This window comes from Gallinula chloropus (assembly GCF_964237585.1).
Source record: "Gallinula chloropus genome assembly, chromosome: 13".
Classification (NCBI taxonomy): domain Eukaryota; kingdom Metazoa; phylum Chordata; class Aves; order Gruiformes; family Rallidae; genus Gallinula; species Gallinula chloropus.
Genome location: NC_140098.1, coordinates 13841132 through 14079476, shown reverse-complemented (window position 1 = coordinate 14079476; position 238345 = coordinate 13841132). Strand labels below are relative to the sequence as shown.

The 238345-nt window shown below is 59.7% G+C and overlaps 22 protein-coding genes across 28 annotated transcripts; 14 read left to right on the top strand and 8 right to left on the bottom strand.

Annotated features, from left to right (window-relative positions):
• Nucleotides 1-2060: 2060 nt before the first annotated feature.
• On the top strand, nt 2061-3005 carry MC1R (melanocortin 1 receptor; the record flags this gene model as incomplete). Its single annotated transcript, XM_084270344.1, has 1 exon — nt 2061-3005. The coding sequence occupies one exon, from the start codon at nt 2061-2063 to the stop codon at nt 3003-3005; it is 945 nt and encodes a 314-aa protein (XP_084126470.1).
• Nucleotides 3006-4051: 1046 nt separating this feature from the next.
• Nucleotides 4052-6771, top strand: TUBB3 (tubulin beta 3 class III; the record flags this gene model as incomplete). 4 transcript variants are annotated; one of them, XM_084270132.1, is made up of 5 exons in its annotated part: nt 4052-4108; nt 4490-4598; nt 5154-5264; nt 5597-5685; nt 6292-6771. In XM_084270132.1, the coding sequence occupies 5 exons, from the start codon at nt 4052-4054 to the stop codon at nt 6670-6672; spliced, it is 747 nt and encodes a 248-aa protein (XP_084126258.1). In that variant the 3' UTR covers nt 6673-6771. The 4 variants fall into 4 exon arrangements, with proteins under 4 accessions (XP_084126258.1, XP_084126255.1, XP_084126257.1 ...); XM_084270129.1 differs by having other exon boundaries at nt 5597-6771; XM_084270131.1 differs by lacking the exon at nt 4490-4598 and having other exon boundaries at nt 5162-5264; nt 5597-6771.
• A 1624-nt stretch (nt 6772-8395) lies between these two features.
• DEF8 (differentially expressed in FDCP 8 homolog) lies at nt 8396-13176 on the top strand. 2 transcript variants are annotated; one of them, XM_084270327.1, is made up of 11 exons: nt 8396-8559; nt 8870-8952; nt 9054-9203; nt 9306-9447; nt 9539-9703; nt 10857-10984; nt 11251-11364; nt 11721-11801; nt 11909-12049; nt 12156-12265; nt 12382-13176. In XM_084270327.1, exons 1-11 carry the CDS (start codon nt 8445-8447, stop codon nt 12482-12484), a joined length of 1332 nt encoding a protein of 443 aa, XP_084126453.1. In that variant the 5' UTR covers nt 8396-8444; the 3' UTR covers nt 12485-13176. The 2 variants fall into 2 exon arrangements, with proteins under 2 accessions (XP_084126453.1, XP_084126454.1); XM_084270328.1 differs by having other exon boundaries at nt 8843-8952.
• Nucleotides 13177-13554: 378 nt separating this feature from the next.
• DBNDD1 (dysbindin domain containing 1) lies at nt 13555-17162 on the bottom strand. The gene is made up of 5 exons (XM_084270108.1): nt 16969-17162; nt 15909-16013; nt 14737-14883; nt 14136-14279; nt 13555-14035 (listed from the first exon to the last, which is right to left on the bottom strand). Exons 2-5 carry the CDS (start codon nt 15955-15957, stop codon nt 13881-13883), a joined length of 495 nt encoding a protein of 164 aa, XP_084126234.1. The 5' UTR covers nt 15958-16013; nt 16969-17162; the 3' UTR covers nt 13555-13880.
• Nucleotides 17163-17898: 736 nt separating this feature from the next.
• On the top strand, nt 17899-24261 carry DRC4 (dynein regulatory complex subunit 4). The gene is made up of 11 exons (XM_084270170.1): nt 17899-17959; nt 18052-18144; nt 19007-19204; nt 19361-19567; nt 19882-19936; nt 20367-20572; nt 20833-21000; nt 21279-21365; nt 22290-22499; nt 23384-23449; nt 23776-24261. Exons 2-11 carry the CDS (start codon nt 18130-18132, stop codon nt 23923-23925), a joined length of 1362 nt encoding a protein of 453 aa, XP_084126296.1. The 5' UTR covers nt 17899-17959; nt 18052-18129; the 3' UTR covers nt 23926-24261.
• On the bottom strand, nt 24251-27607 carry LOC311196584 (cadherin-1-like). Its single transcript, XM_084270171.1, has 8 exons — nt 27337-27607; nt 27095-27250; nt 26877-27021; nt 26583-26755; nt 26155-26244; nt 24790-24932; nt 24511-24646; nt 24251-24401 (listed from the first exon to the last, which is right to left on the bottom strand). The coding sequence occupies exons 1-8, from the start codon at nt 27589-27591 to the stop codon at nt 24312-24314; spliced, it is 1188 nt and encodes a 395-aa protein (XP_084126297.1). The 5' UTR covers nt 27592-27607; the 3' UTR covers nt 24251-24311.
• Nucleotides 27608-28469: 862 nt separating this feature from the next.
• Nucleotides 28470-34319, top strand: LOC311196537 (B-cadherin-like; the record flags this gene model as incomplete). The annotated part of the gene is given in 15 exon segments (XM_084270116.1): nt 28470-28611; nt 30393-30568; nt 30663-30773; nt 30925-31080; nt 31211-31355; nt 31479-31654; nt 31749-31877; nt 31954-32232; nt 32235-32494; nt 32578-32720; nt 32853-33077; nt 33170-33388; nt 33486-33616; nt 33718-33864; nt 33953-34319. Coding segments are annotated over 15 exon segments (2652 nt in total). The 3' UTR covers nt 34166-34319.
• A 584-nt stretch (nt 34320-34903) lies between these two features.
• On the top strand, nt 34904-43095 carry CDH1 (cadherin 1; the record flags this gene model as incomplete). Its single annotated transcript, XM_084270069.1, has 16 exons — nt 34904-34966; nt 35048-35153; nt 38243-38484; nt 38569-38700; nt 38785-38940; nt 39014-39158; nt 39280-39452; nt 39791-39919; nt 40038-40223; nt 40309-40553; nt 40637-40779; nt 40869-41093; nt 41222-41443; nt 41525-41655; nt 41815-41958; nt 42077-43095. The coding sequence occupies 16 exons, from the start codon at nt 34904-34906 to the stop codon at nt 42287-42289; spliced, it is 2655 nt and encodes an 884-aa protein (XP_084126195.1). The 3' UTR covers nt 42290-43095.
• Nucleotides 43096-45256: 2161 nt separating this feature from the next.
• TANGO6 (transport and golgi organization 6 homolog) lies at nt 45257-69178 on the top strand (the record flags this gene model as incomplete). The annotated part of the gene is made up of 17 exons (XM_084270098.1): nt 45257-46009; nt 46296-46412; nt 47426-47576; nt 48455-48579; nt 49086-49248; nt 49741-49823; nt 53983-54095; nt 55276-55452; nt 56536-56662; nt 57295-57474; nt 60568-60702; nt 61923-62411; nt 62611-62668; nt 64723-64869; nt 67013-67164; nt 67868-67981; nt 68862-69178. 17 exons carry the CDS (start codon nt 45257-45259, stop codon nt 69036-69038), a joined length of 3261 nt encoding a protein of 1086 aa, XP_084126224.1. The 3' UTR covers nt 69039-69178.
• Nucleotides 69179-72521: 3343 nt separating this feature from the next.
• On the top strand, nt 72522-74826 carry HAS3 (hyaluronan synthase 3; the record flags this gene model as incomplete). Its single annotated transcript, XM_084270326.1, has 3 exons — nt 72522-73142; nt 73682-73783; nt 73903-74826. The coding sequence occupies 3 exons, from the start codon at nt 72522-72524 to the stop codon at nt 74824-74826; spliced, it is 1647 nt and encodes a 548-aa protein (XP_084126452.1).
• Nucleotides 74827-76440: 1614 nt separating this feature from the next.
• Nucleotides 76441-77558, bottom strand: CHTF8 (chromosome transmission fidelity factor 8; the record flags this gene model as incomplete). The annotated part of the gene is made up of 3 exons (XM_084269960.1): nt 76441-76773; nt 76857-76974; nt 77536-77558. The coding sequence occupies 3 exons, from the start codon at nt 77556-77558 to the stop codon at nt 76561-76563; spliced, it is 354 nt and encodes a 117-aa protein (XP_084126086.1). The 3' UTR covers nt 76441-76560.
• Nucleotides 77559-78008: 450 nt separating this feature from the next.
• On the top strand, nt 78009-84219 carry UTP4 (UTP4 small subunit processome component). Its single transcript, XM_084270119.1, has 16 exons — nt 78009-78202; nt 78978-79169; nt 79247-79331; nt 79420-79509; nt 79612-79820; nt 80436-80607; nt 80691-80782; nt 81159-81255; nt 81531-81595; nt 82092-82214; nt 82343-82502; nt 82800-82906; nt 83093-83188; nt 83366-83551; nt 83661-83771; nt 84038-84219. Exons 1-16 carry the CDS (start codon nt 78044-78046, stop codon nt 84152-84154), a joined length of 2061 nt encoding a protein of 686 aa, XP_084126245.1. The 5' UTR covers nt 78009-78043; the 3' UTR covers nt 84155-84219.
• Nucleotides 84220-84755: 536 nt separating this feature from the next.
• SNTB2 (syntrophin beta 2) lies at nt 84756-91010 on the top strand. The gene is made up of 7 exons (XM_084269913.1): nt 84756-85197; nt 88687-88897; nt 89256-89469; nt 89737-89879; nt 90086-90282; nt 90458-90639; nt 90854-91010. Exons 1-7 carry the CDS (start codon nt 84768-84770, stop codon nt 90944-90946), a joined length of 1470 nt encoding a protein of 489 aa, XP_084126039.1. The 5' UTR covers nt 84756-84767; the 3' UTR covers nt 90947-91010.
• A 1447-nt stretch (nt 91011-92457) lies between these two features.
• On the top strand, nt 92458-96027 carry VPS4A (vacuolar protein sorting 4 homolog A). 2 transcript variants are annotated; one of them, XM_084270216.1, is made up of 11 exons: nt 92458-92577; nt 92931-93042; nt 93149-93296; nt 93398-93459; nt 93648-93767; nt 93948-94104; nt 94434-94582; nt 94684-94765; nt 94847-95066; nt 95178-95318; nt 95584-96027. In XM_084270216.1, exons 1-11 carry the CDS (start codon nt 92557-92559, stop codon nt 95683-95685), a joined length of 1314 nt encoding a protein of 437 aa, XP_084126342.1. In that variant the 5' UTR covers nt 92458-92556; the 3' UTR covers nt 95686-96027. The 2 variants fall into 2 exon arrangements, with proteins under 2 accessions (XP_084126342.1, XP_084126341.1); XM_084270215.1 differs by having other exon boundaries at nt 94847-95318.
• COG8 (component of oligomeric golgi complex 8) lies at nt 95978-101100 on the bottom strand (the record flags this gene model as incomplete). Its single annotated transcript, XM_084270068.1, is given in 7 exon segments — nt 95978-96435; nt 96526-97252; nt 97256-97488; nt 97689-97857; nt 98499-99323; nt 100140-100347; nt 100769-101100. Coding segments are annotated over 7 exon segments (2652 nt in total). The 3' UTR covers nt 95978-96277.
• Nucleotides 101101-101160: 60 nt separating this feature from the next.
• NIP7 (nucleolar pre-rRNA processing protein NIP7) lies at nt 101161-102354 on the top strand. Its single transcript, XM_084270117.1, has 5 exons — nt 101161-101254; nt 101339-101425; nt 101556-101694; nt 101804-101944; nt 102022-102354. The coding sequence occupies exons 1-5, from the start codon at nt 101199-101201 to the stop codon at nt 102139-102141; spliced, it is 543 nt and encodes a 180-aa protein (XP_084126243.1). The 5' UTR covers nt 101161-101198; the 3' UTR covers nt 102142-102354.
• A 231-nt stretch (nt 102355-102585) lies between these two features.
• Nucleotides 102586-104772, bottom strand: TMED6 (transmembrane p24 trafficking protein 6). Its single transcript, XM_084270159.1, has 4 exons — nt 104572-104772; nt 103614-103740; nt 103262-103413; nt 102586-103092 (listed from the first exon to the last, which is right to left on the bottom strand). The coding sequence occupies exons 1-4, from the start codon at nt 104767-104769 to the stop codon at nt 102868-102870; spliced, it is 702 nt and encodes a 233-aa protein (XP_084126285.1). The 5' UTR covers nt 104770-104772; the 3' UTR covers nt 102586-102867.
• Nucleotides 104773-105769: 997 nt separating this feature from the next.
• TERF2 (telomeric repeat binding factor 2) lies at nt 105770-114961 on the bottom strand. The gene is made up of 10 exons (XM_084270348.1): nt 114828-114961; nt 114408-114503; nt 113905-114035; nt 113534-113620; nt 112800-112943; nt 112080-112513; nt 111153-111539; nt 108143-108228; nt 107471-107520; nt 105770-106588 (listed from the first exon to the last, which is right to left on the bottom strand). The coding sequence occupies exons 1-10, from the start codon at nt 114928-114930 to the stop codon at nt 106430-106432; spliced, it is 1677 nt and encodes a 558-aa protein (XP_084126474.1). The 5' UTR covers nt 114931-114961; the 3' UTR covers nt 105770-106429.
• A 5777-nt stretch (nt 114962-120738) lies between these two features.
• On the top strand, nt 120739-127571 carry CYB5B (cytochrome b5 type B; the record flags this gene model as incomplete). Its single annotated transcript, XM_084270176.1, has 5 exons — nt 120739-120891; nt 124194-124322; nt 125299-125325; nt 126143-126174; nt 126881-127571. 5 exons carry the CDS (start codon nt 120739-120741, stop codon nt 126969-126971), a joined length of 432 nt encoding a protein of 143 aa, XP_084126302.1. The 3' UTR covers nt 126972-127571.
• Nucleotides 127572-130933: 3362 nt separating this feature from the next.
• On the bottom strand, nt 130934-151762 carry TSNAXIP1 (translin associated factor X interacting protein 1; the record flags this gene model as incomplete). The annotated part of the gene is made up of 16 exons (XM_084270067.1): nt 130934-131163; nt 131924-132030; nt 132351-132474; nt 133219-133328; nt 134122-134283; nt 135348-135476; nt 136621-136751; nt 137460-137619; nt 138956-139122; nt 140719-140854; nt 141746-141942; nt 144896-144989; nt 146369-146492; nt 148088-148137; nt 148226-148277; nt 150993-151762. 16 exons carry the CDS (start codon nt 151760-151762, stop codon nt 130944-130946), a joined length of 2733 nt encoding a protein of 910 aa, XP_084126193.1. The 3' UTR covers nt 130934-130943.
• Nucleotides 151763-151929: 167 nt separating this feature from the next.
• Nucleotides 151930-223030, top strand: RANBP10 (RAN binding protein 10; the record flags this gene model as incomplete). Of its 2 annotated transcripts, none has more annotated exons than XM_084270075.1 (14): nt 151930-152137; nt 152953-153064; nt 172406-172458; nt 192354-192521; nt 200407-200429; nt 207034-207218; nt 211558-211670; nt 214170-214278; nt 215203-215351; nt 216826-217021; nt 218282-218406; nt 219272-219417; nt 219886-219997; nt 222312-223030. In XM_084270075.1, 14 exons carry the CDS (start codon nt 151930-151932, stop codon nt 222440-222442), a joined length of 1830 nt encoding a protein of 609 aa, XP_084126201.1. In that variant the 3' UTR covers nt 222443-223030. The 2 variants fall into 2 exon arrangements, with proteins under 2 accessions (XP_084126201.1, XP_084126202.1); XM_084270076.1 differs by having other exon boundaries at nt 216826-217060; nt 218249-218406.
• A 7996-nt stretch (nt 223031-231026) lies between these two features.
• On the bottom strand, nt 231027-232487 carry CCL17 (C-C motif chemokine ligand 17). Its single transcript, XM_084270213.1, has 3 exons — nt 232321-232487; nt 231559-231664; nt 231027-231280 (listed from the first exon to the last, which is right to left on the bottom strand). Exons 1-3 carry the CDS (start codon nt 232385-232387, stop codon nt 231190-231192), a joined length of 264 nt encoding a protein of 87 aa, XP_084126339.1. The 5' UTR covers nt 232388-232487; the 3' UTR covers nt 231027-231189.
• Nucleotides 232488-238345: the final 5858 nt, after the last annotated feature.

Sequence of the window (238345 nt, the reverse complement as noted above, 5' to 3'; positions counted from 1 at the left end):
ACCATCCCTCTCCCTTTTCCCTCCTCCATCCCAGTTTCTTTTCCCCGCCACACAGCGTGGAGCCAGGAATGAGGTCAGCAGCGCTCACGCCCTCAGCTCATCCTTGCTGCCCGCAAAGCTCTTTATTCCCCCTTCCCCCTGCCTGGTTTCTGCTGTGTAACGGGGTGTGTTGGAGCTCTGATGCTGAGCCAGGCTCCGCTGCCCGGAATCAACCCTTCCCCCTCTCTGCAGCGGCTGCTGCGGCGCTGCCCAGGGGAGCTGCTGGGGAGGGGAGGTCTGGGGAGGGGCGGGGGTGGGGGGGGGAGGCTTGGGCTGAAGCACAAACCCCGGGGCTCAGCCAAACCCCCTCCTCTCCCTGCCCAGACCTCCATCCCCACCGGCATATCCAAAAAATCCCGGCGTGGGACCCGTGTCTCGCTCGGATTTGCAGACTCAGCAGTTTTGGGGCTCTCGGCGCCGCTCTGGATGACACTAGAAATTCCCAGCACGTACCGGCGCGCTCCTCAGCGGAGCAGCAGCCGGGATGGGTGAAAGCTGGGGGCTGTTGGTGCCGATTCCTCACATTCCTGGTTCCCAGGGCAGGGGGTGAGCCGTGTTTGGCCACCCTGGCACACAGGAGCTGTAACCTTGCTGGTGTTTGGGGTGAACGAGGCACGGTGCAGCCTCGGACTCTGTTCCCACCAGCTTCAACTGAGCTGCTTTTCACCCACACCGGGGGTGCAGGGGGGATGCCCTGTGCCGTGGGGTGCAGGGGCGATGCTCTGTGCCAGGGGGTGCAGGGGCGATGCTCTGTGCCATGGGGTGCAGGAGGGTGCTCTGTGCAGGGGGGACGCTCTGTGCCATGGGGTGCAGGGGGGATGCTCTGTGCCAGGGGGTGCAGGGAGGATGCTCTGTGCAGGGGGGGCTGCTCTGTGCCAGGGGGTGCAGGGGGATGCTCTGTGCCGTGTGGTGGAGGGGGATGCTCTGTGCCGTGTGGTGGAGGGGGATGCTCTGTGCCATGGGGAGCAGCTCCAGCGCCCGTGGGAGGGAGCGGAAGCGGCGGGTGGGCCTGACCGTGGGATCGGGCTCTTTGGTGCAGCCGTGAATGGTTCTTTGGCAGCCGAGCGGCTCCAGGCGTCAACACCAACCAGAAGCACATGATGGTCAGATGGGTCCCACAGCCCCGTCCCCCCCTCCCCAGCCTGCCCCAGCTCCCTCCGGCACTGGGATGTGCCGGGGTGCGGGCACAGCACCGTGTTTAATCGTGCCTGTGACCATCCCTGCCCAACCCAGCGCCCGCCCTGCGGCAAAGCCCCTTCCGGGGGCACACCGGGTGAAGGCCGGTGGGGATGGTGGATGGGAAGGGGGTCCTGGCTCCGCATACCAGGGCTGGGAGGGGCAGCTTGGCTCCTACAGCAGGATGGGGGACCCCTGGGGTCCCCTGGGTGTGTGGGCACCCCAAGCCATGCCAGCCCATGGGGCACATGGGACCCCCGTGGCACACAGCCCCCCGGATGCAGGGGTCCCCCCAGGGACACTCGGGGATGCTGAGGTTCCCTGGTCCCCCTATGGTACTCATAGACCCCCCTGGAGCAGGTGGGACCCCCAGACACAAGGTGACCCCAGGCAAACGGGCTCCCCAGGGCCATGCTGGGGGTCTGGAAGCCCCGGCCTGCACGGTGGCTGCTGTGGCTGACTGGGGGTGCTGCCGTCATGCGGGTGCCCACCCTCCTCGGGAGGAGGAGCTGTGGGATCCAGCTTTAAAGTGGGGCAGAGAAAGGGCCCTTTCTTCCCCATCGCCCTGAGCCGGCGGGCGGGCGGCTGCGGGGACACCAGACAGGGCTGGCGAGGAGGGCGGCCGCCACACTGGGGGTCCCAGCAGGCACGTGGCGGCCCCAGCACATCCCTGGTTGGCGGAACCCCCCCCATCCCCAATTCCCCCCCCATCCCCTCAGCCTCGCTGCCAGGTACCACGGGAGCGCTGGCGGAGAGGGCCGGGGGCTCAGAGCGTGCAAGGCGGCTACAGGGAGCCCCTGGGGCTCGGCCCCCAGCCAGGGAAGGGGGGGCCTGGAGCTGAGGCCATGTCGACGCTGGCGCCCCTGCGCCTGCTGCGTGAACCCTGGAATGCCAGCGAGGGCAACCAGAGCAACGCCACGGCCGGGGCCGGCGGCGCCTGGTGCCAGGGGCTGGACATCCCCAACGAGCTCTTCCTCACGCTGGGGCTGGTGAGCCTGGTGGAGAACCTGCTGGTGGTGGCTGCCATCCTGAAGAACAGGAACCTGCACTCGCCCATGTACTACTTCATCTGCTGCCTGGCCGTCTCCGACATGCTGGTGAGCGTCAGCAACCTGGCGGAGACGCTCTTCATGCTGCTGATGGAGCACGGCGTGCTGGTGATCCGCGCCACCATCGTCCGCCACATGAACAACGTCATCGACATGCTCATCTGCAGCTCCGTCGTGTCCTCCCTCTCCTTCCTGGGGGTCATCGCCGTGGACCGCTACATCACCATCTTCTACGCCCTGCGCTACCACAGCATCATGACGCTGCAGCGGGCCGTGGTGACCATGGTCAGCGTCTGGCTGGCCAGCACCGTCTCCAGCACCGTCTTCATCACCTACTACCGCAACAACGCCATCCTCCTCTGCCTCATTGGCTTCTTCCTCTTCATGCTGGTCCTCATGCTGGTGCTCTACATCCACATGTTCGCCCTGGCCCGCCACCACCTCTGCAGCATCTCCAGCCAGCAGAAGCAGCCCACCGTCTACCGCAGCAGCAGCCTGAAGGGAGCCGTCACGCTCACCATCCTCCTGGGCGTCTTCTTCATCTGCTGGGGGCCTTTCTTCTTCCACCTCATCCTCATCGTCACCTGCCCCACCAACCCCTTCTGCACCTGTTTCTTCAGCTACTTCAACCTCTTCCTCATCCTCGTCATCTGCAACTCGGTGGTTGACCCCCTCATCTACGCCTTCCGGAGCCAGGAGCTCCGGCGGACGCTGCGGGAGGTGGTGCTGTGCTCCTGGTAGGTGACAGGACGTGGGTAACGCCATGGACACCCCCCGCCGTGGGACAGACGGACAGACAGACGGAACAGGACAGGCTGTGGGGTGACACCCCCCCACCCACCAGTGCTGTGATACGGGGTGACGGGCTCGTGGTACCCAATAAAGGCTCTTTGTGGTGATGCTGTGGCTGGTCCCCCCCGTGCAGCCCCCGGGGTGTGTGTGGGGTGTTGGCCCTTCCCGGCCCCACCGGTTATTCCAAGCTCCGTCTCTCCCGGTTGCCGCTGTCCGGCCGCGGCCGCCTGCACCGACCCCGGGGCACCAGCGGGGACCGGGAGGCAGCGGGGGAGCGTTGGAGCATCCCCAAGTGCGGGGCAGCGGGAGGCCGGTGCCCGTGGAGGGGATGCGCAGCCACAGCCGCCCCCGGACAAAGGGTCCCCTCGCCGCTGCCTTTGTTCTCGGGCCGCGCCCGTCGCCGCCCACCCGGGCCCCGTGGGGGCTGCCGGTGCCCGGGACCCCCCACCCCGGGACGGGCTCCGCCGGACCAGTTCCTGCACCCCCCTCAACCCGCGACGGGACGCGCGTTGGGGTCCCCCCCACCCCCCCGCCGCCTCCCCGGGATGCTCCTGCCGTGCCCGGGTGGTCCCTGCCCCCCGCCCCCTCCCCCCCTCCCGCGGTAACCGGGGTGCCCCCGCGTGCCCGAGCGGGCGGGTCCCCTTCCCCATCCCCCCCTCCATGGGTGCGGGGGTCCCCTCCCGCCCCCCCCCCCCCTCAACCCGGTGCCGGGGGTCCCCGAGCCGGCGGTGCCGGTGGCGGGGCGGGGCGGGGCGGGCCGGGCGGCGGTGCCGGTGCCGCAGGGCTGTTGCAGCGTTGCGGCGGCGGCGCCATCTGATTGGCTGTGGAGCGGCGGTGACGTCAGCGCCCGGCCCGGTGCGGCGAGAGGCGCCTATAAAGGAGGCGGCGGCGGCGGGGCCGCCCCCCGCGCTCCCGGTGCCGCTCCTGCTCCTCGCTCCTGCTCCTCCTCCCGGTCCCGGTCCCGGTCCCGGTCCTGGTCCCGTCCCGGCAGCACCATGAGGGAGATCGTCCACATCCAGGCGGGACAATGCGGCAACCAGATCGGCGCCAAGGTAACGGCGGCCCCGCCCGGCGCTGCGGAGCGGCGGACAAAGGCTCCCCCCCCACGCCTCTCATCCATCCCCCCCCCTTCACTCCGGGGTATCCCCCACATCCCCCTTCCCGCCGCACCGGCAGGACAAAGGGGCCCGCCCCCCCCTCTCCCCCTCCCTCCCTCCTCCCCCTTCCTCCCCCCCCCCCCTTTGTCCGGCCGCCGCCGCCCTTCAGCACCGCGGACAGCGCCCGCCGCGCCCCGCCGCCAGGGGGCGCCCTCGGCCCGCCCCGCCCCGCCTCGGGGGGATCCCCGGGGGGTCCCCAGCTCCGTGTGTCTGTGTGTCTGTGTCTGTGTCTGTGTGTGTGTCTCCCCCTCCCCACACCGAGCCCTGTGCCCCCAGTTCTGGGAGGTGATCAGCGACGAGCACGGCATCGACCCCAGCGGCAACTACGTGGGCGACTCCGACCTGCAGCTGGAGCGCATCAGCGTCTACTACAATGAGGCCTCCTGTAAGGGACCCCCCCGCGACCCCCCCACCCCCCCCGCCCTCCTGGAGGGGGTGGGTGTACGCACCCACCCCGGGGACACCAGGGGGTTTGGGGAGGGGGGGGGAGGTACATGCACCTGGCTCTGTGGGGCCCCACAGGGCTGGGGGGGGGCACGCACGTGGGACCCCGTGGGTGAGGAGGGGGGATAAGGGGGAGGGGGAAGATGTGCACTGGCCCCTGTGGGATCCTGGGGCTTTTGGGGAACACACACATAAGCAGCCCTGTGAGACCTTGTGGGGTGGGGGTGTGACACGTGCTCCTGGCCCTGTGGGACTCTGTGGGTTGGTGGGGGACACAACCACCCTGTGGTTTGGGGGGACACACACATGACACATGCACCCAGCCCCGTGGGACCCCATGGTCTGGGGGGGATGGAGACGTACACACCCAGCCCTGTGGGTTGTGGGGACACACCCCCATCCCTGTGGGACCCTGTGGGTTTGGGGGGAGCTCCCCCCTCTGGGTGGGGATGTGGGGGCAGCAGCAGGTCCCCTCCTGGCACGGGGTCTCTCCCAGCTCACAAGTACGTGCCTCGCGCCATCCTGGTGGACCTGGAGCCGGGGACGATGGACAGCGTGCGCTCGGGCGCCTTCGGCCACCTCTTCCGCCCCGACAACTTCATCTTCGGTAGGTCTGCGGGGAGGGGCGCGGGTTGGGGGGGGGCACACGCAGGCACCCAGCTCCCCAGACCCCTCCCGGGCCGCTCGCCGTCCCCGCGGCGCTCGGCGGGCGCATCCCCACCCCGTGCCGCGGGGCCCGGCGCAGCCGGCACGCCGCCAAACCTTTGTGGTTTCCACTTCCCACCCCACCCCGGCGTCAGATCTCACCGGCGCCGCCGCCGGCAGCACCCGTCGCCTCCCTGGCGTGGGTGCCAGGGGGTTGCCGGCGGCCATCGGGCGCCTCTTCTCTTTCCCCACACCCCAATTTCTCCCCTTCCCCAACCCCCCCCCCCCCGGCAGGGCAGAGCGGCGCTGGGAACAACTGGGCCAAGGGTCACTACACGGAGGGGGCCGAGCTGGTGGACTCGGTGCTGGACGTGGTGCGGAAGGAGTGTGAGAACTGCGACTGTCTGCAGGGCTTCCAGCTCACCCACTCGCTGGGCGGCGGCACCGGCTCGGGCATGGGCACCCTGCTCATCAGCAAGGTGCGGGAGGAGTATCCCGACCGCATCATGAACACTTTCAGCGTGGTGCCGTCCCCCAAGGTGTCGGACACGGTGGTGGAGCCCTACAACGCCACCCTCTCCATCCACCAGCTGGTGGAGAACACGGATGAGACCTACTGCATCGACAACGAGGCGCTCTACGACATCTGCTTCCGCACCCTCAAGCTGGCCACCCCCACCTACGGCGACCTCAACCACCTGGTGTCGGCCACCATGAGCGGCGTCACCACCTCTTTGCGCTTCCCCGGCCAGCTCAACGCCGACCTGCGCAAGCTGGCGGTCAACATGGTGCCCTTCCCCCGCCTGCACTTCTTCATGCCGGGCTTCGCCCCGCTGACGGCCCGCGGCAGCCAGCAGTACCGCGCCCTCACCGTCCCCGAGCTCACCCAGCAGATGTTCGACGCCAAGAACATGATGGCGGCCTGCGACCCCCGCCACGGCCGCTACCTCACCGTGGCCACCGTCTTCCGGGGCCGCATGTCCATGAAGGAGGTGGACGAGCAGATGTTGGCCATCCAGAGCAAGAACAGCTCCTACTTCGTGGAGTGGATCCCCAACAACGTCAAGGTGGCCGTCTGCGACATCCCTCCCCGGGGGCTGAAGATGTCCTCCACCTTCATCGGCAACAGCACGGCCATCCAGGAGCTGTTCAAGAGGATCTCGGAGCAGTTCACCGCCATGTTCCGCCGCAAGGCCTTCCTGCACTGGTACACGGGCGAGGGGATGGACGAGATGGAGTTCACCGAGGCCGAGAGCAACATGAACGACCTGGTGTCCGAGTACCAGCAGTACCAGGACGCCACGGCCGAGGAGGAGGGCGAGATGTACGAGGATGATGAGGAGGAGTCGGAGGCGCAGGGCGCCAAGTGATGCCTGATGACCCCCCCTAACGCCGCCCGCAGCCCCTCTGGCTTCGTGCTGCTGCCCCCCCAACCCCCCCCAGCCCCCCTCCCCGCCCCAAGCTGGGCTCTCCCCCCCACCATCCTGCTCCCCTTCGGTGTCTCCTGGCCCTGCCCTGCCTTGAGCCGGCTCGGCCCCTCCTGCCCCCCCTCTCCTGCCCCCCTCCTGCCTCTCCCCCCTTTTCGTTTTTTACTGGTTTGTGTCTAATATTTTTTTTGAATACTCAATAAATTTATCGCTGTCCAGGTGCCGCCCGGCTGCAGCTCGGGGGGGACGGGGGTGGGATTTGGGGGCGGGGGGGGCGTGTGGACCCTCTGCTGGGAGCAGCTGGGGTGGGAGGGGGAGGCGCTTCCCATGAAGGGAGGGACTTGGGGATGCCCCTCCCAGGCTCTGCCCCGCACCGTCCTGCCCCATAAGCCCCCTCCCCGCCCCGGGGCTGGGGCCGCAGGTGGCTGCAGCCCCCGGGGGGGGGGGGGGCTATGCCTTTGTCCCTGCTGTCACTCTTCCCTGCGGTGGCGGGGGGGGGGGGCGGGGATGCCCCCTCCCTGTGCTGGGGCAGTGTTGGCCCCTTGTCCCCCTGGTTTGCTGGGGGGAGTCCAGGGCAGCCCCAGTTCAATGAGCCCTGAGCCCCCCAGCTTTGGGGAGCCCCCATAACTCCAACCGGGGTTCTGGGCTGGCCCGGTGTGGTCGGGGGGGGTGGGGGGGGGGGGGTGGCAGGGTGTGGGGCTGCTGTTCCACCTTGGGGGTGTCTGTGCCCTTGTGTGGGGGAAGGGGCTGGGGGGGGCTATGGGGTTTTTGGGCCACGGTGCTATGGTGAGGAGGGGGCTGGGGGTGCGGAAAGGAGCTCTGGGGCTGGGCCAGGAGCTGTGGGGCTGGGGGTTCTGGGGTGGGAGGAAATGGGGCTGGGGGCTTTGGAGCCGGGGGGGGGGGGGGAGGAGGCTCTGGGACTGGGGGAGCTGGGGGTGAGGGGGCGGGAGCTTGAGGGCTGTGGGGCTGGGGAAGATGGGGCTGGGGGCTTTGGAGCCGGGAGTTCCGGGGACTCTGGGGCTGGAGGAGGAGGGGTCGGGGGGGGCAGGAGCTTGGGGGCTGTTGGGCTGGGGGAAATGGGGCCGGGGGCTCTGGGTCCGGGGAGCTGTGGAGAGGGGCTGGGGGCGGAGGGGCCGGGGGCTCTGGGCGCTGTGGGGCGGGGCCGGGGTGCGGGCAGAGCGCTGCGGGACGGACACGGCGGCGCGGGGCGGTCCTCCGGCCGCCAGGGGGCGGTGGCGCGGAGCGGCGGGGCGGGGCAGCCGGGCCGGGTGCGGCGAGGAAGGAGCCGCGGGGGGGGCGGCGGGCGGTGCTGCGGTGAGCGGGGGCGGGGGGCGCGCTGCCCCCTGGCGGGCGGGAGGGCGGAGCCGGTACCGGGGACTGGGCGGGGCCGGTACCGGGGGCCGGGCGGGGGGGTCGGGGCTGCGGGAACCCCACATGGGGACGGGGGGGGGGGGACGGCCGGCACCGGGCAGGGGCTGCACTGGGACGGGGGGCCGGCACCGGGCAGGGGCTGTACCGGGGGCTGTACCGGGCCGGGGGCGGCTGTACGGTGCTGCCGTGGGGCGCTGGACCGGGGTGTCCGCGGCCCGAGCCGGGGCAGGGCGGGGCCCGCGGCTGGGGGGAGGGGGCGGGTTCTGCCTCTGCGCCGGGGCCGGTGCCGGTGCCGGTCCCGGGGGTGCTGAGGCGGCGGGCGGCGTCCCGCAGGGCGGGCGGCGATGGCGTACGACGAGCGGCTGGCCCGCTTCCGCCAGGCCCACCTGAACCCCTTCAACAAGGGCCCCGAGCAGCAGGAGCGGCCCGACGGGGGGATCCCCCCCGCCCCTGCCCCAGGTGGGTGATGAGCCCCACGCCCTGTCCCCGCGGGAGGGGGTCCTGCCCCACGGAGATGGTCCTACCCCTCGGGGGGGGGGGTCCTCCTTGCTGGGATGGGGGGTCCTGCCCCATGGGGGTGGGTCCTGCCCCTTTGGGAGGGGGGTCCTGCCCCGCGGAGATGGTCCTACCCCTCGGGGGAGGGGTCCTCCTTGCTGGGACAGGAGGTTCTGCCCCTTTGGGAGGGGGGTCCTGCCCCACAGAGACGGTCCTGCCCCACGGCAGGGACGGGCAGGGTTCCCAGCCCCCCATGGCCCTCACCCCCTTGCAGCCCCCCGGCCGGATCCATCCCCAGGGGACCCTGAGGGCGCCCTGGACCTGGGCCTGGCTGAGGATCACTTCTCCCGGCCTGTGGTGAGTGGGGCTGGCGGGGGGGGGACTATGGGGCTGGGAGGGCTGTGGGGCTGCTAGCCCACCTTCCCCCTCCTCCTCCTCCTCCTCCTCCTCCTCCTCAGGGCCTGTTCCTGGCGTCGGACGTGCAGCAGCTGCGCCAGGCCATCGAGGAGTGCAAGCAGGTGATCCTGGCGCTGCCCGAGCACTCGGAGCGGCAGAAGGACGCGGTGGTGCGGCTCATCCACCTCCGCCTCAAGCTGCAGGAGCTGAAGGTGGGGCTGGTTCTGCAGATGGGGGGGGGGTCTCTGTGGCTGGGCTTGGGGGTGGATGCACTGACAGACACACACACCCCCCCCCCACCCTTTTCTCTGCAGGACCCTGGTGAGGATGAGCCCAACATCCGGGTGGTCCTGGAGCATCGTTTCTACAAGGAGAAGAGCAAGAGTGTGAAGCAGACGTGTGACAAGTGCAGCACCATCATCTGGGGCCTCATCCAGACCTGGTACACCTGCACAGGTGGGGCCAGGACCCCCCACCCTGCGTCCCCTGCCCTCAGTCCCCTCACTGACAGCCACCCCATGTGTGTGTGTGTGTGTCCCCTGCCAAGGCTGCTACTACCGGTGCCACAGCAAGTGCCTGCCACTGGTGAGCAAGGTGTGTGTGCGGGCCAAGGTCAGTCACCAGGCCGAGTACCAGCTCAGCATCTGCCCTGAGAGCGGCTTGGACAGCCAGGACTACCGCTGCGCCGAGTGCCGCGCCCCCGTCTCGCTCCGTGAGCCTGCCGCGGCGGGGGGCTGGGGGGGGCTGCATGGGGCTGGGGGGGGCTGCCTGCATGGGGCTGGGGAGGACTGCGGGGGGCTGCATGGGGCTGGGGGGAGCTGCTGGGGGCTGCATGGGGCTGGGGGGAGCTGGGGCTGCATGGGGCTGGGGGGAGCTGCTGGGGGCTGCATGGGGCTGGAGGGAACTGGGGCTGTGTGGGGCTGGGGGGAGCTGGCAGGGGTGCTGCATGGGGCTGGGAGGGACTTGCTGGGCGCTGCATGAGGCCTGGGGGAGCTGGGGCTGCGTGAGGCTGGGGGGGAGCTGGCAGGGGTGGTTGCATGGGGCTAGGAGGGAGCTGCTGGGGGCTGCATGGGGCTGTGGGGGGCTGCATGGGGCTGGGGGGAGCTGCTGGGGGCTGCATGGGGCTGGGGGGAGCTGGCAGGGGTGCTGCATGGGGCTGGGAGGGAGCTGCTGGGGGTTGCATGGGGGTGGGGGGAACTGGGGCTGTGTGGGGCTGGGGGGAGCTGGCAGGGGGCTGCGTGGGGCAGGGGGGAGCTGGGGCTGCATGGGGCTTGGGGGGAGCTAGGAGGGGTGGCTGCATGGGGCTAGGAGGGAGCTGCTGGGGGCTGCATGGGTCTGGGGGGAGTGCACAGGGCTAGGGGTTGGAGGACTGGGGGGAGCTGGGAGCTACATGGGGGTCTGGGGGCTGTGTGGGGATGGGAGCTATGGGATACTGGGGGTCGAGGCTGTTTGGGGCTGGGGATCAAGGCTCTGGGTCTGGGGGTCTGGAGGTTGGGGTTATGTGGGGCTAGAGGTGCTGGGGGTCAGGGCTCTGTGGGGCTGGTGCTGCTCGGGGTCAGGGTTATGTGGGGCTGGGAGTGGTGGGGGTCAGGGCTCTGTGGGGCTGGGGGTGCTGGGGGTCAGAGTTACGTGGGGCTGGGAGTGGTGGGGGTCAGGGCTCTGTGGGGCTGGGGGTGCTGGGGGTCAGGGCTCTGGAGCTGGGAGTGCTGGGGCTCTGTGGGGCTGGGGGCTCCACACAGCACAGGCAGGTGACAGTGTGTTCCTGCCGTGTCCCGGGGTGCTGCCCCCCATCCCGCAGTGGGGGTGCATGGCACAGGGTGCCAGGGCACGGCGCGGTGCCCGTGCCAACGCGTGTGCCGCCGCAGGGGGGGTGCCCAGCGAGGCCCGGCAGTGCGACTACACCGGCCTCTACTACTGCAGCAGCTGCCACTGGAACGACCTGGCCGTGGTGCCCGCCCGCGCCATCCACAACTGGGACTTCGAGCCCCGCAAGGTGCCCTGGCACGGGGAGGGGGCTCGGGGGCACCCAGGGTCCCGGGGGGGGGGGCTGTGGCTGTGGCCATGGGGATGGGGATGGGATGGGGACAGGGTGGGGATGGGGATATGATAGGGACAGGGTCAGGCTGGATCAAGTTCAGCAGCAGGGCTGCGCCCAGGGGTGGGGGTCATTTGCGGGGTAGGTGGGTCCCTGGCGATGGGGTCTCTGGTGCTGAGGGTGGCGGTGGGTCTGGCGCGGTGACAGCGGCCGCGCTCGCGCAGGTGTCGCGCTGCAGCATGCGGTACCTGGCGCTGATGGTGTCGCGGCCGGTGCTGAAGCTGCGAGAGATCAACCCGCTGCTCTTCAACTACGTGGAGGAGCTGGTGGAGATCAGGGTGAGCGGGGCGGGCAGGGGGCTGCGCCGTGGGGGGTGCGGGGGGCAGATGGGGACCTGTCAGCACCTGCTGGGTCCTGCAGAGGGGGAGCAGGGTAGGGGTGAGATGGGGGCAAAGGGTGTCCTGACTGATGAACTTAACCCAGCCTGACCTTGTCCCTGTCATATCGCCGTCCCCATGCCATCACCGTCCCTATTCCCATCCCTGTCCCCATCCTGTCGCCATCTCTGTCTCCATACCCCTCCTGTCCCCATCACCACCCCCCATCCCCTCACCATCTCCATCCCGTCCTGATTCCTGTCCCCATCCCTATCCCCATCCCGTCCCCACCCCATCCCCATCCCATCACCCCACAGAAGCTGCGCCAGGACATCCTGCTGATGAAGCCCTACTTCATCACCTGCAAGGAGGCGATGGAGGCCCGACTGCTGCTGCAGGTCAGCCCCTGAGCCGGGGGTTCCCCAGACCGTGGGGCACGGCGGTGACAGGGGTCCCCAGACCGTGGGGCACCAGGGCAGAGCGGTGACAGACTGTGTGTCCCCAGCTCCAGGACCGCCAGCACTTCGTGGAGAACGACGAGATGTACTCGCTGCAGGACCTGATGGACATCGAGGCCGGGCGCCTGAGCTGCTCCCTGACCGAGATCCACACCCTCTTCGCCAAGCACATCAAGCTGGACTGTGAGGTGAGCCAGCACCATGGGGCAGCCTCAGCCACGACCCCCAGCCCGGCCGTACAAGGGGCTCCCCACTGGGCACCATTGGGACCCTCTGTCTGCTCCCCCTCCCCAGCGCTGCCAGGCCAAAGGCTTCGTCTGTGAGCTCTGCAAGGAGGGCGACGTGCTCTTCCCCTTCGACAGCCACACGTCTGTCTGCACCGACTGCTCCGCCGTGTTCCACAGGTACGGCACCCACCGGGGCCGGGCCGCATCCGGCACCCACCGGGGCCGGGCCGCCTCCGGCCCCCGAGGCTGCAGCCGGTGCCGGGGGGGTGACCGTCCCCGTCCCCTCTCCGCAGGGACTGTTACTACGACAACTCCACCACCTGCCCCAAGTGCGCCCGGCTGAGCCTGCGCAAGCAGTCCCTCTTCCAGGACCCCGGCACCGAGGCAGAGCCCTGAGCGGGGGCAGCTCAGCCCCATGGACACCCACAGCACCCCCCACAACCTGCCGTAGGGCGCTGGGATGGACACGGGCAGCCCCCGTGGAGCTTCAGGGTCTGGGACGTCCCCAGCTCTGTGGGGCAGCGGGGACCCTCATCTGCGGTGATGACAGATGGGGGGGGCCTGGGTGCTGCGGTTCGGGGGTCGCTGCTGGGCTCCAGCCTCTCCCCGGGGGCAGGGTGAGCCCCCCAGGAGGTGCTGGGTCCCGGTGAAGGTCCTGCAGCAGCTCCCCGTGCCCAGGGCTCACCCGCCGGGGTGCAGGCAGGGCAGGGTGCAGGCAGGGGTGCGGTGCGGGTTGGGGAGCGTGCCGGCTGAGCCGGAGCGACGGGCACTACCAGGACTCTGCCAAAAGCCACACCACGGTCCCCAGGGCCTCCAGCACCCCGAGAGCAGGGTGCTGGGGAGCAGGGGGGGCCTGTCAGCGCTCCCCAGGGCTTCCAGCCCCCCAAGAGCTGGGGCCTGGGGGGCCCCGTCATCCCCCGCCTCCCCGCCCACACACACTACGGGGATAACGCTGCTGATCCTGGGGGAAACCACCCGGCTCTTCCCCCGCCGCACCCCACATCGTTCCCGGGGCGGAGGCGGGGCCGAACGCCCCCCCGCAGCCTCCGCCCCCCGGTTCCTGTAGCATTAACGAGCCTCTTTGCGCAACCTGCACTCGTGTTCCTGCTTTGGCTCGGCGGGGCGGGGGGGGGGGGGTGGTGCTGCGGGAACGGGGACTCCCCCCGGGACTGGGGCTGCCCGCCAACCCCCGTGCTGCCCCTAAGCCTCGTGTTGCCATCCCCTGGGGACCCCCGGCCCATCCCCTCGGGACCCCTGGCCCATCCTCGGTCAGCGCAGCCATGGTACCGGCCGCATCCTCCCCTACCCGCTGCGGGTCGGCTCCGCGCCCACCCCGGGCTCCTCCCGGTACGTTCCGGTGCACCGCCCCGGTGTCCGCATCGCCTCGCCCGACTCCCCCCCCCCACCCATCCTTCCCCCCGCCCCCTTTCCCCCGTTAACGGAAAGGCAGAGCAGCGGCGGTGGTGGGTCGGTCGGTTTTACCGGGACACAGCGCTGCTACATGAGGGCGGGCACGGCGGGACCGGGCGGGCACCGGCACCGAGCCGTGCTCCGGGCCGCCCCTCCCCGGAGCCCCGCGCCACCGGCTCCGGCCGGCCCCGCACCTCCCCCCCGCCGGGCCGGGGGCCGCTTCTGCCCGGGGCCGCCTCCCGCAGCCCCGGGGCCGCTCCGGTCGAGCCGTTCCCCGCGTTCCCCTTCCCCGGGCCGCGGCGGTGCCGGGGCTGGAAGGAAGCGACCGGCGCCGTCGTCTCCCCGCGTCCGTGCCCCGGCGTGTCCCGGGGCCGGGGCTGCCCTAAGGCTCCCGCGGGCGCTGGGCGGGCAGGAAGGCGTCCGGGGGTCCCGGCGGCAGCTCCGGGTCGCTCAGATGCTTCTTGTCCCGGCCTTGCTCCCGCGCTCGGGTCCAGGAGGGTGACCGCAGGTACCCGGCCCGGGGCAGCGGCTGCAGCCCTGCGGGGACAGACGGACGGCTCTGGACCCGCCGCGGGACGGACAGACGGACAGGGGAGCGTCTGGGGTGGGGAGGGGGGGGTGTCCCCGCCGCGCTCACCGCCCGGTGGGGGTTCTCCGGTCGCGTTTTCCTCATCCGAATCGGCGAAGACCTCGGCCAGCTCCTGGTCCGACATGTCGGTCAGCTCGGTCAGGTCCAGCAGGTCGAAGTGCACCTCCAGCGAGGAGACGCTGCTCAGGGGCTCTGCGGGCGACCCGAGGCCCCGGGGATGGGCTGGCTGGGGGCAGCGGGGCGGCACCCGGAGGGAAGGAGATGGGGGGACTCGCGGGGGGTGGTGGGGGTGGGGAGGGATCTCAGGGGACCCTGGGAGAGGTAGGGGATGCTATGGGCAGGCAGGGACCCCTGGGGCAGGCAAGGACCCCTGGGACAGGCATTTGATGCTATGGACACAGGTAGGGACTCCGGGGACAGACAGGGACCCCCAAGTCAGGTAGGGGATGCTATGGGCAATCAGGGACCTCTGGGGCAGGCAGGGACCCCCAGGACAGGCAGAGGATGCTATGGACACAGACAGGGACTCCCAGGACAGGCAGGGGATGCTATGAGTGGGCAGGGGGTGCTATGGACACAGGTAGGGACCCCCAGGACAGGCAGGGAGCCCCGGGACAGGCAGGGAGCCCTGGGACAGGGCCACACTCACGTCTGCGCTCGGTGACCTGCAGCAGGCCGGCGCTGGGGAGGGGGATGCCACCCTGCTCCTCCGCGGGGGCTCCGGGGAGCTCCTGGGCCGGCCTGTGGGCAGGGGTCCCCGCCGGGCACTCCGGGGTCAGCACCTCCTTGCCGAGCTCTGCAAAACCAGCACCTGCCGCGTTGGTGGCGGCAGCTCCCGCCTGGGCCCCCGCCGGGAGGGACCCTCGGCATGTCCCAGCGGAGGGGGCCGGGGGCAGCAGGACCCCCGGGTAGGGGGTGGGGGTGGGGGAACCAGGGAGGGTGGGCAGAGCTGCCCAGGTCCTGGCAGCGCCCGTGCGGCAGCCGGCAGCCCCGCGCCCCCCGCCCCGCACAGCCCCTTTGTGTCGGCGAGACAAAAGCGCGGCCTGTGCCGGAGCCCAGACAAGGGGCGGTTTGTCTGCCGGAGGGAGCCCGCGGGGCCACGGCAGCCGTGGTGGCGGCACAGTCATGGCCACGGCACAGCCCCTGCTCACGGCATCCCTCTGGGGCTGGGTGGCACCAAGAGTGGGCACAACATCCCATGTGGCACCAGGCACCGCAGCACCAAGACCCCCCCAGCCCACATGGAGCCGGTGCCAGGGCAGGATGGAGCTGGATGTGGCCAAGCACCATGTGCCACCATCCTCTGCCATCACCATGCTGCTGGGTGACATGGCACAGGGATGGGATGGGCAGCTCCTCGTGTCCTGAGGATGGTGACAGCAAGGGGTTGGGGACAGAAATCCTCCTCCCAAAGGAAGGGGAAAGTGACGTTACAGCAGCATTCAGCTCCTGTTTGTGGTACTCAGAGCTGCAGGACACCCGCATCCCTGTCCTGACACCCACATCCCTGTCCTGACACCCACATCCCTGCCCTGACACCAGCTCTGCCACATCCTGACCCCCATGAGATGGGACTGGGCACCCCGTGCTGCCAGCACCTTCCTTCCAGCTGGGAAATGGGGTCCCCACCCCGTTCCAAAGCTGGGATGAGCTCCCTGGGGTGGGGGGGGGGGCACAGGGGCTGCCTGCTCCTGCCCGCTCCCACCACCCCACCCCACACCTGCCACGGTGCCCAGCCCCGGTGGGTGACACGGCAGCGTCCCCGCCGGTGCGGTGTCTTTCCCTGCCACCGGCAGCCTCCCGCCCCGAGCTCCCACCCACCGGGGTGCTGGTCCCTGCCGCAGAAATCCCCTCTGGCCTCCGCCTGCATGGTCACGCCGTGACGCCGGCCCCGCCGCCCCGCTCCGGCCTGGGCTCACCGGCTGCCTAACGGGGAACGGGGAGCGGCGTCAGGGCTCCATCCCCGCACGCCGCTCTGCTGACTCACATCAAACCGCAGAGCCCGGCAGCAGCCGGCCCCGGCCCCGGCCACCCCACCGGCATCGGCTCCGTGTCCAGCCCGGTGACACTGTGCCCCCCCGCCCCCCCCGACGCGGCTCCAAGGACCCGGTGCCCGGCGGGGCACGGCCAGGGCCACCGCGGTGACAGGGGACACGTCGCGGCTGAGCGTGGGGCACATGCGGGAGGGACAGGCGACCACGGGAGCCCCAGCACCACCCGTGTCACCGTGTGGGACCCCCACTGCAGCCCCCCCCCCGCTTCCCAATGCCGGGGGTCCACCGGCACAGCCACCCCTGTCCCCCCACACTCCTCCACCGGCACCAGCACCCACCCCTCTGCCTGGCACCCCCTGCACCTCAGCCTGTGCCCTGGGCTGCCCCCCCTGAGTCCTCTCCATCACCCCGACACCCCTGGTCCCCTTTGCACCCCCAGCCCCCCCTGCACCTCCAGCTGCCCCTGCACCCCCAGCCCCCCCCTGCATCCCCAGCCCCCCCCATCACCCCAAACCCCATCCCACCCTGTCCCTGCCCAACCCCCCATGCCTGTCCCCGGCCCCCAGCACCCCCCCCGCGGCCAGACCCCGCACACACCCGCCCCCGGGGCACTGACCCGCTACATCCCCCCCCCACCCCTCCACACCGGCACCCTCCTTGTGCACGGACACCCCCCCCCAACCCCCCACCCCCGCCCCGTGCACACCCCCCCGCACACCCCGCCCTACATCTCCCTGTGCACACACCCCCCTCCCGCGGGGCCCGGCCCGGTTCCGCCCGCTGCGGGGTCCCGCCCGGCGGAGCCGCCCGACCCGGGGTCGCGGCGATGGGCGCGTCGGGCCGTTCCCCGCCCCGTACCCCACACACCCCCCCCACCCCCCTTTCACCTGCGGTGCCGGCCGCTCCCGGAGCCTCCATGGGCCGGGCCGGTGCCGGTGCCGGTGCTGGGCGGGGCGGGCCCGGTGCCAGCCCGCAGCCCGCACGCTCCTGCCCGCCGCGGCGGGGGCGGGGCCGGGGGCGGGGCTGGGGGCAGAGACCGGCCCCGCCTGCCCCGGGGGACCCGGGGGGTCTGCTGGGGGGGGGGTGGTGCGGAGAAGAGGGGGGCCAGGGGGCGGGAGGCGCGGCGGGACACGGGGATGTGGTGGAGCCCGGGCAGGGGACCCGGGGCGAGGGGGGGTGAGGAGGGAGGACACGGGAACCGGGGACGCGGGAACGGGAGGCCACGGGAAGGGGGGGGCCGCGGCGGGGACCCCGGGCGTGCGGCGGGCCGTGGGGTCGCGGAGGGGAGCCGGGGTCCCCGCGGCAGGGGGGGCCGGGGTGCAGTGCTGAGCCCTGGGGTGCGGGGGGGGGCGGCTCGGTCCCGGGCACAGCGGCTCCCGCGGCCCGCCCCCCCCCCCCCCCCCCCGGTCCGGAGCGGGCCGTTGCTAGGGCGGGGCCCCGCGTTGCTAGGGGGCGTGTCCTCCCGTCTCGAAACTCTCGCGAGATTTGGGCGTCTGTTGCTTAGCGACCGCGGCGGCAGCCGCCATGGTGAGCGTGGGGCCTGCTTCGGGACTGGGGCGCGTCCGGGCCCGCTGCTGCCGGGTGCTCCGGAGCCGGGGGGGGGTGCGGGCAGGGGAGGGCACCCCGAGGCTCCGGACATGCGGCGCGGCCCGCTCTGGTTGCGGGGAGAGTGGGCCGGGGGGGCCCTGGCGGGGGCACCCGTGAGGCCTCAGTCCGGCATCCCGCGCTCGGCGGCGCCAGAGCTGAGCGGGCAACGGCCGGGCATGAGGTGCGGGGGTCCCGGAGGGTGCCAGAGGCTGGCGGGGCCCTCCCGGGGCTCCCGGAGGCCTGGCACCGCTCCCTGCCGCCGCCCCGAGCCTCTCCCCGCCCGCAGAGCAGGTAGGCTCGGTGGGCTGAGGCGGTGCGGGGCCCCGAGCCCGGTAGCCACCCCCCCAGCACGCTCCATGGGCGGGTTTGCTTTGTGTCCTTAGGCGCCCAAAAAGAAAGTCGGGAAAAAGGGAACGGAGAGCAAAGAGCCGGCGGTGGTGGACACCTTGGACCCGAAGGACATGAGCAAGGAGCAGGTGAGACATCCCCCGTCATCCCCCAGCCCACCCGCTGGGCCGGAGGAGGTGGCTGCATGCAGGAGTGATGCTCGGGGCCTTGCTGGGCGCCTGACTCCAGGGACAACAGGTGGCAGGGGGTGACAGAGACAAGCAGACAGGGTCTGTTCTTCTGCCTGGCGCCCGGCTGGGCTGCGGGGCTGTTCTCACTCCCGTGCTCAGCACTGGTGAGGCCACACACCGAGGGCTGTGAGGGGCTTTGGGCCTGAGATGAGCGGCTCATTAACGGTGCTGGAGTGGGGAAGGGTCCGGAGCTCGGGTCTGGTGGGAGCGGCTGAGGGAGAGGAGGAGGCTGAGGGCAGAGCTGCCCCGCTCGCTCCCTGCGACTCCCGGGAAGGGGGGTGCAGCCGGGGGCGCTGGTCTCTTCTCCCAAGCGACAGAGGAAACGGCCTCGAGCTGCCCGAGGGAGAAATGCCCCCCCCAGGGGCTCTGGGGCACAGGACGGGCTGTGCAGGGCAGTGGGGAGGGGGTAAAAGCTGTGTAGGTGCAGCGCTCAGGGTGTGGGTTAGCGGTGACACGGTGATGCTGGGATAACAGGTCTCAAGGGTCTTTTCCAGCCGGACCAGCTCCATGCTGCAGTAGCACTGTGAGAACACACCTGAACCCCGCTGCTTACAGCAGGACAAGCTCCTGTTACACCTGTTCCAGAGGCGGGTGGTTCTGGATGGTGTGAGGGGTATCAGGGCTCCTCCCTTTCTCTCCTGTGCTTCTCCATTCCTGCATCCTGCTGGGTTTGGGACAGAGCTTGCTGTGGGTCCCTTGCAAAGGCATCCATCCCAGGCCTCCCTCTCCCCCTGCCCTGCTCTTCCCCTCGGCTTTGCAGCTGGAGAAACACGTCAAGCGTCTGCGGGAGGAGCTGGAGCGGGAGAGGGAAGAGCGTAACTACTTCCAGCTGGAGCGTGACAAGATTCACACCTTCTGGGACATCACCCGCCGGCAGCTGGAGGAGAAGAAAGCCGAGCTGAGGAACAGGGACCGGGAGATGGAGGAGGCAGAGGAGCGGCATCAAGTGGAGATCAAGGTGGGAGAAGAGGAGAAGGCTGGGTGGAGGTGTGAGGAGAGGGAAGGAGGAGGAGGAGGAGCTGGGTGGGATGCAGACCAGGAGCTCCTCGGGCAAGATCCCAGCTCTGAGTGCCTCCTGCTGAAGCCCCTCACCCATCCTGTGGCCTGTCTTTAGGTTTACAAGCAGAAGGTGAAGCACCTGTTGTACGAGCACCAGGAAAACCTGACGGAGCTGAAGGCAGAGGGTGTCCTGTCGGTGAGGTGTGCCCAGAAGGACCACTGGGCCCAGGAGATGGAGCTGCGCAGAGACATGCGCTCCCTGCAAGTGGAGCTGAAGGAGCAGGAGCTGGCCAACGAGGTGGCAGTGAAGAGCATGCGCCTGGTACGTGTGGGGGTCCCAGCTGAGCCCTCCTGGTGTGGGAGTGGGAATGGGAGTGTGCCGTGGCTCTTCCTGTGGGGTGGGGCTTCCCAGGAGCACCATGAACTTGGAGGCACTGGGAAGTCGGCATAGGAATGGGGAAAAGGGCTTCCTGGGCTGGCTCCTGGGATCTATCCCCCCGCAACAGGGACCCCAAGAGCAGCTGGGGAACCTCCAGAGGTGGGATGCAGAGCCTTTCCCAGGGAGTGGGAGGGATGCCCTCAGGACACGGGCTGGTTTGGCTGTTGGTCTCCTGACACGAAGCTTCTCCCCAACAGAAGCAAGAGGAGGAGGTCACCCAGCTCCATGACAACTTCAAGAGGCAGATGAAAGGTGAGGATGCCTGTGGAGCTCTGCTGTGTGATGGTGCCAGCTCCTCAAGCAGAGCCTCCAGCAGAAAGGGGCATGTTTTCCCTGGCCAGTTTTCCCTCCTGTTTTTATCCTGGGACCACCAGAGCCCCAGCCCCAGCGACCAGGATGAGGTGGGCTGGCTGGAGGAGCCCTCACGGAGTCCTCACTCCTCCTCAGGGGACATTTTGGGTTCTCATGGGTGGATTCTGAGTGTCATTGTGCCCTCTTCCCATGGGTGCTATTTCTGCTCCCCTTGGTGTCATCTTCTCCACACGCTGGTGGTGGCAGCAATGACACCACTAAGGGGCATCTTGTCCTTACACCAGGCCAGCGCTGGCTGATGGAGGTGGGGGGTGTGGCCCAGGGTCTCCCAGTGGTCCCCACTCAGCCCCCCCACCCCTCACTCCCCCAGAGCTGGAGGCCAAATACACCAAGAAGATGCAGGTGCTGCGGGACGACCTGGACTTGAGGAGGAAAACAGAGATCCACGAGGTGGAGGAGAGGAAGAACAACCAGATCAACGAGCTGATGAGGAACCATGAGAAGGCCTTTGGTGACATGAACAACTACTACAACGATATCACCCTCAAAAACCTGGCACTCATCAACCTGCTGAAGGTATCGTGCCTGGCTGGGCCCATGGCATCACCCTGCCACCCAGGGACCCTGTCCTGTGGGGGTTTCACCCACATCTGACTGGTTCCTGGGCAGCTCCTGCTCTCCCAGGGGTTGGATATGGTCACACCAGCAAAGCTCTTGAGCTCAGGGAGATGCATCTCGCCGGGCTGGTGGTGGGAGGGTGTCTGGATGGCACGTGGGATGCGCTGAGGAGCCCCTGCTTGCACCACCCCTCCAGGAGTTTGCCTTCCCAACCCCAGGAGCAGATGGAAGAGCTGAAGAAGAAAGAGAATCAGCTGGAGAAGGAGAAGGCAGACGTGCTGCTCCAGAACAAGCAGCTGAAGGAGGCCCTGCAGCAGGCCCAGGAGCAGGTCTCGGAGCAGAGGAAGAAGCTGGCTCACTATGACAAGGACAAGGAGATGCTGACGGTGCGTGGCCGGCCCTCTCCATCCCTGAGTCACCCCAGCTGTGTCCTGGGGGGAGTCACTCGGTCACAGCCTCTGCTGCTTGGCTTGGCTGGGTGGCTTTTAGCTTAACTAGGCGTTTAGAAGGTCCCAGGTGGGACTCGTGGGGTGGGAGGGGGCTGGGGTGGGTGCTGCCTGGTGCCTGTCTCCTTGCTGGTTGCCCCCATCCCTCGCCAGAACACATCCCTCACGCCCCCCCCGAGATCCCCACGCTCCTTCAAACTGCCTCTTCCCGCTCACAGAACACAAAAGCCCGGCTGAAAGTCACCCAGAAGGAGCTGAAGGATCTTCAGTGGGAACACGAAGTGCTGGAGCAGAGGTTCAGCAAGGTGAGAGCTGTGCAGGGGTCCGGGGGTCCCGTTTCCCTCTCCAGACCCCATCCCCTCTGCTGAGGGGACCCAGCAGAGGCTCTGGGCTGAGCTTAGCCAGGGGCTCTCCAAAGCTCTAATCCTGAGCCCTGTGACAGCCGCTGCCTCCAACAAAGCTGCTCCCAGCTTTGGCATCTCCCACGGTCAGCAGACAGGCCTGGCCTTGTACTTTGCTCAGCAATCCCGTGCTCCAGCCATCCCCTCCCAGCCCGGAGCCACTGGTCCCAGCAGCGCCTGTGGGTTGGGAGCAGCGGGGGGCGGGGGAAGCCAAACCGCAGGGAGAGGTGGCCATGGGCCAGCAGCCCTGGCTGGAGCTCACTCCCTTCTGCCAGCATCAGGGGGTCTCTCCCCCTGCTCCCCGCACCGGGGCGGCTCGGGACGAGCCCTGTTGTCTGAGTTGTGCCAGACTCTGGCTCTTCCCCACCCCCCCCCCACTAACCCAGATACATCCAGGGGCTCATTTGTGATTCGCAGAAATCCCCAGGAACAGGGAGCGTTGATCCAAGGCCTCGTTAACGATCCATCATTAAGGCAGCAACATATTCGGTGCTCTCAGAAATAGGCTGTGCAGGAGACAGCGCCTCCTAATTAGGACACTGATTAACTAGCTGTGAGCCAGGGACTGCAGTGGGATGCGGGGAGGAGAGACCCCCCACACGTCGTGGGGCCTGAAATCACACTGCAGCCCCTTGTGCTGTTGGGGGTGTCCCCAGGGGGGCGGGAGGCAGTGGTGCAGGTGCTGAGGGGGTGCTGGCCATGGAGGGATGGGGATAAAGCTGCTCCAGCAGCTGCCTGCCTTCCCTGCGAGCTGGGATCGTGCCGGAGCAGGCAGGGATGTGCTGCTGGCCCCGGGGGTCCCGACAGCGCGGTGTCTCTTGGGCGCAGGTGCAGGCAGAGCGAGATGAGCTCTATCAGAAGTTCACCAAAGCCATCCAGGAGGTGCAGCAGAAGACAGGCTTCAAGAACCTGCTCCTGGAACGCAAGCTGAAGGCGCTGCTGGGCCTGCTGGAGAAGAAGGAGGTGGAGCTCAGCGAGGTCTTTGCAGCCTCCAACCTCGACCCCACCGCCCTCTCCTTGGTCTCGCAGAAGCTGGAGGTAGCGTGGGATGACAGGACACCCTGCAGAAACCCTGCTGGGGTGTAGGGTTGGGGGGGGGACCAGAGGCTGCTCTGGGGTGAGCACAGCCCCTGGAGCCTGTGGATCCTCATCCTACGTGGCTGTAGCTGCTGTGTCAGTCGTTCCCAGCACTCCCAGAGCCGCGGGGCGCCCTGGCTTTGCCTGGAGCATGGAGCATGTGGGTGTTGGGAGTTTGGCACCAGCCTCTCGCTCCGGTGGGGCCTGTTTGGAGGAGAACGGGGCCCCAGGCCGGGTCCCTCAGCCACACGGGCTGCTCTGTGCACAGCCAGTGAACCTCTCCTGCCACCCCACCAGCACAGACGGGTTCCTGGGGGCTCTGCAGCGTCTGCTGGGCTAAAAATACCAGCGCAGAAAGCTCCGGCGCGGCGGCTCAGGGCCCCATGTGTCACCTCAGAGCAGGTGCCGCCGCAGCGGGCACTGCGTTCCTGGGAAGGCGTCAGGGCGTCGGGCTCTCCTGCAGCTGCTGCAGCCCCAGAATTCCTCCACTCAGCTGCCACCAGCGTCTTCTGGGGGAGACTCTGTCCCCATAACCCCCCCAGCGCCGTGGCAGTGCTGCTGGAGCAGGTGCAGCCATCACCTCCCCCTTCCTCTTCCCAGGAGGGGTGAGGATGACAATGGTGGGGCCATGCTGGCACCTGCGCTGGCGGTCCCCAGGGTCCCCGTCCCTGGCACCGCTGGCTCTGACGGGGTGGTGGCCACTTGCCAGGCCGTGCTGGGAGCTGCTCAGCTTGAGCCAGGCGCTAGAGCCAGCTCAGCTGCCGCACAGCCGACCTGCTGTCCCGCCTACGGCACAGCCGCCACGCTGCCGGCGCTGCTGCCTCAGGCCCCGTTTCCCTTCGCAGGACATGCTCAGCTCCAAGAACAGCACCATCCAGGACCTGCAGCTCCAGCTGGCCCGGGTCTGCAAGGTGAGGGAAGGGGCTGGGGGCTGCCTCGGGTCTCCCCCCAACCCCAGCTCAGGGTTGTGGGGCTGCTGGGTGGTTCCTGCGGCTTTGGGGGGGGGTGTGGGAATGGGAATGGGCCCTTCTGCTCCGGGCGTGGAGCAGAGGGAAGGGAACTCGCCTCAGGCTGGCTGAGCTGCTCTGTGCCCTACACCAGACCCAGCCCAGGCTGCGGTTTCCCCCCCCTTGCCCTGTGGGGAAGGGGTGTTGGGGTCCCTGTGCTGGGGCGGGGGGATGGGGGGGGTCACAGGGAGCTGGGTGTTGGGCTGACCCACACAGTGCTTCTCTCGCAGGCGCACGATGACATGCTGCAGACGATGGAGGCGAAGCTGACAGCTTTTGGGATCCCCCTGGACAATCTGGGCTTCAAGCCCCTGGCAGCCCCTGTGCTGGGACAGACCGTGGGGCAGGGCCCCGCCGGACTCGTGTCTGTGCCCACCTGATGCCAGCCTGGCACCCGGGGACCCACCGGGCTGGGAGCACGGCTGTGCCCCATCCATGCTCAGCACCATTAACCAGCCCTGTGGACACCCCCTCTCCTCCCCAGGGGGGTCTTTCCCCCAGAGCAGCCCCCCACCCCTGAGCAGCTGCTGGGACAGCGGCTCTGATCCAGCACAGGACTGCGGCGCAGCCGGAGGGCTCCCGGCATCCCCCCCACCGGCTCATGCTGGAGTGGGGGGCCTGCTCAGAGCCCCCCCGGCTGCCTCCTTCCAGCTGCCTGGAAGGAAGCTGGTTTCTTTGAGGGGGGGTGGGTTTTGAGACCAACGGTGCTGGTTGAAGCCTTTAATGGTGTTGGTGGTGCAGTTCCTCCCCCCACGCCCGTGCCGCTCTAGCTGCCGCGGTACGTCACGTAGGAGTAGGGGCTGATCAGCAGCGGGACGTGCAGCTTCCGGGCCGGATCCGTGACGGTGAACACGACCTGGGCAAGAGCAAGAGGGGTCAGTTTCCCACAGCCAGGCCCTGAGGATGCCCAGAGCTGAGCTGGCAGCGCCACCGGCCCGGCTACGGCATGTCCATGGCCCCTGTACCTCCACAAAGGGGTAGAAGCTGGTGTGGCCCTGGCCCTGCCAATACGCCGCCGTCTCGAAGCGCAGCTTGTAGGTGCCAGCCTGGGCCTGGTTCCCAGCCAGGAGCGGCAGGCAGCGCCCGTCCTCATCCGTCTGTCTGTAAGGGGGAGCACACTGTGGCTGTCCCCAGCCCCGTCCCCCCCAGCAGCACCCCCTGGGCGAAGGGCTGGGGGGCCGTGGGGACAGACAGACGTGTGGGTGGCAGCATCCCCTGCCCCTTCCCTGCTGCTGCTCACCCACCTCTGCGCCAGCTCCATCCACTGCAGCCCTGGCTCCTGCAGCTGGGACAGGTACACGGCGAGTCCGGCTGCCGGCAGCCCCGTGAGCGTGTTCAGCACGTGGGTGGTCAGGAGCCCCTTCTCCATCCCAGCCGGGACTTGGGGCTGTGGCAGAGGAGGAAGGGGGGCTGGGATGCGTCCCGGCAGCGCCGGCTGAACCCCCACCCACCATCCCCAGCCCCTCTCCAGGGGGTCCTTGGCCTGGCTGCCTGCGTGCCCCCTCCCTGCAGCCCTCTGAGCCGCTGGCCGTGCAGCTGGAGCCCCCAGGGCTGGGATGTGGGCGCCCACGTCCTTCCCATGCCGCAGGGCTCAGCTCCACCAGCCCCAGGGCCACCATGCGGGACCCTGCCCTCCCCCAGCACCTGCCAGCACCCTCCAGGCACCCCAGTCTCCCACGGCACGGTGCTGGCCGCGTTCCTGCCTGGCTGGAAGGCTGCGTGCCGGCGGCAGCACCGGGCTCCCTCCTCACCCGCCTGTCCCGGTGGGCCGCGACATGGCGGCAACAACTGGCTGAGGCCCAGGGAGGAAACAGCCCCGGCCCTGTCGCCCTCCCAGCCCACAGCAGCGTCACAGGCGGGTGGACATTAACCCTGCAGGTGCTCCAGTGCTGCCAGAGCAGGGGCTGAGGGCAGGGAGGTGGGTCCCTTTGGCTCTGGGAGCCCCCCCCGATCCTGCTGCAGAGGGCAGGAGCCCAAGGCAGGGGCTGCTGCTGATCGCACATGGCCAGGCTCCCTCGCTGGAGATGGATCAGCCCTCACTGCCACCCCAGCACCGGCTCCAGGCCTCGGCTGCTGGTTGAAGCCGGGACGCCGGCGAGGACGGCGGTGAGCGAGGGTGCCCAGCTGCCTACCTGGCTCTCCTCCATCCTGCCTGGCCAGGAGCTGGTGGCTGGCTTCACCGTGCAGAATGCCATCTCCTGTCCCGGCACCGCAGCCTCTCCCCGTGGAGCTGGTGAGGCTGGATGCCGCTATCCCAGCACAGGGCTGCAGCAGGACCGGGCGCTCCGCCCCGGCTGGGCCGAGCCGGCGCAGGTGGCTTCCCCCTGGGAGGTGCGCCCGGCAGCTCTGCCAGCACCCACGTTCTGGCAGCACCGTGGCCCTGGGGCTGGTGGACCAGAGCCCGGAGGGGTGTCGGGGCGCCGGGCCAGGAGGAGCCACGGTAGAGCTGCCATCCCAGCCATGCCTCCCTCCTTGGAAAGCGCCTGCAGCACGGCAGCGCCGTGGCAGCTGGGTACATGGGGGCTGCCAGGAACAGGCAGTGGCTTCACCGAGGCCTAACCCTGCTGGTCTGCCTGCCACAGGGGCATGGGGCTGGCTCGGCTCCTCACCTTTACTTCCACGACGGCGGTGGCAGTGGTGGTCAGGCCTGCGCCCTCAAGGTCCGCAGCCTGGACGATCAGTTTGTATGTGGGAGTGGTCTGCAAGCCGAAAGCACCACGGTTAGGGCAGGGAGGTGCCCGGTGTGTCCCCTTCCTCCAGGGACATCACCTGCCTGCTCCTCTACCCCCTCCAGCCACAGCTGTCACTGACAGCAGAGACGCTCATCAACATCCCTGCTGCCCACCCACCCCCGGCAACGTCCCCACCTCAGATCCCCGCTGGGCTTGGGACAGCGGCCGCCCCCAGAGCGGGGCACCGGGGAGGCCGAGTCCCCAAAGCAGCCCAGACTCCGGGGCTCCAGCCCCCCCAGCTCCCCACAGCGAGTCCCAGCGTGGAGCTGCCGCGCAGTCCCCTGGGCCGCAGCCAGGGCGCCCACCTCCCGGTCCAGTCCAGTGCCGATGACGCTGATGACGCCCTTCTGCGGGTCGATGGTGAACATCTGGTGCCCGCTCTTGGGCTCCTCGCTGAGGATGGAGTAGCCGATGATGCCGTTGGTCATGGTGATCCCGTCGTCGGCATCCGTGGCTTCCACGGTCATCACGGACGTGCCTGGGCGCGGGGACGAGCAGGGAGATGTCACTCGTGGGCCCAGAGCCGCCGGGCGCCCCAGCGCAGCGCTGGCTGGGGGCTCTGCGTGGCGCCAGCCCCCCCGGCCCCCCGCTCCCCGCACCCGGCGTGGCGTTCTCCTCGATGTAGCCGACGAAGACTTGCTTGGTGAAGACGGGCCGGTTGTCGTTCTGGTCCGTCACGGTGATGATGATCTCCATGGGGTCCTCCACGGGCTGCCCGTTGGCCGACACGGCGTGGGAGAAGAGCTGCGAGGGCACCGTCAGCCGGCCCGTGGCCCCGGGGACCGGCCCCCTCACCCCACCCCGGCCCCTGACTCACGATGTATCTGTCGATCTCCTCCCGGTCCAGCGGCTTCGTCACCTCCAGCCACCCCGTCTCCCGCTCGATGATGAAGATGCCCACGGGGGGGGTGTCTGCCCCCTGCCCCGTGATGCTGTAGAAAACCTTGGTCTCCTTGTCCTTGTTGGATTTGATCTGGAGGCAAAGCGGATTGTGGGGGGGTTGGAGGGGTCCCGGGGCGACCCCCATGCCCTGCACCCCATCCCTGCAGCACCACGTACCTTCACCAGCTTCTTGGGGAAGGGTCCCCGCTCGTTCTCAGGGCAGTTGATGGGGGGGATGTTCCAGTCCCTCTTCTGCCTCCTGAGCCCGTGGCCCGGCTTGGGGAAGGTCAGCACCGTGTCCTGCTGGGCTGGGGGGTCAGGGAAGGGGGGCAGCTCCTGTGCAGCCCCTGGGGAAACGTCGCACAGCCCCTGGCCCCATGGAGCCGGTCCTACGGCCAGGAGGAGGAGGAGGGTGAAGGTGCAGGCTGACATGGCTCCTGCCACACTGGCTGCAGGGCCCAGTGCTGGCTGGGGACCTTCCCAGCGGCCAGTGGTGACCTTGGCCGAGTCCAACTGGGAAACCTGACTGCCAGAGCTGGGGGGGGCTCCTGGGGGGCACCCACGCAGGCATCTGGCACACATGCCTGGGATGCCATAACCCCCCCCAGGGCACGGTCCCAGCAGGGTGATGGTGAGAACATGCCCCCTCCCTGGGGTCTTCGCTCTGGCGCCTCATATACTGAAAGTTGGGGGAACCCCCAGGGATATCCCCCTCTCCCACTCAGGGTCCCAGCAGCCCCAGTGCCCCCCAGCAGCCTGATGTGGGGCACGGAGGAGCCCCGGGGCACTGAGCCCCCTCGCTGGGTGCTGAGGTCCCCGCTGGACCCTCGGAGCCCATACACAGCGGGGTGCAATCCCCCCCCGGGGGAAGCTTGGGGCCGGTTGAGCCCCCTCCCCCCCCCCGGGTGTTGGGGAGGGGGTGAAGCCGCAGCCGGCGTCCGACGGGACCCCCCGGCGGGGTCAAGCACCTCGACTCCCTCCCCCAGCCCGGCAGAGTTCCCGGGGTGTCCCGGGGGTCCCAGGAGCCGGAGCCCAGCCCCAGGCGTGGGAACAGGTCGTACCGGGACCGGCAGCGGGTCCGCGGGGAGGGTCCGGGAGGGATTCCCGGCGGTACCGGGATGCCCGGGCGGTACCTACGGGATCTCGAGGAGGGAACAGGGGAGGCGGGGGGGAGGGGGGGGTGTCGGGCCGTCCCCGGGGCGGGGCGGGGCGGTACCTGCGCGGCCGCCGCCTCACCTGGAGCGTTGCAGCGGGCGGGGCGGGACGCGGCGGGCGGCGACCGGAGCGGCGGCAGCAGCGGCGGCTGGGCCATGTGGGTGCCGGGCTCCGGGCTCTGCCCGCTCCGCTTCACCCTCCTCATCCTCGTTCTCCCCGAGGCCGCCGCGATCGCCGCTGCCCCGGCCCGGCCGTGCGTCCCCCCGGGGCTGCGCCGCGGGGCGCTCCCGGTAACAGGTAACCGGCGCCGTCGGGGCGCGGCTCCACCCGGTCGGACCCCCCTCCCCCCACCCCGTCCTTCCCCGCGGGGTCAGCGGCGGGGCCGGGACCGGGACCGGGATCGGGGCTTCGGTGGGGCGGGTTGGGCTGGGGAGCAGAGTGGCCCCACCTCGGGGCTGGGATCGGCCCCTCTCTGCCCCTCCACTCTTCCTCCCCCCCTTCCCCCGCTTGTGGGGCTGGCCCGGGGGCTCCCCGCGCCGTGGGGCCGGGTGCGGGGCGGAATGTGGGGCCGGCTCTTCCCCCGCAGCCGCGGCGTTGGTGCTTTCGGGGGGGAGCATCCCCCGGCCCGGGGATGCGGGGCTGAGCGCTGGGGCTGGCCGGGCTCCTGCCTTGTAGGGCTGTGCTGCCCCCCGCCCCCTCCCAGGGCCGCCCGGTGGCGGGGGTGGGGGTGGGGAGGGGGGTGAGCTGGCGGTGCCCGGTCTGGCCCCGCGGGGCTGACGGCGGCTGATCCCGGCGCTGGCGTCTCCGGTGCAGCCGTGGGGCGCCGGCTGGGAGCTGGCGGGGCAGGGTGGGTGCCCGGCGCCGGGCTGGCGATGGGGCTGGGTGCCCCGGGGCCACCCTTCTCCGTCTGTGGGGCTGGAGCTGGGGCCCTGGGCTGCGGAGTCCGTGGGGGCTGCGGAGTCCGTGGGGGCTGCGGGGTCCGTGGGGGCTGCCCGGTCCGTGGGCTGCCGGGTCCGTGGGCTGCCCGAGGCCGGGCAGGGACGCGCTGGCAGCGGCTCCTGGCTCAGTGCTGCCCAGGCCTGCTCGCTCGGCAGCATCCCGGGGGAGCGGGGGGGGGGGAGCGGGGCTGCTCGGGAACCGCGGCCGGAGCCGGTGCTCGCCTAATGGCTGCGGAGCGCTAAAAGCACCCGGTGCCGGTAAGTGCTCTGGCCGTGCCAAGGAGGGGCCCTGACCTCCTCCGCCTGCATCAGACGCCGCATCCCGCTTCCCTCGGCCGGACCCACCGGAGGCTCCAGCCCGGGTCCTGGCCCCAGAGCCGGGTTGCTGACCCCAGAGCCGGGCAGGGGTCCCATCCCACCACGAACCCGCTCCGTGGGCAGCACGTGGCCCGGGCACGGCCCCGTTGGGGGGGGGGGGGGTCTGCACGGAGGGACCCCGAGAGCCCAGCGCTGGGCAGCAGCAGCCCGTGCCACGGCTGGGGAGCGATGCTGGGGGCACCCCAGGCTCCTCGTGCCCCCAGCCCCGCTTGCCCCCAGGGTGGCCGGGACCCTTCCAGCCCTGGTGACATCCTTTATCACCCCTCGGCGCTGCCCTCCAGGCAAGGCCTCTGTACCCGGAGGGTCCCCCCTTCTCCCCACTATGGGGCAGCTGTGGGGCACAGCTCTCCTGGCCCTGCATCTCCCCCCGGCTCTCCCGGCCCCCGGAGCTGGTTTAGCTCTGCTAATCCCCTAATCCTGCCTCCCGGCCGGGGCTGCGAGGCCCTGGGCCGCATCCAGCACGGGGGATGCTGGTCCTGGGCGGGAGGGGGGAGCCGTGCCGTGCCCCGGGTGCTGGCCGTGGGGGGGCTAGGAGCCCCGAGGGGGTGACACACCGGATGGAGGGCTGGGGCAGGGCTCTTCCTGCTCAGGAATTTCCCTTAATCTACGAAACAAAGCCGAAACCTTCGCTCCCGGCATCCCCCGCCTGGCTGGGGGGTGCGGGGTCCGGGGGCTGCTGGCATGCGGGGGGGAGGGGACGCTGGGGGACAGGTTCCTCCACGCCCCCCCCCCCCAGCGCCCTGACCCCCTGACCTTTCGCAGGGAGCCCCGGAGGCTGCGTGGGGCCGTACGGGACCGAGAAGCCCGATGTCGGGGTGCAGGGCAGGGAGCCCGTGCAGCTGCCGGGGGTGGGCAAAGTGCTCCCTGCCCCCCCTCGGGATGCTGCTGCTTGGCCCGACCCTGCCCGGCTCCCCGTGCGAAGCCGGTACCCCCCCCAGGTAATGCTGCCTGGCCGCCCCCTCCCACCCCGTTCCCCAAATCTCCCATCTGGCTGCACCCTCACAACCCTGTCCCCCCCTTCCCATCCCACAGGAGCTCCCCGGGGCTCACGCTGCTCTCAGGAGGCGGAAGAGGGACTGGGTGATCCCCCCCATCAAGGTTCCCGAAAATGAGAGGGGCCCCTTCCCCAAAAAGCTGGTTCAGGTATGGGGGTGTGTGTGTGTGTGTCAGTCTGGGCGGGGGGGGGCTGTACCTGTCAGGGGCGTGAGTGATGCTTGTGGTGTCCCTCTGCCCCACATCAGGGCTGGGAGGGGGGGTATTGACCCCCCCCCCCTTTCCCCATGTCCCCTCCCAGATCAAATCCAACCGGGACAAAGAGACCAAGGTTTTCTACAGCATCACGGGGCAGGGGGCGGATGCCCCTCCCGAGGGCGTCTTCATCATCGAGAAGGAGTCGGGCTGGATGAAGGTGACGCAGCCGCTGGACCGGGAGCACATCAACAAGTACCATGTAGGTCCCTTCTGGGGGGCAGGGGGACAATGGTGTGCCAGCATCCCGGCATCCCGTGCCGTGTGTGTGTGTGTGTGTGTGTGTGTGTGTGTGTGTCCCCAAACTTGTCCCCTCGCCCCCCCCGCCCCAGCTCTTCTCCCACGCCGTGTCTGAGAACGGCAAGCCGGTGGAGGAGCCGATGGAGATCACAGTCACAGTGACGGACCAGAACGACAACAAGCCCCGGTTCACCCAGGAGCTGTTCAGGGGCTCCGTGCCGGAGGGAGCTCTGCCGGGTAGGATGCCGAGCCGCAGGGTCCCGCTGCCCACGTCCCTCAGCCAGAGCCCTGGGACCGTCCCCGTGGCTGCCTGGTGTCCCCATGTCCCCATCCCCACTCACTGCTACGCCCCGTCCCCAGGCACCTCGGTGATGCAGGTGACGGCCACGGACGCGGATGACGCGGTGGAGACCTACAACGGCGTCATCGCCTACTCCATCCTCAGCCAGGAGCCGCGGGAGCCCCATCCCCACATGTTCACCGTCAACAAGGCAACCGGCACCCTCAGTGTCATCGCCAGCGGCCTCGACCGGGAGGTGGGCTCTGCGGCACCGCGGGGCAGGCAGCCCCAGCCCGAAAGAGCGGGGTGCTGACTGGGTGTCCGTCCATCTGTCTGTCCATCCCCCGCAGCGCGTGCGGGAGTACACGCTGACCGTGCAGGCAGCGGACCTGGATGGGGAGGGGCTGACCACCACGGCACTGGCGGTGATCGAGATCGCGGACATCAACGACAACGCCCCCGAGTTCGACCCCAAAACGGTACCGTGGGGATCCCCCGGCGGGACACCCCCCTGTCCCGCTGTGCCCATGCTGAGGGTGCCCCTCTGACCCACAGTACGAGGCGGCCGTGCCGGAGAATGATGCGGGGCGGGAGGTGGTGCGGCTGGCTGTCACCGACCTGGACCAGCCGGGCACGCCGGCGTGGCGCGTCGTCTACTCCATCATTCGTGGCAACGAGGGCGGCGCCTTTGCCATCACCACCGACCCTGCCACCAACGAGGGCGTCCTGCGCACGGCCAAGGTGCGTGTCCCCCCCCATTACTGCCCACAGTGGGTGTCTCCCCTCCCACTGTGCCCCCCCTTGCTGCCTGCAGTGGGGTCTTGCCCATCCCATTCCCTCCCCTCTCTCAGGGTCTGGACTACGAGGCCAAGAAGCAGTTCGTGCTCTACGTGGCTGCAGCCAACGAGGCTCCCTTCGCCGTGAAGCTGCCGACGGCCACCGCCACGGTGATGGTCAACGTGGAGGATGTCAACGAGGCGCCCGTCTTCCACCCAGCGGTGCAGCTGGCCCAGGTGCCGGAGGACGTGCCGCCGGGACAGACCCTTGCCTCCTGCACGGCGCAGGACCCCGACAAAGCCCAGGGGCAGAGGATCAAGTGAGCGGGGGGGCTGGGGTTGGGGGACTGTGGGGGATCCCTGCCACCTCCCGCAGTGGGACCAGCTCCCCTCTGCCCCCCAGGTACCTGATAGGGCATGACCCGGCGGGCTGGCTGGCTGTGCACTCTGAGAATGGCTTGGTGACAGCGCGGGACCACCTGGACCGCGAGTCCCCCTTCACCAAGAACAGCACCTACAGTGCCATGCTGCTGGCTGTGGATGATGGTGAGGGCAGTGACAGGGGCCCTTGTCCCCCCCATACTGGCTGCCTGTCCCCACCCCTGCTCCATGCACCCCTGTCCCCGTGAGGGGGTCCTGGTTTTGGTGTCTCCCCTCCATCACGGCTCCTCCCCGCAGGCTCCCCGCCTGCCACGGGCACCGGCACCCTGCTCCTCACCCTGCTCGATGTGAACGACCACGGCCCCGAGGTTGAGCCCCGGGACATCACTGTCTGCAACCGCAGCCCCCAGCCCCAGGTCCTCACCATCACCGACAGGGACCTGCCCCCCAACACCGGCCCCTTCCGTGCCGAGCTCAGCCCCGGCTCGGGGGACAACTGGGCTGTGGAGGTCAGCGACGAAGGTAACTGCATGGGGATGCTGGGCTGTGCCGTGGTGGCCTTGCCTGGTGTGTGTGTGTCACCACGGGTGACCTGCGGTGCCGGTCTTGAGCAGATGACACTGTCACCCTGCGGCTGGTGGCACCGCTGGAGCCGGATCTGTACAGCGTCCACCTGCGGCTCCTGGACCGGCCGGGCAAAGCCCAGCTCAGCGTCATCACCGCGCGGGTCTGCGACTGTGAGGGGCCAGTGCAGAGCTGTCCCCAGAGACCCCAGCCCGCCACCGGCCTGCCCTTCATCTTCGCTGGCCTGGGTGCCCTCCTGGCCCTGCTGCGTAAGTGGGGGGTGGGAATGGACCATGCTACAGGGCTGTACCCCCCTTTTTTTGAGGGGAAGGGGCCGGTCCTCACTGAGGCCGCTGCTCCCTGCAGTCATCCTGCTGCTGCTGCTGCTCTTCGTGAGGAGGAGGAAGGTGACGAAGGAGCCGCTGCTGCTGACCGAGGATGACACACGGGACAATGTGTTTTACTACGGGGAGGAAGGGGGCGGCGAGGAGGACCAGGTGGGGTCTGGGGGGTGAGGGGGGCAGAGGAGTGGTGCTATTGGGGGTGGTCTGAGCCTGCCCCTCTTCATCATACATGTGTGTGTATCCCCCTCCCCCAGGACTACGACCTGCGGCAGCTGCACCGGGGCCTGGACGCCCGGCCTGAGGTGCTGCTCCGCAACGACGTGGCCCCCACCCTCCTGCCAGCCCCCCAGTACCGACCCCGGCCCGCCAACCCCGACGACATCGGCACCTTCATCGAGGAGGTGAGTGAGCCCCAGAGCCCCCCCCCCCCCCGTCCATTCCGGCATTGCTGGGGTTCCCCAGCACTGAGCCCCTCTGCCCCCTCCCCAGAACCTGAAGGCGGCTGACACGGACCCCACGGCCCCCCCCTACGACTCCCTGCTGGTGTTCGACTACGAGGGCAGCGGCTCGGAGGCCGCCTCGCTCAGCTCCCTCAACTCCTCCGACTCTGACCGCGACCAGGACTACGACTACCTCAACGAGTGGGGCAGCCGCTTCAAGAAGCTGGCAGACCTCTACGGCGGGGGGGAGGAGGACGACTAGGACCCCCCCTACACACACTCTCCCCTCCTCCTCCTCCTCCAGCCACGCTGCCCCCTGCTCCCCATGCCTTACCACTGCCTGTGCCTTGGGGCTGCCCCCCGCTCCTGCTGTGCCCCTGCCGAGGCAGCAGCCCCCACCTCAGCCCTGCTGGGTTTTCTTGGGTATATTTTTTTTGGGGGGGGTGGGGGGTGGGGGTGGGGTGGGATTTTTTTTTACCGTATGAAATAAAGGTCCTGTGATGCTACCGCGGGTGTGGGGTGCTGGGCCAGTTTTGTTCAAGGTATTTTGGGGGAGGTCTGTGCTCAGCATCTGTGTGGCTTCGTGCCCTGCTGCCCCCGGGGGTGCTGCCCCCAGACCCAGGGTGCCCTCTGCTTCCCCAGAGTTTGCCCTCCCCGGTGCAGCATCTCCCGGGGCTCCCTGTCCCGGGGCGGGCACAGGGCGCTGAGCCCCCCTCCTCCCCTTCCACCTCCTGGGAGTGACTCTTGGGACACCCACCTTCCGTGGGGCCGGGTCCCCTCCCGGCCCCGCCGCTTCCCCCGGGCCCGCGGTCTCCCGGGGCGTGGTGGCACCGCCTCCCGTCGGGGCGGGCTGGGGCCGGGGCTCGGCACCTGCGGGGCGGAGCTGGGGCAGCACCTGCGGGGCGGGGACCGGCACCGGGACCGGGACCGGACCCAGCTGCGGCTCGGCGGCGGCGGCAGCGCTCCGATTCCTCCGGTATCTACACCCGCACCGACAGCAATGGGGTGGCGGGGGGGCTGTTTAGCCCCGTTCTTCCTCCTCCTCCTCTTCCTCCTCGTCCAGGTGAGGGGCGGCCCGGCCCGGGGGGACCCTGCTCGGGGCGGCGGGACCCCCACCGGCACTGACCGCTCTCCCCCGGGGCAGGTGAGCCGCGGGCGGGCAGCGCCGTGCCGGGCCGGCTTCACGGCCGAGACCTTCACGCTCACGGTGCTGCGGGACGTTGTGGCGGCTGGACGGGCGCTGGGACGAGGTAAGGGGCGGGGGGGAAGGGGGCGAGAATGGGGGGATCGGGACAGACGGGGGGGTGAAACCGCGGCTCCTGGCCCGTGGGGTGGCACCGGGGACGGTCCCAGCTCTGCGGGCTGTTCCCACGGCTCCCAGGGTCCCCGTCCTGCCCACCTGCCCACCCGTGGGGTGTGGGCACTGGGGGTTGTGGGGGTGAACCTGCCTTGAGGAGCTGGAACCCCAGCACAGCCCCGTGGGGTGGGGGTGTCTCAGGGCACCGGTGTGAAACCCCCCCAGGATGGGCACCAGTGCCGCGGGCTGCGGCAGGTGGGTGCCCAGGGAACGCCCCTGCTGCTGTGGGGTGCCCCCCACATCCCCACCCATGGGTGCTGGCTGCAGGTTTCCAGGATGGCGCTCGGCCCATTCCCGTCGCTGTTGGTTGACGGGTGACGGTGGCGTCGGCACCGTGGGTCTGCTGGGGGTGGCTGGGGTGGGTGGGGGTCCAAGGGGCGCAGAGCCCCGAGCATTGCAATGGGGGTTCCCAAACCACCACCACCACCCCGCCCCTGTCTGGAAGGGCTTGGCCCAGGCGTTGAGCAGGGAGCCAGGCCCTGTCCCGGGGCAGGCTGGGAGCTTGGTGCGTTAGCTTTGTGGTCAATCATTAACGAATGTCCGATACCGGAGCAGCTGTGTGACCTCGGCGTCCCCTCGCGCCGCGGGCTGGGCCCTGGAGCCGGGATGTGCTGGTGATCCCATCCCAGCACCCACACTTCCCCTTTCGGGTCCCGTCTGGGGACCGGCGTGAGAAAGGAGGAAGGGGACGGTTCCTCATGGCCCGGCCACGCAGATGGACAAAGGGGGTGGGTGCTGGGTGATGCTGCCCCCCTGTACCACACAGCACCCCGAAGCCCCCGGCCAGGCCGTGGCGAGGGCAGGCTGACGAGCAGGCCTGTAATTAAGCTGATGAGTTGAGCGCGGTGTTTTCCCTCCAACAGGTCCAGACAGGCGCAGCGCCTGGGCTGGGGAGGCAAACACCTGCGTGGGGGCTGCGGCGACCCTGAGGCCTGGCTGGGACCCTGGGGGGGGAGGGGGGCGTGGGGGGTCCCTGGGGTGGCACAGCCCCACGGGACACGGTGGGGGCCGTGGCACTGATGTGTCAGCCCCGTGCGGGGGAACCTCGAGAGTCTGAAGTCATAGCGAAACTGGGTGACATCAGCGGGTGCGCCGTGGACATGCTCATAGTACCTTTGCCCCAGCTGACGTGAGCCCCCCCCCTGCCCCCCCCCTGCTGCCACCAGTGGTTCCTGCCCTGGCACAACTGCCTTGTGCAACTGCGCCGAGCGGGCACGGCCGGTGTGGTGGCACCCTGTGACTCAGCCCCTGCCCAGCGCCGGCGCGACGCCGTGGGACGTGGGGGGCTTGGGGGGGGGGGGGCTGTCCCGATACCTGTCCCAGTGCTGGCTGTTATCCCCTGCCCATGGTAGTGTGGTGAGGGGTCTGGCTGTGCCAGCACCCCGTAAGTGGTGGTGGGGGTTGGGGATGGGGGTCCCCCCTGGCCCCCCAGCTCCCCTCACCCCTTGGTCCGGGAGAGGAGCTGAGCAGAGAGAGCCCCAGGCCCTGGGGAGGGAAGGAGTAGGGGGGGAGGGCTGGGGACGCTTTGCTCCACCCGAGGAGCTGGAAAAACAGGTTGTGCACGGGCGCCGGGGAGGTGGGGAGCGGGCTCTGAGCACGCTGCACCCAGCCAGCATGGGGCTGAGCCCCCCGGTCCTCATGGCACCCAGCTGGTGTGGGGCTGGGGGCTGAGCACTGCCCACTTGCTGCAGCCATCCGGCACGGTGCCAGGTTCCGGGTGCTGAGTGCTGCACCTGTGCTTGTGGGTGCTGGGGTGCCTCTCCCCACCGCCAGCCCCCGCTGCGGCAGCACCCGGCCTGCCCTGGCACGCTCCTGCCCAGCCAGCCCCACCGGCTCCCACAGCTGCTGCCGGGGGTCCCGCCATGGGGCCGGCGTCGTGCCAGTCGGCGCTCCCCAGCTGGGTCAGGGGCACAGCGGTGGGCGAGGGGAGCAGCCCCCAGCCCCGGGGGTCTCGGTGATCGCTCCCCACCCGCCTCCATCCCACTGTGGCCCGTGAATTCCTGGCAGGGCCTGGCCCTGGCAATGGCAGCACCAGGATCCTGCCTGGTGTTGGGACGCGCCGAGCTGCCTCCCACTCCCGGCACGTCGTTGGCCTGCCGCGGTGAAGCCGTGGCACCCGCTCCATGTGGCCTGGTCACGCTGGGGCCGATGGTGGCCGTGCTGGCAGGGCCTCCAGCCGGGTGCCGACGGCTCAAAGCGTCTCCCAGACAAAGGGTGTTTGTTCAGGAGCTGCCGGGAGCGCGGTCCCGGCTCATGTGATGCCATCTGACTGGCGCGGTGCCGCGCACGGCCTGCCCCTGGGCTGTCTGCTTGTACCGCGCCCCAGCGCGGTGCCAGGACGGTGATGTGAGGACAGCGGGGCTCTAGCTCTGCGGTGGGCACTGCCACCCATGGGGACCCCCCTGCAGTGAGGGGCTGAGGGTGCCTGGGCAGGCTGAGTGCCCCATCTGCCACCCCATGCTGTGGCTGTGCCGGGGCCAGCACCATCCTGCCGCGCTGGTTGGTGTTCCCCTCCTGCAGTGGGTCGCAGCCTGGGCTGTCCCTGCTGTTATCCTTGGCATTGTGGGGGCTTGGGGACCCCTGTGGGTGCCCAGGTGCCAGAGCACCATGCCCCAGGCAGGCACAGCAGCAGTGAGGTGCCGTGCGCAGGGACATGCTGTGCCACAGGGATGTGCCACAGGCTGGCAAGGATCCCAAGGCACGGCAGGCTGTTCTGTGCCTGGTCCTGTGCCACAGCTGTGTCAGGGATGTGCCGTGCATCATGCCACATGCCATCAGTGCCCAGGGTGGGATCCTGGCATGGTGTGTGGTGCATCCCCATTGGTCCCCACACCACGGCTGTGCTGCATGTGCCTGTGTGGCACTGTCCTGTGCCTTCACACCGTGCCTGCACCAGCATGCCAGGGTTCATGCCCTGCCCTCACCAGCTGCCCCCGGGGCAGCACCGTGAGCCCCCCACCCACCCGCTCTCCCTGCCCCCAGTGAGCTTTGAGGACTGCGGCGAGGAGCGGCACGGTGCGTACCTCTCGGATGACACGCGCTTCAAGGTGAGCAGTGATGGGGTGGTCTCCACCACGCGGCCCCTGCAGCTGCAGAGGCCGAAGATCAGCTTCTCCATCTACACCTGGGACAGCGCGGGCAAGAAGCATTCGGCCACGGTGACCGTGCGCAGGGGGCGGCACCATCACCGCCGCCACCATCACCATCGCCACCACCACGTCCAGGTACGGTGCAGCCCCCCCCTCCCCGGGGCAGAGCGTGCAGGGGTTGGGTGGGTGCAGCACTGAGCCCAGCTGCTCTCTCTGCAGGACGCGGGCCCCACCGTGCTGACCTTCCCCGAGCCGGATCACAGGCTAAGGAGGCAGAAGAGGGACTGGGTCATCCCCCCCATCAACTGCCCTGAGAACGAGCGGGGACCTTTCCCCAAGAAGCTGGTGCAGGTACGTGGTGCTGCGGGGATGGGGTGCAGGGCATGGGGGTCACCCCGGGACCCCTCCAACCCTCCCCATCCGCTTTGCCTCCAGATCAAATCCAACAAGGACAAGGAGACCAAAGTTTTCTACAGCATCACGGGGCAGGGGGCAGACACCCCCCCCGTGGGCATCTTCATCATCGAGCGGGAGACGGGGTGGCTGGAGGTGACGAAGCCGCTGGACCGGGAGGAGATCGACAGATACATCGTGAGTTGGGGGCCGGGGTGGGGTGAGGGGGCCGGTCCCCGGGGCCACGGGCCGGCTGACGGTGCCCTCGCAGCTCTTCTCCCACGCCGTGTCGGCCAACGGGCAGCCCGTGGAGGACCCCATGGAGATCATCATCACCGTGACGGACCAGAACGACAACCGGCCCGTCTTCACCAAGCAAGTCTTCGTCGGCTACATCGAGGAGAACGCCACGCCGGGTGCGGGGAGCGGGGGGCCGGGGGGGCTGGCGCCACGCAGAGCCCCCAGCCAGCGCTGCGCTGGGGCGCCCGGCGGCTCTGGGCCCACGAGTGACATCTCCCTGCTCGTCCCCGCGCCCAGGCACGTCCGTGATGACCGTGGAAGCCACGGATGCCGACGATGGGATCACCATGACCAACGGCATCATCGGCTACTCCATCCTCAGCGAGGAGCCCAAGAGCGGGCACCAGATGTTCACCATCGACCCGCAGAAGGGCGTCATCAGCGTCATCGGCACCGGGCTGGACCGGGAGGTGGGCGCCCTGGCTGCGGCCCAGGGGACTTCGCGGCAGCTCCACGCTGGGACTCGCTGGGGGGAGCTGGGGGGGCTGGAGCCCTGGAGTCTGGGCTGCTTTGGGGACTGGCCATCCCCGGTGCCCCGCTCTGGGGGCGGCCGCTGTCCCAAGCCCAGCGTGGATCTGAGGTGGGGACGTTGCCGGGGGTGGGTGGGCAGCAGGGACGTTGATGAGCGTCTCTGCTGTCAGTGACAGCCATGGCTGGAGGGGGTAGAGGAGCAGGCAGGTGATGTCCCTGGAGGAAGGGGACACACCGGGCACCTCCCTGCCCTAACCGTGGTGATTTCGGCTTGCAGACCACTCCCAACTACACGCTGATCATCCAGGCTGCGGACCTTGAGGGCGCAGGCCTGACCACCACTGCCACTGCCGTCGTGGAAGTCACCGACGCCAATGACAACCCTCCCATCTTCGACCCCAACACGGTACCTGAGCCAGCTCCCCTGAGCCGCTACTGCCCCTGTGCCGCTGTGGCATGAGTTGTCCCTCCAGCCCCGGGGTGGTGGGACCACATGGTGACTGTCCCTGTCCCATCCCGTGCAGTACGAGGCGTCGGTGGATGAGAACCAGGTGGGGGTGACGGTGGTTCGGCTGCATGTGAGAGACCAGGACATGCAGGGGTCCCCTGCCTGGCAAGCTGTCTACCGCATCAAGAGCGGGGACGAGGACGGCGACTTCAGCATCACCACTGACCCCAAGACCAACGATGGCATCCTGAAAACCACCAAGGTGGGTCCCAGGGCCCTATGGCTGCTTCGACACCGGCTGCCTCGGTGCCGGTGCTACCCCAGCTCCTGTCTCTCTCCCCTCCCAGGGTTTGGATTATGAGACCAGGCACGAGTACAACCTCGTGGTGACGGTGGAGAACGCCGTCCCCTTCGCCGTGCCGCTGTCGCTCTCCACGGCCAACGTCCTGGTGGTGGTGAAAGATGTCAATGAAGCCCCCATCTTCGTGCCCCCCGTCAAGAGGGTGAACGTGATGGAGGATCTGCCTGTGGGGCACGAGGTCACCTCCTACACGGCGCAGGACCCGGACAGGGACATGCAACAGACCATCACGTGAGTGGGCGTGGGGTGGGCTGCGTGGCTGAGGGGCTGCCCTGTGCCTGCAGTGCCATGTGCTGATCCCTCGCTCGCCCCAGGTACCACATGGGCAACGACCCCGCGGGCTGGCTGGACATCAACGCCAAAACCGGCATCGTGACGGTGGCCCAGGCGCTGGACCGCGAGTCGGTGCACGCCATCAACAGCACCTACAAGGTCATCGTGCTGGCTGTGGACAGCGGTGAGGAGCGCCCTGTGGTGCCCTGGGGAAGGGGCTGCTGGGGCTGTGGCCCCCACTCCAGGCGCCTCACTAACCCCTTGGCTCCGCAGGGATGCAGCCCGCCACCGGCACGGGGACGCTGCTCCTGCTTCTCCAGGACGTGAACGACAACGGGCCCATGCCGGAGCCGCGGATGTTCGACATCTGCAACCAGCAGCCGGAGGAGCAGATCCTGAGCATCGTGGACAAGGACCTGCCCCCCAACACCTACCCCTTCCACGCGGCGCTGGAGCACGGCTCCAGCACCAACTGGTCTGTCAGGGTGTCAGGACAAGGTAGGTGCCACCTGGCCCTCGGCGGGGGGATGCTGAGCAGGGTCCCCTCGGCTCTCTGCACTCCCCTGTAAGGGACACTTGTGTGGCAAAGCCCCGCACCGGTGCTGAGGGTTTGTCTCTGCTGCAAGACGCCCTGGTGCTGAGCCTGAAGAAGCAGCTGGAGCCTGGGGAGTACAGTGTCTTCCTGAAGCTGACGGACGGGCAGGGCAAGTCGCAGGTGACGCCGGTCAAAGCTCAAGTGTGCGACTGCGAAGGGCCGGCCAAGAACTGCGAGCGGAGAGCGTTCATCGCCGGCGGCCTGGGCGTCCCCACCATCCTGGCTATCCTGGGGGGCATCCTGGCGCTGCTAAGTGAGTACAGGGGGAGGGGGAAGGGGACAGGGATGCATCCAGCACCGTCCTGATACCGGTAACACCACCCTCTGCTCCCAGTCCTCCTGCTGCTGCTGCTGCTCTTCGTCAGGAGGAGGAGGGTGGTGAAGGAGCCGCTGCTCCCGCCGGAGGATGACATGCGGGACAATGTCTACCACTACGATGAGGAGGGAGGCGGCGAGGAGGATCAGGTGGGGTGGCCATGCGGGGCTGGATGCTGCCTATGGGGTCCGTGCAGCCTGGTGCCATGGAGGATGCTGGCGGGATGTGCCTGGCATCGGCATCCCGGGTCCCTTCCTGCCCGGCAAGGCTGTCCCTTAAATGCCATCCCCTCGTGTCCCTGCCTGCAGGACTATGACCTGAGCCAGCTGCACCGCGGCCTGGACGCTCGCCCGGAGGTGATCCGCAACGACGTGGCCCCCCCGCTGATGGCCGCCCCCCAGTACCGGCCCCGGCCCGCCAACCCCGACGAGATCGGAAACTTCATCGACGAGGTGAGAGCCCCGAGCCCGGGGGTGATGCCCCCGTCTCTGCTGGCACTCTTGGGGTGCCCCACTGCCGGCACTTGGGGGGGGGTGGAATGGGCACTGAGCCCCTCTGCCCCCTCCCCAGAACCTGAAGGCGGCTGACACGGACCCCACGGCCCCCCCCTACGACTCCCTGCTGGTGTTCGACTACGAGGGCAGCGGCTCGGAGGCCGCCTCGCTCAGCTCCCTCAACTCCTCTGACTCCGACCGCGACCAGGACTACGACTACCTCAACGAGTGGGGCAGCCGCTTCAAGAAGCTGGCAGACCTCTACGGCGGGGGGGAGGAGGAGGACTAGGACCCCCCCTACACACACCCTCCCCTCCTCCTCCTCCTCCGGCCCTGGCCCAGCCGGCTGCCGCGCAGCGCAGGGGTTCTCACCCCGTTTCACCCCACCAGATTCGTGTCGGTCTTTGCCGGGTGGGTGACTCAAACTGCCCCCCCAACACCCCTCGACCTTGTGTCAGTGTCCCGCTTGTTCAGCAGAAGGAAAACTTTGTGTCACCAGGGCTGGGGGGCTTTTTTAGGAGGGGGGAGGGAGGAAGGAGGAGCCTATGTACCTGCTGACCCCCCTCTGCTCCAGACAGGGCATGGAGTCATTTGTTCTCCAGCCTGGAGCTGAGGTGTTCCAAGGTGGGCCCGGCAGGATCAGCTCCTGCCCTCCCTGTGCCAAATTCACTCCCCAGGGCTGCCCAGCTGGAGCTGGGCACCTCTCCTCCAAGGGTTTCTCTGGCACTCTCCAAAATACCTCGTGCTCCCAACCCCAAAACAACCAACAACCTGCTGCCATCCTTGGAACACAGACCCAGCACCAGAGAAACGGGGCAGCCCCAGCACCGCCCCTCTGCCAGAGTGGGGGCAGCTGATCAGTTACCACAGACCAAAGCTGTGGTGCCAGGTGCTAAACGTGAGGGAATTCTCTTGGATAAAGTACTTGTAGGCAGATTTCTTATTTTCTCTACCCCAGATCACAGGATGATTTCCTTCTGGGCCGTGCAAGGTGTAATTATCACGCAGACAATGACAGGCACTTCTGAAAATCAAAAGGGCTTTACTGAAATTCTGGACTTTGTGTTTCACTGTCCTTGTGGTTTGTGTTTTGTATCACGGGGGGGGAAAGGGGCTGACGCGGGGTGGGGACACAGGAGCGGGAAGCCACGCTTTCTTAGGTGCTGATCAACTCTCTGGTTTTTATATAAAATTGAAATAATAAATTGTTTTAAGAAAACCAACAGCCCTTTTTGCTACCTGTGTCTGTGCTCAGAGGCTGGCCTGGCCTGCTGAGAGCTACTGCTGCTCCTTCCTCCAACAAAGAAACGCCCATCTCTGTGCAAAGGGATGGCTCCCTACCAGCACGCGTGGTTTCCCAGCACCAGGGAGTGGCTGGACGCAGGGCAGGTCATGGCTCTGCCTGGATGGGCCCTAGGGAAAGGAGGAGCAGGACACTGGTGTGGAAACCCAGCCTCTGCCTTGCTTACCGCGGCGGTGGCTGTGGGTGCAGCGCCCGGCCACGCAGCAGCCATTGCCCGTGTCTGTGCAACCCTGGGACTGCTCTTGTTTCCCTTTGCAGGCCCTGCTGATGGGGTGGTGGTATATAAGGGAATGTAAGAAATCACATTTGTAGTAACTAACACATAAATAAGAGTAAATTCAATTACTAAGTACTGCAAGGTGCTTGGGGGGAAAGCCAGTAAGGGGAACAAAATAAATGAGAGCAAGGTCGTAAGCTGAGACATCCTATGGAAGGTGGCACCTGGGACTGATGAGGAGGAAACATCCCAAGGAAGGTGGTGCCTGTCACTGAGAAGAAGGGTAATCCTGCCTGGATGGAAGGATCACAACTATGCATGTGCCAGGGGAGAAGATGGAAGGTCCAACCTGATGAAGACTCTGAGCCTTCATCCTGAGACCCCCGATGACCACCACCAGACAGTGCACAGGCACAACTGGGAGGAGTTTGTGGAGTTTCATGGGACTCATTTCAATATGAAGCAGGGATAGATTATGCACATGTGTAGGTGCATTGGAAATGCCATTAACATGTAACCTTCTACTGTATATACTGAAGGCGAATTGCTGCCTTTGGGGTGCATGTCTGTGCTGGCTCCCTGTGCATCTACACGTAATAAATATACCTACTGTACAACCTTCTGGGCTGTATTGTGTCCAGTTTTTGGAGTATTGTGTCCAGTTTTTGGAGTATTGTGTCCAGTTCTTGGAGTATTGTGTCCAGTTCTGGGCTCCTTGGTATAAAAAGGACAGGGATCTCCTGGAGAGAGTCCAGAGAAGGGCTACGAAGATGATTAAGGGCCTGCAGCATCTCCCCTATGAGGAAAGGCTGAGTGAACTGGGACTGTTCAGCCTTGAGAAGACTAAGGGGGGAACCTAATTAATGTTTATAATTATCTGAAGCAGGGGATGCAGGGGGGAATCAGCCAGCCCCTTTTCAGTGGTCTGTGGGGATAGGACAATGGGCAATGGCTGCAAGTTGGAACATAGGAAGTTCCACACCAACATGGGGAAGAACTTTTTCCCAGTGAGGGAGCCCTGGGACAGGCTGCCCAGGGGGTGTGGAGTCTCCTTCTCTGGAGATATTCAAGACCCACCTGGACGCCTATCTGAGTGATATGTCCTAGGGAGCTGCTTTGGCAGGGGGGTTGGACCCGATGATCTCTCGAGGTCCCTTCCAACCCCTACAATTCTATGATTCTATGAGTCTGTGGAGTCTATTTCCACAAGTCACTGTCCTGGAAGGAAAGAGCAACAAGGCAGCCCACGCACGGTGCCTGCAGGCATCAGGGGGCTGGCACAGGCCTCCCAGCCGTCCTGCCTTCGGACAGGCGAGCTGCTGCTTGATGTACCCTGTCACACAGAGGAGCCGTTTGTTCCAGGGCCCCCCGCAGTAACTGGCCCCAGAACGGCTCTGCCTCCTCCCCGGGCCGACTGTGCCATGGAGAAGCTGGGGGCTCCCTCGCTGCGGGCAGCGGTGCCTGTCTCCCCTGTGGGAGCTGGGAACTTCTGCTGGACGCGGCCAGAGCTCCCACACGGCGCCTGGGGGGAGCGGGGCAGCGGCCCTGGGCTCCCGCACCGCCATCAGGCGCGGCCTGGCTAGCAAGTGAGGCGATGGCCGCGTCCCGGGCGCTCCCTCCCGAGCTGCCAGGACGGGGCCGCTCCCCTCGGGCCAGGCCCCAACATGGCGCCGCCTCCTTCCAGCCCCGCCCAAGATGGCGGCGGGCGCCGCCGTCCCGCCCCTTCCCGCCCCAAGATGGCGGCGGGGGGCTGCGCTCCTCCCCTTCCCGCCGGCCCCACCATGGCGGCGGGCAAGGAGCCGGAGCCGGGCCCGGGGCTGGAGCGGGTGGTGGAGGCGCTGGAACTGCTGCTGCGGCCGCCACCGCCCGCCGGGCCTGGGGAAGGGGATGGCGAGGCCGGGCCCGGGCCGGAGGGCGCTCTGCGGCCGGAGACGCTGCGCAGTAACGCGGCGGAGCTGGAGGAGCGGCTGCGGCGGGCGCCGGGCTGGGCGGCCCTGCGCGGCCTGCGGGATGCCGTGCTGGCCCGGGCCCCCGCGCTGGCCGCCGGGGCGACGGACGAGGCCGAGCCGGGCTGGGCCACGGCCTGCGGGCTGCTGGCGCTGCTGCTGTGCCTGAAGGAGCGGTTGGCCGAGCTCGCCGCCGCCACCCCCCCCATCGCCGCCCCCAGCTCCGGGCCCGAGGCCGCGCCGCCGCTCGGCGCCGACACGCTGAGTGTGGCTCAGGGCCAGGCCGTGGAGCGGGCGCTGCGGGCCGCCGTGGGCCTGGGGCTGGTGCCGTACCTGCCGCCGGGCATAGGGCAGCGCCCGGGGCCTCCTGCGCCTCTCCCGGCACCACCGGCTGCCCGCGGGGCCCGGCTCCACGCTGCCGCCGCTGCCCTGGCCCAGCTGGCCCAGCACCCCGCGCTGGGCACCCCGCTCCTCGCCCGCCACCTCGGCCTCCTCCTCGCCGGCTTCTGCCTGTTGGGACACGGCCCCGCTGCCCACTGCCAGGTCCGTGGGCTCCTTCTCCTGTTCCCCCTGCCTGGTCAGCGCTGGGGCCCGGGCCAGAAACGCCTCGGGGTGTCCTGCCTCACCTCCCCACACCCTGTGGACGGGTCTGTGGCTGTGTTGGGCTCCTGTCCGTGCCAGGACCGCTCTGGCACCATGTGTGTTCATCCTCATGTAGGATGAGGAGCCAGGGAGCAGCGTGGTGAGGGGCTGGGGGACGCTGGCACCTGGCAGGCTTGGCACCGGCAGCCAGGGCCGTCCTCATCACCCTGGGGTTGGTCTTTTCCAGGGCGTTTCGGAGTCGGAGCGAGCGCGGTGCCGGGAAACCCTGCGGCACATCTTGGACCGTGTCTACCAGCCGCTGGCGGTGCGGGAGCTGCTCATCCTGCAGGGACGGCCCAAGCAGGTACCGGCGGCAGCGGGGCTGGCCCTGCTGCGGGGCACATGCTGCCTGCCCTGCTGAGACTCTGTGTTCCCACACTCCCAAGGGCACCACGGCCACCCTACTGGGAACATTCCAGTGCCCCAAAAACCAGTTTGGTGCAAACACACCAGTGATGCTCAGGCAGCCTCAGCTCGGGTCCTGCCGTGGGCCTGTGTGAGCTCAGGGTCCCTCGCTGCCTGGGTTTGTCAGCTCCATCCTCTGACCCTCTGGCTGGGATCGCACATTACTCATTCCTGAGGGCTGGGGGGGGTCCATATGAGGCACTTAACGTTGGGGCAGTGCTCATGGTGTGCAACATGGCTCTTCCACAGTGGTCTGGTTAAACAGAACCCGAGCTGATGCTCAGGCAGCACCCTTAGAGACACGCTGTGACTGGGCAGCCCTGAGGTGGTTGGGCCGTTGGGGTAGATGATCGCTGTGGCTCTCTTCTGACTGGAAACACTCAATTTGTTCTGTCCCTCACCAGTGTGGCAGGGCTGGCTTGGTTCCTCAAGGTGTTGGAGTGAGCACCCCATTAGAACCGCTCGCTTGGTGGGCTCGTGGCCATCACTCAGCCATCCTGGGATCTCTTTGCTCAACCAGGGAGCCTGTGGGCTCACGGTGCCACATCCACTTCGTGCCAGGTCCCCATGGAAGTCACCACTGCAGACCCCTTACCCACACCGAAGCCAACTCATCCCCAAGCCCCCCGTGCATAGTTCAGTAACAAGGGGCTCGGGGCTACTGCCCAACCCTGTGAGGCTCTAATTAAAGGAGGGAAGCTCTGTGTGAAGGGATGCTCCTGGGAAGGCTGGGCTCTCTCGTTAAGCCCTAATTACCTTTGTGCTGCTGGATGCAGGAGTGATTTATTAAAACCCTTTCCCTGTCCTGTGCTCCTAGCAGGCCTGGAGCCCTGCGGGGCAGGGTGTGGGCTGTTTGCTGTCAGCAGGGGTTTGCACAGGAGTGTGCAAATCTGCTCCTTTGTTTCCTTTCAGAGCTCTCCCTCTCCTGGGGAGGAAACAAAGCCGGGCCTGGCTCGGGCTCCAGCGTGGCTGCGGCGCCTCTGCGGTCAGCTGCTCTCTGAGAGGCTGATGAGACCCAACGGGGTTCAGGCCGTGGTTCGGGGCGTCATGGAGGGAACAGGCGGTGAGTAGGGGGGCTCTGACCCTGCTCTTGGCTTCCAGGGTGGCAGGTGAAAAGAGACAGTGACCCTGTGTCCCAGACGTTTGGCCCCCTGACAGGCCCAGGAGTGAGGGTGCCATCAGAGCACTGAAAGGGCTTTTGTCAGGCCAGGCTGACTTTGTAATGCTCATGGGGATTATCCCCTCTCTCTGCTGAACTCCCAAACGTCAATGCCCTTAGCTGGGGTACCTGCACTTGGCTGAGGTCTGACCTGAAAGCCTCTGAGCTCATTTCATCCCCTTTATGCCTCTGTGGGGTCGTACCTCCTGGGTGTCTGAAGCATGCTTTGCCCATACACACAGCACTGGTGCTGGTGTGGGGGGAGTCCTGCTCAGCACTGGTGGAGTGAGACCCATCCCCGAGCCAGGGCACAGCAGCCTTCCTCCCCTGCTCTCCCTTTCCTGCCAGGGAGGGAAGCTGTTGCTCTCCAAAACCTGAATCCTGCAGTTCTTCGTGCCAGGGAAGCCGTTGCTCTCCAAAACCTGAATCCTGCTGGTTTTAGGGCCAGGGAAACTTGTTCTCCAAAAGCTGAATCCTGCTGGTTTTAGTGCCAAACCCTCCCCTGGCCAATACCAACCCGATGGCACCATCCAAGCACAACCTCCCTCCACCTTTCACCTCAGACCCCTCTCTGTAGAAGTCACTTTCCATTATTTAGCGTCTCAGACAGTAATTTCCCCCTCCTGTCGCTAAGTTCAGGTGTCTCCTGCAAGATGCTTGGTTTATAGGGAGTACTAAAACCCAGGAATCCATTTCTTGGCCCCAAACACCTGGCCTCAGCCAGAGCCAGCCCTGCTGTACGTGGGTCTGAGCTGCTCTTGGCTTTCTGCTTGGCCTGGCAGGTGGCGCTGGTGCTGAAGCAGCAGCTGCGGACTGGAGGAAATGCGAGGCGGTGGCAAAGATCCTGGCGTCCTGCCCGCAGCAGTGCCTTTCCCTCGAGGATTACTACAGCCTGGTGTGCCCCCAGGTCAGTCCCTCTCCCCCCTGCTCACTCGGAGGGTGTCAGTAATGTCACTTCTGTTTGGGCAAGGCCCAGCTGGAGCCAGCACGACGTGGTGGAGGTGTTTCTGCTGCTCTGGCAGTGGGATACATTTCCATGGTACTCTTAAATTCCAAATTTGGCTGAAATGTGAGAAAACATTGCCTGGTTGTGTGAGTGGGGCTCTTGCTCCCAGCCTGGCTGTGTGAGTGGGGCTCTTGCTCCCAGCCTGGCTGTGTGAGTGGGGCTCTTGCTTCCAGCCTTTGGCTGATGGAGCGATGCAGGCTTGTGGTTTGAGCCCAGAAATATGTCCTGCCTGGTGTGTGCACAGGAGGGAGATGGGCTCTGGAATGTCCTGCCAAATACCAGGCAAAGCAGCGTCCAGGAGTCTCCTCCCTCCTTGCTGTTGACTCCAAGGAGGGCGGTTTGTCATCCCCCTCCCCATCCCGAGGAGCTGCTGATCTCTCTTCCTTTATGGTGGGCTTTCCTTCCAGATCCTGGACCTGCTGCACATCCAGGACAGACAGACGGCGCTCCAGTTCCAGCGAGTGGCCGCTGCGACGCTGCTCACCATGGCGAAAGAGCACCCTCAGCTGGCAGAGCGGCACCTCCTCCAGCCCCTCCTGGCACCGCTCCGGCGCTGCTCTGGGGCAGCAGGTACCCGCGGGGCTCTGCCCACCCCCCCAACACCCAGAACAGTGCGGTTTTCCTTCTCCCTGAGGTTTTTCCCCGGGGCTGCTGAGCAGACAAAGCTCTGCTGCCTCAGTCACCGTCGTGTCCGTGTGTCTGGCTGCACTCTATTTAGTAGTGCCAGAGTCCAGTTAGTGAGACCCAAGGAGTGGGGGTCCTGCTGTGTGCTCTTTGGGAAGCTCTGACAGTCTCCTTCAGGACTTCCAGACAGACAGACACCGCTTCCCCGTGCTGACTGAAGAGCTCTCTGGGGAATAATCTGTCAAGGAGTTGTGGTCTGGTTTGATTTGCTCATAACCCTGAGGTGTTTACAAGGCTGGGGTGGTGTTTAGCACCGTTAAGGAGGGCTGCCCTGATGGAGGGAGGGTGAGGGAGCTGTCAGGGCCCAGCAGTGGGGCTGCCCTTTGGCTGGAGACCCCTGTACGTGGGGGTGCTGATGTGCCTGCCCTTTGTTTCCAGAGCTGGCAGTGGGAGAGTTACCTGCAGGGACTGTGCTGGTGACAGAGGCAGAACTCAGCAGCTGTGTGGAAGACCTGCTCAAGGTGTGTGTCCGACTCGGGCCTCGGGGTAGGGGAGAGAGTGAAGAGGGAGCTGATGTGGGACTCTGAGCAGTTTGGGGTGTCTCAGGCTGTGACCACACCCAGCATCTCCTGCAGCCAGGATGCTGAGGCAGAGAATAACCTTGTTACCCAGTGCTGGTGTTGTGCTGGGTACCAGAGGCGCTGCCTGAATCCTTTTGAGCACTCTCTCCCCAAAACACTCTGTGTGATGGCAGCAGCTCGTGCTGGCTGGCTTGTTCCCTGCTGGCTGCCTGCTGTGGCAAAGGAAGAAGAGTCTGAGTGGTGGGCTGGGAGCCAGGGCTCTCTGTGGGGCTTCCAGATCCTCTGTGAGCTGCAGCAAGATGTTCTGAGCGTTGCTACACTGAGCAGCTCCTGTGGGACTGGAGTCTGGGGGTGCTGTCAGCGCAGCTTCAGGGCTCAGGCTGCGGCCACAGAACAGGCAGGTCCCAGCCAGGAGTACTGGTGGCCTGAGTGAAGGACACACCATAGGGAATCCTGCCTGAGCTCTCCTGCCAGGCTGTTGCTGCCCCATCCTCCTCTTAGTGCTGCTGTGCCTCAGTTTCCTTGCTGCAGGGTGTGGATAATATAGCTCCTGGTGTTACCTGCATGGGAGGCAGAGCTTGCTGGGAGTGGTGCTGCCTGCTTCCCAGGGCTGCAGAGGGCAGCCTGAGCCAGAGTCCTGGAGCTGGATGCCTTTCCCTGGCTCCTGCAGCTTTAGCCCCTTGCTGAAGGGTGGGCAGCAGCCAGCTCCAACGCTTCAAGTGAGTGACCCAGGAAAGATGGTGGCACTCGAGGTACCAGCAAGCATCTGGCTGTGCCAGATCACCCAGCCCTGCTGTGGTGGCACCTTGGTGAGGCCCTGGCTTGCTGCTGGGTGGCTGTGCCAGATCACCCAGCCCTGCTGTGGTGACAGCTTGGTGAGGCCCTGGCTTGTTGCTGGGTGGCTGTGCAGCCAGTTGGCATTGAGGTGTTTGAAGGGGGCACGATGAACTGGATGGGCTCGGTGCAGCTCTGAGGCTGCTGAGCTGCCACCAGGGTGCAAAAGAGAGTGAAGGTGGCACTCCTGAGCTGCAGGGAGAGGTGGGATAACTGGTGTGGTTATCCCAGTGCCGTTATCCCGGTGTGGTTATCCTGGTGCTGTTATCCCAGTAGCTGCTGGTAGGAAGGAGGGAGTGTGTGGGAGCAGGGTGAGGAGGGTGAGCAGCAGCTCAGCTGTTAGCAGCCATGTCCTCCCCTTCTGTGTCCCAGAAATGGGGGGACACACTGCAGCTGGTCCCTGTTGGGTGTCCCTGAGGCCCCTCTTCCCCTACTGAAGGCGTTTCAGCCTGTCTGGTCCCACTGGACAGGTGGAGTCCATGGGTGAGGAAGGAAGAAGGAGCAGCCTGCTTTGCAGGGACCGTACTGGGCTGAACCCTGCCACACGTGGCTTTCCACCTCCACAAAGCTAATTTTAAACCTGTGGGTGGGTGAAATCCTTCAGCATCTGCTGCTGGTGTCCAGCTGCCTCTGCTGCCATGCCCTCTGGAGCTGCTCTGTGCAGGGTGGTACCTGGAGGCTGCCAAAGCAGGGGGGATCACTGTAGCTCAGCAGCTTTCCCAGCCCTCACTGAGTTCTGGGGCACAGGAACGTGGAAGGAAACAGGGATACTGAAGGAGAAATGCTCTGGCTTTGTCAGTCACAGACCATCTTCTGCATTGGAGGCAGCGTCTTGGGGCAGGATGGTGCAGAGTCATCACCTCTGCAGAGCTCCTTAGGGCAGGGGGTCCCCCACAACAAGCAGCAGAGCACTGGGCAGCACAGAGCGTGGCTCTGGCCTTTGGGGGAGAGGTGGGTGTCCATACTTGTGCTCCCTGTGAGGGAACCAGGCTTCTGGTGGAGGCCTCTCTTCTGCAACCTTCCCTCATCGCTCCTTCTGCCCTTCCCACCAGTATCACCAGTGCTTCTCTGCCTGCCCTGACAGCAAGCCCACTTCCAACCCAGGAGGACATCTCCAGCCCAGGAATTCAGTTTTAAGAAGCTGGTGACTTGCTTGCTGGCATGCCCCTGGGCAGGCTAAGCTCTTAAACGCTGTGATTGTTGTATTCTGCCTGGTAATGAGCTGTTGTAACTAGCTGGCAGGCAGAGACGGGTCTGGAGGGCTGCTCTGCGGCTGCAGTTCACAAGGAGTGCTGGGGGGGGTGCTGAGGGGGCGGATCCCCCCCTCCAGGCACAGAGCTGGAGGCCTGACAGCACCCAGATTAGCTACAGACACTCCAACCTGTGGATTTTTTTTTTGGGGGGGTGGAGGGGATGGTTCTTGTTTAGCAAGTGTCATTTGATGCTGAGTGAGAAACCATCCTTGGGGCTTCATCAGGGAGGCTTTGTGTGCAGGAGGTTCTGGTGAGGAGGGATGGCTCCGAGGGGATTAACACAGGAAAAAGGCTGTTTGCATCCATAGGGAGGGCAGGAACTTATCAGGACAATCTCCCTCCTACCTGGGCTGTCACACTGCCTCCAGCAGGTAAAAGAGCTTTGGCCTGATCCCAGGGCACTCCCAGCCCTGGAGTGGGTGATCCTGGAGTCTGGAGGTGTGGGGAGTATCCTGGTGTGAAGGGATTGGGGTACAAGGGGCACCCTGATGCGAAGGGATGGGGTACAGGGAGCACTCTTGTGAAGTGATTGGAGTACAGGGAGCACCCTGGTGTGAAGGGATTGGGGTACAGGGGGCACCCTGGTGCGAAGGGATGGGGTACAGGGAGCACCCTGGTGTGAAGGGATTGGGGTACAGGGGGCACCCTGGTGCGAAGGGATGGGGTACAGGGAGCACCCTGGTGCGAAGGGATGGGGTACAGGGAGCACTCTTGTGAAGTGATTGGAGTACAGGGAGCACCCTGGTGTGAAGGGATTGGGGTACAGGGGGCACCCTGGTGCGAAGGGATGGGGTACAGGGAGCACCCTGGTGTGAAGGGATTGGGGTACAGGGGGCACCCTGGTGCGAAGGGATGGGGTACAGGGAGCACCCTGGTGCGAAGGGATGGGGTACAGGGAGCACTCTTGTGAAGTGATTGGAGTACAGGGAGCACCCTGGTGTGAAGGGATTGGGGTACAGGGGGCACCCTGGTGCGAAGGGATGGGGTACAGGGAGCACCCTGGTGTGAAGGGATTGGGGTACAGGGGGCACCCTGGTGCGAAGGGATGGGGTACAGGGAGCACCCTGGTGCGAAGGGATGGGATATGGGGAGGATTGCAGGGAGCACCCTGATGCAAAGCAGCAGGATGCCTTCTGAGCAGGGATCTCACGAGCTGGAAGTCCCTTGGAGAACTCATGGGACACTTTATTTCCCACCTTTATTTAAAGCTCAGAGCTATGGAGGGGGAGGTAGAACCTGCTGGAAGACAGCAGTCCTGAGTAAACCCTGAACCCAGAAGGATTGGTATTTAACCCTTCTCTGGCCTGGCTTCCCAGCATGGTGGCTGTGGCTGGAAGGGTCCTGCCTGGCTCTTAGTTCTGGACAATTCCTTCAGAAGGATTCAAAAGGAAACACAACATTTTAAGACTTCCAGGGGCGTTTCTTCTGAGCTCTGTGGGCAGGGAGGTGGGACCTGCATGCAGTGAGCTGGGAACAGTGGCTTGCCTGGGAAAGGGGTGCAGGTTTTGTGGAGGAGGGCACAGACAGTGATTTGGGAGGTGGAGGAGCAGAGCGTGGCCCTACGGCCTCCTCAAAGCCCTTGTACCCACTCGCTCAGCCCGGCACGTGTCAGCCCAGCTGCCCTGTGAGGGACCAGTCCCTGTAGCTGAGATTTGGCTCTGGGTGCAGCATTTCCATACAGATTGGCTGATCCAAAGGTGCCTGTTGTGCCTCTCTGTAACACAGCCCTTGCCCCTGAGCAGCAGCCTTCCCGAGGAGCTGGCTGCCTGGTTCCATAGCTTGGAGCCCTGCTGTGATTAAACAAATATTTAGGAGAAAGACAGTGCTGAAGGCTGCTTTTTGTACAGAATATGGCATCTCCAAGGAAAGCAGGCTCCAGACTGACAGGAAGGGAGGCTGCAAACCCTCTGCCATCCTCCCTTCCACGCAGACCTGCTTTCTGTCCTGCCCGTTGCCTCCCCTCTGCTCCACGCAGGTGTTTGACTCTCCCCCCTTTGCCCTTCTCTCTGTAGGTGTATGTGGTTGGGAATGACAGCTCCAGCCTGCTGCTGGGATCCTTACAGTCAGTCATGGGAGTGGTTTTTTCCCTCTATTCCTTTGCCAAGCAGAATGTGTCACACTTACGGTAAGAAAGGACGCAGCTCAGCTTCTTCTAGGGGGTTGATCTCCTCCATTGGGCCCACCTCCAAAGGACATGCTCTGTAACAGGCACATACCAAAGCTGGGACCAGTTTCCTCACCCTGAGGAGCTCTGGTTTGGAGCAGGCAGTGACTGTGGGCATGGGCACAGTACTGACCTGACTGCCAGCCCTGTGCCTGAGGAAGCAGCTCTTGTCTCTGTTCTTTCTCTTCCCTGAAGCCAAGATGTTTGGCATAGAGGCCAGCGTGCCCCACCAGAGCCCTGGGGGAGCTGGTTAGCTCTGAGTGCCTGCCTGGGAGCAGGGTTGGCTCTGGTTAGAGGTGGTGATGCTGAGACCTGGCTGGGTGTCAGGGGGGAATCTCTGTACTTTAAAAACAGGATCAAAACTGACAGAAAGAGCTTGAGCACTGGCTCTTGGAAGCACAAGGTGAACGTGCTCCTGGTGGGTTCACACTTTGCTTCAGTGATGCTGGTGTAGGGGTCCTGTGGGCTTTCCCTGAGAGGTCTGTGTAGACAGGGGCTCTGCTGTTGCTGAAGGCATCGTTAATCATGTTGTTAATCATGTCAGAGCACAGTGAGCGCTGTGGCACGTTCGTGGAACAAGCCAAGTTGCTGCTGCTGCTGGGCCAGCACTCGCTGCTGGCTCCTCTCTGTGCAGAGGAATTTGGCAGGGGTACCTCAAACCACAGCTGCCTGGAAGCATTCAGGTTTCCAGACCCCTGGCAGAGCTACTCCACCTCATTAACCTGCATCTTCCCTTGGCAGGGGTTTCCATGCCACCTTCCCTGCTCCCTGTCTCCTTCCTCCTCCTTGGCAGGGCTGACAGCTCTGTGCTTTGTCATGCTGGCGTGAAGCAGCGGCTGCATGGAGGTGGCTGTCCCCTGTGCAGGCACACTGCTCAGGCAGTGCTCCCTTCCTCCCTGGCCTGAAACCTCTCAGGATCCTTCCATCTGGGAAGGCCAGAAGGGTGGGATGTGCTCCTGATCCCCTTGTAAACGGACACAGATGCCTTTGGCTGTCAGAGCTGTCAGCCCCGAGCATCCCAAGGAGTGTCTGTAGCCACTTGAGAGCTCTCCTGTGTTTTCCCTTGCCCAGAGAGACACCTGGTCCCCTTGCAATGCTGGGGTGCAGACAGCTCACTGCCATTTCTCTCTCTCTCTGACAGCTCCCCGTGCCAGGAGATCCTGCTGTGGTTCTTGGAGAAGTCGGAGCGAGAGGCGTCGCTGGCCGTGCTGGAAGGCTTTGTGGGGCTCAGCAGCAGTGTGCACCCCCTCCACCCACAGTGCCAGCTCTGTGTGGGCAGTGAGGGTGGTGCCAGCGTGGTGGTGGAGACGACAGTCAGGTGAGCAGCACTGGGGCTGTGCTCAGGCATCATTCCACATGTAGGGCTTTTCACAGCGTGCCAGGCAGAGCCCAGTGGGCTGCTGGTGCTGTCCCACCCTGGGCTGGTGCCCCCCAGTCATGCAGGCAGCTGGCTGGCTGTGCTGAGCTCGGTCAGGCCACGTTTCCACACAGCCTCTGTGTTCCCTGTACCCAGCACAGAGCTCTTTCAGCCCTGCAGAGCAGCTCTCCCTGAGTGCTGGCATGCACTCTGCTTTTCCTGAGTCCTGCCTGCAGCATGTCTGGGAACAGGACGTGCTCCCTCAGTTCCAATGCTCCCCAAATCCAGCTTCCACCCTCCAGCCCGAGCCTGTCTTGTGGCAGATCATTCCTGCATGGAGTGAGCAGAATCCCCGGGGCACAGGTGGCACCGTCGTGGCGAGGATTTTAGCCGTGCCAGTGCCGCCGAGCCAGCGACCGAGCTCCCCTCCTGCTCCTGCAGATGGTCTCTACAAGTAGAGGCAGAGTGTGGCCGTGTGGGGATTAAACTGCAGCCATTAGACTCCAGCCATGCACCCTGGGACAGTTGGCAGTTTGGTTTAACAAGGGGAGGGCTGTTCTTTGGCAGGTACAAGCCCTGGGAGTGCCCTCAGGCTGCGTGTGCTGGGAGCTGCCTGTGCCCCTGACAAACCCCTCTGCAAATACGCTGCTTTTGGTTTCATCTCAGTCCAGTCCTGCCCTGAGTTAGGGAAAGCTTTGCCCTAGGGTTTGCACTGGGTTTGCTTTAAAATCACTCCCTAAGGGCCGTGGCCCTGCCTGCGTCTGTCCCACCCCGCGGGGTGCCAATGCCAGTCCAGTTCCTTGCAGCATGGCTGGGTCAGGCACGTGATTTGCACTCCCTGTTCTGGTTAATGTCATTCCTGGAGTTAATACCAGAGTGCACGATAGGTACACTGAATGAACCGAGCAGGAGTTTGGCTGGGCTGTGCCCAGGCAGCTCCCTGGCAGTGCTGTGACCGAGGGTTTCCAAAGGAAGGTGAGGTTTCACCTTGCCATGGAGGGTGTCTGTGTACTCACACCGTGGTGACACTGTGACCCCTTCCAGTGATGAAGATGAGGCCCTTTACCAGAAGATTTCCTCAGAGCAGAGTCGTGTGGAGAGCTTGGTGGAGCTGCTGTCTCGCTGCCAGGAGAGCGGTCTAGCCGGAGACTTCTTCATCCGCTGCCTGAAGGTGAGGGCAGGGAAGGCTCTGCTGGGGGAGTATCTGCAGGGATGGTTTTCCTGGGTCAAACAGTCTGCAGATGCCAAAGGGGGGTCTCAGGAGCCTGGAGCCATCAACCCTGGCCCCAGGAGCCGTTAACCCTCCTTCCCCTGGGGCTCTTTGAGACATCAACCCTGGCCCCAGGAGGGGTTAACCCTCCTTCCCCTGGGCTCTTTTGACAACAGGAGTGTGTCTGAAGCATCAGGATGTGTATGAGGCCATGAATAATCCATGTTTGATCCTGCTCCAAGCCCTGTGATTCCCTCCTGGCCTTGCCTGGGCTGTACTTTCTCTGCCCTTGCTAGCAGGTAGAGCCCCAGCACCTGGTCCCACAGGGCTTTGCAGCATTCTGGGTGTAGGGACGCTGCTGGGTCACGGGTGGGATGTCCAGGACCCACCGACAGCCCACAGACCTTTTTGATGTAGCGAGCAGAAGGTCCTGGTCGTGTGAGGAGTCAGCGTGAGCTCTGCAGAGCAGACAGGTTGTCTGGGTGAACCCAGGACCACTGGTGTGATAACCACTGTGCTCCTGGAGCTGGTTTTGCCCCTACTTAACTCTTTAAATGCACATTTTGCCTCTATTTAACGCTTCCTCCCCACAGGCGCTGACTCGTGTGGCTGCAGAGGAGGAGGAGGTGGCGAAGTCGGCGTCGGGGCCTGGACGCAGCTTCCTGGAGCTGGAGCAGTACCACGATGATCAGAGCAGGAAGCTGCTGGTCCTGCAGCTGGTGGCTGCGCTCTGTGAGAGCGTCTCAGACACCGTGTTCACCGACATCGAGCAGGTAGGTGATGGTGAAGCCCTGGGTATCAGGGTGTGCAGCAGGCCAAGCTCTGGGCTGCTGGGCTTTAGGGAGACTGGCTAAAAAACAGCTGGAAAAAGCTGGGAAATCCCCAGAAAAGCAGTTTGTTAGTTTATTGATCCACTTGGAAGTGTCTTGGCAAGACGCTGCCCTGTGCAGCCCTGTCAGGAAGGGCAGAGCGAGCTGCAGAGGCCACAGGGACCAGCCCAGACGTCTTCGTGTTTGTGTCTGTGGCAGCATCCGAAAACCCAGAGAGAAACCTGTAGTTCTTCAGAACTCTGGTTTCCCAGCCTCTCACCTTTAGATTGAGCAAGACTTCCTCCAAGGTTAACAAAGCTTAGGGACATCTGTACCTGTCAGTGGGTGCTTGCTGCCTGGCCGTGGCGTCAGCGCCTGCTTCTCCTGACATGTCTCAGCAGCCACCTCCGGAAGCTGCGGTAGCTGGGCTGCCGGCCAGGCTGGGCTGGCACAGCACAGCACCGTGTCCTGCTCACCCCTTGCCCACTGTTAAGCCATTTGTGGCTTTTCTTTGGTTCCTGCTGTTGAGACACCCCACACTGTGCAGTGTGGCCGGTCAGTGGGGTTGGTGTAGCTGTGCTCATACAGCCAGTGCTGGTCCACATCCTCATGAATGGGCAGCCACAAAACGGGTGAAATACTATTTCAAAGGCCAGCTGAGACTTACTGCTCCCAGTGCCAAAAAGGATCATTAAAAGACAGTCTTTTGAGAGCCCATGTTGCTGGGCACCGGCTGTCCTGCGCTGAGGGCAGTGTGGCATTCCCCAGCTGGCTGGTGTTTAAACTTCCTCATCTCATGTGGGGCTTGGGCTGTGTTGGTTGGTTGGTAACTCGGTGACCTGGTCCTGCAGTTCCCTGTGAATAGCTTGGGCAGAGGCAGGCAGTGCAGGCAGGTTTCCCCACTCCTCTCCTGGGGACAAAGGAGTCTTTGTGTGTGCTGTGGAGGGGACACAGCCGGAGCCGGTGCGGCGCTTGTCGGTGCAGCGCCCAGCGTGGCTTTGTCCTCACCTGCCTCTCCATCACACCCCCCAGCTCCCATCCCTGGCTCACAGAGTCAGGAGGGGAGCTGGGGAAGGATTTTCCAGGTTTCTGGGTCCAGCCCTGAGCTGAGTACAAAGAGAAACAACCTCTGGCAAAGAACCCCAGACAAAAAGCCATTGTGCTTCCACCTGGGGGTTGTGTTTCAGGCAGGACGGCCTGGGGCTGGGACAGAGGGATTTCTAAGCCGGTTCCTTGGAGCGTTTGTTCTTGCTGGGAGCACAAAGCCATGCTGCAAAGGGGTGGGTGCAAGGGGATCTCACTTCCCAACCCTGGGAATGGCAGCAGCCCCTCCCTTGCATGGTTTATTTGCCATTTCTGACCCCCACAACCGAGTTTGGTGAGACTGACTTGATTTCCTCTGTACACTAAGCTGCTCTCCTCCTGCACAAGGCAGAAACGTGCCCCAGGGTTTATTTTTCAAGCTTCTGGCCCAGAAGCTTCAAGCTCCCAGGTTAAGGTGGGGTTTTTCTCCTCCTAGATTAGAGTTCTTTGAAAACCCTGCTGTTTTTCTCAGTAGCTGTCTACTGAAGGATTATCTATTCCTCATGCTCCTTCTTTTTTTGAATTTTACATTAAATATAACCCCAACCCATTCAGCTTGTGTGTCGCTGCTTTGTCAGAGCAGACATTCTGACACTTGCTCTTTGCTTGCTGTTTGATGGCATTTCTTTCCTGGGCTGATCAGCCCAGAAGGTTCCTAAACCTTTTTGGCAGCCCCTCCCTGCCAGCCTCCCCCCTCCCAGCATGGGATGAGTTTAACAAAGCTGGCAGGGATCCCTTCTCCCCACGATGAGGAAACGCTGTTGCCTGCACCCACCGCCTCTACCCCAGGGGCTGGAAATGTGGGGTTTGGTGCAACAGGACCTTAGTGCCCTTGTAGTTTGTTTTCTTAAATAGGAGCAAAACAGTTCCTCCTCTTTCACAATGCCCCTGTTACGTTGGAGAGACCCCAATCCAGCCCCTTCCCAGCACGGCTGGGTGCTGCCACAGCCACCAAGCTCGCCTGGGGCTGCGCGGTGCCAACGCAGCTGGCAGAGGCGTGGAGGAAATAACCTGGGGGATTTGAGGCTCCCTTAGAAAGGCAGGAAGCCTGTGGGATTAAAGATGTTGGTGCCAAACCTTGGGAAGGCCGATGCTGGCCAGGCAGGATCGTTATGGGGTGGGGAAAAGAGATGACAAAAGTATTGTGAGACAATGATGAAGTAAGTGACACACGTGGTTGGTGGCCTGGCTCTGGCGTCGGCCAGAGATGTGTGAGATGGGGTGGCTGGTGGGAGCTGAAACTGTCCCAGGCAACGGTGGATGGCTGAGAACAGCCCCAGCCTGGGGCAGGGAAGGGGCTGTGTTCATCCCCAGAGCTTGCAGCAGGATTTTTGTTGTGATGAAGTGTGTGAGCTGTGCTAAATCCCTGCTCGATTCTGGCCATACCGGGGGGTGCAGTACCAGAGCCTTCCCAGAGCTCTTTAGCTCTCCTGCTCCTGCATCCATCTGGATTTGCCCAGGCCAATGTTTTTCTAGCACAATTTTATCTGAACCCTTTGTGTTTCCCTGTCACTGCCACCACCCCGACCCTCCCTCACAACCCTGATGGCTCTCCAGCTCCCATCCCATGGCACGGCTGTGGTGGAGCCGGGAGAGGAGATGGAGCAGAGAGAGGAGATGAAGGAAGGGCTGGTCTGCCCTGGGAGAGCACCCACTGCAGGTCAACCATCGCCTTGTCCCGGGGCTGTGGTGAGAAGGCTGTGGAGGTACCTGGGGTTTGTCTGAGGGGGGGGCAGGAGGGTACAAATAGTGGGCAACACGAAAGGCTCCTATGTGGTTGTGCTGCCAAAAAGTTTAGGTTGGAAAACTTCAACCAGAGCCAGACGGAGATGGTGAGAGCTGAAGGGGCTCTGGGAGGGCACCCTGAGGTGCAGGCAAGGACAGGCTCCTTGCAGCACCTTGGGGATCTCCCCCTCCCCCCACACACACACACATCCAACTGCTCTTCCTTTTTCCTGTGCTCTCCCCTGGCAGGTGGAGGAGTTCGTGGCAGCCACGCTGCAGCGGGCCTGCATCAGCCCAGCGCGGGGGCCCGGAGCGGCGGCGGAGGCGCAGACCCTGGCCATGGCCATGGGGCTCGTGGCTGCCATGCTCGGCGGAGCCGTCCAGGTGAGGGGGTGGTGCTGGGGTGCTTGGCAGCCCTGGGGTGCAGTGTGGGGGGACACCAGGCACCGAGGGGGACTGCCATCACTCCGAAGCCTGGTTGGGCTGGGCTCCCTGCTCAGTCCCAGCGTGTATGTGTGTCTATACATGTACATATACATACACGTTGTTCCTCCTCAGAGCAGGGCCAGGGCACTGGCTGAGGATTTGATCTCAGCAGAACACCCCTGAGAGACCAGTTATTTAATTAATAATCTAAATACTGCTCCCAGGAAGGCATGTCCCAGCAACGCAGTCACATACAGCATCTTAAATACCAGTAGTCCATCCTCAGCACCCCGATGCATCCACAGGCTCCATCTCTGGAGCACAACAGACTTGCCAGTGTTTCATGAGCTTCCTGTTCTTGAAAATCCTCCCTAAAACCATCTCACTGCTCCGTTAGCCTGTTACACAGGGAGCAGTCCACCTCTGTGAGCACACTGCAATCGCTCTGCCTCATGTTCCATCACTGAGCTTGCCAGGGTTTCCTCATCCCCAGACTCGCCCCAAGGAAAATCCAACTGTTAATGGAGAAATAATTCAGTGTGTCTTATTGCTGAATTCCTGACATGGGGAAAAGAACGTTATTTAGTTGGGGAAAACATCAAACTGGCTCTGACAGGCCCCCTCCCAGGAGAGCTCCTGCTCTGGTGGTAACGGGAGCAGCACAGCTCCACATATTGTACCTGGAAGGTTTCAGAGGCAGCTGGAAGGTCCTTTGGGTTCCAGTGGCCAAGGGATTTTTCCACATTTATCAAGAAGCTTCCCAAAAATCTCTGCTAAAGCATCACTTCTCAGGTTTTACAGCTGCATTTTGCTTCTGGGATTAGCAGTCAAATCCAGCTCAGTGCAGAAAGTTTTCCCCCTGGGGTGCTGCAGACTTGGGATGGGGAGACAGGTCCCAGACGCCTTGTGTGGAGCTCTGGTCCGGGCAGGACTAAAGGCAAGCCCTGCATGGCATTGGCAGGATGGTGGGGGGCATGTCCCCACCTCAGCTCCTGTGCTGAATGCGAGGGGTCCTGTGTGGGTGCTGCTCACCTTGGGAATCCTGCCCATCCCATCATCTCCCACTGCTTGTGGTGTGGAGGTGGCCGGTTGGCCTCCAGGCTGCTTGCCGGCCGTGCTGGGAGCGTGCCGAACCTCCTTTGCTGCGGTGCCAGCACTGCTTCTCCCCCTCCCCACAGCTGCAGTCCAGCGACTTCTCGGTGCTGAAGCGGCTGGTGCCGCTGCTGGAGGAGCTGTCCCACACCTACCCCGAGCCCGTCACCCAGGAGCTGGCCGCAGACCTGCGCATCGCCATCTGCACCCACGGGGCCTTCTGCCCCGGGACTGTGGGTGCTGCTGCTGACAGCATGCTGGGAAAGAAGCCAGGGATGGGAACACAGAGCCCTGCCAGCGTCCCCAGCAGAGCCCCCAACCCCAGCAGTGACTGCAGCAGCCCCTTGGCTCCCGGTGAGAGGAATGAAGAGCAGAGCACGTGCCATGAGCCCGGCACCTCGAGTCCTGCTCCAGCCCCGTGTGCCGACAGCCCGTCCCCAGCCGGGCTCCAGGAGCTCCTGGTGTCAGCCTATGACCCCCAGCCCCCTGTCCGGGCAGCTGCCCTGCGCCACCTCGCCGGCCTCATCGTGCACCGGGATCCGGAGGCGCTTCAGCTTCAGGAGAAACTGCTCCAGGTAACAGGCTCCCACCACAGTCCTGGTCCTGTGCCGTGGTGTGGAGCTGGGGCTGAGCGTGCCGGCACGCTGGGGCTGCTCAGTGTGACCGCGGCCCTCTGACCTTGCCAGCACCATTGGTTCAAGGGACTGGGGCTGCAGCATTCCGCTGCTAGCCCGGCGTGGGGCCCCTGCCAACAGTGCTTCCTCTTCCTCACAGGTTTTCCTGGAGAACATGGAGCATGAGGATGCCTTCGTCTACCTCTCAGCCATCCAAGGTGAGTGAGGCCAGGGCAATGCCAGTGCTTCGCAGGAGGAAGTCTTGTGCTTGGGGGGAATTTGGGCAGTGAGAGCACAGAGCAGTGGAGCTGCAGCTGGGCTGGGGGCTCAGCATCTCCTGCCCTCCTGGATGGTGTCTTGGTGCTGTTTGGTCAAGCCGGGAGCCGCGTGTTGGCTCTGTGCCGTGTTCCCAAAGCTGTTGGGCTTCATCCCCCAGTTGTGCTTTCTCAGTGCATAATTAGTTCATTTATTCTCTGACTTAATTGCTGATCTGCACAGACCACAGGCACCTCCTCGGTGGAGCCCTGGGCAGGTTCGTGCTCAGGGTGTCCCTGGGAGGACAGATGGGAGCTGGTCACCATCCTCGAGCTGGGTCTGTGCCACCAACCTAGGGCTGTGGTTTCAGAACAGCAGGGGCACAGCCCAGGCACCCACCTTGTGCCTGCCTGACATTTTGGCTCACTGGTCCATGTGGCTGAGGCTGGCCAAGGAACTGGGGCTGTGGGACCCTCTGGTGCTCCCTCGGGGTGCTGCCACGTCGTTCCCCATGGCCAAGGCAGTGAGTACTGAGTGGTGCCAGCTGGAGAACATGGAAGCAGAGCAGCTTCTCTGGGTCAGTTCCCCAATCCATCATATCTCACAGCTCACTGTGGGGGGAAGCAGCAGCAGCCACACTGTGTAGGCAGGGAGCAGGCTCCAGGCTGCTGCTGCGGGCACCGGGTGCTGCTGCCACTCACGCTGCTTCCTGGGAATCCCTCACATCCACGCTTGCCCTGGCATAGCCACACAGCTGGGACTCCCCATTGGGATTTGCTGGCAGATGCCTTCATGCCTGGGATTACCCAGGTGCCCTGTACGACGGGGCGCAGTGCGACGGCTTCCTGGGAAGGGAGGTGCTGTTCCCATGACCCGGAGCGGTACCGGCGCTGCCGGGCACCCCGGCTGCCGTTGGATAGGTACCCTTCAGCGGCAGCTGGAGAAGGAGCTTATCACTGTGCTTCCCTCTGCCTGTACGGTCTTGAGTGGGACGGGTTCATCCCTGCCCTGCCGGTGCAACACCAACGCTCCAACCGTCCCCGGGTGATTAATCCTCCCTGTGCAGCTGCCTCCACCGTGTTTCGTAGCTCGGCTGCGGCGGTGATTAACCCTGACGCGGTTCCTTGCGGTGGTGACTCACCCAGCCCGCGCCGCGCTGGCAGCGGCACCTGCAGCGTGCCGTGCATGGCGCTGTGCCGGCTGGGCTCCCCACTGCAGCAATGGGGCTCAGCTGCCAGCTGGCTGTGGCAGCACTGCTGGCTCCCTCAGAGCCGGGCTCTGGTGAGGTGATGCCAGAGGAGAGGTCGCTGCGCTGCCGGGTGTGTCCGGGCTTGTGGAGGGTAACCTACACCGGGCGCCATGTGATAACCGGGGAACGGGGTTGGAGGTGAAGGCAGCTGCTCCTGGAGGGCAGAGGAGCTGGGGCTCATCCTGACTCAGTGCTTGGTGCTGCCAGGGCAGCCTCTGCCATCGCCCTTTCCCTGGGGGAGAGCTGCCTTTCCCCAATGGAGAGGCACTCGGTGCTCCCAGAGCCCTGCCCAGCGCTTGCCACCAGCCTGCATCCCTCGAGGGATGGCAAAGCCGGCACAGCCCCACAGCGTAGACACACAGGGCACATGTGGGTCTGGCTGCCAGGCAAACCTGGGGGGTTCGTGGAGCTCCAGTGGGGATGAGGACACCCCAGGGCTGGGAGTGGCAACTGGACACAGCGCCAGAGCCTGGCAAGCCCTGGGATGAGTCCTGCAGCGTGCTGTGACTCTGCCCAGCCCGTGACCGTTAGCCAGCAGAGACTGGGCCCCCGCTGCCAACTGCTTGGTTATTTACTTTACAGCTTGGCACCCAACCAGGCCCGGTGCTGGGCTGCCCCAGCGCTACGGCTCTGTGCAGAGGGGCTGTGGGATGTACCGCAGTGCAGGGGCACCTGTGGGTGATGGTTGCACCAGGTGGCACAGCCAAGGGTGGTGGCACATACTGCCCTGAAGCCTGGTGCCGACATGCATCTTCCTCTCTCCCCCAGGAGCAGCCTTGCTCTCCAGCGAGTACCCAGAGCGGATCCTGCCTGTCTTGCTGGCACAGTATGGGTGCCCAGCACAGGGCACAGAGGACGCTGCTGTCACCAGGATGAAGCTGGGCGAGGTGCTGATGCGTGTCACCCGGGCGCTGGGTGAGTCCAAGGGCACAGCCATACTGGCTGCATCCAGCAACCGCAGCTCCCGTGGCCCTACTGCAGGGGCTTGGAAGCCAAAGGGCAGCTGGCTGGGGTTTGCTGCTGGGCAGGAGCTGGGGGATGGATCCTGCTGCAGCCCCCCGGCCCCTCAGCCAGCAGCACTGGGCTTGGAGGCTGCTGGGAAGCGCCTGGACACGCAGGGCCGAGGGGTGGAAGCTGGCTGAGGTGCTGCTGCTGGGACACGTCCTACAACACCTCGTCTCACTCCCCAGCAGAGTGAGGCCAGTGAGAGCAGGCAGCGGAGCTCTGCGCTGCCAGGACAGCCAGGTGGGAGCCACCAGCCAGGTGCTTTGTTCCCTGGTTGGCTATGGCAGAGCCCGGACCTCCTGATCCCTGCAGCTCCTGTGCCATGTGCTGGCTGCCTGGCCTGCCAGAGCCATCCTCTGGGCACCACGGTGTCACCTAGCCACAGCAGCATCCCTGGCTGCAGGTGTCCTGCCTTGGTTGGTAGGCCCTGAGCCACATCCTGCCACTGCCTAGCCCCACTGCTGGGCTGGGCACAGGACATCCTCCAGGCCAGCAATCCCCTCATCTCTCCATGGAGCTCCAGCGAGCGGTGCAAGGGCTGAGCCCCTTGGCCTTGTCCATGTGTCCAGCTCACTCAGCGCTGCAGCCTCCCCGCCCCGGGTTTCCCTCAGCAGCTGCCCACGGCACGGCTGGCAGCAGGAGGGTGGGCACGGCCTCTGCTGCAGCTCCCCCCCCTCCCCGTGGTGCCTGCGCCGCGGGCAGCGGCTCCGGCGCGCCCTGGCTCGCCTGTGTATTTATAGAACAAATTGCACCCAGTTGTTTTTGTTGCAAAGCTTCAGGATTCGGGAGGGAGGATTTATCTGGTGCTCCCAGAAACGCTCCATGCTCTGCAGCGGCGCTGACGCTGTTCTGAGCTCTCCTGCTGCTGTCTGGACACCACTGTGCCATCCCCAGCCCTGCCCATGTCCCTGTTCCTGCCCCATCCCTCCTGAGGGGCTTGTAGCAGGTGCCTGTCACCCAGCAAATGTGGCTGGAAGTGTGTGGCCACCCCATCCTGAGCTCATGGTGCTGTTCCTCTGCATGGAAGTAACACGGGGCTGAATGTGGCACAAGGGCAGGTGGAGACCTTGCCCCTAACCCTTAGCAGCTTCTCCTGCAACCCCATCAGCTCCACTCTGTGTGTGCCAGAAGGGAGGGGAAATGCTCTGTGCTCTCCCTGGCTGTCCGGCTCAGCACTGGTGTGCCGTTGGCTTCCGTGGGGATGCACTGTGCTAGGATCCCCCTGCACCCCTCAGGCTGCCCTGGCCACCTCCTGGGGTGTGAGCATGGCACAGGCTGCCTCCCCGCAGAAGCGCGGCTGCCCTCAGTGTCACAGGTGGTGCCCGTAGGCTTTATCCTATCCCTGTATCCCAGGGCAGCCCAGAGTCCCATCCCTGTATCCTTAGAGCATCCCACTACCTCATCAGCTGCAGGACACCAGCATCCAAGGGCCTTCCAGAGCTTGGGAGCGCTGGGAAACTGTGGAGCTGGCAGGGCAGCGAGTCTGTCAGTGCTTCCCCGGATGGAGCAGCCCCATCCTGGTGGGAGCCAGAGCGGCTCCATCCCCGTGGGAGCCGTGCCCACACCCCGGGATGTGCAGCCGCCGGCCGGGGCGTCCCTGGCGCTGGGCGATTGCTCATGCTGGTCACGGGCTCCGCACGCCGACCTCTAATTAGGCGGCTCGCACATCCTTGGCGCCTCCGTGCGCTAATTGGGGTGGGGGCTGGGGGCTGGGGGCTGGATCACGTGAGGATTCGGGCCTCACGCTTCGTTGGGTCTGTGGCAGCCCCAGCTGAGCAGCTGGGGGTGTGGGGTGCGCCCAGCGGTCTCTGCCGTGGGGTGGGTGCTGTCCTGGGGGGCTGCCTCGTGATGTCCTCATGTCTGGCGCTGCTGTGGGTCTGTCCGTGCCCCAGATGTTGCATCCAGCTGTTTGTGGTGCTGCAAGTGGAGGGGAGGGAGGTGGTGGTGGTGGGTAACACCCAATCCATCTGCTCCAGATGGCGTAGGGGCTGTGGGAGGAAGGGGCTGGGGGTGTTCCCTTGCTGGTGACATGCCACCACGCTCTCTCTTGCAGGTGACACGGTGTCCAGGCACCGGGAGCCGCTGGTGCAGGCCTTCCTGCGGGGCGCGCGGGCCCCCGACGCCGCGCTGCGGGCCAGCAGCCTCTCCAACCTGGGCGAGCTCTGCCAGCGCCTCGGCTTTCAGCTGGGCTCCATCGTCCAGGAGGTACCGGCTCCATGCTGGCACTGCTGGCCCCTCTCCCCACATCCCTGCCTGGGGAGCGTGGGACCATGGCTCGTTAACGAGGGCGGTTCGTTAGCAGATGGTGGGGCTGCTGGGGGAAAGACAGCCTGGGGTTTCCATACATGGATGCTGTTTCACAGCCGAGGGCACTCGGGCAATTCCAGCCATGAATTTTAGGGCTCAGAGCCTGATAATTGGCAGGAGGGGTCGGTTGTGCAGGGAGCAGCAGTCCGAGGAGCCACAGTGCTGCCTGCTCCACCCCAGCAGCCCTAATTCCAGCTGCACCTCACCGAATGAGGCTGCCACCAGCACCGCAGTGCAGCAGCTGGCGGGTCCGTGTGCCAGTGGGAACTGGAGCTTTGGTGCCTCTGGAGCAAGAGGGACGTTGGGAGACATCAGGGACATGGTGCTCAGGCTTCTTCCCTGGGTTGTGGCTGCTCAGCACAGGTGGGGCAGTGGCTGTGCCCGGGAGCTGCCCACACCCCGCACGCGGCGATGTCGGGAACGCGCTGGCACTGCTGCTTCTCCTGGCTGTCCCTGCCAGGGGGTTACTTGGGCTCCTTCGGCTCTGCCCCCAGCCCTGGGCTGGTGTGGGGCATTGCTGCAGGTACTGAGGAGGCTGGCTGTGCCATTGGGCCCCCTCCATGTTCCCAGCCCAATGTTCCCCCCCACCTTGTCCTCACAGGTCACCTGCTGCTTGACAGCCATAGCCAGGACGGACCCCGCGGCGGAGGTGCGGCGAGCGGCGGTGCACGTGGTGGTGGTGCTGCTGCGGGGGCTCAGCGAGAAGGCCACCGAGGTGGGTGACCTCTGGGCACCCCTGGGGACAGCCCCTGCCCCTTCCCAGTCCTGTGGAATCAGAACCATAGAATGGCATAGGTTGGAAGGGACCCCAAGGGTCACAGAGCTCCAACCCCCTCCCACAGGCAGGGACACCAACCTCCAGGCTTGGAGCTACACAAGGTTGCCCAGGGCCCCAGCCAACCTGGCCTTGAACACCCCCAGGGATGGGGCACCCACCCCCTCTCTGGACAGCCCCTTCCAGCCCCTCACCACTCTCTCTGCAAAGAACTTCCCCCTAATATCCAATTTAAACCTTCCCTCCTTCAGCTTTAATCCATCCCCCTTGTCCTGCCTTTATCTACCCTTTTTAAAATGGGATCAGGACCTCTGGCTTGTGCCTCCCCCACTGAGGGAAGGGCTCCTCCAGCACCGGATCCTTCCTGGGCTCCATCCCTCCCAGCTGCTGGGCCGTGCCGCGGGGCAGCACCGGTGCTCAGGAGCCGTGGGAGGTGTTTGTCACCGATCTCACTTGGGGGTGCCCGGTGTTCCCACAGGCTGTGACCTCCCTCCCCTCTTCCTGGTAGTGACTCTGTGGGAGCTGTGCTCCAGTGGAGGAAGCAGCCAGTTCCCAGCAGGAAAACCCACAGTGGGGTTCACAGCTTCCTCTCCTTCCCCTCAATGCACCCACTGCACTGCCAGCACTTGGGGAAACTGAGTCACAGGGGGGGTTGGGGTTTGCACCTGAGGCACTGTTGTGGTGGCAGTGCCACCGCTGACCCCGTGTCCTGGTACTGGCAGTCACTGCTCCTGCCAGGACGTGCCGAGGGCTGTGTTTTGGGTTGTGCTGGGTGCAGGTGAGATGCTGGTGAGTGCTGATGGTTCCCCTGCTCTGCCAGGTGCTGCGGGACGTGCTGCGGGACCTCTACCGCCTGCTGAAGCACGTGGTGGCAGCCGAGCCCGACGGCGCGACGGTGCTGCATGCCCAGCTGGCACTGGAGGAGCTGGACGTGGTGATGAGGAGGGTCCTGTTCCCCACCCAGACCCTGCAGAAGAAGATCGTGGTGCTGCCATAGCCGGGCTGAGGCTGCAGAAACCACCTTTAGAAACCACCTTTCCCTGGGATGCCGCTGGCCAGTGTCGGCTGGGGCGGAAGCCGCAGCCTGGGGAGCACGGCCGGTTGCCCCCAGGCTCCTTGGGGTGGGGGGGCTCCTTGCTGGGCTGGGGTGGGGGATTAAACTCAGACGTGCTCAGCTCTGTGTCTGTGTGATCTGTGGGAGCTGTAGGAAGCACCAGGTGCCACCCCAGCCACGTCCTGGCCCTTGGAACAGCGGCACAGGCGCTACTGAGCCCCAGGGTCCCGCGGGAAGGTGGGGGTCACCCCTCCCAGGGCTGGGTGCCAAGGGGTGCTGGGAGGGACGTGGTCTGTGCTGCACTCACCCTGGGGCAGCAGGAGGGTCCTGGAGCCAGCAGCTCACACGCACTTGCACACTCAGCTCACATGCTGCCGGGTGCCCATGGGTGGGGATGGAGCCTTTTTGGGTGCCCAGGGGAGGGAAGGGGACAATCCCCAGAGGCAGCAGCTGAGCCCTAAGCTGCAGCTTCAGCCAAACCCGAGTGATTTCCTTGGGGTGGGGGGCAGGGGGAAGCAGAGCCATTGTGGTGCTGGGGAAGGCCCTGCACCCCTTCCCCACATCTCCCTCACTGCAGGGTCTGAGGGTAGAGGCCTCCCACCACAGCACTGGGACACCCCCCCCCCTGCTCCATGCTGGGGCTGCTGGGAGCATTGTGGGGGTGCTGTGGGACCATCGCGTGTCACCATGTGCTCAGGGACATCCCAGCATCGATGTCACCCCCCTCCCTCCAGCTGGGGCAGCTCCCACGGGTGCTGCAGCACCACGGGCCCTGCTCCTGTGCTGGGAGCTGCTGTGCAGGGGAGGCAGGGATGGGGCTGGGGGTGCTCAGGGGCCCAGCCTGGAGCTCCCCTCATGCTGGGCAGCCCCCAGCCCCGCTACACAGCGGGGCTGGGGGCTGCCCAGCATGGGGGGAGCTCCAGGCAGGGCCCCCCAAGCACCCCCATGCCTCACTGTGCACAGCCCACTTCCCATCTCTCCTGTGCCGTACCGGATGGCGTGAGGGGCCCAACACCCCCCTTCCCTTCCCTTCCCTTCCCTTCCAGCTTGGGGGTGCCGGGCTGTGTCTCCACCCCCAGTGAAGCCGCCGGCGCTGGGCCCACAGCTCACGGTGCCGCTGGGACGGGGGGTTGCGCGGGCGGCGGGGAGCGCATTGTCCTCACCGGAGGAGCGGCGGCGGCGGCGGCCGAGCACGGCTCCTGCCTCTCAGCATCACCAGCTGCACCGGTGCCGGGCCGCAGGCGCACGCTGGGATGCTGCCGTACCGGCTGCGCCTCTCCGGGCCCGGCTGCGAGCAGCAGAGGACAGATTTTTGAATGAAAAGTCCCTTTTGATGGCGCTGGCCGGGCGCTGGCCGTCCGCCCTGCCGCGGGGAACAAGGAGCCGGCTGTGCCGGAGGAGGAGGGAGTTGGGTTTCCACCTTGGGCGGCCGGCAACGGGGGACAGGCACCCGGCAGCCACCGGCGCACCGAAAGGTAAAGGGGCTGTGGGGTGACTCTGGGGCTGGGACCTTGCTGAGGGGCACTGGGGAGGGCTGTGGGCTGGGGACACGCTGCTCTTGGCCCCCTCGCCGCTCGCCGCAGCCCCCCACGTGTGCCCGGCGGCGCCGCAGCGGTGACACAGGCGCGACCACATCGGGTCCGACCCCATCGCGTGGGGCTTCGCACCTCCCTGCCCCACCGGTGCTGGGCTCAGCCCGGCCTCGTGGGGATGCGCTGGTGGTGCCAGGGGTCCCAGCGTGTCCCTGCCCCATCCACGGCCTCACCGGTGTCCTCACCGCTCCCCCCCCGGGTGCTGTGCTGGCACCCATGGTGGGGGTTCCCAGCTGGCATTGCCCTGTGCGGGGGTCTCAGCTGGGGGGACCCTCCTGGCTCAGCATCACCTCGCACCCAGCCCCCACCCAGCAGGACTCGCTGGCCCCGGTCAGGGTGAGGGACCCAAAAGTGCTGGATTTGAGCACAAAGCTGGGGTTGCGGCTCCCCTGGGCTCAGCACGGTCCCTCAGCCGGGCACAGGGACGCTGTGGGCACCCTGGTGTCCCCGGGGTGCCCCTCGTCGTCCCTGGAACCCCTCGGCTGCGCGGACACGCCTGGGGCACCCCGGGGGACCCCCGGCTGCGGGGACGCGGTGACACCGGGAGGTGGGAGATGGGGTGGCCGCGGGGGTGGTGGCGGGGAGGGGGCGCTGGGGGTGTCCTGCGTGGCCCAGGGCTGCCCCGGCGGACGAGTCGTGACCGGTCCCCGGTGCCCGTGGCTCCCGCCCGGTGCCGCCGGTCGCTCCCGCAGTGCGGGGCTGGGGCCGGTGCCAGGTGCTGCCGGTGCCGGGCGGATCCCCGCGGGCTGCGGGCGGGGCCGGCGCCGGTGCCGGGGTTGGTAGCGGTGCCGCCGGTGCCGGTGCCGGTGCCGGGCGGGGCCCCCGCGGGCTGCGGGCGGTGCCGGCCCCGCCACGATATAAAGGGGCCGCGCGGGCCGGGCCGGGCGCATAGCGGCGGCGGCCGGGGGGAGCGGCGGCACCGGCAGCTCCACGGTGAGTCCCGGTCCCGGTCCCGGTCCCGGTCCCGGTCCCGGTCCCGGTCCCGGTCCCGGTCCCGGTCCCGGTCCCGGTCCCGGTCCCGGTCCCGGTCCCGGTCCCTCCTCTCGCCCGGGGCGCCCCCGCGGCGCTGCACGGCCCCGCCGGCAGCGTGGAGCCGGTACCGGCTGCACCGGCGGCTGCGGAGCCGGTGGGGGGGAGCCGGGAGCTGTGGGGCCTGGGGGGGCTTGTAGGGGTCTGGGGGAGGGCGGGAGCTGCCCGGCGGGAGCTGCCGGGGGCGGGGGGGTTCCCTGGGACTGGCTCTGTGCCCTGCCCGCGCCCCTTCACGTGTTCGTACGCCCCCCGCCCGCACCCCCTTGACTTGCCCCGGCCGTGCCGCGCTGCAGCCGCCGCTCTGCAGCCCCGGGCCCGGTTCCTGCGGCGGGTGTGGGGGGGTGGTCCTGGCGCTGCCGGCCCTGCTGCGGGGGTCTCGCCCGGCCGGGGGCTTGGGGTGGCCGTGGGACGAGCTGAGCCCCCCTCCCCTGGGGACACCCGGGGCCGGGTCCCCGGTGTCCCCGTGCCCTTCCCTGTCCTTCTCCCGGGAATGCCCGCGGTCCCGCCTGGCTGCAGGGGGACGGTGTGTGGGCAGACGGTGGGATGCTCAGGACCCCCCAATCCCTCCCCTGGCTCTGTGGAGGTGTGTGGGTGCATGGTGGGATGCTCGGGACCCCACAATCCCTCCCCTGGCCCCGTGGAGGCACTGGGAAGGTCTCGGTCCCAAACCGGTGACTAGTGAGGGACAGGGTGGCTGTGGGGCAGCAGACACGTGGGGGTCTCCCAGTTTTCCCCTTCTGGGGAGCCAGGCAGCGGTTCCTGCCACCCCCTCGGCCCTGACACTGCCTGTTTTGTCCCCCCCCAGATGCCAGTGAGCCTCTCCACAGCCCTGCGTGTCGTCGGGACCAGCCTCTTCGCCTTGGCGGTGCTGGGGGGCATCCTCGCCGCCTACGTCACGGGGTACCAGTTCATCCACACCGAGAAGCACTACCTCTCCTTCGGGCTCTACGGGGCCATCCTGGGGCTGCACCTCTTCATCCAGAGCCTCTTTGCCTTCCTGGAGCACCGGCGCATGCGGGGCGAGGGGCAGCCGGTGCGGCTGGGGCGGTCGGTGGCCCTTTGCATCGCCGCCTACCAGGAGGATCCCGACTACCTGAAGAAGTGCCTGCGCTCCGTCAAGCGCATCGCCTTCCCCGACCTCAAAGTGGTGATGGTGGTGGATGGGAACGGCCCCGATGACACCTACATGCTGGACATCTTCCACGACGTGATGGGCTCCGAGTGCTCGGGCAGCTACGTCTGGAGGAGCAACTTCCACGAGTGGGGAGAGGGGGAAACTGAGGCCGGGCTGCAGGAAGGGCTGTCCCGGGTCCAGGCGCTGGTGCGCGGCAACACCTACTCCTGCATCCTCCAGAAGTGGGGCGGGAAGCGGGAGGTGATGTACACGGCCTTCCGGGCGCTCGGAGACTCCGTGGACTACGTCCAGGTGGATGCATGGGTCAGGTGGGGGGGCTTGTGGGGGGGCTATGGGCAGTGGGTGCCCTGCCAGAGCAGGGGGGCTGTGGGTGGTGTGGGAGAACCAGCACCCAGCACCCATCTGCCTGGCTCTGGCTCTGTCCCTTCCATGCCAGCTGTGAGCTGCCAGCACCGGTGTGGGGGGTCAAAGTGCCACCAAGATGGCCAGAGGGATGTAGCGTTGCCCACCCCGCTGCCCACCAGCTGCCTGGTGGCACGGGCATGATGCGCCCCAGGCTGGCGTGACCCCGTGTGTCACCACACAGGGTGTCAGGCCCCACGTGTGGGTGGCATCCCAGGACAGGGTCCCGTGGCAGGGCTGGGTGTCCCGGGGGGGGCAGCGGTGGCCGGGCACCGCGGGGCGCTCCGCTCCCTGCCACCGCCTGCCGGTCTCCAGAGCTCTGCCTCGTCTCGCCGGCCGCGGCTCGGGCTTGCCTGGCTGCGGGCTGGGCCGTCTGCCGGGCGTGCGTGGGCGGCGGGAGCGGGGCTCGACGTTCCCTCTGCCCCCAGGTGTGTGACTCAGACACGGTGCTGGACCCCGCCTGCACCGCAGAGATGCTCCGCATCCTGGAGGCCGACCCCCGCGTCGGCGGCGTTGGCGGTGACGTCCAGGTAGGGTATCCAGGGAGGGTGTCCAGGGAGGGTATCCCAGCCGGGGGGAGCGTGCCGGTGTGGGGTGGGGGTCGTGGTGGTGCTGGGTCTCACCCCCCTCCCTCCCTTCCCCTCCCCAGATCCTGAACAAGTACGACTCGTGGCTGTCCTTCCTGAGCAGCGTGCGGTACTGGATGGCCTTCAACGTGGAGCGCGCCTGCCAGTCCTACTTCGGGTGCGTGCAGTGCATCAGCGGGCCCCTGGGCATGTACCGCAACGCCCTCCTGCAGCAGTTCCTCGAGGACTGGTACCACCAGACCTTCCTGGGCAGCAAGTGCAGCTTCGGGGACGACCGGCACCTCACCAACCGCGTGCTCAGCCTGGGCTACCAGACCAAGTACACGGCTCGCTCCAAGTGCCTGACAGAGACCCCCACCCGCTACCTGCGCTGGCTCAACCAGCAGACCCGCTGGAGCAAGTCCTACTTCCGCGAGTGGCTCTACAACGCCCTGTGGTTCCACAAGCACCACCTCTGGATGACCTACGAGTCGGTGGTGACCGGCTTCTTCCCCTTCTTCCTCATCGCCACCGTCATCCAGCTCTTCTACCGCGGCCGCATCTGGAACATCCTCCTCTTCCTGCTGACGGTGCAGCTGGTGGGGGTCATCAAGGCCACCTACGCCTGCTTCCTGCGGGGCAGCGCTGAGATGATCTTCATGTCCCTCTACGCCCTCCTCTACATGTCCAGCCTGCTGCCCGCCAAGCTCTTTGCCATCGCCACCATCAACAAGTCGGGCTGGGGCACCTCGGGGCGCCGCACCGTGGTGGTGAACTTCGTGGGGCTGCTGCCGGTGTCGGTGTGGGTGGCCGTGCTGCTGGGCGGGCTGGCCTACACCGCCTACAGCCAGGACCTCTTCAGCGAGACCGAGGTGGCCTTCCTCATCTCCGGCGCCATCCTCTACGCCTGCTACTGGGTGGCCCTGCTCACCCTCTACCTGGCCATCGTCGCCCGGCGCTGCGGCAAGCGCCAGGAGCAGTGTGGCTTGGCCTTCGCCGAGGTCTGACCGCGGGGAGCACCGGGGCTGGGGGTGTGTGCTGAGGATGGGCCGGTCACCATCACCCTCCTCATGGCATCACCGGTCTCGGTGCGGCCGGCACGGAGCCGCCGGGTGCTGGGCAGCGCTGAGCGCGCCCGCGGCGGCGTCTCCCACTGCCTCTTTGCCTCTTTTTATCCCCCCTCCTCCTTCTTTTGGGTTGTTTTTTCTTATTCTTCTCATTTTTTTCCCCCCCTCTCCACAACTCAGGCTGCTCACCGGGGAGGTGCCGAGCCGGCGCTACCCCGCTGCCGTACCCACCCCCCCCGGCACGCTGCGCAGAGCGCTACCAACCGGGTTTCCCCCCCCCCCCTTTTCCTCCCCCAAAACCCCACAGTCGTGGCTGGGTCCCTCCCAACCCTTTGGTGCTGTTTAACGGTGCTTTTTAACCCCACCATTGTGTGTGTGTGTCCCCTCCTCCCCCTGTTATGGTGCTATGGCAAAACCGGCTCCGCGCGGCACCGTCTCCATCCCGGCACCGCTGGCTGGTGCTCCCCACTTCTCCCCCTGTGCTGATTCCCCCACCTCATGGAGCCTTTTCCAGGGGGGGAAAAGCCAGTTGCCCCAGGAGGGCAGAGGCTCCCTTCAGCTTTGCCAAAGAGGGGGAACCCCCAGCATGATGAAATTGGGGGGGCCAAGCCCCATCCCCCCCCCCCCCCAATTTTAGGCTCAAACATGCAGACCCCCCCTCACTTTCCCCCTTAAAACCAACCCCCCCATCCACCCTTTCTACGACAGAACCTTGGGCTGGTTTTGTTTAATTTAATAAGAGGTTTTTTCTAGGAGAATTTTGTAGCTCTTTTGGTATTCTATGGTTTGTAAATCTATTTATTTTTTAAGCTGGGAGGGGATGTTGTTGTTTGTTTGGGTTGTGTTGGTGGGGTTTTTCCCCCCCCTCTCCTCCTCCTTTGTGTTTTTTTGGGGGGAGGGGGAATGGAAAAAGCAGAATGTGGTTTTATATCCTGCTGGATTTGTTGAAATAAAACAGACTTGCTGAGAGAAAAGGCTGTGTCAGAGGGGATGGGTTTGGAGGAGCTTCCCTGCCCACCGGGACCCACTGTGCCTGGGTTTGTGGTGCAGGGCCTGGCAGTGCTCAGGAAGAGCTGTTAGGGAGGGGACAAGTGATGTGGGAGAAGGTCTGGGGGCTCAGAGATAGACTCTGGTACCCCAAACTGCTGTGGGCTGGAGTTGGTGCTGGTGCTGCCTGGCAGCAGAGTGGTGCTTGTGGGTGCTGAGCCATGTGGGAGGGGACTGGGGGGCTCAGACACAGGTTCCCACACCCCAAACTGCCCTGGGATGAAGGCACAGCCAGCACTGCCCAGCAGCAACGCAGCGCTCGTGGGCATCAAGTGCTGCAGGAGGGGATCTGGGTGCCCAGACACAGGTTCCCACACCCCAAACTGCCCTGGGATGAAGGCAGAGCCCGTGCTGCCCGGCAGCAGAGTGGTGCTGATGGGTGCTGAGCACTGTGGGAGGGGCTGTGGGTGCCCAGACACACACTCTGGCACCCCAAGTTGCTGTGGGCTGGAGGCAGAGCCGGTGCTGGCCAGCAGCAGAGCAGGGCTCCTGGGTGCTGAGAGCTGCAGGAGGGGCTGTGGGTGCCCAGGGACAGGCTGCAGCACCCCAAGGTGCCCCAGGCTGAGGGGGGAGAGTCAGTGCTGGTGCTGGCTGGCAGCAGAAGGGTGCTGCAGCGCTGCTCTGAGCTCAGGCCTTCTTGGGCACGTTGGTGATGATGGGCTTGGGGCGGGTTCTGAAGAGCAGCTTGGTTTTGATGAGGGCAGTGACGGCGTAGTGGGCGTGGGGCCCTGGGGGGCCGGGCTCTCCAGCTTCCTGCTTCACCAGGACAGCAAAGGGCTTCTCCAGCGCCACCACCTTCCCGTAGAGGATGTGGTGGCCCACGATCAGCACGGGGACGCCCTGGGGAGAGGAAAGGAGAGGGAGGATGAAGAAGGGGAGCAGCCAGGCCCAGCCTGGGACACCCTAAGCAGAGTCTTCCTCACCTCCTGGGTGTAGTGCAGGTCTCCCAGCAGGTTGCCAGCCAGCCCTCCGCTCTGCCGGGGCTCAACCTCACCCTGCAGCTCCACCAGCACCCAACTCTCTGGGCTGCCATCTCCCTCTCTGCAGGGAGACAGGGGGCCTTACCTGGCTGCCCCAGTACTGGGTACCAGAGGCTGGGTGGGGTATGAGGAGGGAGGGGACAGGAGGTGGGGTATGAGGTGGGGGGTGTGTGGACAGAAGGTGGGGTGTTGGGGGGGCATGGGGACAGGAGGTGGGGTGTGTGTGTGTGTGGGGGGGACAGGAACGTGGGGGGGGATAGGAGGTGGGGTAGGGGGGGGACGGACAGGAGGTGGGGTGTGGGGGGGGGATAGGAAGGTGGGGTGGGGGGGGACAGGAGGTGGGGTGTGAGGTTGGGGGGATAAGGAGGAGGGGGGCAGATAGGAAGGTGGGGTATGGGGAGGGGGGGAGACAGGAAGGTGGGGTGTGGGGAGGGGGGGAACAGGAGGTGGGGTGTGTGAGGAGGGGGACAGGAGGTGGGGTGGGGACACACACACACACAGGAGGTGGGGTGTGAGGAGGGGGGGGACAGGAAGGTGGGGTGGGGGATAGGAAGGTGGGGCGTCAGGGGAGGGGGATAGGAAGGTGGGGGGACAGGAGGGGGGGTGGAGTGGGAGCTCTCACCTGGACACGACGATCTGCACCATGCTGCGAGAAACGGGGAGGCGGGGGGGGGGGCGGGGAATGAAGTTAAGGCGGGCGTGGGACCCCCCCCATCCCTGTCATCCCCCTCCTGCCACCTCCCACCGGGCTCCCGCCGCCCCGGGGCCGCTGGAGGGCACCAGAACCCGCGATCCGCGGGTTCTGGTGCCCTCCAGCGGCCCCGGGGCGGCGGGAGCCCGGCCTGTCCCGGTGCCCGGTGCCTCCCGCCTCCCCTCCAGGTCCCTCCCACTCCCCCCAGCCCCCGATCCCGCCCGCTCACCCATTCCCATCCCCCATCCCCCCCTTTAATCCCCCCAACACCCCAAGCCCGGTGCTCACACCCCGGTAACGACACCCGAATCTCCCGCCGCTCCTTCTCCCCTCCCCAGCTCCCTTCTTCTTCTTCCGCTTCCGGTAGAAGGAGGACGACCCACTTCCGCTTCCGGTCCCACACGTGGGGGGCTGCGCGCCGCCGGCGCCCGGCCCGGGGATGGGGGAGTTCGAAGTGCACCGGGTGCGCTTCTTCGGCCTGGTGCCGGCCGGGGTGCGCTGCCTGGCCTGTCACCCCCGCGGGGCGCGCCTGGCCCTGGCCCGCACCGACGGCACCGTCGAGATCTTCAACTTCGCCGCCAACTACTACCAGGAGAAGGTGGGGGGGGGGGCAGCCGGGACGGGATGTAACGGGTGTTACCGGCCGTTGCCGGGCCGTACCGAGCCTTACAGGGCTTCAAGGGGTCGGGCTGGGCTTTACCGGGTATTACCGGGCTTTACCGGGACGTTCCGAGCCTTACAGGGCTTCACTGGGTCGGGCTGGGCTTTACTGGGTATTAACGGGCTGTACCGAGCCTTACAGGGCTTCACCGGGTCGGGCTGGGCTTTACCGGGCTGTACTGAGCCTTACAGGGCCGTGCTGGGCACTACCCATTCGGGCCGGGCTTTACTGGGCCTGACTGGTCAGTGCCGAGGCATACCGGGCCCCTCCAGGGTACTACCGGGCTTTACGGGGCTGGACCAGTCCTTGCTGGGTGGTACTAGACATTACCAGGCGTTACCAGGCTGTGTGGAGCCCATACTGGGTATTACTGGGCTTTACTGGGCTGGACTGAGCCTTATGGGGCTGGGACAGACCTTACTGGTCTGTGCTGAGCCGTACTGGGCATTGCCGGGCATTACTGGGCTGTATACGGGTATTGCCGGGCTGTACTGGGTGTTACTGGGCTGTACTGGGTGTTACTGGGCTGTAATGGGTATTGCTGGGTGTTGTTGGGCTGTAATGGGTATTACTGGGTGGTGTTGGGCTGTACTGGGTGTTAACTGGGCTGTACTGGGTATTACTGGGTGTTACTGGGCTGTAATGGGTATTACTGGGCGTTGCTGGTCTGTACTGGGCGTTACTGGTCCACGCCGTGTCCCTGGTGCGGCAGGTGATCCCCGGGAGCGAGGCGCGCTCGGTGGAAGCGCTGTGCTGGGCGGCGGGGGACCGGCTCTTCGGGGCCGGGCTCGGCGGGGACATCACGGAGTTGGACCTGGCGCGGCTGCGCGCGGCCCGGCCCGTGGACGGCGCCGGGGGGCCCATCTGGAGCATGGCGGCCAACGGCGACGGCACGCAGCTGGCGGTGAGCGGGGCGGGGGCCGGGGGGGCTGCGGCGCAGGGCGGGGCTGCGGGCGCGGGGGCTGACCGGCTGTCCCCCAGGCTGGCTGTGAGGACGGCTCCGTGAAGCTCTTCCAGGTCATTCCCGGCGGGATCCAGTTCGAGCGGAACCTGGACCGGCGGAAAGGTGAGAGCAGGAGGGTGTGGAGTGCCCCGCGGTGTCACCCCGCCGCCGCCGCGACCCCGGGGTCACATCCCGACTTCCCTCCCCGCAGGCCGCATCCTGTGCCTCTCCTGGCACCCCGCGGGCACCCACATCGCCGCCGGCTCCATCGACGCCATCCGCGTCTTGGACGTGCGCTCGGGTAACTGCCCCGGCCCGGCCCCCTCAGCGGGGGGGGCTGCTGGCACCCCCCATCCCACCGTGGGTCCCCTCACCGCCCCCACCCATCCCTGCCGCCCCCCAGGCCAGACCGTGCAGCGGATCATGGTGAACTACCAGGTGCAGAAGGGGAAGCGGGAGTGCATCATCTGGGGCGTCGCCTTCCTCTCCTCCGGCGCCGTTGCCACCGCCGACTCCTTCGGGAGGGTGCAGTTCTGGGACTGGGAGCGGGGGACGCTGCAGGAGTCCCACACCGTCAGCACCTCGGCTGTCCTCTCAATGGCTGTGTCTGAGGTACAGGTGACCTGCCTGGCCTGGGTCCAGTTCTGGGCTCCTCACCATCAGAAGGACAGTGAGGTCCTGGAGCGAGTCCAGAGAAGGGCAACCAGGCTGGGGAAGGGGCTGGAGGGCAAATCCTCTGAGGAGCAGCTGAGGGAGCTGGGGGTGTTGAGCCTGGAGAAGAGGAGGCTGAGGGGAGACCTTCTGCCCACCTCCCCTGCCCTGCCAGGAGGGTGCAGAGAGGTGGGCGATGGTCTCTTCAGCCAGGGGACAGGAGCTGGGACAAGGGGCAATGGGCTGAAGCTGCCCCAGGGCAGGGTCAGCTCAGCTGGGAGGGGAAAGTTCTTCCCTGGCAGAGTTGTGGGGCTGTGGCACAGGCTGCCCAGGGAGGGGCTGAGTCACCCTGAGGGGAGATGAGGTGCTCAGGGGTCTGGGGCAGCACAGGATGGGAATGGTTGGACTTGATGATCTTAAAGGTCTTTTCCAGCCTGGTGACTCTAATCCTGTGACCCCCCCCTCCTTCCCAAAGTGGTTGGGGACCCAGCTCAGCTCCTCTGCGCTGTGCTGGGGGTGCTGGAGCAGGAGCCACCCATCCCTGTGAACCCCACAAGCCCCCTTTTGTGCTGGCAGAAGGAGGACAGCATCATCGTGGGCACCTCGACCGGGGCCACCTACCAGTTCCAGCTGCTGCCGGTGAAGATGGGCAGCCTGGAGAAGCGCTGGGTGCGGACAAAGCCCTTCCAGCATCACACCCACGACGTGCGCGCTGTGGCGCACAGCTCCACCGCGCTCATCTCCGGGGGTAGGGCAGCCCGTGGGCACGGGGAGGGCTCAGCTCTCTCCCTACCCTGGTACTGGTTCAGCTGATCTCTGCTTGGTTTCCAGGCCTGGACGCCCAGCTGGTGATCCGCCCGCTGATGGAGAAGGTCCAGAGGAAGGGCTACGACGCAGCGCTCCGCAAGTTCACCTTTCCCCATGTGAGTGCTGCTCTGGGGCTGGCAGGGAGCTGGAGGAGGCTGGCTGGAAGAGGCTGGCTCTCCCTGCCTGCCCTGGTCCCCTCCCTGTCCCTCCGGATCCCCTCCCTGCCCAGCTGGGTCCCCTCCCTGCCCCACCAGGTCCCCTCCTTGCCCCCACATCCACCACCCCGAGTCCCCTCCCTGCCCCTCCAGGTCTGTAGGTTCCTGCCCTGGAGGGGGTGAGGAGGTACAAGCTTGTCTTGCTGGTCCTGCTGGGTCTCCCATCTCCAGGCTCCCATGCCATGGGACCCAGTCCTGCCTCTCCCCCACCCCGGCACCCCAGGGCGTTTCGGCTCTGGCCCAGCCCTTTATCCCAGGCTGCGGGTTCTTTCTGCAGCGCCGCCTCGTCTCCTGTGCCAGGAAAGCCCGGCTGCTCCTCTTCCAGTTCTCCCAGCACCTGGAGCTCTGGAGACTGGGCTCCACCGATGAGACTGGTGAGTTGCAAGGCCCAGCTCTCAGGCACAAGCCCTGTGGCTTCCTTCCACACAACCCTGCGCCGGTGGGACGGCTGCCTGTCCCCTGCCTGGGCTGGGCAGCCTGTGGGAACCTGTGCTCCTGGCTGGGCCAGGCCCTGGGGATCCCAGCCTCGGGGTCAGGGGGCTGGGAAAGGGGCTGGGGAAGGGTCCATTCCCCCTCGCAGGCTCTCATCAGGACCCATGCGGTTCCCCCCAGTGTCACTGACGCCCTGTGTGGTTTCTTGTCACCCCAGGACAGGATGGTGAGGTCCTTCCCTTGCGCCGCATGCCTGAGCACCTGGTGCAGCTCAAGAGCAAGGTAGGGCTGAGGGTCTGCCCCGGGAGGGGGTTTGTGGGCTCTCATCTGCCCCAGGGCCTGCCCTGGTGTGGGAGGGGGTTTGTGGGCTCTCATCTACCTCAGGGCCTGCCCTGGTGTGGGAGGGGGTTTGTGGGCTCTCATCTGCCCCAGGGCCTGCCCTGGTGTGGGAGGGGGTTTGTGGGCTCTCGTCTGCCCCGGGGCCTGTCCTGGTGTGGGAGGGGGTTCAGGGGCTCCTGTCTGCCCTGGTGTGGGACGGGGTTCGGGGGCTCCCATCTGCCCCAGTGCCTGCCCTGGTGTGGGAGGGGGTTCAGGGGCTCCTGTCTGCCCTGGTGTGGGAGGGGCTTCGGGGGCTCCCATCTGCCCCTGTGCCTGCCCCGGTGTGGGAGGGGGATTCGGGGGCTCCCACTCTCCCTCTGAGGGCTGAGCCTGTGCTGGGCTGGTGGGGGAAGCTCTGGCAGGCCTGAGCCCCCCTTGCTCAGCGTCTCTGCCTGCTCAGGGTCCTGAGCACATCTACTGCAGCTGCGTCTCGCCCTGCGGCGCCTGGGTCGCCTACGCCACGGCCACCCGCTTCCACCTCTACCGAGTGCGGTACCAGGGCGACGGCATCAGCGTCAAGAAGGTGAGGGGTGTGAATGGGGGGGGTGGGTCCCAAGGGGTTTGGGGGGCTGGCACGTGCAGTGTGGTTCACAGGGAGCGCAGGCAGCAGTGGTGGGTGGCTGACAGTGCTGCTTTCTGCCCCCCCACAAGGTCCCCAAAGTGCCCAAGCTGCCGCTCCCAGCCTACCAGCTCCAGTTCTCTGCTGACTCCGGCAGCCTCCTGGTCGCCTCCGCTCGAGGCTCCGTCCACGTCCTGCAGCTGCTGGAGCCGGGGGGCTGCAGACACCTCCACACGCTTCGGCCGCCCTCAGGTTGGGGTTGGGGGGGAGAGAGGGGGGTTGGGGGTGGAGTTAGGGAGGTGCTGGGCATCCCTGGGCAATGTGTGCAGGGCTGAGTGTGTCATTCCCCCCCCCCCTTTCCACCCCTGTGGTGTGTGGGTCCTTCCCCTCTGCCCCGTATCTCGGGCACCCTCATGGCCTGACATAGGTTGGGGAGGGGGGCAGCTGGATCAACTGTGAGGATGTGTGGGTCTGGATGTCCCTAGGGATGGGTCTGGGGGCTCCTTTCAGGCCTGAGCCCCTCTTACAGCTGTGTTGGTGCTCTTGCAGGGTGCCCTGAGGCCGTGTACCTGCTGGCAGCGAGCGCAGACGGGCACTGGGTGGCTGCAGTTGGTGGGGACTGGGTGATCCATGTCTACAACCTGAAATGCTTTGAGGTAGGAGCCAGGTGCCCGAGGGGAACAACCCCCACTGCCCTCCTGCCTTGGAGGGCCAGGGGACGGCAGGTTTGCTGCGTGGGACCCCTCCCTGGCTGTGGGTGGTGTGGGACTGGGGGTGGGAAGGGGGTTTGGACTCGGAGGCCCCCGGTAGCTCTGTCAGCACCCCGTCCTCCTGCCTTGCAGCATCACTGCACGGTGCCCACCTACAGCTGCGCGGTGACGGCCGTCGCCATCCACCCCAGCACCAACAACCTCGTCATCGCCTACTCAGACCAGCAGGTAGGAGCTCTCCTCTCACAGCCCTTGTGGCTCTGGCCCCTTTCCCTGTGCTGGGAGAACCGTGGCTCTGGCTGGCACGTGGAGCCAGCTGGAGCAGGGGCTGCCCGTGCGCTGGGGTGACACTGGGGAGCCCCAGAGCTCACAAACCATCGTGTCTGCCCTGTCCTGCCCCTGCAGCTGTTCGAGTTCAGCATCCCTGAGAAGCAGTACACGGCCTGGAGCCACACGGTGCAGAGCTGTGGGCTGCACAGGCTCTGGCTGGAGAGGGACTCGCCCATCACCCACATCACCTTCAACCCCAAGAACCCCTCACACATCCTGCTCCACGACCTCTACATGTTCTGCGTCCTCGACAAGTCCCTGGTGAGCCCGTGTCCTGCTCGGGAGGGCTGGGGCCGTGCCCTGGGCATCCCCCCAGCCCCGGGGCAGCGGTCTGGGCGGTGCTGACACAGGCCCTGCGCTCTCCTCACAGCCCCTGCCAGATGACAGTGCCATCCTGATGAACCAGAGCACCCTGAAGCAGCTCCCAGAGACCGCCAGGCAGCGGCAGCTCCACGCCTTCAAGATCTGCAAGAAGTTCCAGGTTGGTGACGGTGCAGCTGGGTGCATGTGGGCTGGAGGAGGGGCTGTACCCCAGCAGAGCTCGGTCTTGGTCCCCAACCTGCTTGCTGCCCATCTCACCAGCTCCCCTTGAGGCCGCTGTGGCACAGCCCCCCCAGCACTGCCCCTGCTTTTGGCTAAGCCTCAGCACAGCCCTGCTGGCCCAACTGGCAAACAGAGGTGGGGGCTGAGACCACCCTCTTCCTCCCCGGGGGGCTGACACCACCCTCTTCCTCCCCTGCCGTGCAGCCCCTGCTCTTTGCGGACCTGCTGGAGGAGAACTGCCTGGTGGTGGTGGAGCGGCCCATCATGGACATCAAAACCCAGCTCCCCCTGCCCGTCCAACAGAAGAAATTCGGCACCTGAGGGGCCAGAACAAGTGGCAGGAGCTGGGGGATGGAGGGAAGGGGGGCGGGGGGTGTGTGTGTGTGTGGCCCGGGCCTGGGGCTGGCGCAATAAACCTGCTCTTGGGCTCAGCTGGGGGCTCCTTCTTGCCCCGCGGGGCTCGCTCGTCTCGGGGCGGTGGGATCAGCCTGACCCCCAACCCCCATCTCCGGGGGCCGGTCCCGCTCCCCGGGGCTGCTGCGGGACAGGGCGGCAGCGCCCGGCCCCGGGTTTGGGGGGGGGTTCCTCCCCGCAGGACATGGCCCCGGGAGCGGGCACAGAGGGGCGGAGCGGGGACCGGGGAGCTGCGGCGCCCGGCCCGGCCCCGCGGGAGGAGCGCGGTGGGGCCGCGGGAGCTCGGGCAGAGCCCGGGAAATGGAGCGCGGGGCGGGTCCTCGCCGCCCCTCCCCGCCAATCGCAGCGGCGAACGCTGCGCGCCGATTGGTCGCACGGGAGACGGGGGGCGGGGCATCCTGACCCCGCCCCTCAAGGCAGAGCCTATCGCAGCGCGCCATGCGGGCGGGGGGCGGGGTTTTTATAGCCACGCCCCCTCTCCCCCGGGCCACGCCCCTCCCCGGTGCGCGGCGGCGGCGGCATGGCCGTGTGGACCCGCGCCGGCAAAGCGGGGCTGCTGGAGCTGCTGCTGCGGGAGCGCTGGGTGCGGGTGGCGGCGGAGCTGAGCGGGGAAGCGCTGAGCCTGACGGCGGAGCCGGGGGGCGGCGAGGCGGCGGCGCTGAACGGCGTGGTTAACGGCAGCGCGGAGGCGGCGGCGCCCGGCTGCGTGCGGAGGGTGCGGGTAGTGAAGGCGGAGGCGGGAGGGCTCGGTATCAGCATCAAGGGAGGGCGGGAGAACCGCATGCCGGTGCTCATCTCGCGTATCTTCCCGGGGCTGGCGGCGGAGCGGAGCGGGGCGCTCCGGCTGGGCGACGCCATCCTCGCCGTTAACGGCGTCGATCTCCGGGATGCCACCCACGATCAAGCCGTCCAGGCGCTGAAGCGAGCCGGGAGGGAAGTCATCCTCGAAGGTACCGACTAAACCCCGCTCCGTCCCCCAGTGCTCCCTCCCTTCTCTCCCCGGTGGCACCCCCGCGTCCCGTTACCGGCTCCCGCGACGCCCCGTGCCGTTGTCACCGGGTTCCCGGACACCCCTCGGGCCCCTTTTCCGGTTACAGGACCCTTTTTCCCCCTCCCTACTCCACTCGCAGTACTTGTCGTGTCCCCCCACAAAGTCCCCTCCCCGGTACCGGGTCCCGCTGCGTCCCTGCCTGGCACCGTGTGTCCCCTCCCCAGCCGGGACGCTCCTGCGTGTGCCGGGCCCGGGCCCCCTCGCTGCTGGGGACAAGGACCGGCCCCCCGGGATGGAACCGGGGTTCTGTGGCATCCGCCCCGGGCAGGGTGTCCCCTGGGGCAGGGATGGAGCCCCTCGGGGAGGGTGCTTGTGCCCCCCAAGTGCACAGGGAGGGCTGTGGCGCCGGGGGTGGGGTTGGGGTCTGCCCCTGTCCCCGCGGGCTCCGTGCCCGCGATGCAGCCGGCTCGGGGCTGGCACGGTGCAGCCACCGGCTCCTGCCTGACCTGTTCCTGGCAGCCCGACAGGCTCGGGCAGGACTCGCCCGGCCCGGTGGCGTGCGGGACGGTGTGGTACAGGGTACAGGGCTCGTGTCATGGGGCACCGTGCCCTGGGCAGCGGGTAGGGCGTGAGCTGGGCACGCTGTGAGCAGGGACGGCTGAGTGGCAGCCCCTGGTGTGGCATGTGCCGTCCTGGTGAGGTGTGAGGGGCTGCTCTGGGGATGCAGTGCCTGGGTTTGGTGGCCTGTGCCTGGCTGGGCTGGGCTGATGCTGGTGACAGGTGCTCCCGGCACGGTGTGTCAGTGTGAGGGCTGTTGGGTGGGCTCCCTGGCATGGCCACACCCAGCGTGGTGTGGCTGGGAGGCCACAGGGACCGAGACGAAGCTGCGGCGTTGGGCTCACGCACCCCATGGGGCTGGTGGGCTGGAGGCCGTGAGGGTCCCTGTGGGACCCTGTGCCAGATTTGCCACCCCCATCCCGTGTCCTTCCCCTGCTCCTGTTTGATCCCCTCCCGCAGGAGCTCCAGCCCCGTGGCATGTTTGTCTCTCGCTTCCGCCACGGGCACGGCCGCCGCCGCAGCTGCCCCTTCCCTTCCTTTCCTGCTGGGGCCGTGCGTCCGCCTGTCCGACGGCTGCGGCTGCCCCTGGCCTGGTGGGACCACACGGTGGCTGCCCAGCACCTGCCAGCCCAGGAGAGGAGCTGAGGGAAGACGTTGTCCACACGATCCCAGCCCAGCCTCCTCTCCGGCCCCTGGAGCTGTGGCTGCCCTGGCAAGCAGGGCTGGTGGGCAGGTGCCAGCACTGCTGGGGGAGCGTGGGAGCACTGGGCCTGTGCTGGCACCCCTGAGGGGCTCGGTGGTCCCTGCCCTGGGCGCTGGGTTTGGCTGTGGGGATGCACAGCGGGTGCTGTCCCCCCACAGGCCTGTGGCACGCTGGGGGAAGGGAGCCCTTCCGCCTCTGCGGGCAGAGCTGCCGGCCCGTTGCAACAGCCGCCCCACGTGCAGATCTGCAGGGTTTCCCCTCGGGTGGGGGTGCCGGTGGCAGGGGTGGGGGGCTCCAGCCCCGAGGATGGAGCGGTGCTGTGCAGCAGCGGGCTGGGGCCGGGCGCTGGTGACAGCGGCAGCGCCGTGCAGCTGCCTTCCTGCAGCAGGTTGGTGAGGGGTGCAGGCGGTGGCCGGGTTTCCTTTGCGGTGAGCGCAGAGGCGCAGCAGCCGTGCCGGGGGAGCTGCGCGCTGCCCACCAGCTCCCCAGGAGCTGAAGGGAAGGTTCTGCCCGTGCCGCCGAGCCGGGGCCGGGACGCAGCGCTCTGTGCCTGCACTGTGGATGTGTCCCCCTGAAAGCTGGTTCTGCCACCATCCCCCACAGCAGACGTGGCCCCACGTATCTGCTGGGTGCTGGGGTGCTTCCTGTGGTGGCCGAGCCGGGGCGGCCTGACAGCAGCTGTGTGACGGTCCCAGATGTGGCCATGAGCCACCAGCATGGCCAGGCCGAGCCCACATTCCGCTCAGGCTGCCACTCCACTGGCTGCCCAGCTCAGCCTCTCACTCTCTTGGAAAGCCAGGCCCTCGGCAAGGTGGTGGCTGAGCCCTGGCGGAGGTCAGCGCTGGCACCGTGGGCTGGCGGCACTGGGGGCTGGAGCCCTTGGTGGTGCTGGGCTCCTGGCTGGTGCTGGAGACAGCTGCCCACATCTGGCAAACATCTGCCGAGGGGCCCGGGCTGCCGCCCCGGCGCTGCCCTGCCCTGCCTGGCCCGGCAGTGGGATTAGGGGTGTGTGGGGACGGCGGTAATCCCGGGATCAGCGCGGCGGGAGGCTAATATTAACTCGTTTGCTGCCCGCAGCAAGGACAGGCGCCTCGTGGCAGCACGTCCCTGCCACGGCCTGTCCGCTCCCCATCCCACCGGCATCGCCCTGCCCGCGCCCACCCGTCGGCGGTGGGGTCCAGCAGTGGCACAACCAGCCAGGAGCGGGACCTGGCTCCCATTGCTGCTTGGCAAAGGGGTGGTGGGTGGGTGGCTGTGATTCCCTGAGCTGGGGGGGGCTTCACTTCCCAGCCCGTTCCTGGCTTAGCTGCTGTATGTTGCTGGCTTGTCCCTCCCCATGGCACAGCTGTGCCGATGGTGCCGTTGCTGGTGTGATCTTCCTTTGGGATGGTCTGCAGGGCTGGCGCGGGCAGGTTGTGCTCTCACGGCACAGTGCTGGCTGGGAACTGTGTCTGGTGGGGGGTTACAGTGGGCAGGGGTCCAGCACTGGCTGCAGACCCAGACACAGCTCCCTGGCCTGGCCGAGCGTCCCATCCCGCACGGCCCCGGCCCGGCTCACGCCCCGGGACATCTTGAAGGCATCGGCTTTCCCGGAGCGTGGCGGCACGATGGGCGGCTGAGCCGGGCTCCCGCTCACCCCATCCGCAGCTGGGGTGGGCTCCGGGGCGCCGGTGCCTCTCCCGGGGCTGGGTGGTGCTCGGGGAGGGGGAAGAGCAGCCAGAGCCTCCTTCCTTCCTGCCTGGGCTGGAGAGGAGCGTGGAGCCGGGATGTCCTGGCTGCAAACCTTCCTCCTCATCCTCATCCTGGCCCCGGCGGGAGCAGGGCCTGGCTGCCGGTGGGCTGTCTGCAGGCGTGAGCGGCAGCACCGGGGTCAGCTCGCCGGCGGCGCCGCTGGAAACTTGGCCGGTGCTGAGCCCGCAGCGCGGCGGCCGAGGCGGGTCAGGATGGGTGCAGGCTGACCTCCTGCCCGGCACCATTGTGCTGCGCCGCCTTCCCTTTCCGATGCCGGCAGCAGGGATGAGCTGCCAGCGCCTGTCCCCTGTCCCAGGGCTGGCTGAGCCCCCGGGCGTGCTGGGGTGGGGGGGGCAGGACACCCCCCGCAGTTGGAGCATCCCGAGGCGGGGTGGGTGGGGATGAAGGAGCTCTGCCCCGGCCCTAATGTCCCCCCGCCCTGCCCCCCCCCCCCAGTGAAGTTCATGCGGGAGGTGACCCCCTACATCAAGAAGCCGTCGCTGGTGTCGGACCTGCCGTGGGAGGGGGCTGCCCCGCAGTCACCCAGCCTGAGCAGCAGCGACGACTCGGGGTCCCCCCAGCACCAGGGCCCCCGCGACCGCAAGGTGATCCCCCTGAAGATGTGCTTCGCCGCCAGGAACCTCAGCATGCCCGACCTGGAGAACAGGTGAGGGTGGGGGCTGCCTGCACCGTGCCCCCCACCTAGCAGCTCCATAGTTGCCCCACAGGTCCCCCCTCACCGCAGCCAGGACCTCTGGCATCCCCCTACTGAGCCATGAAGGGAGATTTTGGGGGGGGGGTTGGCTGGAGCCAGGGCTGGGCTGTGCCCTCCCTGACACCCTAGAGCTGGCAGCTCCCCCCTGCCCGTGGAAACTGGGGGGCCCTGTGCACCCCTCCTGGCTCCACCTACTGGAAGGGCTGCACTGGCCACTCCCCAGTATGGCCAAACCCCCAAATCGGCACAGGGGGTGCAGCTGGGCACCATCGCTCCCATCCCACCCACCCGTCACCGTGTCCCCTGTCAGGCTGATCGAGCTGCACTCGCCGGACAGCCGGAACACCCTGATCCTGCGCTGCAAGGACACGGCCACGGCGCACTCCTGGTTCACCGCCCTGCACGCCAACATCGCCGCCCTGCTCCCCCAGGTGCTGGCCGAGCTCAACGCCATGCTGGGCACCGGCGGCGGCGCCGCGGCCGGCGGCAGGGAGGTGAAGCACATCGCCTGGCTGGCCGAGCAGGTACGTGCTCCCGATTCCCAGGGCTGTGCCCAAAGTGCTGCTTGGGACACGTCCCTGGAGATGGCAGCTCCCACGGCTGGCTGAGCGCCCCGCCACTGGCCTGGCACCACGCTGTGCCGCCGTCCCGGCCAGCCCCGGTGATGGCAGCGCTCCCCGTGCCCATAACCCTGTGTCCAGCTGGGATTGCCCCAGCTTGGGGTCAGCCCGGTGGGGAGAGGAGAGAGGAGGGGTGTGTGCCCCCCCGGTGCCCCTCACCGTCTCTTCCAGGCACGGCTGGACGGAGGGCGGCAGCAGTGGCGCCCGGTGCTGATGGCGGTGACGGAGAAGGACCTGCTGCTGTACGATGGCATGCCCTGGACCCGGGACGCCTGGGCCTCCCCCTGCCACAGCTACCCGCTGGTGGCGACCAGGTGGGCTGGGGGGGGACACCCCAGACCCCTCTGCCTGCAATGGGCTCCCTGCAGCTGCATCCTGCCCCTCTGCCTGTGCCGTGGCCCTGTCTGCTGCCAGAGAGTGGGGATGGAGGGTCGCCCCGAAACACCAATGGGCAGCGGGGTGTTGACCCTGCTGTCACCCCTCTGACCCCCCCCTCTCCCTGCATTCCCCCCCTCCCCAGGCTGGTGCACTCGGGCTCAGGCCGCCGCTCGCCGGCGCTGGGCTCGGAGCTGACCTTCGCCACGCGGACGGGCTCCCGCCAGGGCGTGGAGATGCACGTGTTCCGCGTGGAGACCCACCGGGACCTCTCCTCATGGACACGTGTCCTGGTCCAGGGCTGCCACGCCGCCGCCGAGCTCATCAAGGAGGTGTCTGTGGGTGAGTGCTGAGGGGGGGGTGGGAACAGGACACACACGACCCCCGGGGCTCCCCCCTGCCCTGCTCGGGCTTTGGGGCACAGTGTGACCCTGGGTGGCTGGGTTGGGGGGGACTCCCAGGGGGTGTTGCGGGCGTGGGAGCAGGCAGGGGGGCTGATGGCTGCCCCCGTGTGCAGGCTGCACGCTGGGGGGGCAGGACGTGCAGCTCTGCATCCACTACGAGGGCGGCTTCACCATCTGCCGGGAGGAGCCCGGGGGCAGCGTCCTCTTCCGCTACCCCTACGAGAGGCTGAAGATGTCGGCGGACGACGGCATCCGGACCCTCTACCTGGACTTCGGGGGTCCCGAGGGGGAGCTGGTGAGGAGGGGGCTCTCCCTTGGGGTGGGGGAGGGTACACAGGGTCTTCCCACCCCCCCCTCCTTCCCTGCAGCATCACGGCTGCCTGGATGCGCTGGGTACCGCTGGAAGGGACCCCGGCTGCACCCCCCCTCCCCACACCGGGTGCCCCCCGGGTTTGGGGTGCCGGTGGGGGGGCTGACACCACTCTCTGTTGTTCCACCCCCCTTCCCAGGCGCTGGACCTGCACTCCTGCCCCAAGCCCATCGTCTTCATCCTGCACACCTTCCTCTCAGCCAAAGTCACCCGCATGGGGCTGCTGGTGTAGGCGGCCCCCCCCCCCCCACATCCCAGGAAAGCCGTGGAGGGGGCTCCCACCGCCCCCCTCCTGCCCCACCAGTGCCTTGTCGGGGATGGGGCTCGCCCCCCCTGCCCCAAGCTGTCAGGGACGTGGCAGGATGGCAGCCTGGGGGGGGCCTGACCCTCTCTTACCCCGCGCCCGCAGTCCTGGGCCCCCCCCGCTGTGGGGGGGCCGGGGCCAGACACCAGCTTTAACCCCCCCGGCCTGAAGCCATCGCTGATCTCACCGCCTGTGCCTTGGAGCGGGGCGAGCCTGGGCCCCCTCCCAGTAGGGACACCCTCCCCCTCTCCCATTTGGGGCTGCTGGTGCCCTCCTGCCTTAGGGTCCCCCCCTCCCCCGGGGTGTCACAGTGTCGTTCCCCCCATCATGGGAGGAGGGGCTGGGCTGAGGTCCCCCCACTGCTGCGGGGCTGCACACTTGCCTTCCTGGGGATGCTCAGGGGGCTGCGGGCAGGACCTCGCCCCCCTGCCCACGGGGGGGGGGAGGGGTGTCGGGGAGTCCCCCCACCTCCCAAAGCCAGAAAACAAACCTCGTGGCTCGGCCGGGGGGCTGCCAGGACGCCCCCCAGCCGCGCTGACCCCGCGGCCCCCCAACCCCCCCCCGCTGCCGGCTGAGCCCCTGCCCGGGAGCTGCCCCCGGGGGGGGAATTGGGGGCGGGCGGGAGGGTCCCGCAGCCCCGCGCGGGTTTGGGGATGGGCGCGTAGGTTGATGCACTTTCGCTTTTTGTACTTTCCCTTCCCGGGGGGGGCGGGTAGGACCGGACCGGACACCCCCTCTCTTCCCTCCCCGGGGCTCCCCCCTCCCGGCCCCGCTCCTGCTCCCCGGGGGGCTGCGGGTGGGGGGCCGTGGGGTGCCGGCCCCCCCGCGGTCACGGCTCGCGCACAAGCACTACAGCCCCGGCCCCACGCTGCTGCCCCCGCCCCAAATCCCCCCCCTCCCTCCCCTTTTGTACTCTTTGTAAATCGCTATTTATATCAGCGCCTGTGTCGGGCTCAGTGCGGGGCTGGGGGGGGGATTGGGGGGGGTTGGGGGGGTGGACGCCCGGTGCGAGTGAGCCCGGGACCGGGGGTTGGGGGGGAGTTGGGGGGGGGGCGGAGCTGTGCCTGGGGGCGTGGGGACAGCAGGCAGCCCGCGGGGGGGAGGGGGGCTGGGTGGGGGGGGGGGTCACACACGATACTTGCACACACCCACCCCCCAGCCCCCCAACCCCACCCCCTGCCCCCTCTCACCCCCACCCTACCGCCCCCCCCAGACCTTATCCCCCCCCCCTCACCCCCTTACCCCCTCCCAGCCCCGCCCCCCCCCCCACTCCCCCTCCCCATGCGCACTCCGGGCCGCGGGGGGGGTGGTGTTGGGGTGCGGGGGGGGGGGGGCGGGTTGGGCTGTGCGCGCGCCGGGGGGGGGGCGTGGCGCGGGGGAGGGGGCGCGGCGCGCGCGAGGCCCCTCCCCGGCGGTACCGGCGGTGTCCGCCAGGGGGCGCCGCAGCGCAGCAGCCGCAGTGGCGGGTGGTCCCGCGGGCCCCGCCGCAGCCGCCGCCGGGCCGGGCCGCGCCAGGAGCGGCCGCACCGGGCGATGAGATGACAACGTCCACCCTGCAGGTACCGGGGGCTGCGGGGGGGGGGGGCCGGGTCGCCGCGCCGTCAGGCCGCTCCTCCGGCCCCGGTGCTGTGCGGTGCGGTGCCGGCGCGGGGAGGAGGAGGAGGAGGAGGCCTCGCCCGGTGCCGGCCGGGGGGTGGAGGAGGCCTCGCCGTGTCTCCGCGCCGGGCCCGCGCCCTGCCGGGGCGGTGCTGGGTGTGTGTGGGGGGAACAGGCCGGGCTCGCCCCGCCGGCCGCCGCGGAAGGACCCCCCCCGCGCTGCCAGCAGGCCCGGGCCGGCGCCGTGCGGGGCGGGGAGGGGCCTGGTCCGGCGCCCCCCCCACCCCGCTCACGGCCCCGCGCCCTGCCCCGCCAGAAAGCCATCGACCTGGTCACCAAAGCCACCGAGGAGGACAAGGCCAAGAACTACGAGGAGGCGCTGCGGCTGTACCAGCACGCCGTGGAGTACTTCCTGCACGCCATCAAATGTGAGGGGCTTTGGGGCGGCCCTGCTGAGGCCCGGAGGGGGTCCGGAGGGGCTGTGGCGTGGGGGGGCCGTGGGTGACACTCGTGGGCGGGGGGGGGTCTCTGCAGATGAGGCTCACAGCAACAAGGCCAAGGAGAGCATCCGAGCCAAGTGTGTGCAGTACCTGGACCGGGCGGAGAAGCTGAAGGAGTACCTGCGCAGCAAGGACAGGCAGGGCAAGAAGCCGGTCAAGGAGTCCCAGAATGACACCAAGGGGTGAGTGGGGGACACGGGTGGGGGGGGGCTTCCCACTGTCGGTGGGGCTGGCAGGACCCTGCTGCACTGGGCTACTCCTGACCCGTGTCCCCTCCCTGCAGGAGTGACAGTGACAGCGAAGGCGAGAACCCTGAGAAGAAGAAGCTGCAGGAGCAGCTGATGGGTGAGGGGCTGCGGTGGGCAGGGACAGGGGGTGGGGATGGGGGTGAACCCTGAACCATGCTGAGGAGCAGTGGGGCTGGCTGGGGTGGGTGGGCATTGGGTGGGAGGTGGGCTGGGGGCTCTGGCAGACATCAGGAGTGTGTTGCTTGTCTGTGGGGCCGGCTGAGCAGAACCACCCTCCTCTGGCAGGTGCCATCATGATGGAGAAGCCCAACGTGCGGTGGAGTGACGTGGCTGGCCTGGAGGGAGCCAAGGAAGCCCTGAAGGAAGCTGTGATCCTGCCCATCAGGTTCCCACACCTGTTCACGGGTGGGTATTGCGGCAGCACCGTGGCTGCTCTGCGCTCACGGGCCTGAGACGGTGCTGGGGGGCAGTGGTTGGGGGGTTGAGTGTGTGCTGGGGGGGTGACCCCAAGCCATGGTGAATGGGAATGCTCAGTGCTGGGGGCCTGTGCTGGGAAGGGGACGCTGTGACACTGGTGTCTGGCAGGGAAGCGCACGCCCTGGAGAGGGATCCTGCTCTTCGGACCCCCTGGCACCGGCAAGTCCTACTTGGCCAAGGCTGTGGCCACTGAGGCCAACAACTCCACCTTCTTCTCCGTGTCCTCCTCGGACCTGCTGTCCAAGTGGCTGGGAGAGAGTGAGAAGTAAGCTGGGAGCAGGGGTTGTGGCTGCTGTGGGCTGGCTCACGGCTTCCATGCTGGGTGGGCTGGTAGAGCTGGAGGGAGTCACTATTGCTGGTGAATCCTGTTAATGCTGGTAATGAGTCTGGGGGAGGCACAGCCCTCCTGGTGCTCAGCAGCCTGGGGACACCCTTCTCACGGCACAGCAGGGGGCTGCTGGGCTGTGCAGGGGCAGGAGGAGTCAGCCCTGCCTGGGACCCCTCCTCACCCTGGGGCTCTGCAGTTCTTGGGGGGGGTGCCAGTGCTGCAGAGGGTCCCTGAGCAGGGACCCCATCCCCTGCCTTTGCACCCAGGCTGGTGAGGAACCTGTTTGAGCTGGCGAGGCAGCACAAACCCTCCATCATCTTCATCGACGAGGTGGACTCGCTCTGCGGCTCCCGCAACGAGAACGAGAGCGAGGCGGCGCGGCGCATCAAGACCGAGTTCCTGGTGCAGATGCAGGGTGGGTGTGTGGGACGAGCCAGGCTGGGGGGCAGCTGCCAGACCCCCCCCCGTCCCCCAGCTCCCCCCGCTGAGCTCTCTGCCCACTGTTTCCCTGGGCAGGTGTGGGGAACAGCAGCGACGGGATCCTGGTGCTGGGAGCCACCAACATCCCCTGGGTGCTGGACTCGGCCATCAGGAGGAGGTGAGCGGGACACGACACCCCGTCCCGCGGCACCGCGCGGTGGCAGCAGCCCAGCTCAGCCCCTGCCCCTGCTCCCCTCAGGTTTGAGAAGCGCATCTACATCCCGCTGCCCGAGGAGGCGGCCCGTGCCCAGATGTTCAAGCTGCACCTGGGCAACACCCCCCACAGCCTGAAGGAGGCCGAGATCCAGGAGCTGGCGCGCAAGACCGACGGCTACTCGGGCGCCGACATCAGCATCATCGTGCGGGACGCCCTGATGCAGCCCGTCCGCAAGGTGCAGTCGGCCACACACTTCAAGAAGGTGAGTGGGGGGGCTGCTCACACACGGAGAGGGGGGTGGGGGGGTAGGGGGAGGCCCCCAGGGCTGGCAGCAGAGCCATGGTGCCTGCTGTGCCGCACGGCGCTGCCGCAGGTCCGCGGTCCGTCCCGCACCACCCCCGGCGCCTTCGTGGACGATCTCCTGACGCCATGCTCGCCTGGAGACCCGGCCGCCATCGAGATGACCTGGATGGAGGTGCCCAGCGACAAGCTGCTGGAGCCCACGGTCTGCATGGTGAGTGTGGCACAGCCCTGGCACCGCCACGGCGCTGGGCACCCACTGCTGGGGGGGTGGCTGCCCCGGCACAGCACCCCCTGTTCCCCCGCGCTCCTGGAGTGGCCACCTCTGCCCTGACTCTGGTGGGGACACACAGGTGGATCCTCACTCCCCCCCCCTTGGGGTGCAGCCCCTGGGCCCGGCTGGGGAAGGGCCAGAGCCCCCCTCTGCCCGTGCCCCCCCCCAGCCTGGTCCCAGCCGCCCGCCCTGCCCTGTGTTGCAGTGGGACATGCTGCGCTCGCTGGCCACCACCCGCCCCACCGTCAACACCGAGGATCTCCTCAGGGTGAAGAAATTCACCGAGGACTTTGGACAGGAGGGTTAAGGGGGGGTGTGTGGAGGGTGTGGGGGGGCTGGGGCAGCCGTACTGGCAAGGCCCCCCCCCCCCTCCCCCGCACCCCTGCCGTGCCAAACGGGTTCATCTCCCGCTCACTACCGCCCCCATCACACCGCAGCACCCGGAGCACGGCTGGGGGGGTGGGATGGGGGGGAAAAGGGGGCTGACACTACCGGGAGGGGCCTGTGCATGGCCTGGGCAGCCGGGTGCCCCCCCACCGGCCCTGCCCCACTCTTCTTCTTGCTTTTTGGTTTTTTTTTATTTTTTAAATTAATGCTGCTTCGGGTTCTGTCTTGTTTATATGAAAATAAAACAAATCCAAAACCTTCAGGTGGTGCCCGGCCCCTCCCTGAGCTCTGAGCACACCCGGGGGGTGGCTCTCCCAGCCCGGCCCCCCTATTCACCTGTACCGGCAAGTCCTGCAGCTCCCACACCCTGCCCCAGGCCCGGTAGGAGGCACCGGGGCAGGGAAAGGGGCTGCCCCAAACAGAGATTTGGGCTGGAGCTTTGCCCCCCTCACCCGATGTTCCTGCCAGCCACTGTCCCCCCAGCCCCGGGGGGCTCCCAGTGTCGCTGCTGGTCAGTCCAGGAGCTCGTTCCAGTGCACGTTGGTGAAGGTTCGCGGCTCCATGCGGTCGGTGAACAGGACCCCGTCCAGATGGTCCATCTCATGCTGCACGATGCGGGCGGCCCAGCCCGTCGCCTCCCAGCTCACCGGCTCCCCGTGCTCGTCCAAGCCTGCGGCCCGGGAGAGCGCCGGTCACCGGGGAGAACCCCTCCCCCCCGCTTCAATCCCCCCATCACCCCTCCCCTCATCCCCTCCCGTACCGGAGACCAGCACGGCCCAGTGCCGCGGGACGTAGGCGGAGAAGCCCTCGACGCTGGCGCAGCCCTCGGGGGCGGTGACGAGGCGGGAGTCGAGGACGCGCAGAGCCGGGTTGACGAGCGTGCGGAGCGGGAAGGGCTCGATGCGGTGTGCGCGCCGCAGCGCGGGCGGGTACTGGCTGCAGCGGCCGGGGGTCAGCTCGGCGGCGAAGACCCGCAGCGGGACGCCGAGCTGCGGGGCGCTCAGCCCCAGGCAGGGCCTCCTCCGCAGCCCGGCCGCCAGCGCCTCTATCAGCTGCCGCAGCTCGGGCTGGCGCAGCCGCTCCGGCGGCACCGGGCAGGCGGTGGCGCGCAGCACCGGGGCGCCGACCTGGCAGGGGGCGGCGAAAGGCGGCTCGGGGGGGCCCAGCACCCGCCGCCGCAGCGCACGCCAGTACGAGCGCTCCCGCACGCCCCAGGCCGCCGCCGTCCCGCACCCGCGGAGCGGGGGGAGCGGTCGGGACCGGCCCGCCAGCAGCAGCCGCCGCCCCGCCGCTACCGTCACCGCCACCGCCGCCATGGAGGGCCGGCTGCGCGCGCAGCGGGCGGGAGGAGAGCGCCCCCTGGCGGCTGGGAGGACGGGACAGGGGGTGTGAGGGGTTGGTGGGGGGGGGGCACAGCCCGGTGCCGGGGGGGAGCGGGCAGGCAAGGAAGGGCCGGAGCCGCCCCGCACCCAGCGGCCGCAGCCCCGTTAGTCTGTAGCTGCGGGGGGATCCGACAGCAAAGCCCCCCCCAGCGCCGGGGTCTCCTCTGCAGGTGGGGGCTCCCCGGGACCGGCCTCCTCTCCCCGCCCCGGGGGTGGGGTGCTCTCTTGGGGCTCCTGCTCCTCGCTGGGCGCCGGCAGGAGGAAGAGCAGCGGCTCCCTGATGGCATCGACATCGATACGGCCCAGGTGGGCGAAGCGCTGGAGCTGGGTGGGGGGGACGCCTGCCACACAGGGAAATAGGGCTCAGCGGGCACCCCTGGGCAATGGGGAAACCCCCCCAAGGGTGGCAACAGTGGGACAGAGCCCAGAGAGCCTCATGGGGGGACCCACATGTCAGGGGCAGGGCTGTGGTAGCCCCTGTGGAGCCAGACCCGTGGCTGCCCCCTGCAACCCCCCAGCTGTGATTTCCCAGGGGTCTCACCCAGCGCCTGAGCGACCTGTGCTGGGGGAAACAGGACCTGGAGGCAGCGGTTGAGGAAGGGCAGCAGGTCCTCCAGGAAAGCCGTGCAGAAGTGGGTGAAGAGCTCCTGCTCCCGCGCGCTGAACGCCGCCTCCTCCGCCCGGTGAAAGGCCAGGATGGTTTTAGTGACCTGGGGTGAAAGAAGAGTCGTTAATTCCCCAGAGAGTTGTTAATTCCCCATCACAAACAACTCCCCCAACCACAGGGACAAGGGGAAATCGATGGGATGGGGTCAAGTGTGTGAGTGCTGCACACCGAGGGCTGTGAGGGGCTTTGGGGCTGAGGTGCCGGAGTGGCTCGTTAACGGTGCTGGAGTGGGGAAGGGTCCGGAGCTCGGGTCTGGTGGGAGCGGCTGAGGGAGAGGAGGAGACTGAGGGCAGAGCCGCCCCGCTCGCTCCCTGCGACTCCCGGGAAAGGGGGTGCAGCCGGAGGCGCTGGTCTCTTCTCCCAAGCGACAGAGGAAACGGCCTCGAGCTGCCCCAGGGAGGTTCAGAGGGTACAGGGAGAAATGCCCCCCCCAGGGGCTCTGGGGCACAGGACGGGCTGTGCAGGGCAGTGGGGAGGGGGTAAAAGCTGTGTAGGTGCAGCACTCAGGGTGTGGGTTAGCGGTGACACGGTGGTGCTGGGATAACAGACTCAAGAACCTCAGGGGTCCTTTTGAGCCACAACAATTGTACAACTCCACCCTACGGGCACTCGTGCAGATGAGCTGAGCCCATCCCCATGTCCTCCCAGGCCAGCCCAGCTCCATCCCCATCCCCAGCACCTCACCTCACGCAGCGCGTCCTCCAGGCAGGTGGTGACATCCTGGGCCAGGGCAACGGGGCAGCAGAGCCGCAGGTCGTTGAAGGCAACCAGGAGGCCGTTGAGGAAGCAGGCGAGGGGCGGGAAGTCCAGCAGCACCATGGGCGGCTGCAGCGTCCCCGGTTGGGCCGCGGGCACCGGCACCGCCGCGCCGCCCCCCAGGACAGCCGGGGCGGAGATGAGCGTGTAGGAATTCATCTCCTCCCGGAACTTCTCCGCCGTCTCCTCCACCGCTGCCTTGAAAGCGGCGGCGGCCACGCGCTGGAAGATGGGGGCCAGCTGCCCGCGGAAGTCAGCCCCCACCCTGCTGAAGGAGAGGCCGAAGTACATGCACTGCCCCAGCAGGGAGTCCAGGCGGCCGCCCACCCCGCGCCGCAGGTCCCGCTCCAGCGTCCGCAGGAACTCGGAGACCTTCTGCAGCACCCAGCCGTGGAAGATGGCGGCCTCGCGCAGCGCCGGCCCCTCGGGCGGCGGCAGCGGCGGCGGCTCCTCGTCCGAGAAGATGGCGCGATACTGGGTGATGATGTCGAAGAGGTGGACGCGGCACGCCTCCACCGTCTTGGTGACGTGGAAGTAGGGGTCGTGGTCGGGGATGGAGGCCTGGATGGAGCGCAGCCAGGCGTCCCGGGCCTGCAGGAACTTGATGCGCAGCTCGGCCTCCGTGAAGACGTCCATGCGCCGCAGGTAGCCGATCACCCGCAGGCAGCAGGGCAGCTGGATGTTGGTGCGGAGCTGCTGGATGAGCTGGCTCAGCATCAGCTGGGAGGACTGGCGCACCTCCTCCACGATGCCCTGGGGAGGGAGAGGGGGTCTCAGCCACGGGGGCTGTAGGGTGGTTGCAGGGCAGGGGCAGAGCTCCAAAAGACAGACAAAAAAAGACTGTGGTGGTTTTACCCTGGCTAAGAGCCGAGATCCACGCAGCTGCCTGCTCCTTAAAGGAAAAGAGCAGGGGAAGAGGGAAGGGGGGGGGGGGGAGGGTGAGAGGCAAGGGAAAGGAAAAGGGACAAATAACCCCAAAACCAAGAAACTAAAAGGCCCGTGGGTTGGGATAAGGATAGTTTACTAAGATTACAGAAAGATACAATGTAACAATGCTGACAGGACTTTAGAGAAAAAATATATGAAGCTGTTGATACCCAATGCAGTTTCTCACCAAACCCACAGCTCAGGCCGTGCCACCCAGAGCTGCCCCGGAACCCGACCATCCCCCAAAAATCACATGTCCTGGAGCCGCCCCTGTTCTTCCTCCCATCAGCCCCCCGATATCCTGGGCAGGACGTCACTGGCATGGAATACTCTCTTTGGCCAGTTTGGGTCACCTGTCCTGGCTTCATCCCCTCCTTTCTCATGAATAGAGAAATACGAAGAGCTGAGAAAGTCCTTGACTGCCTGACCACAACTAAAACCATCAGGGTGTTACCAGCACTACTCCCATTTTAACACCCAAACACAGCATCCCATCCGCTGCTACAGAAGAAGTTAACTCCATCCTGACCCAAACCAGGACATTATCCACCCCTTATTCCACACCATTTACGTCATGACCAGATCCAACCATTTCTTTTGGGTACAACCAGTTTCTTGTTTCAGACGCACAGCGGGTCCTACCTGGATCACGGGGATGCTGCTGTGCTTCCTCTCCAGCCGGCGCACGTAGGCCGCCAGCTCCAGCGCCTCCTCGTAGTAGCCGTTGCGGACACAGGTGTCCATGAGCTGCGGGATCTCCAGGATCTCCAGGATCTCCGTGTGCCGGTTCAGCGTCAGGCTGTTCATGCGCCGGCTGCAGGCGATCTCCTCGGCATCGCGCATGAAGCTCCTGGGGGGGGACCGGGGCCGGATCAGCACGGGGCGCCCCGCCCAGTAGCTGGACCCTCCCACCCACGCTGGCCTCTCCCGGCATTGCCCCTCCCAGCGCCGCCCCCAGCCCGGCCCTACCCCAGCACGGCTCCCCGATGGGCCCCGCACCGGGACCCCCTCCCCAGCCCCGGCCCTACCCCAGCCCGGCTCCCCGCTGGGCCCCGCACCGGGACCCCTCCCCAGCCCCGGCCCTACCCAGCCCGGCTCCCCGCTGGGCCCCGCACCGGGACCCCCTCCCCAGCCCCGGCCCTACCCAGCCCGGCTCCCCGCTGGGCCGCGCACCGGGACCCCCTCCCCAGCACAGCTCTCAGGGCTCCCCCACCCCAGGGCCGCTCCCCCGCACCGAGCCCCTCTCCCGGCCCCGCTCCCCGTCCCCGTACCGGCAGGCATCCTGGAGGGCGGGCAGGCGGCCCAGCAGGCTGCCGAGCCGGCTCTCGATGCCTCCAAAGCCGCGGCCGGCGCGGCCGGTGCACTCTGCGGAGCGGATGAAGGCCCGGTAGTGCTCGAAGGCCAAGCGGCGCGTCTCCGCCCCCACCCGCGCCCGCTCCGCCGCCAGCCGCGCCGGCTCCCGGCCCAGCTCCGCCAGCCCCAGCGCCGCCAGCTCGGACACATAAGCGGAGAGCTCGGGGCTGCCGGACCCCGCCGCCGCCGGGCCGCGCAGCCAGGCCAGCAGCCGGGCCTCCTCCGCCGCCGCCACCACCGCCGCCGCCATCGCGCCGCTGTGGACGCGTCGCTTCCGGGTGTGCAGCTTCCGGTCGGTTCCGGTTCCGGTTCCGGCGCGGCCACACGTGTGCGGCGCCGTGCGGGGCGATGCGGCCGCTGACGGAGGCGGAGACGCGGGCGGTGTTCGAGAAGCTGGGCAGATAGTGAGGGGCCGGGGAGCGGGCCGGGGAGCGGGGCGGGCCCGTGGCGGCGGCGGCGCCCCGGGCTCACGGCCTGTGTCCCCGCAGCATCGGCGAGAACATCCAGCTGCTGGTGGACCGGCCCGACGGCACCTACTGCTTCCGCCTGCACCGCGACCGCGTCTATTACCTCAGGTGAGCGGCGCCGGGGCCCGGCCGGGGCGGGAGGGGGTGTGTGTGTGTTTGGGGGGTGGGTGGGTGGTGGCTCCGGTACCCGGGGCTGCGCGTCTGCGGCCGCCCCAGCTCCTCCGCCGTGTCCCCGCAGCGAGAAGCTGCTGAAGGTGGCGGCCAGCATCCCCCGGGACAGCCTGGTGGCGCTGGGCACCTGCTTCGGCAAGTTCACCAAGACGCAGAAGTTCCGGCTCAGCGTCACGGCGCTGGATTTCCTCGCGCCCTATGCCAAGGTGGGACCGGAGCAGCCCCCCCTTCCCCTATCCCCCCCCTCCCCCCATCCCCCCTCATCCCCCACCCCCCACCGCCCCCAGCCCCTCACCGCTCGGGCCTCTCTCGCAGTACAAGGTGTGGGTGAAGCCCGGCTCGGAGCAGTCCTTCCTCTACGGCAACCACGTCCTGAAGTCAGGGCTGGGCCGCATCACGGAGAACACGGCGCAGTACCAGGGCGTGGTGGTGTACTCCATGGCCGACGTCCCGCTGGTGAGTGGCTGCGCAGCCCCAGGGTGGGCTGGGGGGGAGAACCCCCCTCTCACCCCTCCTTCTCATCCCCCCCACAGGGCTTTGGGGTGGCTGCGAAGTCGACCCAGGAGTGCCGGAAGGTGGATCCCATGGCCATCGTGGTGTTCCACCAGGCCGACGTCGGGGAGTATGTGAGGAGGGAGGACACGCTCACCTAAGGGCTCCACCAGCTTTTCTGGGCAGAATGGACCTTTTCCTGGACCTTTTCCTGCACCCTCAGTGCAGCAGCGGTGCTGGGAGCTGTGAGAGCCCCCTCCAAATGTGGGGAGGGGGCTGGGAGGCACCAGTATGTGGCCCTGCACCCTGGGGGGCTGCTGCCAGTGGGAGGAGGAGCCCCTGGCACTGGCCCCCACCCTGATAAAGCCTGTTCCTTCTCCTAGAGCGCCTCTTGTCTGGTATGGAGCCTGAGGGGGTTCGGGCACAGCCCTCATGGCTGTTGGGGGGGGTGTCTCTGCCTGCTTGGGGGGGTGGGTGTGACACAGGGGATGGAACCTGAGGGGGAGAAGCCTTCAGTTGAGCAGCAGAGGCTGGGGGAGGTTCACAGCCCGGGGAGGGGACAGGCAGAGTGAGGACAGGCCCCAGGCTGGGATCGCTTCCCTGTGTGTGAGCCAGGGCTTCCTTTATTGGGGGGGCAGAGGAGGGATGGCAGGACACTGGCACAGGGTGTGTGGGGGGGATGTAACGCAGCAACCCAGCCCACACAGCTCAACCCAGCACCCTGCACCTTTCTGCTGTCCCGATGTCAGCCCAGGCCAGGGCTGGAGGCAGGGGTGGGGGGCTGTCCCCTCCTCCCCTGGGCAGGATCCGGCCTTTGCTCCAGGGGGAGTGGTTGCTGAGAGCCCCAGGCAGCGGGGGTGCTGCTGCTGCTGCCTTTCCCCCTGCCCTCAGCACTTCTGCCTGCTGGAGCTCTGGCCGTTGAAGAGGCGCTTGAGGAAGTGGAGCTGCAGCAGCCCGGAGAGGACGATGATGCAGCTCTGAGCCGTCGACCACCAGTTGACGTAGCTGTGGTTGGACTGCAGCAGGATGGAGTCGGCTCCTTTCCGCATCCGGGCGAAGTTGTAGAACCGCCACATGTGGAAGATTTGGAGCTGCAGCTTCTGGATGCTGAGCTGGGGGGAGGAGGGGGAGAGGCAGGCATGGGGCTGCGGCAGAGCCGAGGGCAGGCAGAGCCGCGCCGGGAGCTGGGCTCAGCCAGCACCAAACGCCCTTCTCAGGTCCCCTGGGAGGTCGTGGCCATTCCTGCTGGTCAGAGGACCCTGGGCTTGCCCTGACACTCACCTCAATTGCCTCCAGGGTGTTGTTCAGCTCTTTCCTCTCTTCTGGCTGCTTGTTCTCCGTGTTGAAGCCGTCGTAGTAGACCCCAAAGTTAAGATACACCTGCATGAAGCCAAAGTGGTTTTGCTCGTTGTTCAGGCACAGCTGGTAGAAGCCTGTGGAGAGAAGAGGGGAGGGTTGTTCCCCATGGGAAGAGCTGCTGCCAGGCAGAGCCAGCCCCCAGCGCGCCACTCTCATCCTCCCAGTTAGGGACAGGTCAAGGAACTGGGAAGCGCTGGCTGGGCTCGGAACTGGTGGCCCCAGACGTGGGGCTCCTGCCTGCAGCCAGGCCAGGCAGGGAGCAGGGCAGTGGGACCTGTCTCCTTGGTGAGGAAGTTGATCTGTCCCCGCACGTGCTGGGAGGTGCCCAGCTGGACGCCCCTGGGGTCGCTCGCGGTGGCCAGGATGTTCCTGTTGTTGCCGATTCCCGTCGCCCGCTGGACCTGGAGGCAGGAGACAGCCCAGGGGTGTTTGTGGGCCTGACTCTGCTCCCAGGGAGCGGGTGGGAGCCCACTGGAGCTGCCCCATGGGTACTGCAGGGAGCTGGGAGTTACAGCAGCGAGCTCGCACCCCTCTCCCACCCCACAGGCCCAGCCCAGGTCCCCACTGCAGCCTGAGGCCAGGGAGCTGTGCTGAGCCCCAGGGCTGTGCCACGGTCCTGCTGGGCAGCTCTGCCAAGCACAGAGCCAGGGGGAAGCTGCCAGCACCAGGCACAAGCTGCCAGGGCCGGGCACAGCCCTGTCCCTGCTCTCCTTCAGCCAGCCAAGAGTAAACAGGAGATAAAAGGGCTGCAGTTTCCCCTGGGGGAAGGGGACAAGCTGTGCCTGAGACCTTCGGCAGAGAGCCCAGGGCTGTGCACCAGCCTCTGGCCAGCCCAGCGAAGGGCAGAGCTCCCCGCAGTGCCAGGACACCCCACAGAGCTCTGGGTGCTCAGGTACCACGTCCAGAGCTCTCTGTGCTGCTTTATGCTTCTGAAGTTGGTACTTAAAGAAAGATCAGTGGGATTCGTGCCAGGAGATGGCTGAGGAAAGCAGGGAACGCACACCGAAGGCTGCCAGTGCCCAGCCATCCCCTGTCACAACACAGACACGTGTCTCCTCCCCCACGCAGGGCAGGCTGCCCGCGCCCCGGGAGCGGCACAGGGCGCTCCTCTCACAGCACCTCCTCCCGGCCGCAGGGCTGAGGTGCCAGAGGGTTACCCACCCTGGGAGGAGCTGGTGCTGACCGCAGAGGCACCGCTCAGCCGTTCCCTGCCCCCGCCGGGCCCCGCTCACCTCGTAGCTGAAGAAGAAGTTGCCGCTCTGGTGGGCGAACTGCCAGAAGCACTCCACCGTGCCGCCGTGGATGATGATGGCGAAGTCGTAGCGATCTGCCCCGCGGAAGAGGGGCTCCTGGCTGGACCCGCTCAGGGGCTCAGTTTTGGGGCAGCTGGCAGGGCCCAGCAGCAGCACCAACAGCGCCAGCAGCAGCATCCTGCTTCCCAGGCTCCTGCTTCCCAGGCTCCAGCGCTCCCTCCAGCCAGGGCAGGGCGAGAGGGGGACACACACAGTGCTGGGGGTGATTAATCATTAACTGTGCCCGTGCTCCCCTGGGCAGCACTGGGGCTGGTGCTGGGGGAAGCGTGGCACAGGCTCTGCTCCTGGGGCAGAGCAGGGAGCTGCTTGTGTCAGAGCTCACCCCTAAGCTCTCCTGTGGGGCCCAGGCTGCCAGGGAGAAGCACCCACCACAGGCACCAGCAGCACATCCTGGCTGCATGAAGCCAGTCCCTAGCCAGCCTCTTACTGCCCAGTGCTCTGCCTGGCTGTCCTGGGAGCAAGGAAGCTCAGCAGGAAGAGTGTTCAGCTCCCAAACAGCTTCCCAGGGGTCTCAGAACAAAGCCAGGGGTCTCAGAGTGAAGCTGGGGGTTGCCACACATTCCCCATGCAGCCTGGGCTTCAGACACACCAGCACCACCCCAGCCCTGCCTCAGGCAGGTCCTGGCTGCAGCTCACATCATGGCTTTGCCCCCTCACCCAAATGGGTCTCTGCAAGTGTGGGGTGGTCTGTGCACCCCAGGAAGCGGGTTACAGGCAGAAGGGGAGGGGAAGCTGCTTTACTTCAGCTGCTGCTGAAGGACAGAGGGGAAGCAGGTGGTTCCCAGCAGACTTTTCCCCAGCTCCAGCCCCGTGGGAACACAGCCAAGAGCTGGAAACGTGCTGTAGCTCCCCTGCCCTTGGGCTTAACAGGAGTGAGGCCAGAGGGCTCGGCTTGGCAGCAGCACCTTGTGCTTTCAGGGCCCAAACACCCACCAACACAACCCCTGACTGGCTCAGGAGGCAGCTGGGGAGTCCCCATGTGAACTCATGGGGGCACACACCACCCAGGAACACTTCCTGCACATCTACCTCAGCTCTGGCACCCGAGGGCAGGAAACACCCAGAGCCCTCAGAGCTCACACATGGCAGGAGGATGATGCCAGGAAGACATGACTGGTATCAGTCAGCACAAGAACTTTTACTGAGAGAACAAATTACACTTCAGTGTGGGGAAAAAAACCCCTAAAACAAACCAAAACTGTTTTCAAAGCCACAAAGCTGGGAGGGAGAAATTCCCACTTGTAGACTAACCACTAACAAAGCAGAAAGAAACACGAAAAGCCCCAACTCCAAGCAGGTCCCCTTGCTAAATCTCCTGCCCAGGAGCTCTGGGACTACGAGCTGCCCCCTTCCCCAGGGGGCTGGGTGTAATGGGATGAAACAAGCAATTCTCAGTTCCATTAAAACACGTAAAAAGGGCCACTGCTGTGACTGTCCTGCCACTTGACAGCATCTGAGCAGAGACAGCTGAGCAGAGACAACCATCATCTTGGCAGTGCACGGGGCTGGGGTTCGTTCTCTGAAGGCTGCAGTTGCCAGCTGGAAAAGGAGAGTCCTGCTGTGGTTGTTTCTGAGTGTACACAATCAGGCTGTGCAGCAGACTGGAATCCCACAGGACACTGTCAGTCTCAGGTACCACGAGGCAGAGGGGCTCCCCGTGCTGGCCCCACCACGCGAGCGCAGCGCAGCCGCCTCCCCGCCACGACCACGCCGGCCTGTCCCACCAGAAACAGGCAAAAAAGGGGGTTTGCACCACAGGGTCCTGTGGCTCCCAAGTTCAGAGCATCCCCAGCTTCTTCATGGTCCTCCAGCGGTCCTTCACCATCACGGCCGTGCGGTTCTGGAAGGGGTACTTCTGGCAAATGCACTTCCACCTCCCCTCGCCGTACTTCCTGACACCCTCCTTGATCCACTCGCTCTCCTGGAGTGTCCACTTCTGCAAGGGAACACAAGCAGCAGGCTGTGAGCAGAGACAGGAGCTGTGCTGGGCTGAGAACCACTCTGGCTCCTTCTGTGCTGGTAGCAGAGGGGCAGGCAGACACCCTGATGACACCCAGCACAGTCACCAGGTCGCTGTAGATGTGCTCTGGTAACTGTTACAAGCACACCCTCCTCAGGAGTGGTTGTGCTTCCCCCAAGCACAGTGCTGATGGTGTAAAAGAGGAGTTTCCTTTGATGCCACAGCAAACTCCACAAAGTACTCGCTTCCTACACCTTGTGTAACAGCACTGGAGTGTTCAAACACACCATGATCTGGGAGGTCTGGTCTGTGGGTCCCCTGAATGGCTGTACTGGCCACAGAGTATGACACAGTGGCAGCAGGTAGGGAACACTGTGCTGTGTGGTGTGCAGCAGCACAGGAGCCAGCAGCTTTCCACCTGCAAACCAGGCTGAGCCAGTTCCCAGGAGCACCAAACCCAGGGCCCCTTCCCAGGTCAGGGGTGCCACACACAGGCCCCTCACCCAAATGAGATGCTGAACCTCTCTGGCATCTGGGTGACACCAAGTCTGGCTCTGAACCACGGGCAGCAAGGAAAAGGGACAGCACACACATTACCCAGTGTATGAGAGGCTTTACCCCCAGGCTGGTTCAATTTAACACTCTCTGTGCATGCAAAGACCAGCAGGACTCAGGTGAAGCCTGGATACCTCACACACCACTTCCCAGCCCACCTCTGGTGCCCCGTTTGGCTCATGGCAGCAGTTCACACTGCTGAACTGAACTGGGCTGCCCACGTACCACAAGCTGCCCCCCAGTTGGCTCCTCTACACCCACATGTCCCTGGCTCACTGAAAGGACTCAAGGGCTCTATGTTACCTGCTTCTTGGAACCGAAGACCGTGGTGTTGTGGTTTGTCTCAAAGGATGCTGGAAAACAAGGCAGGGAGACTCCATTTCACTGTGGCTCAGGAGGTATGTACCCCCTCTAGGGTCTGCCTTGGGCTGAACCCTTAACCCCCAACAAGACCATTCCTGACAGACAACAAACCCAAATTCCTTTACCCCTCCCCTTTTCCTACACACACACACACACACAGAAGGTTTCCTTCTCAAGCCCCAGGTGCTTTAGTCAAAGCTTTTCCAGTACAATATGGTTTGGGCTGGCCTAGTGAACACCTCCAGAGCATGTGTGTGGAGGCTGGAATTCAATACCCCTTCCCCCAGCTAAGCTGCCTGCTGGGATGCAAAGGGAGCTGGACTGGAAAGCTGACCTGGCTGAGAAGGTACAGCTAAGCTTTAGGTCAGGGCACTGAAGAGGGGATGGGGAAGAGCTTCTTGCCAGCATTTCCATCCCAGGCACTAGCCATCACTTGAATGGGTGGTTGTGACACACACCTCAGGTCAGAGGGGCACAGGACAAACACCTCGGGGCCAGACAGACACCTACTCACTTGGGCTTTTAGGATGGCCAGTTTCCAACCCCAGACATGCAGCAGGGCACCCAGGACTGAGCCCCTAAGCCAGGCCTATCAGTTAAGCCCGTTCCTACCTGCGTCTGAGAAGAGCTCGTCCTCATCACTCCAACTGTCCTTTTCCTCTCTGCCATATGAGCTGTTCCACTTCCCCTGGAAGGACCTGAAAGCAGCCAAGTGCTTCCTTCAGCTGCTGGCTAGGGAGCGTTTAGGGAGGGTGTTTGGGGGGGAAAAGGGTGCAGGCAGCTGGAGCACAGTGCAGCCTGGGATGAGCATGTGCTGCCCCTTAAAGCAGCACACAAACAGGTGCCACCTCCTCCCCTCTGAGGGGGGCTGCATCGGTAGGAGCCCTGTCTGAAGGCACAGGGTGTGACAAGTACAGGCACAGTGCTGTACTGAAGGCACAGGGTGTGACAAGTACAGGCACAGTGCTGTACTGAAGGCACAGGGTGTGACAGGTACAGGCACAGTGCTTTACTGAAGGCACAGGGTGTGACAAGTACAGGCACAGTGCTGTACTGAAGGCACAGGGTGTGACAGGTACAGGCACAGTGCTTTACTGAAGGCACAGGGTGTGACAAGTACAGGCACAGTGCTTTACTGAAGGCACAGGGTGTGACAGGTACAGGCACAGTGCTGTACTGAAGGCACAGGGTGTGACAGGTACAGGCACAGTGCTGTACTGAAGGCACAGGGTGTGACAAGTACAGGCACAGTGCTGTACTGAAGGCACAGGGTGTGACAGGTACAGGCACAGTGCTGTACTGAAGGCACAGGGTGTGACAGGTACAGGCACAGTGCTGTACTGAAGGCACAGGGTGTGACAAGTACAGGCACAGTGCTGTACTGAAGGCACAGGGTGTGACAGGTACAGGCACAGTGCTGTACTGAAGGCACAGGGTGTGACAAGTACAGGCACAGTGCTGTACTGAAGGCACAGGGTGTGACAAGTACAGGCACAGTGCTGTACTGAAGGCACAGGGTGTGACAAGTACAGGCACAGTGCTGTACTGAAGGCACAGGGTGTGACAAGTACAGGCACAGTGCTGTACTGAAGGCACAGGGTGTGACAAGTACAGGCACAGTGCTGTACTGAAGGCACAGGGTGTGACATACAGGCACAGTGCTTTGTAGCCAGCATCTGCAGAGCAAGTATCACCTAAGTGGTTACAGCAGACACACCTGCAGCTGGGCTTCCCAGGCCTTTGTGTAGCCACAGACCTGCCAAGCAGAGCCCTTCATCTTTCCAAACAGCATCTAATCCCCACTGTTTCACCCCTACCACCCAGGCCAGCCAGGCTAGAGGCCTCTCTGTGAGATCAAGTGCCTCAGCACTCCCAATCCTCAAGCACAAACAGCCCCAAGGACTCCAGCAGGTTCACCCTGCCTGTCACACCACACACAGCCAAACCAGTGCAGCTCTAGGAAATGTTGTTCTCTGTAGCTCAGGTTGTGCTCTTGGGCGCCTCTTTCTTGCATGTAACCATTGGAGAAGCAGAGACAGACACCATCAGACTCCCAGACAGATGCCCTGAGCCCCATGGCTACCACGAGCCCTGACACTCAGAGGCTTCAGAGTGACCACTGATGTGGCACAGACCACACAGCCCTTCTCAGGGGGGCTGAAACTCCCCCTCTGCTCCAGCCAGCAGCAGCTGCGTTCCCAATCCAGCACCAGCCCTCACTTCTGGCACCCAGCAGATCCCTGGGCTCTGAATCCAGCCCCTTTCCAGGGAGGCTTCACAAGACCCTGTCCTATCACCACAACGCTCCCCAGCACACTCAGAATGAACACCAGGCGTGTCCTGGGGACAGCAACATGAGTTGCTGCTGGAGAAAGGCAGGCAGGGACAGTGTCACCACACACAGGCCCCTCACAGAGCAGGAGATCTGCTAAGTGAAATCCTCTGATGACTCCAGGACAACACAGAGGGGGGATTCCTCCCCAGCATCCCCCCTGACAGTGGGTTAACCCTGAACCAGGCACAGCACAAGTCAGTCCTCACTCTTCGCATCGATGCCAGCTACACTGCAGCTCACCTCTACTCCCTGCCACTTCTCCTTCTCCCCACTCCCTTCTTCTCCCTGCCCCCTTTCTCCTTCTCCCTACCCCCTTCTGTGCTTCAGAGGACAACCCATCCCCAAGCAGCCAAGCTGAACAGAGCACCCAGATCTTTGCTTCCAGCCCCAGCCTTCGTGTTCCTGACGCTCCTCAGCAGGACTGAAGGCAGACTGTGTTCTAGCAGTCTTCCCACACACCAAGCTCTCCTCAACCCTCCCCAGTTTCACTCCTGGGGTACAAAACCTCATCCCTGCTGGCTGCTACACAGCTTTACCAAGAGCAGCTCAGACACTTAAGCAGGAAGCTTCATTACACCCTCATTACAGCCTACAGGAGATACTCCTGGGGCTCCTCCCTCGAGCCTCAGGTCACAGTTCATTCCAGGCTTGTGCTTTCCTGCTTTCTGTGGGAAACCCTTAGGAAAACCCCAACGCAGCCCCACCTCACACTGCAAGGGAATCATGGAATCCCAGCCTGGTCTGGGTTGGAAGGGACCCCAAAGGTCACAGAGCTCCAACCCCCTGCCACAGGCAGGGACACCAACCTCCAGGCCTGGAGCTACACAAGGTTGCCCAGGGCCCATCCAAAGGGGCAACTCACACTGAAGTGGTCAGAAAGATACAACTAGGAGACTCTTCAGCACCACAGCTTTGCTTAAGTGAGATCAGGGCTGTGTTTCAAGAGGTGGAGTCTAACCTGCTCCGTGTGAGGCACCTACAAGCTCCTTCCAGCTTCAGCAGCACTAACTGAAGTGCAGAGAAACACGTTACCCCCATCTCCCTGCCAGCAGAAGCTGGATGGTTTTCTCCTCTCCATTAACCAAACAGCAAAGCACAAGGACAACAGAGTGTTTCCTTGCCCAGTTCCACATCTAATAGCAGGCAGGGACGGTCAGTACCCCCACAGCTGCTAGTCAATACCCTCATCCTGAATTAAAGAGAAAGGTCTGGGCTGTTCACACTACCAGCTGCAAGTCAAAAGGTGAGGTGCAGGTTAGAATATACCACGAGAGAAGGGCTGCATACTTGGCACTCTCAGTAGACACAGGCTGGTCATAGAGTTTCTGAGCAGGTCTGGAGGCAGAAGATACAACTGGCTCCTGGGAAGAGTCTGGACTGTCGCTCGACTCGCTGCCCTGGCTGTCATGTCCCATGACCAGTTTGCTGATGGTCAGCAAGCGTTTGCCCTTACGGGGTGTTTCAGGGGGCTTTGAGAGCTCAGGGCCTCGGTTCTCCTCTTCCTTCCACCTCTTGGTTCTGTGGGACACAGAAGGAGACAGTTGCTTGGGGAAAGAAAAGTCTGTTTCATCCAGCTGGGTGAAGAGGGTGTCAGAGTCCCTGGAGCCGGACAGGATCTTGAAAGCTTCTCTCAGAGCAGAGATCCCATAGGAGGTTCCCGATCCAGGAGGCTGCCTACAAAACAAACACAGCTGAGCAGGTTGTAAAGGTTTCACTGAGGTGGCTCCTCTTCACCCAAATCAGGCTCCTGGCCCTACGGTGTGACCCTCAACATAGGGACCCTGGGGTGCAAATAAAAGCCCCTCTCTGCAGAGGGCACTCCCAACCCTCCCATCCCCCTCCTCCTTTGCAGGGCTGGAGCAGGTCTTGAGAGAATACCCCCCCCAAGCTGCCTGCTAGAGACAGGACCAGGCACCCTTTGCTGTTCCTCAGGCTGAACCCTACGGATGCCAAAGGGGCTCCACAAGAGCAAACCTCCCAGCAGCCCCTACCCTCGCTCCCTACTTCACAAACCCCCTGTGAAAAAACCCAACAAACCCAACACTGTTCCTCTGCAGAAGTCTTACACCAATGGCCTTAGGGGCTGGCTTGGGCAGACCCTCTTGGGCTGGCATTCAGGGAAGTTAAGAGCTCCCTGGACAGAGCAAACTACCCCTGAGAAGTGACCTGCTGCCAAACTTCATCCACAACACAAGGCCAGACACCTCTGCCCACCTGTCTGAGTCCCTGGAGGACACTCCTGGAGGCTCTGAGGCTGCTGCTGGTTCTTTAGGTATATCCATAGGCTCTGAAGAGTCTTGCAGGGTATTAAATGCTGCCACTATATGCTCAGGAGTGGCTGCTGGGTCAGCAGCTCCTTCTGTGGGCTCGGGAGCTGCTGCAGAGCCAGTGGCTCCTTCCCCGGGCTCAGGAGCTGCTCCAGAGCCACTGGCTCCTTCCCCAGGCTCAGGAGCTGCTGCAGAGCCATCCAGCCATTCTGCAAGGCTCGGAGTTCCCCCCAGGTCTTTCTCTGCTTCCTCAGGCTCTGGAGCTTCTGCCAGACTCTCTGCCCCCTCCGAGGGCTCTGGAGCTGCTGCCTGGTCCATTGGCCCACATGCAGACTCAGGAGTCACTGATTTTGGTTCTTCAGGATGTTCTGAATTCAAAGTCTTTTTTGGGAGAGAAAAAGCACATCCCTGTTACGAGGATGATTCCCACACTCCCCTGCCAAAGGCATCCCAGCTGCCTCTGACAGGTTAAAACTCACAGCACCATGCAGAGAGTTTGTGTCTATCTATTACAACTTGTCACACAGATTGAGTGGGATCAATTTAGAAGCATTCTGAATTTAACCCACTGAGCTCCACGTCATTACTGGCACTGAAGGGGTGTGGAAGCCGAATTGCCATATTCCAGGGGGAAAGGGGAAGCCAGGGAAGCAGGGCAGACACATACTGTCAGCAGCACGGGCTCCGAGTCGTCCACATAGGTCTTGAGCAACTGGAAGATGCTCTGCTGGAAGCTCTCGTAGGAGAAGTTCTTGACAATAGGATGAGCAAAGTTCTGGTCTCTGATGGCAGCCAGGAGCTCGTTCTTTTTCTAGAGAGGTAAGAACGCTCTGAGCAGGTCCAAGGGCAGGAGCAGGGCTCTGGGGGAGCACCAGGCCCTTCTCATTCCATGTTCTCCAGGCCCAACCAACACAGACAGAAGGCTGGATGAGGCCAGAGGGACAGAGCAGTTTTGCTGCCAGCACCCCAGACACTGCCCTGCCCACAGGAACAGGAATGGGGCCTCTTTCTGCCCTTCTAGGGACTGGTGCTCAGCACAGGAGCTGGAGTTTGCCTTCAGGCAAAGGATGAATGCTGATGCCTGCAAGGCCCAGGAAGGTACATGAGGGAACAGCAGTAACAGAGGGAGCTCCAGTGTGACAATCAATGTGCTTTGGGAGTGTGTAACGCCACGGGTCTGCCTTCTGAGGGGAGGCTCTTTCCATTCCACCACCCTTCCTCCTGGCTGGGGTTTCCCCAAGAGAAGCATTTCTCAGGGAAGCCTTTCATGCCTGTGATGTGCCCTCCAGCACCCCACAGGCCATACCAGACCACCCCAAAGACCCCCCCCACTCCCCAGCACCCCAGAGAACACATCACAGTGTCCTCAACCAGACACCTTTCCCTCTGGCACAGGCTCACCTGGTTTTTGGGGTCCTTCCCCATGTGCCTCCTGACAATTGTGGAAGCTTTATCAAACTCCTTGTTCTTGAGGCAGACGATGACAGCCTGCAGGAGAAAACCAACCCCAGTTCCTGCGCTGCCATTGCACTGGCCACATGCTCCAGATGAGCTCAGGAGAAGCATGGACAGTAATCAGGCACTGAGGGAATGGCTTAGGACCAGCTTACACTGGGAAACACTTCCACACCAACTGGTGAAGAAGAGGGCAGCAGTTAGTACTCACTTGGCTGCAAACTGGGGGGGGGGGGGGGGGAAATTCCCACTGGGATTTACAGAAGGCCTCACCAAGACAAAAGATGGGCATTTACTGAGAAGGAAAAAGGTCTTACAGCTTCCTTCACCATCCTCTGAACAGCTTCCATCGTCTTCTCAGCCACAAAGCACTCGCTCTGGATGAGCTCCAGGACGCCGATCGCGGACTCAAGAGGGGTGAGTGTCGACTCACTATCGAAGGTGCATTCTGCAGGAGTTCAGAGCTGCTGGTTTGTCTGACACCCACAGCGACACCTTACAGCTACAGCTTTCCTCTGCCTGACCGCAGCTTTGGCAGCCACTGGGGGCGACGATGGGAGGGAGCAGGAGGGCACCTGTACAAGACCCACCCCCAGGCATGGGACGCTACAGAAGTGCCCCTGGCCTACAGATACCCGATCTGGGGGAGCGTTTTGGAAGCCGTGAGCAACATGCTCAGACAGCTGGGCAGCCCAGGGCTCAGAGGGAGCACGCTGCTCTTGGCCAAGGGCAGCAGCAGCACAGGCAGCCACACTCTCGGGTCACTCACCCCCAGGGGAGGCTTCCTGCAGCTGCACGGGCCGGGACTCTGGGCACTCACCCAGGTTCTCGCCTTCCAAGATCCGCGACAGCAGCTGCATTATGCGCAGCATCTGCATCACCACGGGCTTCTTCTCCAGGGGCCGCACAAGCAGCGCTGTGGGACAGGGGCGGTTACGCGGCAATGGCTCGGCCCGCCCGGCCCCCCTGCCGCCCCCCGCCCCGTCCGGCTCCCCCTCACGGCCCCCCTGCCGCCCCCGGCCCCGGCTCCCCCCCGGCCCCCCTGCAGTCCCCGGCCCCAGCTCCCCCTCACAGCCTCCCGGCCCCGGTCGGCCCCGGCTCCCCCGCGGCCCGCCCAGCTCCCCCTCCCGGCCCCCCTGCCGCCCCCGGGTCCCCCTCCCGGCCCCCCGCCGGCCCGCTCTCCCTCCCGGTCACGCCCGGCCCCAGCTGCCCCCCGGCCCGGCCCCGGGCCGCTCCCCACCCTGCATGACGTCGCGGAGCTGGCGGAAGTCGCAGCTCCGCCCGGCGCGGTAGGCCGCCATGGCCTGGTAGAAGTAGAACTGCAGCACCCGCCCGTTCACCATCCTCTCGGTGGCGTCGGCGACACCGCCACCGCCACCGTCGCCCCGCGCCGCCACCAGCACCCGCCGCCCCGCCATCCCGCCGGGAACCACGGCACGGACGCGACGGAAGTGACGGCAACAACAGCGCCCGACCCGCCGCGCCGTACCGCTATGGCGCGCGGCATGCGCCTACAGCTCCCGGCATGCACCGCGCCGGCCGGGCTGGCGCCCTCTAGCGGGCGGGCACAGGGCACGGCTGTGCAGGCAGGGACAGCGCAGGGACAGACAGGGCTCTGCAGGCAGGGACGGTGCAGGCAGGGCCAGGGCTCTGCAGGCTGGGACAGTGCAGGGACAGACAGGGCTCTGCAGGCAGAGACAGTGCAGGGACAGACAGGGCTCTGCAGGCAGGGATGGAGCAGGCAGGGACAGGGCTCTGCAGGCTGGGACAGCACAGGCAGGGCCAGGGCTCTGCAGGCAGAGACAGTGCAGGGACAGACAGGGCTCTGCAGGCAGGGACGGGGCTCTACAGGCAGGGATGGAGCAGGCAGTGCCAGGGCTCTGCAGGCAGGGACGGGGCTCTACAGGCAGGGATGGTGCAGGCAGGGCCAGGGCTCTGCAGGCAGGGACAGTGCAGGGACAGACAGGGCTCTGCAGGCAGTGCCAGGGCTCTGCAGGCAGGGACGGGGCTCTGCAGGCAGGGGCGGTGCAGGCAGGGCCAGGGCTCTGCAGGCAGGGACAGCGCAGGGACAAGGCTCTGAAGGCCGGGACGGGGCTCTACAGGCGGGGACAGTGCAGGGACAGACATGGCTCTGCAGGCAGGGATGAAGCAGGCAGGGCCAGGGCTCTGCAGGCAGGGCCAGTGCAGGGACAGACAGGGCTCTGCAGGCAGGGATGGAGCAGGCAGGGCCAGGGCTCTGCAGGCAGGGCCAGCACAGGCAGGGCCAGACCAGGCAGGGCCAGGGCTCTGCAGGCAGGGGAAGCAGGCAGGGACACGGCCCTTACTCCAGCTGGGAAGAGGAACCAGCAGGGAACCGGCCACCCTTAACCCCCGACCCGCAGATGTCAGGTCCCTGTGCCGGTGCCACTTCTGCCCGCAGGCAGATGCCCAGAGCTGCCGGGGGAGGCAGAGCGGGGCTGGGAGGCGGAGCCGTCCCCGCGGCGCCGTGCTGCCGGGGGCTCTGACAGCACCTGCCCTTACAGCAAGGCAGCCCGGGTACCCAACTCCGGGCAGGGCGTTAAGGCACAACCCGCAGCTGGAGGCGTGACAGAGTACTTCAGTTGTTAGATAAAACTCCTATTTTTCACTTTGTTGGTTTTTTTTTAACCCCCCCCTGCTCTTTATTCAGCCCTTCTGAAGAGCTGGGACGACCCTGCCCTTCTCTGCCGCGCCGGGATCTGTGTCACTAGGAGGCAGCATGGCTTTGGGGCGCAGGGAACATCACCGCTCCGGAGAGCACCTGAGCTGAGGTGGGAAAGCACGTGAAAATTCCCCTGGCATGAGGTCTTCCAGGATCCTCCCTTCCCTCCAGCCCTGGCCAGGGGAGAAGGAAACACACGTGAGGAAAATGGAAAACAGTAAAACCAGGAGGGATTATTCCTCCCCCCCCCCCCCCCCCCCCCCTTTTTTTATTGGCAAACAAAGAGGGATGGAAATAACCCCTGCGAGGGGGTGCAGCTGCCCTGGGGAGTGTGAGCACAGAGAGGGGCTGTGGCCCTGTCATCAGCCATAGGAAGGATGCAGTGAGAGAGATGCTGATGGTGGCTTCCTGGGCTGAGGAGGTGACAGTGCTCTCATTAAAACACTTTTCTGTACAAACTGTTAATGAGCAAACTGTTTTGGGGCTGTTTCTGTCACAAGAGGCAGGAACAGGGGACAGGGATGGGACTCCTGAGTTTCCCAGCTCTCCCCTTGGCTCCTGGAGAGGCCTTTTGAACACTGCCCTTGCTGTTTATTTCTGCTCAAAGATCAGAAGGCTCATTAGGCCAGGTTGGCTGGGGCCCTGGGCAACCTTGTGTAGCTCCAGGCCTGGAGGTTGGTGTCCCTGCCTGTGGCAGAGGGTTGGAGCTCTGTGACCCTTGGGGTCCCTTCCAACCCAGACCAGGCTGGGATCCAATCCCTGAATTTTCTAGGATGAATGGAAGGGAAGCAGGGACTGTGGAAGGAGGCAGTGGGACTGGAAGGCCTCTCTGTCGGGTTTCACTGGATCCTGGCCCGGTGTCACCAGTGATTTACTCAGGAAAAGTTTGGTGCTTCACGTGCCAAAAGAAACACACCGGGCAGGAAGGCAGAAATTACAGTCACGTTTGTGCTGCTCAGTCTTTAACTGAGTTATGGCTGTTGATGAATTGATTGCAGATGAAAGAAAACATGCCAGGGAACAAGATGGGCACTTTGCTCAGTCTCGTGTCTGTCTGTCTGAGCTCCAGTGGAAAAGAAAACAGGAAGATCACAGGGGCACCTGGTCACCCCCCCATCCCTGTCCCTCCTCTAGCGCAGAGCACCAGCTGTGCTGCACCCAACTGGCCACAGCAGTGCCTGCCCCAAAGGGTTTGCCCTCCAGACAGACACAGGACAGGCTTCTGACTTCTCTCTGGGCTTGATAACGCTGAGGAGGAGCAGTGGTGGAATTCTGTTGCTCAGTAAAGGTATCCAGAAGTCATGTGTTATCACAGGTGTGCCTGGAGAGCCTGGTTGTGGAGAAGGGATGCCACCGCGCCGCACACAAGCGCAGGCAGGTGCTGTGGTGAGGAGTCCTGGAAAGGCTGTGGAAAACAGGCAGCAACAACAGCAGGGAAGGGAAACGTTGAGGAGAATGGGATTGCTTTGCAAAATACCCAGGGAAGCCCTGCAAGCAGGAGTGGTGCAGTGCAGAAAGGGGCACAGAGGCACTTGGAGAGCACCGATGTGTCAAGTAGGGTGTAGAAGGGGGTGCTGGGAGCCCAGCGGCGGCGCAGGGCTGGACTGAAAGGCAGGGGGGTAGGAGGAGGAGACAGGGGCCAGCAGGACCCTGCCAAGAGACGGGTAATAACCCCGTCAGACAGGACAGGGTGACCCTGCCGCAGCCCTGCGCGGGAAGGGGTACACAGCTGCACCTGCCACGGGGGGGCAGAGGGGTGACAGGGGTGGAACAGGGGTGACAGGGATGGAATGGGGTGCACAGCGATGGAACAGGGTCACAGGGATGGAATGGGGGTGACAGGGATGGAATGGGGTGCACAGCGATGGAATGGGGTGCACAGCGATGGAACGGGGGTGACAGGGATGGAACGGGGGTGACAGGGATGGAACGGGAGTGACAGGGATGGAATGGGGGTGCACAGCGATGGAACGGGGGTGCACAGCGATGGAATGAGGTGCACAGCGATGGAACGGGGTGCACAGCGATGGAACAGGGGTGCACAGGGATGGAATCCCACATCAGAGTTCGCAGTACAAAGGCTGGCAGGAGCTGGAGGACTTTCCCTCTTGGAAGGGTTACTTAGGAACAGCAAGGCTGTGTTTCACACCGGTGCAAGGAGCTAGAGCTGATTCCAAGGGGATGCTTGGGCTACATATGGAACCAGGGAAACACCCCTGATGACTGAGGAAAGCTACACAGGACTGATGGGAAGAAGGAGAGTGAGCTGGGTGTCTGAGCTGTGTCGATGTGGAGCTGTTGGGTAGGTAACAGTGAAGGTTTCATAAGAACAGGGAAAGGCTTTACCAAGGTACAGACACCTGGACTCACCCACATAGAGAGGACACCCCAATCTGCTGTGGTACAACCAGATTTAGAGCTTACATCCCAGAACAGTGGATGCACTGGATTTGAATCCTCCACAAATCAGACTGATCACACTCAGATGCCTTCTCTCCCCACACAACACCCCTCACCCAGTACAGTGGCATTATTTCTTCACTACTTTGGCTGCACCCTGATCCCTATTTCCTTGTACAACACCAGCAGAATGAGGACAGGATCATAGAATCAGCCTGGTCTGGGTTGGAAGGGACCCCAGGGATCACAGAGCTCCAACCCCCTGCCACAGGCAGGGACACCAACCTCCAGGCCTGGAGCTACACAAGGTTGCCCAGGGCCCCAGCCAACCTGGCCTTGAACACCCCCAGGGATGGGGCACCCATCCCCTCTCTGGGCAGCCCCTTCCAGCCCCTCACCACTCTCTCTGCAAAGAACTTCCCCTAATATCTCATCTCACCCTTCCTTCCTGAATGAGCCAGCGCATGAGCCAGTTGCTGTGCCAGAATTCCAGCCATCTGCAAAGGTTGTGCACTACAACTGGAACTGGATCAGAGACCGTGTTTGACAGGCACCACCAGAGCAATTGCTTTCTCTCCAGTAATAAAAGGTACTCTTCTTTTTTCACCAGAGAGTGACCTGGAAGACTGCTGTGACAAACAACAAGGGATCTGCCAGGAGCTAACCTGTCTTGGGAGTGAAGTGGGTGAGAACTGGTGGCACAGTCACTCAGGATAACATCTTTGAGCTGATAAATCTCCCAGACTGTACCATCCCACAGAGATCCTGGTTTAGTGGCAAGCCAGGTGCCTGCTTCACTTGAGCTCCTTTTAAAATCCCAGCTGCAGCAAACAGCACAGATGTCAGCCTGCTCAAATTCCCTCTACATGTACCTTTAATCTTCAGCCAGCATTGGTAGCAGTGTTAGCAGTTCTTACAACATAGGGCATTTCTGCCTCCTCAGCAGTTACATTAAAACAAACAGACCCCTGTCCAGCACTATACCTGCACTGCAAGTGTAAGAGAAGAAATTTCACAACCGTGAGCATGAATGAAAACCACCAGGTTTACAAGTTATTCAGGTTCCTGAGCTTCCAAGCATTCTCTCTGCCCCATTCCAGAAGCTATACACTGCAGAACTCGTTAAGGCAAAGGCCAGCTCAACCCACCACGGCAAAAGACACTCCTTGATTTGGTCAGTGAAATACCTGAGGGGCCTCTCACACACCAGGGGAAGACCCAAAGCTCAGGTCGTGTCCTGGATGAAGCGTTATGCTGCTGGATCCAACACACCCTCTGCCCCTAAACCTGTTCAGCGTGGCTGGCAGGGAAGAGGGAACTTGCCCAGTGACTCACACCACGTCTGTATGTGAACACTCGGCTTTAGGAGCCCGTCCAGGCGCCGCACTCCGAGGCCAGTGGAGCGGTGGCTCAGTTCAAAGGCCCGGGGGATGAGCACCTGCTCTGTGCACAGGCAGGACGAACGAGGAGCGGGGAACGAGCTGCGCCTGTCCCAGCAGAACCTGCAGCCCACGGAGGGAGCGCGGCCGAGGGGCCCTGAGAAGCCACCCCCGCCCCTGCGCACCCCGCAGGCCTTCCCGGTGAGAGGGCCGCCGAGGCCTGGCACCGCGGCCCGGGCAGCGCGGCCTGGCCCACCGCCCCCGGGCGGGCTGGGCCCGGGCGCTCCCACAGGCGGCTTTCCCTTCCCCCGCCCGACAGGCTCGACCGGGAGAGTTACCAGAGGCTGGGGACGGGCCCCGGGCAGGTGGCGGCCGCCGCCGGGAGCGCAGAGCAGCCGAGGGGACCCGGGACCGGGCCTGAGGCGATGCAAGGCGAGGCCCGGCGCTTTCCCGCCCTGTGGCTCTGGCTGCTCCCTATTGGTCCGCGCCCGGAGCCGTGCCCTCCCATTGGCTGCGACCGGCGCCAGCGGTCGCCCCACCGCTGCGGCCGCTGGCTTCTCATTGGCCGGCGGGCTCGGGCGAGAGCCGGCACGCGCTGTGAGCGATTGGGGGGGGGGGGGGCGGAGTTCACCATCGCTACGGCGGCCGCCGCGGGTCAGGCGTGTCGTTCCGCGAAGCTGCCGGCGGCCAGCATGGAGGCCGGGGAGCGCTCGGGGGCCGGGGGATGCGGCGAGGGGGCCGGGCCCGTCTTCACGCTGGAGGAGGTGGGGAAGCGGAACTCCAGCCGCGAGGCCTGGCTGGTCATCCACGGGCGCGTCTACGATGTCACCCGCTTCCTGGAGGAGGTGAGGCCGGGCGGGGGCCGGGCGGGGCCGGGGGCGCGGCTGGGGGGGCGGGGGGGGGCTGGGGCTGGCACCGCGGGGCAGGATCCGGGGTTGGGGGGGGGGGTGCCGAGGGGGCAGGGGTTCCGGTAGGCCCCGGGGCGGCCCCGCAGCGCCCGCGGGAGGGCCCAGCCCCGGGGGAGGGGAGCGCAGCGGCCCCGCCGGGCTCCGGCCGGCTCCTGCCGCGGCTCGGGGGCTGCGGGGGCGGCGCTGGCCGAGGCCCGGGCGCGGGGGCTGCGCTGCTGCTCCACTCCAGTCAGCTTCTGGGGCCGGGCAGGCCTGGCCGGGCGCTTCCCACACCGGGGAGGGGGCCGCTTAAGCCGAGCTGCGTGGCTTCTGTAGGGACTCGCAGGGTGACGAGGACTGGGCTGGGCCCGCGGCTGCAGCGGGGACACCTCTGGGGACAGCCCGGGACGTCATGGAGAGAGTAGCAGTGATTCGGCAGCCAAGCCTGTGCCGTGCTGCTGCCTCTGCCCTGCAGGGCCCTGGGACAGGCTGCCCAGGGGGTGTGGAGTCTCCTTCTCTGGAGAGATTCCAGCCCCGTCTGGACACCGACCTGTGTGCCCTGTCCCAGGGACCCTGCTTGGGCAGGGGGTTGGACCCCGTGGGCTCTGGGGGTCCCTTCCCACCCCTGTGAGTCTGTGATTCCCAGAGGTGACCCTCCAGGTGGTTGGGATGGGGCACAGTCCCCTCTGTGTAACCTCCAATCCTTGAGCCTCACTCTTAGACTCGCTGCTTCTGAGTTCTGCCTTTGGAGGGGGTTTAGGGTGGTGTCATCAGCGTTTGGAGCAGAACACAGGCTGGGAAGAAGCGCTGACAGAATCCCAAGGGCTTTTATTGCAGCTTAAAGTAAGCCTGAGCCCTTGGTGGCACCCACAGGGTAACTTTTGTTACCCTGGATCAGCTTTAAGAGAAGAGCACTCTGCTGGAAGGGCACATGCTGCTGCTTCCTGCCTCTGCTTGTCCAGACCCCCCCCTGCTTTTCCTCCAGGCGTGTGTGGTCAGAGCCTGGCTGCTGTGGAGCTGTGAGGGAGCCACACGGCCTCCTGGGTGAGCTGCCCAGGCTTATCAGCTGGGAGGAGAGGATGATAAGCTGGCAGCGCCCTCACAGCAGAGGCAGTGGCTGTGCAGCTTCTGCTGTTGAGTCACCAAGTGGGACGTGAATTGATTTGGGGGGTGTTGGATCCAGCAGCATAACGCTTCATCCAGGACACGACCTGAGCTTTGGGTCTTCCCCTGGTGTGTGAGAGGCCCCTCAGGTATTTCACTGACCAAATCAAGGAGTGTCTTTTGCCATGGTGGGTTGAGCTGGCCTTTGCCTTAACGAGTCCTGCAGTTTATAGCTTCTGGAATGGAAAATGTTCCTTTCCCCAGGGCCATAAAAGGATCCTGGCTGCTCCTTTGCTCTGCTGTGTCTGCTCCTGGTGCTCCTGCACTGTTTAACTCTGTGTCAGCTGCAGGGTGGGAAAAGCTGCTGGGCAGCTGCTGCTCTTGGGTCTTTGATACTTGAGAGAGATTTGGGGCTGGAAAGAAAAGTACATGGGACAGCAGGGTGGTGCTGTGAGCAGAAGGAAGGGACTCTGGTGCTGGGAGCAGTGCCCTGAATGTTACCTTGAGATGACATTTCACCTTGCCCTTCCCAAGCCCTCTGTCCCATTTTTGGTTTTCTGGTGTGAAAAATACCTGCCTGGACCCAGGCCAGGCTGAAGAGCCAGGCTGCTCTCTGAACTGTGCAGCTTGGCTGGCACAACACCCTGCTATGTACACCCTCACTGACACGGTGAACCTCGCCAGCCCCTAATTTCTTGGCAAACCCCCCACTTTCTATCTGTTCCCCCACTGCATTCTGGGGAGTGTCAGGAGAGCAGCGTGTGGCTGATGGTCCCCAGGGGTGTCTGTCCTGTGTAAACCTTACAGCTGTGTGATACCCACCCTGCTGGTTCTTGCTCAGCAGGGCAGCCTGTAGCCACCTCAAAGCTGCATCTCCACTGCAGCATAGAGCCCTTTAAACTTCCCAGGTACTTTATCTCCTGTGGGACAGGGGCAATGCTTAGGAGGTTTATCACACTGCAAAAGTCTGTTCAGTTCTAGGGATGTCAGCAAAACACCAAGGAACTGCACTCTCCTGCTGTAGAAAGCCTGCAAGCACCAGAAAGGAGAGAGCTGTGTGACATCTGAGACACCTTATGAAGTGACATGATTCACAGAGCCATAGGGTTGGAAAAGACCTTTAAGATCATCCAGTCCAACCATTCCCATCCTGTGCTGCCCCAGATCTCTCAGCCCCTCATCTCCCCTCTGTTAAACACCCCCAGGGGGTGACTCAGCCCCTCCCTGGGCAGCCTGTGCCACAGCCCCACAACTCTGCCAGGGAAGAACTTTCCCCTCCCAGCTGAGCTGACCCTGCCCTGGGGCAGCTTGAGCCCATTGCCCCTTGTCCCATCTCCTGTCCCCTGGCTGAAGAGACCATCGCCCACCTCTCTGCACCCTCCTGGCAGGGCAGGGGAGGTGGGGAGAAGGTCTCCCCTCAGCCTCCTCTTCTCCAGGCTCAACACCCCCAGCTCCCTCAGCTGCTCCTCAGAGGATTTGCCCTCCAGCCCCTTCCCCAGCCTGGTTCAGTTCCTTCAGGGTGTCACCAACACCCCTGAGTGGAGAATATCGTCCGTGCTGAAGGCTCCAGTGACAAGGAGGTTCCAGTTCCATTATCATAGAATCCCAGAATCCCAGCCTGGTCTGGGTTGGAAGGGACCCCAAGGGTCACAGAGCTCCAACCCCCTGCCACAGGCAGGGACACCAACCTCCAGGCCTGGAGCTACACAAGGGTGCCCAGGGCCCAGCCAACCTGGCCTTGAACACCCCCAGGGATGGGGCACCCACCCCCTCTCTGGGCAGCCCCTTCCAGCCCCTCACCACTCCCTCTGGAAAGAGCTTCCCCCCAATATCCAATCTAAACCAGCTGGAACGGGTTGGAGCTCTGTGACCCTTGGGGTCCCTTCCACCCCAGACCAGGCTGGGGCTCTATGGCTCTGTGACTCCACTCTGGGGAAGGATTTCTCTTACACAAGGTGTTTTCCAGGCTGTGCAGCACACACTGAGCTCTCTGAGCTCCCAAGGGAGAGGCTGGGCAGTTGTGTATTTGGGAGGTTTCACTCACCATGTTGGTTTGAGGTGCCTGTGCCAGACAGAAGAGGTTGGAAGACAGGCTGCTGACACCCCTGTCCCTCCCTTGCCTCTATCCCTGTGCTCACATGTCTCTTCTCTTCCAGCACCCAGGTGGAGAAGAGGTTTTGCTTGAGCAAGCTGGGAAGGATGCCACGGAGAGCTTTGAAGACGTGGGGCATTCCACAGACGCCAGGGAGATGCTCAAGCAGTACTACATAGGGGAGATCCACCCGGTAAGGACCAGCTGGCTGGGACAGCCCCTTTCAAACAGGGGCTGAAAGCAGGACTCTCCTTTGCACAGCTCACTGACACCTGTGAAATAAGTAGCTGAGGGCTCTAGGCAGTGTCTGTGCTGTCCTGGGTTTTGGTTGAGGATCTCTTCCACAAAGATGCTCAGAGGGCTGGAGCAGCTCCCCTATGGAGAGAGGCTGAGGGAGCTGGGCTGGGTCAGCCTGGAGAAGAGAAGAGAAGGCTGTGGGGGGACCTCACTGCAGCCTTCCAGTCCCTGAAGGGAGCAGAGGAACAGGAGGGGAATCAGCTTGTTAAAGGGCAGAGACTGGCAGGACAAGGGGGCTGGAGTGAAGCTGGAGGAGGGAAGGGTGAGATGAGATATTAGGGGGAAGTTCTTTGCAGAGAGAGTGGTGAGGGGCTGGAAGGGGCTGCCCAGAGAGGGGGTGGGTGCCCCATCCCTGGGGGTGTTCAAGGCCAGGTTGGCTGGGGCCCTGGGCAACCTTGTGTAGCTCCAGGCCTGGAGGTTGGTGTCCCTGCCTGTGGCAGGGGGTTGGAGCTCTGTGACCCTTGGGGTCCCTCCCAACCCAGACTAGGCTGGGATTCTGTGATCTCTGTTGAGGTAACAAAACGAAACTAGGCTTTTCCTCCCTCCCTTTGGAACAGATTTCTCCCTGCAGTTAAATCAGGGCACCCAAAGAAGTTACCCTAAGCAGCCCCCTCCCTGTGGGGTGGGTGAGCCCTTCCCCTTCCTTGGGGTGTAGAGTGCAGGAGGGATCCCAGGGGCACAGAACACCAGAGTCCCACTTGCTGCACAGACAGGTCAGTGCCTTTGGGTGCTGAAGGAAGGATTGCTTTGAGACTGAGTCCAGGCAATTCCCCCAGTGATGAGCAGTGTGTTCAGAACAATCCCCTCATTAAGCCTGTGGGTTTCTCTTGATCTCCCTGTTACCTTATTGTCTTTTTTCTTCCCCTTCACAGCACGATCGTAAAAAAGAAGGTTCTAAGGTAAGAAAGGTGCTTTACTTCTCTGACTGACTTCTGTGGAAGCAATCTTAGCTCACAGAATGAACAAAGAGGTTGTCACAAGCCTTTTCCCCCCCTTACCCTCCCCATGGAGCTTGTGGCTCGCTGTCTGCACAGGCTGCAGTGAGGAGTAAACCCTCTGAGCAAACCATACCTTTGTTTTTGTTCTGAGGCTCAGTGGTCCCTGCAGTGTGAAACTGGAAAGGTTTGCTGTGCCCTCTCACCCCTGACATCAGCAGTGTTATTTCCACCCCAGGAGCCACAGAGCCCTTTCTGCAGTGCTGGCTGTCCCCTGAGCACTGAGCTGTCAGCAGTGTCACCAGCAGCCAGGAGATGGGCCTGGCTGGGCTGTGTTGGCTTCAGAACAAGAACTCCCTGTTAACTCCCCTGTAACTATTGGTGTTGCCTAAAACTCTGGTGCTCTTGGACTAGACCTGGGCATGGTGTTGGAAAAATGCCTTTGAAATGGAGGGGGAGTGGGAACTGGTAATAACTGGGATCCCATCTGAGAGGTGAGAGGGGTCAGAGGAGGCTGCGAGGATGGTTGGGGGCTGCTCAGGAAATGAGCAGATTGGTTGGTGAGGTAACAGCCAGAGCCTGGTTTGGACAGGGGTGTGAGTCTGGTGTGGAGCTGGGGAGGGGCTGGACTGGCAAACACCCCCAGAAACATCCACACCTGGGATGGGGGGGCTTGGGTGAGCAGGGGAGGGTTATTTTTCTCCTGTGTCTGTAATCACATGTCCAGCCTGGCTGCCTCATTAGCTCATGTTGAGTGTTTGTCTCTTTCCCTCTTCTCCAGGATCCGAGTACGACATCCTCAGGCCAAACCAGGTACAGTATCCTCTTAGATCAGGAGTTACAAGAGGAGGGGTCAGGAATCTGTCTGTAAAACGACATGTGAACTCCAACAGGCAGGAAAAACAATCCTGGGAGGTTTCAGGCAGTTAAACCAAGCTGGGTTAAGCACCAGTGTTACCTGGGCTGGTGCAGCACGGTGACACGGGGTGTTTTTGGGAGGGTCCTCCCAGCAGTCAGCCCTGTTTTGCTGCAGGTCCAGGAGCTCTTTGAGCCAGGCCCAGGCCCTGGCCTGCTGCAGCTGGTGCAGAGCTGCTGTGCTGGGGAGGCTGCTGGAGGTGAGCCCGTGGCTCAGGCATGAGGCAGGTTTATTGTGGGGCAGCTGGAGCCGTTTCCATCCTTGAGTCAGCTGGCTGTTTGTACAGCACAAATTACAGCCTGGCTTATTTAAGGAAAAAAACAACCCCCTAACAACCCTACCACTGACAACCAACACCCCAGGTTGGTTTCTGGAAACTTGAGCAATTGAGCTGCTGTTTTCTGAGCCACCAGCCACCCTCCCAGGCGTAGGGGCCCTGGAGCACTGTGCATGGGCACTGTGGATGTCAGCTGATGTCCCAGTGCTGGGTGGGAAGGGAGGTGTGCTGAGTGATGGACATCTGGAGAGAGTTCTGAACTTGGTCCTTTCTTCTGGTTTACCCTGTGTGTGTGTTCTGTTCTGTTCTGGTTTCTCTGTCCACAGTTTCTGGTCCACGTGGCTCATCCCCATCGTCGGCGCGCTGGTCATAGGGCTGATGTATCGCTACTACATGTTGGATGGCAGAACCTCTTGAGCCCAGCTCCTGGGACCTCGGCAAGCCTGAGAGAGAGAGAGAGGGTGGGAGAGGGAGCACAGGCATGCCAGCCAGTGGAGCTCTCTCCCTGGAACGTTCCCTGCCTTGCTTCCTGACTCTGTCAGGTGATGCTGATACCCCGCGGGACCAAGCTGACAGCACAGCCTCCCTGTCCTCACGCTGGGACCTCTCTGCTGCCCTCTCGGGCTGGCAGGGCGAGTGTGACTTCCCCACCTCCTGGTGTTTGTGTGTGGCCTCCCTGGCTGTGTGTGTGCTCCTGAGCTCCCTCCCTCTCTCTCCCTCTCTCTCTCTCTCTCTTGCTCTCTGTGTAAACCACAGAAAGCCTTTTTTTTTGCCCCCCTTCCAATGCCTTTTCGTTAAGCCAGACAGTGTGACACAGCTGCTGGTGAGCCTGTGGCTTTGCCCCAGCCTGGCACTGTGTACAGTCCTGCCCTGAACAGGCAGCCAGGGGTGTGGGGTGGTGGTACCTATCCCAGTGCACGCAGGCAACACCGGTGGGAGCAGCAGGAAGCTGTTAGCTGTGCTACCTCTTTCTGGACGTGTCTGTTTTTAACGGTTAAACAAATTACAGGTATTTTAAAGCCATTCTGGTCCCTTTGTGAGGTTTGTGCTTCTTCCTTCAGAGTGGGAGTTCTGTGGAGTGGTTCAGACCTCGAATCCTGGCTGGTTCAGGTGCTTTTGGGGCAAAGCTAGAACCAGGAATTGACCTGTGGCCTCTCCAAACATGGATCTGACTTTCTTCTTTCTCCCAGAGGTCTTGATCTGACTCATGTCTCAGAAACAAACCTCACTGTGACTCCCTGTGACTGCACCAGCTGGGGGGAAGCCAAGTAACTCTGGTCTGTTCTCCCTAAATGAAAAGGGGAAAGAAATCCCCTTGGGAGTTGTGGGTGATGCTGGCGCTTTGTCTTGTGATAGAGGAGGAGGATTCTCTCTTCAGTGTGTTGTGTAGTCTCTGACAGCACAGGGACACTGTAAGGGGTGCTTCATGCACCTCCTGGCTCATCTGTTGGTCTGTGGCTTTGGGAGCTGCTAAATAACTCGTGTTCTGGTGTCCCACAGCAGTGCCAGGCAGTGCAGCTCGGACACTGGCTCTGAATTTGGATGCCACCACATGCTGCTGGGTCATGTTGAGCTTCTTGTCCCCCAACACCCCAAGTCCTTCTCAGGGTTGCCCTCCCTCCATCCCCTTGCTGTGCTGGGGGCTGCCCTAAGTGCCATGCAGGACCCTGCCCTTGGTGAACTCCATGTTGTTCAGAGGGTCCCACCTCTCCAGCAGCTCGAATTCTGGACAATGTTGTGCAGCTGTAGCACAGCTGGAGCAGGAAAACTTTGGTTGTGGCAGTTGTTTTGCTTAAAACTAATAATTAGTTACAGGTAAGGAAGCAGCAAGCTACAGCAGGCGTGGGATTTGCCCTCCTGAGATGAAATCTCTTGTCCCTGACAGACCATCTGCAGAGCAGCGAAGGGTACAACTGCTTCTGCAGCACATAGGGAAGGCAGCAGGTCGTGGGTCAGCCCTGTGCAGGCAAAGGCACTCGCTTTCTGGGGGTGTGTGGGGTGTTCCACAGAATTCAGCCTGTAGCCAGTCACCTGTGGGTTGTTACTAAGCACTCAGGTACTCAGCACGATGCAATTCTCCTCCTCCTGTTGTATGTCCCCTTAACAGGGATCTCTGGGACCAGCTCATGTGTAACAGGGATCTCTGGGACCCCAGAGAGGATAAAAAATGAGGGGAGCTCAAATGCTGTGGGTGCAGAAGTCGCTGGCAGGGGCAGGAGGCTGCCACACTCTGTTCCTCCAGCTGGGGCTGCAGTGGCTTCTTGCAGTAACAGGGTTGTTTCTCCCAGGGCCAGATCCCCTGTGTGGGTGCAGCAGCGCCCAGGCTGGGGCCCAGCTCTGTGGGGATGCTCAGACATGGAGAGCCAGCAGCACCCAGGAACAGCTGTGCCATTGCTGGGGGTTCTCTGACCACGGCAAGGGCTGAACAGGCCGGCTGCCTCTGGGGAAGGAGGAAAACCTGGGGCTCCTGCCCTGGGGAGGGCAGCACTGGGAGGGCAGCACTGCTGCTCAGCTCTGGGCACAGCCAGCCTGTGGTACCCAGCCACACAGGATCCCAGCACTGCTGCTCAGCTCTGGGCACAGCCAGCCTGTGGTACCCAGCCACACAGGATCCCAGCACTGCTGCTCAGCCCTGGGAACAGCCAGCCTGTGGTATCCAGCCACACAGGATCCCAGCACTGCTGCTCAGCCCTGGGCACAGCCAGCCTGTGGTACCCAGCCCTGCTCCCCTGGACACGCAGGATCCCAGCCCTGCTGCTCTCTCGGCACTGCTGGGCCCTTCTCCAGCACCAGCTGGGGACATAGAGGGTTTCCTGGCAGTGGTACCGGTCTGGAGGGAGTTAATCTGCAGTGAGAAGGGTCAAAATGTTTCACTGCCAAGGAGTCCCCAGTCTGGATTGTGTGGCCGAGCAAGTGGAATCTCTCTGGCCGGGAGGGATGTGCTGGTGCTGCAGGCAGGTGCCAGCACCGTGCGGATCCAGCGTGGTCCTCCCAGCCTGCCAGGGATGGGCAGGGGGACACAAACCCTCTGACACACATTGTAACCTCCGTGGACATTGGGAAACAGCCTTCATGGGTGGAGTCACACCAGCACACCTCTGTGTTACCCCCTGCTGCTGGGAATCCCTCACCCTGCCCAGTGCAGGGCACAAACCCACCTGCAGGAGGAGTTCGTGAAACACGAGGAGAAACCCCGCTGTACCCGTGTTCTTCTGGCAGCAGAACCCCCCAGGCAGCCTCAGCCTGACCTAAATGTGACCCAGTTCCATTTTTAGAGAGGAGCAACGTTACCACTCTGGAGATGGCCCAGGTATTTCCTACACCACAGGCACACAGAGGGCACACACAGAGCATGGAGCATCCTGCTGCTGCTCTTGGAGGCAGGGATGGCAGAGCTGCTGGGGCTTTATTCCTGGGATGGAACGGGAAGGGCTGTGATTTGAAAGGCTCCTTCTCTTCCAAACTCCTTCAGGAACATTCAGGGAACCAGCCAACAGCTCACAGCAGCTTCCAGACCTCACATGGAACCTTCCCCAGCTGTCAGCCACGCAGCCTCAAGCTGTGCCAGGGCAGGTTTAGATTGGATATTAGAAAAAAATTTTTTACTGAAAGAGTTGTGGGGGCCTGGAACAGGCTGCCCAGGGAGGTGATTGGGTCACCTTCCCTGGATGTGTTCAAAAAAAGGGTAGATGAGGTGCTCAGGGATATGGTTTAGCTTAGGATGGGAATGATTGGACTCGATGATCTTCAAAGGTCTCTTCCAACCTTGTGATTCTGTGCTTCCAGCAAGAAGACCCAAAGTTGACCAAGTCAGTTATAGTTTGGATGCTGCACTGGAATTCTTCAACTCACTAGAGTTGTCCGTTGCTTGGACAGGATGGATTTCAGACTGCTGCTCTGTGTTGGGGAACCTGGAGTCTTGGAGGAAGATTTGGGAGCTGCCCTGTGCAATGGACAGAAAGAAGCTCTCAGTAATACACAGAACTAAGGACAAGCACAGCAGGGATTGAGTCTGGGTCACGTCTGCCCAAGGTCCAGAGCCCAGCGCAGGAGAAAGGCCTTTCAAGAAGTAAACAGGCAGTGACACGTGTGTTTTAGTGGAAACTGGGGGTGTCACAATACAGTAAGACAATCCTGAGATCCCAGTGTAGTTGTAGGCGCTGCACTGACTCCCACGGCTCTGCCTGTCTGCTTCTCAGGGGAGTCACGTGTCAGGAGAGCTGGACGAGCTTTCAGGAGCCCACCGAGGGCCAGCACGGTGCCAGGTGGGAGGTGGTGGGCTGTCAGGTCTCTGCTGTAGCATCTAAACTGTCAGCCTCAAGCTCCAGCTCTGGGCTGAATAACCCTGACTCCCAACCAGGTATCTGTGCCTGGAGATCAAGTGGTTCTTTATTTGCAGTGCTGGAACTCTGCTTGCCCACCTCCCTCTCGGGGCGAGGGTCCAGCTCGCCTCACGTCCCCAGCCCGCAGCCTGCCCAGCGCAGTTTCCACATCTACGACGTCCTCAGGCTCCCGGCACACCAGCCCCACGTAGGTGTCTAAGGTCTGGGCGTCGGTATCGGGATCGATGGCACGGAAAGCGGTCTTCAGGTCACAGGCATTCACACCTCTGTTCAAAGACACCCTGGTCACTGCTGTGGCCTGTGTGTGCCAGGAGCACTGCTGTGTCTGCGGCAGGAGCGCGGCTCTGTGCCGCTGGGAGCACAGGGCACAGGCAGCCTGCGGTACTGCTGCCTCTGCCAGCCACCCTTTGGGTTTTACCCATCTGTGCAATAGAGAGCAAAGTGCGAAGTTCCCATCTGAAGTCAGGAGCTCTGAGACTCATGACAACATGGGAAGACCACAGTGTCACCCTGGGGCACGCTGCTGTGCTCGCCTTTGGTCCAGAACTAACTTTTCCCTGGCTAACTCTGCACCCAGCTCAGGCAGGACTCAACTCAGTGGGCATCTGCCCGCCTTGGGTGTACCCGGTGCCTGGCTCCAGGCTGCTTCTCTGCACAGCCTCCTGTTTGCACAGTTGTCAGGCCCGTTTGCCCCTTCCACTCCACAGAACCAGTGTCCGAGGATACACGGGGCTGCGACCGTTGGTTTTGGGGAGCAGAGGAGCCTTGAGACACGAGGCTCTGGGTACCGAAGGGGACTGACTGCTGGTGCAGCCAGTCTGCCCCGCAGACCTGATCCCCACGTGGGGTCAGGAGCGGATGCTGTGTGGGGTTTTGTTGAGCAGAGCTCAGCCAGGTTTGGGGGTTCACTGCCACATTTGAGCTGGGGCTCTCTGTAGTGCCCGCGCTCCTGTGTCTGCAGCCAGGTTCCCTCCGGACACGCTGTCCTGATCTGCTCTTCCTCCCACCCCTTCCCTCCATGCCTACGTTAAATCTCCCAGCTCGTTCTTCAGCTGTCTCAGGTACTCCTGCTTCTCCCGGACGTCCTGGCTCCTGAGCTTTGCCACGAAAGGTTCGGTGTTCCCCTCCTCATCCTGCAAGAAATGCCAGGTGCGTTAGCGCTGCCGTCTGCTCCAGGCCAGAGGGGCTTCCCCCTCCTGTGAGCTCTCGGCTGGCTCTCTGAGGAATGGAATATCCAGGGGAGAAGTGGCAATAAAGGATGTGGATGAACCCCTGTCACAGGGAAGGCAGGAGCTCGCGTTGCCGCTGTCTGCAGGTGGCCTTTGGCTCTCACAGCTTGCGGTGGGCACTGCCACTTTGTTAGTCTGATGAACCCAGGGAGTGACAAAACCCACCAAACCCTAAACCAGGCTTGGTTGGAAGCTAAAGGAAAACTTAAGTATCACCAGCTTACTTCTCTGAATAAGGATCTGTAGTTGATGAGGTCCTGGGCACTGTCCAGCCTGACCCTGCTCACATCTAGTAGTTCTTGGATCGACTCCTTCCTTTTCAGGGGAAATGTTTCCCTCAGCACCGCGCTGCACGGGGACAGACAGGGACAGAAGTGTGGATGCTGTTACGGTACGAGCACTTACCCACTGCTGGTGTAGCTGGCTGGTTTTTAGGCTACCAGGTTTTTGGGGCCAGACCTTCAAATTCATTCCTGGCTTTCATGGGAAACGCGGCTTAAGAAGCATGTGCACATTTGGCTGCTGAAACAAGGGCGATGTTTTCAGCAGAGCCCAGGACTCTGCAGAGTGGTGGGTGCTGAGCCGTGCAGGGAACCTGGGAACGTGGCTGAATGGGTTTGCTGGCAGCCCAGGCTGAACTGGTCGTGGGGCATGCAGCAGAGCTGTGTTCCCAGCAAAGTGCTGGAAGCAGCTGGTACTTCTGTGCCATGTCCCAAAGGAATGCTGCGCTCAGAGTCATGCTTGTGGCATCACGGCTCATGAGTGAGCTGGGAGAAGCCTGACAAACCTTGCACCCATAGCACAATTCCCAGAAATACTGTGGGAGCAGTCGTGGGAGCTCATGGGAGCACTGCCCAGGCTCCCGTGTCTCCTCAGCCCACGGTGGGGTGCAGAGGCTGCTGGGCCCCCTTGCTGCGTGTGGGTATGAAGCACCCCACGTCTGCTCAAAACCTGCAGCTTTGAGAGCACCCTAAGGCTATTGCTGGGGTTAAGGAGAGACTCGCTACAGCTGCCTGTGCAGGGATTTGCTGGCAGACAGGCACAGCGGCATCCTGACAGCAGAGGGGTGCCAGGCACGGGCAGAGCACTTGCCTGAACTGCTCGCTGGTGAGGGATCCGCTGTTCGAGCTGTCGTGGGCAGCCAGCTCCTGCTGCAGGTTGGAAATGATCCGATTCTGGCTGTGGTAGTGGTCTTCACTCACCTGGGAAGCAGAAGGAGGTTTACAGGTCAGTGATGGCCCCATCTGCTCCATCAAGAGGGAAGCAAAGCTGCAAAGGGACCGCGCTCGCTTCGACGGGCACAGTGACCGAGTGGCTCTTAGTGCCTGATAAATAATCGAGCTGCTTCTCCAACAACCTGCTGTGAAGCAGATGTCCTGCTGCTGGAGCGCTGGGGTCAGAGATGATAATGGGGCTGGGGCAGAGGCTCACCCCAGCACATCTGGGACAGCTGCTGCATGCTCAGGTGCACTCCCTGCATCGCCTGGAGCGGCAGAAGCCTCCTCGCCTTGCTCCCAGCAACCTCTCCCTTCCCACGCAAGACACATGTAGGTGTAGGGAGACCTGGGGGGGGCTGCGTGTCTCTGTTATGGGAGGGGGGACGACGTGGCCATGCCATCACAGCTCTCCAGCTCTGGGGTGGTGCTGGGAGCAAGGCTGCCAGGCCAGAAACTGCATCCTGACCTTCACAAATACGGCAAGGATGGAGCCAGGAAGGAGCCCAGGTTGGTATCCGAACAGGACCCCCATCAGAGGGGGCATACACGACAAGACCAAAGCATGTAGAAGAAACGGGGATCTCTAGAAGCTCCATGGGCAGCAGGAAGGGCCCGCAGGGTCTCACATGTGTGGCATTCCCCTCTCTAGTGTGGGTCAGTGTTTATTCTCATGGGAAGATGCAGCTTGCTGGGGGAGGGATGGGGGTGAAGCTGCTTTGTGGAGGGAACGCTTCCCCTGCCTGGTGTGGACTGCGGTGCTGGGCTGCGGGGTACCCACCTTCTCAGTGAGCACATTGTAGAACGAGCTGAGGACGGGGTTGGATGGACAGAGTCGCATGTTCTCATAGAGGTTGTAGGACCACTCCATGGCAGCGGCGTCCCCGTGCTTCTGCTGCAGGTAGCTGAGAAAGAACTCGGGCAGACTGTGTCGCTGCCCTGTCTGCGGGCGAGACCCCAGGAAATCCCCTCAGCAGCTGAACTCAATCAGATCTGCTGACTCCAGCTCTGGGATGCCTGTCTCAGGGCTAGTCAGGGGCTGCCATGGCATCAGCTCATTCCAAAGGTTTCTCCCAGGTTTTTATTCTCTTTGTGAGCCTCCTACGGCCTCGGACAGCCAGCCTGTCTGTCTGCCTCGGCAGAGAACGCGCATCTCACCCCTTGGGCCTCCAGCTCAACCCCAATGCCCCCGCTTTGCCCACGAGGAAGGGGAAATCCCTTGGGCTGGGTGTAACCAAAGCAAAACACTTCTTAACTGGTAAAAAAGGTGACATAGATTGTTTTTTGTCCCTGCTCCTCGTTTTTCCTGTCATGGCACCTCCTCCTCTCCCTCATGGGCCCAAATACTGCAGATGTGAGTTAAAATCATCACATATGATGATGTGATTTTTAACTCACATCAACCCATCACAGGTTGATGTGAGTTAAAATCAACTCAGGAGGAAAACCCTGGTCTGGCTTTGGCTGCACAGGTGCTGCCCAAGTTTCCACCACTGAAGAAGTGAAGCTGCATAGTCAGAATGGTGTGGGGTCCTGCAGAGCACCCCCCCAAGAACAACAGCAGTTGCTCTAGCTGAGGTCCCAGCCTCAACACATGGCTGGTTGAACTCGGGGTGCCCACCGCAGCGGTTCCTCCACTGCGCTCTGCCTTGTGGAGGGCTCTTTGCTCACATCCCAGCTGCTCTTGCTGGACCACTGCAGTATAGGCCCCTGGATGCCTCTGGATTTGCTGTGCTGGTGGCTGGGCATCAGCTGCTTCCCAAGGATTTGGCCATGCTGGGAGCAGGAGCTCCAGAAGCATCTTGGCTGGGGATGGAGCTACTCCATGTACCCACGTGACACTGCCCTAATTCCTGAGTCAGAGCCCTGCCTGGCACGTTCTTGCACGGTTTTACGTGGCTCGGTGGGGGTGACACACTCGGCAGGACATGAGTCAGACCCTGGGTACCCAAAGTGCGCTGCCGGCTGTAGCAAATGCTGTTTGTGGAGGAGGAAAATGGGACAAACCTGCTGTTCTAGTGCAATTTTCTCCTTCCACACATCCTTCAGGATGTTCACCACAGCCTTCTTAGTCAGCTTTTTGTTCTCGACGTCACCTTCATGCCTCAGGTACGCAGGCACCGTGTCATCTTTGCCCTAAGGAATGGAACAAACACAGGTATAGGTAAAGGCACACGCCTCGCTGGCAGTGACGCAGCCCCAGAGCCACGATGGTGGCACCTAAAGCCATTAAAACAAGTCAGTCATGTGGATCTCATTCCCAGAACTATAAAACCCGCCCATCAGCACCTCCACAGGGTATCTCAGCTGCTCCAGGTAGGTCCGCACCAGCCACGCGGCCCCTTCCCCACCATTAAAACTTGGTCCATGAGTGATTTTGGTTGGTGTGGCCCTGTGGTGTCTGGGCAGCTGTGAGTATAGCTGAGCACCACTGTGATTTGCAGTCAGTACGGTGTTTGTTAGAGCAGAGTGATGCTAAAGCTCTCGGTGTTGTGCTGGAAGCTGTGGTCAGTGCGGAGATTTTGGCTGCAGAGAGGGTGAGGGACCTTCTCATGGCAATGTGGAGCTGCTGGACCTCATCCTTAGGTAAAATGGCACTGTGTGAGAGGTTCTGCCCAGCGAAACTAGAAGAGGAAAGATCTTTCTGGGAAATATCTTCCAGGAATGCAGGGCAAAGACAGGTCAAGCTTCTCAGTACGACGTTGAATCTTTCAACATGCCCTTCTCCCTGTCCTGCTTCCTGCCTCCCCACGTCCCGGGCAGTGCATGGAGATGCTGCGAGCTGACTTCACTTCTCGATGCCATGCCAAGGAGTCATCCCCTGCCAAGCTGTGCTGCTGCCTTCCAGTGCTTGTCTGAATTCACCTCACCAGCAGAGACCTGACATGGGAGGAAACACACGCCGCTCTGCCGGGTGCTGCCCTGGTGCTGCCGGCAGCCAGGGGTAGGGACAGGAGGATGACACGACTCCTGGGCAGCAGGAAGCTGTTCATGTGTCTGAGCGATCCGGTGCGGTGTTCACAAGGGGCTCTGCCCCACTGGAAGTACCTGCACGTGAGATGACTCACGTGGCATCACTGCAAACCATCCAGCTGAGTCTTTGGCGTGTTCCCTCTGTTTCAGCTCTCTTCTTGTGCTCGAGTTTGAGAGTTCTTGGTGGTTACGCCAACGGGAAGGTGAATACTGAAGACACCAGCCATGAAAGCTGGAACCTTCCTGATGGATCCTGATTACCGACTCATCTCGGGGGAAACAAGCAGAGAAGAAATCTTGTACGTACCAATCCAGGGAAGAAGTCGATGTCTCTCAGCCTTCTTGTTCCTATTTCTTCCAGAAGCACATCCACCAGCTCATCGCTGCTCTTCCCCTTGGCCAGGCTGCCCCACTGGTCAGCTCCACCAGGAATCACCTCTGCAACAGAAAAAGACACTGAGCTGCTGGAATAGGAGAATATGCCCACACCTACCAGTGTCGTAGTTTGTGTGGCTGGGTTCTGGTGGAGGGGAGGGCTGCAGGGGCAGCTGCTGCAAGGAGCAGCCAGAAGCTCTCTGCAGCCCCACAGAGCAAACACCAGCCGGCTCAAGGCCGGAGTCGCTGCTGACCAAGGCTGAGCCCATCAGGGATGGTCACAGCACCTCTGGGAGTCACAGTGAGGGGGAAAAACCTGCCAGTAGCCGCTTTGTGCCCCAGAGAAGGGAGTGAGAAGGTGTGAGGAGCTGTACAGGCACCAAGGGCAGGGAAGGGGGGAGAGGAGGCGCCCCAGGTGCTGGAAAGAAAGATGCCCCTGAGCCCCTGGAGAAACCCATGGTGGAGCGGGTGTCCCCCACAGCTCATGGAAAAGGCCCAGACCCCACCTGCAGCCTATGGAGAGGCCCCACACTGGAGCAGGGGCGAGCCAGACAGGGCTAGCAGATCCCAGGAGGACCCTTCTAACAGATACGGGTCTCCAGACATCCAGGGAGTCTCCTAAGATGCCCAAGGCAAACCAAAACACTCTGCAAACTCTCCTCCCTCAGCCCACTGCCTAAAAGCTGAGGAGGAAACAGGCTGTTGCAGGTAAGAGCAGCCCCACAGTGAGGTGTTTAAAGACGAGCTGACCACTGCCAACACAGCTGGCACCTGAGCACTTGGCCCAGCTGGGCCGGGGGGTGCAGCTGCGCTGTGCTTGCTCCAGCTGGGCGCACAGGCTGTCTCGCTCTGCCACGGTCTCCCTGTGGGCTTCCAGCAGCACTTCGTACTTGTTACGGAGCTCATCAAGATCCTCCTGCAGGGGCTTCATCTGAAGGACACAGAAAGGAGTAAGAGGAGTTTTCTGTTGTTGCCAGGCAGTTCCGCTGGGCATCGGTGTCGCTCAAGGACTTAGGGAGAGCTGTCCCTGGCTCCTGGCTTCTAGATTGGGAGAAAAAGAAATAATTTGTTAAATTTTATTGTCACCATTTACAAAACCTCCTGGCAAAACATGCCAGTGGGTTTTATGCCTGGGATTGTGTTTCAAAATAGATCTTAATCTGCTAGGAGAGAGTGGGAGAAACACTGAGGTTTGTTCTAGGACTCTTCACAGGCATCCCCTTCGGACCCACCATGCTCATTTAGGGTTTCTTTTTGATACGATTTATCTTTGCTCCACCACTGCATCGTGATGCAGAGACAACCTCAGCTCCAGCTTGGGTTTTGAGGGCCGTGTCTGTGTTGTTTATGCTGCAGTGGAGGGACACGAGCGGTGGATCAAGCTGTGCTGGAACAGAGCTGTCCAAATGCATCTCCAAGAGCCCAGTGTTGCTTCTCTGAAGCACCAAGATGGGTAACGCTATTTTTTTTGGCCTTCCTGGATGTCCTCATCCATCCCTCCTTGGGTGGTGGGACCTAATGTGTTCTCTTCCTTATGCTCCTTTTAGAGGTCTGATTGCTGCCACTCTGTCACCGCAGGGTCAGAAGAAGACCCCCATCCCTTTGCTGTCCTGCAAGTGATGTGGCATTGCTCCAGTGCCAGCTGAGCAGCCAAACCTTTGTTCTGGAAAGGCAGCAAACAGATATGGCATGAAGGACCTAGTCTGCTCCTTTCACAGCTGGAAAATGCCTGGATGAGCCCCAGCGTTGGGTTGATGACCTTGGAGTTCCAGCAGACAAAAGATGATGTTTAATACTACTGGAAAAGGCAAAAACCCAGCTAGACAGAGAAGCATCTGTAGCCCAGCAATAGTTTCTGTTAGTTGTGGCTTGGGCAAAACTGGGTGATGTATGTGAGGTGACCCTAGTTCCCTTATTTACGTATGCAATGACCTCAGAGAGTGGTTCCCCAGCTGCAGCCCCTGGGCTCTCTGGGGGCCATCGCTGCCTTTGTGGTGTTAACCCAGTTAAACCTGCTGTGGAGGGGGGGTGATGGTACAACCACGGCACAAGAACAGGACGGTACAATCACTCTGAGTGTGACTGTGATCGGGGGGCAGTTTTAGGGATGAGAGGGCAGCGCTGTCTCGTGTCCTTCATGCCTGGAGAACAGGGACTGTCCTAACGCAGGGTCACGCTGTGCTGAGCCCCCATCCCAACCCCAACAGTGTTGCGTCGCGGTACGTCTGGCTGTGCGGTGTTGCTCGGAAAGAAGAAGCTGTGCTCACCTCCTGGAGTAAATCAGAGTATTTTTTCTCCAGTGCTTCAAAATCTCTCCTGGGCACCACATCTCCATAGTCTGCTTCCATTTTGTTCAGCTTCACCTGGGCTTTTGTGAGGTCCCGCTGAGTGACCTTCAATGCCAACATTAACTTCTGCACATCTTCACCCTTGTCTTTAAACAACAGCCAGTGCTGAAAGCTCATGATGGACAAACTGCAGCTGCAGCTTTTGAAACTGCTTAAGATTTTAGATGACAGAAACCCAGAAATCACACACAGAATCACAAGGTTGGAAAGACCTTTAAGATCATTGAGTCCATCCATTCCTGTCCTGTGCTAAACCAGCTCCCTGAGCACCTCATCTCCCCTCTGTTAAACACACCCGGGGGTGGGGACTCAGCCCCCTCCCTGGGCAGCCTGTGCCACAGCCCCACAACTCTTTCAGGGAAGAACTTTCCCCTCACATCTGCTCTGACCCTGCCCTGGCACAGCTTAAGCCCATTTCCCCTTGTCCCATCTCCTGTCCCCTGGCTGAAAAAACCTCTCTGCACCCTCCTGTCAGGTCAGTGGAGGTGGTGATAAGGTCTCCCCTCAGCCTTCTCTTCTCCAGGCTGAACACCCCCAGCTCTCAGCTGCTCCTCAGAGGATTTGCCCTCCAGCCCCTTCCCCAGCCTGGTTGTCCTTCTTTGGACTCACTCCAGGACCTCAATGTCCTTCTTATGGTGAGGAGCCCAGAACTGGACCCAGCACTTGAGATGCAGCCTCACCAATGCCGAGTACAGGGACACAATCCCCTCCCTTTCTTGCCCAGAAAGTGTTGGCAAGAGCCAAATAGGTAGAGACTGGACTATTATTAATAACAGTCAGGAGTATATGGGAGTGCTTGGGGTCCCCCTGCTGCCTTGCCCCTCTTCCCCACACACAGCCGCACTCAAAAGCTGGGGCTTGGCTGTGATTAACAGAGAGGATCCCAGGCAGAGAGCCTCAGGCAGCCACCGTGGCTCCATGGGTGGCACTGTGGGTGTCTGTAACCCAACTGTGGATTAACAGGGACTCAAAAAGGTCCCTGTCACCACGAGTACCCTCCGTGCCCGGTATTTGTGACACCTGAATTTCAGGAGTTTTGCCCACCCTTGCGGCTGGGGCTGGGTGAGCTGTGCTGATGGCTGGCACTGCAGCCAAGTAACACAGGGAGCCTTGGCACTGGGCAGCTCCTGCCTTCAGTGTCCCTGTTGTGCCAAGGAAGAGCAGACAGGAATACAGATCTGACTAGAAGGTACAGGGGAATCAGCTTTTTACAAGGGCAGAGACTGGCAGGACAAGGGGGATGGAGTAAAGCTGAAGGAGGGAGGGGGAAGTTCTTTGCAGAGAGAGTGGTGAGGGGCTGCCCAGAGAGGGAGTGGGTGCCCCATCCCAGGGGGTGTTCAAGGCCAGGTTGGCTGGGGCCCTGGGCAACCTTGTGTAGCTCCAGGCCTGGAGGTTGGTGTCCCTGCCTGTGGCAGGGGGTTGGAGCTCTGTGTCCCTTGGGGTCCCTTCCAACCCAGCCCATTCTATGATTCTATGATTCAATGCTACATCTCTGCCTCTTCCCTTTCCTACCCATTTTGTGGGTGTTTTGGCCATGAATTTGTCACACTGTTTTTAAAGAACCAAAGTGCATCTGGAGGTATTTCAGAGCTACTCTGCATTTTAAGGGCAATGCTGCACCCCAGGGTGTGTGTGTCTGTGTCCCCATGTGGGACAGGTTCCTAGAGACCCACTCGCTCTACCTTGGGCTTGGGCCTGTGTCCTGTCCTGCTGTTCACAGTGCATACTGTTCAGTTGTGCCAGGAGCATCCTGTGGGCATGCTGCTCGTTGAGGTAGCGAGTGTACTCCACTGTGACGCTCTTCTGCAGATGCTCCACCTGTGGGAAACAGAGGCTGGAACTGATGGGCAGCATGGCAGCAGTGGGACCTCTGGGACAGGGTTAGCAGGTTTAGAGCAGAAAATATGGAGCAGAGAGTGGGATACGGGACACTACGTGGGAAAAGCTGGAGTAGGAGAGTGGGCAAGTGATGTCACTGTAGGAAAGGGTGGGCTGGGCAGAAATACAATGGGTTCAAATGTGGAAATAGCACACAAAGGGTGTCACAGAGTCACAGAATCGTAGGGGCTGGAAGGGACCTTGAGAGCTCATCAGATCCAAACCCCTGCCAAAGCAGCTCCCTAGGACAGGTTGCACAGGTCAGCATCCAGATGGGTCTGGAATATCTTGTTGGGCTTGTGAACTCTCGGTGTTGCTTCCAGCCAACCTGTCTTTGATAACTCCTGAATTAGCTACAGTAGCTGTCAGGGCCCCAAGGACTTTAACTGTCCTGATCTGCCTCTGCTGGACATGCATCCACACAGGCCTGACCACAGCAAGGAGCTCTGTTTAAGCTCAGGCCAAAGGTTTTGGTCTTTGTTGAGCTCTGCTGTAGCTCTGTCCCTGTCCTCCCTCTGTGCCCTCACGGGTCTGATGCCATAGGCAGCTGTTCTCCTGGCTGAACCCCTTTGGATGTTGATTTCCTCCCCTCCTTCAAGCGTGACTCTGCAAGAGACAGATACAACGAGAGGTGGTACAGCCCGTCCCAAGGGAACAGGATATTCTCTGGAAGTGACCAAGACCCAGCATTGTCCCTGGGCCAGATGTTGAGTGCCTGTGCCAGAACTTCTACTGGCACTGAAGGACGAGGGGCGGGAGGTAAGAGGTCAGGGATACGAAATGCATCCAGCTGATGCTGGGGAAGGGTCAACGCATCGTTGTCTCATTTACCTGAGTCTGAAGAGAACTCTTCTCTTCCTTCATGTTGTCAATGAGCTTCAGCAAATGTTGTTTCTCTTGTTTGAGCATATTTATTTCATGTTTGGTCTTCTCCTGCACTGCCAGTGTCTTCTGGGTGCACTCTTCAGACACAATTGAGATCTTAGTCTTCAGGTGCTCCAGGGCACGAATTGTCTTCTTCTGATCAGCTAAAGAAAGCAGAGGTGAGTTCTCACAGTGAGCAACAACTTTACTGTCAGACATTCAACCCCAAAACCGTGCTGGTGGGAACTGGGACTGAACGTGGCTCTGTCACTGGTTGGCCTAGCAAGTGCTGATGGAGTGGCAGTAGCATCGGTCGGGGTTCTATCCCATTGCTTATCTAGCTGTGCATGTGAATTCATTAGGCTCGTTAGATAAGGATTTGATTTCAGCTCAGGCTGGTTATCCTGGTTTGGAAAACAAAGGACAAATAGTATTTTCTTTTGTTTTCTTGAGTATTTAATGTTTTGATCAGACAGGATGAGCACCGATGGCTTCATCGTGCTCCCTTAGGTGGGAAGGTGTCACCAGTTAAGCACAGGCAGCACGTGGGGCTCAAGACAACTGGCAATTAGCAGTGTGCCCTCTTCTGTGAAGGCATGCTCTTTGGAGCCTTGCCTCTGCTTCCTGCTCCCCAAACACGTGGTCTCATGCAACCTGTGGCATGCAGGTGTGTTGTCTACCCACCCTTCCCTCTTTTGAGGTGTGCCTTGACCTCTCTTGTTGTGCCTTCCTCTCCAGCACACCTAGTGAAGAGCTCACGGGCTCCTCCTGCTTTTCTCTCTCAGCTATTTCCCCTTTACCTTGATATTTTTCTTGCAGATCCCTTCCCAAGGAACCTGTGACAGTGCTTGACTGGGATCCCACATCCTGCTTCACAGAATCACAGAAGGCTTTGGGTCAGAAGTGACCTCAAAGCCCATCTAGTTCCAACCCCCTGTGACACACACAGACACCCTCACTAGCTCAGGGTGCCCAAAGCCTCATCCAACCTGGCCTTGAACCGGGGCTGTGGTTCTACAGAGCAGGGTATTTCCTTCCTTTTCTCTTCCCTTTTGCCCTTTCTGCTCTCAGACACTTGGACAGACACTTCCTTGAGCAACACAACCCACTAAACGAGGAGGAAACTTTGCAGCTCTTGGTCATCGTTTTTCCTGCTGGGTGAGTTGACTCAGCTCTCAGAGGTGCCTGGCAGAGCGGGTGCAGGGGGTGGGGACCTGGAAGCTGTTGGATGAGATCACCTCTTCCTTGGCCAGGTGGGTGAACAGACGTCTGACTGAGGTGGGAAGGAGGAGACCTTGAAATCAGCCTCTGATAACCCCAGCCAGTAGCCTTAGTGAAAGGGGGTGGATGCCACGCCGGCCTCATTAGCAAGGTACCAATCTGTAATTAGGAAAATGAGCTTGGCCTCAATATACAAAGAGGTGGGAGGATCCTGATCCCAACTTCAATAAATAAATAAATCTCCTGTTTGGTTTATTCTTAGAGCTTGGAGTAGCCTGGATCCCCTGGCACACCGGCTCACTGGCACACAGCTGGTTTCCAAAAATAAAGCTGTCACCAGAGAGATGTTCTGCTGGGTACACAGGGACTTCCAAGGGGAAAAAACCCAGGAGATATCCCACCCAAGCAGCACAGAGGAGTCAGTAAACAAAGGCTTAAAATAAAAGAGGTTCAGAAAGCAGTGTGCTCTCAGCGACAGCGGGGACATCGGTAACTGTCCTGGGAGCTGAAGCCAAGAAATTTCTATTGATGAGTTCTGGCAGGAAGCACTTAAAACCAAATGTGTTAGAGCAGCGATTAAAACTGACTCCTTCACCTAGTTGAAGGACATTGGGCAAAGAAAGATTTTTGTCCTTCATGAAGAACTATCATAGAATCATTGACTGGTCTGGGTTGGAAGGGACCCCAAGGGTCACAGAGCTCCAACCCTCTGCCACAGGCAGGGACACCAACCTCCAGGCCCCATCCAACCTGGCCTTGAACACCCCCTGGAATGGGGTACCTACCCCCTCTCTGGGCAGCCTGTTCCAGCCCCTCACCACTCTCTCTGGAAAGAACTTCTCCCAATATCTCATCTCATCCTTCCCTCCTTCAGCTTCACTCCATCCCCCTTGTCCTGCCAGTGGCTGCCCTTTGGAACAGCTGATTCCCCTCCTGTTCCTCTGCTCCCTTCAGGGACTGTCAGGCTGCAGTGAGGTCCCCCCACAGCCTTCTCTTCTCCAGGCTGAACAAGCCCAGCACCTTCAGCCTCTCTCCGTAGGGGAGCTGCTCCAGCCCTCTGATCACCTTCGTGGCTCCACTGAACCCTCTCCAACGGTCCCACATCCTTCTTGCATTGGGGGCCCAGCTCTGGACACAGGACTCCAGCTGGGGCCTGATGAGGACAGAGCAGAGAGGGACAATCCCCTCCCTGTCCCTGCTGCCACCCCTCTGCTGATGGAGCCCAGGATCCCATCGCCCTTCAGAGCTGCAAGAGCCACTGCTGGCTCATGGGAAGTTTCTCCCCCACCAGAACCCCCAGGTCCTTCTCAGCAGGGCTGCTCCTCAGGATGATTGGGTAGTCCTGGGATAAACAGTACATGTCCTTCAAGAGACTGTGCCAGCAGCACGCTGCTGCCCTTTGACAGCTGCCCAGTGCCCGGTGTGACATGAGCTCCTGGCCTATTCCCAGCACACTGTGGTTGTTCACAAAGTACCATCTCCCCATGGTGTGGAAGGCCAGGCAGTTAAAGCACCCTGAGAAGGGGCAGGGAACAGCCATCTCAGCTCTCTGCCCTGCCTTGCTCCAGCAGCAATCCCAGCTTCATGTAAGCAAGCACAGCCAGGGAGATCAGGACAATCCACTGCGCTGTAAAGGCGACTGTCCCAGCCACCCCTCGAGCTGCAGCCTGAACTCTGCATGTGATGGAGACTGAAAACCTCTGTCAAAATCTGAAACAGCCCAGGGAAAGGCAAGCCTCCAACACCTTCATCCTACAGACCTGGCAGACCAGAATGTTGGCTTTACCAGCTGACATCTGTTTAGGCTGTTCATCTGTCTGTCTGACCCAACCAAGCTCCCTAAGGATGTGGCTCCCATGGTGGGTTTCCCCCAAAGGTCTAAGTCCAAGAGCTTACCCAAAGTAACTTCATATTCCTTCTTTATAGCTGCCAGCAAGGGACTGTAGGTCGTGAAGGTCTCTAAGATGGACTCAAAGATGTCTCTGTAGGGCTGAGAGAAGAAAGCAAGCCTGAGAAACAGCCAGTGGCCCCTTTGTCAGAGTCCAGCCATTGCTGGGTTGGCCAACGCTGGCATCACGTAACAACGGTGAGAGGGAGTACAAAAACACTGCTCCCACAAGGTGACCTGTGTCTCCCATCTCTGGTCTGCCACCCCTGATTCCTCATGTAGCTGGGGTTCTCTCCCCTGCCAATGGGCACCATGGCACGATGGAGGGCAAACAAAGATTTGAGCTTTCATCACATCTGTCCAGGCACAGCTCCAGGGTGAGAATGATACTGGTCATCTGGAGCAGACTCAGCTCAAGTTACAGGGTGGAGGTGAGGTCAGGGATGTTCAAGGTGTGTAACAGGAGCCTGTGGCTGCTTTGGGTTGGCCTTGTGTTAATTTAAATGGCAAGCTCCACAGAGCAGAGTCTCCCTGGAGATGTCCTTCTCAGCAGGCTAAGACTTGTGGAGAGAGGACATTCCAGCTCCACAGCTGTGCCTGGGCCCTGGGAGGACTTCACTAGCAACAAAGGATGCTCTCCCTGAGTGCACCTCACTACGACATAGAATGAAACATGCCAGGTAAGACAGTGAAACAGACTGTCAAGAACCCCCCCAGTGATGAAGCCCCTATCTTCTCTTGCTATCAGTCACTCATTGTTTCCTTTCATTCTCTTCCATCTACTGCTTTCCCTCCCTGTCACTACGGGGTTCCTTTGGGAATGAGAACTGGAATTAACTGGTGCAGAGTAAATCAAACACAAGCTTCCCATGGGATGTTCCCAAAGGAGGTGTGCCCACTCCCCCTTTACCTGGGTTTTAAATTCAGTGGTTGCTCTCAATGTCTCTGCGAGGTTCTTGATGTCTCCTCAAACATTCACAACAAATCCCCTGGGATCAGACCCATTAGTAACTAGGAATTTTGGGGATGCTGGTTAGGCTCGATGACAAAGCCCCTTCCTGTCACCCACAGAAACCTGACTTCAGAAATGAGAGGTTTTGCATTGAAAACTGGGGAACCTCTGAACTTGCTGCTTTATGGGTTTAGGCAGGAACCTACACACCAGTCGGTGTGTAAATCTGCTTCACACCCACATTACATCACCATGCCTTTCTGATGCCTTGGGCTTTGACTTGAAGATGGAAAACTGTTACAGAAGATGTGGAGAGCCCAAGAAGATGTGAACAACCCAACCACATGCAAACAGCAGCAACCCAACACATAAACAACCTGTTTCTGGGCGAGTTCTCCGATGAGCTGCAAACCCACTCATCCAACACTACCCTTTGGTGCCTACTCTCAGCTACTTTTTCCTTTGGATGGCCACTTCAAGTCATCCATCCCAGCACATAGTTTCAAGTCAAGAGAACCTCATATCAGACCTGCAACTTCAGTTCTTGGCAGTGGTTTTTAGTCAGTTCAAGAGACTGCAGCTCTTTCCTTAGGTAGGACTCCAGCTGCTCCAAGTATGGTGGCTTCGGCGTGGTGAGAAGGGCCTGTTTATTGCTGCAGAGACACAGGGAAAGGACAGACACATGGACTTATGTGTGTCATGTATGTGAGAATGAACTTGTAGTGAACCAGTTTCCCTTCCCACTGCTTCACAGCAGGGCTTTTTCCTGGAGGATATGTATGTTCTCCCAAAGCATACAATGGATGATTTAAAATTCCCCATGGAGCAAGAATCTATTCAGGACATTCTGCTATTGCTACTCTTCAGTTTAAGAGCTTCATCATGGTGTTTTGGTACAAAAAGCCAAGTGAGTGGGTTCTCTGTGTCAGAAAAAGAGTTAAGTACTAATTACCTTGTTTGAAATGGGTCAGGGAAAACAGCTGTTGGACAAAAAGTGAGAACACAGAACGTGTCCTGAGATTCTAGGTTCCTCAGGAGGTTCTAGGGCAAATGTCCCTTTGCTGGATGTCATCATCCAAATTATTAAAACCAGCTGGAATTAAAAAGCCCATCTGTCCTTATCATATCATCCACAACTGTGTCCTGCAGTCCATTGGAGCCCTGAGTGCACCAACAGGCTCTGCAACCTCTTCCCCCACCCCTGGGGTGTGGGTGCTGAAAGGGATCCAGGACTCCCCAGGGTGAGAGCAAGGCAAGTGGGGACAGTGACCTACCCAGCCAGGTGCCTTGGATGGCACAGGGCTTGAACAAGAGTCGCAGAGCAGGTCCCCTGAGGGTAGCCAGCATCATCGTGGAGCACAAGTCTGATGGGGAGCTGTTGAGGGAACTGGGGGGCGTTCAGCCTGGAGGAGGCTGAGGGGAGACCTGAGCACTCTCTTGCAACACCCTGGAACAAGGGTGTAGTGAGGTGGGGGTCTTCTCCCAAGGAACTGGCAATAGAATGAGAGGAAATGGTCTCAAGTTATGCCAGGGAAGGTTTAGATTGGATATTGGGAACCAGTTCTTCCCTGAAAGGGATTGGATATTGGGACCAGCCTGCCCAGAGGGGTGGTGGAGACTGTCCCTCCAGGACATGGGTTAGTTGATGTGGTGGTGTTGGGCAGACAGTTGGACTTGATGATCTCAGAGGTCTTTTCCAACCTTAGACATTCTCTGACCATCGTTCAGTGATGGCCAGGCAAGGCTGCAGTGCCCAGCAGGGTCAGAGGCTGGGATCAGTGAGGTGCATGACAAATGGCTACAGCATAACTCCAGCAAGGAGCCATGGTGAGTGAGTGTGGCTGAAGGCTTCACACAGCTCTTCTTACAGCACCTGGTCCCAGGTCACCCAGCTGGGTACCAGAACCGGTGTAGAGCCCAGCACCCCGACACCTCGGACTGGGAAAGGGCTGGCAGGGCCTGCTGCTGCACCTGGGGCCTGGGCAGGACTCTGCATTACCTCAGTCAATGAATCATCAAATGACAGCACTTTATGGCCATGTTCACCCTCAGCACGACTCACATCAATACTGACAGCGCCTACAGAGCTGCTGGGCAGAGCCAGCGATGTCACGCTGCACTCATGGGGTAACCCAGCATCACTGTTGTACCAACACTGGAGGAAGAGGTTCTGCTCATTAAGGTGATGGTTTTCCAGACCTGCTTCCAGTGATGAGGTGACTTTCCCCGGGGTACAGGCTGAACTCACCTCTGTGTCTCCTCTGGGGCACAGCAGGGTTTATGATTCCTTCGGACGGTCTGTCCGGATACAGACGCAGGCCAGATGGACAAATAGCCTCTGTCAGAAAGCTGAGGGGATGGAAAGGAGAGAATCCCTTTGCTGTACCTGAGCACTACGACTCACAGCAAAGAGACAACACCCAGACTCGTACAGCCGCCTAGGAGCACAGCCAGACAGCACCCGCACCGCCCCCCTAAGCTCTGCAGCCAGGACTGGCCACTCCTCAAACCCAGGGAAACTTTGGGTTTCTTCTCTGAAGAAATCTCCTTCCCAGACCAGGACCAATTGTGAGACACCTCTGAACCACCCCCTGGGAGCCACCACTCATGCTGCCTACGGGTCGTGATTGTGGGGAATCACAGGATCACAGGGGCTGGAAGGGACCTCCAGAGCTCATGAGGTCCAACCCCCTGCCAAAGCAGGGTCCCTGGGACAGGGCACACAGGTTGGTGTCCAGATGGGTCTGGAATCTCTCCAGAGAAGGAGACTCCACACCTCCTGGGCAGCCTGACCCAGGGCTCCCTCACCCTCACCTGGAAGTTCTTCCCCATGTTGGTGGGGAACTCCCTGTGCTCCAACTTGAGCCCATCGCCCCTTGTCCTGTCCCCACAGACACTGAGAAGAGGCTGCCCATGGCCCCCTGTGTCCCACAATTGAGATATTTATATACTGTTTGCATCTTTGGGTGAAAAATGGTTTATCAGTCAACACTGGGAGTGCTGGAGACTACAGCATCCCCCAGAGATGTGGGATGTTTGCATCAATCCAGGAGAGAAACACAAACCCCACAGGTACGGCGTAGGGAGGTTCTGCACTCAGGGGGTGCCCTGGTCAGGAAGCACCGAGCTGCATCAACTCATTTAGATCAGGAGTTTTAAGGGAGGGTTGGTGACCCTACACAAAGCAGCTGAATTCCTATTGGCACAGGACCAAACGAGGTCTGAGGAACAGACCCAGGTCTGAGGAACAGTAAAAGGAACATGGTAAATGGATTTTCCTTTGGGAAGTGCAAGCTCCTCTGAAAGCAAAATCTATTTGGGAATTGTAAGAGTCTCTTCATTTCTATCTTGGAATTTTCTCACTGTGTCTTTGGTGGTGGTGGTGGTGGTAAACCAAGCTAGCTATGCAGGATTGCTCTAATTTATCTTCATTATTGCCACCAAGTAATTAGCATGCAATTGTCCAATACAAGTCGCTCCCTCTTCTGAATGTAAAATTTACCCCCAAGAAAAGTAATTAATAATCAAACCAATCATGGGCAAACAGGAGGGTTTGACTTTCAAACCCCAACCTTCAGCCTGGCTGTCCTGGGTCTGGCCAGGAGAGAGTCAACCTTCCAAAGCAGCCATCAGCAGATCTGATGCAGCAGGACAGCAACAAAGCCTTGAAAGAGTTAAACATAAAGCCTCTGAAGTTTCACTGTCCTAATTTCAGTGCAAGAAGCAGGAAGATGGTGTTGGAGAAACAGTCCCCAATTGGCTGGGAGCTGAAAGTCCTTGGAAGGCCCAGGACAGCACTTACAGAATGTCCCTGCTCTGGGGACACAATAATACTCAGTGACCTCATGCTAATGTAGCACATCCAGCTTCTCCTGGAAGTGGCACATTACAGAATCACAGAATCACAGGGTTGGAAAAGACCTTTAAGATCATCAAGTCCAACCAGTCCCATCCTAAGCTAAACCTTGTGATTCTGTGATTCTGTGCTTCCAGCAAGAAGACCCAAAGTTGACCAAGTCAGTTATAGTTTGGATGCTGCACTGGAATTCTTCAACTCACCAGAGTTGTCCGTTGCTTGGACAGGATGGATTTCAGACTGCTGCTCTGTGTTTGGGAACCTGGAGTCTTGGAGGAAGATTTGGGAGCTGCCCTGTGCAATGGACAGAAAGAAGCTCTCAGTAATACACAGAACTAAGGACATGCACAGCAGGGATTGAGTCTGGGTCACGTCTGCCCAAGATCCAGAGCCCAGCGCAGGAGAAAGGCCTTTCAAGAAGTAAACACGTGTGTTTTAGGGGAAACTGGGGGTGTCACAATACAGTAAGACAATCCTGAGATCCCAGTGAAGTTGTAGGCGCTGCACTGACACCCATGGCTCTGCCTGTCTGCTTCCCAGGGGAGTCATGTGCCAGGAGAGCTGGACGAGCTTTCAGGAGCCCACCGAGGGCCAGCACGGTGCCAGGTGGGAGGTGTTGGGCTGTCAGGTCTCTGCTGTAGCATCTAAACTGTCAGCCTCAAGCTCCAGCTCTGGGCAAAGCGGCAGCTGCTCAGCGCCGCCGAAAGGGCAGGGGGGGCACCTCATAGCTGTGCGTGGTGATCAGCACGATGACATGAAGAAGAAAGGATGCTTCCTCCAACACAGGAAGCCTGGGAAGCTTGGGATGTGTGCCTGGCTACAGGGAGGCGCGGAAACGCACGGCGGTCCCGGACCAAGGAGCGGGTGAGTATGGAGTGGCCCGTGGTCGGAATGGCAGAGTGGGCTGAGAGCCTCCGGTACAAAACCCACCATCGAACATATCTCACTCGTGGTTTGAGAGCCTGAGCAGCGCTTTTCATGCTTTTAAACACAATCAGGCTCCCAAGTACCCAGCGATGCACCTTCCCCTCCTCCGCAGCTCAACTCACGCCCAGTTCCACACTCAAAGGACCAGCCGGCTTTTCACTCACACGACAAGAGGAACTGAAAGGTGCCGGTGCCCAGGCACCACAGCACGATAAATGAAAGAAAAAAAGAGTCTGCAGCTCTTCCCGTGAGTGAAACGCGGCGTTAGTTGAGCTGGGGCACGGACAGCCCGAGCCTGGCGCTCCATGGGGAGCAGCTCCGCCCTCTCGGGGGGCAGGAAGGACCCGGGCGCTGGAGGACACCCCTCCACCCGCCGTCCCGTTCGAGAACAGGCCCCTCTCTGCCTCTGCCCGGCTCGGACGGACGCGCTGCCGAGGGAACAATGAGGCGGGAGAGGCGCGGCACAGGGGGCAGGATCCCCGCACCCAGGTCCCCCCCGCCCGCGGGGCCCGTCCGCCTCTCCCCGGGCGGCTGCGCCCAGCCGCGGCTCTGGCTCTCGGCGGGCGGGGTGACGGTGCCCGCGGCCTCCCAGGTCGGGCGTGTGGCAGCGCCGGGGAGGCGCCGCCGGGCCTGGGCCGGGCCCTGCCCCCCCCGCCCCGGGTGCCGGTGTCCCCTTACCCGCCCGGCGGGGAGCGTCGCGCCGCCATTCTCCGCGCGGCCAACGCTGTTACAACCGGTCGCTATGGAGACCCCCCCTAAGGACCTCTCGCGTGCCGCCATAGCTGCCCCGGCAGTGCCTGACGCCCCGTTGCCGCTCGCCAACCGCGGCGGCCCCGGCGCGTCCGGGCCCCGCCCCGGCGGAAGGCGGGCTCTGCGGAGCGGGCGGACCCGGGGCGAGGCCGCCGGAACGGCGCCGCCCGCCCCCGCGGCGGGGCGGCCCGAAACCGGCCCCTGCGCGGAGGCGGCCGGCGGAGGCCGGCAGGCGCGGAGGCGGCCCCCGGGGCGGCCCGGTGCCGCGGTGCGTGCCGGGAAGGGGAGTCCCGCAGCTGGCGGCGCGCAGCGGGGCCGGCAGGAGCGGGGAACACGCTTCCCGGCGTGCAACGCGCCGCGGGGAGGGGCGGGGCTCCGGGCGCGCGGCATTCCGGGACTCGCGGTCCCGGCGGGCGCCAAGGGCGGGTGGGGACGCGCGGCGCGGACTCCGCTTCCCGTCGGGCAGCGCGGCCCCATTGTGGCCACGCTCGCACGCCATTGGCCGGAGGCCGCGGCCGGGCCTCCCTCCCCGCCCGGTGACACAAAGCGAATCCAAGATGGCGGACGCGGGCGCGGGGAGCCTGCACGGGGGGGACGCGGCGGCGCCGCCGTGCCCGCCCGAGGAGCAGGAGCTCAGCCGTCGCCTCCGCCGCCTCTACCCCGCCGTCAACCAGGAGGAGACGCCGCTGCCGCGGTCCTGGAGCCCCAAGGACAAGTACAACTACATCGGCCTCTCGCAGGGCAACCTGCGCGTCCACTACAAAGGTGCCGGGCTGGGGCGGCGGCGCCGGGTTCGGCCTCGGGCTGCGGCGGGGTGGGCCCGGCGCGTCCTGGGGCCCTTTCCGCGGCGGGGGGCGAGGGGCGGCCGGCGGCGGGCCGGGCCGGGGGAAGGGCACGGGCGGCGGGCGACGCCGAGTGCGGCCGCCGGAGCTTCGGCCGGAGTCCGGCAGGCGCCGGGTTCCCCCGGGCTCGGGGAGCGGAGGTGGCCGGGAGCCGAGGGAGCGGCGGAGCGGCCGCCTTACATAACGCCCGGCAGTGCCGCCAGCCCGGGCCCCCGCGCCTCGCCGTGCCGCATCGCCCGGTTACTCTGTCATCCCGGCCCAGGGGCGCGGTGGCGTCGGCGCGCCGGGGGCTCGGGCTCCCGGGCTTTGCGCAGAGCAGCTGCTCGCAGCCTGCTGGGGCTTGGGGCATCCTCCGCGGGGTTTTCCTTGCCCCTTGCTGGAAGCCGTTCTCCCTGCCGAGGCTCGTTCCTTTTCCCTGCCTGGTTAGTAAACACTGATGTCATTCCCCTCTTGTGTAACCGTTCCCGTCCTCTCCTGATGTGCGGCGGTCGAGCTCCGTGCGTGGGGAAGGGGAGAGCTTGTCCAGGGAGCCTTCCTCCGTGACTTGGAGGGGGGGAACAAAGGGAAAACCAGGGCACTGTAGCGTAGGGAACATCCGTGGTGGTGGCAGTGCAGGGCTGTGTGTGGGCTGGCTATGTATAGAAACAGATCCCTGGGGGTTGCTAGCCAATGGTGGGAGCACAGATCACACCCCCCCCCCCCCCTTGGTATTTATATTTCTGGGTGTTTTTTCTCCAGGTCACGGTAAAAATCACAAAGATGCTGCCTCAGTCAGGGCCACCCACCCCATCCCCGCTGCCTGTGGCATTTACTACTTCGAAGTGAAGATCGTCAGTAAAGGTAGAGATGGGTAAGTGCCTTGTTGGAATCCGGTGGCTGGTGAGGTGTAGTTGGCTCTCTGTACTCTGACCCCCGTTCCGGAAGGGTGAGAGGTCCCGTGGCTGCTGGGTGCAGCAGGCAGGGACATCACAGGGGTGGGTATATTCTCTCCGTTAATAGAGGGAGCGGTGGCAGAATGTGCTGGAAGTAGAGGCACTCACACACCTGCTTTCTGTCCTGTTCCATATGATCAGGAATTTAGGCAACTTTGGGTCTCTGGTGCAATTTAAGTGCAAACAGTTGTTTGCCTCTTGCTAGTGAGGTCTGGTCAGGCAGATCTCTGGAGTTACGGTGCCTCAGAAGTGAAGCAGAAGGGATGAACCTTGGAATTAATTTTGGAGGGTTAGAGGGATGTTTGTGTGGGGAAGAGTGGTCGAAGTGGTCCTTGAGCACTGGAAGGAGAAGTTGTGGGATTGGTTTTTGGGTTTTGGGGTTTTTTTAATAGTGTGATCAAGGAAAAGTTGTTTGTTTCAAAGCAAGGGAAGCGAGATGGGTGTAAGCTGGGATCTGAGCTATTTCAGTCTAGGGCATGAATTCAGGTTGAGTCCTTAATTGGGGGATGACTTGCTGGAGAGGAGCTCTGTGGAGAAGGACCTGGGGGTCCTGGTTGATGACAGGTTGGCCATGAGCCAGCAGTGTGCCCTGGGGGCTGAGAGAGCCAATGGGATCCTGGGGGGCATCAAGAGGAGTGTGGCCAGCAGGTCACAGGAGGGGATCCTCCCCTTCTGCTCTGCCCTGGTCAGGCCCCACCTGGAGTGTTGTGTCCAGTGCTGGGCTCCCTGGGATAAAAGAGACAGGGATCTCCTGGAGAGAGTCCAGAGGAGGCTATGGAGATGATGAAGGGCCTGGAGCATCTCCCCTATGAGGAAAGGCTGAGTGAGCTGGGGCTGTTCAGCCTTGAGAAAAGAAGACTTAAAGGGGAACCTTATTAATGTTTATCAATATCTTAAGTATGGTTGGACCCCATGAGCTCTTGAGGTCCCTTCCTACCCCTGTGATTCTGATTCTGTGATCTTGAGACAGATCACACCATGGAGTATCGTGACAAATAACAACTGTGGAAGCTTGGGGGACTGCTGGAAGCAGCAAAAGATTTTTCTTGGCCAAATCATGTTTCTTGTGGTAATATTTAGTATGGCAGGCTGGTGTTGGGACTGTTTACCCTGTCGCTCTGTGCTCCTTTTGTCAGCAGCAAGTGCAGAAGCAGCACATCTGTGGGTCGAAGGGGCCGCCCCTCATGAGGCGACACCTCAGCAAGCTGGAGCTGGACCAGCGGTGGGGTTTGGATCTCACCTGGTCTTGTGCTCCCTGTGTTGGGCAGGATGTTAAAGCAGGGTGTGCGTGGAGTTTTCCTTTAAAGCAATATTAAGGATGGTGGGAAATGTGGGAATCATAGGATTATAGGAGCTGGAAGGGGCCTCCAGAGCTCATCAGCTCCAACCCCCTACCCAAGCAGGGTCCCTGGGACAGGTCACACAGGTCGGTGTCCAGATGGGGCTGGAATCTCTCCAGAGAAGGAGACTCCACACCCCCTGGGCAGCCTGTCCCAGGGCTCTCTCACCCTCACTGGCTAAAAGTTCTTCCCCATGTTGGTGTGGAACTTCCTGTGCTCCAACTTGCAGCCATTGCCCCTTGTCCTGTCCCCACAGAGCACTGAGAAGGGGCTGGCCATTTCCCCCTGCATCCCATACTTCAGATATTGATAAACATTCATAAGGTCCCCCCTTAGTCTTCTCCAGGCTGAACAGCCCCAGCTCACAGGGCATCTCTAAGGTGGGCTGGGTTTGTCCTGCTGGTGCAGGTGTGAGTTTTGACTCGTTACACAGGTATCTGCTGGCTCTGTGTGTGTGTTGGGCACTTGGCCTTGCTGAAGGGTCCCTGTCGCAGAGGTGTCTGCGGAAGGGGAAGCCGGGTGGGAAGGGGTTGAGCACAGATAATTCATCCAATCCTCCAAGGATAACGCTGGAACTCTGGCTGGTGATGGGTGAAAACCACATGAAAGGCGGAACTTCTCACTGTTGAGTGCTTTTGCTGTCATCAGGGAGGTGAGAACCGGCTTGTCTGGAAAGGCACTTGCAAAGGATCCTGAATCCTGCTGCTTTTTGGTGGGTAACAGTCTGGAGGTTACCTGCACAGAGGTGGGTGCTGGGCAGGGTGCTCTCTACACTGGGTAACAGTCTGGAGGTTACCTGCACAGAGCTGGGTGCTGGGCAGGGTGCTCTCTACGCTGGGTAACAGTCTGGAGGTTACCTGCACAGAGCTGGGTGCTGGGCAGGGTGCTCTCTACACTGGGTAACAGTCTGGAGGTTACCTGCACAGAGGTGGGTGCTGGGCAGGGTGCTCTACACTGGGTAACAGTCTGGAGGTTACCTGCACAGAGCTGGGTGCTGGGCAGGGTGCTCTCTACGCTGGGTAACAGTCTGGAGGTTACCTGCACAGAGCTGGGTGCTGGGCAGGGTGCTCTACTTGGGGAAGAGACCGCCTGTCTTCTTCCACCTCAGGGAGGTGGTGATTAACTGCCTGTCGTTCTGAGACCCTGGCTCAGTGACTTTATGCAACTGCTAACATTGAAATAACTTCCAGCCAACTTCCAGACAATTTTCCAGTGAAATCACGTTGCGAAAGGCCGCTGAGCAGCACTTAACCCTTACTGCACTCTAGGTCGGGCTCACAAGGGAGATAATGGAGTTTGCTTCTTATTAACCCAAGATCAGAGTTTTCCACTGGTGTTTTTACCCTATTCTGTCATGGCAATGACTTCTCAGGACTACTTCCAAAGGTGCAGAACTGTGTATGGCAATGTTATAGCAATCTGAGAGCCACAAGTCAGCAGTGACGTCCCTAAGTCAGTGCTGCAGTGAGCCTTTGGGGAGCCTGTCTGATATCTCAGCCATTCCCATGCCTTGTTTTTCTCTTCCTGGTAGAAAGCACTGCAGTTTTTACCCTTGTGGTGCTGGGGGGTTGTAATTGTGAATTTAAATGGTAGGTGCTGCCTGCCTGGCTCCTAAGAAGGTACTCCTGTGAGTCTTGTCTTTAAAGTCCGAAGTCTGTGAGTTGGAGGCTCGGTGTGTTGGAACAGTGAACTGCAGCAGACACATCCTCCTCCTTAGGAAGCTCTCTGGAGTTTTAGTACACCATACCATCTTGGGTTCAAAGGAATAAAAGTCCAGAAATCTAAAGAAGGGGTTGGAAGGAAGGTTTCAAGTGGTGTGAGTGGTAGAGCGTGTCCCTGGGAGCTCCGCTGGAACCCTTCAGTGCGGGGTGAGGAAGAGGAATCTTTCTGAGCTGGAGTCCAGAGTGGGTCATTCAGGTGTAAGTCTCAGCTCTGGAGTTTGTTGGTTTATTTATGCTGTATGGAGTGGTGAGGTGAGGGCTGCACCACGCTGCCTGCTGTGTCTCTCATCGTGGAGTTTAGGTTTGAAACGGGAGTGATCAAGTTTCAAGACAAGGCTTAGGAAACCCTTTGGTGGAACAGACTTTGGGGAGTATGATTTGAGGAGCTGCCATGGATGATTTGGGTTCTTTTTGCTCAACAACTCAAAGCTGTTGTCATTCTGCCTTAATAAATGGAGTGCTCGACGCTGGTTAAATACTGACAGTTGGTAATGAGCTACAGAAACTGAGGTGGCAGGTAAGGAGTGGGATAGAGGCTCCTGGTGACTTTTCCTGGGGATGTAAGAATCCTGAAGCTCATGTGAAGATGCTTTGCAGCCTGACAGGAGATGTTGCTTGTGTATGATCTGGTGTGATAAGAGTTTTTGAGTTGTTGTCTGACAGTGTTGGTGTCACTGTGGTAGAGAAACCTGAGGTGTCAGTACCACTGCTGAACTTCTCCCTTCTGTTGCTTTCATGGGGCTGAAGTGATTTAAACCCAGCATGCTGTGGTTCTCTGTGTCCTCCCACCACACCGTATCCTAGCTCTAAAAACAACCCCCCCCAGCTCCTCCTGCCCCGTTCTTAAGGCAGGTTACTTCCCTGCTCAGTTGTGCAAACCCCAGGGGAGAGGGAGGGACTGTGGCAACACGGGTACAAGGTGTTTGCCATGGTGCAGCTGGCAGAAAACCTTCCTCTTTTGCATTGTCTTTCACCCCTGCCCTTTAAAGCACCTGCTCCATAAAGGTGCTTTTGTTAAAGAAGCAAATGAACTGATTTGTGAAGACTCTTCCTCTCCCATGGCCTTTTCTGCCATGGCATCAGTAAAATCCTGCTTGGTTTCCTGGAGGGTGTTTCGAAGGAAGTCCATCATGCAAGAAGTCTGTGCAGTGCACTATAACTTTTCAGATCACAGAATCACAGGGGTTGGAAGGGGCCTCCAGAGCTCATGGGGTCCAACCCCCTGCCAAAGCAGCTCCCCAGCTCATATTGCACAGGTCGGTGTCCAGATGGGTCTGGAATCTCCCCAGAGAAGGAGACTCCACACCCCCTGGGCAGCCTGTCCCAGGGCTCCATCACCCTCACTGGCTAAAAGTTCTTCCCCATGTTGGTGGGGAACTTCCTATGCTCCAACTTGCAGCCATTGCCCCTTGTCCTGTCTCCACAGAGCACTGAGAAGGGGCTGCCCATTTCCCCCTGCACCCCATACTTCAGATATTGATAAACATTAATAAGGTTCCCCCTTAGTCTTCTTCTCTCCAGGCTGAACAGCTCCAGCTCACTCAGCCCTTCCTCACAGGGGAGATGCTCCAGGCATCTTCATAGCCTTTAACTATTTACCAGCTTTTCTCAGCTTTGGATCTTTGGCTGCCTGTGTGCCGAGGTAAAACTGTGATCCTTTGAGTCAAAGGTGGTCGAGGCTCCCTGGTAGCTGAACAGTGGTCATTGCTCATCCTGGTGGCTTTATCTTGTTTATTTTCAGGGCTGCTTTAGTGGGTCTTTTGGTTTGGTTTTGTGGGCTTTTTGGTTTGTTTTATTTTCTTCTCTGGGCGAGGGGAGGCTGCCAGGCTGCGGTTGGTAACGCAGCAAATCAGACCTGTCAGTAGATTGATCTGTTGTTTGTGCTAATCTTTGTTTGGGGAGCTGATTCTTATCCTCAGAGACTGGAATTTACAGTCTCTAGTTCCAGCCCTCTCCTTGTCTGTGCTGCACACACAGGGAGTGGTTCCACAGTGCCTCAGGACGATGCAAGGCAGGGCTGGGGCAGTCCGCCCTTCCATTCGCCTTCCCCCGTGCTGTGACCTGGTCCTGTGGTGAACTGGTTCCAGGACAGAGCTGGTGACAAACTGGTGAATCAGAATAATTATGATGCTGTAATCTGCTGACGTTGCTGGCAAGAATTGCTGGGTTTGGGGGTTCTTTTTGTTATTGAGGACTGCTTTTCAGGGGTCTGCTCCCGGATGAGTCGGTACAGGGAAGGGCAGGGCTGCAGCAACCCTCCTTCAGCTCCGTTCAAGGTGGTGATGAGTGGGTTTGACTTCAGGCTTGCTGGGTACTTGATTCCTGAGCCTTTGTGTGCGTGTCTCCTGGGTGTTGTCAGTTGGAAGCAAAGGACAAGAGGCAACAGGTCACAAGTTGTGACAAGGGAAACATCAAGCAGACATAAGGAAGAGGATTCCCCTTGAGAAGGGTTAAGGACAGGGTGCCCAGAATGGTTGTGACATCTCCATCTTTAAATTTGCCCCAAACTGCCTGATGTAACTGTGGGAGTTCTTTGTGTTTTGGGCAGGGGATGAAGGAGGAAGGTCCCAAGGTCCCTTCCAGTGCAGACCTCTCTGTGGTTTGGTGGGTGGCTTGCTTCCAGCATTCCTTGGATGAACAGACTGGCAGAAATGTACGTGACTCTCGTGTTCTGAGCTGCCACAAATACCTCCTGCTTTTATCGTGGTGGTGTTCATAGCAGCTCAGCCTTAGCTATATTTGAAGTGCTGGACTCTTACCCTCCATCTCTCAAATAGGTCTCTCTGTTTGCTGTTGATTTGTCAGCACATCTGGCAGCTTCTGTTGCCCCATTAGATGATCTCTGCTTGGTAAACAGGAACAGCGTAAGACTCATCAGGGTAGGGCAGCCAACCCACAACTCACTGGCTGCCGTGACTCAGAAGGACGATTCATCTTTGTCCTCTCTGTGCTGGGGCAAGGTGGCTTGTGGCGTGGGTGGTGGTGCAGACTCCTCACTGCTGTTTCCAGTTCTTGACCTGTTTTACCTCCCCCAGCCGTGCGGTGGGTTGTGATGGAGCGTGACTGGGGACAGCACCCCTGAGCCCGACCCGACTGTGCTGCGACTGTCACCCAGCCAGACTGTCATCCCACAGCCCTTCTCCACTTCTGAGCTGCTCCCAGGAGAGACAGGCCAGCAGCCTGTGCGTTGCCCTAGCAGTGGCCAGTTGCTGATGGCAGCTGTCTTTCCAGGTAGCCCCTTTTTGGCTCAGCGTGCTGGAGGTGGCACAGCCCTGCCTGTCCAGGGCGGCTCTGTGCAAACAGAGCACACGGGGTGCAGGCTGGGGCAGCCAGGCCGTTTCATGGGGACTTTGAGCTGTCACAGGAAGGCTGGCAGAAGAGCCAGGGTAGCTGTTCTTCTTGCCATGATGTTTGTTTTGTTGTTGGGTTTCCTTTGTGCCAGCACTAGTGACTGTGTCATGAGCTGGATCGCCTTAACTCCCTCTTTGCTGGGTCAGTCCCTGACCCAGTGCATTACGTGGGGAAGAGGAGACCCAGAAGGGGCAGGAGAAGGGAGCATGGGAAGGCCCAGACATCAGGCTGTTTTGGTATCCTTCTTCCAGCACCACCTTGAACTGTTTCACAGTCGCTTTGGGATGTGTGGCCCGTTGTCCAGGGCAGTGCCAGCTTGGGCTGTGGGTGCTGTTCTGAGAGAGAGGGGGAAGACCACTTTGAAGAGAGCGGCCGAAAAGCTAATCTAGTTTAGTCCATATGATAGTTTATTTAAAAATCTTCCTTTAGCTTCCCTGAACTCTTATCTCAGACTTAAAAATAGCTTAGCTTCTCCCTGCCTGAAAAAGCAAAACAAAGGTCAGATGTAAAGGCTGCTAAACAACCAACACAGCAGCAGCAGCAAATAACCCGCCCCTCTGTCCCCTGCTCACGTTTCTCTTTGCCAACTTTCCATCTCTCCTCCACGTCTGGTGAGTGTGCTGGTGCTTCGAGAAGCCTTTCACACGTGTGCTCTGATGGCTTCCAGATGCTGAGGGAAGGCCTGTCAGCGGAGCGCTCGGCCGGCCTGCGCTGCCTTTAAGGGCACAGCGGCTCGTGGGCATCCGTGGACTGGTTGGGCTGCGGACGCCGTGTAACGTCACACGTGGCTGTAGGGAAGGCTGAGGAGTATTCTGGGGCAGCTGAGGGTTTCCAGTGTCTGCACGTGCTGTGTGATCTCTGCTAAGCCTGTAAATCATTGATTTCCTCCCTTCCCTGTTTTTATTTTTCCCATCCTGCTTTCCCAGAGCCCAAACCCAGCGCAGAGAAGGGGTGGATCTGCGTGCAGCTACGTCTGCTTACTTGGGTTTCTGCTGCTTGGCAAGCCAGCACATCAATAAATCCCACAAAGGAGGGTCAGTAACCAGTTCTCCCCTTGTTCCCCATCACAGCCAGCCTTGCCCAAGCCAGTCTTACTCGCTCAGCTGCTGACTGCCTGTGCTTTGGTGCTCTGAAGTGTGGAGACACTCATTTTCTGCAGAGGTTTAGCATTAATTGATGACATCTTGTATGAGCTGTTGCTATTTGTCATTGTTCTGCTGAACTCTCACAGAAGGGAGAGATGGGAGTATCTGTTTGCAGCTGATAACTGGTTTTTAAATTTGGTTGTGTTTATAGTCAGCGAAGGGGAAAGTGAGACTCGGTGCTTTACAGCAGTGTCTAATGGTAGAGTATCAGTTTCTCATTAAAATAATCTCTGAAATTAGGAAATGAAATGGAAGTCGTGCTGGCCATGTGTGACTCTCTCACTTGTGATGTGTGCACTTAGTCTGGCTGAAGTCTGGGGATCTCCAGGATCTGCTAGCTTCTTGCTGGTAATTTTTTTGGGTTTTGTCCAGTGAAGAGTTGGGAGAGTTTGTCCAGTAAAGAAGAAAAATTTAAGGAAAAACTGTGGGTTTGGGTTTTTTTTTTCCCTCCTTTCTCTCCTTCCTCCCCCTCCCCCTTCCTGAATATCTGTTATGGAAAAGGAGGAATATGGCAAATCCAGCAAATCAACTGAGCATCTTTAGAAACATGCTTATATTCACAAGATGATAAAAATAATTAAGAAGATTATGCTTTAGTCCTTCAGAATATATTTAGGGTTAATCAAATCCTGGAATAATGGGAACTCATTGTTTAAAACTCTAGGGTTATAGATCTGAGCAATTCGTTCTTCAGTAAATAAGTTGTCCAAGTTGGGTGACTTCTGTAGTGGGGAATCTTTCCCATGGCTTGTGAAGCTCCGGGATGATGATCTGCTGAGGAACTTTTGGCTGTGCCCAGCTCCATTCCTACCCCAGCTCTGGCCCTAGGAAGCTGAATCCTCTGAATGGCACCACACAGCTGCACCCCCAGACTCTTCCTCACCTGCTCTGCTAAGAACGGGGTGTTCAGTGTCCCTGCAGAGTGAGGCTGGATCCCCATTCCCACTCTGCAGTTTCAAGGCTGGAGAATAACGATCTGCTGCCTTCCTCACGTGCTCTTTGCATTAGTGCTCTCCACAGCCAGCCTTGGGTCCTTGTTTGTGGAGATGCTGGCATGCAGAGGGCTCTGAGCTCAGTGTGGGTTGCTTTCCCAGAGCTCTCCCTAACTGAACTTATGGTTTGAAATAGAAAGTATTCTTCTTTCACAAATACACCTGACAAAACTTCCATTTCTTTTTCTGTAGCGTGTTTTCCATGTTAAAAAAACCAAGCCCAGTTCTTCTGTAAGTATTGTGGTTTTCCATATCTTCCCTGAAAACCTGTGTCAGCAGGTCAGCCCTCCTTGCATGGCAACTGTCACTATCGATTTCCTGATCGAAGCCTCAACCAGAGCAAATCAGGCCATAAGATGGGAGAATACCTCTTAAGACAACGAGCTAGCTGGCAGCAGAGAGTTTGCTCCTGATCTGGGTATTGCCTTTACACCATTCCCCTGTTTCAGGGGAGAAAACAGCAGCTCGAGCTGCTGTTTGACACTGGCTTTTAGGATGGACAGAAATCCAAACTGGGTCCTCAGCGTGACACTTGCAGCCTGTGACTTCTCCTCCTTCAGAAGCCTTTCTGGTGGGGATTTGAGGTCGCCCTAATACCTGTCTGTACTGTTGTCTAGGCTTTGGCTCTGCCAGGCAAAGCAGCCTGTTGGTTAAACTGGCACTGGTGGAAACCAATCTCACGTCCTTCATACATTGGACAGGAGTTGTTACCAACTCTGAAGGGTGAGGTTTGATCAACAGGACAAACCAAACAAAAATCCTACTTCCCTGCTTGGCTGTAAGCACAGAGAATCAGAGAATGCCTCCCAGGAATGCTTTGTGCTTCGTTCCCAGGCTGGATGGGCTTGCTGCCGACACGGTTCACTTTGTAGGACACGGGCTGACTTAGCGGACACGTCAGCTGCCGAGGGTGGAAAACTCTGGAGTTGGCACACGAAGTGGGTGGGATGCCTCAGCTTCAGCCCCAGCTGGTTTGGGCTGGGATGTATTGCAGGCTCTGGGCTCAGGTTGGAGGTGGTGGTGCTTGGGGTGGCACGTGGAGGAGGTGGCTATTCTGGCCAGATCCTTGCGGTGATTTTTGCCCGGCGAGGCTCGTGTTGTGCCTGTTCTTTCCTCAGTGGTGCTCAAGTCAACTCTTCACCACTGATCCGTATTTTCAGTCTTTTGGTATTCCCATGTATATTGCTACTCTACATCATTGTTCTTCTCCCCTCCTGAAAGCAGCACAGGAAAGGGACAGGTTTGGCCCTTTGACGCCAGTTGAGTGTGATTCTTGTTCGGAGAGGAACTGGGACTCTGCTCCCTTTATCAAAGCTAGTTCTTTCTATTCTTCCTCTGTAGTGCTGCTCCTGAATGGACTGAGGAGATGTGTTATGTCACCACATTGGTGCCTCTTCATTTTATTCTGCTCTCTCACCTTCCCTTCCCTCCTCTTTGGCTTTTAGAGCTTCCCTGGGAGTGCTGATGTGCAGTGCACTCCTCCATGCCTCAGGATACTCATCGCTGCCTTTAATCAGCTCTTCAGAATTTTCTTTTCTTGCCTTTATCTAATTCTTTTCAGCTGTGCATTACTTGCTTTTGCTGACCTCTGCTCAAGGATTTGGGATTCTCTCTGGAGCCTGTCAGTGCTATTTCTGAAGCAGTTACAGAACAGCACAGTACCCACGAATAAAACCAGAACTGTTCCTGCTTTAGAGATTCATTGTAGTCCATTATGAAGTAGTTCAAAAGGCTTTCTTGTTAGAGACAATTGGGATCTAGTATTTCATGTATTGTAGGTAATTTTTTTAAACCACTGCCTTAAAATAACATGCTCCCTCCCCCCCCCCCCCCCACGACAATGTGGTTTCAGGAGGTAAATTGATAGGGGTTATCATTTCTCACCACTCTTTAAATCTGGCATGAAGACAGGGCCCACCTCAGATAACAGGGATAGTGGCATCAGTCTTTAGCTTCATCATTCCCCTGTGTCATGGTTTTGCCCCAGCTGGGAGCTGAGCACCATGTAGCCTCTGTCCCCAGAGGGGAATGGTGTAAATTAAAAAGCAAAGGCAAACCTCACAGGTTGGGGTGAGGACACTTTGCAGGGTCAGCAGAGAGAGGAATAACAATAACAGGACTTTATAGCAAAATACACCAAACTGGGGATACACAATGCAGTTTCTCAGCAAACCACAGGGCTCAGGCTGTACAGCTCAGAGCCAACCCAAACTGGACCATCCTGAAAGACTGCATGTCCTGGAGCTGTGTGTTCCTCCAACCCACCAACCCCCTTTATGCTGAGCATGACATCATTGACATGCAATATCCCTTTGAACAGTTTGGGTGACCTGTCCCTGCTGTATCCCAGCTTCCTGGGTGCCCCCAGCCTTTTTGTTAGCAGGGCAGGATGAACAACTGAAAAGTCCCTGACTGCTTGGCAGCCACTAAACCATCAGTGTGCTAGCAACACTGCTCTCATCCCTGCTCCCAAGCACAGGGTGCTATCACTGCTCTCATCCCTGCTCCCAAGCACAGGGTGCTATCACTGCTCTCATCCCTGCTCCCAAGCACAGGGTGCTATCACTGCTCTCATCCCTGCTCCCAAGCACAGGGTGCTATCACTGCTCCCACCCCAGCTCCCAAGCACAGGGTGCTATCACTGCTCCCACCCCAGCTCCCAAGCACAGGGTGCTATCACTGCTCCCACCCCAGCTCCCAAGCACAGGGTGCTATCACTGCTCCCACCCCAGCTCCCAAGCACAGGGTGCTATCACTGCTCCCAAACACATTCCACCTGCTGCTAGAAAGAAAATTATCTCCATCCTGGTGGAACCCAGGACACCCTGGGTTGTTTTAGACAGCACTGTAGTGCGTGACAGCTGGGAGGACAGGATTCCTGCCCAGCTAGGTGTGGTTATTAGAAGAACCTGGCAGGATGTGGTGAGCTTTGGATCACAAACTCGCCTCTGGAAGAGAGGAGCATCCTGTGTGTAACTCCTGGCTGAGCTGGGCCCCTTGGTCTTGGCTGAGCCTTGTAATAAAATGCTGATCCCAGGAATTTCTACCCTGTGGTAGCGTTGTGTGTCACCCTCCAGCCAGGGTCAAACCACCCCAGGTAGAGATACTGGTAGTTCACTAACTGGGCAGAGAACTTAACCTCTCTGGTTTTAACTCTAAGTTTGGGCCCTGGTGTATCTCTCATGCCCAGTGAAGTGTGCTAGAGGAGACACTGCTGTGTGGGGCTGTTTTTGGCACAGGGAAGAACAGCACGAGGCTTGTGGCCACTAGAGAGCCAATCAGTGCTAAACCCATGGGTGTTTTTCCCCTCGTTTCCCCAGCTCTGAGGTGGGCTGAATTTTGTCTGCCTTTGGATAAGCTTCCCAGGCACTTGGAGGAGTAGTGGCAGGGGTTGTTTTGCTGTCCTGGCTTGGTACCTTTCAACAGGCAAAGCAGTCAGTAAAGGGGAACCATAGTACCGTTCTGTTCATGGCAGAACCTTAATAAACCTGCTCTGCTCTTGGTCAGAATTTGCATTTGAGTTGGTTTTTCTTGAAGTTGCTTGGAGAAAGTTGTGTAGCTTTTTGGGTAAAGAATCATAGAATCTTAGCATGAATGGCATGGGTTGGAAGGGACCCCAAGGATCACAGAGCTCCAACCCTCTGCCTGTGGCAGGGACACCAGCCTCCAGGCCTGGAGCTACACAAGGTTGCCCAGGGCCCCATCCAACCTGGCCTTGAACACTTCCAGGGATGGGGCACCCACCCCCTCTCTGGGCAGCCTGTTCAGCCCCTCACCACTCTCTCTGTAAAAACCTTCCCCCTAATAGCTCATCTAAATTTTCCTTCCTTTAGTTTGAATCCATCCCCCTTGTCCTGCCATTGTCTACTCTTTTGAAAAGTTGATTCCCCTCCTGTTCCTCTGCTCCCTTCAGGGACTGGAAGGCTGCAGTGAGGTCCCCCCACAGCCTTCTCTTCTCTTCTCCAGGCTGACCCAGCCCAGCTCCCTCAGCCTCTCTCCGTAGGGGAGCTGCTCCAGCCCTCTGAGCATCTTTGTGGCTCCTCTGAACCCTCTCTAACAGTTCCACATCTTTCTTGTATTGTGGGCCCCAGACCTGGACACAGGACTCCAGAAGTGGTACCTCCTTTGTTTAGTGTCTGGCCCTGGGCCAGTTAGAGCCACAGCCTAATTTCTTTCTCCCTCCTTCTGCCCCAGCTCTATTTATTTTCTGTATAGCTGTGCCTCCTGAGCGCTTGGTGCTCTCCAGGCATTCACAGGGAGATGTTCTTTGTGCCAGGATCCTTAAAACTGAAGCATATAAAGTGCAAGTAGAGCTGAGATGTGTTGCCCTGCTCTCCTCTATGCTACCCAACAAACATGCTCTTCATTCCTGCACCCAAGAAGCCAAATGGATGCTGGAATCTCACCAGTCACTCCATGCTGCCCAAGGACAGGTCTGCTCCCAAGGTCCTCTGGTGGGTTCATGAGGATTTTTGTGGGCTACTCACACAAAGTAGCTTCAGACCAGCCAAAAAAAACTTCCCTGGAATTGACTTTTTGGCAGGTACTCTGGGTGTTGTGTTGGTTCCAAAGAAACACCTTCTGCCACGAAGAATTGCTGGTCTCATGGGTGGATTCCCCTTCGGGGGACAGGCCATGTTCTCCTCTGCTTGCATGGTGGGGGAACACTTAAATCAGGCTCTTGAAGAGATTCCTCCATTTGGATTCAGGTTGTCAAGTCCTGTCCCAGGGGCTGTATTTAATGCTTCCTGGCAGTCAGTGCATCTGAGACCTTTTGTGTGTTTAAGAGTTAAATTTTAATTTAAAAGTACAGTCATCATCTTGGCTCTTCCCATCTCTTTTCCAGGGAAAGTCTTTCATTGGCAGAAGCAGAATTTTTATATATATATATAATTTCCTTTTTAATATACAGATTGAAATTGCAACATTGAAATTACCTGCACAGCACAGTCCACCATCACTCCTCTCTTAGGAGCCAGGAGGGAATGCTGTCCTATTTAAACCCCCTGTGCTGGGGTAGCAGCATCCACGCTGATAGTTACTGCTGGAGTACCTGGGAACTGGGAGAGGGAGCCACAGAAGTTTTGTCATGTTGAATTGAATCTCACCATGGTCACAGTGCTGTGGGGAGCCAGCATCTGAGGGCTTGCAGCCGAGGTCTGTCCCTCCAGCTGGGCAGGGCTGAAGTGTGGTAGAAGGCAAGAATTTGGTGCTGCTGGTAAGTGGAAGCAAGGGTGCTCTTCTGACTGCATCACTAGGGTGTGTCTGTGTTGAGCTTTGCCTGCCCTGTTTGGAATTCACCTCCTGACACGGGGTTTCTGAAGCTTCTCATTGGGTTTTGGGGGGCAGTTCCAAGCACTGGCTGGTGAGAAGGTGGCTTTGGGAGGTCGCTCTTGCTTGGCTTTAGTTAAGGTGGCACATCTTACGTGTGATGGGTAGTGGATACAAACATATCATCCAGAACTCTAGAACGAAATGGTGACATTTCCCAGTTTGGAAGTGGGTGCCAACACTCCTTGCGCATCGTACGTCACGCGGGCCCCGTGCTCCACGCGCTGTGCGTCCTCTTCGCGTCCCTCAGATACCCCTTCAAGTCTGCCCACACCCAAAACCTCTGCACCCAGTGATGATGCAGGCAGGCAGAGATTTATATTGAATGATAATGAACGTTATAATGTTATATGTACTGGGGGAGACTGGCTGGAGAGCTGTCAGGCAGAGAAGTGCCTGGGGGTGCTGGGTGACTGCAGGCTGAACATGAGCCAGCAGTGTGCCCAGGTGGCCAGGAAAGCCAAGGGCATCCTGGCTTGTGTCAGGAATAGTGTGGCCAGTAAGTCTGGGGAGGGGGTTGTGCCTCTGGACTGGGCACTGGTGAGGCTGCAGCTCGAGTGCTGGGTCCAGTTCTGGGATCCTCACCATCAGAAGGACAGTGAGGTCCTGGAGTGAGTCCAGAGAAGGGCAACCAGGCTGGGGAAGGGGCTGGAGGGCAAATCCTCTGAGGAGCAGCTGAGGGAGCTGGGGGTGTTCAGCCTGGAGAAGAGGAGGCTGAGGGGAGACCTTCTCCCCACGTCCCCTGCCCTGCCAGGAGGGTGCAGAGAGGTGGGCGATGGTCTCTTCAGCCAGGGGACAGGAGCTGGGACAAGGGGCAATGGGCTCAAGCTGCCCCAGGGCAGGGTCAGAGCAGATGTGAGGGAAAAGTTCTTCCCTGAAAGAGTTGTCAGGGCCTGGAACAGGCTGCCCAGGGAGGGGGCTGAGTCACTGACCCTGGATGCGTTTAAAACAAGGGTAGATGAGGTACTTGGGGATATGGTTTAGCTTAGTACAAGGACAGTTGGACTTGATGATCTTAAAGGTCTTTTCCAACCTTGTGATTCTGTGATTTATTAAAAAACAACACAACCCAAGCAGTAGGTTGTGCTTGGTGATGTGCACAAACACCTTTTTAACCAGTGTTGAATTAGTTGTACACACAGAGCTGGTGTAGAGCATGTGGAAGCGAGAAGTTCTTCTGCACCAAGAAGTTCATAAGCAGTTGTTGCTGTTGGTTCTGGGCAGTTGAAGAGGAATTTTTTTTCTCTCAATTTTCAAGAGAATAGAGCAATTCTAATTTTTTTTTAATTAATCTGAGGTTTTGTGGGTCTTAAGACTCATTTCATCCATCACTTCTGATACGTTAATTGATAGTAGGTGGGAAAAGCAGCTAGCATCTTCTGAAGCACTAACCAGCAATCAAGTGTGTGACAATTAGGAGCTCTGGGTATAAGCTGTAGGTTGTGGAGCTGAATTCCAGCACGGTGGAAGAGTCTCGTTTTATTTTAGTTTGGCTGCAAATTCAGTGTACAGTTCTGCTGTCGTTGCAGTCTGATGTTTAAAGCTTGTCTCAGGCTTTAAACGGCAGTGCAACTCAAAGAGCAAAGTTTTGTGAGCCAGGAAGGCTTGTGGTCACATTAATCATAGAATCACAGAATCACAGAATCACAGGGGTTGGAAGGGACCTCCAGAGCTCATGGGGTCCAACCCCCTGCCAAAGCAGCTCCCCAGCTCATATTGCAGAGGTGGGTGTCCAGACAGGGCTGGAATCTCTCCAGAGAAGGAGACTCCACACCCCCTGGGCAGCCTGTCCCAGGGCTCCCTCACCCTCACTGGGGAAAAGTTCTTCCCCATGTTGGTGTGGAACTTCCTATGCTCCAACTTGCAGCCATTGCCCCTTGTCCTGTCCCCGCAGAGCACTGAAAAGGGGCTGGCCATTTCCCCCTGCATCCCATACTTAAGATACTTATTAATATTTATAAGGTTCCCCCTTAGTCTTCTTTTCTTCAGGCTGAACAGCCCCAGCTCACTCAGCCTTTCCTCACAGGGGAGATGCTCCAGGCCCTTAATCACCTTCGTAGCCTCCTCTGGACTCTCTCCAGGAGATCCCTGTCTTTTTTTATCCCAGGGAGCCCAGAACTGGACACAACACTCCAGGTGGGGCTTGGTTTTATTTGTTATTATTTTTTATTTCAGTGAGGCATTTCCAAGGTGCTGACTATCTAGACTGAAGTGTAATCTTAAATTTAGAACTTCTGGATTTGCTTTTTTAAAAACTCAAGCTTCTAGCCCAAATGGGAGACTGTGCTGTCCAAAAATGTAAGGATGCTCTGGTACACATCTTTGCCCTGGGTGATGTGCAAGGGAGCAGCTGCAGGACACAAAGAGGGAGGATGAACCCACAGAGGAAACAATAAAGTTAAGCAGGATAAGCTCAAGTGGAGTCACAGAATCACAAGGTTGGAAAAGACCTTTAAGATCATGGAGTCCAAGTGTTCCTGTCCTGTGCTAAACCATATCCCTGAGCACCTCATCTACCCTTTTTTAAAGCACATCCAGGGAAGGTGACTCAGCCCCTCCCTGGGCAGCCTGTTCCAGGCCCTGACAACTCTTTCAGTAAACATTTTTTTTTCTAATATCTAATCTAAACCAGCCTTGTGGCAGCTTGAGGCCATTTCCCCTTGTCCTATGACTTGTGATGACCTATTTTATCTGAGTTCAGTAGTTCCCTTATTTCTTCTAATTTCTATCCATGAGCATTGCTGCCCTTCGGTGACGATGCAGTGCGCCCAGTGAGGGGTGGGGACATGAGGGAAGGCCATCGAATGCCACAGCCATGAGAGTGACCAAGCTGTGCCCCAGGCTGTGTGCAGAAGCGCTGTCTGCTCCCTCTGATAAATTCTGATGTCAGCAGCAGCACAGGTAGAGCCAGAGCAACCGGCGAGGATGCTCAGGCAGCGAGGAGGGACAGAGTTGGCCAACGGCCAGATGGCTCCTGGGCTGTGCCCTGTGATGCTGAAATGAAGGAAGCTGACACCCAGAGCATGACACAACTGCTCTAAGGGAGATCAGGTGGTCATAGCTTTCCTGTGTTTCACCTTCAGCTCAGCCAAATAGATCAGAACACAGGGGACACTCCCAGGGCCTAGAGGCACGGCCTGCTCCTGGGAGCAGCCAACAAACGCAGGTGGCCTTGGGTTTGCCCAGGTGAGCAGGTGAAGGTGGTGGGGATCATCCTGCCACAGTCATTGAGCGGTCTGCTCCTCAACAAGCTTTTTTGGGCCTGCCAGAGTCAGGACCAAGCACACCAGGCTGAGGTGGTGCCTTTACTGGGTGTTAAAACAATTTGGGGCCTGGAATTATGGCTTCCCTGAGGCTTGAGCAATTGCTGGAGGTGACACTTCACGCTGCTCTCCGAAGCAGTATGGACCTGGAATGCAGTTGTAGCTGTGGGCTGTGATCCTGACTGTGATTGTATTGGAAGATCAATGTAAATGTGTGTGAGCTACTGGAGAGACTCAAAATGACTTGGTGGCTGACGTAGACATGAGTGTGATGGAGGACAGGGATACACCCTCCCAAAGCTGAAACTTTATTAGGTGAGAAAAATTGAAAGAACAAACTTTTAAGTTTAAAAAAAGAATGAGATTGACCCAAATGACTTGGGGGACATCTGGCTCAAGGTCTGAAAGGAGTACTTTTCCCTCCCAAAACACCGGGGATGGGAAGCAAGCTGGGGAGTCTGTAAAACCAAGGGATGATTCAGAACTTTTTGTGAAGGGCTCTGAAAAAATAGGAGAGTTAAGAGGCTGCCAGACACCACTGTTTGCTGTTAAAGGATTATCTGGCTCAAGTGGAAGAGTTAATAGGACAACAGTGTCATCTGTCAGTAAAACACATGCAGATCTTTGTTTTTAAATGATTTTCTGGCTCCTGTTGAATGGCTCATACAACAACAGTGTTATTTCTCTGTAAGACAGGGGAACAAATCATTAGCGCTTATGTGGTCTTCATTCAAGAGAGCTGAAGAATGAAATAGCTGAGCCATTAACTGTGGAGTGTGATGTTTGAAAAGCCCTGATTACAGAGGAGGAGGGCATGTGTATGCAGTTAGTTTTGGGTCCAGAGGAATGAGATCACATCAGGCTTTCCCTTGAAGTCTCTTCTACCCTTGAGGTCTCTACATCAGAACAAAACCTTCCTTGTTGCTTTTCTTCAAGTGGACACTAGGTTCAGGAGCTCTTTGGCCGAAGAGGCGATGTGCCAGGCAGCAGTCATCGTTTCTTTTGTGAGTTCAGGGTTGTTCTGTAGCCTAGGAACCAGTCTTTCCTGGATGTTTGAGATGACTAGGAAGGAAGCTGGGTTCAGCTGGTGGGATCAGATCAGGAGTTAGCTTGTGGTGTACGTGTGTGCTCCAGGAAGTTGTGTCTTTTCTCAGCTTGTCTGGTCGAGTGCTTAATGTGTTGCCAGCCAAGAGTTTGTTGCTTGTTGACAAAACTGTCCTGAGCCAGGGTGCCATGGAATGAATCATTTAGTTTGCACAGGCTCTCTGTAGGTCATCTGGTTCAGCCTCCCTAGTTGAAGCAGGGTCAGCCTCAAAGGTGCATCAGGTTCTTCAGGACAATGTGCAGTCAAACTTTTGGCTGTCTCAGAGGGTGCAGGTGCAGTAGCTTTTCTGGGGCTTTCCTCCAGCGTTGGGTCATGCTCATGGTTAAGATGTTTTTAATGATGTCTGACTGGTGTTTTCCTTGGTACAAGTCTGATGTCTCTCCATCATCTTCTGTACTTACAACTTAACAGACATATTTTCCTCAGCCTCTCCTCATACATCCTGCTGCTTGAGACCCAGCTGCCTTGATGGCCTCTGCTGCAGGAGGTCTGTTACCTCCTGTACCTGACTACGATACCCGCTGATGCTGAGCAGGGGGGAGCAAACCCTCCCCTTGACCTGCCTGCTGCAGTCTTACTAACACAGCTCAGGATGCAGCTGATGGGAGTAGTTCTCTTACCCTATGGCTTCACTATGTTGGTCCTGCCACCCTCTTCCTCCTCCTTTCTTCCCCCCTTCCTTTCCTTGGCTTTCCTGAGTCTCCTCTCCAGGTCACAGGGCTTTGTTCTGAGCCTGTAATGTGACATCTTTGTCACATCTCCCTGTTCCTGGAAGCATTTTCCTTATCCTTGATCTCACATCGTTTAAACCAGCTGCTAGTCTAAGAGATGACTTTCCTTTCACACCAAGATAATTTCATGGGTTTCTTTTGTTTATTTGGGGTTTTTTTGGTGGGTTTTTTTGTTGTTTGGGTTTTTTTTTCCTTTTGAATCTCTGTATTTCTGCTGCAGGAAGTTTTGTGGATTGACTGTTCTGTGCTTGACCAATACTTTGTTTGTTTTTTTCTGAAGGTACATGGGAATAGGACTTTCTGCTCAAGGGGTCAACATGAACAGGCTTCCTGGTAAGTCACCATTAAGATTTGCTTTGGTTTACAGTCTGTGTTAAACGTTCATTTGAAAGAAAGATTTTAATTTATACCTGTGAATTAGTGAACATGTGTTTGTGTTAATAAAACACAACGATTGGTTGATTGCCAGTTATCTGGGAGTTACAAACTATCCAGTGTTCCCCTAAACTGAGTTCCTGGTACTGTTAATCCAGCCACAATGACTTTAACAGGTAATAGAAATTAATATTAAACTAATGAAGCATGGGTAATTGCTAATAAACTCATGAGTAAGATGATGAGCTCTCAGACATACAAGCTCTTCTTTGCATCTGAAAAAGAAGCAGCAGAATAATTTGACATTTAATGTGTGTATCTCGCTTGACAAATTGGCTTGAAAGCATCTGGAAAGGACAGGCAAACCAGCCTGTCATAGTGTCTGTCCTCTCTGCTTTCCCTCTTCCCATCAGAGAACTAGAAAAATGTGATGGAGTGGTATTTCCACTTCATATTATTGCATCCTTTGGCTGAAATGTTTGCTTTCAGGTTTGCCTCTAAATTGGCTAAGTAGCATCTTTTAAAAAATGACTTAAGTGGTAATTTTTCTTCAGCAGTATCCAATTTATTGGATAAAATTGTAATTTCTAGATTTGGATCAACGTAGTGACTTCTGTAGCAGGAATTCTTTCAGCTGTGTTTGAAACTAGGAGTCGTCCCTGGTAGGACAGAATGTTCTTCGAGTGCTGGAATGCATGAGGGCAGGTTCCCAGTGGTGGGGGCTCTTTTTGGTCTTGGGTGAGGTTTACTTCTGGTGGAATCATTTTGAAGCTGAAATGGGTGTTCAACCCATCTGGGCATCTCCAAAGGAGAAGGTTTCATGGATGTCCTAGCAGAAGAAAGAGCTTCTGTAGGGTTTGCACTGAGACCCTGGTGAATTCACTTCTTGGTGAGGATTTTGCTTTGGTCTCCACTGGTAACTGGTGTATTCAGGGAGCACAACGTGCTCGGGTTTTTCTCCTTAAAACCTCCACTTGAAAACTCTGAAACATTGGAGCAGAGTCTCTGGCTGCTCTCTCAACACAACACGTGATCCAGTAGCTCTGCTGTACATTTCTGAGGCCTGTATTTCTATAGCTGTGCTTCTGAAGTCCTGCTGAGGCTGCAGTTGGAGTCCTAGTGAGAAGACAAAGAGGAGACATAAGACAGCCAGGGTCCTTCTGTGGCTCCAGGAACGAGCCAACTTTCTGTTCTTGGTGACAAGATGACTCCTCTCTCTGCACTCCCTCTCCCCATCATCCTCATGACCCAAGTCAGTTGTGTGCCTGCACGAGATGCACCATGAGAACAGTGCCATCACCTCTTCCCAGGGCTGGAGCTGCTTGGAGGAGGAGTTGGTTGGCTACTAAGGGAGCATGCTCTGTTCAAGAAATGGCTCTCTGGATTCTGTGATGGAAAGATCACAGAATCACAGAATCTTAGGGGTTGGAAGGGACCTCAAGAGATGGGTGGGACTGGCCTGTAGACTCAACCTGGAGGTTAGATTACCCTTCATTTAGGATTCTCCTGGGATTATAACACAGATATATAACACCATGGCTGAACACTAACCTGGGATGATGTGTCATGGGTGTGCCATCCTGAATTTGAACAGTCTGGGTTTGGGTTTGGGTTTCTTTTCCTTCTTCAGAGGCTAAAAATGATCCGACCCATTGCTGAGAAGTGGCTGTGAAGCCAGGAGCCACCCAGGCAGCACTCCATGGCCAGTGTGAACACGGTGCCCGCACGCTGCTGTCATTTCTAAAGTGTGTGTGGCGAGTGTCACAGTCCTCAGGTTGAGTGAAATAAAGCAAAAAGTGAACTTGAGACTTCAGCTGTGCTTACTGAGCAGTGAATGGTACCCAGCTGATCCCCAGGGCTGGGGGGTTGCTTGACCACGTGCATATTGTGTGGGCATAATTAGGCCCAACCCTCATCATCTGTTGGAATGAATTGCTTGGCTCGGTGTTACAGCTCAGGAGTTGCCTTCCTGCCTTCCAGAGAACAAGCCTGATTGATTTATTTTTCTATAGTATATTGCTCCAGTAACTGGAGTGAGAAGCACGTATCGGGCTTAACCGATACCGGGTCCCTCGCAGCACAGAGCAGGTGAGAGCTCATGGAGAAGTGACAGACTTGGGAGTCTTGGCTGTGCCTCAAAGTGTAATTTTAACTCTCTGTGATCTGAAACCCTGCCAGGTTTGTCTCCTTAGATCCTTTCCAAGTCACTTGTGCTTTGACAGATCAGTTTTCGCTCGGTGTGCTAGCAGGGCAGTATGTGACCCTCTAGAAGTACTGGTTTGGGGACCCTGAAGCCAGAGTTGGTCCCTTTCTTGTTTTGGCACCCCATCAGCCCTAATTCAAAGAGCAGTCTCACTGCTGGGTTCTGCCTCAAACTCCTTTCTCCTGCCCAACACCAAACACCGTGGCCATCTCCAGTTCCAAGTCAGGGCATTTGTGCTTTATGCCAAATTTATTTTGGCTTCAGCCCATCTTGGTGCTGGTGAGAGGGTGGTGTGGAGCTTTCTCTGAAGGTTGGAAGTGTGGCTGGAACAACCTGAGCGTTTCCTTAAGCCACCCCTCTCTGTGTTGGAACAAAGACTGCTTTTAGGAGGAGAGCAAGCACCCCATCCCAGTTCCCCTCGGGCTTTCTGTGGGCTATGCTTTGAAATTCAATCAGCAGGGCTGAAATTACTGTAGGGTTTGTGCTGAAGCACCAAGTTTTGTGACCCCCCAGCATCTCATGATGATTTTTGAAATTACTTTTTCCTTTTTTAAAAGCCATTTAGAACACTTGGTAATGAACTAGAGGCTTTTGTTGAAGGATCTGCTCCCTTCTTTCCCCAGATACAACTTTTTTGTCACCTGTGCTCAGCATTGTGGTATCCAGGGATGAAATTACATGTTACAGCTGAACCCATCTAACTCACTGTCATCAAAGGAGAGAAACCTGACCCTTCCTTCTCCTCCTACAGCTGCACAGTCCCTCCTCTTCCCTTGTGCAAGCCCCTTTGGCAGGCCTGGCAGGAACCTGCCTGTGATGGTGGTGGGCTGGTTCCTTCAGAACTCACAGAGCAATGCTCAGGCCTTTGTGTCCTCAGCATAACATATCAAACATCCGTGATGAATGATGATGCCCTCAATCCAGTGGGTTTTTCTAAGCCCAGCTGAGAATGTGTTGGCAGTTTGTTACAGGTTTCACCTCAGTAGAAGGGAGAAGTTAGGTGGTCCTGTCTTTAATGTGGATGAGGTGCTCACATTGTGGTGTCCTGTGATGGTTCGAGTCCTTCACGCTGTTGGGAGATAACGTGTTGTTTGGTTTGGCTCTTTGAGGGTAACCCAGCAGGAACATACAGCCAGGCAGAGAGGGGAGGAGGGATGATCCTCTGTGGTAGCAGCAGGGTCTTAATTCAGCCTCAACTGTTGTGAAACCATACCCACAGGCATGCTCTGCTTCAGTGTCAGGCGTAGATAGGATCTGACCAATCACTTGGAGAGACTTTAAACACCCTCTGGTTAATAACTGACTTGCCTGGCCCTGCTCTGCAGCCTGGCACGTGTGGAGGGGAGTGCCAGCTTGCACTCCCCACTGTTTTCTTTAATGAAACCTGGGCTGGTTTTTTACCTTTTCAGATGAAATGATAGCACTTGGCTTCTTCCCTGGCTGCCTGCTTCAGGCTCCCTTTTTAAAGAACAAGCTTTCCAGTTCAGTTGCACAGACTTGAACTGAGAAGCCAGCAGAGTCTGGGGCACAGGAACCTGCTCTGTATTGAGGGGTGGCCTCTGGGGCTGTGATGCCTTAAGCCAGGTCAGCAAAACCAGAGTCAGTTTGTCCATTGTTGTTCAGCAAAGGGTCCCTTGGGAGCGATTGGGTTTTGCAGGCTTGTAGATCAAATAAAAATGAGCACTGGGAATCAGGACTGGCCCATGCTCCCCTCCTCTGTGAAAGCCATATGTCCTCTTCTGTAAGTCCCCAACACAATGAGTGGGTTTTCCATTTCAGCTTTGTTTAGAGATCCCTTCCTTTCCCTCACTCATAGGTTTCTATTGACATTGAGAGGTAGGACTTTATCTCTTCTCAGCTTATCTTGCATGCTATCAGAGGAAATGCAAGCAGGGCAGTAAGGCTGTTGAGGAATCTGTCTTCCTGGTCCTTCCTTTGAGAGGACAAGGATCCTGGTTTTTCCCTTAGGGATGCTCACAGGGGTTCTTCAGGCAGGTGTTCTTCCTTGCACGTGTCGAGGACCAGAGAAAGGAGGCTGGGTAGATGTTGTATTGAAGGAACCAGGGAGAAACTAAAGGAACTGGGCTTGTCCAGCCTGGAGATGAAGATGCTGAGAAAGGATCTAGAAGCAGCCTGTCACTTGCAGAGAACATGGAGCCAGACTCTTCTCAGAGGTGTGTAGTACAAGGAAGAGAGGCAACCAGTTGCAACAAATCAAATTCTCATGGGAGGTAAGATAATATTCCCCATCTGAGTAGGGGATGGGTTGCTAGAGGGGCTCTATGCTCAGAGATTTTCAAGCCTCAGTTGGACAGTGCTTCTAGGCAACCTGATCTAACTCTGAAGTTAACCCTGTCCTGAACAGAAAGTTCAGCTAGACACCTGTAGATGTTAATTCTAGCCTGTTTTGGGTTTGGATTTGTTTTTTGATGGGATTGTGAGGGGATCTTTCTGCTTCAAATGTGATTAAAGAACTTTGACATTTCTGTGTATCAGCTTATGCTTGGGGTTGTCACTTTCTGTGACTCCAGTGACAAGTGAAGGACCATGCTAAAGGACCCAGTGGTAAAAATAATAATTATAGAAGATCATCTGATCTGAAGCTAATTCAATTGTGACATAGTCCTGCCTGTGTGTCTACACTGGTCTTGCATTATCTCTGGCAGCTTCTTCCAACCCTGGCCTTGTGTGGTGAACTCCTGATGATGAAGCTGAATATCCCATGTTGTCCACGTCCATTATTCTGGGATCATGTTGAGGAGGAGAATAATTAATTTCTTTGCTCTCTGTAGCTGTATCCACAAAGACCTCTACCACTGCTTTGTGGGCTGGTCTCTAAACCAAACACCTCTGGCTCTTTGTGCGATTTGTTGTGTTTTCTTGATCTGTGACAACTCCTGTTGACCTTTTCTAACATTTTTCCACCGGATGGATCCTGAGCAGCAGTGTCTTGCTCCCTATCCTAAAACATTTAAAAATCAGAGAAGATCATCAAGTCCAACCATTCCCATCCTGTGCTAAACCATATCCCTGAGCACCTCATCTGCCCTTGTTTTAAACACATCCAGGGAAGGTGCCTCAGCCCCTCCCTGGGCAGCCTGTGCCACAGCCCCACAACTCTGCCAGGGAAGAACTTTCCCCTCCCAGCTGAGCTGACCCTGCCCTGGGGCAGCTTGAGCCCATTGCCCCTTGGCCCAGCTCCTGTCCCCTGGCTGAAGAGACCATCGCCCACCTCTCTGCACCCTCCTGACAGGGCAGGGGAGGTGGGGAGAAGGTATCCCCTCAGCCTCCTCTTCTCCAGGCTCAACACCCCCAGCTCCCTCAGCTGGTCCTCAGAGGATTTGCCCTCCAGCCCCTTCCCCAGCCTGGTTGCCCTTCTCTGGACTCACTCCAGGACCTCAATGTCCTTCTGATGGTGAGGAGCCCAGAACTGGACCCAGGACTGGAGCTGCAGCCTCCCCAGTGCCCAGTCCAGGGGCACAAAAATCCTTGCCAGAGTTTCCCAGTTGTAAGTAGAAAGGGGAGGGGAGAAGCTTGATGGCTGACTGGGGCAAGAAGGGCTTCCCCACAGAAGCCATGCAGTGTGGGGTTAAATGTGTGGCAAGCAAGGAGCCATTCAGCCTGCTCCCAAACCCTCCTGGGCAAATCAGCGTTGTGCACACCCAGCTTGGTTTCTCTATCTTTAGAAGTCATTTCTGTTAAGGCTGTTTCACTGTTCATGTGCTCCATCAAGCTCTGGCTTAAAATACCTTCTGGCATTTGTCCTGCTGCAAAGCTGCTCCAGAGCTGTCCTTAAAAATAGGTGACCAAAAGGGCACGTGGGATTTCCGGACGTGTCTTACCCAGCCTCACCCAGCAGCACTCACACCTCCTGTCCCTTCAGCACACAGACCTCAGGTGCAGCTTGTCTCCTACTCTGTTGGCTGTGTTGAGGAAATAGAGCAAATAAAGTTCCCCCTTTCCTTTAGATGTCATTTTAATTACATAGTTTGGCTTTATTGCAGCTTGTTGATGGTAGTAGGAAGGCAGATGGGTGGAAACAAAAAGGCTGAGGAAGCGGTGGCAGTCCAAGCTGCTGCCAGCCTACACCCTGTGTGTCAAGGCTGAGCGAGCTGTGGTGGGCTGGCAGCTCCCTGTGCTCAGTGGGCATCAGGCTGTAGCAGAGGCACTGGTGGTTGGTGCCTCTGGAGTGTGTGGGGAACCTTGAAACACCATGGAGCAACCTGACTTCTGCTCTCCTCTCTTCGTATCCATAAGGCAGGCTCAGTGCTGCAACAAGTTGTGGAGACACTCAGTGACCTGCCCCTTTGCTCTTAGCCTTGCTGTGGTGGCTCTTCTGGAGAACTTGAGGCTGCTGAGATTTCTAGTTAAACCCCTCAGATGATTCAAGAGTGGCTGGAGGAAGCCCTGTGAGTTCTTGGAAGGGGCCTGAGCACTCACTTTTACCTGGACCTCTCTCCCTTGCCTGTCTGCCTTGTATTTCCTACGTGCACTTTGGTGAGTCCACTTTGGGACTGAGCATCATGGAAATCTTTTGAGTCCTGTTTGGTGGAGGTTTGGGATGAAAGGAATGGGTACTTGAGTAATTTAATTGAAGTGGGGTCCAAATGCATGCTTGGTTCAGTTAATGCTTTTTTGGGTAGTTTGGATCTGTTGGCATTACTTGTGCTAGACTGGCAATGGCAAATCCATCTACACCATGTCCTGCTGGAGATCTTGATTGACAAGGTAGTGTATAACTCAACTCTGCTTGTCACTCCATGTGTAACCCTTGCCCAGTTTGACTTGTTGGGAACTTAGTTTGGTTTTATTTGTGCAGTGAGTGTAACCCAGACTGAATAGTATCCAGATGTCACTGTGGTGTGTGATTTGCATGTGGGTAACTGTAGGACCCATAAGGAATTTGAGAAAGACTCTGCTCATTTAGTACCTGGAGCTTGATGATTGATTTTTCTGTGTCACGTTAAGGACAATAGAGGGTTGATACTGATATATTTATTTTTTAATAATAAATAGCTCTGCATTCCCCCAAAACTACATATGGAAACACTTCCAGGACTTATTCACAAACTTGCTTACGCTGCTGGCACCCTCTCATTTATCCCAGCAAACCAGTTTGTGGGGCTGCCTGCAAACTGGATCATGTAATTGGGTTGATAATAATGGGTGGGGGACACTGTTTGATTTTGGGGTTGTTACTAAGTTGGATCTGTTCTGTGGCCCAGCTGATCCCACAGGCAGTGCTGGTTGAAACAACTCCTCTGTGGAACTTTATTCCTCAGGAACGCGTTGGTATCAGTGGTCTGAGATTATTTTTGATAGAAATAAATACTACTTTTGCCTGAGATGTATGCTGGAAACCTTAATTAAAGACTGTGTCCTCTAATTAAGTTATCCACTGGTGATGGAGACTGGTTTTCTGGAGAAGCATCTTGCTGGGGCACATGGTGTTGAAGCTGGATTGGCTGGCTGTGCGCTCTCTCTGCCATGTCTCCAGTTTTTCTGAAGGTGGTGGCCAACTGTCTTTGTGAGATGGTATTTGAACCTGATTGTTTTGCTGTTACCTATCTGATGCCTCATGTAGCCCAAATGATGTAGGGACCAAAGGTTTGTGAAGCTCCTGAGCTCAGAGGGGCTGTGTGCTCTTCAGAGAAGTGCTGTGTGCTGACAGTGGTGATGCAGCCTTCGTTAGCTCCTGCAGAGTACAGGTTTGTGTCTTGGTGTGGTGGGTGTTGTTCCACACAGTTCCTTGTGTCGTGAGGAGAAATCATGATGTGGGTGATGGAGGAGAATCTTAACCTTGGGAAACTTCTGGACCAAATGCCTTCTGGTCCATTGCTGGTCATAGACTATGCTGTGGCTGTAGGGCGTGATGGGGTGAGAACATCTACAGAAGGTGGCTTCGTGGTAGTGGAGGAAGCTGCCTGAAATTAGACTTCTGGCAAAGAACATGTGTTGTGGAGGAGTCCAGTGGTCTGCAGCAGAGGCCACCAGAAGTCCCTTTGCACTAAGTTGAAGGGGATGCTGTCAGTCACTCCAGAATACAGAGAGATGTGAAAGACAAGCAGAGAGAAGCCTCCAGCCTGAGGGATCCCAAGGCACTGCTGTTTCTGCCTCCCCAGGCTGACCCAACCCTACAGATGCCTTCTGAGCAAAACACAATGCAGTGTCTAAGAAAGAGTCCTCTTCCTTAAGTGCTGGGGGGCAGTTTAGCAATGCCAAAAATCTGAGGTTCTTTCAGAACTGAGGGGACAAAGCAGCCTGAGATGGGCTCCAAAAACTTCCCTGGGGTAGCCTGCCTGCCAGCTTAATGAGGGTTTGACCTGAAAATTCCTGTCTGTCCTCAGGATCCCAAGAGTTCTGCAGTATGTTTAGAAATTGCAGGTTTCGGTGCTGTGTGGTGGAGGAAATGAGAGTGAAGGGGGTCAGGGTGTTGGTTCAGCTCTGGGATCCCTGGTCCTTTTGTGCAGAATGGATCTTTAGGGGGATTCCTTACCACCCCAGCCCATCTGTGTAGGGGAAGATTATGGTGGAGCTCAGAACAGCTTTGAGATTTCTGGCCTTTCAAGTCAGAGCCTTTTGGATTTGGCTACACGAGCAGGCAGTCTTTGGAAGTGGGGTGTAGTTCTGGGTGTAGTTCTTCAGTGCATCTCTGGTTGTCTCTTGGATTTACAGCTGCAGATGTGCTACCTTTGTGTCTTCCAAATGGAACTGAAAGAGAAGGGAGGTTGGAACTGGATGATCTTTGAGGTCCCTTCCAACCCAAACCAGTCTGTGATTCTGTAACGCTCCCCAATCACAATTAACACACTCCAGCCACTAATCACCATTCAGCAGGACAAGGCTGAGTAGTATGAGGTACCCATGCCCATTAAAAAACCCCACCTTATACTGGGGAAGTAAGTGTCCTGACAGTGGTTGTTTCCTTCCCCAAGTCCACCCTTACTGTGCTGCACCAGGTGCTGTTTTCAAGAGCGCTTTTGATGATGTGTGAGGGTTTTTTTGTAATATGAGTCCAAATGAAGATCACCCCAAAGAAATGGATAAAAAACCCCAGAGCATTTACAAGGAAGCGAAAGGATTTCCTTGGAACTTGAGCTTCTACAAGTTTTATTTCTAGAGGAAGATTGTTTCCTGCCTGGAATCAGCTTCACGTGCTCAGCATATGTAAAATGCCACCACAGCAGATCATCTGAGCAGTCCTCATTCTCTGCTGATCGTTTACACTGTTCCTTTTTCCATCTTCACTCAGCTCTATGTGTGTATGTGGTGCCTGACCACATTTTAAACGCACCCCAGGTGTCCTGCAGCATCTGTGTTGAAGAATCACGATCTCCGAGTACCTCTGGTGTTACTTAACTCTCCCTCATCTTGATTTCCATTCTTCCATCTACTCTGTCAATCCATAAACACCTCTAAAACAGTTGTTCTTTCTCAAACCTGGAGGGAGGGGAGAAACAGGAGGGGAATCAGCTTGTTAAAGGGCAGAGACTGGCAGGACAAGGGGGATGGAGTGAAGCTGGAGGAGGGAAGGGTGAGAGGAGATATTGGGGGAAGTTCTTTCCAGAGAGAGTGGTGAGGGGCTGTCCAGAGAGGGGGTGGGTGCCCCATCCCTGGGGGTGTTCAAGGCCAGGTTGGCTGGGGCCCTGGGCAACCTTGTGTAGCTCCAGGCCTGGAGGTTGGTGTCCCTGCCTGTGGCAGGGGGTTGGAGCTCTGTGACCCTTGGGGTCCCTCCCAACCCAGACCAGGCTGGGATTCTATGATTCTATGGCTGTGATGGCTTTGCCATAAAATACACCTTACAGGGATTGATACTGCAGATTAGATGGCAGTGTTAGGGTGTTGAACAACCTGAATTCAGGTCGGTTGTTCTTCAATACCAGTATGTTCCCTTAAAATCAGCAGTTTGCAAGATTTTAGGTCTTGAGGACCAGGGTGGCATTTGTCTCTGCTCCGCTCCGTAACCTGGGCACGGCGTGTTGCGTGGGGCTGCTCGTCTCTGGGGAAGCAGCTTCTATGGAGCCTGCCAGAGGCACTCAGCTCACAGCTTGTGTGCCCATATGGGCACTGGAAGAAGAGCTGGGTGTCTACAGCACCCGATCAGGGAAGTTGGAGGGGTATGGAGGAGTCCAGCTTAGGAGCCATGAAGGAGACCTTTAACCAGCAGCCACTGTGCTGTGTGGGAATCACAAGAGAAGTGCAGATTTGTGTGTTCATTTGTGTACTGTTCCCTCTCCCTTCCCCACAGGTCTTGGCTTTTGGAGCCGTGGTGCACGTGGGAGGTGCTGCTTGGTTTTTGGAGCAGTGGTGTGTGAGTGATCAGTAGTTTTAGGGAAAGGGCTCACCTGTTTTCTATAAGCTGTTGAGAATGAGCAGAACAAGAATCTGAGCTGGCAGTTGGGTTTGTCTTGGGAAGCATGTGCAATCCCTTTCATTGCTCTTTGGCTGCTGAAGCCTCTGTCCCCATGGCCTCCTGTGCTCTGCCCAGGAGCTGTGCCTCCCCTGCTTAGGTTATCATCAGCATAGCTGGTACAGCACGTTGAGGTGGGACGTGCTGTAAAACGTGAGCCATCTGCTAAGAGCTGATACTGGGGGAGTTGGCACGGCGTGGAGGGCCTGGGCAGATAGCATAAGGACACTTGCTGAAGAGCAACACCAGAGTGGTGATGATCAAGTCCTGGAGTGAGGTCAGACATGCTGCTTCTCACATGTGGCCAGACCTGACACTCTATCAGATGTGTTCAGAGCTGGAGAGTAACAAAACCAGCTCCTCCACTGCCGAATCGCAGTGAATAACCTTCTGCATTTAGGTTAATCTCATGCTTTATTTCTGGCTGTTCAGGGGACAGTTAGGATTGGTTAAGGTAAAAGTGGCTGCGTGTTACCCCCTGACCCAGTTCAGTTTGTGTGGTTGCCTGTAGTGATGGCCCCATCCACTGCCAGAAACCCTGCTGCCAGCCCCTTTGCCCGGCTTTTAGGGAGGTGTTGCTTTTATTTTCTTTCTTTGTTATGTTTCTTTTGCTCTTCTGAAGGAGGGATAGCTTTTGGGCACAGGGACTTGGGGTTTGAATGGAGGAGGCAGGCTGAAGGCTGAGCAAACCCCTCAGCAAACCTGCTCTGGCGTAGGGCTCTCTTGCTCTCTCTCAGCATGACCCCGCACCATGCTCTGGCAGCCCAGAAACCCCCCGTGTCCTGGGCTGCATCCCCAGCAGTGGGACCAGCAGGGCTGGGAAAGGGGGATTCTGCCCCTCTGCTCCGCTCTGGGACACAGACCCCCCTGCAGTGCTGCCTCCAGCTCAGGTGTCCCCAGGGCAAGGGGGACATGGAGCTGTGGGAGCGAGTCCTGAGGAGCCACAGAGATGATGGGAGGGCTGGAGCCCCTCTGCTCTGGAGCCAGGCTGGGAGAGCTGGGCTGGCTCAGCCCAGAGAAGAGAAGGCTGCTTCTGGGCAGAGCTCCAAGCCCCTTCCCGTCCCTCGAGGGGCTCCAGGAGAGCTGGAGAGGGGCTGGTGCTGAGGGCAGGGAGAGCCAGGCCCAGGGGAACGGCCTTCAGCTGCAGGAGGGGGATGGAGAGGGGCTGGGAGGCAGAAATCCTTCCTGGGGAGGGCAGAGGCCCTGGCACAGGGTGCCCAGAGAAGCTGGGGCTGCCCCTGGATCCCTGGCAGGGTTCAAGGCCGGGTTGGATGGGGCTTGGGGCATCCTGGGCTGGGGGGGTGTCATTGCCCATGGTGGGGATGGGGGGAAGTGGGGGCTCTGAGGGCCCTGTCCACCTATGTCTGGGATTCTCTAATGATCATTGTAATGGCAAAACTGCTAATTTTTAATTTTAATATTTTTAAATCCATATCCTGCACTGCTTTGCCCCCCTGTGCTTCTCCCCACTCTATCATGTGGTGTGTCAGGGACTATGAGATAAACAGGAGTACAGTAGTGGCCTGCTCATGCTGGAAAGCTTTGAGCCTTTGTAAGTAGGACCAGATCTTTGCTTATAGCTTGCCTTGACCTCTCTGCCGTGGGGTAGACTGGATCACATTCTGACTCTTGACAGAAGACATCAGGCTGTTAGTTAGAAGGTCTTGCCATCTTTATTTGTTCAACATGGGGTTTTTATCTTGATTACTTACTCAGTGGGGAGGTGTGTGCTGGACCACGGCACAATGGAGTGATGGGCAGGTCTCTGGGTAGTGGAACAGGCTGTTCCTGCTGCTGGGGCAGTGCCTGTGCTGCAGCCACACACAGCCTTCTGGCTTGTTTTTTTTTCTCTTTGTGAATCAGTGGGCAGAGTCACTTGACAGACTTGAGTGTAGCTCCTGTTTTGACGCTGTTTGGAAGCCCAGTTAACCTGCAGCAGCTCTGAGAATGAAGGAGCTGCTGGTGTGGTCTGAAAGTCGCCGTGTCAGATCGATGTTGGGAGAAAGGACCCTCTGCAGTGCTGCTTTCTGCTTGTGGTGGATCTGGCCACACTTGTTTCTACCCACGATCTGCTGGGCTGCCAAACACTTCCAGGCCTTTGTAGCTGTCTGTCATGAAAACTTTTTGATCTGTGGGTCATGGTGTCCTTTTGTTCCTGCTCTCTACTAATGCCAGAGAGATGCTGTGATTTCTTGTTGTTGTTTGCTTTGTTTCCCCTTGGATGCTTGCCACATTTGAGTCCTCCTGCCATGAGGATTTGATCTGAGCTTTGTCTTCTTTACCATTCCAAATGCAAGTGTTTGATTCAAAAACATGGACTAACCCATCAGCCAGACCTGCAGCCAGGCCTGCCAAGGGTCTGCGCTCTCTGATGAGCATCATTGGTGCTGCTCTGAGGGGCCAGGCTGCCCCACAATGAATCTGCAGGGATCTGGGGGGGACAGGGAGGCTGCTGCACCACGGGCTCTCACTGGGAAGTCTCCAGCAGCCTTTCCTTGTCCATGACTCACCGTGAGGCTACAAAGACTGAGAGCTGAGCACATCCAACCCCTGCTTTAAGAAGTTTGGCCTCGGTGAGGTGAGGTTGGTTTCTGTACGTGCATCGATGCTGCGGTGCAGCATTTGGGCCTCTGCTGCATTTGAAGTCAGGTTGCCACCTTGCAGAAGAAGTAGGAGCTGCTGAGAAAGAAAGAGCTCAGATAAAGACTGGGGTGTCACATTTGGGTTTCTTCATGTCCCAGTGTTGATAGGTAAGTGGGGTTTGGGGACTTCCTTTTATTTCCTTTTTCTCCTTGACATTCTCTGGGCAGACATCCAGGCCTTGGCAGTTGTGCCAGGAAGATGCTGTAACACACTAAGCACGCTGCTGCCTGGTCCTATTCCTGTCCTGCAGCTGGTGTGGCGGCTGTACCAAGACAGCAGTTCTGTGCCAGGACCATGCCTCTCCCCTATCCCACCACCCCAGATCTATATAGCCTGGAGGCCACTGAGCAGCTGTTTTAGTGGGCTGGAGATGGAAGCAGAAAGATGTGTTGCGACAGTGATAATTGATTTGATTCTGAAGCATGGATGGGTGAAGGAAAGCAGAGCCACCTCCTTGTCATGCCAGCATGTGATGTTTGTGTGACTCCTATGGGAGGCTGTAAAACTGAACTACAGCCAAGATGCTGCAGCATCCCCCAGATCCTTCTTGGGGCAACAGGCTTTCCTTGGCCAGCCATTCAGCTTCGGTGGCTGCAGGAGCAGAGGAGCAGGCTCCTCTGCACCCCTTCCTTTCTCTGGGTGCAGAGGCCTGCTTTCGCTGCTCTGGGCTGGCTGCCCCAAAGGCACAGCCCACTGCTGCCAGGGGGTCAAGCAGCTTCTGTGATAAACACACCTTATCCCCCACATCAATCTCCTGTCCCCACAGACACCAGCCCCAGCCCCAGCCAGGCACACTGCAGGAGCAACTCCCAACAGCAGCACCCTACTCTCCCTGCACCCTGTTCATGAATGTGCTTTCCTCTCTGCTGACACCATGTGCTGTGCTGCCAGGGACCTGGAGCTGGCCCAGCAGCAGGCTGCAGGGTCCCAGCACAATGTGGGCCAGCAGCTGCCCTGCGCTCGTGGCCGGCTGCCCCTGCAGCATCCCCTTCCCCAAGCACTGTGCTTATGCATCTGGTCCTGCTGGACTTGGTATTCAATAATAGATCTTATTGAAATGATTTTGTTTGGGTTTCAGCAGTGTGGTGGCACAAGCTCTTGTCCCTCTGCAGTGGGTGTTTGCACACTGCTTGTCCTGGCGTGGGCAGCTGCAGGAAGCCAGGCTGGCTGGCCAGAGGAGGGGGAAGAGGAATGCCACCAGTGAAATACTGCACGAAACAGGGGGTGGAGAAACGTGAGAAGTGTTTCAAAATGCAGGAGAGAGAGAAAGTAGGTACAGGTAAAATCTGGAAGGGTGCAGACACTGCAGAGGGTTCTGTGTAGTGCAGTCACCGGGCTCTGTAGTGAAGAACTCGCCTCCAACCCCCATGTTACTCAGGGTACAAAAACCCCAACCCTCTTTACAAGTACTCAGACCCTTTCTGAGGAGCTTCCATCTGCTCTGCATGACCAAATACGATCTTCCCCAACATGATGTACTACTTGAGACAAGTCAGGTTTTCCTCATCACAGGCCCATTTAACCCCTGAGCTTGTTGTGAGTGAGGCCCTGCCCCTGACAGCACCTCCCACAGCAGGTACCGAGTCCTTGTGGCAATTTTCTCCCCAGAATGTGCACGGACAGAGAATGGTCCATCTGTCAGTGGCAAAGTCCACCTGCCTGGTGTCTTTTTAAGCCAGCAGGTGGCTTAAAAAAGGCAAAGTTGGAGGTGTTAGGGTGTAGCTTACTGAAACAACCATCCTCTCCATGATCCCCATTGATGTTGCCTTCCCAGTTCTCCTCTACTTGCTGGCGAGTCTGGCGTGTTTGGCCCTTGATGCATGGAGGGATATATTGGCCTGGAGCATCTCCCCTATGTGAAAGGCTGAGTGAGCTGGGGCTGTTCAGCCTGGAGAAAAGAAGACTAAGGGGGGACCTTATTAATGTGTATCAATATCTTAAGTATGGGATGGAGGCGGAAATGGCCAGCCCCTTTTCAGTGTCTGTGGAGACAGGACAAGGGGCAATGGCTGCAAGTTGGAGCATAGGAAGTTCCACACCAACATGGGGAAGAACTTTTCCCCAGTGAGGGTGAGGGAGCCCTGGGACAGGCTGCCCAGGGGGTGTGGAGTCTCCTTCTCTGGAGAGATTCCAGCCCCGTCTGGACACTGACCTGTGCAATATGAGCTGGGGAGCTGCTTTGGCAGGGGGTTGGACCCCATGAGCTCTGGAGGTCCCTTCCAACCCTTGTGATTCTGTAGTCAGATTGTGGTGCTTTCCTGCAGAAGGAGCTGCAGGCCAGTAAAGACCCATCACTCTTGATGGTGTCCATCAGGGCATCCTGCACTGTGGTGCCTCTATTGTATACAACTCCCCAAAAAGTCAAGAGTATGGCAGGGCTGGTGTGAAATGGGCAAGGTGGGGGTGAACCAGGATGCACATGGGAAGGACAGGGTAGCAGGCAGTGACTAGGCGTGAGCACTTAGGAGTTGGTCCCATAACTTGTGTCCTGGAGTAAGTTGAGTCTTCTCTGGTCTGGCATTGCATAACTCTGGGCTGTTTATCAAGCAGCACCAACACAGCTTGCTGTTCTTTTCTTTATTTCTTTTTTTTCCACCATGTGTTGGGCTCAAGCTCTGCTGCCAGGAAGGTCAATGTGTCTGCTGCTTCTTTTTAGCAGGCTAGACAGAACTTTGACTTGGTGCTGAGCATTTAAAAACATCCTCCTGAGCTCTGCTCTGGGCTTCTTCCCATTCTTCAACTGATTGTTCAGTCTGAGCTATTCTGCATCTCGCCAGCTGCTCATAAACACTACACACGTGGTTTGGGTTTGGGACTTGAAGAGCTCAATTCACAGGGGTGGTGTTTTAACCTCTTTTTACTCACTACCAGCTGAGGTCCTACCTGCACATTCTTCACTCTGACTGTCCAGATGTCTCAATTTTTGCAAGGACTTTGTGCTTGCATTTGAGAATTTTCAGCCTCGGTGAGCTGCTGTCACCAGGAGCCTGGAACAGGATGTCACTTAAACCCCACAGCCTCGCTGGAATGAGTTATGGGTCAGAAACTCTCTGTGCATGGCTACTCCCAGGGTTTCCTTATAAGCAGCAGCCTGCTTCTTGCTCACCCAGGATGGATGGATGGAGCTGCTGGGGATCACAAGCCCCTGTGGGTGGGAAGGCGAAAGGTGCTGAGCTGAGGCTACGTGTGCTGGTGGTGTGATGGCAGATGAGAATCCACGCAGGGAGAGCGTGGTCACGAGAGGGATGATGCCCTTTGATCCATTACAATAGCTTCGTGGAACATCCATTCAGTGGTAAAAAGGATAATAAAGGGGAAAATGCTGGGATTAACTCACAGAGGGCTAGGGAGCAGTGAACAGCCACAGCCTGTGTCCCTTCTCCATGGTGCACCGTCACCTCCGGTCTCAAAGCAATACTAGAAATCCAGAAAAGGTTCAGGTGGTGATGGTCAGAAACATAGGGAATTGTTAAATAAGCCAATCATCAACTTGTGTGACCTGTCCTAGGGAGCTGCTTTGGCAGGGGGTTGGACCCGATGATGAGGTCCCTTCCAACCTCCATGATTCTGATTCTGTATCCCGGGTGACCAGCCACATCTCTGCCTTCTGTGTCCCCACAGAAGTGCAGGAGTTCCAGTCCTGCAGATGCTAAAGCACCTGGAGGATTTGCAGATGTCTCTGTGGGGAAGGCACAGAGGAGCTGTGGTGCAGCCCTTGCTCAAACCCTGTTAGAGTTGTGATGGAAGAAGCTGTTGAGCAAGCAGAGGTGGAAAGAGGGTGTAGGAGTCATAGGAGGTTGTAGTATCACACAGCTATTCCTAGGTGGCGATAGTAAATTGTTAATGATGCAGAAAAGCCTCGAGTTTTCAGCAAGTTTTTTTGTGTTTGGAGAGAAGTTGGTGGATGTGTTTGAAAAATACATGTGGGGAGTTCCTCCCTGTCAGCTGGTAATGAGAGATAACGCCGGGCGCTCCGATGCGGATGCGCTATTTCAATCAGCAGCCCCAGATAACTTTCACCCAGAAACATGAGAAGTGCTGATTGTTGGTTTTAATTTAGATTACTTGGAAGTTTCAGGCGCTGCCTGAAGTTTGCCAGTGCTGGAAACGACCCACATGCCATTACCCTCCTGTTTGCTCTGGGCAGGATTTTAGAAATGCATGATTTGATTAATAAGTAACTAAAGGTTAGGAGGATAATTAATGCCGCTCAGCTTATGTTTATGGCAAGTACAGAAAGTTCTCTCAAACAAACCAGGGTGGTGTTTGTAAGATGACCGTGGGGATTTGATAAGGCTGACAGCCCTGAGGTACAACACGCCGCGTCGAGCCAGGGCCACCGACAGCTCTACGCACACAGCGAGTGAGCTGAAGTGAACTCTGTGTGTCACCAGCAACGTGCTGCCTGGGTGAGACTTCCTCAGAGGGGGGCATGAGAATAAAACTCAGACTGGGCTTTTTTCCAGGCATGAAAAAGGATGTCCTGGTCTTGATGCTGTCCTCACAGCCTTTGTTCAGCCACTTCTCATGGAGCTCACCCCATCGATGAGTTTGTCGCTGCGTTTGGTGGTACAGCAAGTACTGACACTGGGAAGCACAAGTCTTAGGGAACAGGAGGAGGATTTTTCAGGAGGATCAGTTGTGAGCTGTAGGCAGTGAAACCTTTTTCCCCCCCTTAGGTCAGCACTGGCACGAGTCTTCTGGGGAACTGTCCTCACAGTTGGGCACACTGTAGCCTTACCCTGTGTGTGATGCCTAATCACCTGGCTATGGAGATGGAATTGATGACAGGGTTTATGATGCCAGGAACATTTTGTATGCAGAAGGATTAGCAGTTTGTATTAGAAGGTTGTATTAGTAGAGATAAATTGATCCACTGTCACGTGAAGCTGCTGGACAGCTTCATTAGGAACCTCTGACTGACCCATGTTACAGGCTGGTGTTTGGGGAGCAGATGGCAGCCTTTCACACGCCAGCAGCAGAGAAAAGAAAAGGGGCAGTGGAAAGAAGCCACAGCTTTAAAACCTCAGTATTTCAGTGGTATTTTTACTGGATGGACTCATGGCAGTGGAAGTTTGACAACAGCCTCTAGAGCCTCTGTCGCTCCCTCCTTTGTTTTTGGCAACCTGCTTTGGTGTTGTTTTTGAGCTGGACAAGAGTGCTGCCTGTGCTGTTGTCCCTGTCCTTCACAGAGATACTAAACAGGACTGGAGCTACTGTCAACAGCGTGTTTGGAGCTGGTCCTGGGGAAGACAGAGCCAACTCTTGGGACATCTCGGTTCCTGGGGCCTTGTGGGGTTTAGCAGTGCTTCTCAGCTAAGGTTTGCTGGGAGCCCTTCACACTGTTGCCTTCCAAACTTTGCCCTGAGGTCCAAAATCTTGGACCGCGGTGTGTTTTGGGCTTGCTCCATTCCCTGCCTTTCCCTTTGGCATTCATGTGCTGTGGTGCAATAAACAGGGGGCCTTGGGCATGCACTGGCTGTTTGGTGCTGTTCTGGGAAACCCGGAGCATGTGGGGCTCGCTGGTGATAAGGCACCTGAGCACGTGGAGCTCAGCACCGGTTCACGGGATGCAGTGCCCAGCGCCCTCGTGGTGGTTTTGTAGGGGAATCATGGCTCCAGCCTGCCCTCCCAGGACTCTGTGGTTTGCAGGGGACTCTGTCTCTTTCTCCTTTTTAACCCCTCTCCTCTCCTGGTTATTGCATTTCTTCTCTAGTCCCTTTGCCAAGACCATCGCTCCACAATTAGCAGATCCTGCACTACCCTTAGGCTGTGTAAGGTCTGTAGATGGTCAAAGCTCCTTCTTTCTCTTGGCATGGTCTGCCTGAAGATCCAGCTGAATTCGCTTAAAAGGCAGGTGATGTGTCTGTCCCATGGGGTAGTAGATTCAGGTGGCATTTTGCATCTCTCTGGCCAGAGCCGTGGGAGCATTGTCCTTGCAAGAGGGAGAAGAGAGTCATGGAAAGAGAAGGCCTGAAGAAGAAGTTGCCTGAAGAACACTTGAGCTTTTAAAGGCTGGATTAATCCCTCTTCTTTGCAGTAGTTCAGAGATGTACCTGGCATTCCTACAGGTGTAGAATTCACAACAGAGTTTCCAGCAGAACTGGATCACAACAGACCGAAACCAGGAGCTCAGAGTAACAGTAGAGAAGCCCAGGAGGGCTGGGAGCGATCCCTGAGCCCAGCTTTAGCCACAGTGCTCCTGGCAGAAGAAAACAACCCGTTAGGCATGAGTAATGTCACTTTGAAACTTGCCATTTGCCATTCAAGGGCTGTGTGGGAAGTGTTGTGGTCCAAGAGGAACACGGAAATCCTTACAGAGTGTTAGAAGGGAAAAGCACATGTGAGCTTGCCAAAAGTGCCTCTAGCCCTTGGGTTCCACCCCTGAGCAGCACCAACAGGCAGAGCTGCAGTTGGCTGAGAGTTGCTTTAGTAAATGCTTTTGCTGGAAGGTTCTGTTAGTGGGAGAAGAAATGTTTTACAGAGAGGAGCTTGTTTCACTGTTGGCAAGGGGCACCAGAAACGGGTCTTTAATGGGGTTTTCAAACCAAACCATCTTTGTCTTTGTTGCTGACCTGTTCTTTTGTCTCTCTGCAGGATGGGATAAGCATTCTTATGGGTACCACGGGGACGATGGGCACTCCTTCTGTTCTTCAGGGACAGGGCAGCCCTATGGCCCCACCTTCACCACTGGAGATGTGATCGGCTGCTGTGTCAACCTCATCAACAACACCTGCTTTTACACAAAAAATGGCCACAGTTTAGGTAAGAAAGAGGGGTGTTCTCAGGAGAGGGGTGTCCTCAGGACAGGGGTGTCCTCAGGAGAGGGGTGCTCCTGTCCTGCTCTCACTGCTGTTTACTCCAGTACGTTGCCTGTGTTGTCGCTCTTGTCCCTCATCTGTGGGTCAGGTTTAAGGAACGGGAGAGGAAAAGCACACTCAGCAGCAGTCAGGAGGTGTAAAGTGACTCCAAGATGCTTCCAGCACATAAATGGTTCCTAGGCTGCTTGTTTAGGCAGGTTAAAATTGCATCCCCAGCTCCTACTCCTTTCCTCTGCTTCTGCCCAGCCCAGGGTGGGAGGTTGAATAAGGTGGCTAATGACTGGGAACAGGGAAATAAAGGGATGGGAAATTCAGGTAAGGTATTAATCACCCATCTACAAAGCCACCCTGTCAGTGTCTTTTCACTTCTAGAGGCCCTTGTCCACCTGGAAGCCTCACTGCACCGGTCCAGGTACCCCAGAGTCAGGTGTATAGAGCTCACAACACTGACCTATAATTTGGTTCATTCCAGAGTTGTTTCAGCAGTTCCCCTTCAAAATCCTGCCCAAAGGAATATCTCACAGATGTTTTCCATGTGTCCACCTTATCTGGTTTGTCTAAAGTAAAAAGTTGTGCTCATTTCCACCTAGAATGGAACTTTCCCCTGGATGACACATTCTCCATCCCAGATAAATTCTTGTCATTTCTTTGGTGACATAAGGCATGCAGTAAGTTTGGATGAATTCATCTCACTTGTGCTGGAACTCTTTTGGCTCAGCAGGGACAGGCACTCCTTTCCTTTGCTTCACCTTACCACGTCAATTCTACCTTGTTGAGTTCAAGATGAAGAAGCTGGTTGAAAAATGCCCTGCTCAGAACATTTACCAGAACAAACGTTGCTTTGAGGTCCTGGCTGAAGGAAGGAGAGGGCTTGGAGTGCAGTGTGTGTCTGGAGAGTGCATGATTTCTGGTGAGCTCTTGGGAAAAGCACTGCACTTCCCCATGCAAGAAGGATGGACATGGTGGAGCCATTAAGTGCCATTAAGATGGTTAGGTCTCTCCTAGGAGGGAAGGCTGGATGAGCTGGGTCTGTTCAGCCTTGAGAAAAGAAAGCTCAGGAGGCATCTTGTCAATGCATAGAAATACCCAAAGGGAGGTTACAAAGAAGGTGGAGCTGGATGCTTCTCAGTGGTGCATCCAGGACCAGAAGGAATGGATGCAAACTGAAACCCAGCAGGTTGGCATGAACTGAAGCCCAGGAGATTCCCTCTGGACCTCAGACACTTTCTCATTGTGAAGGTGACCAAGCACTTGACAGAGGTTGCCCAGGGAGGTAGTGGAGTCTCCATGGGTGGAGGCATCCAGAAGTCACTTGGACGTGGTCCTGGGCAGCCAGCTCTGGGTGGCCCAGATGGCCTCTGGAGGTGCCTCTGACCTCAGACAGTCCATGGTTCTGTGCAGGCAGCGTGATGTGCCCCAGGTGTAGCTGGGAGATGGAACTGGGATGCAGGCTTTCACCCCTCAAACCTCAGGAAGATCCTTCCTCTGAGGCAGATGCAGAGAGGCCTGGAGCTTATGCAGGTAGAATTATTTTTGGAAATCTGTTTTCAGTTTCCCTCTAATTCCACACCCCTATTTGTGGATTTGTGAGGGGGATGCTTGCCCAGAACTGAGGCACCTGCTTTCTGAGGAGCATTCTGGATTCAATCTGTGATGTGCATTCAACTGCAAGTCCTGATGCTTTGCAACACCTCAGGAGGCTTCAGCCATCAATGGGAAAAGAAAGGTGTTTGAGCACTGTTTGAGATGTGGTTTGAACATTTAACTTTGTAGATGGAGCCTCCATCAGGAGCCTGGTGGGAAGCTCTCCAGAGCTGAGTGTCTCATCTGGCTGCTTCTCTGAAAATACATCAGTTTCTGAGCCAGCCCATGTGTGATGCTGGGGTACTCCTAAAGAGCACCTAGTGAGGTGAAACTGGAGATCATTTAGGAGTCATTTGTAGTCCATAAGCATTAGTTAATTGCCCACATTTCTAATAGCTGGATTATTATAAATTTAGCTCAGAGTCTGGCCTGGTCAGTAGGGTGCTGGGAAGAGGAGCAGAGGTGTGACAGCAAGAGCTGATGGTGCAGAGCTCGAGCTTTTGCTTAGGAATGGGCTTATTCACCATACAATAGTGACTGAGGTGCTGGAACAGTTAAAAAGCTTTCAGAAAATCTCTCCTTTTAGTTGCTGTCCTTGGTTTTCCCTGTGTCTTTCCACACAAGCCCTGCAGTGTTTGTGCTGAGCCCTTCTGGCTGTTCTCCTTTCTCTGAGTCGGTGGTTTTCCAGCTTCATCCTTTCCAGCATGGCAGAGCTGTTTCCATCATGCCTGACAGCCAGGGTGAGGCCAGATCTTCTGCTGAATGAATACAGATGGGTCCATTTGAAGCTCAATTCCTTTTTAGTGACCTGCAGAGTAGACTGGATGTCAGTTGAAGCCTCCTCCTTTGCTCTGTCCTCTGTTCTGTTCCCCAGACCCTGTTGTGTCTGGGCAGATGAAGCCAAGATCTGTCTCTACCATGTCTGCTTCTTTGTGTCCTGCTCAGAAATTTGGTTTGTTTGGGACATTTGGAGGTCTTCACAGCAATAAAACTGTCTGGGCTTATCTCCTCAAGTTTTAGCACTCCTTTCCTCCCAAAGATGGGGTTTTTTTTTGATGGAAATCTTGTGTTCTCTAGTCTGACATCGAATGATCCCTTGGGGAACAGCTTGCCCCAGCAGCAAGCAATGCCAGTGGAAAGACACAGGAATGCTAGGGCTTAGAGAATGACAGCAGCTTGCAAACACTGCAAAAACTCCTCCTCTTGGGCTCTTCAGGTAGATGGTACAAGACATGAGATGTATGAGAAGATTATAGGTAGGAGACTCCCCTGGGCATTCACAACTGGCACGTTTGTGTACCAGCGCCAGCTGCAGTGGCACAAAGCTTATACTCAGGAGAGATGATGTGGTTAGAGGAGACAGTGCTGGAAGTAGTAGGGAGTGGCAGGCTGTTGGTTATTGCTGGGCTGACCTCCCCCAAAAGCTGCTGGAACATTTTAATGTCTCTTGACAAAATCACAGAATCATAGGGGTTGGAAGGGACTTCAAGAGATCATTGGGTCCAACCCCCAAAAGCAGAATGAAAATCTCAGCCAGGTCTTGTTAAGGACCAGCAGTGTTTGTGCTGTTGATGATGAAACCCAGCATTCAAGAGAAGTGTTTCCCATTGAATGCTGAGGAGAGGGTGCCTGAGCCCGCTCATCTGGCTATAATGCCACTTCTCATCAACACCAGACAGACAGATGGACAGGAGAGGGTGTCCTGCCAGAGGGACCAAGCCTGGATGGAGGCAGGAACAGTGATTTATTTGAAAGTCAGAATGCTTTCTGCCCCAGGGGAAGCATCACCATGAAGATCTTGAGCATTCCCTGATGCTTATGCTACCCTGAGGATCTCATTTCTGTGTCATGCAAACCCAGGATGTACCAGGAAGGGGACAAATGTGCCTTTTCCTGATGTTCCCTGTCACAGAGCAGCTGAAGCTGTGTATCTCCTCTTAGGAAATCAGGTCATTATGTAATCCTACTGCAGGCATAAAAAATAGCCCTGAGACTCATCAGGATCTTTGTGATGCCAGTTAGCCTGACAGCAGGGTTTCAGGGCCCTGCCTCTGGCTTTTAACAGAATTAGCATGGCTTTGTCTTGCCCTGTAGATGATATTCTCCATTTTCCTCACCATTTCATCCTCTCCTTTTCATATGTTGACACTCCTCCCCCTTGTTGTCCTTGCAGTTTCTCCTGTTGCTTATCTCTGGTCTTCCATTGTCTCCATACTTTTCCATGTAATCAGATCCATCAGGAGCACTGTGTAAGAACTCTTTTCTTGGCCATCCCAAATTCTGGATGTTCTGGTTGGAGCCAAGTCTTGAACTTTGTTTGGAGACATCATGTGAAAAGTGTTGGACATCGTATGGAGTCTTAATTCTCTGTTCTGGAAAATGTCTTGAATGTCTTCTGGCTGCTGATGAAATGCTTTCCACAAGTTCTGAGCAGGGTCCTGGCAGTGAAAAACCATGATGAGATGTGGCTGGAAGTGTGATGAGTGTGAATTAGGAGTGAAAGAGGGAGAAATTTGAGAAATGTTGGGGCCATTAAGCAGAGAGGTTTGGACACAGGACATGATGAGGGAATGTGACTGCAGCAGCTCTCTGGGATTAAGTGGATGGTTCACCCAAGGGACTGGTGTAGGAGTGTTTCAGATCTCAGACTTTGACAGCAGACCAAGGTAAATGGAGCAGCAGGGCTATAAAAAGACCACACAACCCTCTGAAGTCTTGGCATAGAAAACTTCCTGTAGTTTGAGTTCTAGTGCAAGCACTTGGAAAGGCCAAGTTAACCTGGAAAGTACAGTGCCCACTCTCAGCCAGTTTAGGGAGTAACAGGAACATGAGAGATGATGAAGTCTGCTTGCCATAGAGATCCCTCCCAGCATTGTCCAGGTTTAACAGGTTTGTCCTCAAATCAGACCTGCAGAGAGCAGGAGCACTGGGAGGTTTAAAACAAGGCCGTGGAGATGGAACGGATTTGAACTGAATGGAGAGCATCAACCTTGGCTGTGGCCTGGTGTCTCTAGGAACAGCTTGGACCAAGTGGGTGATAACTGTTCCCAAGAGCATGTAGAACTGTGTGGTTCATTAGTGCTTCTCCTCAGCAGCAAGCTGTAGAAGTATTCAGGTATTTCATGGGCCAACATTTCCTAGGATATTCTTTGATTCCCATCTTGCTGACCACGGTGTTGGTTCTTGCAGTCCATCAGCACTGCTTTTTCTGAGTTAGGATTACCTGTGCAGGTGCTGGAGGAGTACCCTGCCTATAGGAAATGTAGTGCTGTGCTGGGCACCCAAATGTATATTGTCCTGTGCTAACTGAATTCTGAGGTGTATTGTGAAGAAGACGGCCGACTCTGAGGCAGTCCAGATGATGACAGTTGGATGGAGTGGGGTAGAAGCTCCACAAGCATGTTGTGTGTGTGGGGCTGTGTATTCATGCATGTTAGTCACAGAAATGGCAGGGGAAGTTGTCTATCACCCTGTCCCCCAGCACCAAGCCTTCATTTAAGGTCTTTATATCACTGCCTTCCTGATCAGGTTAACGTTGTGGCCTTATTGGAGAGGCTCTTCACATGCTCTTGCTTCCTGACCTCTTGAGCTGTCCAGTTCTTGTGCCTTTGAATTTGTCAAGTTTGCCATTTTAAATTGGATGGAGGCTTTGGAGATGCTGCAGAGGAAGAGCATGGTTTCACATGCAGCTGCCTAGTTAGAGCTGTGGCTCTTCTACTTTCTGCCATGGACTTTGTTGAACGCTGGTACATGGCAGTACTGCTGCAGAAGGGATTCTCTAAACAGCTATTTATAGACTCACAGAATTGTTTTGGTTCATAGAGGAATCTTCATTTCAGAAGGACCTCTGGAGGTCATCTGTCCAACACCCTGCTGAGAGCAGGACTGGCTGGAGCACATTACTCAAGTTTTCACTTTCTACAAGATGGAGATTCCCCCAGGAGGCTTTTCTGGTCCCCTGGTTCAGTGTTTGACCACATTCATCCTGAATGTTTCCCCCCAAGATCTAATCAGAATTTTCCATGTCACAGCTTGTCTCTGTTGCCTCCTGTGTCCTGTCACTGAATAGCTCGTGGAATAGTCTGGCTCTGTCTTTTCTGCACACCCCCCCCCCCCCCCATTAGGTAGCTGGAGGCAGCAACAAGTGTCTGAGCAACCCCCCAGTAAGACCAAATGACCCAGTTTCCCTCAGCCTCTCCTCATCTCGTTGGCCTCTGCTGGACTCACTGCAGTTTGGCTGACTGTCTTCTATTGGAGAGCTCAGGTGGTCAGACACTCCAAGTTTACATCCACAAGTGTTGAAAGGAGGGAAGCAATCCCTTCCTTTAAGCTACCAGCTACACTCATACTAGTCAGGCCCAGGATGTGGTTGACCTGCTTCCCTGGAAGGAGTCACCACTGACCCCTTGGTGCCCAGCAGTGCCCCTGCATCCTTCAGCAGACCTGCTCCCTCCCCGTTCAGCCTGTCCTCTTCTTGGGGGAGGTTACAACCTGGTGGAAGGGCTCTCTAGTAGCTTTTGCTGTGCTTTGTGAGGTGTGTGCTGGATCATCTCTCCAGCCTGTTGAAGTCCTTCTGAATAGCAGTACTGTGTATTGCCCAGTGTATTGTCAGCTCTCAGGGTTGGTAATGTTGGTGAACCTGCTGAGACTGCCATGCCATCCCATCATCCAGGGTGTTACAAAAGGCATGACACTGTCTTGGCCCTGCCATCGATCCCTGAGGGGCAGCACTTGGACTTTGAGCTGCTGATCACAGCCCTTCCAGGCCAGCCAACGTTCCACCTCCCTTGTAGTCCACTCAGAAAGCGGCTGCCTGCCCATGTGTGGGACACAGCACCCAGCAGCTCGACTTGGCACGGGCAAAGCCAGGGCACCTTTGGCTCTGAGTGACGCTGGGAGCAGAGCAGATGATAGCAGATACACTCTGGTGTAAGGGTAGAAAGTGGTTTTCACCCAGCTGAGCAAAACAAGTGCCAGGTCAACAACAGGTGTGAGTGTGGAGCAGTGTTTGGGCAGTGACAGGGCGAGGGAAGTGCTTCCTGACCTCTTTGCTTTTGGTCTTCACCATGGCCTGTACCTGAGACTCCTGGTTGGTTGTAGAGAGGGCGCTCAGCAGACAAGCTCCAGGCTGCCATGATGTTCAATAAACCACACTGGCTATTGATTTAGTAAACTAATTCCCAATGAGTTGGTTTCGAGTAGTAATTATGTCTTTCTATGTTGACTCCTGAAGTTGGCTCAAATTGCCCTTCCAGGCTGATCTGGTAACCTCGTGCTGCAGTTTCACTGCCACCCAGAAGGGGCTGCTGTGTGGCTGGGAGATGGGACCTATGTGAGAACTGGGCATACTGGTGCAGCTGCCAGCCTTCCTCTGCCTGGGGACAGGAAGGAGCACACATGGGGCAAGACTGCAGCTTCCAGATTGACTCCTACAGCCTTAGCTTAAAACATGAGCTAAGCCCAGCCTGATGAGGTGAACGGGGCCTGGCAGCAGTTGGGGAGAGCAGCCAAAAACCTGGGGCTTAGAGCTGCTGTGGCTGGCTGATCCATCACACCCTGCTCCTGCCTGGCTGCTGCATCCCACCCATGGCAGAGGGAGGACAGCATCCCCCTTCTGCGGAGCTGGTCTGGGCTCTATCCGAGCCTTGTCGCTGGCCACAGCTCTGTTAGCACCTCTGGGACTCCACATGTAAGTGGAAAGGGAAAGCATACCCCTTTTTGTCTCCATCTCATAGTGGGGACTGTAGCAGTGGAGTTGAGGATGAAGCTGTTCTATCTCAGGGGCTCCTGGCTGCCACTGCTCAGTCTGGTCACTTGTTCCCCAGCAGCAACATGAAGCGGGGGTGTTCGTTCCCATCGCTCCAGCCAGTGAGAAGAACCAGCTACAGCCTACACCAGAGCAATGCTAGAGTAAAGCTGTTCCTAAAGCCAGAGTGGGCCTTGAAAACAAACTCTGTTGGAGTAATGGAGGGAGAAGCAAAGAAAAGAGGAGCTGCTCTGAAGAAAATCAGATGTTTGTGAGAGGCGTGTGACACACTCAGGCTTCTTCCTGAACCTTCCTCCAGATGGAAGAACCTTGCAGAGGAGGGGGCTGGGGAGGGAAGTTACACCTAGGTGGTGAAATGTAGGGTCAGAGTGGGGACTTACTGAGAAGCTGTAACGTTTGGGAGCGTGTTAAGGATGTAGCCAAGCAGGGAAAAAAACCCTCTTTTGCCTTTTTAATTGTAATATTTTTCCCCCCACAGGTATAGCCTTTACAGACCTCCCTGTAAGTACACCTATTTTTGGTATTTTAACTAAGGATGCGACCAGAAGGGAGGGGGAAGAGTGTGGGGGGTGATTTTATTGTTTCTTTAAACTCTGTGTGATACCCTGTTATAAAATGGTCATGGGCCTTACTACATGATGTGGGTGCTCCTTGTGCTGAAGCTTCATAAGCCTGTGGCTGTGGTCTGCTCACATGCCTCCCCTCACCGGCCCCAGGAACATGTGGCTCCTTCTCCTGGAATTAAAGCTTCACTGCATGGAGTGTATGTCACTGAGTAGCCTCTCCCATCCCATCAGAGTGCCCCAAAATGCCTCCTGATGTTCTTCTCAGCTTCTTCCTGTCTCACCCAAGTCTCGTGGACGTGGTGGAGTTGTTGCCTTTCCATGGTGTGTGTAGGGAAGGGTGTTTCTGAGACTGAAGGTCAGACTCAGCTGGCTCATGGCACATGTCAAGCCTCTACCTGTGATGAGTACCCAGCTTGTGGAGTTGCTGGAGGATTGTATTTGGCACCTGCCTGAGGCTGGTGGCTGCTGCTCTGATTCACCAGCCCTGGTACCGAGTTACTCTTACAGAAGCACAACTTTCATGGGTCATGAACAAACCCCTGGCTGCTCTTCAGACCCAAGTGTTCCTGCACAAGGAAGAGAAGCTAAAAGGAGGTCAGGCATCCACCGACACATCCACTGCATCCATGCCTTTCATACACAGAACTTCCTGTCCCTGAGGTGCACTCCTGGCTTTGTACTTAATAACCCCAAATGAATTTCCTCTGAGGAATGTCTTTGTTTCTGTAGCTTGTTTAGGCCTCCAAAGGCGTTGATCTTCTTGGCCGACGTCCACACTGTGTGGAGGGAAGCTCATTTCCCTTTGTCCTGCACCTCCTGCCAAAACACTGATTTCATTCCTCTAATTTTTGTGTTGTGAGAAAGAATGACTAGCACTCCTGTCCACCTTCCCAGCAGGGTTTATGGCTTTACAGGTCTCCTGGCCAGTGCCTGTGCTGAAGGATGTCCCAGTTATTTAATTTGCCTTTTCACATCAGCTGCAGATACAGGTTTATTTCTTGGTTTGTTCCTACCTTTCCTGAACCTGGTAAGGTCACAACATATTCCAGACCAGAAACCCTCTGGATGGGGATGATTTCACGCTACTTTATTCACTTGGTCCAATAAACAGCTTATTAAATCTAACTATAAAGAGTATCTTACCTGTCCCTGAATATTAACCTCTTGGAGTGAGGCCTTGTGGCAGCCTTGCATCTATAGCAAGAAGATGTTTCTGTGATATACTCCTTTGTCTTAGAAGCTTTGTTTTCCCTCTGTGTATAGATCACATCAGGACTCACAGTTTTACCATAGTCCTTCTGATTTTTTCATTTCTTTGCCTTCTCATTTGGCTAGACCACTTCTTTTTCCAGGATGAAAACCATCTTCATGCTGGGATAGGTCATTACTCTTTGGGTTCTTACCAATCCAACACACATGGGATCATCTAATCCCAGGCCGTGTTAGGTGGGATTCAAAGGCCATGTAGTCCCACCCTGCAGTGAGCAGGGACACCCTGAACTAGATCAGGGTGCTCAGAGCTTCATCCACCCTGACCTTGAATGTCTCCAGGGATGGGGCCTCCACCACCTCTCTGGGCAACCTGTGCCAGGGTCTCACCACCTCAGAGGGAAGAACTGCTTCCTCAGGTCTCACCTAACCCTGCCCTGCTCTGGTTTAAACCATCACCCCTCGTCCCATCATTCCCTGCCCTACAAACAGCCCTGCTCAGCTTTCCTGTAGGTCCTTCAGGGACTGGAAGGTTCTCAGAGGAGACCTCTGAGCTGTCTCTTCTCCAAGCTGAACCACCCCAACATGCCGTTGTCTTGTCATGGACAGCTGCTTGGTGTAGGGCTTTGCAGCACACACTTAGCAGGCTGGCCTTAGCTGTCCTGCTCAGCTCACCTTGCACCCCTTGATGCAGGAGTGCAGGGTGAGCTGATGTCTACATCCCATGTGCACCTGTAGCCTGCTGTCCACAATGCTGAGGCTGTGTTAGGAATAGAGGATGAGCAGTGGGGGGAGCAGAGCAGGCAGAAGGGCTCTTGCAGCTGGGGGCTCTTGAAGTGCCTCTGAGATTGAATTCAAACCCCTCCTGAACCCAGGACATCCCCTATGACAGTTTCTTGATCTTGCCAGATCATCCTTACAGGATCTCAAGCTTGTCTGTCTGTGTGCCATGTGTGAGGGAGATGTTTTAGTTCTGAACTGAAGGAAGATCTGGTGAGATGAGGTTGGGGTCTGTTGTTCACAGGCCTTGTGGCCGAGTCTCCCATGGGTGTCTCTGTGCCTCCTGCCAGCCAGTTTGCTGGGCTCTTCTCTGTGGAAATCTGCTGCTGGCTTTTTACAGCTGCCACTCACCCAGAACACTGGTTATCTGGGCCAGGAAGGAGGACAGGGGATGTTCCACAGACCTACTACTGACAGTTATCCTCTCTTGGAAAAGGTGTTGAGAGAAGCTCAGCTGCATCATTTCACTCCCTAACTGTGGATGTGAGCGAGGGCAAGAGACTTCTGCCTCCGGGTGGGTTTTGGACATTCCTCTCCAAGTGCTAAGTGGCTCAGCTACTGTGCAAGTGGTTCACCCTAAGGCTGCTGCACCCAACTCCCATCATTCCTGTCCTCCCTGTCCAATATCCTTCCCTTCAATTGCTGCCTTCTTCCCTCACCCTTACAGACACCTGTGTATCCCATGGCCTTTGCTGGGTTTTTTCCCTCTCAGTCCATAGCTTCTTGGGTTTTCTTCCAAACAGTTGAGGTTTTTTAGAAGGAAGCCAGGTTGGAAAAACTGGAAAAGCTTCTAGCTGAAGAAGAGAGGAAGAGAAAAGGCAGTGAGAAATGATCTTTGATGCAAGATACCTGGAATTTGTGTGTATATATATATTTATTTAAGTGTAGGTCTGTATATCAGTAGATAAAATATATACTGTAGCATCACTGCAGAGAGCTAGACAGCGTAGATCTGATTAAGAGTCAGGCAACCCGTAGAGGAATCTAAATTAAGTGCTTGCAGTTACTCTCTAGAGGCACTTCCATGCCTTCATCAACTACAGGAGAGACTAGGGACCCTCACTTAACTGTGGTCACCCCCATAGCCAACAAGGCTGATGGGGGGGAGACTAGCAACATACAGAGAGTGGGAGGTTGTGGAAGCAAAAGAGCCAAGCTGTGCTGGAAGAGCACAAAGACAAAACCACCCCCCAAGGCAGACATCTGGTGCAGATACAACTATTGCCTGAGATTGCAGAAGTCTTGAGGTAATAGGGAACTTGTTTGAAAGTGCTTCCTCGAAGTGCTTGTGCAAAATGCCCCTTCCAGTCAGAGGCTGGAGGCAATATTCTGCAGTATTTACATGGAAGATGAAGTGGAGACTTCCAGCTGAAAGCCACATTTTGTTCTGATAGTTCTCAGCTGTGGTGGGGCACGCTTGCTTCAGCTTGTTTCAGTTCCCTCTAAGGCCTGTTTGCATCTGTATAAACACACAGTGAGGGGAGAATCACTTTTTGACCTCACAGGGGTTGAAGTTAATCCAGAAATAACATTTGCAAATAGAAGTGAACCCCCCACAGAGGGAAACTGTCCCTTTCTCACCTGCTTAGGTCAGTGCTTAGGCTGAGCTCTCTGTCTTACTCAAGCCCACATCAGATTTATCCTCTCTGGCAGCTCAATGAAATGACAGGAAATGTAAAGATGAGGATGTGGAAGAGTCTGGGGTGGAATTGCAGGGACACAAAGGGACAAGGAGATGGGGTGGATGCCCCATCCCTGGAGGTGTTCAAGGCCAGGTTGGATGGGGCCCTGGGCAACCTTATGTAGGTCCAGGCCTGGAGGTTGGTGGCCCTGCCTGTGGCAGGGGGTTGGAGCTCTCTGATCCTTGGGGTCCCTTCCAACCCAGACCAGTCTATGATTCTATTCTATGATTCTAAGGAGGTTAAAAACCAAGTCAAGATGAATTAGGGGGCCAGAATTCATGGGGAAGGTGCCTGAAGAACTTGGCAGGAGGCACATCTGCCTGGTCAGAGGGCTCTGGGGGTAGGCAGCTTCCCCTCAAAGAGGAAGGTACCCAGAAGTGGCTGGAAAATATGTGGTATGTTGTTACCTGGGGTTTTTTACTTCTAACTTCAAGTATTTTGGGGATCTGGTTCCTGGCTCTGGAAGTCCTTGGGTTCATCATGCTGAAACAGTTCAGTTAATTAAAAAAGTAAGAACAATGGAAACAATTGATCCCTCATTAGAGATACTTCCTTGTCAGCTAGAGTGGAGAGAAAGGAAAGCCTGCCCTTACATAATGGCATTTTCCTCTGGCAGTTCCTCCTTCAGCATGCTGGGTTTTCTTTGGAACACCTCTTTAACCCAGTGACTTCCTTGGTGTGAGGATGGGAAAGGCGGAAGTGGGCTGAGTCAGCAATGCAGCATCCTGGCATCTGGCATCAATTCCCAGGCTGCATTTAAAGACTCATTTTTTCCTTTGATAGTTGAGATTCAATAATTCCAAAGGTGGAATCATAGAACCATAGAATAGCCTGGGTTGGAAGAGACCCTTTAGATCATCAAGCCCAACCACAGCCTGACCCTGCCTGGCCCACCTCTAGACCATGTCCTCAAGCACAACATCTACAGCCTTTGATATCCTTCCAGGGATGTTGCCTCCACCCCCTCCCTGGGCAGACTGTCCCAGGGCCTGACAGCCCTTTAAGTACAGAAATTCTTCCTCATATCTCACCTATATCTCTCCTGGTGCAATTTCAAGCTGTTCCCCCTCATCCTACCACTTGTCACTAGAGAGAAGATAGGACCAGGACCTTACCCACTTGAGTTTTGAAAACCTTTCAGAACAGAGATGCTGCAGTCCCTGGGAACCTATTCCAGTCTTTAATCCTGCCTTTGGGGAGTGGAAGACTTCCAATGAGATTAATTTGCCTTCTCCTCTCCAAACTAATTCCCACAGCCTGTCTTTGTATGCCAGGCACTCCAGCTGCCTGACCATCCTAGCACAGCCCTGTTGGACCCTGCTGGTGAATCTCTCTCCTGCCCTGGGGACTGGGATGTGCAGGAGAGGACCTGAGGACAGTACTGAGCTGTAGCCACGCTGGCAAAAGCAGAGAGCAGTAACCATTTCCCACCACATTTGCCAACAGGATCAGGATTCTGCCAGGTTTCACCTTGTAACCATCTTAATACCTTCAGCAGAAGGTAAAATCCACCACTGCAGTCTCAAGGGGGATGGGTGACATCACCAGTGTCTCAGGTCAGCTGTGAAGAACTAGTTGAATGAATTTTCCAGGGAATTGTAGGCAAGCCCATGGCCCTTGCTACAGAGGAGTAGGGAATCAGCCCAGCTTACTTTAGAGTGACTGTGTAACCACCAGTAGTAGTTCTCACCAGTTTCACCTAGAGAGAGAGGTTCTGCTCCTCCACTGATGGGTCTCACTTGGGTTCAGTGACAAACAAAACACTGCAACCAGGCATCCTCCAGACCTCAATTTCACTGCATGTGTCCTTGTGCCTTGCCCAGGCTCTGGTGCCTGGCTGTGTCAGTCTCCAGTGTGTTAGAGCAAAGGGAGAACACTCAACCCCAAACAGCTTATGAGTGGCTTCAGGGAGGTGCCTTCTGACACCCCACAGGCTATTGGCAGGTGCCCCCAGGCAGAGGATTGGTGAAGTTTGTGTTGCAAACAGGAAATTTGTGCTAAGGAGGAGTAACACAGTGGTGAATGGAACCTGCTCTTAAAAAGGGCGATCCAGAGGGAGAGCCAGGCATGCCTGTACCTTCTCTGATGCCCTTTCTCTTTTCCCAGTATTTAAGGGAGCTCAGGGATTCAGTTCGTGTCCGTGAGCTTATTCTTAAGGCAGCCAGAATTCAGAGAACTTCTAGATAGGCTTGTAGCACCTGTTTTCCACTAGATCATCTTTGGAAGCTGAATTAGGGCTTGAATTTTGGAGGCATTTTCCCAGTGGTCACCTTTTCCCCAGCTGTTGAGGCAGCAGGTGTCAGAGCTCCCGTTTGGATCCACGTGCTTGTTCTTCAACCGAATCCCATCTGTCAGGAGTGGAATGCCCTGGGTGGGTGACTTGCTGTCTTGGCACCGGCGAAGACCTAAACTACTGTTCATTCCCTGTCTGTCAGAGATGTAAAATACCCTCCCAGCAGCTTCTGAGGAATAAGAAAGCTTGGCACAAGCAGTGGAGAACGCAGAGATCTGTTGATTGTGATGATGCTCCTTTCATTTTTATCAATTATTGTCATTTTCTGACTGTTGAGCTTTGGTAGGAGTTGTGGAAAACCAAGCCAAGTAGACATGCCATGGACAGCCAGCGTGGCATTGGTGACAGTTCTGTTGGGGGATTGATCCCATTGCTCTGGTTTATGTACAGTAACTGTTTGTAACTGCACAGCAAGTCCTGGGGTTTCTTCAGATGTCCCTGACAGGCTGTTGCCCCTTCCTCTTCCATTGCACGTCCCAGTTTGAAGAGCACCTCTTTTGTCTTACCATACCACGGGAGTGGGACCAGAAGGAGAAGGCTGGCTTTAATACCGGTTTCTTTTTCTTCCTTCCCAGTCAAATCTCTACCCTACAGTGGGTCTCCAGACTCCAGGAGAGATAGTTGATGCCAACTTTGGGCAGCAGCCGTTTGTGTTTGACATCGAGGACTACATGAGGGAGTGGCGGGCGAAGATCCAGAGCACCATTAAGCGGTTCCCCATAGGAGACAGACTAGGCGAGTGGCAAGCCATGCTCCAGAAGTAAGTCACTGCTCTGCTGTTCAGCTTCTTCAGTGCTCTCAAGCTTTAAATCCTTTTCCAATGATAATTTATGCTTTCTTATGTCCCCAAATCAGCACATGTTGCTCCAATTGCTTTGCCTGCTGCTGTGTTGTTTACTAGTCTTTCCTGTGTAGATTGCTGCTGTTGCAAATGTAAAAGATACTGGAGAGGTTTTCAGCCCAGTACTCCAGGAAAACTTGTAGGAATGAAAGAACATAGGCTTTGAGGTGATGCACTGGGGGAAGGGGAGTGGAGAGGACACCATAAAACTCTAAAGGTAGGAGAGAAGCCAGAATGGAAGTCAGCCACATTCAGAAATGAAAGAGCAAGAGCAAGCCTAAAGCAGGGGCTTCCAGACCCAACCAAGCTGAGAGCAAGGTTATGGCTCTTTATGAATTGATGGATATTGGACACATTCCTCATTGTAAGAAGGATGGAGTGGAGAGGAGACTGAGGAGAAGGACTGAGGAGAGTTGTCTGAGGTCAGGAGTGTCTCCTGCATGAAGAAAGACAGAGCTGACTGGGAAGAGGTAATTGAGGGATGTGGACTACAGTCTGCCAGTGGTTTGCACCATGGAGAGCATGGCTGGGCAGTGGTAATTCACTGTTTCTTAAAGCACAAGGATTAGAGGAAAAGCCTGGCTTAAAATACACGTTTTCCCCACTGAGCATGTGAAACTGTGGGACTTGGTGCTGCAGAGCCTGGGGTGCTGTGAGTGTGAGTGCATTTTAAAAGGTCCCAGGAATTCAGAGGCCAGTTGCACAGTTACATTTTAAACCCCCCAGCCTGTGGCTCTTGCTTCTCTCTCTGATTGCAGGGAGCTCTGTGTTCCACCTTTTTAATGTAGTCTTTCCCCAAACACCTCTCACTGGTCACTCTCATCCCAGAGGCTCAGGTGTGGTGTTAACCCCATGTGTGTGACCAGTCTTGTTCCCTGCCAGTCTGGTGGTTGGTTATTTGCAGATAACTCATGCCAAGCAGTGAAGTCTTTGAAAAACAACCAGCAGAAACTAATAGAAAATAGTAATAACATCTTTCTTCAAGAAAGCCAGGAGCAGGAGGCCTTCCAGAGAGTTTGTAGGGCCTGTAGAGGATTTCAGTGTATGAAGAGCCCTCGGGGAAGATAAGACCATTTCCAGTTGGATCCTTTGCCTGCATGTGTGGAAAGTAGATAGGTTGTCATGCTGGGATGCTGCTTTGCAAGGGATTTGGCAGTAGCTGGCTGGGATTGAAGTGTCTGTCAAGAAGTGTTGGAGGAAATAGGTGAGGGGAAGTGGAGAAGGTATCTGGGATCAGATGTTTACCCCCAGTCCTACTAGGACTGAAGGAGAAAATGGGGAAGCTTGTGGCTGTGGAACGGAGTTTCTCTCCAAACTGCCTTGGGTCAGGAGAAGGGGAGGACTGTGTGTGTGGTGCTGTGTTGCATGAAGGGGTTCAGAAGAGAGTCAGGCAGCCATGGGCTGAGAGAACCCTGAGGTCTGCTTGGACAGATCCGTGGAGGCACTGGCCACATGGAGAAATAGGACATGGGGTTTGCAGAGAGGAGTCAGCAGACACATAGATGTGGTGCTGTCCCGCTGTCTTTGTCTTGGGAGTCCAGAAGGCCTTTGAGAAGTTCCCTTGCTGCAGACTAAGGGGGCACCAGGTCCTAGTGTGGACTGAGAGTGATGTGAGAGACAGGAGAGGGAAGGAGTGGGTGAGGGGTTGTCACTTTGGGAGGAGGAGGCTGTAGAGAGGCTTGGATGTGTGCGGCTGGTGTTGAGGTGGCTGGGAAGAAGGGACCCTTCAGAAGGACTGAGATCTTTGGGTTGTGATGAATCATAGTATGGATTGTGAGGGCCAAGGCAGGAGTGGGGAAAACGACGCCCTGCAGAAGGTGCCACAGAACAACTGCTCGTTGGTTTCTCTGCTGCAAGAGTTAAAGGGCATCAAGTGAAGATAAACTGGCTGGCATGTTTAGGAAAAGCAAAGGAGGGGGTTTCCCACTCTGCCATAAGGTACTGTGAAGCCTGCAGGGATTCAAACAGTGACTGGGAAAGTATCTGACAAGTGACTGGAAGCTGGAAGGGCTTATCTTTAACCAGGCATTTGCTTTTGCCAGTTGGGAGGTACAAGAACTGGGCTAACTGGATGTTTGGTCTGACCCAGCGTGGCTGTGCTCAGAGACCTGAACCTTTGCTAAGCTGTTGACTTGAAGGTTGGGTTCCATTCTGATGTACCAGATTGATGGGACTGGCCTGATGGCTCTGTGGGTCCTTCCAGTCTCTGCAACACACCTGGTGGAAAGATGGAATCAGCTTTTGGAAAGCTTGTGTCACAGCCAGTGAGAATGGAGAGGCTCACCACTCCTTCAGTGGCAGCACCTGGTGCTCAGGAGGTGACTTGCTCAGGGCCAAAGTGTGCCCTCATCTTTGGGCATGAGGGCACCTGTGCTGGGTGGTTTATAACTCTAATAGCACAGGTTCTGCAGCACTGGAGTGTTTCCTCCTTTACCTGGTAAAACAGCTCAGTTTTGCCACCCAGTTATTTACCTGAATATTGAGCCATGTTGGACCTTCCCTTTCATCCCCTGGTGACACAGTTCCTTTGAGAGGCTTTGATGACAAACCATGGGAATTATCTTTGGGCAGCCAAGTGGACTGCAAAAGCATCTCTTCCCTGCCTGATTCCAGACTCCCTCCAAAAATGTCACCACATTAGAGAGCCACGGGCAGGAGCAGCTTGGGGATGAACTCTGTTCCTGTGCAGTTTGGCAGAGCATTGCAGTGTCTGCATCACGGAGCCTCTGACTCCAGCTCCTGCTCTGCCCTGAGGTGAGAGCTGCCTTTCCCCCTGGGCTCCTGCCAGCCCCGCTCGCTGTGCTCAGCGCTGCAGCCCGGCTGCTGTGCCTGGCACAGAGGGATGTGCTGTAGCACGCCCAGCTGCACCGTGCTGAGGCCATGGACATGTCTTGCACCAGCACTGGGTAGAAACACTTCTTTGGAAACAGGGTTTTTAAATTCCTACCCTCCCTGCTTACAGCATGACACCCCAGAATCATCGCTGGCTCACCACACAGTCCTGCCTTGTGCCAAAAGGCGCTGAGGTGCAGCCCTGTTCTGACCCGTGGCTTGGTCAGATCAGCCCGAGCTTCATCAGAAGCTGTTCTGAGATCCATCACAGAAATCCTGTGCTGGCTTTTTAGGTTTTGTTAAAATCCAATGATCACTAACATTACACCCTCCCCACCTCCTTCCCCCATATGCTGGGAAGGTGCAAACGCTTTAGAAATGGTCTGTTCAGAAAGACCACCTGGTCCTGTTTGTTTTCTGGCAGTGATGCTACCTCCCCTCCAGCATGTTTTGAAAATACACCTTAGAAATGTGCTAATGTTTGTGAAATCAGTGCTGACAGGCTGCTCCTTGTACATCAGCAATGAAAACATCTGTGTATGTGGAGCACTTTAGGGAGATTGAACTCCCAAAGCTGCAATTGCTGGCAAAAGTGAGGGCAAATCCTCTGAGGAGCAGCTGAGGGAGCTGGGGGTGTTGAGCCTGGAGAAGAAGAGGCTGAGGGGAGACCTTCCCCACCTCCCCTGCCCTGCCAGGAGGGTGCAGAGAGGTGGGCGATGGTCTCTTCAGCCAGGGGACAGGAGATAGGACAAGGGGCAATGGGCTCAAGCTGCCCCAGGGCAGGGTCAGCTCAGCTGGGAGGGGAAAGTTCTTCCCTGGCAGAGTTGTGGGGCTGTGGCACAGGCTGCCCAGGGAGGGGCTGAGTCACCCCCCTGGGTGTGTTTAACAGAGGGGAGATGAGGTGCTCAGGGATATGGTTTAGCACAGGACAGGGTTGGTCGGACTTGATGATCTTAAAGGTCTTTTCCAACCTTGTGATTCTGTGATTCTGAGGGGAGAAATTCAGGACCAGAATCCATTTTTTTTGTGAGATCTGCTTGAAAGCTGCAATCCTCTCCAAGGCTCAGGTTTTCTGCCTATAGAGATGTCACTGGGTGCAGCACAGCGCTCAGCTCTTACATGTGACCCTTGGGCACCACTTGTTAAATAAATAAATAGCAGGTAGACACTGAGAGTCTTATTTTTCTCCCCTCCACACCCCGTGAGCTAAATTTAGAACCTCCCTCCTGTTTGCTGAGGTGCCTGACTTGTGAATGTACCCTGTCTGGGCCTGGAATTCCAACCCTGGTTGTATCTTAAGCAAGCTGAGCTTGGTCACTGACATTCCAGCTTCTGTTGTGTTGCTTTATTATTTGTCCTCTCCCCCATGTGACCCCCCCAGTTTACTGATGCCTCTTCACCTCTCTCTGTTCTCTTTATTTCCTAGTATGGTTTCGTCATATTTGGTTCACCACGGGTACTGCTCAACAGCAACAGCCTTTGCCAGGGTCACAGACACCACAATCCAGGAAGAACAGACCTCCATAAAGAACAGACAAAGTAAGTCTCTCAGGTAGTCAGTCGTTCTGACCTGCGTCACGCTGGCCACGTGCTACCTTCAGTTACTCCACGACAGCACAGAGCTGTCGCAGCACACTGCTGGCATCCTGCTGCTGCCTGCGGGTCAGCAGAGCTTGGAGACCCCTGCCAGGAGTGTTTCTCCCATCATCATCATCATGATGTCCCCTTTGCCCTGTTCTTTTCCCTCTGCCTGTCTGCTCTGTGAGGTGTCCTGCCTGCCTGGCAGCGTTGAGCACGCTGAGTGTTCCGATCGGCTCGGTTAATGTTCCTCAGTCTTGCTGATAATGACTCTCAGCTTTGAGCCCAGCAGTTGGCACAGTGGGCTGAACATCACACCTAGGGCAGGAGGTGCTTGGAGGGAGTGCCAGAGTGGTGGAGAATAGGAGGTTTTGCCTTGGTTTTGACCTGAACTTGAGGTCAGATGGCATCTCTTGCGGCATGGCCACATCACTGGCGTGGCCATAGGGATGTAGACACATCAATCAGGTTTGACTACAGCTCCCAGAGTACAGGAGCCTTCCAGTCCCTTCGTGCCTGTTGTCTTCAGGTCAGGTTCTTGCATACTGAGGTGCCTGCAGGTTGGCAGCGATGCAGTTAGCACACATTAGGTGAAGAGTTTGTGTTGTGCCTTCTTCAGTCAGCACTGCGTCCCTGCAGTGGCTCCTCCTGGTCTGTTGGGCTGTAAATGCTTTTGGTTCCTGCAGAATGAAGCTGTCTCCTGCTGCACTTTCAGGAGTTTTCCTATTTGCAGGCTTGGGCTATGGAGTCACAGGACATGGGCATGTTTTCTGCATGCTCCTGGCTGTAGAATGCTGCTCTGTGCATTTCCCTTGCCTTTGTGAACCCTTTCTCATGTGACTGTCACATACCAGGAGCACTGTGCCCCTTTGTAGCTCGTTCTCCATACGTTACATATGCTGAGCCAGCGTTCGGGTTCGTTTGGGGACTCTGCTTTGTGCCCACAATAACTTGTCACTGCTGCCTGTCAGTGCCTGTGGGCTTCCTGCTGTCCAGGTTGTGCCTGTGCACCCCTGTCATGCCCAGGGGTCTTGCTGGTGGTGATGTAACTGGTAAAGCCTTACTGGAGAGGTGGGAGACAGCGCGGCGTCGGTTTGAGGACAGGTGACAGTGCAGATGGAGGGAAGGAATTCAGAGCTCTGAAGCTGGGGCTTGAAGAAAAGGTGTGAGGAAAACACAGATGGGAAAACAAAACAAGGAGGGGCACAGGTAAAAGGCAGTGACATCTGTGAGAGTTGCCAGACAAAGCGAAGAAGGGGGCTGGCAAAAGCCACGAGACGTGACAACAGGCGTGCAAGGGAGCAGAAGGACCAGAGAGCAACGTGAATCTCTGTGTGGGACACAGTGGTGGGAGAACCACGGCTCTGGCTTCAGCTTTCAGCTCCCCTGACAGGCAAACAGATCCTGAGAAGTGGGAGCTGAGACAAATGGCATCAGATCGTTACTGGGGATGGCTAAAAAGGATTGCTGGGCTGGGCCTTGAGCTGCTCGTGACTTGCAGCAGTCACAGCCTGCTGTTGTTGGGGCTTGCAAAGCACCACACAGGCGATGCCAAACCTCCTCTCTGCTCTTCACAAGGAGCTCTGGGGAAACAGAGACGGGAGCACGATTAACCCATAGGTTGAAGCACCCTAGTAAAGAACCCAAAACCTGAACCCCAGCTTCACGGGCTGGGATCAGTGACTGTGCTGAGTGTTGTGCTTGTGTCTGCTGGCCCACTGAAGGAACACACCTGGGATGTGAACACCCAGGATGATGGATGGCTTCTGGCTTCTATCTTTGTGCCTCCTAGAAGTATCCAAGTCGTTGGGCTGTTCCTAGCTGTGTTGATGGGTGATGCCTGGAGCTAGTTGACAGGTGCCACATCCTTATTGCAGCTCAGGTCACTTCTCTGGGAAGATGTTGAGGTGGAATGTGCAGGAATCCAGCTTGTTGGTGTCATTTCTTCTGCCTGGAGCTGGGGATAGTGGGGAAGCAGTACTGTGCTGGGCTTTAGGCCCCTAAGTCTTCTAAGAATACTCTGCTCCTCTGGTGGTCACCCATACAGTAATCTTCCAAGCATGGACCAGCCAGAGGATGGAATGTAGGGGTGACCTGGGGGGTTTCCCCTCTGAAACTGGCATTTCCCCAGCAGCCTCCTTGCTCCCATCCAGCTGTCATGTCCTGCTCCCACTGCTGCATAGCTTGGTGACTAAAGGACTCAAGTCCCGGAGCACCCCACCCTGCTGCACCCACTTCATCGGTCACATCCTCTTGGTGTTTCTGAGCTACTGACAGATTCTCCCTCATTTTCACAGGCTTTTCCTCCTCCTAATCCATAACAAACAGACTGTGGTCCCCTGTTCTCCCTAGCCCTCATGCAAGGTGATAGTGGGGAGGTGTGTGGCCTGTGTGAGACAACTCTTCTGGCTGTTCTCGTTGGCCAGCCCTGTGTGTCAATAGGTCTCCTTCTGCTTTCAGGAATACAGAAGCTAGTATTAGCAGGCAGAGTGGGAGAGGCTATAGAAGCCACCCAGCAACTCTACCCTGGCCTCCTAGAACATAACCCCAACCTGCTCTTCATGTTAAAGTAAGTATGAACGGCTTTGTACTGCCTAATGCTGCAACGTGTAGGGGAAGGAGAGGAGAAAGAGGCTGGCCAGCCATCCAGTCTGGCTGCTGGGTTGCAATCTGAACTGTTTGAGCTCCCTTTGGGAGCAGGTGGGAGAGGACATCAGTTTGGTCCTCTGGACAGTGCTTGTAGCAGTGTAGGTGTCTTGTTGCCACCCAGAGCTGGTATGGCTTTGCCTCATGAGGTCAGGCAGGCAGCCCTGGGTGAAATTTTATCTCCATTGGCCACCAGAAATTCCTTCTCAGATGGCCTTTACTTGGCTTGTGGAGATCTTGCAACACTGAAGCACGTGGTGGTCACAGCAGAAGTTCCTGGAAAGGCAGATGTATGGAAAAGGCTATCTGGGGTAGAGGCTAGAGGGGAAAAGTATCCGTGTGTCCCGGTTCTCCCAGCCATACAGGGTGGCTCTCCCTGTCCTCCTGACATGTGTAAGGACAGTTCCCAGCAAACCTGTCCTCACTGTCCCATCACTGTGGGAGCTGCAGTTTTTACCCTTCCTTGTCAGTTTGCCACAGGCCCCCAGCATTTCTGGGTTGGTGAGGGTAGTGGGACAGCTCTGATGTTTGGCAGATTTAGTATCATGCCCCTGAAGAACAACCCCCACAGTTGAGTTCTGGAGCTCCTGCCAGGTGGTGGAGCTGAAACATGCTGTGAAGGAGCACACTGAAATAGACTTGCTGTCTGGGGGCATCTCAGTGTTCATTAGCATCAGAGCCGCAGGTGCCGAACTCCTTCCTCCCACAGCGCTGCCAGAGCACTCAATACAGAGGTGCCAGGAGCCTGAAAGGGCTTCTCCAGAGCAAAGCCATGGAAGCCCACAGCCTGGGTGCGGAGCATCCCGGCTGTCACGCGCCCTTTTCTCCTTCCCTCCCATGAATCCAGGTGCCGGCAGTTTGTGGAGATGGTGAACGGGACAGACAGTGAGGTGCGCTGCTTCAGCGCCCGCAGCCCCCGCTCCCAGGACAGCTACCCCGGCTCCCCCAGCTTAAGTCCCAGGCATGGATCAAGCAACTCACACGTGCACAGTACTGGTAAGTGTGCTTCTGTGTCTCCTGGGCAGCAGAGTGATATAGAATCACATAGATATTCTATGGTATAGAATCCCAGACTGGGCTGGGTTGGGAGGGACCCCGAGGGTCACAGAGCTCCAACCCCCTGCCACAGGCAGGGCCACCAACCTCCAGGCCTGGAGCTACACAAGGCTGCCCAGAGCCACATCCAACCTGGCCTTGAACACCTAATTGCAGGTGAATTGAACACCTAGTTCCAGGTGACTGCTGGCCCTCTGCTGCTGCTCTCTGTGCATCACCCTACTGATGTACCCTTTCTGGGGGCTGTGCTGTTGCTGTGTGTGTCCCTGGTACAGGACTGGGTTTGTAGTAGTGATTTTCCACAGGCAGCTGCCTGCAGGGCAGGTTTTTTTCAGAATGAGGATGCTGTTGAAGGTGGCTTTCCAGCACAGCCTGTGGTGACTCAGTGTGACACTGGCCAAGCTGCCAGAGGAGCTCTGGAAAACAAAACCATTTCCTGGAGGCTGCCAAAGTGTTGGTTTTCAGTAAGGATGAAGGAGAAGAGGCTCTGTTCTGGCCAGTGGAGCAAGAGGTTGGGGGATGCCTTGTACAAGAGCTGCTCCTTCTCACATACACTCTACCTTGCAAGCTCTAAACATGTGAGAAGGGAAAAGTTCTGTGACTGCAAAACCCATCTCTGAAGCATCAACTTTCTGCAGTTTGGGAAATTAAACCATAGGATTTGAAGTGAAAAGATTAAGGTAAACTGGGACACAACAGCTGTCTTCCCTAGGCAGCTGCCAACTACAGCTTTGAATCAAGGAATCACAGCATCACAGAATGCTTTGGGTTGGAAGGGACCTTAAAGTCCCAGCCCTCTGCCATGGACAGGGACACCCCTCACCAGTCCAGGCTGCTCAAGGCCCCATCCAACCCAGCCTTGAACACCTCCAGGGAGGGGACAGCCACCACCTCCATGGGCACCCTGTGCCAGGGCCTCACTACCCTCACAGTGACCAATTTTTTTCCTCATGTCCAGTCTAAATCTGCCCTCTTCCAGTTTATAGCCATTCCCCCTTGTCCTACTGTTAACATGCCCTTGTAGGAAGTCCCTCCCCAGCTTTCTTGTAGGCCCTCTTGAGGACTGGAAAGCCACTCTGAGGTGTCCATGGGTTGTGGGAAGTCTAGAAATTTCTTTACAAACCATCACACTTCATATTTCAGCAACAGTTTCTGTGCTTGTGTGAGCTGCTTCTGCCCATCTTCTATTCCAGCCCATTTCTGGAATGTCCTTAAGCTCAGATGGTGGTGGTGAGTGGTGGGGTTCCTTCCACATTCATTCATATTTTCTCTGAACCCCACTGATTTAAGAATGATGCTGAATGATTTAAGCTCTGCAGCTGTACTTTGCTTTGCTCTCCTGCTGAGTCCTTGACTTCACAATGGAGTGATATATCAGCCTGGTCTCACTTTTCCCTTTCTTCTTGACTTTCAGGAGCAGATAGTCCAACCTGTAGCAATGGAGTCATGTCCACAAAAAGCAAACAGAGTCACAGTAAATACCCAACACTGAGTTCATCATCTTCATCTTCCTCCTCCTCCTCCCCCTCGTCTGTGAACTACTCTGAGTCCAATTCTACAGATTCTACCAAATCCCAGCAGCACAGTAGTACGAGTAACCAGGAAACCAGGTATTTCTGCTTCCTTTGTAGATGCCTGAGGAGGGTGAGGTGGTGGGAGAGGGTTCAGTCTGCTTTCTGAAGATCCAGAAGGGCATCCCCATTACCTACACGGTCACTGCTGTTCCCAGCAGACACAAGCCTGTTCCTGCTCTGCCTCAGGCTTGGAGGCTCATCTCACAAGGAATATCATGATGTTCTTATTCAGACACCAAGCTGTCCCACTTAACTGGTGCCATCAGAGCCCAGTTTATGTAGAACCTCTCCTGCTGAGCTGTTGCTGCTGCCCTCAGCAGCTTGCCTGCCCTTTAGCTTCTTCCTGCTCCAGGAAATGCTGGCTCAGGGCATTGCCCTCTGGGGTATTTTCCTTGGCCTGCCTGTTGTCTAGCTCCTTCCAGGTGAGGTTCTGCCTCAGCAGTAACTTGTGTTGTACTTGTAACAGCAAGTGAGAGCTTTGGAAAGCCTCACCTCCCCGGGAGCCACGGCAGCCTGGCACACTCTGCATCTGCTGCAGCGCTGGGAGCCGTGCTGAGCGCTGAGCTTCCTCAGCTCCCATTGCAGGCTGGTGGGCAGGGCTGCTGGAGGCCATGCTGGAGCAGAAGGTGTCCCTCTGATGAGTTCAATCTCTTGCTAATTGCTGCTGGCACTCCTCTCCTGAGCACTGTGCTCATCAGGGTTTGAAGGACAGTTTGAAGTTGCTATCAGGACAAACAGCATGTCACTGGGTGAGAAACACTTGTCCAGACTCCATAACCACTCTCCAGACTCATTGGAGAGAGCTGGATTTGGGGTTTTTTTTTACATGTAGAGCCCAAGTCACAGCAAGATTTCCTCATCATTTCAGTGACTCAGCGATGTAATTCAGGCTGCTGTCAGGAACGTTTGGGCCCAGAGCTCCATGTGCTCCACGTGGCTTTTTCCAGCTTGGGTGTTCCATGGCCACAATTTTCTCTCCTGTCTGGGACACTACATTCTGGCTGGCTCATGCTCATGTCTCATGGGTGCCTGGCTCCTGATGGGAAAGTGATAAGCACTCTGCACCTCTAGTTACAGCAGACACTTCCAGAACAGAGACCTGGTTTGTTTGTTGCCTTCAGAAGCCTGCAGCAGTTTTTGCTACACCAAAGTAGACCATCTAGCTCCCTGCAGTCCCAGCTGACACCTTTCCTGGTTTACTGGCCATTGCTGAGCATCATTTGCCATCATCTGAGCAATCCCTGTCTCCCTTTTCAGATTTAGACACCTGACCCTTATTTCCTCCTTTCCCCTCAGTGACAGTGAGATGGAGATGGAGGCTGAGCATTACCCCAACGGAGTCCTGGAAAATTCATCCACCAGGATAATGAATGGCACCTACAAACATGAAGAGATCCTGCAGACAGATGAATCCAGCATGGGTAGGGCCTCAGAGGCAGGAGAGGTAGAGGGGAATAGAAATAGCTGGTATTGGGAGTTCAATCTGTCTCTGGGTTGTGGGGAGGACCCATGTGCTTTGAGTTTCTTGCCCCACCCCAGTGAATGAAGGTATCCCAAGATACCTGTGGCACAAGGGAGGTGAATCTGTCTTGGAATTAAACCTAGGTCTGGCTTTTCATAGTCCCCCAGCAGTACTGGTGACGTTGTGGAGCAGGGAAAGCAGTAGAAGCCAAAGGTTTGTTGAGTGCTGGTCATGACTTCCAGCTCCTGGTGCTTCTTACAGCTGAGGAACCAAACCAAGCTGAGCAGCTGGCTGGTGCCTGGCTGCAACGTGTCCTCAGCGCACATGCTCAGCTGTAACTGTCTTCCTTGTGGGTGCTTTAGTCAGGAGGGTGAGAATGAATCAGCTACACCACCTCTGAAACTGGGGTTTAGTGGCTCTTGTGGCCACCTAATACTGGGAAGTTACTGGTGGTGGCTTTCTAGTGAAAGTTTTTGAGGCCAGGATCTGTCAGGTCAGGGGTTTCCATACTGTGTACGCTGCATGACACACATGGAAGGGTGACACTGCTGGAGTGGCAAGCTGCCATGGTTTTATCAGAGCACTTGATCTGTTGGTAGTCCTCAGGCATGAAAGGAACAGAGCTGAACTTTCCCCTGTACCTACGTGGTGATGACAAAGCCACTCCTGGCTGCTGTGCAGGAAAAGCTTCCACTGGGAGGAAGCCAGAGCAGGGAGCAGCTCCCTGCTCCAGGAGGGGAGGGAGGTTATGGGTAGCATGACACAGAATAGGCAGTGGTGGGGATGGAGAGATGATTGTTACTTCTCTGTTGCCTTTCCTGTAGAAGACAGCTGTCCCCAGAGGCAGCTCTGTGGAGGGAACCACGCTGCCACGGAGCGAATGATCCAGTTTGGACGGGAGCTGCAGATGCTGAGCGAGCAGCTGTGCAGGGAATACGGGAAGAACACGGTGCACAAAAAGATGCTTCAGGTAAGCCAGGGCCTTGTGCTGCAGGGGGGGCAGTTCTCTGCCCAGGGCTGGGGCTGTGGGTTCTCTTGCAGAGCTCTGGGCGGCCCTGACTTCAGCACCTGGTGAGGAAGAGGGGGCCTGCCTGGGGATCAGAGGTTGAAACTCGGGGTGTGTAGAGCGTCTACACCCAGTTCTCAGCACAAGGAAGAAGAAGTACAGCTCCTGCCTGCCTTCGCTCTCCTTCTCTCCAGGTGACACTCTGCCTTCCCGTGCTGGCTCCCCTGCCCCGTGGAGGGGTGCCCTCTTTAACCCACTCTCTTGATGGCCCAGTGTGGTCCCTTGCTGCCAGAAGAGAAGGGCGGTTTCTTTTCAGGAGGTAGGCGCCTGTCTCCCTGGCGATGCAGGAGGTGCCCGGCTGACGACCCGGCGGCTGTCCCTGTGCCCGCAGCCATGCCTGACCTGACCCTGCCTTTCTCCTCTCTCACACAGGATGCATTCAGCTTATTAGCCTACTCAGACCCTTGGAACTGCCCCGTGGGCCAACAGCTGGACCCCATCCAGAGGGAACCTGTGTGTGCTGCTCTTAATAGTGCTATATTGGGTAAGGCCCAGTCCCTCCGTGCGCTGCCCCTGCACGGACCTGCTCCCGAGGGCTGTCCTCTGGCAGGCCAGCCAGTGTCAGGAGGAGTTCAGAAACCCTTGTTCAGCTTTTGTCTCTCTTTGTGTTGCTGGGGATGGACAGGGCAGTGATGCAGGGAGGTGGCAGGGAGCCTGCAGAGAAGGGATCCTCCTGATCTAACCTGCTTTTGGCTCCCTCCCTCGGGTCTTTCTCAGTGCTGCTCCCAAGGATGCTCCTGGGGGTTTTCTGAACAAGTCAGGATCTCTTTGATGTGTTTCCCATCCCTCTTCCTTCATGCTCCCAACCCACTTGAATCATTTTTCTGGCCTTACCAGGGCTCTTCTCCATGCTTTTGTGTTGGCAGGGTTTTGTCCTGGCATCATCCTGCCTTCTGGTAGGAAATGCTGTTGCTCTGTTGCAGCAGCTCGTAAGGGCAGCAGGTTCCCATAGCATTGGCTCTAAAGCAGGGAGGAGCTGCAGTTCCACTTACCCCTGAGCTCATGCTGGACTGGGGAGTTAAGAGCCTCAGGGTCTCTCTTCCCTTTGGACATCACCTCTGCTGTGATGCTAGAGCCCAGAGAGCCTGCCTGCAGTCCAGTGCTGGAATTAGGGCTGTGGTAACGCTCCAGCCCTGCTGCTCTTTCCTTTCTGACCTTAACTGTGCTGAGAGGACCCTGCTCTGTGCAGAGATCTTGTTATAGGTTGGTTTTCTTCTGCTAGCAAGACAGGTCCCCTTGTTCTGATGAGCTTTGCTTAGTGTCAGCAGGATGGATCATGGTTGGATCCAGGTATGAACGGTGCCCTGCCCTCTGTGCTGTCCCCTGAGCTGAATGTTGAATCTCACTCTTCCATGTTTCTTAGACGAGCATCTTCCTTGGCCCAACAGCTTGTTGTCCTTTGCTCTCCTGTCCTGCTGTAGTAAATGCAGCCCCAATGGAAGGCTTGTGCTTCCAGTCAGTGAGCTGCCATGTTGTTGCTGATGCTCCTGGCACCTTCAGCTGCAGAAAACCCCACGGTGGAGGAATGGGTACAGTGATAACGAGGTGATGGCCTGCCACCAGTCTGCAAGAAGGGGATTGATTCGTTCTAGGCAGGGCCCTTCATCCTGTCACCAGACCATGTCCGTGCTGTGCCACTGCTCAGGTACCTTTGCAGGACACCCCCAGTTGGGGTTAGGGGAACCCACACCTGACTCCTGTGCCCAGTCCAGCTTGCTGCCTCCAGACATACTACTAGGTGGGTCTGTGCACCTCATGTTGAGTGTGCCAGAAGGAGATTTAGAGATTGTCTGCTGGGGGAAGGAACAGCTTGGAACTCGTGAAGGCTTCTGTTTTGCCTGAGTAACAAAACAGGAATGGTAAGGCTTGGGACAGAGAGTCCCTTCCCCTGAGAGTCAGTGTGGGCAGGTGCCTGGCAGGGAGGTCAGACCCAGATGCTGTTTGTCCAGTGCTTGAGAAGTGTGGACAAGCAGCTGAGAGGTGTCACAAGGGAGAAAGGACAGATGGACAAGCTTTGTCACTCAGGTTGGAGCACACCTTGGCTGGCTCAGTGGGGGTTCCCCCCCGCATACCTGGCAGACATGAAGACAAGTGCAGGGTTTGACTTGGGCTTGGAGTAGTGTGTAGGGTTGTACAGCTGGGAGAGATGGTGACGGTTTCTCCTGCCTTTCCTTATTCTTCCATGCTCTGATCTCTCATGCTTTGAGGGTTGGTTGGATGGTTTTTTTGCCTTTGAGAGGCAGTGATTTTAAACTAGAAGCAGGGCAGAGTTAGATGAGACCTTAGTAAGAAGTCCTTCCCTCTGCGGTGGCGAGACCCTGGCACAGGCTACCCAGAGAGGTGGTGGAAACCCCATCCCTGGAGACATTCAAGGTCAGGGTGGATGAAGCTCTGAGCAGCCTGATCTAGTTCAAGGTGTCCCTGCTTGCTGCAGGGCGTGGGACTAGATGGCCTCTGAAGGTTCCTTCCCACCTAACACAGCCTGGGATTTGATGATCCTGTGATTTTTCTGGCAGACATTGAGGCAGCAGGAGCTCCACTGCCTCTTCCTCGCTTTGGCCACCTCAGCAGCAGGTTCTCAAGGCCCTGTGAGCCCCAGCCCTGGGTGGGCCCAGCCAGGGGTGGAGCGTGTGGAGGAGCCAACCGCGCTCAGGAGCAGCTGCCTTCCAGAGCCAGCAGGCTGGGGCTGGGGCGCTGGGCTTGGTGCCCAGACGGAACTGCGAGGAACCCGAGCGCAGGCGAGCCGGCACCCAGCCAGGACGCCTCTTCTAAACCCCCTTCTTTTCCTGCCCCCGCAGAATCTCAGAACCTGCCAAAGCAGCCCCCGCTGATGCTCGCCCTGGGCCAGGCCTCGGAGTGTCTGCGGCTCATGGCTCGCGTGGGCCTGGGCTCCTGCTCCTTTGCCAGAGTAGACGACTATTTGCACTAGCCAGCGGAGCCAGACGGAGCTGACGTCGCCCTTCACCCTCCGCCGCTGCCACTCTGCACCACCACCTGGTTCGATAGCCTGACCTCCCTGCCACCAACGCCCCTCTAGCACACACACACACACACACACACACACACACACACACACACGCTGCCTGTGACAGGATTGAGCGAGTCCCTCACTGTGTGGCTGTTCCTGACCCCGGGCACGACTGGCAGAGCTTTCCTGTCTCCCTGCCATTGCTGTGGCTCCAGCGGCGCTCAGTATTTTGCTGGTTATTCTAATGTAGCACCTTCCGATGTAGGGATTTCTCTTTACTTTGATTTGAGTTGTTTCTCATGGATCCACCAGTATTTTATCTGGAGAGTTTTTTTTGCTGAGCTGGTTTCTGCTGATTTACTGAGGAAGCTCATCAAGTTGGTGACAGCTTGTTCTTTTCTTCCCTTCTCCCTCCATCGTGCACATACAGCAGCATCTCCTGTGCTCGTTATCTGAACTCTTCTGGCAGTGGCAGTTCAGAGGGGATTTTTTTTTTTTTAATTTTATTTGAATCCTGTTTATTAAAAAGTTCTCTTCCACTTCCACCAAGTCACTGATGTATTTATTGCCCCCAGACTCCAGTCCAGGAGTGATCCTCCCCCTCTGCTCTGCCCTGGTCAGGCCCCACCTGGAGTATTGTGTCCAGTTCTGGGCTCCCTGGTATAAAACAGGGATCTCCTGGAGAGAGTCCAGAGGAGGCTACAAAAGTGATTAAGGGCCTGGAGCATCTCCCCTGTGAGGCAAGGCTGAGTGAGCTGGGGCTGTTCAGCCTGGAGAAGCCTGAGAGGGGATCTGATCAATGTTTATCAATACCTGAAGTATGGGATGCAGGGGACATGGGCAGCCTCTTCTCAGTGTCTGTGGGGACAGGACAAGGGGTGATGGCCTCAAGTTGGAGCACAGGGAGTTTCACACCAATGTGGGGAATAACTTCTTCCCAGTGAGGGTGAGGGAGCCCTGGGACAGGCTGCCCAGGGGGTGTGGAGTCTCCTTCTCTGGAGAGATTCCAGCCCCGTCTGGACACGTCCCTGTGTGCCCTGTCCCAGGGACCCTGCTTGGGCAGGGGGTTGGACCCCATGGGCTCTGGAGGTCCCTTCCCACCCCTGTGATTCTGTGACTGTGATTGTACAGCCCTCCAGGAGACCCAGTCAGGTAGGTCCTGCCACGGCTGCTGAGGGGAGCTGGAGGAGCTGGATCCTTTGGGATGCTCTCAGGTGCTGCTCTTTGAGTGGGAAGAGCAGGAGACCCAACGTTGCCCATGTCAGTGGCTGCACTGTAGAAGCATCTCACAGCCTGGGGAGATGGGTAACCCCAACTCTGGCAGCAGCTGGAGGGACAGCGCCGGCGAACCTGGAGCCATCCGCTGCTGTGTTGGTAGGAGCAGGTTGCATGGACCTGCAGGGACCACCCGTGGGTGCAGCCTGGTTGGTCTGTCAGCTCTGGTGTGAAATCACAGATCCCCTTTTCTCCATCTGAAAGGGCTCTGCTGCAGGGACTGGAACTGTGGGTGGGGTGGCCCCTGTGCTGCGCTCAGCGAGTGCTTCGGGAGCTTGGAGGTGTCTGGAGAGCACCACTGCTCATCCCTGGGGTGGCAGGTGCCAACATCACCTGGTGGGTCAGGCTCAGTGCTAGCTTCATAAAGTTTGAGCCAGGCTTAGGCTCACTGCTAGCTTCCTAAGGTCTGAGCCAGGCCTAGGCTCAGTGCTAGCTTCATAAGGTCTGAGCCAGGCTTAGGCTCAGTGCTAGCTTCCTAAGGTCTGAGCCAGGCTTAGGCTCAGTGCTAGCTTCCTAAGGTCTGAGCCAGGCTTAGGCTCACTGCTAGCTTCCTAAGGTCTGAGCCTCTCAGAAAGAAGCAGCAATGTTTCTTTAAAGATGACCATAAGAGACATTTTAGTTTTGGGTCCAGAAGCACCCAGCCAGGATCTGTGGGTGCAGCTCCCAAGTAAGACAGACCAACGTGTCCCTGCTGCTCTGTGTGGCAGCTACAGACCTCAGATCCTCGTGGTGCAGCATTCCAGCTCAGGCAGGCTGGACCTGAAGCCTCCCAACCTCACCAGAGGATGCAACGCCCGCGGTCCCGCTGCACGGCCTCAGCCCAGGCATACAGCTCCAGAACTCCAAGGCAGATGGACTGAACCCCAAAAGCTCAGCAGCCCTCAAGTGCCTGACACACACCTCAGTGGGGAGCCCAACCCCAACGTGTCCCTACTGCTGCTGAAACGGTTTTGGAAGGGTCAGTGGAAGATGAACAGCCCCTTAAAATGGAGCCCAGCCTGTACCACAGCTTCAAGCAGCAAGGGAGCTCACTGGAGGGAGGCAGGTGGTGTGTGAGGGACCTCTGAGCGAGGGAAAAGGGAGAACCAGCTCAGGCTGAGAGGAGGATTTTCAGCTGGAACACAGGGTCTGAAGTCAGGGCAGAGAGGGGCCAGGGTGTCCCCTGTGCTGCAGAAGACAGGTGATGCAGTGAGCGTGCCCGTGGCACTGGGCATGGTTGGGAATGCCTCTCCCTACCTGCTGGTGAAGGTTTCAAAGCAGAGCCACGGTGGTCTGAGGAAATGGGCAATGGGTTTAGAGGTGGAGGAGGGGTTTTGTTAGATCAGCTCCTAGAGTTGAGAAAAGCAGAGGGAGCTCTGCGGGCCGGAGCCGTTCTTCTGGGCAGAGAACTGCCCCGAGCAGAATTCAACTTGCAAATCTGGGGCTTCAGGGTGGGTTCTGGGGAACAGCTCCCGTGCCTGAGAGCCCATCTCTGGATTCCTGCTCTGTCCCTTGGCCCAGGGATGGGTTATCCCAGCCTGCAGCCTCCACAGGACACGTTAATGCAGAGGGCAGCGTCTTTCCTGGAGCTGCTGATGCCAGACCTGCCAGGCTGCCCAGTCTGACCCATTGTGTCCCCGTGCTGTTGAACTGGGCCTGTTCTTCTGGCTCTCCATTCCTCAGACCAAGGCTTAGGGTGGGGAGTGCTCGAGTACCTGGCTTTGCCTTTCACATTTGGATATGTTCCCCTGGTACTGGTCTTCATTCCCCTTGCTGCTGTCCTGCTGCAGTCACAGCTCTCTTCTGTGTAGCAACACCTTCTTCATCTCTTGTGGAGTGTCTTGGCTTGTAGAGCTGTGCTGAGGATCCCTGAGCATTTTATTTTGCTTTCCCTTTCCCCACCAATCCTTCAGGAGATGCTCCCAGACACCTTGTTATTCTGACCTCCTCCCCGTGCCAGAAACCACCTTGTTCTGGTGCCGTGGGTGGTGCGGAGGGGCCGTGCTCTTGCTGGTGAGGAACTGGTGACTCGCAGGGCTCAGTTGCATCTCCTGCTACTGTCGAGGTGCATCGGGTGGTGGCAGCAGATCCCTGTGGACCAGACGGCAGCGATGCTCCCTGCTGCCAGCCCGAGTTGGTTTTCCCTTTTCCCTGGCGCCCTGTACCTCATGGCTGCTGGTGGCTTCTCACCGACCCTCACACCCGGTGCCCTGACTCTGGGTTTGGGGAGCTCGGATGCTTGTCTGCTCTGCCTGTCCCATACCCCTTCCTCCTTTGGGTTGGGTTTTATTTACTTCCTGGGTTCTTGTGGTTTCTGCTCGTGGTTTCTGCTGGCTGTGGGAAGGAGAAGCATGCCTGTGGTGTGTGGCAGAGGGACGGGCACAGCCCACCCCTGATGCCAGCTGAGGTTTCTGGCTGGGTTTCCCAGGTTGTTTGCCAAAGCCTCTTCATCTCCAAGCATCCCCAGCGGCTCCTCAATGGGTCCAGTCAGCGGGGACTTGAACTGCTGTGGCCTTTCAAAAAGCAGACAGAACTACAGGGAGCTGAGGCCTCCACCTTGGAGCCACCTTGGAGCGTGGCTGTACACCTCATGTACCCCTCACCAGCTTCAGGCAGCTGAGGATTGCTTTCACTGAAGTGCTTTGGTGGGATTTGCTGTTCAGGTGCCTCGTGCTTCACTCAGATGGGGCTCTGGTTCACCTGGGCATCCCTCCCACACTGCGCCGCTTCTCCTGCAGCTCTTCAGGAAAGCCCTGTGTGAATGGCTGGGGAGCCTGTAGCAGAACCTGCTGGCTTCCCATCTCTTGGTGAGGTCCACAAGGTCTCAGCCATGGCCCAGCCTTACAGCTGCACTGGCAGCACTGGGCACGGGGCTTCCATCGCGTGGGGTTGACCGTAGGTTGCACTGCTGGGCTGGCTGGAGATGCTGGAAGAGGCACGTGCAACCCACAGCCAGCCACTGCTCATGGGATTCATCTCTCACCATGCAGCCCCAGAGAGGGTTTCAAACTGTGACCTCCTCCCCAGGACATGGGGAATGCTGAGCTCCAGCAGATAAACCTCTTCCAGCCCTGCCACGTCCACACGCTTGGAGGGTCTCAGCTCTCAGGGGATGAGCCCAGCGTCACCACTGAAGTGGGATCGGGATCGATTCCAGAGGTGGAGGTGTTGGAGTAGCTGGGATAGGCAATCACCTCATACGCCTTGTACTCCAGGCTCTGAGTGGAGTGGCCTCATCTGCCTGGGTTCCAGGTCGTGGACATCTCTCCTGTACCAGGGGAGCCAAATCATATTCCACTTGGAACCTTCTTGTTCCAGATGATTCCTCTTGCTGCTCTCTTATCCTGTCCAAAAGCTGATTCCAGACTTCCCAGGTGGAGCGAGCCATCCATGGAACTCCTGGGAGCAGGGAGGGCAGCAGTCCCTTTCCTTGGACATGCTCTTGGAGCCAGCTGCCCTTGGGAAGACTGGCTGCCACTGGCTCTCCCCACCAGTGCATTTTTGTTGAGGTCTTGGCAAACCCAAGTGCCCTTCCTGGGCTGGGCTCTGCAGGGATCCTGTTGGGCTGCCACTGGGCTGGCCCCCGTGTTCCTGCAGTCTGGCTGGAAATTAAACCTCTGCATGTGGCCAGCAGAAAGGAGAGGGACCTAGGGTGTGAAGCACATGGCACCCAGCTCTTGGGGGAGGTTGTCCAGTGGCATCTCCCCCAGCCCTCTGTGGGTATCAGAACTGCAGCTCATGGCTCTGGGACACATGGAAGAGGAGCAGTTATGGGTGATATCACCCAGTTCTGTGCCCAGCATCCCGGTGGTGCTCGCTGTGCTGCTGCCCACATGACTGGGACACCAGGAGATGCATGTGCTGGTATGGAGAACGGGTCCCTTCGGGATCATCACTCCTGGGATTCTCCCATCACTTCCTAACACCCTGGGCTCTTTTGCAGCAATACCTCAACCCATGTCCTTATTTTTCACATAGTCTTTACCATTCTTGAAGTAGCTTGAGGGAGCTTCTCGAAGCTCCCTTGACCAACTGGAACAAGTGGAGCTGCTGTGATGAGCTCTGGGGATGGAGTCACCACTGTCCCCCCTGCAGGCATCGGGCATGAGGGACCGTCCCCTTCTCCAGCACAGCAAACCTGGTTGGGTTGCTGCAATGCTGCTTCGCTACCTCAGTACTTGTGTGTTCTTCAGGGCGAGTTTCAGGGTTCCTCCTGCTATTTGTGGGGTTGATTGAGAAGGTCTAGGCCATGAACCCACCTGGTGCACTGTGATGTGCTTCCATGACAAAGCAGATGACAGTCCTGGGCTCAGTGAGAGCCCGTGGAGCTGGTTGTGAGAGAGGGAACACCACTCCTTGGGAAGGTGGGCCTGGTCCACCTGGGACAGAGCAACTCCCTTCAACCCCTGCCCCGTGTTAGAGCAGCCTCAGTGGTGGAGCTGAAGGGGAGCGGGTCTCTGGTAAAGAGAGCTGGTGTTGGGACATCTCTGTCCATCTCTGTCCATAGATGTTTCTGCAGAAGGGCAGGGGGGGCACGACAGGGGCCAGGCCCTTCTGCTGCCTCAGAAGAACAAGCAATGGAGGGAACTGGGATCCAGCAGCTCATGCTGGCAGCCAAGAGCCATCTGGAAGCCATGTCCTATCTGCTCTGTAGGTCAGAGAGTGGGGGGAAGTGTTGGGGGGGCGAGGGAGGAGCTACAGCAGATTTGGGGAGGAAAGGGGAGCAGTGGGAAGCCTGGAGACCTCTTCCCGAGAAAACAGCCTCTGCTCCCCACCATCCTTCCCTGCAGGGAGCAGTGGTTGGGCAATGGATGAGTGTCTGACCCCTGAGCCTGCAGCCGTACCCGTGCCTGGCAAGCAGAGGGTTCATCCAGGCCTGAGGAGCACGTGTCCTGCTCGCTGCAGGGGTCTGCACTGCGTCGCTGCAGTCCTTGCTGGGGCCGTGCAGCCCCTCCTTGAGCTGCTTCCCCTGGCCAGGGGGCCTTCAGCCACACTGCTGAGCTCCAGGGCTTGGGTCCGGGCTTGTGCTTGACCCCTTTGCCCCGGGGTGGGGGTGGGGGGTTGGCTGTGTCCTTCCTCTGGAGGGAGCACAGGGCAGAGGGGAGAAGCAGTGGTGGCTGCTTTATTTGATGTTAAAATACACCCCCCAGGCGTGCAGGCGTGGGGACGCAGTGACACCGCCAGCCCAGGCCCTGCCCAGGATGTGTCTCTCCCAGCCCTGCAAAAAGGGGAGGGGGGGTTGAACTGAGAAAAACCCTCTGCAGAGGTACTGGTAATGGGGTAAAAAACCATCAGTCTGCTGTAGAGGAACAGAGTTGTTACTAAAACACACCCCTGTGGGCAGGAGCCAGCGTGGAGCCAGGGCTTTGTCAGCCCCTGTTTGCTCCCTGTTTGCACAGGCAGCACCTTGTGTCCCCTCTGACATGGGACAGGGTCTGGCTGGGGTGCTGGGGTGGGCAGCAACACCCCACAGCTGGGGGGATGGACTGAGGACCCAGCACTCAGGGGAAGGAGTGAAGAGGAGCTGGTTCCAGGGTGAGTTTCCCCATCCAGGGCTGGCCGGGCGGCAGCGGCAGCGTGTCCCTGCTGTCACGCTGGTCCCCTGGCCATGGGACAGGCTCTGGGCTGGGCAGCTGCCGCCTCACCTGCTTGTTAGAAGGAAATTAGCAGTTACTCTGTAACTACTCCAGGTGAGCCCTACCCAGGCGTTGGTGGGGCAGCCCAGGCCACAGCAGCTGCCAGCACCCACAGCTTTCCTGCTGTGGGTCTAAGGTGGGATGGCCGCTCTCCCAAAGCTGCTGCCACCACTGCCCAGCCCCAGTGAGGAAGGGGTGAGTCCCCTGCACGCTTGTGGTCGAGCCCCAGGGGCAGAGCCTGGGAAGCGTTTGTCAGTGCCCTTTTGGCACAGACCTCCTGCATCCTGGGGCCACGCAGTCCCTGCCATCCCCACCCCGCAGCTCCCTGGGTGGTCCCCGAGCAGGGGGGTCTGGGGGTCTGGATGAATCCTGGACATCACCTCAACTCCACCCCACACCCTCTGTAGATGGTGTCTGTCCCACGTGTCCACCTCCAGCTGTGACGATGATCCCCCAATGATGGGCTGTCCTCACCCCGCGCTGGTGATGGGGTCGTGCAGCACCTTCCACATGGTGCTGATGTGGCTCTTTTCACAGAGAGGTTCACTGTGTGCCAGGGCCAGAACTGCTTTTCCTCCTTGAGCATCGTGTTCTCTGCTTGTGACATTCTGCTTGTGAGGCTACATGAGTTCGATCTCGGGGGCAGCGTTAGGGGCTGCCAAGGTGTAACCCCGAAACTTTGTGTCTGTCATCAGCCAAGCGCGATGCATGAGCCCTTTGTGCCCCAGAACCCCACTTCAGCGTTCCACCACCACCACCTCATCCCATGATGCTTTAACAATTCATGGGCAAAAACGTCCAGGCGATGGTTTTCCCTGGCCCCTGCCTACAGTCAGGGATCCCTGGGATCCCAGAGATCCCAGGAGATACAGCCCTGCCCTGGTCGCGAAGAAGCTCTGATGGAGCTTTAGGTTGAGGATCAGTCTGTGGCACTTCTTGCCTTCCCCTTCCTGAGGTTTTCCCCCTGTGTATGTTCCCCCCTCCCACCAAATGAGGGACCACCAGCCTGTTCCTCACCCTTACACTGCCGCAGATGCTGGTTTTCATCTCCTGCACTCGCTTGGCGGTGGCCGCAGCGGAACTGGCAGCTGACGAGGGGCGATGGCTTGAAATTGGAGCACAGGAAGTTCTGCACCAACATGGGGAAGAACTTTTACCCAGTGAGGGTGAGGGAGCCCTGGGACAGGCTGCCCAGGGGGTGTGGAGTCTCCTTCTCTGGAGAGATTCCAGCCCCATCTGGACGCCAACCTGTGCAATATGAGCTGGGGACCTGCTTTGGCAGGGGGTTGGACCCGATGAGCTCTCAAGGTCCCTTCCAACCCCTGTGATTCTGTGACTCTCTGATTGTTTGGCAGATTAGCATCTTCTCCTTGAACTCTCCACTCCCACCCACCTACTTGGGAGTGTCTGTGCCTCCCACGGGCCCGGAGCAGCTGTGAGTGGCCTTGCCCCATGTGTCCCCGGTGACTCACACTGCAGCAACCTGGCAGTTTGCTCGGAGCCTGGAGAGACACATCTGTGGCAAAGGGGTTTTTCGGTCACACCGTGCCCTGTGCCCAAAGGATCTGCTCCTGGGGCTGCAGAACCAGGAAAAACTCAGAAAGAGCCACTCATGGAAATCAGTCTTTATTATAAATAGTTTCTCCTGCGAGCACATCCATGTGCTGTGATGCTCGGCCCGGACAGGGTGGGGGCTGGCTCCACCTGCCCTGATGGACCCACCAGACCTGCTGGAGAGGTGCCACGAGTGCCAGCAGCTCCCTGTGGACACAGGAGGATTGGGAGGGGGAGTTGGATGGTGGATGGCAGACCAGGGTTTCATTTCCTCCTTTGGAGCCTTTTCAGGACTTTCTGCACCCAGGGCTTCTTGGGGTCAGCACAGACCTGGGCACCGTTGGCAGACACAATCCTGCAGGGAGAAAGGGAGGGGAAGGTGAAAGCCTGAACCCTGAGCTGCTCCCTCCCCTCTGGGATGGAGGCTGGGAGCCCTCCTCAGGCTGATGGCACATGGCTGAATCTTCCCAGACCACTGCCATTAGAAAGCACCAAAACCTAATTTGCACCCCCCCACCTCCCCCTCTGCCCACCCCACCCAGCTCCTTTGCTACCACAGCCTTCCCCCCAGTGACCCGACTGCCTGTGGGGCAGGACAGGACAGGGGTGGGAGGAAAACCCCAGGATACTCACACAACTGCAGGCATGGAGCATTCCCCAGGGGTCTCGTAGTAGCTCTGCATGTGTCGGATGGGTTTCTGTGCGTAACTGAAGCAGCATTCTGTGGGTGTTGAGTAGCCTGGGAAGGGAAAGGAGACACTCTGTGAACACCCCTGGCAGTGTTTTGCGACTCATCACACCCCCAGTTGATGACACCAGAGGACACCAAGCATAGAAAAGCAGCCATGGAGCTGCTTGGAGCTCCTGCAGCATCCCCCACCGGGAAGCCACCTCCCTCTGAGGCAGCAAGCACAGCGCAGCCAGAGGTGGGGAGGGGAACGGTGTGGGACCCAGCACCCCGCAGCCCAGTTGCTGGGGCTGCTGAAGGGCACCATGAGGTCAGGGTGCTCGATCTAGGAATGAGGGTTTGGGCATTGCCAAGGCAAGCTGTGAGGTGTTTGGGGGGCTCCCCCTCTCCCCAAGCATTTGCTGCTCCAGCTGAGACCTGGAGAGCGGCTGCCAGGCTCCCCTCCCAGCTCTGCAGCATCTCCCCAGGCCCCCAAGCACCCCCCTGCAGAGGGGATGCAGCTCACCCCTTGCCACCACCCTGCACCCACTTCACTGGGGCCACCCAGCACCTGCTCCCCAGGATGTGCAACCCTGCCCTGGCCAGCAGCACCCCTCCCGCCAGCACCACCATCCCTGCTCCATGCTGGTGTTTCCTGTCTGACCTCCCCAGCACAGCATCCTGAGTGGGGACCCTGACCCAGAGAGGCAGCCCCAGGGGTGTGTTACCTGTGGTCCAGTGCAGGGAGGAGGTGAGGAGAAGCACGAGCAGCAGGATGATCCTTGCAACGAGCATGGTGGCTGTGTGAGGGCTCTTTATCCGTGATGCTTCGTGCTGCTCTGCTCGGTGTCTCTGGCTCTGCGTCCCTCTGCACCATAATTTATCCTCTGCTTGCCACCCACTCCAGCTGATTCTCCAGAAATCTTGTACCTGTTCTAAGAAGCCTCTTCCCAGGGATGGAGGGGGTTGTTTCTGTGTATTGTGGGGGCACATCAAACAGCAGAAAGAAGAGGATGAAGAATGGGGCAGCCACTTCTGCTTTCTATGGAAGAGCTATGAGGTTGTGTGTGGGGTGACCAGGAAGCTTTTGGGGGAACTGAAATGTCCCCAGGAAAGCAGAATAAAAACAACTTTCTGTGAAGGCCAGACATTGAGTCCCATGCTGACCTGCTTGGTTTTCACAGGAGGGACAGCCTGAACATCCCTGAGCAGGAGCAGGGCACTGAGGGGTTTCCCTGGTTCCCCAAGGCACCAAAGGCAAGGGACTAGTGAATCCTCCCCAGTGGGTGCCTCCAGACCCCCGGCCACACCAAGGGTGCTGGGTTAGGCACCAACCTCCTGGTGCGCCTGGGATGGGGTGGGATGAGATGGGATATCATGGCATGGTGTGAGATGGGATAACATGGCAGGGCATGAGGTGGGATAACATGGCATAAGATGGGATAACATGGCATGGCATGAGATGATGTGGGATGGGACACATGCCGTGAGGTAGAAGACACACTGGATGGAGCCAGGAGGGACCCAGGAGCAGAGGTGAGTTTGGTGGGTTCAGGAGACTTCACAGAAGGGGAAGAAACAGGCACCAGCAGCACAGCAGGGTGTCTGAGGGAGTCTGGGTCTGAGCCAGGCCTGGTGCCAAGCGTCGCCTCTGCCTCCCGCTCCAGCCATGGGCTTGGCAGGAGAAGGTCGGGGCTGGGGCCTTGTGGTCATGGGGCCACCAGTGCACAGAGGGCTCATTTCTGCAGGGAGACAGGACCAAACCCACCAGAACCTCAAGAGAGTCACCCCAGGCCTTGGAGAGGCTCCCGAGGGCAGGAGGGGTGGGTGACACCCGACAGCAGCACCGTGGTGCCACGGTGACACCAGCCCAGGTGCAGCAGAGCCCCGCTCCCGGGAAGGTGCGGCTGGGGGCTGCGTGTGAGGGGTGGGCAGGACCTGCTGGGAGACACGAGGGGGGCACTGAGTGGGAGCGCCAGAGGTGACCTGGCTGGGGCTTGGGGATGGGGCCAGGCTTCTCTTCTTTGGGGGTTGGACCCGATGATCTCTTGAGGTCCCTTCCAACCCCTACAATTCTATGATTCTATGATTCTCAGAGGAGGAGCGAGGTGGAAGCAGGCTTCCCTGAAGATGAGCTCATGGTTGTGCAACTTCAGCTTCTCTGGGAGGAGAAAGGAGAAGGAAACAGACGTGCTGACAGCTCTGGCTGGGGGGACACGGGCTGCAGACATCAGGCCTGGTGGGCTGGCAGGGCGGCCGTGCGCAGAGCTGGGCACGGCACCGCCGGCTCCCAGCGCCGCGGCCCCGAGGAAACGGCTCTGCAGGGAGCTGGCGCTGGGTGTGCAGCCCCTGAGCCTCTTCCACAGCCCCCCCAAAGCCCCCGGCTCTGCCACCTTCCCTCTCGCAGCTCCAGCCCCCTCCCCATGCACAGACCCCCCAGCCCGGGAGCCGCCAGCCCACAGACCTGAAAGCGAAGGGCGGCACCCGAGGCAGAGCGGCCGTGACGGCTGTTGGGCCAACAGCCCCCCGAGCCGAGCGCTGGGCTCCCTTCCCAGGCTCTGCCCATTCTGCTGCTGCCCACAGCAGCCCCCACCTCACCCTGACTTACCAGGGTTAAATGCGAACTGGGGTCACTAAGGAAACCCCCACTGGTTACACTGGGCAGGCTCAGGAGAACAGCTGCCGGAGAGATGGGGATGTGGAGGGGCTGGGGCAGCGCTGGCCGTGGGAGGGGGGAGCCGTTGGCACTGGCAGTTGGGCAGGGAACGGGCACCCCCCGCGTGTGACAAGCGCCAGCGGCCAGGGCAGAGCACGGGCCCCCCCAAAGCCCCTGCTGGGGGAAGCCTTTGTCACCATCACCCGTGGCCAAACCAAGACAAGAACTGACCCCCCACCCCCACCCCGTCCCCCCTGGCAGGGGGTTGGACATGGGCACACGGACCCGGCCAGCGTCAGTCGGGCTGTGAGAGGCCGAAGGAGGGTTTGTGCTCCCTAAACACCAGTGTCTGGGTCTGCATGGACCCAGATGGGGAACCAGAAGCAGCTGCACTGGAACCCAAAGGCACCAAAAAGGGGGGTCCTAAAATGAACAATACCCCAAACCCCAGTGTTTGGATGGGAGGGGTTGGGCACCAGCCGATGTGAATGGCTTGGAAATGGCCTTCAAGCACGGTTTGTGTGTGTGTGTGTGTGTGTGTGTGGCTGGTGGCTCTCAGAGGGAGGTGGGTGTCTGTGAAACCAGTTACTGGTGGCACTGGGATCGCATGTTCAAGCAGTGGGCAGGAGATAAAGGTGAGGGCAATGCCAGTGAGGGGTGAGAAGGGAACTGGAAGCAGAAGAAAACCAGCTCTTTATGGTCCCTCACCACATCCTTATCTCCAAATTGGAGAGATGTGGATTTGATGGGTGGAATATCCAGTGGACAAGAAACTGGTTGACAGAACATAGACAAAGGTGGAGGCCGGTGACAAGCGGTGTCCCCCAGGGGTCTGTCTAGGGACCGGTGCTCTTTAACATCTTTATCAGTGACATGGATGATGGAATTGAGTGCACCCTCAGCAAGTTTGCAGATGCCACCAAGCTGAGTGGTGTGGGTGACACAAGAGAAGGCAAGGAAGCCATCCAGAGGGATCCTGACAGGCCCCGGGTGAACCTAATGAGCTTCAACACTGTGAAGGGTCAGGTACTTGGGCAGGAAGAAGCTCAGCCACAGATACAGACTGGGAGAGGAGCTCCTGGGGACCAGCCCTGCTGAGAAGGACCTGGGGGTTCTGGTGGATGAGAAACTCAACATGAGCAGCAGTGGCTCTTGCAGCTCGCAAGGCCAATGGTATCCTGGGCTCCATCAGCAGAGGGGTGGCAGCAGGGACAGGGAGGGGATTGTCCCTCTCTGCTCTGCCCTCATCAGGCCCCAGCTGGAGTCCTGTGTCCAGAGCTGGGGACCCAGTACAAGGAAGATGTGGAACTGCTGGAGAGGGTTCAGAGGAGCCACAAAGGTGATCAGAGGGCTGAAGCACCTTCCCTATGGAGAGAGGCTGAGGGAGCTGGGCTGGTTCAGCCTGGAGAAGAGAAGGCATTGGGGGGACCTCACTGCAGCCTTCCAGTCCCTGAAGGGAGCAGAGGAACAGGAGGGAATCAGCTGTTCCAAAGGGCAGCCACTGGCAGGACAAGGGGGATAGAGTGAAACTGGAGGAGGGAAGGGTTAGAGGAGATAGTAGGGAGAAGTTCTTTACAGAGAGAGTGGTGAGGGGCTGGAATAGGCTGCCCAGAGATGCCCCGTCCCTGGGGGTGTTCCAGGCCAGGTTAAATGGGGCCCAGGGCTCCAGGCCTGGAGGTTGGTGGCCCTCTCCTGACAGCCGAGGCACGGGTGCAGCCCCACCAGCGCTGGGGCTGGGTGGGATGCCCGGCTGGCCCCACACAGGGGCTGAATGCAGCTGCCCGGCAAGGAGCATCCCGGCACTGGAGGAGCCAGGGCTGAGCGCGGCCTCTGCTCCACCCCCAGCGCTGGCTCCCGGCACAGACCCGCTGTGTCCCAACCCCTCAGGGCGCTGCGCTTGCTGCGCAGGGTTTGCTTTCCCCACACACTCTCCTCACTGCTGCCCACCAGTGTTCTCCACTCTGGCCCTTCTGATCTTCCTCCCACCCCAGAGCCCTGCCAGGGGTCACAGTGGAGCTCCCCCTGCCCGAAAAGCCTGGTCTCCCCAGCGCCTTGTCTGCTGCGGCTCCCCCAGCCCGTGCCCACTGCCTGGGAGCTCTGCACAGAGACCCCTCCTGCGCCCCAGGCTCTGAGGTGGCACTGAAAAGCCATCGGAGGTGCCTTTGGCTCCTCTGGCCCCTCGAAGCAACAACCCACCCACCCAGAGCCCTGTGCCGCCCTCCCTGTCCCAGAGAGACCCTTGAGAATTAGGAAGAGCCCCCGGCCCCCCCGTCCTGTCACCCACCCCTGTGCCTGGGCCGGCCAGGCGCAGCACCGGCGCGGCGGCGGGGCCGGGAGGAGGAAGGACACGGCTCTCCCGGCACAGCAAGTCAGAGTTTATTGGGCGGCTGTGCCGGGCGGGCGCTGGCTGGGCCGGCAGCACCCGGGAGCTGGTGCCCGGCCGGCCGACATGGCGCAGGGCTCCGGGAAGCCGCCGCCGGCCTCCGCACCGGCACCTCCGCCGGCCTCGCCAGGAGGATGATGAGGAACCTTCCTTCCCACCAGCAGCTGGGCACCCTGAACCGGGGACCCGCGCTGCATCACGGGGCGTTCGGCCTTGTCCCTTTCTGCAGCATCACAACCGCTTTCTTCACCCAGCTGCCCTCCGGGTTGGCACAGACCTTGGTCCCGTTCCTGGTCTCAAACCTGCCGAGAGCAAAGGCCAAGCCTGGTGAGCGCCCGCGCCAGGGTCCCCGCCGTGCCCACGCCACCCTCCTTGCCCCGTGTCCCCCTCCTACCCCTCAGCCCTGCGCGCTCCCCCTGGGCACTCGGGGCCGACGAGCGGCTCATCCTGCTGCCCAGAGCCCCCAGAGCCTGTGCAGAGCCTTTGGGAGCAGCAACGAGCTCCCGTCCCTCCCTCTGCCCCGCAGACGTGGCCAGCCATGCCCCCTCCTCGTGCTGGAGGCAGCTCCTCACAGAGGCCATGCAGGGCTGGCCCAGCCTCTCCCCAGGCCGGAGGGACGGCCCGAACCCGCGGCAGTGGCCCAGGAGCGCGCAGGGCGCGGGGCCGTGAGCGGCACTTACACAACTGCTGGGGAAGAGCACTCCTTGGGGGTCTCGTAGAACCCCTTCAGGTTGCCCAGCCGCAGGCGGAACTTGGCGTAACCGAAGCAGCACTCGGTCGGCGTGTGAGCGGCTGGAGAAGACAACGGGAGACGCTGGGGCCTGGCTCTGGGCCCTTCCCCAGCACGCGGCCGGCGCCCACCGCATGGCCCAGCCCAGCAGACGCTGCGGCCCAGCCGCCCCCTCCCCGGCTCCCCGGGGCAGGGGATGCTCCGGGTTATCCCCAGCAGCCGCCCCAACCGGGGGCTGCCCCTCCCGCCGCCGGGACCGTCCCCATTATCACCCGGGTTCCTCTCCTGACCCCCGCGGGGGACGAGCCCAAACCCCACCCCGTGGCAGTGACCCACGAGCTGCCTGACCTGTGCTGCAGCGCAGGGAGAGGGTGAGCAGGGCGGCGAGCAGCAGGGCCGTGCGTGGGCTGAGCATGGTGCCGTGCCGGGGCTCCTCTCGCGGGTGCTGCTTCTGCCTCTCCGCAGGGGCTCGACTGCGAGCTCGGGCCCGGCGCTGCCGCCATTTATCCTCTGCCCCCCCTCCCCTCAGGCCCTTTCCAAAGAACTGCGGCCCAGTTCAAGCGAAAGCCTCGTGCGGTTCCTCAGCCCAGGGGGTTTCCACGGCTCGTGTGACCCCCGGGCTCGGGGCCCAGCGATACCTAGAAAGCCTGAGCAGAGCTCGGCGACGGGGCCGGGGCTGTGGGAAAGCTGCTGGGGGAAGTGAAACCCGGGCGGGCGGCTCTGCAGCCCCAGGCAAGGCAAAGCCCGGCGGCCTGGGCACAGCCCCGGCCCCCCGCAGCCGGCCCGGCCGTGCTGGGGATGCTGGGGCGGCTCTTGACCTCCCTGGGCAGCACAATGCCAAAAGGCAGCAGCCTCCAGCCCGCTGCAGCTCGGGCGCTGCGAGGTGTCAGGTACCACCACAAACTGCCTCCCTGCCCATCCTGTGGAGAGGAACACGAGTTTGACACCAAAATCCTCCCTGTCCCTGGCTGGGCAGCGTGGGGG

Coding starts and splice junctions, on each gene's coding strand:
- TMED6 (XM_084270159.1), bottom strand. CDS start 104,769: ATGCTGCTGCTGGCGCTGTTGGTGCTGCTGCTGGGCCCTGCCAGCTGC. Junction 103,414..103,613: donor CTTCCTCACCAAGGAGACAG/GTCCCACTGCCC, acceptor TTCTCTCCACAG/GCTTCTACCAGCTGTGCCTG. Junction 103,093..103,261: donor ACACCCTGGAGGCAATTGAG/GTGAGTGTCAGG, acceptor TCCTCCCCCCAG/CTCAGCATCCAGAAGCTGCA.
- CCL17 (XM_084270213.1), bottom strand. CDS start 232,387: ATGCTCGTTGCAAGGATCATCCTGCTGCTCGTGCTTCTCCTCACCTCC. Junction 231,665..232,320: donor CTCCCTGCACTGGACCACAG/GTAACACACCCC, acceptor TTCCCTTCCCAG/GCTACTCAACACCCACAGAA. Junction 231,281..231,558: donor TGCTCCATGCCTGCAGTTGT/GTGAGTATCCTG, acceptor TTCTCCCTGCAG/GATTGTGTCTGCCAACGGTG.
- VPS4A (XM_084270215.1), top strand. CDS start 92,557: ATGACAACGTCCACCCTGCAG. Junction 93,043..93,148: donor CTTCCTGCACGCCATCAAAT/GTGAGGGGCTTT, acceptor GGGTCTCTGCAG/ATGAGGCTCACAGCAACAAG. Junction 94,105..94,433: donor TGGCTGGGAGAGAGTGAGAA/GTAAGCTGGGAG, acceptor CTTTGCACCCAG/GCTGGTGAGGAACCTGTTTG.
- UTP4 (XM_084270119.1), top strand. CDS start 78,044: ATGGGGGAGTTCGAAGTGCACCGGGTGCGCTTCTTCGGCCTGGTGCCG. Junction 79,332..79,419: donor GAACCTGGACCGGCGGAAAG/GTGAGAGCAGGA, acceptor CCCTCCCCGCAG/GCCGCATCCTGTGCCTCTCC. Junction 81,256..81,530: donor GGGCTCCACCGATGAGACTG/GTGAGTTGCAAG, acceptor TTGTCACCCCAG/GACAGGATGGTGAGGTCCTT.
- TERF2 (XM_084270348.1), bottom strand. CDS start 114,930: ATGGTGAACGGGCGGGTGCTGCAGTTCTACTTCTACCAGGCCATGGCG. Junction 108,229..111,152: donor GTGTCTACTGAGAGTGCCAA/GTATGCAGCCCT, acceptor GGCTGCTTTCAG/GTCCTTCCAGGGGAAGTGGA. Junction 107,521..108,142: donor CGAGCTCTTCTCAGACGCAG/GTAGGAACGGGC, acceptor CTTGTTTTCCAG/CATCCTTTGAGACAAACCAC.
- DBNDD1 (XM_084270108.1), bottom strand. CDS start 15,957: ATGCAGGCGGAGGCCAGAGGGGATTTCTGCGGCAGGGACCAGCACCCC. Junction 14,280..14,736: donor GCAGGTCACCGAGCGCAGAC/GTGAGTGTGGCC, acceptor GGTCGCCCGCAG/AGCCCCTGAGCAGCGTCTCC. Junction 14,036..14,135: donor CGGAGAACCCCCACCGGGCG/GTGAGCGCGGCG, acceptor CTGTCCCCGCAG/GGCTGCAGCCGCTGCCCCGG.
- LOC311196584 (XM_084270171.1), bottom strand. CDS start 27,591: ATGTCAGCCTGCACCTTCACCCTCCTCCTCCTCCTGGCCGTAGGACCG. Junction 26,756..26,876: donor CGAGGAGAACGCCACGCCGG/GTGCGGGGAGCG, acceptor CCCCGCGCCCAG/GCACGTCCGTGATGACCGTG. Junction 24,402..24,510: donor GCTTCTACCCCTTTGTGGAG/GTACAGGGGCCA, acceptor GCTCTTGCCCAG/GTCGTGTTCACCGTCACGGA.
- DRC4 (XM_084270170.1), top strand. Junction 19,205..19,360: donor GGCATCAAGTGGAGATCAAG/GTGGGAGAAGAG, acceptor GCCTGTCTTTAG/GTTTACAAGCAGAAGGTGAA. Junction 21,366..22,289: donor TGGAGCAGAGGTTCAGCAAG/GTGAGAGCTGTG, acceptor TCTTGGGCGCAG/GTGCAGGCAGAGCGAGATGA.
- DEF8 (XM_084270328.1), top strand. CDS start 8,445: ATGGCGTACGACGAGCGGCTGGCCCGCTTCCGCCAGGCCCACCTGAAC. Junction 8,560..8,842: donor CCCCCCCGCCCCTGCCCCAG/GTGGGTGATGAG, acceptor CAGGGTTCCCAG/CCCCCCATGGCCCTCACCCC. Junction 9,204..9,305: donor TCAAGCTGCAGGAGCTGAAG/GTGGGGCTGGTT, acceptor TTTTCTCTGCAG/GACCCTGGTGAGGATGAGCC.
- SNTB2 (XM_084269913.1), top strand. CDS start 84,768: ATGGCCGTGTGGACCCGCGCCGGCAAAGCGGGGCTGCTGGAGCTGCTG. Junction 85,198..88,686: donor GAGGGAAGTCATCCTCGAAG/GTACCGACTAAA, acceptor CCCCCCCCCCAG/TGAAGTTCATGCGGGAGGTG. Junction 90,640..90,853: donor GGGGTCCCGAGGGGGAGCTG/GTGAGGAGGGGG, acceptor CCCCCTTCCCAG/GCGCTGGACCTGCACTCCTG.
- NIP7 (XM_084270117.1), top strand. CDS start 101,199: ATGCGGCCGCTGACGGAGGCGGAGACGCGGGCGGTGTTCGAGAAGCTG. Junction 101,426..101,555: donor GACCGCGTCTATTACCTCAG/GTGAGCGGCGCC, acceptor GTGTCCCCGCAG/CGAGAAGCTGCTGAAGGTGG. Junction 101,695..101,803: donor TCCTCGCGCCCTATGCCAAG/GTGGGACCGGAG, acceptor CCTCTCTCGCAG/TACAAGGTGTGGGTGAAGCC.